The 288358-nt window shown below is 40.6% G+C and overlaps 10 protein-coding genes and 1 long non-coding RNA gene across 27 annotated transcripts in view; 6 read left to right on the top strand and 5 right to left on the bottom strand.

The window, feature by feature from the left end:
- Window positions 1–12456: 12456 nt before the first annotated feature.
- grk7b (G protein-coupled receptor kinase 7b) lies at window positions 12457–16700 on the bottom strand. The gene is made up of 4 exons (XM_044032716.1): window positions 16080–16700; window positions 15111–15548; window positions 13801–14072; window positions 12457–13283 (listed from the first exon to the last, which is right to left on the bottom strand). The coding sequence occupies exons 1-4, from the start codon at window positions 16698–16700 to the stop codon at window positions 12956–12958; spliced, it is 1659 nt and encodes a 552-aa protein (XP_043888651.1). The 3' UTR covers window positions 12457–12955.
- A 1600-nt stretch (window positions 16701–18300) lies between these two features.
- Window positions 18301–20063, bottom strand: rnf7 (ring finger protein 7). Its single transcript, XM_044032721.1, has 3 exons — window positions 19819–20063; window positions 19638–19685; window positions 18301–18767 (listed from the first exon to the last, which is right to left on the bottom strand). Exons 1-3 carry the CDS (start codon window positions 19982–19984, stop codon window positions 18649–18651), a joined length of 333 nt encoding a protein of 110 aa, XP_043888656.1. The 5' UTR covers window positions 19985–20063; the 3' UTR covers window positions 18301–18648.
- Window positions 18740–30960, top strand: LOC122773799 (transmembrane protein 255B). 3 transcript variants are annotated; one of them, XM_044032719.1, is made up of 10 exons: window positions 18740–18803; window positions 21544–21712; window positions 22650–22792; window positions 23727–23789; window positions 24794–24883; window positions 25297–25377; window positions 26431–26516; window positions 26619–26778; window positions 28872–28976; window positions 30330–30960. In XM_044032719.1, the coding sequence occupies exons 2-10, from the start codon at window positions 21649–21651 to the stop codon at window positions 30462–30464; spliced, it is 927 nt and encodes a 308-aa protein (XP_043888654.1). In that variant the 5' UTR covers window positions 18740–18803; window positions 21544–21648; the 3' UTR covers window positions 30465–30960. The 3 variants fall into 3 exon arrangements, with proteins under 3 accessions (XP_043888654.1, XP_043888652.1, XP_043888655.1); XM_044032717.1 differs by having other exon boundaries at window positions 18742–18803; window positions 21520–21712; XM_044032720.1 differs by lacking the exon at window positions 28872–28976 and having other exon boundaries at window positions 18742–18803; window positions 21520–21712.
- A 5481-nt stretch (window positions 30961–36441) lies between these two features.
- Window positions 36442–60802, bottom strand: rasa2 (RAS p21 protein activator 2). Its single transcript, XM_044032816.1, has 24 exons — window positions 60657–60802; window positions 56907–57030; window positions 53167–53270; window positions 52973–53067; window positions 50820–50896; window positions 49000–49083; window positions 48566–48638; window positions 48374–48450; window positions 47761–47862; window positions 45153–45306; window positions 44664–44812; window positions 44016–44130; window positions 43527–43601; window positions 43228–43351; window positions 42711–42817; window positions 42535–42618; window positions 42339–42416; window positions 41670–41743; window positions 41161–41267; window positions 39898–39980; window positions 39460–39668; window positions 39170–39273; window positions 37864–38044; window positions 36442–37307 (listed from the first exon to the last, which is right to left on the bottom strand). Exons 1-24 carry the CDS (start codon window positions 60712–60714, stop codon window positions 37277–37279), a joined length of 2469 nt encoding a protein of 822 aa, XP_043888751.1. The 5' UTR covers window positions 60715–60802; the 3' UTR covers window positions 36442–37276.
- Window positions 60803–62270: 1468 nt separating this feature from the next.
- On the bottom strand, window positions 62271–73389 carry zbtb38 (zinc finger and BTB domain containing 38). 4 transcript variants are annotated; one of them, XM_044032702.1, is made up of 3 exons: window positions 73311–73389; window positions 72471–72734; window positions 62271–66569 (listed from the first exon to the last, which is right to left on the bottom strand). In XM_044032702.1, exon 3 carries the CDS (start codon window positions 66567–66569, stop codon window positions 62943–62945), a length of 3627 nt encoding a protein of 1208 aa, XP_043888637.1. In that variant the 5' UTR covers window positions 72471–72734; window positions 73311–73389; the 3' UTR covers window positions 62271–62942. The 4 variants fall into 4 exon arrangements, with proteins under 4 accessions (XP_043888637.1, XP_043888638.1, XP_043888640.1 ...); XM_044032703.1 differs by having other exon boundaries at window positions 73295–73389; XM_044032705.1 differs by lacking the exon at window positions 72471–72734.
- Window positions 73390–76118: 2729 nt separating this feature from the next.
- Window positions 76119–99725, top strand: trip12 (thyroid hormone receptor interactor 12). 8 transcript variants are annotated; one of them, XM_044031570.1, is made up of 42 exons: window positions 76119–76201; window positions 79158–79304; window positions 79857–79982; window positions 80187–80977; window positions 83608–83713; window positions 84623–84759; window positions 84932–85015; window positions 86404–86499; window positions 86585–86736; window positions 86878–86913; window positions 87018–87113; window positions 87208–87300; window positions 87395–87556; window positions 87655–87723; window positions 87843–88008; window positions 88625–88742; window positions 89063–89219; window positions 89362–89515; window positions 89767–89995; window positions 90093–90211; window positions 90594–90801; window positions 91290–91390; window positions 91752–91953; window positions 92065–92206; window positions 92431–92622; window positions 92747–92898; window positions 92989–93146; window positions 93271–93344; window positions 93482–93681; window positions 93862–93989; window positions 94230–94381; window positions 94920–95062; window positions 95201–95357; window positions 95563–95661; window positions 95749–95863; window positions 96080–96234; window positions 96459–96623; window positions 96919–97083; window positions 97170–97283; window positions 97441–97535; window positions 98028–98131; window positions 98252–99725. In XM_044031570.1, exons 2-42 carry the CDS (start codon window positions 79207–79209, stop codon window positions 98446–98448), a joined length of 6207 nt encoding a protein of 2068 aa, XP_043887505.1. In that variant the 5' UTR covers window positions 76119–76201; window positions 79158–79206; the 3' UTR covers window positions 98449–99725. The 8 variants fall into 8 exon arrangements, with proteins under 8 accessions (XP_043887505.1, XP_043887508.1, XP_043887507.1 ...); XM_044031573.1 differs by having other exon boundaries at window positions 91779–91953; XM_044031572.1 differs by having other exon boundaries at window positions 80190–80977.
- Window positions 99726–102430: 2705 nt separating this feature from the next.
- On the top strand, window positions 102431–147835 carry dner (delta/notch-like EGF repeat containing). The gene is made up of 13 exons (XM_044032963.1): window positions 102431–103028; window positions 128273–128617; window positions 128724–128821; window positions 131824–131987; window positions 134247–134395; window positions 134830–134983; window positions 136664–136777; window positions 140243–140476; window positions 143788–143910; window positions 144034–144147; window positions 145161–145292; window positions 145408–145654; window positions 146527–147835. Exons 1-13 carry the CDS (start codon window positions 102678–102680, stop codon window positions 146636–146638), a joined length of 2337 nt encoding a protein of 778 aa, XP_043888898.1. The 5' UTR covers window positions 102431–102677; the 3' UTR covers window positions 146639–147835.
- A 2506-nt stretch (window positions 147836–150341) lies between these two features.
- On the top strand, window positions 150342–179770 carry pid1 (phosphotyrosine interaction domain containing 1). Of its 2 annotated transcripts, XM_044032682.1 has the most exons (3): window positions 150342–150510; window positions 163319–163465; window positions 177460–179770. In XM_044032682.1, exons 1-3 carry the CDS (start codon window positions 150481–150483, stop codon window positions 177958–177960), a joined length of 678 nt encoding a protein of 225 aa, XP_043888617.1. In that variant the 5' UTR covers window positions 150342–150480; the 3' UTR covers window positions 177961–179770. The 2 variants fall into 2 exon arrangements, with proteins under 2 accessions (XP_043888617.1, XP_043888618.1); XM_044032683.1 differs by lacking the exons at window positions 150342–150510; window positions 163319–163465 and adding an exon at window positions 165317–165430.
- A 6599-nt stretch (window positions 179771–186369) lies between these two features.
- LOC122773976 lies at window positions 186370–187425 on the top strand. Its single transcript, XR_006360933.1, has 3 exons — window positions 186370–186434; window positions 186919–187028; window positions 187270–187425. It is a non-coding gene; the product is annotated as an uncharacterized LOC122773976 (long non-coding RNA).
- Window positions 187426–202100: 14675 nt separating this feature from the next.
- On the top strand, window positions 202101–282660 carry LOC122773632 (SPHK1 interactor, AKAP domain containing). Of its 4 annotated transcripts, XM_044032438.1 has the most exons (14): window positions 202101–202234; window positions 224690–224760; window positions 237183–237279; window positions 257712–257814; window positions 259335–259445; window positions 270088–270135; window positions 270493–270633; window positions 271263–271527; window positions 272417–275789; window positions 276924–277085; window positions 278530–278613; window positions 279380–279429; window positions 279797–279987; window positions 281578–282660. In XM_044032438.1, exons 3-14 carry the CDS (start codon window positions 237230–237232, stop codon window positions 281728–281730), a joined length of 4731 nt encoding a protein of 1576 aa, XP_043888373.1. In that variant the 5' UTR covers window positions 202101–202234; window positions 224690–224760; window positions 237183–237229; the 3' UTR covers window positions 281731–282660. The 4 variants fall into 4 exon arrangements, with proteins under 4 accessions (XP_043888373.1, XP_043888372.1, XP_043888375.1 ...); XM_044032437.1 differs by lacking the exon at window positions 224690–224760; XM_044032440.1 differs by lacking the exons at window positions 224690–224760; window positions 276924–277085.
- An 836-nt stretch (window positions 282661–283496) lies between these two features.
- daw1 (dynein assembly factor with WDR repeat domains 1) overlaps window positions 283497–288358 on the bottom strand; it is a 6616-nt gene continuing 1754 nt past the window's right edge. Inside the window, exons 5-13 of the mRNA XM_044031397.1 lie at window positions 287965–288087; window positions 287735–287834; window positions 287453–287560; window positions 286806–286912; window positions 286636–286738; window positions 285684–285798; window positions 285507–285583; window positions 284090–284252; window positions 283497–283897 (exon numbers count right to left, since the gene is read on the bottom strand). Of these exons, the coding sequence (XP_043887332.1) occupies window positions 283863–283897; window positions 284090–284252; window positions 285507–285583; window positions 285684–285798; window positions 286636–286738; window positions 286806–286912; window positions 287453–287560; window positions 287735–287834; window positions 287965–288087 (931 nt within the window). The 3' untranslated portion in view covers window positions 283497–283862. The remainder of the gene's footprint in view (window positions 283898–284089; window positions 284253–285506; window positions 285584–285683; window positions 285799–286635; window positions 286739–286805; window positions 286913–287452; window positions 287561–287734; window positions 287835–287964; window positions 288088–288358) is intronic.

Genomic DNA, 288358 nt, shown 5'->3' on the forward strand with positions numbered 1-288358 from the left:
CTTGTTCCCACAAGTCTTGTTTTCTTACCCATTACTGACATTTAAGTACCAGCATGAAGAGGTTATTATTTTATTGCTGTCTGATTCATATGACCTTCTGTAGTAAGTCTCGCTGCCACAGCGATTTCACCCAACACTACACAGAGAAGTAATGGCTGCTCATAGCTGTAGAAACATCTAATAAACTGCTGCCACACACGTAAACAACATACTGACATGGTACAGTGCTTTGTCTGGACCTCTATGGCCTTCGTGTCACATGTATTTCTTGGCTTTAGTCCTTTAAAAACTTCATTCTCTTGCATGCGCAGCAGTCAAACACATGATTACAAACCAGCACCACCTGTGTCAATCAGCTCACCTGCAACTACTCTCTACAAAGACAGCTCCTCTTGCATCTCCACACCATCATGTAAATCACAGGCTCTGTTAACAGCTTCTTTAGTTTTTTCCTAAAATGCCAGTTTTTATTGTTTTCACAACATAACAAAGAAAACACAGTTATATGCATTGAAATTCCCCCCAACCCCCCCAATTTATCCCAGTTCTGGTTAGTGAGTTCTACTCTACTTCAGTCCATTTTATAAAAGGAAATAAAACCTATATAAAGACACATCTCTGTTGTATTAGTCACTGCCGAGGGTTACTGTTACATGTCTTTATTAATCTTATTAGTCATTTTATTAGTCTTAATTTATGTTGTTGATGTTTTATTGGATAGGTTTTTTTTTTCGAAAGGGAGAGTTGTAGATATCTCAGACAACCATTTGTCCACTGTTTTTCCATGAGAGGGCTATAATTCTTTTTGCCAATAATATGCCTTAATCTACAAATATTCGTTGATACTTTTTAATCTTAGAATGATCTGGCTATGAATCTAAACAGCTGTGGGACTAAGGGTATTTGAATCTGTAATCGGGTATCATATCTGTTGGGTTTTTCTGTTTTCTGGTTTTTATATAAGTGTAGCTGATACTGTTTTGACAGACACGCCTGTCCTCGCCTCACCTTTGCGGATCAACAGTACACAAACAATGAAAGCTTACTCGGACTAAAAATGATTAATGTAAACACACCATTCTGAATACTCCAATGAAGACATTCTGGTTTGGCGTATCACACGTCTGCCCTTTGTAAACTTGATGTATTTGTGGAAATGGATATAAACATGGTGGGAGAAGGAGCCAACACAGTTTTCTTAATAGAGATTTTAAAGGTATTCCAGATTGTCGGGCAGTAAATTAAATGTGCTTGGATTGATCTAAATGTCGTCCTGCCCTCTTTCCCCTGTTTATCGAATATCAAACAATCTGATGATTAGTTAACCTATATTTTGTATAATGTTACCAGGTGAAGATGTACACAGGTCTATTAATAATAAAAAAAGAAAAAAGGACTAAACAGAAAGGAGGGACCACGATGAGCAGAGGAGAAATATCTTTCCCCTGTAACACTTTATGCACATGTCATCACAAATTCCTTTTTTATGACCATGTAAACACAGAGGTTGTAATTTCTAAACAAACTCTCAACCTTATTCAGTTGTACATCCGTGACCCAGCCTCTGGGAATGTCAGAGTCAAACCTCTCACCCACAGATGCCAGCACAGGATGACCAGAATAATACATGCTAATTCATTCAGAGTGGAACATGTGTTGTGTAAGGCATATCTCTTATTCCGCGAATCGATACTAATGTTTAAAACATTTGACCTTCGAGGCTCGATAACATCGCACACAAGCTTAGTTAAATCTGGCTTTAGTCACTGTGATTGGACCAGCAACAAGGCCTCTGGAGCACATGTGCACAGCGCATCACGGAGCGTATTTGCAAGGGATTATCTCAATGATCTGCGATAAAGTTCTCAACTGTTTTCCACACACTGCTGTCATGGCCACAAGGGCATTTAGAGTTGGACAGAAACGGAGACAGAGTGCTAGGAAGTGAGAGAGACAGAAATAGTGAGCGAGCTTGATGAACACATTGACAAAGAGTGACAGAGGAACACTGGGACAGAAACAGAGGGAGGACAGAAGGCCAGGCTGAGGGAGAAATAAGCAGTGGCGGGCAGCGACAGGCTGCGGGTATAAGATGGCAGAGAGGGAGAGTGAGAGAAAGAGGAGAACAAAGAGCATATTGTCAGCGCTGGGCGCTAATCGTCTCCTCTTAGGCTGCCAGAGACAACAGGTGAGAGCAGTTTGACTCCCTGCAGGCTCCATGAAGCTTTCAGGGCAGTGTGTGTGTGTGTGTGTGTGTGGGGACCTCAGGAGAACTCTGCCAATGCCAACTCAAACGGCAAATGAGGAGTGAGGGCCGCACCATCAAAGGCTTCTTTTCAGACATGCCAGTGTCTTGGCTGTATACACACAAGTGTGTATGTGTGTAAAAATAAATGCATATATTTACTGTGTGTGTGTGTGTGTGTGTGTGTGTGTGTATAGCTATAACCCATCATCCAAAAAGAGCTCCATCTCCTCACACTCGCAGTAATATTAATGGTGCAGTAGGTCCTCAAAGCAACAACAGAGGAGACGCTGCACTGGCTGAAAAAAAAGGACACCTTTGATGTTTACGTGTGTGTGTGTGTGTGGGGGGGGGCTTATTATGTGTTAACAATCTGACTGAGCATGTGATCCATAGCAGCTGTTTGCAGAACTCTCACCTACAAGACCACGGAAGTGACTGCAACATTTCAGACAGGAGAGATTATTATAGGAAGTGCTGTTAAATGACAACTATTGTTATTATTATTATTTGACTGAATGAGTAGGGGCTCTCCAAGACACTGATTTGGTGATTGGAGAGAAACTGTGACAGGACCTGGACTTGAATGGAGTACAGGGATGGGACGATACCACTTTTTAGTGTCTGATACCAATACTGATTTCGGTTTCGGACATTTTCAACAACACATTTGTTACTTTTTACATTTTTACAGTCTGACATAGCGAACCATGCAACATATATCATATTTTAATTGTATTGGATTTTACCTTTTTATCTTTCCGATATCCGATCCAATGATTGTGACCAGTATCAGACAGATACCGATATCGATTCCCATCCATATTATAGAATCAATCAGATTAATCAGCCTTTGGCCTGTGATATGGTCATTGGTCAATGGTCAGTCAACAGCAGGAACAAATAAATACCAACTGCATCCCTGCCTCATGTGTTGAGGAAAAAAGTTGCACACTAGTTAATATCTCATATATTCTGCAGCTGCTTAAGAGGAAACTACTTTCCCAGCAGGTCATACAAGTCTGTATTGATCGTTGAGATTGGAAAAGTGAGACTGCCATCGGCGCTAACAAAGATCTGATCTGATCTGAGTCTCTAACATGCTCTGCTGTCACAGAGAAGAAAAAAATATTGATGAATAAAAATGAGTCCTCATTGTTTCTTGACATCTTAACTGCAGAAAAGAACCAGAGAGAAAATCTGTCAATAAATCACATCACTGTGTGAGTCCTGAAGTCCACTTGTGTGAGTAATAAGACTTTTATAGCCTATATAACAATAATTCTGTCATCCTCACATAAACATTTGACAATGTGTTTGACCATTTTTCCATAACTTATGTCTGGTTGGACATCTGAAGACAGTCCTATTGGACAGTTCACTTTTCAGTCACAATTCTTGTCTGTTTGCACTTTACTACACATTAAATTAAAAAAGTCTGCATTCATCAGAGATAGAAAACAAGTCAGTACCTTCTACGTGTATTTCACGAAAAAAACACCTGTGTCTAAGGTCATGGTACAATGGACAGTAAAACAAAAAGATAATTTAATTTTCAGTGTCTGAGTCCACAAAGCTGATGTTTACTTTGTTCCCTCTGGAAGTGAAAAGAACCATCACCAGGCAAAATACCACACCTCTGCTGACCACAGACAAAGATTTCTGAGTTCTGATCAGGTTACAGGTGACATATTTCTCTGTGTGGTTGTCCCCGATTTCTTCTATGAATTAACATTATTTAATGTGTCATACACACTACAATTCATTTATATAAAGGCACAAAAGGAATGAAACAACAATCACTGCCATTTCCATACACCGACGACGAGTACTGCCATCTTCACCATTTTGTTCCTGTGGTGGTTCAGATGACTGGAAATGGAAAAGAGTTCCAGTGGAAAAGTGCAGAGCTCTGTTTTACAGGACATGGGGAGTGAACTATGCATGCATGGATAAACAAATGTCCTGGACTCACTGCAGACCATGTCAAGAAACATCTGGAGCCAGTGTGTGCATGTATTTATACTGGCATTTTTGTGTATATGTGCATGCATTTGTGCAAGGGTGCTCACAGACCACATCCTCCTGATCATCACGGGAAACCCAGCCCATTTATCCTATAAAACGTCATTCTCCTAAGATAAAAATAAGGCTGATAAGGTTACAGTGTGGCATTTTTAGATTTGAGGCGTGTTACCGCTGAAAGCATTCTCTATAGAAGTTATGGCCGCTGTAACTGGACTGGCAACTTGAGCTCAGATGGATTTCAAATGCCAAGAGATGGCCGCAACAAGAAAGAGTCTAAAATAGCACTCCCTAAAGTAGCCTGTCTGTTGAAATGAGATGTAACTGAGGCCGCAGTGTCCAGATCGAGAGAAAGAGAGAGAGAGAGAGATCAGACAACACAATACAATAGGTGAATAGGTTCAGCCACATTCAGTGCAGTGCACCAAAATCAACCAAACTATTGTGCCTGGTGGAAACTTTGTGGCCTTTTGTATTTATATCGAGCCAGGTCGGCACTTTGAAGGCCACCATGTGTTTACAATAGCCCACAATGGACAAACATCTTTTGAACTTTGATGCTAACTGAAGACTACACGAGTTCTACAACACATTTGGAAGGGAAAAGTCAGTTGTATGTCCATTATGGTGGTGACCCTGAGAAGCCTCTTCTGTTGTATTTGTCTGTGTGAAAGTAAATACATGCACCTGCCACAGAATTAGGAGGAAATTTTTTCCCCATTCAGTTGCAGTATTTAGTCAAAAAATGTCTGATTAAAAATAACATTTTCTGATGGTGCAATATTTCACACACGCTCAGTTCTAGCTTGTAAGTAGACAGTGGCGATAGTTAAATCACTGCCCGTTTGCCCCTGACCTCCAGCTTCTCTTCCCTCTGTTGCCAAGCGACATCTGTCTGACATTTTTCCACTGATGTCCAGAGCAGTGAGGAAGTGACTGATGCTGCAGGGAGGCATCTGCCACTGACATCAACAGGGAAGAACCAGCTTCCTTCCTAGTGAAAACATCAGCGGAGCTCTGCTTTACAACTGCTTAAGATATCTTAAGGCAAACGTAGAATCAGGTAAAGTAACTTTAAAAGAAGGCAGCGGTGCTTCAGAAAAGCTAGTGGTGACAATGTGCACCATTCAGAGCTTTAAGTCATTATTTTGACAGATGTATGAATGAACCAAATAGTTGCCATAGGTGCTTGCAGGACTCTAAGCAGCTACTAAAACGTATGGAATGGTTCGGTATGGTACGTATTGTTTTGCGTTTCCATTAGGAATAGTACCAAAATAACTGGCCCCAACCAGTGGTACTCTTCCCTTGGGCTACCAGAGTAATGCACGACAGGGAGCTAGACAGGCTCCACCCATGACAGCTGATTGGGCGACCGGTGTTTCTTTAACGCCCACAGTATTTTGTCCATACAAAGCTTGACCTCTTGTTGAGACAAAACAGCCAAAAAACCGAGCAGAAACAAATGAACTGCTGGAAGTCCTCCATTGTTATCTGTTGTGTCGCATTCAATGTCGTTGTTACAGAGCGTACAACGTCACGCTCTGTATCTCACTGACACGGCTATCGAGTACAGCGTACACCCCGTCTACCAAGTAAAGGTGCCCGAGGGCTTTACCGTTTCACACCATGCCATACCAAACCGAACTGAACTGTGCCAAGATGGAAATACGGCTTAAGATAGTCACGCGACAAAAACATATAGGAAACCCTGCTATAACTGAGGCAGTGTTCTCTGCTCCCAACATGTGAACCTTTTATTTACCCGAGGGGAACGACCATGATTACACTGAGGCCTTCCTCTCATGGTTGCAGCTGTCTGGTTGTCTTGCACGTCAATCACTTTCTGTGTGCAGCGCGGGAATGTCAAAATATGCTATACTGAGTATTACAGGCAGAGAGAGTCGAGAGGAGCTGATAGGCCAATCAGCATTGTATAGATTCATTTGGCTATAGGAGTCCTTCATATTCAAAAATTGCACACTGCAGCTTTCACTTCTTGTTGACAGTCTGTGTCAAACGTTTAAGTATAAAATACAACTTTTCCCACATGGCAAAAACCTAAACAGCAGGTCTGAAGCTTTGTCCTTAAACCAACATGCAGGTCAGCATGGTTTCATCTAAAAGGTTTGACAAGTGCATGTGACAATGCCAATTATTATAATCTAATAGGTGTCATTTATTTTAAAAATTGTGTATGTATAACCTAAATGTTTTACCTGACAGGCATGTGTGGAACTTTAGTTTCAGTTTCACTTTTGTTTTCCCCTTTCAGTAGTCATATGTGAGGAAAACTGGTGTTTTTTCTTGTTTTATGCACACTCTGTTAGAAATTAAATAGAGACTACCTCTAAGAGCGCTTGTGTCTTCGTCCTCACAACACAGTGCAAACCCTGTTACACCACTAGTTACATATACAGCCATGTTTGACGGCCCAGGAAAACTTACAACTCCCCTGAGATAAATTTCAAAAACTCTTCTCTCACTCACCTGGACGGGACATTTTCTATGATTTACGGACCCATAAACATGACATAATCTGAAAACAGCAGTGATGCCAGGCTGCTGTCACCACAGAGGGCTCTGTCCAGACTTAACAGACTTGTCATCCCGACCAATATATGAAACGCTGGACAAGGTTTGTCCCTTTTTGGGGTCTGAATCTAAATTACCCAAGATTTTGCTTATACCTCCTCCTCCGCCTTCTGCTCGGGACAAAATGAGTCATGGTATGAGGAGCGACCATGTCGTTTGGTTATAGTTCTAAGAGTAGTTGTCTCAGTTAATACTTAACAGACCCAACCTTTGTCTGTCAACAAACTGTGGTCAGTTTACACACATCCTACACTTGTTCTAATTACAGGAACATACTGTGAGCCATGAGCAGCTGTGTATGAGTGCACTCCAGATGTCTACAGATGGTGATGGGGGGGGGGGGTGAATTTAATGAGACACACAGACATGAGTGATACTGAGTTTAAGACACATAGCCGGAGTGGAAGTAGCAGGTCTGCGGAACACACAAACCGCAGAGATGGATTTTAGCCTTTTTTTCCTGCACCAGCTGTCACACAGCTAACACATTACCCAATAAATACCAGTTAATTTAATCAAACTAGATACACACAGGTCTTTCTGTCACCATCATCCAGCAATCCAACACTGTGGAGTCAATTTCTTTTATGCCACTACACACACACACACACACACACACACTGGCAGGCACAGATGTCCACACAGCCAAAACCCACTCGGTCAGTGACCCTCAGGCATCATGTTGTTAACACATGCACCACCATTTCCCCCCCACCCCATCATAGCTCAGAATTACAGGTTGTAAAGTGTTTTCCCTGGTACAGTATTTCTGTATCACTTTATCCCGCTCCCTTCCTTTGAAGTGCTGATCTTCAGTCACTCTGTAGCAGAGAGCTGAGGGACATCAAAAAGCTATCGGCCGCTACCAGCTCAGGCTTCCGGATGCTGCAGCTCATTTGAACTTTAAGCTGTTTCCTTGGGAATTTCTTCTGGAATGAGGGAAGTTTATTTCCTTGCTTTATTCCTAATGACAGGTGACCGGGGATAAGTGGAAAAGAGCTGATGCAGAAGCCGTAAAAGTTAAGGAAGCAGGATAACAAAAGGATTCAGAGGTTTCTGTTTTAGGCCCACACTCTGAAATACTGCAGCTGGCAGCAGGGTGTGTGGAAAGACTGTAGAGCAGTTTAAATCATTTGACCAAAAAAAAAACTCAGTATGTGTCTGACTTGGTCGGTTGCCTTTCCCGTCTCCCCCTCGTACTCAGCGAGCAGTTATTGTATTTAAATGGTACAAATTCCTTGGCAGATCTGTAAATAATTAAGTATATTTACAACCAGCTGATATAGCGTAAAGGAGAGTAGATGCAGTGTGGTTGCCTGCCTTTGCTTTGTTGGTAATCTGATTTGAAAGGGAATTTTCACTTCCAATCCAAATCAACTCATTTCTGGAATTCTGCACAAGCACATCATATTCCTGATTCTCATGCCAGTTCTGGTTCAAGACATTGATATTATTTTCTAGTAAAAAAAAAACCAAAAAAGAATGCCTCTACGTGGGATTATATAGGGATTAGCTGGTCTCACTGGCGGGCAGCAATTTTTTCTATCTTGTTAAAAATACAAATTGAAGTATGAGAGTGAGATAAAACGACATACTTTCAATAGTAGGGGACCAAACATGGTGAAGAGAGAACGAGAGAAGTGAGTGAGACTGTTTACAAGTGCATGCATAGTGTGTGTGTGTCTGTATGTACAGTATGTGTGTGTGTGTGTTTGATTGGGCTCTATCCATGACGTTGTCCAGCCCCTGGCAATGAAAGGGGGTCTGAGGTCTGGGCGCCTTGGAAACTGCCCATTGGGCCTCAGTGGGGAAGAAAATCATGCACACACACGCTCTGTTTCTGTTGGACCGCCCAGCAGGAATTCACTTATTTGTGGAAATGTGAAGAATTCAAGCAATGAAGCTTAGAAAACTGAACATTAACCAAAAACTAAACACTTCCTGAGCTATCGCGGGGTCAGCCTGGTGCCTCGGGACAATGAGGATGTCAGGCCTTATGATCCAGCTTTTGATTATCTACATTATTGTGAAAGTAAATGGCATTAGGCACTGCCTCAGGGAAAAGATTTCAACAGCTGAAAAACAAGATTTAAAAATAAAAAAAAAATATTATATCCGTGGTAAGTACGAGGTGGCGAGCAGCAAACCTCTTCCTCTTTCAATCTCTCTCCCACATGGCTGGCTCTCACTTTCCCTCGGCAGACAATGGCCTCTCTGTCTCGACCGTTTAACTACTTTCTCACCTATCTTTAATACTTACACGCACTTTCGCAGACACACAAGAGTACATATATGGTCAGAAATCAGTGAAGTTTTCCCTTTTTTACGTCTATAAATACACACATGCGCATATGTGCACATGCGCACACACACACAGACACATACACATCAGTGGGGTGAAAGCTGAAGTGTGGCACATGTCTTTGATGTGAATCCAGAGCATGGGCATGTAACAAATGCAGATAACAAATTACAACCTGTCCTGCTTTGATCTCTGAACCCTAAACCTGCTTCTACACATGTAATACGATTTGTGTGTGTGTGTGTATGTGTGTGTGTGTGTATACATATCTGAAAAAGACTGTGTGGACCAACTGTCAAGCAAACCTATCTTTGTGAGGACATTTTGACCTTGTGAGGACATTTTGGCTTGTTCCATACAACTTTAACAGGCTTTTTGAGGATTACAGTCTGGTTTTAGGGTTAGGTTAAGGGTTAGGGTCGGGCTAAGTGTCCACACACAGGATGCAAGACCAACATGTATGTGTGTGTACTTTTCTGGTATAAGCATTGACCTTGTCAGGACCAATAGATCCTCCTGGAGACCAAATAATAATAATTATGGTTAAGGTTAATGCAACTTCCTCTGAAGTCATGGAAACCGTGTGCGTGCGTGTGCGTGCGTGTGCGCGTGTGCGTGTTTGAATGTTCACTGAGGGCTTATTAGATGTGATGCTGATTACATGTGTATCTTTATCATCTTAATCTGATCTGCAGCCACAGAATTTACATACATACATTTGCTGTTCATTGTTTTAAATGTGTTTGCTGTTTTTTGGTGTGTTGTTAGAATTGTTGTCTTATCTTTTGTCTTATTTCTCCTTGTCAAACATTTTGCTTTTGCACTTTGCCGCTCGGCATCTGTCAGTTAAAACAATAATTACAAAGAAGGCCTAGTTTGATGACATTAGGAAGCATGTAATCATGGTTATTCTCCACTTTGTTGTCTTGTATGGTGTTGCTGTGTGTTTGTGCTTTATGGAGCAGAGAGAGTTAAAGACTGTTGAAAAGTCTCCAAATTGTTTTTAGATATTTTAATGGGAAAATGTTACATATTATAACTTTAAATGTGCTGTGGAAATTTGACTTGACATCTATGTAGATAACATTTGAGTTATTGTGTGTGTGTGAGAGGGCAGCGTTAGCGTGTTGGGCCGTGGGGAACTAAACCCTGGTAGTGGCTTGTAAGCGCCTGGTAAAAACATGTTCCTGGAGACCCTCTGCCGAGTTTGTCTTGTCATCACGTCGTCCACGGTGGACTCCCCACTCTGCCTTCACAGGCGAAGGTGATCGAGTTGCGTCTTGGATTTCAATCTGAACTACCCTCTAATCTCATGACAGTCGAGCGTGAAAGGAACCACTTCTCAGGCCTGTAAGGTCAAACCCCCCCCCTCACAGTTATTAGCACATGTTTATATGTCCCTCATTATCTAAACGCATAACTGATACACTAAGTGGTCCATCTAAATCAAATACTAGGGTGACATTATAGTGTAATTATGAACATACTCATGTGGTACCTGCCACTTGTCATGTGTCATGTGCAGAGGATACAATGTAAAGAGTGATCTCTCTAAACTGTTTTGTTGTAGTTCAAACATTTAATATTAAAATGCATGGCGAAATATCACAAAAACTGTAAAAGAAGTCATTACAAGATCAGATACCTTGCAGGAAATGTTAGGAAACAACATGAGTATGAAAATGACATTTGTATGTTACAAAACTTCCAAACTACTTTGTAAATTAGACATAATGATTGAGGTACAGACCAGAGGTCAGCAGACACTGGCCATGTAGTCACAAGATCTGCAGTTTAAGTTCAAATTCAGCGCCCTTTGAACCGTTATTTCAGAATACTTTATTAATCCCGGGGGGAAATTGTTTAAATTGTTCCTCGTTCTGGTTACACTCAAAGGCAAAAAAACCCAAAAACAAAAATGTTGGTTTTTAGCAGCAGCAAGATTCTAAGAGGACACAGTTCTCTCCCCCTCGTCTGGGTCTTTTTATTCAACAGAGAGAAAAATAAATCCATATGGATTTGAGAATTAATTGCCTGTGGAGTTGAAATAAAGCAGTCTATGTTGTTTTTGTGTTGCTATGGCTAATGTTATTTAAGTTGTGTAGAGCTTGTAAATTTGGCCTTATTGGGGGGGTAATAAAGGAGGTTGGCATTGTTTTTTTTATAATTTTAACACATGTAAGTGGAAAAAGTTTGTGTATACGACAATTTGTCTCACAGCACCCCCTTGTTAAATCTAAATAGTCATCTGGTGCTTGTAAATACCACAGCCCTGGACAAAGGGGATGATGAAGAGCACTGCGGGAGGTTGAAAGCACTTTATGGATGTCTGGCGTCACCTAGTGGTAAATGTGTGCTCCTGAGAGACTGAGCAACATCCGTGTGGCAGCACAGAGTTCATTTGAGACCGTCCACTCATCTTAGCAAAAGGCATTCATGGCATCTGTGTGACCCTCCAGTCCTTCTAACAAAGGTGACACATTACTGCAAATACTGATCCTAATCCTGCTGCTATTCAGTGACACACAGCCATTTTGCAGCCTGTTTACAAACACGTGTAAACACTTAGGCCTGCCAAGATGGCTGAGTGATGTAATGGAAACTATGAATGCACTGGGATCTGCTGTCTCACCAGGAATAGAGGGCAAAGTATAAAGCAGCCGTTGCAGCACAATGTCAGCATGTGTTTCCACTAGGGCATAAAACTGAAAACAAAAAGTGTGGTTTTGTTTTAGCCCTGAGAAAAACACATGCCCCATCATGTATAGTTGTGACAGCATTCTAATAGTATCCAGGTCTTTGTTAGCGCACTTCAAAGAGGATTTTTCTTTTGGTAAGAAGGCTATTAAAAACACACTCATTGACCACTTTATTAGGTACAGATGACACATAATAAAGTGGCAGGAGTTGCACCTGCTGTGGTCTTCTGCTGCTGTAGCACATCTGCTTCATGGTCCAACTTCTAGTGTGTTCCATGTTTAACAAAAAAAGAAATTCATAATAAATATCTCTAAGGAACTCTTGCCTTTGCAGCAAGAAGCCACGGGTTCGTGCTCTGGTTGGAACAAGGGCCTTTCTGCATTTTCTCCGGCTTTTACGGTTTCCTCCCTCAGTCCAAAAACATGCAATATGGGGATTAGGTAAATTGGTCACTCTAAATTGACTGTAGGTGTAAATGTGAGAGTGAATAGTTGTTTGTCGCTGTGTGGCCCTGAAATGGACTGGCGAATTGTCCAGGGTGTACCCCGCCTATCGCCCTATGTCAGCTGAGATTGGCACAGCACGCCCCGCAACCCTCATGTGGAGGATAAAGTGGTAGAAAATGGATGGATGGATGTCTCTAAGGGCACTTATCTGCTCAGTGGTCAAACGAGGAAGTGCTTGAGCAGCACCTGAGGTCTATCTGTGAACGTCCTATTGGCATTCACAGAAGGGCCGGTTGTAATGAGAGCTCATTTGAGTTACTGTTGCCTTTCTGACATTATGAAATCAGTCTGGCCATTCTCTTCTGACCTGTGGCACCAACACGGTCATTTTATCCAGTGAACTGGATATTTTCTCTTTTTGAACCACTCTCCGTGAACCATAGAGATGGTTGTGTGTGAATATCCCAGTAGATAACACTCAGACCAACCTGCCAGGCACCAAAAACTTTAAGTATAAAGTTACTTAAATCACATTTGTCCTGCATTCTGATGCTCAATTTGAACTTAAGCAGGTCATCTTGACCATGTCAACATGCCTAAATGCATTGAGCTGCTGACATGTGATTGGATAAAGTGTGAAACCTACAATATTATGCACATCTTGGATTTCCAGCCAGTCGCACAGTCATGTCCATTCTGTGTGGATTTGTTCAGCTGGTCAAACACTCCACTGTCAATCATCTCCTTCTGCCAGTGGATGGAGACAGCGCCCGTGCTAAACTCGGTGTAAAACTGCTCATCCTTGTCTTCAAGCTCAATGTCCTGGACCTGAGAGATGTTCCTGAACTTGTCCATGTCTTTGGTGTAGACCATGTTGGACTTTGGCACCCAGGGTGGTTCCACCAGCCCTGCCTCCAGTCGATGGAAATTGATACTCTTGAAAAACACATGGTTTCGTGGGTCGTCGCCACTAATATTGGAAAGACAGAATCTTCACTGACAACTCCATCACTCAGCTCGCTAAGGATAACATCCCATTATCCTGATCAGCCATAATAAATCCATAACACAGGTTATATATGGGCATTATAAGCTTTTTCTTTCCACATTAGTCAGGAAAGAGGTCAGCAACCAAACTATCTCCAGGATTTAGAGTTTTTAAGTGTCTCTGGGGTGATGAACCTGACCTGACCTCGAGATGTAAAGACCCCTGGTCCATGAAATAATTAGCAACATTTTATTAACTTGCTATTTGTAAGTTGTAAACAGTAAACAACAATTTAATTAATAAATTCAACTAAACATTGAGTGAACTCAAGTATGCATTGTATAAAATAAGCCATTGTTTTATGACCCCTTCAAATTGCCCTGCCCTATAGACTTTTAATTAACTCTCCTCTTTAGATGCATCATTTCAAGAATAAAGCTTTTTATGGGTACAAAGTAATGTATATGTTTTCTGATCTTTGAGAGGAGTTTTTACTTACCAACACCCAAGGCGTTGCTCCACCCTCCTTCTGAGTAACTGGCTGATAATATCTTTGGTAGGAGCGTCAAAGCGCTTGTGTTGAAACTTGCAATCATCCTCCAGAGTACGGCGAGTCACCTCCTCCTTCTGCACCTTCTCTCTGAAGTCTTTAAAAGGCAAACGGGCAGCCACCATCTCATAGATGCTGCAGCCCAGAGCCCACCAGTCCACAGAGGTGCGGTAATACTCCTGCTTCAGAACCTCGGGAGCCATGTAGCCGGTCGTACCTGCCTGACAACAAACAGAGAGGGGGAGAATTCACAGATACATCTTGGTTAGAACTTAAACAGTAATATTCATGATTAAAGGTCAAGTGGCCAGGAAACATGTACAATAACGGTCCCACTGGGTCCTGATTCGGCCTCACAGCATGAAACTCAACTGCCTAACATAGACTTTCACCATGGCTCCATTTAGACCGGCTACTCAGAATAATTTAGATGACTTCTGTGATTCTGCTTTTTAGTCAACCATTAATGAGATGAGTTAAGGTTTAACTCTGTTTTGTGCTAATCTGGTTCACTTTTTACCTGGGTAAATCACCTTAATCTTGTTTTGAAAACCAAAATCTTTTTATTTATTTGTGTGTGAGTGAATCATTGTCATGTTGCCTCCTCAGAGCAGGACAGGCCACTGTGAGTCCTTCCATGATCTGGTACCCTAATCTAGTATAATCTAGACACACGCACACACAAATTATTCAGACATTTTTCTTCTCGTCATTTACTGTTGCTGCTCTGTCATGAGCCAGTGAGCTGTGAATGTGTACCCAGGGGAATTACAATAAAGGACATCTTGTTACTTTAACTACTGTGACCTGATGAGTGATGGAAACATGCAAAGAGAAATGGCAGCCTACCAGTAAACCAATACTACAGCCAGACTTGCGGAAGCTATGTCTGGTACCAGTAAATCAAAGTTCACCCTGCTAATGCTAACAGCTCTGAGTCAATCTTCCATATACTGTAATTCTAAAGAGGCAAAGAGACCTCCAGCTGGGGATCAGGAACCTTTTAACAGGCTTAATTTGGGTCACACAGGGGTTGTCTCTGTGTGCTGTCTGTCAGAGCAGGGCTGAACAAATCTATTCCTGTTAAGATTCTTATAGTGGTGGCTGAAAATATTATATATCAACAATAAAGAGGCAGCGTATAGCGTTCATGTCAGTAATGGAGCATGTTACAAAAGACAAAAGATAACTTTTGATGACCTTTTTTCTTTTATGTGTAGGTTTAGTAGGTTAATCACATCATCACACATCACACTAACCTTCTGGCAGATCATTTTGCCCTTGGTTAGCTCCACAGCCAATCCTAAGTCTGACAGCCGACACTGTCCTTTATTGTCCAGCAGCACGTTCTCAGGCTTCATATCCCGATACACAATGTTCATGGAGTGCAGGTGGAGGATCCCAGTGGTTATCTGGGCCACATAATGAACAACACGGTCCATACGGATACCACGCTCCCCAAGCTCATAGATATGAAACTTTAGGTCTCCTCCATTCATGAGGTCCATGACCAGACACAAGTGGGTCTTGTTGGAGTAAGCATAAACCAGGTTTACGATGAAGAGACTGTTGACCTTCTCCAGAATCCTCTTCTCCAAAAGGGCCATCCTCTCACCACCTTTCTTCTTCAGATGCTTCTTTTCCAGCTTCTTGCAGGCATACATTTGGCCTGTGTGTTTCACCTGTACCGCACACACCTGCCACACAGAGGAACGTCACTTTAGAACAGGTCTGTTACTGTATATGCCTTACTGAAATATATCTATGCTGCTTTTGGCTGTAACTTTAAAGTGCAAAGGTGTTTTAAAACTGCAGCAACACCGTAACATCATTTGTACGCTGTGTTCTTCATATGAAAAAGAGCTCTGCCAGTTCGTCCATCTCATACTACAAACAAAAAGTGGAAAATACTGTCACACGTTCACAACACACTGAATCTACATCAGTCTTATTAGATAACTAATAATTAAGTTAGATAAATAAGACTCTTATTTACACCTTATACACCCCACATTGAAAAACCTGCACTATCCCTTCAACCCAGCTGTCTTTAGACTTGAAGTTGTCTGGTGAAGAACTTGAAGAAGTTCAACACCTATGGGAGACTTGAGTTCTTCAGATGGACTTGAGTTCTTCAGATGGAAGCATTGTCATGATGTTTCTCCACATCATGTCAGATTGTTCCCTTTATTTTGTGACATACATGTTCAGATTTGCCAGGTACCTACCTCACCAAAACCACCTTTCCCCAAAGTCCTAAACTCATAAAAGTATTTGTCACTGATCTTCTGCATTTCATACTCCTTCCACTGCAGGAACCTGTAAAAGAAAGCGCTTTTCAGGTACTCAGAGAAAGGCTTTCCTTTCAAAAAGTCTCTTGTGGCTTCTTTTATCTTGTCCATTATCGCCTCATCAATGTACTTGTTTGATAAAGTCTTGCATCTCTCAGCACTGTCTCCTTTAAGGTAGGACACAATGCCCCTGGACTCAGGTTGCCATAACTTGGTGAGGATGCTCTGTTTGACCTTCTCTCTGGCTTCATTTTCAGCAAAACTCCAGCCACTCAGCTCCTCCATGAACTGAGCTGCAACCACATACTGAAGGTTAGAGGACAAGAGGAACTGCTGGAACAACTTCCTTCCAATCGGCTGCTGCTCACACAGTGACTCGTACTGACCTCCTGCAGCTGTCCGCACAGCAGTGGACTTCATTGGTCTGGGCAGTGTCAGGTTGAGCCATTGCTTTCTCAGCTCATTGCGATCTATGTGCTGAGCCTTCAGGTAAGCTGTGTTGGCCACCAGGTTGTTCCAACCCATCAGGTCATCCATGTTGGATGAAATTTGTGCCATACCAGGAGGTTGAGAAACAAAAGTTCTTCAGTCTTCTCATCTGCATGTTCCGTCAGCAACATGCCTCAAACATCAGCGTCCTGATCTTCCTCCACCTCTCTACCGCATTGCAAGTACCACTGTTCTCAGGGATTTGTGTTTGCATGCTCATTTGTATATACCACTCAGAGAAAGCAACCTGTGTGGTTTAACCTTAAGAGGCTTTAGGCTGGTCTATATTTAGGAGTTGCAATTTGCCTGTGTGCAGAAACTGGCAGCATGACATGATGAGGTGGCAAATTCTGACATTAACATGTAAAAGGTGATTCTAGCTACTGTAGAATATGCATAGTATGTATATGCTAAATTCATGACTTACAAAGAAATCACAAGAATACAACAACTCGTGTAGCCCCAATTGGATCTGTGAGCAGCTGAATTTTGAGATAACTGAGCTTGCAGGTTAAGGAATGAAGGCTATGCATATAATGTCAAGTTTGCTGGTTGATGAGACACTTCAATGTCCATTTAGTTGCTATTATATGAAAGACCAACAGGTGAGGAGTTTCTCAGAGTTTGCAAAGATGACGAAAACAATATGCTTGACATATGCCAGGCAGATCTAATGGGTTATTTTATAATAGAGAAGCATTTGTTTAAGAATTCATTAGGTTTCTGATTTTGTGTACCTGCAATTTGATAATATGAGCACTGTTTACAAGTCGCTGGAAGACTCACTGACATAAGGACTGGTTCTTGCTCATGTCCCCCATTTGCTTAACAAGCTTGCTGAAATGACCTTCCACTCATCAGCCTCATGCCTAAGTCAATTACCTCATCAGTCTTTCCCCATTTACAATATACCTTCTCAACAAAATGGCTCTCAGTAGCAGTTTAGAGGGAAAACTAAGCCATTCCATAAAGCATGTTCTCCATGTCAATGCAGTTTTTATGCTAGAACGAAGAAAAAACTTTATTCCTTGTCATTATTCTACATTTTGCAAGTGTATCACATTAAGTAGATTACAATTCTGACTTTTACAATTACACTGAATACATCAGAATGAACAAGGGAGTTAATCCTCAAACGGGAACAAGTCTAATCTCATGCAGTATACTGGTTAAGATGGCTACCTTCCAGGTAGTGAAGTTCAACTGTCAAACTAGTCTACTTATTGACTTAGTGCAGTGTGCAGTGCAGCCTTGACTGGTTTATTTCCATAGTAAAGTGTTGTTTGGTGATTATTATTATTATTACTATTACTATAGATGATGTTCCTGCTACATACTGTATGTAGCAGGAACAGAAGCACAATTAGTGGATACATTCAGTCCTCTGATTCCTGTACAGTCATCAGGAAACTGGTATGTTACTGCTAGCAGGAGAAAACTTATGAGTAGGTTACCACTGACAAGTGGATAATTACCCAAAACCTTAATTAATCTCTATTTTGGATATTATTATGATGAGTAAAAATAAGTCTTGTTAAGAATTGAATGTGAAAGTTCTGTAACTGGACAGTTTTGGGTTTATAATGATGTGGACAAAGCAGCAAAACACAACATGAAACCCTATGACATATACTGTGCCAGTTAAAATAATTTGATGAAAAAGCAAATGTTGACAGCTATTCACAAGTCTTTATTTTTAAAAAGACAGTCACGTGAGTTGTGCAAAACACTGCCACAGACCATAATATAATGTGACCTAACACTGCAACATGTTTCATCCGTTTCTTCATGACTCTTGATCCCACAAGCCACATTAACCAACAAGTCTGTGTTACTTTAATCTTGTCCATCATCCTCTTTTGACACCAGGACGACAGGAAAATTATATCATACATAGGGGGATAGTTGATGGTGTCAGTGGCTCTGTGCAGGATGTTCCAGTAATCCTTGTCAAGTCTCTCACCACATTTGGGTGCATACAGGTGTCTTCTAGAGTCAGTCCGCCTCGATGTGGCTCTCATTTGCCGATTCTCTGAACCACCCAGTCCTGCTGGCAGAGGGGGCAGCGATTGTTCTGCTTCACCCAGAGGGACATGCAGCAGTTATGGAAGGAGTGGTTGCACTCTCCCCAGACAACTGAAACATGGAGGAGAAGGAAACACAGGGAGTGAGGTAAGGGTTACGCAAAGCAGTTCTGATTTCACATAATGGTGAACAAAAATTTGATTAAAAGGTGAGATTAAGTAGCAGACATTTTCAGTCCAAATAACATGGCTGTCAGTGTGTCAGTAGCTTCCACACATTTACAACAAGCTGTAAGGGAGGGTCTTGTTCAGTAAAAGACAGATCATCAAACTTTACCTCTACAATCCAGTAGGAATTATGGAAAATGGCTCTTTTGATGTTATTAGGTTGTATATGGTTTAGAGTTTAAGTGACATTTCAAGCAATGTACTAAAATATTGATTTTGTCACCATGGGGACTAAATTGTCATAGACTTACACAAACATTGTTGTTTATTTAAGTGGCAATAGTCTACTTTCCCCTATGTTCCTGCCAGAAGCCATGTTTTCAGTGATAGTGAGCCTCCATGTACTCACACTTTAAATACAATTTACATCCACTTAAATTTGCATCAGAAATGTTAACATACATTAATTATAATCACATAAACATCCAAAACATTGTTGTACAAAATCCACTCACAACAATTATCATTAATGTTAAAATGGAAGAATATTTCAGAGGTAATGAATCACTAAATGAATTAGTTACTCGAGTATCATCACGATTACAGAGTATATGTACTCAGTTACTCTCAAGAACCTGGTGTTAAATGAGGACGAATTAAAAAACAATTGACACTGGATCTGTGGAAGCTCCACGTTAGTTGAGCAGCTTGTTCAATATAAACAGAGAGCGTTTCGCCTGATAAACCACAGTGACAGCTCTGTCAGGACAGCTAGTATTAGCCGAGCCGTGATGTGATGCTGAAAGGGTCTTACCAACACAATCCTCCTGTTTGTTTTCCGCCTGGCATCGGAGACAAGCGTCTGAAAATCAAGACAGATGCATGTCAGTGAAATGGAATGTCGGCTATTCGTGGGAATGTGTATGTACGCAGTTAGCTGCATAACAGACACTAGCTAAGCTAAGCTACGGTAGACGTCTGACTGTGCCACTCACCCATCACCTGCACTCGACAGATGGCACAGGTGTCACATTCAACATCCCAGCTCCACATCGCGACAGCATTCCACTTCTTCAGTGAGAACATCTTATCCCCGCTCGACTTAGAGCTCGTGGAGGTGTTGTGGGAGAGGACTAGAATCTGTTCGTCACCGTCATCCATCTCTGCTGCTCAGTGCACAGCTAACGTTAGCCAGGCTGGGCTAACTTTGAGCTAAACAAAATGGACGAACCAGCTCACCGATGCTAGTGCTAATGCTAGCTGGGATACCAACTGTCTTATGCCCGGAGCGACAGGAGAAGGCGCTGTTTTATAAGATTAGTATAAACAATACACCCCAAACTATTAACCATCATACTGTGTATGGTGACTCCAAAAGCTGAGGGCATTTCACCGCTGATTTTTATATTTTGTGAAATATATTCAAGGTAGATCAGGGGTCTAAAACTTAAATGACGGGGGTCACTGGCACTGATTGTCTGGTTTATTAAGATTTATGATATTTCACATTATTTCAAAAATAAAAGTGTTTGTTTTGCTATGGAACGATACATTGTTTACCATATAATCCCATTTATGATGCAAAATGAATTCATAAAACAAAAACATACATAAATAGCATTATAACTTGACATAGAGTGGCAAGTTTGAGACCTCTGAGGTAGATGGAGCACACATTTAGGGCAACAGTGTAATTACACTGGCTCAGCATTCTGTAGTGTACTTTCTGGGGATAAGCACGTTCACATAACTTCCAAAAGTATTTCATCCATATTCCTGTTTAGATGTGTTACAACTGGCTCATAGGAAAATCCCAGTAGACATGTTTCTAAAACACTTCGATCTAGTACCAACAACTACTTTAATCACTTTTATTCTCCATTCTGATACTCATTTTGATTTTTAGCAGGCCACTGTCTTGACCGTGTCTACATGCCAGAATCCACAGTTAGTCATGTGATTGGCTGATTAGATATTTGTTGAATAGGTGTGCTTAATAAACTTACGTGTATTAAAGTAAATAACAATAATCTGGCTGAGGTGTCTCAGTCAAACTCAGTGGTGTCTGGAAATGCTTAAGTGCTGTGATCAATGCATGATGCATGTGATATGACCAGGTCACAATAAGTATAAGACTTTATTCAGATTAAAATCATAAAACGCTGTGTATAAATCTAGCGTTCATGCTTCATAAAGTAGTCTGAGAAAACTTGTACATGCATAGTGAAATGGTTATCTTGCTGGAAGTAGTCCTGAAAAGATGGTGACTATGTCCATGAATGAATGCATATGTGACTAATGTATCTTTCCATAGAACTCTATATCAGGGGTGGGGAAACTACAGGCGAAACAATTTGTGAAAACAAAAATGCAACTCAAGCACAAAAATGGTGATTAAAGAAAACAACATAAAACAGCAGTTTAACACGTCCTTCAGGGTGGTCAGGGTGTGTGTACGCCTGTCAGGTCACACTCAGGGTGAACAAAGTATTTGTGGACATGCATCATGGTGACTGATGTGAAGACACCTTGATGAAGTTGCCAATCGGGTTCATTATTTATTGGTATTTAAGCATAGCTGCATAGGGTGTTACAGACCAACAGATAACCAGCAAAGAAAATAATATCATCACAAACGTGTATCTTATATGAAAAGGTGCAAAACTGTTCATTACAACTAGAGGACTTTTTTATAGGATTTTCAACATCAACGTTCACAGAGAGAGAGAGACATGGAGGGAGAGAGAGAGGGGCAGGCATGTGTGCTCCTCCTCAGCAGTGATAAAACATCACTGTGAGACAAGCATCATTGAAGTGGATCCACCATGAAAGTACAGATCCTGGGAGCAGCGGGTCACGACAGACTGGAGACAAAGAGCCGAACCACAGGTACAGACTGATACAGCGGGATCTTGTGTGCTGTGATGTGGGGAGCTTAGTTTTACCTCATAAAATGGAAAAATGACTTGTGCAGCAATAATGTTATTAAAGTTGACAACTACAAGAGGTGATCCCACATGCAGTTGTATTTGATTCAGATAGAAAAGTAAATCGTTTTTTGTCCCTGAGTGAAAGGTGTTGTGACTTGAAGTGCACAGTGCATTAATATTATATATTGTATGTATGCATGATAAACCTTTGTTATATTGATACTATATATTGTTTTTAGTTATTTCCCAGTATATGTGTGTGTTTGTTTTATTCTATGACATTATATCCTTCTAACACTATTTATACTGTAAGAGTATATTAGTATATCAAGATATACTGACATGTAAAAGAGGATTTATTAGTAACAGTTATACTGAGGTTTTAGAAGAAATTAAAATTAGATTTAACTTTATTGATCCAACAGTGGGGAAATTCAGTTATTTGGTGCAGTCCACAGTTGTGTTTATCCTCCTAGTAGTAGTAAAATAGTTCAGTTTTTTGTGGTGGTCTACCTGTTTGGAGAGAGAGACAGAACGTGAACAATAGGGCTGGGTCAAAATACCGATTTGGTGATGTATCATCCTTTCTCGTGCAAATATTGATATTTTAATCAACAAATGAAACCTGGGTGGAAGTTACCTTTTAAAAGTACATTTCCATTCATGGTATTTGATCTGTAAACAATGGAGACATGGGGTTTGAATCCTCTCATGGGTTTTTTTTTTTTTAAATTACGTGAAATCAAATTTCAATTAGATTTACCTTGTTGCTTTTGATAGGAAACATTCAGGGAGTCTGTCAAACCCTGAGCACAGGCCAACATATGTTGACGTTTATTGTATTTTTCTTAATCTGCCAGTGTGTCATATAATATGACTGAGGGTTTCTCTCTCAGGGACGATGGTGAGGAGGACGACGAGAGCTCTATGGCTGGTGGTGGGCAACATCATACTGTCTGTGCTGCTGGTGGTGCTAGGAGTCTACACAACCACACGCACCGAGAGCCTGAATGTGACCGGGTACATCCCTGGAGTTATTGTAAGTTGCTCTTTATTTGTTTAGTCCTTCAGATTACACATTTTAAAACTCAAAAATGTCGGGATTAAATTAGCAGCTACCAGAAAACCATCTGAATCTTTTGAAACAAATCAAAACATCCTGCACAGTGTGATGTCTATTATGAATTTAAAGGTGCAGTGCTTTAGTCTTGTGGTTTTGATCTGTGCATTGAGGTCATTTTCCAGATGTTTGACCAACAAAAAAACAGATTTTAAACTGGCTGTAAAACTAACTATTGATTGATTAAATCAGATGTCAACACAGGCCCATCCAGACATTGAATTTTCTTTGGTCTTATTGATCCCTGATTCCATCATGCATCTTGTAAATGAAGTGATCTCCAGTCTCTGTATGGGGAACATCTGGCCCATGACTTAACTGACCAATCACAGAGCTTGGACTGTTCTACTAAAACTACTCTGCATACAGGTCCCTTTGGTGGAAAGATCACTTCTCCAACATTAGCAGTGTAAAAGAGAGTCAAACACTAAATGCAAGTGTCAATAACAGCAGAGAGTTTCAGAGATGAAGAGGTTGCCTCTGATCATGTGTCATGTCGGCAGTTTTTCATTCTTGTATGACAGGACAGAACAGATTTTAAAAAGCTGTTGATGAAACTCGATAATCAACTTTTTCTCTCTCGTAATTTTGCTCTAAAACTCCTCATATTGCTCCTGACTCATGCTCGATGTAACACTTTGTACAACAGTGTGTGACTGTATGTTGTGCCACAGAATTTTAACATGCTGTGTGTAGCTGTTGAGAGTGAATATTGCCATGTTTTTCTTTTCCATTTTGCTGAAAAAGAGAACCCAAGGACAACGAAGTGTTCCAATTAAAAAACACACCATGCACTATTTCACTATTATTACATCAACAACCAGCTGTTCTCTTTTTCTCGTCTTATCTGTAGCTGACACTTGGATCATTCCTCGGACTTTTGGGACTGTGCCTAGAAGAAAACCGCAAGCAGCTGGTACAGTATTCTGCTCGTCCTCCTGTATTTCCTCATGTGGCAAACCTACACACTTTCATCTTTAAAGTTCCCCTCTCATGTTTCGCTGAGGTGAATCTGACTCGGTCAGGTGTGAAGCTCTCATCAGTACAAAAGCTGAAGAACGTTTTTGAAGGTGTAAGCCCTTTGCAAATAGGGCTGAACAATTGTGAATTGTGATTATTTTTGACAGGAATTGCGCTTGCGATATGATTTGCAATATCAGAGGGAATGGTCATTTTTACATCATTACTCTCTTTTTCATATTTAAAATGATTACTGTGTGATTTTTGTGCAGGTCTATGAGAAACAAATATGTGCTTTTCAATCTGTAGAATACAATGTGTACAGATCAAGACAGTAATTAATCTAAAAGTGTATTTTTACACAAATTTTGACTTGAAAATTTCAGTAGGCTGTATTGCGATTTGGATAAAAAATTCAATTAATTGTTCAGCCCTACTTTGCGAGACAGTCAGATGCTGTGTGCGTCCACATGTGGACCATTTATTTGCAGTGCACACATAGTAAATCGTCCTTCCTGTCAGCCAACACTGAGGGATAACAGCCAGAAGACAGAAGAGACAAGTTTTGTGATAAGGTCTTGAAGTGGACTTCCTTGAAGAGGAACGTCAGTTAAGATCCTTTTTCATGGTGGACACAGGTATTAATGATGGAAGAACCATCAACAGATCCGATGTGGAATAATAGGAATGAATCTATTTATTTAACCGTTGGCATGTATCTGAAATGTGGTCAATTCATATTGTGAGTAAGGAAGAAGAGAAAGGAGAGATAGAGACACTCAGCTTGAGAAAAGTAAGAAAAGCTTGTGTAGAAAACATAAACCAACAGCTTTAAAAAGTCATGGTACATTCAGTAAAAATAACACTTAAGCTTAATGTTAAACATCTGTTAGGGCTTTAACTATAACTTATATGAACCCAAACTCTTTTTCTTTGCTTTTTCCTGTGTTCCTCCTTTAGCTGACAGCTGCGATCATGTTCCTCAGCTTTGGGATCATCACTGCTCTCCTGTGCCTGGTGATTGATGGCGTCTGTATCCTCTTAAACATGGTGAATTACACACACTCACATGTTTACACTGTGACACGAGCTGTGCTCACATGCTTTGATCGACTGCGATGTGATGATGGAGACAGACTCTTATGACCCGCGGTGTGAGCCAACATCACTCTGTAGGCTTTACTGACACTTGGACACATGGGAGATAAGGGTTCAGACATGTGATGACTGAAAATGTTCACACACAGTAAATATGATATGATGATCAGGCTGAGACACAACAGTAACCCCCCCTAAAAAAAGCACTAGAACTTCAGATAAAGGATATATGATGTTATTTAAATTCTGACTATATTAAACATTATAAAAAACTGTTCAGCCTGTTCAACTTCAGTCTGGGGCCATACATAAATACATTTTTGTTTTTTCTTGATGACATTTCTTCATGTGTTAACTTTTGTCAGGACATGCGTCCACTGAGAGCAGAGCGATGTCAGTATTACAGCAGTGGCAACAGCTACATCTATGAGAATTTCTATACATCTGTGAGTAAAGACACGAGGATGCACTGCGCATGCAAGAAACACGTTACATTACATTACCAGAGGTCAAAAGAGTACTGAGATATTCTACTCAAGTAATAGTACCACTATGTTGATACAGTTTTACTTAAGTACAAGGACAAGTACTGGTCTGTACTTTTTTAACATGGTTGAATTGTTTTTAATTAAAGACAAACCTTTACAAATTAAAGTGCTGCCAAAATAAAACATGTAAACCCATAATATATCATTCAAAATGGGCCAAAGGTCACCAATGCTTCAACTTTCTCACTCTCTCAGGGACCTTAATTAGCGCCACATGTCCTCATGATTCACCTGTCCTTATCATTCACTTGCCCGCCTCATTTGCCTGTCCTCATCATTCACCTGTCCTAATCATCGTTCACCTGTCCTCATCATTCACCTGTCCTCATCTCATTCACCTGTCCTCCTTATTAACCTGTCCTCATCATCGTTCACCTGTCCCCATCATTCACCTGTCCTCATCATCGTTCACCTGTCCTCATCATTCACCTGTCCTCTTCATTAACATGTCCTCATCATCATTCACCTGTCCCCATCATTCACCTCTCACCTGTCCTCATCATCATTCACCTGTCCTCATGTCCTCATCATCACCTGTCCCCATCATTCACCTGTCCTCATCATTCACCTGTCCTCATCATTCACCTGTTCACCTGCTCACCTGTCCTCACCATTCACCTGTCCTCATCATCACTCACCTGTCCCCATCATTCACCTGTCCTCATCATTCACCTGTCCTCATCATCATTCACTGCCAAAGTTTCCCGTGCATGAATTCTAACATTTATTTACTCAGTAACAGATGTGATTTAAAAAATAAGCTAGAACTAAGTAAGTGCTTCACGTAAGCAAAACTAAGAAGTGTTACTCATAAGTGCGATGTACGTAAGTAGTAGTAAGTGCATTATTTTTTTTGTTTTTGTGACGTCATCTTAGTCTTACTCCATTACAGTAATGTGAGTGAATGAAATTAATAACTTTTCACCAGTGACTATTACTATTTCTTTTCAGGTGCCCTGTTGGAATCTAAATGAGTCGTGTACCATGACGGTACGAAGTGGAACGTGCTACTGCTGCGATCTGTATGACTGTGCCAAGTGAGACAACACACCACCATCTCATTACTGTAGCACCTAAAAGCTCATAGGTCTTTGTCTGCACATAAAATAACATTGTACAAATTTTGTTTTGTTCTGCAGTGGAGGCTACCTCAGCAACTACTATGAATTTGTGGGAATACAAAGCTGCGAGGACGTTTTCACTCTTTACATTTTGATTTGGACGCTCACCGTGCTGAACCTTGTGGCCTTCTTCACAGGGATTCTCATCACGGCTGTGCTCGGAAGCATCAAGGACTTGGTGAGACACGCGCACTTGAACAACGAGCTGTTTTTCTAATAAAAATAGGTGTGTCCTGATTGTCTAGGGTTCTTATACAACCTGATTTTGGTTAGGAGTGTTTAACACTTCTTTTTATTTGTAATATTAACAATGTCTTGTAAGTGTAAACAACTTTGTCCCTTTTATGGTTCTGTTGAAACTATGACTTCTAGTCATCTAGTAGTGATTAAAACCTCCTTATTAATTACATCTTACCTACTTTTGAGCAGTTCAGGTTGACACTGTATGTTACGATTGTGATTTAATTACCGTGGGAAGAAGCGAACTAGTATCATAACTAACACAAAAAAAACTTGAGGTTCTCTCTTCATGCTGCTCTGTACCCAGAACTCAGCAGGACAATATTCACTACATACTCTCCTGTTTTTCTTTCATTATATCCTATATTTTCCCAGCAAAAAGATGTAAAAACTTTTTAATAATGACATTAATAAAGCATTTTTGTCAGGGACGAATTGCATCAAACGTGGAAACAATTTAAAGCAGCTTATTTTAATATTTGTTCGTACTGTAGCTCGGATCTGTCTTCTGCATGTCTCTAAAATGTGTGAGAAGCACCTGGAAACACCAACTCTAAAACCAGATCCTCACAAGGTCAAAATGTCCTCACAAAGATAGGTTTTTTTTTGGACATCACAAAGATATAAATACAACACACACACACACACACATACACACACGACTGTTTGTATAGCATTCATAGTGAGAAAATGTATTGAAATAATACATTCTCTAGCCCCTTACACTAACCCTTAATCATCACAACTAAGGGCCTAACCCTAACCTTTACCCTAACTCTAATCGAAACCTAATTTTAACCCTAAACCAAGTCTTAACATGAAAAGGTCATTTTTAGGGGTGTTCAGCCAAAATGTCCTCACTTATATAAGTTTTTTTTTTAAGCGGTATTATGTCAAGGCGGAGGGACAAGTGTGCTGTTGGTGGCTGCACAGTGGAGCACAGTGTTTTACAGAGGATTTTATATATGAAGCTAATGTGCGGATAAAGTCAGCAAACGTGTGTTCGTGTGTTCGCACCACTTCACATCAGACTGCGGCCAGCGGTCGCCGTATTTAGTCAGGGGACGTATTTCACCAGCGGCGATCTGCCTAAACTGCCCAGAGCACCGGAGCTGGTCAGCGGTGGCGATCAGTGGTGCTGCACTCTCTGTGTCACCGCTGATCGCCACCGCTGATCAGCGGTGCTGCACTCTCTGTGTCACCGCTGATCGCCAGCGGCGAGCTGCCTAAACTGCCTGGAGCACCGGAGCTGGTCAGCGGTGGTGAGGTCTCCGGAGCACAGTCTCCGGTCTGATACAGCAACATGCAGTTTGTTCAGCTCGCCGCGTGCCGCTGGCGATCAGCGGTGGCGATCAGCAGTGCTGTTCCTAAGTGTTTTTAACTGATTTACAGTTCGGCACTGTTCAGCTCGATCCTTATATAAGACGTCTCTTCCTGTGACGGCACTCTCGCTGTTTTCTGCGCACGCTGCCATGTTGATATTGTCAGAGAACTAGTGGAGGGAGGGGGAGACGAATAGAGCTTTAAAGCGCCGTAAAGAGGACAAATCAGAAACCCCCTGGAAGAAGTGGGTGTGTGTTTGCCTGTGTCTCATTTGCATGTAAAGGGACCATGCACGAAAACCGAGCGCTCTGAAAGCAGGGTTATTGAACTATGATTCTTCATCCTTATGGTATTTTAACCAAAGCATGTCACTGACATGTTCATTAGGACACCAGGGAACTATTTTAATGGGGGAAATAGGGTATAATATGTCCCCTTTAACCACTATTACTCTTGGCCTAATCCTAAACCTGACCCTAACCTCAACCTAACCTTAAAACATATCTTCACCTTAAAATGTAGTAATTTATGTTGTGGGGACTTGCTTTTTGTCCCCACAAGGAAGACAAGTCCCCATAATGTGACTGTGTAAACAGGTTTAGTAATACCTGGACACACATACACACATTACATTACGCACAACATTAATGTCTATATTATTATAATAATTAAAAAATTTTTACGTGATGACGGTGATGTGTGTTTCAGAGGAGCAGCCTCCCTGTGTCCGAGGACTCTGAAAGCCCAGCAACTTCCCCCACAGCTCCTCAGCTAATGGACGCCAACACACACACAGTTCATCGGCTCTACCCTGTCAGTGCACGGTCAACACACACACACACACACATCTCTCTATATAGTTGTGAGGATGCTCGACAGATTTTGAATGTAATAACATGTAATTGACACAAACATAATCTCTAACTTTCACTTTTGAAACTTGGCATGGAGGTCAGGTGTGGCAAAAATGCGATATTGTCATAATGGTCGGACCTGTGTGTTGCGCCTGGGCTCTACAGTGCCCCCTAAGGTGAAACTTGGATGGCGCAAGCCAAAATTAAGTTGTACACTTGGTGGGAAGTTGCTATAGCCCAAGACGAACAAAAAAGTAAATTGGGACCATGGCCTCAACTCAACAGGAAGTTGGCCATTTTGAATTTGGCGTCTTTTTGCGTGTTTCTTAAATGAACAAACTCGTCTGAGCGTGTTTATCGCACCGACATAAAAAAATGTGACAATTTGTACTAGACAGTACAATAGTGTCAGAAATGCAATGTAATTATTATTAAAAATGAATGAAAATGAATCTTTTATTTAGTTTTGACTTTTTGTTTTTAAATTGACTTAGTTTTCTGGTTCTTAGTGTGGGTTTTTTATATTAGTTTACATTTTTTGAAAATGCTTAGTTTTTATTAGTTTAGTTTTGTAATATATAGTATTTGCCAGGTGCAAGATTCAAAAAGGTTATAATAAGTATTGTGGCATAAAAATGTTAAAAGTTTATTAGGACACATGAACAACCAATATAACAGTATACAAGAAATTAACCTGAAGTGCAAAATGTGCATCATAGTACTGAGGTTGGATGCAGTTAGTGTGAAAGGTAAACAAATTATAGCCACAAATTTATTTTTATATAGTTATCTTTCAGAAAAATACAAAAAAATCTAGTTTTTATTTTTATTTCTGTGAACAATTTCTTTTTCCAAGTTCAGTTTTTGTTTTTCCATTAGTTTCCGTTAACTCTGACTATAATAACCTTGCCTGGGAACTCACTGCCCTGTGTGTTTGAGAGTTTCTCTTGCTCCAACACCTGATTCAAATGAATCGTTAGCAGGCTTCTGCAGCGCTTGTTTGACGAGCTGAACATTTGAATCAGGTGTGTTGGAGCAGGGAAACCAGGATTGAGAAACACTGTATTATGACATAGTTTGATTTAAACTGCAGTGTTTGACCAAAATATGAAACTGAGCTGAAGTGAAACAATATCTGACCACACCGCAGAAGAAAGAGGATGTGTCTTTCATCTGGATATAATCCAAAATCCAAAGGGAGCTCCTATCTGGATTGATGTCAGTTTGTAACTCTTTTAACTATTTTTACTCTTTTTTAAGGGTTTTCTTAGAGAAAAGGAACAAACATGCTGTCATCATCTCTGTCTTTCAGGATGCATCGATGTATTTTTCTCCGGCAGAAAACACAGAAGCTTCACAGAATCGTCCTCCATCGTCTTCGTCCAGTCCTCCTCCTCACTTCACGCCAATGACAAACCCGCTGCTTTTCAAAGTCCACGGCTTCTAGGCAAAAACAGAAGCTTTTTCACCAGAGAACGGTTGAAAACCATAGTAAACAGATGCTTTATTGGGTGATTAATGTTGTTATTATTATTATTATTATTATTATTATTATTATTATTAATAAGAGTTGACAATGTTTTTCAAACGGCTTTGAACTGTATGCAGATATATTAAGATGCTTCATGGACAATGCTTCCTACTGCATTATACTTTTAAGTTTTTACGATATATACCACTTATATGCTCTATAACAAAAAGTCAATACATGTGTTTATCAGTGCACTGCATAACTCAAACCTAAATGATTAAATCAGTGCATAAATCACCAAAATTGGAACCTCAGGGGCGCAACAATTTATTATTATTAACAGCCATTAGTTTTAGTCATAATATATTAAAGGTCAATGCTTTACATAAGGAGTTTATTGTCCATTAAGTTTTATGCTTCAAAAAATGATTGCACATATTAAATATTTAATAAAGTTTCTGGTTGAACTGCACATTGTACCAGCTCTAGTTTGCAGTTATTTCAAAGTTACTGTTTGTCTGTTTGATTTATCTTCTTATATAAGATGTAAAGTGACCTTGAGTGTTTGAATGTCCTATCGTTATTGTTATTGTTATTACATTGTTGATATTTTTGGACCTGGATCACAGCATTAACAACTCAAAGTAAATGTCACCTCTCTCTTGCATTAGAAAAATAAGAGACAATATTGCTTGTATTTGTCACATTTGTGCATTTTTGCTGGGTCCACACATGTGTCACTTCTATAATACAAAATACATGTTGTTTCACTTGCTCTGGTTCATGGGGTCATGGCCCGAGGACTGTGTTTGAGGCCAGGGAAATTGTGACAATGTGCGTTTTTATGGGTCCATACTGACATCATCACTATCATAAATAAGTGCAATATGAAAATTGTCATCAGAGCAGAGAGAAACATCTGAAGGAACTGGCAAAGCATGTGGAAATTGGATTTAGAATAAATTGGGGAAAACTATGGAAAGGAAATTCAATCAAGACGTACAAGATGATGGATATGACCCATTGGACTTCAACAACAAAGGTCACATTTAGAGCATTGCAATACACTGCATAATAGCCACAAAGCATCATTTAATAACAATGACACTTTAAATCAAAGTTGTGTTTTGTCATTCGATCTCTGTAGTGTCAGTTACAAAATCAAGTCGTATTAAAATGAATTTGGCCTAAATCTAACCATAATAATAATCCAGTACAGAACAACTCCCCAAATTGTGGAAACAAAGAAGTAGAATAAATAAATCGACTTCTGTCTAAATCTTGGAGTTATTCAGTGAACAGTGTATTCAGTGTTTTGGTTATTACATGCTCAGTGTTTTGCTCTGTGGCTGAAGCGTGACATGAGGGTGAAAGTTCCACAGGTGTGTCACCAGGACTCTCCTGCTCACACACCTGTGCTCCATTAGCCTCGTCAGTGCTGGTGTTTAAAGCTCCTCCTCTTCCTCTGCTCTTTGCCAGTTGTCTGGTCAGTCAGTGGGGAAGTATGTTTGCGGGTCACGTGCAGTTCAAGTTTTCATGGTGTTTGTTCCAATTCTAAAAGTTATCTCTTTGTGCTCAAGCCAAACAAGGACCCATTCTAACTTCCACTCCAGTCTGGTGTACACACTTAGCTTCCTGCAGCTTTTAACACTCTTTTAACTCTTTTAACACGCTTGTAACGCTGTTTCCCAAACGCTGAACCCAGTTTGTGTTACAACGCGGAGCATTTTGGTGGCTTTTTTCCCATTACTATGTTTAAACACACAGAGGCTGTGCAATACAGAGTGTTTTATATCCTATTTTGTTTCAACACAACCTCGGCAATCTGATGAATTGTCTATATAACTATAAACACACCTGAGCCAAAAGTACTCCAAATGTTTAAAATCGGATTGAATTTGTGAAATGTGGAAACACGTCAAAGTTCACTTGGTTCGTTTTTATGAACAAAAAGAAAAACGCTCTAATTTTGTGATTTCTGCACAATGTTTGCCACTTTATATCACTACTAGAAATGTGATATAAAATGAATCATAACTTTGACTCAACAACACATAAGATGGGAAAAAAAACTGCATTTTTTTAAAAATAATATTTGACATAAACACAAACACCCAGGATATCCATATAACGAGTTGTGTATTATTTCCACAGATCCGTGCTGCGTGAGCACGAAGGGTTAAACAACACAGGAAACAGGAACATGTTATGTGTTCAATAACACTGAAGACACATGTATTATGTATAAACACAGGACATTTACCATTAACCTCTGCAAATGTCATGACGTTGCCAGACCACTGGCTCTCATCCTTTTGTTTAATCAAAAACAAACAAACTGCAAATCTACAGAATATGTGAAATGGAAGTAGAGAAAGTGCACACTTCCACCACCAGAATGATCAGTTTTCCAGTGTCACTCAAGATCCAGATTTTGGACAAACTATGATATTCTATGATATGAATTTTCCTGTGTAAGTTTGGACAGTGAATTATTATGAGTACGTTCAACTAAAGTTCAGCAGGGTGACCGCTGCAGGAAAGAGGCTTCCTCTGAACCTGCTGCTTCGGGTGTGGGTTCCATCGCGGGATTTTCTGTATGGAGTTTGTGTGCGCGTGGGTTTCCTATGGGCAATCTGGTTTCTTCATATGGATTAGAAACATGCAGATTAGGTTCAGATTTTAGTGGACAAATGTTAAGTACCAGGTCTGAACGGGTCCTTAAAGTCACGGAAAAGTTTTGAAGATAAGTTTAGCACCTTATCTTCTGTGGTTTCATTGTCTGAATGGGAGTCTTTTTTGCTCAGATGTGTTTATATAGCTGTATTAAAAAATTAATAACCTTTTGTGCTGAAAAAAGGATATAATACACTATCTTGCACATTCCTATACCTTCTGTATATACTGCATGTTTAAACATGGGGAAAAAAACAAAAATGTGGAAACCTTGTCTGTGTTGCACGATTAGTGACAATTTGAAAAGGAAAATGATCCAAAATCAAAGTCTTTCTGCCATTACTAACACATCAGCATCTAAATAGAAGAGCTGTGGATCCAACCCAGGACCTACCAGCTATAAGAAGACCTGTTGTACATAACTTGTATTTGTTAGTCAGTGTTTCTCTATGGGCTTGTGATATATTCCTAAGATGTAGTGTGTGTGTGTGTGTGTGTGTATTGATTTTAAAAGATCTAATGCTTTGTAAAACAATGAAAACCTCTTTAGATGTATATCCTGCAAGCATGTCATCGTGTACAGCATGTCAGTGGTACATAAGTGTACTGTGGCTGTGGAAAGTGACGTGTGAGTCTTATCAATTATACAGAATTATTGGCAAAGTGTTTATTGTAAAACGTTTCAAACGGACAGACACGACCATGGATGAAAAATAAAAACATGTTTTTTTATGTTCATAGAACAAAGACACGCTGAAGCTGAAGCTGTGCGGAAATATTCAGAAGAAATGAGTTTGAACATCTGCTTTCCGTCAGTATGGCCTGCACAAATGAAAACCTTCAGACTGACTCCTTTACTCTGCTAATCTGAAGTTCAGTAGCAGAGGAAAAAACTACTTTGCTTTGCAATTTAATGTCTGTATTTGAAAATAAATGTATAAACTGTGCCCCACCATTCGCCCAATGTCATTCCCCCAATGTCTCTCAATGGGATCGGCTCCCGCTTCTCCCTGTGACCCTCATGTGGAGCATTAAGTGGCAGACAATGAATGAATCTTGATAATCAATATAAACCCAAAGTAAAGTCAATTCTCCTTGACTGTGGTAAACCAAATCCTTAAGTCACCGTCTAACATTTCTACGACAGGGAAGCGGCAAAGCTAAAGCACGTCGAATGCTTCCAAACCACTGCATTAATCTACCTTATTTACGTGTTGTTCACTGATGATTTACTTCATTTATTTAGTTCACCATGTCAAAGAAGTCATGGATGTGACTGCGTTTCAATTTAAAATGATGGAAATGTTGAGTGGAAATGAAGCAAACTTTCCTGTGCAAAAACCTTCACGTTTGGTCAAATAACTTCATTATTTTTTTTCCCCCCTCAACCAATGGATTTCAAGTCTGTTCATAACCAGACAGACTTGTAATGACATAACATTTTAATAATATAAATGTGGGAAATAAATCTAAAAAAAATATCTCTTAGTAAAAGCAGATAAAAGCCTGATCCACCGACAAAGAGGAAACATCTTCTAATGACGATAAAACACGACCAGAGAGCATCGACTGCTAATTTAGTGGCTTCTTTAGAAACCAGGAGTGGACGTGTGTGATTATACAACATGTGCCAAAATGATTCATGTGATCAGTTTGCATTCAGATCCAAATGATGTATACATAGAGTGCTTTTTCTACATGTGTATTTTGGCTGTGATTAGTCGGGTCACTCACTCGAGTGGCAGTGGGTCCACACACACACACACACACACACACACGATTCAATTCACTGACTCTTTGTCGTTAAGCTACGATCACATAACACAAAAACACACAAGCGGCCAGTCTGACAGACAAGAAGTACTGCAGAAAAAAAACAAGGTACCGTACCAGTATAGCAACGCATCAAATCAGTGTTTAAAAAAAAAAAAGGTTTTCCTATAAAAATAGATTGTTAAATATACACGACATGCATGTTAGAAATATGTGACGGACCAAAGGCAAAAACAACTCACTTCTTCTTTAAGCCAAAAACAAAACAAAACTAACAGTTAACCCTGTTATTAACATTCAAGGTTTGTTAAAATAAATTCAAGCATTATTTGAAACTTTCAGCACTTCATTGTTCATAATGGCAAATGATGGAAAAGATTACAGGAAAAAACAAAAACACGATTGAGTGGAAAAGATACATTTTTCTCCAGAAACAAATTGATTGTGTTGACTGTAAATCAGTAAAAAACAAAAGAAAAACCCTGCAACCTTAAACTCTGAGGTTTTGGTTTTACCTTAATCAGACTGTTATCCTTTCCTTATCATATAATAAAATGAATAGTTCAAAAATCAACCAACAATTACTTTTCGGACAGCTTTTACACTTTGCTGTACAGAGCAAATGTAAATGACTGTGAGGATATGAATCACTTAAACTGTGACTTACGACAAAGTATTAGGGCCAAACAACAAAGAAAACTAAATCTAATCTTTCGAGAATAAACTCGTAGTATGACGGGAATAAAGTCGTGGTATTGCGAGAATAAACTCATTAATTTACGAGAATAAACTCATAATTTTACGAAAATAAATTTGTATTATGAGAATAAAGTCAAAATTATTAAAAGTCTTAATATTGCGACAATAAAGTTGTGACATCGCGACAATAAAGTCTTTACGGGAATAAAGTCAGGAATTTTTTTTTTCTTTTCAGTTTGGACCTAATACTTCCTACCTAATAGTGATTGTTACACAGTGAACACATCTCTTTTTGTTTGACAACATAATTTAGTTTGACTGTTATGGCAGTGAAGTGCTTTGACTTACAGCTTTGGAAAAAAAACATTAACAATAGTTGCAGCTGCAAATTATGGATGTTTTAACAAACAAAAAAATGACACCAAAGACGAGGGAAAATGTTTTTGTTGGCTGTTTGTGATTGTTTGGGGTTAATTTAGCGGCTACACTCGTGATCGCACACTGTCGAGATGTTGCGAAGCTCTCGACGCGGCAGCACAGACCTGAAGTACAATGTAACCGGTATGATTCACAAGTCACGGCGGAAACACAACTATACACCACAGTCATGTGCTATCAGGATTCAAAACTGAGCGCATGCAATCCTTTTTGCCTAAATCACAAAAATTCAGCGGAAAAAATGTACACATAAACTATATGTGTGTGTGTGTGTGTGTGTGTGTGTATATATATATATATATATATATATATATATATGTATATATATATATACACATATATATGTGTATATACATATTTAAAACATTTGTATTCAAAATACATACTTTTTTTTTTTCAAGTCAAACCTATGAAATTGTCTTTGGTCAAGAAAAATATCTTAAAAACTACCATCAATGTTATTGTACAGGGAAAACAAAACAAAAAACCAAACGTACGTACTCGAGATCATGGAACTGATCAAAGTGAAGGAGATGATACCAAGTATCAAATAATAATCTTCCATTTGGAGTGTTCCAAATATTTTAAAGTGCTTCTGCATTAAACCCTCAGAATTTCATCTGAAAGAAACATCCATCAGAGTAAGGCAGATCGGTTTGTTTTTTTATCCATATATACATTTGTTCGGAGGAGAAAAGGACACTAAGAGTGGAGACATTTTAAAAAAAAATGTACTCGGGCACAAGCGGAGGACGGCCCTCCACAAACGTGGTGATTATCAATTAACTCCGAATGCTAAAACACGGGGCAGAGTGTCCTCACAGCTGGTGATATAAAACTGGGTGAATAAAAAAAGAAATAGCAGCCTATTCACACTCATTCCAATGATGCCTTTTTTCATTCAGCTGGAGGCGTAAAAAGAGGACGTAAATCAAGAGGAGTCCCTTTTGTGAGAGGAGGAGGAGGTGAACATGAGGAGAGATTCTGGAAAAACTCACAATCCACCAACATAATAGAGTCAGGATGTCTGGAGGTCAGGATGTATCTTGTTGTTGTTCTTCTCCTGGAGATGCAGCAGCTGCTCTCACTGGGACAACTCCTGCGGCTCCTTTTGGGGACACCGGTGTGTCTCTGCAGTGCTGTTTGCGACGTACTGACACCTGCTGGTGTGGCAGTCTCAAGACTACGACTGCTCGCCCTGGTTACGAGGTTTTCCCAACTATCGGGTTGTCCCTAAACACGAGAGGAAAACAAAACGAGAGGGTTACGTTTCTGTGTGAGCCAAGCAGTAACTTATGTACAGTATATATGTGACCAGGTCCTTTGTGTCTCCCTGTTGTAGAATGCTCTTCTTCACATCTTCATAATTAATTACATGAATTTGCATGGAACAACAATTCTTAAGTCCATGTGAACAATGTCATCAGTGTGTATTGACCGGGAAAACAAATGAATGCAAAGAAAGTTCTTGTATGAACTTGACTTTCAGATTCATTTGATTATTTCAAATCAAAAGAAGTGCAATATAACTCGAGGTAGCATGACGTCTACTTCAGAGAGTTCAATGCAACAGCGTCAAACTTTGCAGGAGTTCAAGTATCGATGCCTTCTCGGTTCCATACAGGCTTGGTATTACAGTTCACTTCCTGACCATCATCTGCTGTATTTTTAACCACAGTTGCATTAGTATTCCAGTTACACATCAGCTGTAACCACGTCACACGCACACACACAAATTAAAAACACACACGCAAACAAACGTACACACACGTGACACATGCAGACTTACAGGCTGCCGTACTGTGCTGTGGTGTCGTTCCTGATGTTGTGCTGCCTCTGAAGTTCCTCCATGACGTTGCGGAGCTGTTTAAGTGTCTGAAATGTCTCTTTGGGTTCCTGAATGGTGAACTTAGAGTATTCCTCCTGCTCCCTCTGAGGGCCCTGGTACACCGCCATACTGGCACAGGCATCTGTGCAGAGGGATGTTGAACATGAGTCAATATCAGTGAGTCAGACTCCTCTACTGGTACTAGGCAAGACAACCATCTGCTGGTTTTGGTGTGAAAGGGTTAGATAAAATGTGTCATAGGAGGGAAATGCTCTTGGGTGTTCCATGTGTTGGCTGCAGCTTTTCTTATTTTAATCCACATAAAAAGATCACTATAGGGGGGACAAGGCAAGGTCAAATGGATATAAATGATACATGCTGCACTGCCAGCAAAGCATGGACTCATTTATGGAGTATCTTTATCTTGTATTAAAGGTCTGCTTTAAACCTGTCGGGGGTTAAACAAATATCTTTGTTTAGTGAAAAGAAAAAAAATATGTGCAAAATTTCTATGAGAGGCACATTTATAGTATAAATAAAAATGTGAATATGCAATGTGGTTCACCACTAATTTAAAGCTGTTTTAGAGCGTTTTACACTAAGACTGATGGAGGGACAGCAGAAGCATGACAGGAATAATCCCCACTTCTCTAAGGTGGTGAGATACAGAAACTACTGTTGAAAGAGAACAGCTAGAATATGGAGGGAGTTGTCCATAAAGCTCTGCAGGAGTGGGATAGGTCTGGGGGAGTAGTGACACAATCAGGGTTTCGGCAACAGAAGCTACACATGTGAGGCCAGCAGAAACTTAGCAGTACTGATTAACATGTGCAGGCAGGGGAGGAGATGTCTAAGGGGAAATCCACAGGAAGGAAGGAAATAGCTACTGTGGTGATTAAATTAAATACATTTTTAGCACATGTGTTTTCTGTGATCTGATTGCGATCGGTGTAAAGGTGTAAATACACCCAAAGACGGAGTGTTATCCGATCTGCCAAACCACTTTGAGAGGTTGTCGGAGAAGCATTGTGACCAGATTGAACAGAAGTGTTGACAGCATCGATCTATCACTATCTGATCACAGAAAACAACAGGTGTGAAGGAGGCCTTCTAGTCATCCTGAGTCTCTGGCTGAACGTGTTCATTTACGGGTCACAAACTCCACCAGTGATGTACAGCTCCATTAAATCCAATAATGCTCTTGGGAAGTTTTGACAACAAGTACAACCATCAAAGCCCACTGTGTGTGTTATGAGCAGGCACTGACCCTCCATGTCCTGGAGTTTGGTATCGTTTGAAGAGAGGAGGGAGAAAATTCTTTCGGTTTCCCGGTCACAGTCGATGTCAAGCTGCAGGTTGGCCAGCATGATGCTGAAACAGAAGACAAGCATAAGAGGATCTTCCCACTTTTGTTTCAATTAAAGACACCAACACCACTGAGCCAGCCTTTGGGTTTGACTTTCTGTGAGCTCTGAACAGTGTTATACAGAACAGATGACTCTTTTCTCATCCTGCTGTTTGTGGTAATGATGAGAACAGTGGGGAGGAAAGACTCACATTGTGCACGGCTTGCAGCCCGGTGCATTGTTACTCTGGTTTTTGCAGCACTGCCAAGCTCCACCGCTGTAATTTGATGGGTGGAATGTAGCCAAACGCCCTTCGTTGCAGCGAGTGACCTGGCCCAGGACCTCCAGCCAGTCACTGGCCTCTATGCAGTTCCCTGCTTGCACGTACAGAGGTTTCTCAGAGTGAACCACCTGAAACATCTGACAGAAGAGAGAAACACTTTCAGAGGTTTAAAAACACAATTTACCTGTCACACTTTTAAAGTCTAATGTGAAACATTCCAAAACATTAAGAGCAGCAATTAGATGATTGATGACTTAAACTTGACTGATGAGTTAAGTTGTCTCTCAATAGCAAATTCTAACAGCGGCTCATCATTTGTTGTTTTTAACTTGGAAACATGCGCAAGGAAGCGACTGTTTGACTTACATTTTTGCGGTTAAAGGCACTTTCATCCAGTTTCTCCACCGCCTGGATATTTTTGACATTGATGATGCAGAGGGCCTCTTTCCCTGTCAAGTAGAAGTCTTTCATATTAAGTACAGTCAGACGTACTATAACTCACATGGTGATTTGTTGCTGTTCAACAATGTCCGCCTTGTAAGTTAAGGAAATATAAGGTGTATGTGAAGGTCTACATCTCTCAATATGGCGTTTAATAACAGTGTAAACGCTAAAGCAATTTACTTTTCTAAGGCTTTGATCCCTGAGTAAAATAATATGAACTGTGTTACTCTCTGTTGCCCGTAAACAAAAAACCCAATTGGCCTCAACTGTTGACAAACTGTTCACACAGATGAACAGTTTGTGATCACTGCCAAACAGCAGAAACAATACAATTTAAACAAACAAAAGAAAAACAAACTCTCGAGATTTGACCTTGATGTGCTAATGGCACGGAAAATCAAATAACCCTCATTCATACAGAAAACCCATTAACCACACTCTTTGTTCTGTTGTATATTACCAGATTTAGAAAGACAATAAACTGAGCCGTGATGGACTTTAAGTGGTTGGTCAGAGACAAATGCACCACTCGCAGACCGAGTCCTCTTGAGACCATTTAAGATTTCTCAGCTTGATATTAATTATCTGTCTTGTTTTTTACAAAAAACAGGACAACACTGACTGACTCTGGACTCTGACTCAGTGGAGATTGTGGAAGAGGTGAAGAAACGTGTTCAAGCTGGTTGGAATGGGTGGAGAAAAGTGTCAGGGTGATAAAAGAGTATCAGCCAGAATGAAAGGAAAGATAGGAGGTCTAGAGGAAGACCAAAGAGAAGGTTTATGGATGTAGTGAAAGAGGACATGAAGTTAGTTGGTGTGAGAGAGGGGGATACAGAGAACAGGGTTAGATGGAGGAGGTTGATTCGCTGTGGCGACCCCTGAAGGGAGCAGCGGAAAGGAAAAGAAGAAGAAGAAGAAGATCTGTCTTGTTTTTTAACTATGCATGTTAATTTTCTTTTGTAATACTTTGTAATACTGGGCTTTTGTTATTCAGTATACACATACTTTATACCCAAAATAACATTAACATCTTCAAACTAGTAACACCTCCACTCCACTGTGTAGGACTGGTATTATTACAATCAGAAAACAAGTCTTCTGCTTCTGTTGTTTTATCCCACATGATGTCATATGTTTTCTAGAGCCATTAGGTTAGTACGAATTGATAAAAAAAAATGGTCTCACCTTTATGTTTGTGGTAAGAGAGCTCCCTGTTGGTCACTCTGAGCCATCTCTTTTTGAAGTTTTTCTTTCCGAGGCGTTTCCTCCCCTGGGCACGTTTCTGCACTTCTCTATAAGGACACGCACAAGACTCTTTGAGACTCAAAACAAAAACCATGCTGAAGGAAAGCACATTAACATATATATAACATATATATATATACATATATATATATATATATATGTACATAATATATAATGTAGTCATGGTTCTACATTGAAAACTGAACATTTCATTTTCAAAAGAGAAACAGTCCTAATGTCTTTACTGAACATAGACTGCTGTTACACCATAAACTGCTGATTTGCACTCCTTAACTGCAATTTAAGTTTTTATTTCTATTAATATTGTATTTCTGGTCTTTAATATTGGAATATTTATTTGTTTTCCTCTTCTCTAAAACCACATGAGTGCACCATCAACCAGAACAAAAGCTTTACCTATAAACCTGATCCTGATTCTAAACACTCACCCCTCCTTAAGAACCACTGCATCTTCCAGCCCACTGGACTCTTTGCTGACGTTGGAGGAGATCTCATCAAGAAACTGAAAATCAGAATTGACAATTATGTCAGTGCTAAAAATTCAGATCACAGTCAATGGCATTTAAGTTTATATTTTGCAGTTGGGTGGAGGACAAGCTCGTCTCCATAGCCACATACCCTGGTGTTAAAGTGCTACTAGCTGTATGACTGGGAAGCTGGGGGAGGTTGGCTCAACGGGCAAAAAATATCGAGGCCCTATGTTGATGCGTGTCAAATCAAGAAGCAGCGAGGTACGCACATGATGACAGAAGGTAATGGTGGTGCATAAATCTAGAGCCACTAGGTGTCTGGGAAGTCTCCTCTTTCAAACCATCTTGTTTTCCCTGGCCAGAGTGTGTACATTCTCAGTGTCCCTCAGTGTCTTTCAGATGTAGGTGGACAGCTGAGTCCTGTCCAGATGAGCCGGCTCTTCCGTGTTGTGCCATGTGTTTATGCAGTGGTTGTTTGGTTTCCCCGATGTAGCGGTCAGGACACTTGTCATTACATTAGACTGCATACACTACATTACTGTGTTTGTGTTTTGGGATTTGTTGACATGGTGGTCATTTTGTAACTTAATACTACACATTACATACAGTTTAAATTCAAAAACATACCTTTTTAACTCGTTCGATACATTTGTCCTCTTGGAATGATTTGAAGAAGTCATACATGTAGGTTTCTTTGAAACTAGACTGTAAATAGAAAATAATAAACAGGTTATGTTAACTATTCACACACAAGTATATTCAGCATTATTCTTTCCTTCTCATCCTTTACGCTGTTACATACAGAAATTATTGTAACTCTTACAATTTTTTTTGACAAACTGCCCCAGCTGCCCAGCGTCTGGATGGTTTTTGAGATGAGAGTGAGTGTCCGAGAAATGTCAGGATCCTGAGATGGAAGGAAAAAAACGACAAAGGGTGAATTTGATCTAAATTCAATAAAGGGTCTGCTTCGAGGTTCGAGGGGGGAAATTTACTCACAGGATGATGGGAACGGAGTTGGAAGGAGTGTGGAGTGAGAACAGCGACGGCAAAGAACCGCAAGAACACGAAGCTGCTAACAGCCGAGTACTGAACATGTGGGTCAGCTGTGGAGGGGGGGTGGGTGAGAGAGAGAGAGAGAGAGAGATAGAGCATGGAAGAAAGATATTTGCTTTGTTGTTCAACTCCAAAAAGCTTTAACAAAAATATACTGAGGAAGAAACTTAAATTTAGACTTGACTCTGTCTTCTTGTTATCTAGCTATTCTTAAGTACTGCAGCAAATAGTACATTTAAACATAGACATAGAGAAAAATATTTAGAAATGAATCAATAAAGTCAATATAGCCAATAATTATGTCTGGCGATGGGAACCAACACCAACAACAAAACTACTGAACTGTCTCACAGTCTCAGAGGAACAGAAATGTTACGATGACACATTTTAGGTAGAAAGTAAACAACGATCCATCAGTTCAGTATCTACAGTGTCCTACTGCACAGATGCGAATCTTTACCTGGGAAATGTTTACAGGCCAAATGTCTCAGTGACCTAAAGACGTCACACATGAGTGGTGGGCAGCTTGAACTCGACTGGGTGATGGAGGAGAAGACTTTCTGGACATAAACCTGCAGGTTCTCCTGCAGAGTTAAAAGAACATTAGCACTAATCTGTGAATACAGACACTGATATACACATAATATGTCTATTTATGTAACTTAACATCAGACATTATATTACAATATGTTTTACAAAGCTCAAAAACAAAATCATTTACAAGTATGATGTGTGGACAGGAGAGACATATACATTTACCTTATTGACCTCTACGTTGTCTCCTTCCTTTAGTTTAACAGGGTCTATCTCACATGTTTTGTTGGATTCACAAATCTATATGAGATTAAAAGGACAAAAAAAAACCAAATAGTGAGGGATCGATGAGCAATAATGTAGGTGTTTGAAAAAAAAACTGCCTCATCTCCACTTTCATGTTCATTCACTTTTTCAAGAAATATCAAATAACTCTCAAAAAAGTTATAAAAAACAACCAACAGATGCAGTGAGCCCAGTAGACTTCAAATGTACACATTTTTAAAAAAGCTGTTTTGAAAAAGGTTGATGGGACCTGTAAAAACTCCACATGTGCTAATTACATCTGCACATCTGCTCGCTCACAGTGGAAATGCAGCTGTTAAACTGGAGTTTTCTATCTTGACCTCATTGACTCATGTCCTTTCTGGCATCTGGATGTGTATGTGTGTGTGTGTGTGTGTGTGTGTGTGTGTGTGTCCTTATTACTCATACCTCATCTATTACAGGCTTTAGAGTAACTGCCAGGTAATTCTTTCCCACAATCTTCATCATGTCATCAATGCAGCGCGTCGCCAGTGAGTTGCCACGGAATATAGTGTTAGCCTCCCTGTGTGGACACAGAAATTCCACATGCATCATGCAGGCATAATCCAGTTCTTTTAAAAGGGTCATTTCACACGTCTTTCTTCAAAGTAAAGTCAACATGCTTTGATCAAATCCAAATTTATTTGTGAGGCCCAAATTCTTACAATCACAGTTTGCCCTTACAAGCTGTACATGAAGTGACATCCTTAGATCTGTGGTTCAGGTAAGGAACAACTCATGAAAAAACGCTTTAAGTGGGGGAAAAAATGGTAGAAACATAAGGAAAAGCCATAAAAAAGGGATTTCTTCCTAACACAGAAACACGTGCAACAGATGTTTCGTACTGGCTTCACACCTTTGGCATCTTTGTAAGACATTTCCATCCATTTTATTTTACACGTTTATTGGACTCAAACTTTAAATGTCTTTCATTTTCCAAAGCCTATTTGCAAAATAATTCTTAATGGGTTTAAGAATAACTAACAAACAATGTGTTCATCTGTACATGTGTATACTTAAGATACCACAGTGTCACCAGAATGTGAGAGTACTCACTGAGTGTTGTCCAGCTCCAGCGCTGCCACAGCAGAGACAAAAGGCACAAATCGATTGTGGTGGAGCAGCAGTCGAACCATGGGCAGCACTGCCTCGTAGCGCTCTCTGTAGATGTCCCCCAGGATGTGTGCTGCTGACGCTGAGATGGGCTGAAGGAGAACAAACACACCACATACAGAGAGAGGGGTTATGTTTTAAAGATCATAATGTGCAATCATAATTCAGAAGCAGGCGATTGAGGCGGTTGAAACCGAGACAATGCAATTAAACATAGTTCCATGACAGATCATTAAACCTATGTGCTCTATAAAGAGTTTATATATAACATACAGATACTTCTTTCGGGTTCTCCCTTTTAGGGATCACCACCATGGATCATTTCACCACATACTGTGCACTAGATTCTGATACTGTGTGACACTAGAAAATGTACAATTGTGTACATTGTTTCCAAGGACTAACCTCCACCGTTGGATTGAATTGCTTTACCTTCACATCTGGGGATTGGAGCAGCAGGTTGCAGAGTGGTGTGTAGCAAGCAGATGGCAGCACAGTGTCTTCGATGTAAGTCAGCTTCAGACGCAAGGAACCTAAATCATCAGACTTCGATTTGCTGCCGTTTCCTTTAGGCTGGAGGAGATACCTGTTAGACACCACAGAGAGACAGACTGCCATGAGGAAACAACACTACATTGCTATGATTAACCCAGTCGCCCCCGTTATGAAAGAATCAAAGGTCAGCTGTTCATTGAGTAAAACAAAGAAGCAGGTGTGTAGTGTGTCAGTCACGTTTGTAGACTTGAGCTCACCTCCAGATAACTCAACAGGAGGTGACTTCCTGCTTCCTGTCTGTGCAGTTCTGGATATTAATTAAAACAAATAAAGGCATATAGGCCAAGTGTGGAAGCAAAGAACTAGAACCCATAGACGAGGAAAGATTTCTGCATATGAAATTAGGTTTTATACATTAGTATACAGAATTACTTATGTACAACAGATTATTAGGGATTACATGAATATACCTCGAGGTTTAGGCAATGCTCTGAAGCATCACCAAGATTAAAAACTGCTTAAACTCCCAGTAAAAAGTACTGTCACTGAAGCCAACATTTACACAAACTGGTCACTATGTTTTCAGCTGTTGGAACAATTCAGGTGGACTAGATAAAACAAAGTAATTGTCAAATAGTCAACTAAATTAACAAGGATTGTGCTCATTTAAAGCGCATGCACTTCTCTCTATAAGCCAACAGATGGAGCAAAACACAAAAAGATAAAATGAGTTGAGTGTAACTGGGGGCTTGAAAAGCTGCAGCTATGTAACATAGCATGGTCCACGAGTTGCTTGATCTTTAAATCAGGGTTGAAATGTGCACAGATCTTTCTTTAAAGCCTCTCACGTGTGATCAGCTGTGCTGATTTGATGAAGCCAAGTGGTTTTCATGTGGAGATGGGAGATTTCCAGCATAAACACAAGGCATGACATACTGCCACCATGCAAAATGCCACCCACACACTCGGCTCACGTCCCTCATGTACCAACAGATCGCTATCTGGCATAATCCCAAATCACGTAGACTGACGCAGAGCAAGGAAACACCCACATAAGGGAAAACAAAAACATTAGCAATGTAGGTATATTATCAAATCACCTTCTGTTGGCAAAGAAAAGTTAACAGCGCAAGTTGTTATAACGATTAAGAAAGAACAGGGAGACTCTCGTGTAAGTGGAGCCACCTGCCTTCCAGTTCAGACCTGAATGTGACGTCAGCCATGACGCCAGCATGACAGTTTCTGACTGGTTTTGTTTAATGACAACAAACCTAATACATTTTTTAAAGAAACAAGCCCATCTGATTCTTATCAAGGATACAATGATAAAGACGAAGGACATACTGTACTTCCAACAGTGTATCGTCTTTACAAAAGACGAGGGAGACAAGTGTCTCCGTCTCTGAACCGAGACAAAAATACAGATTACCCCGTCAGGTGTCCGATTTTAGGACTGGTGTCTGTGTGCAACGTGCAGTTACATATTATCTTCACAAATCTGTGTGAGTGTATCAGACTTCTTCCATTTCATTAAGGTGCTTCAACTATGAGTCGCTCAAAAAAAAAATACTCAATCACCAAAATAATTTGGTTCTCAAATAGTTTTTTTTTTAAGTCCAGGATTGATGTAAGACAATACATTAAATGGATACACTTAACAAATACCTTTTTATTTGAACTCATACCTGTAAGAGATGTAATTTGGGTAACTCGTATACTGTATGTTTAGTTAAAAAAAAAAAAATCAAAAGAAAATGATATTTTTGATACGTGCTTTAAACAGTAAAGCATTTGAACTCTGCCTTCATGAACAAGACTCTGTGTCACTGTAAGAAGTCTGGTGAGCTTATTGAATCAGGCGGATATGACATGAGATCTGGAGTTAATAAGGAGTCATCTTTATGGTTTCTAATTAGATTTATTATATAATAGTGGACAAATACCCTGGCCTCCACCACTGAATGTTGCAGTGTGTTGCATGTGAGCGTTTTGACCTGACTTGGTTATTATTAGGAAAGAAGTGGTCTGAGCTTTGTAGCCAATTGCATGAGTGTGACAAGAGACATGATAATTAAATTTCTTTGGTGTCAAGACGTGCTGTTTTATTTGTTCAAAGACAAATGATGGAGTTTTTTTTTTTTCTCAGTATAGCTGTGTTAACATCTTGTTGAGGCAACACTAACATTGCTCTCTGGAAACAGGTTAGCGTACGACTGAAAACACAAAGAAGTGCCCATGAAATGTTTTAGAAGTGAATTCTACTGCGTAAAAATGTGGTTGTTCAGCAGTTTGATGGGATAAATGTTTCACTGTGCTGCTGCTGTATACATACAAATGCTCCCTCAGTCACTCCTTTTTAGTATCGCTTGACAAAGCCCGATCAACATAAAGCCCAAAGAGAGGCAGAAAAATAACATAACAACAATACAATTCTCCAAAATAAATGCACTGCAGCTTTACATAAATGTGCTACATAAACATTATTACAATTTTATGAACATTATACATGTTCATAAAAAAAAGTTTTCATCTGTGTTGTCCTTACCAGGCTTTGTGGATGTGGTCCTTCTGCAGGACCTTGACAGGGACACGTGTTGCACCCAGAAACACATCCTGAGCCAGATTCTCATTGTTCCACAAATCAACTCTGCAAAGGTGGAGGATGAGAACTGAAATAAGCTTTTTATCTGTGAATATAAGGCAGTACACTAAATCAAACTACATGTAAGACACAGCGTTTCTTGTCGTCGCTGTGGGTGAGTGAGTGTGTGTGGGTCCACACAAACCAAAATCCAATATGACACAAGAGACAAAATGGCCCTACTAAGGGGTGCTTACCTCTGCTTTGTGCGTAAAAACCTATACAATACCCGTGTTATGACACCACCTCAAATCCAAACCTCAAAACCATGCATGAGTGTTTACCTTTGACTCTGTCTAGTCTTACCCAGTGAGCTATGAGTCCACTGTGATGGAAGCCCCACATATCCTTAACCAGAAACCAAGGCTCTCTATCAGTAGTCAGAACACACCAGATCCAAATTCACTTTTTTGTCCTCAAGTTGTTAAGAAATTATTTTACTGCTGTCAAGACTATTGTGGGAGAGAGAGACAAACAGAGTGAGAGAGGGAGAAAAAAACAAAAACTATACACTCACTTGATCTCAAGTTTTTCAATGTCCTCCTCCTCCACTTGGAAATGAGATTTTTTAGAATAGCTGCTGGGTCGAGTGACCTAAGGATGAACATGTCATGGTTCAATTACAGGTTTCTTGCACAAATACATTTTTTGCTTGTGTTTTTCGGGTAATCTACCAAAAATGTAACCGTAAATGCTTATAACAAATTACCTCAAAAGAGAAGATCTCTTCAAACTGAGGGTTGCTGGTTTTCTTCTTTACCTTTGTTTTCTTTTGGTCAGACCTTGAGTAAAAGAAAATAAGTCTGTTTTTATTACTCTGCATCAAAATTATATTTTTAAAATTCTGCACTGAAAGACACAGTAAAACATATACACTTTTGACCCAATTTTGATTATGGAGCTTAAATTCATTTAGCATAATTATGTTTCTAGTGAATATTAAAAGTAAAATTGAAAGTGCTTTCAATTTTTGCCTTTAAATTGTTTAGTATTATGTTTTAGTATAAAACAGTACAATGTATAACATATAAAGGAAACTGGTTATAGTCTCTGTTTATAGTCCACAATACAGAAGAGTCACCATGCTGTCAACTTCACGAAAAGCCAAAGTCATTGATCTGTGTGTGGCAGCGGCAGAGTTACCTGGCAGGTCCGACGAGAGATACGGTGGCATAAGGGTCACAATTCTGCCCACTGATCAAAGGCAGCTCCTGGCACTCGATTATTCTGGAGGAAGCGACAAACTCAAGATATGAATACAAATCCTTCAAGAGGAAGATAACATTTTATAATATTTCAAAAATGAATATTTCAAAAATGAATTGTCTTTTGAAGTTACTCAGACACGCTTTTGCTGTTAACCCTTGATGGTTTATATTATTATTATTATTATTATTATTATTTCAGGACACTTATGAATAATAAGGAAAAGGGTAAATTCTGTTCAATATTGATTTTACTCCGGTATTTTTTTTGGTTTACTATGACTATGAATGAAGATTGTAAAAGACTATTTTACAATGTGGTATTAGTTCCCCAGGTCTTAACCTATCATACATTTACACTGTCACCAATATAAAATGGAGCAATGTATCAATCCCATGGTGTTAGTGTTCATTTAGAAGCAGTGTCTACTCTGCCCCTATGTTTGGCTCTTGTCACACAGGTATCGCTGCTGTTTCAGGTGAAAACAAACATACACTGTCGGCACTCTAAACAGGATGTGGCTGCTAAGCACGGGTCACCAGGGATTAAGAATGAATTCAGACCCTCACTAAGTGAGGCCAGAGGGAGAAGTCATGCAGAGCGAATGTCAGGATGTTTGTGTATAATCTTCCATGGTGCCATGACAATATTCCCTATGGTCTCGCCTGTGCATCTCATCATCTTTAACTCAGTCTTGTCTCACTCTCCTCTTATCATCTCTGGTGACTAATCACACTGCAGGCAGGCGACATGCAAGCGCAGGTGACTGTAAGTGAGTGTATGTGGTGAGAGCTGACAGTTACATTGTAAGTTAAAAAAAAAACAAAAAACCCTGAGTGATACTGTGAATGACGGCAGCAGAAAACCACAGCGGTTGCAGTGTTGCAGCGCACGCAATCTGCTCTGATGCGTTGCTTCCTCCTCATTAACCCGCTGTTCAACTTTGAATGAGGGGTGTAAAGCATGACATGTAAACAACATGGGGCCTGACATACACACACATAATATACTGTGTATGTGTGCGTCCACATGCTCCACCTGATCCTTTCTTTTGATGCTTCTGTGTGGTAACACTTTTTACACTTGAAACATGATCACTCACGGGAAAGGCAGGTTTACACCCGAGACAGGTCGCGAGTCAGAAACGTGCAGAAACGTGCTCATTAAAGAAATAATGTGACATACGCACACAAAAAACCTACAACAGTCCACTCAGACCTAAGATTACCAAGTGATCTTATCAATGACGAGTGCTGACGATCTGCTCTATTAAGGAGAGCCGTTTCAGCACACATTTTAAACTCATGCCTGTAATATTTGAGCAAATATATAATGTTGCAAGCACTGGCTGTGCTTGTGTCAACTCAGAGCTGAAGGCAGAGCTCATGAGCCATTAATGTTATTATTTCCTCTTAAACTTAGTACAATATGCATTTCTGATTGCTTGGGGAATAATAATGACCTCTATATTGTGTCTATATCTTTATTGTGTACTTTCAGGTTCAGTCAGGTTCTATAGCTGGTTAACAGAGTAATGTAGTCTACTCTTTCAGGATGTGTATGTGCATGTAAGATACATACACTCACACTGTATAGGATACCTGGTCCTCATAATATGTAAAAACAAAGCAAATATAAAGCAAAAAGCATCACATCACTGGTTTAAATTTCAACCTTAATTCAAATTCCCTTCAAAGTCTAACACTGCATGAGACATTCGGCTGAATCGGATGGCACTTGTTACTCTTGTTACTCACCGAACTACTAAGTGCTGACCTACTGAGCCGTTCTCTGTGATCACTTCATTCAATCGCATCTCAAGGTGAACCTTACCCTGTTGAAAGAGAGGAGAGGAGAGGAGAGGAGAGCAGTTACAAATTATTATAATAAGTCATGAGATCTCAGTCTTACAACAGGCTACATGTCATAAGTTTCATGCTGAATACCAAATTAATGTGAGTTGAAAAACAAGATGAAAGTGTAGGCTGTGGTGCATGTGTTTGTGAGAAAAGGACTACATGCCAAATCCCTCAGCCCACCGAATCACTGCTCGTAATATTTATTCTATAAACAACATGTGCGCAATTCTTCAACTGCACTGAAATGCAATGGAAGTGTTTTGACTCTGGTCCTGGATCTGTTGCTCCACATCATGTTGTTTCAGGTTAATGGAGGTAACATGTGTAACGAGAGCCAAAACAACTGTGAATTTTGTCATCATGCAAAAGGATCTTTATGGGGTCGGATGTGGTGAAGGCTGCCGGTCTTGCCTTCGGAAATGTCAGAATGAGAGAGACAGATACAGAGCAAGAGAGTAAGCAACAGAGAGAGGCTAAACAAAACACCCACACACTTGAACACTGTCTCTGCAATTCAGCACTTGGCAGAGATGGCCGAGTAGTTTTCTGTCTGATGCAAGATAGGCTTTTAAGCCAAAAGTAATATTACATACTTTGCAAGGATTTTAATTAGCCAATACATCAACAAATTAACACTCATACCACAAATCCCTATTCTCCCCTCTCACAATTGGTTTTCTTTGGTAACTTGAGTGAGTTCACAGGAATAAGAGACAACACTCCTCAAAACAGCCTCTGTTTGACTTGACAATGTTGCCAGAAAGACTTTGCAATAACACCTCCATCACTAACTAATGTAACTTTGCAGCCGAGAGTGTCTACTTGAGAGTGAATCAGTTGAACATACCCAGAATAGTCTGGCGTGGGATAATAGCAACAACAGTCAATAGATTAGCTATAGCAGCACAGAAGTGGCAGTGTGCTGTACTTTCACCCAGCCCAGTCGAACTTGATCAAATACAACAATCCCTATCCTAATTATATCCCTGTGTGATAAGAATTACAACTGCCCTAAATAAACTATCAATCAAACGTAGACAGCACATGGAAACAGACAGTGGACCAAAAACACCTCATAAGTTAAGACTGTGCAGTTCCCACAGACTTGGGATACTGAGTGAGGAATACAGCAGCACACTGTTTTAACCAGCTGCAACCGTTTTTACAGAGAGACCTTTGTCCTAATTTAAATAGCAAATTTGTCTATCAAATAGATCATATGCTCGGTGGCTGTCGTTGTCGATCCTGCAAACCCTTCCGAGCATTGATTTCATTTCATCAGAACATTCTATATTGAGTTTTGATCAGGTGACACACTAGTAGTGCAGAATGGCGACTCAAGATGAGTCACTCACTAAAGCAGTATGATTAACATAAAGTATGTTTGTTATTTTGTGTGGTCCTTTGCATATAATTTATTTCATTTATTTAGTTTTTTGAGTCTGTACTGTATAGAAATATTTTACATTGCTTTTGAGTTTGAGATTTGTATTAAATTTATACTGCCATTAGCTTTTATGAAGATCGTGGGTTTTTTTTCTTTACTTTCTCTCATAATGTGATTGTGTGTTTATCACATTGGTTCTCATGTATTGACAGTTTGACGGTGGATTTGAGATGCATTACACTGCCTGAAGCCCTACAGTGTCGTTATCTTACTAGAGGGAGTAATATGCAGTTTTGGAATGACATCAAGTGTCAAAAATGTTCAAAACCTTGTGGCTTGTATTTCATGCTTGTGTGTTAACACATTTGCACTGACAACAGCGACAAAGCCATGAACAGAGATGAACCTGTGTTTGGTTGTCAAACTGTAAAAAAAAATATGACATCTTGGAAATTGATCTTGTATGTTTTTGAAAATTGTCATTTTGCAATTCAATTCCATTTCCTATGTTGTGGGTGTTGCCTGAGCCTGTGGTGAGTGGTGAAGACTCATTACTGAACTTCGGTGCAATTTAACAAAACAAAAGATTTGCTGTATATCAAAGAGCAAATTTAAATTCAAATATTTGTAACTTATAATTAAAATAAAATATACAATTAATTACCTGGACTTCAGAGTTAGGATTTACAGGCTGGAGGCTAAACCAATTCTCCTTCCCACTGTATTTACACAGGTCATCTTTCCGGATTGATACCTTGCCTAATAAAACAAAAAAACAAACAAACACATACTTTAAACTACAAGTCATTCATTAAGAGTCAAATATGCATGTGTTAGTGCCTTATTTATGCAACTTACCAACAGGTAGGTCCCTTTGAAAAACGCTCTTGGCATAAATATAGAAGGACAAACACTGAAATGGACGTGGGATCTCAAAGTAGAAGTCTTCTCCATAGAAAGGGCTGTAAATAAAGGTAGGAGTTAAAGTTAGAAAACAATGTTGCTTCTTATTTTGGGTAAAGGAAGTGTCTTAAATGTATTTATTTATCTATTTTCATTATTTGATCAACTGGTTGGCTAATTATTGCAAGTACGAGAAATGTTATCTGATTTAACAGTACTTGACCTCTTTAAAAAAAAATCATGTTAATTTTGTGTTGTATTGAGAACAAAATTCTTATTCACACATCAGCATCTTCTGCAGTTATCTAGCAGGGCTGCAGTGTTTTATGTCTGTATGCAGCAGGAGGTGTGTGTGTTTGACCCAGTTCTATACTGTGAAATCATATGATTATGGCTAAAGGAAGTTCCTCGTGTAACAATGGTGTGATTACAATGACACAAGGTTGTTTTAACAACCCAGGTGTATGTAAATCTTATGTAGCACTCCGACCTTAACACTGCAACATCATTGTATTAGGAGCAAAAGTATCATAAACCCAGGCTTAATTATGTTAATGTGCTGGGGAATAAACTGCCTGAGCAGAAGGTGGACATCGCAGGGTGCCCTCATGACTCATCATGGCTGAGGGAAGTGATCATGCCACGCTGTAGCTTTAAATCTGTCACTTTTACCCTCCAAACAAACACAATATAGCTCCATGACATTTCTTGTTCCCCTTTATGTTTAACAGTGAACACAAAATCATAAGGAAACCGAAATAAAAATTAAACAAAAAAATAGTGTGGTGTGGTGTGGTGAGGGACATCATTAAATACTTGTATGGACAATGAAAGACAAAATTCTTTTTTTAAATGAAAACTGAGAAGTGCCAGATCATACAAGGAAAAAAACATCTACAGGGACTTTACACTTGTGAGCTCAAACATGACACATTGAAGCAAGACAAATATAAGCTAGGCTCCATCCATGAGTAATAATAAACAACCTTTCTCGCTATCCCAACTACGACTTTGCTGCACTGTGAGGGGTGAGTGGCTATCCCAGCATGATGTGTATGAATATATAGCCACATTATATAAAGTCTTTTACTTATTTAAAACATTATCACAATGTATACACGTTTCACACGAGCAATGAAAATACTTAAGGATTATAATGTTGTGATAATAATCACTAATAATATTACTATATCACAAGATGTAGATTGATTTTCATATTGTTTTTTATTCCAACAGTTTTTCACAATAATAATTTAGCACAAACTAAAATTGTGAGCTACATGCAGGCACAATACACTGTTACACTAGTCTCTCGTAGTTTACAGAGACATAAAATCAATCAATTAATTAATTAACCATGTCTACAGCACAAACAACTTCTCAAGACATTTGGAAACAAAAGCTGAGACTTTTCAATAACCTTTTAATTCTTCTTTTCTAAGGGAACTAAAATAATCCGGTTTCCTCCCACAGTCCAAAACACAAAGGTTAATTGAACACTCTAAACTGCCCATAGGTGTGAATTTGAGAATGGTTGTTCGTCTTTGTGTGTTGGCCCTGCAATGGACTGGCGATGTGTCCAGGATGTACCCTGCCTTTTGCCCTGTGTCAGCTGGGATTGGCTCCAGTGACCTTTTTTGGAACATAAAGTGGTAGACAATGGATGGATAACATATGTAAACAGATCATTAACTAACACACACTAAACAAAATGTGCAACAGTAGTATATAACTAAGCTTTGAGTGTGGCAGTGGCCCGACTGCCCACTGAGAGCTGGCAGACACACAGGGGACCCAAGCATCTGTGCCACACAGTCCTGCCAATAACTACCTCACAACCAAGACCACAAGCAGGACAGCTTGAACTGACATAGCTGATTGTAGGTTAAGCACTACCTCGATGCAGGTGCTGCCTACAGATGGACCACCTGTCCCAAACAGACTGAGCAGTATTCAGAGAGTTGTACTAGATTAACAGTTCAAATAAAACCACAATCCCTGGCTTTTAAATGAAGTCATCTTAACCGATGCAAGTTAACAAAGTTTGGTACACCAAATAAATGGGTCACACAATTTCTTGGTATGTACATGCACTACTGAAATAAGAAAAAACATTTGGAGTTATGTGTCATGTGCCTAATAATTATACTTCACAAATCAATTTAATCCATGTGTCAAAACTGATTTAGGACATAGCAACTACAAAAACAATCACTCACTACCACAACCTGGTCTTTCAGCCTCACCCCTCTACAATGTATGCATCTTGGGTGGTGAAAATATCTTTTGTGACACTTCTGCACTAAGTTTGGCCAACACATCCAGCTTTACACCCACACATATTCCTCAATATTACAAGGAATTATGCACATGTAGCCTGCCAAATTTGTACACACCCCAACAAACACATAATATACTATCTTTCCTTCTGTTCTCAGTATCTAAATATTGTGAGAACACCAGGTAGAACCACTTGACCAAATCTGTTTGTATTTGCCTCCTTTATTCAAGGGATAAGGTACAGTTAGAGCTTCAATACAGCCTGTAAGCCATTTGATACACAGATAAACTTCGGGCCAAATTTGAATGATTAGTGAGATGAGATAAACAGAGGCTAAGGTAGCCGAGAATGACTCGTTGGTGAGCTAATCATTCAAAACAGAGAGAAAAACGGGGGAGAGCGTGGGAGGACACACTTCCTCAGAGACTGCAAATCTTTTTGAACAGCACCGAAAATGGGGCGGGGCCTGTTGTGAAATACCTAGTTTACAGAGAGATGTGCAATGATGTCGATAGAAATCGAAATGTTTCCTGAATGCCCAACTCCCACACCTTTTTCTCAGCCACTTGTGAGCTTGTAACTATTTGTAAAATGGCTCATTTCAGTCAGATTCACTTCCATATTTACTGACTCAAACACTACCACACTCTCACACACACACAGCTATGAACAAAGTACTGACAGTTTAGAAGATATTTTATTTCTCACATGATGAGCCAATGGTTAAAATAGTCAAGAGTTTACCATTACTTGTTTCACAATATATTTTCACGATATATTTTCAAATTATCAGCTTCATTCATGAAAAACTACTGAGGCTAACTGCTATGTTACAAAGTCTCTTAACTTAATACTAGATTCAAAAGAAATCCTTGGTCAAAAGCAATCTTATCTTTTAAGTAGAAATTGATGCATGTGACTATGTATTCAACCATCTTTAATGTGAGATTACAAATGCTGCAATTTGAAAGAATTCAATTGGAAAGGAAATGAAACAAATGTGATATCTGTGAATCTGAAACCGCTACCCATATAAATACAAGAATATTTGGATTTCAGATGACAGTTATTTGTCAATATCATCCAAAGACATGATATGAAAAACACAACTGTAACGGTTTTTACTGCAGAAGACGACGTGTTGGTAATTTTAAACTTTCTGCATCTATTTTGTGAGTTTTCCAAATACTGATATTCTACCATTTTTAAGAAAGTTATGGAAAGTAAAAGCAACATGTAGAGCAAGGTAAATCAAGGCTACATATGCAATATGCTATTGTAATTTGAACATTATTAAACATCTGTAGATGAACAGCTGTAAAACTACAACTGCACCTGTGCCTAAGACAAAGGTAAAAGAAACAGTAAGAGTTAACTGGTTAATGGATAAAGGTTATGGTGTTTTCCTGCTCACCTGACACTTTTGTCAAACACCTTGGTGCGAAACACCTCCTCCTGATCCAGACTTATGGTGCAAAATGTACAGAGATCCCTTTGTCGATTAGGACCCGAGACTGAGCCCAGGTTTTTAGCTTCACCTGAGAAAACAAAAGAAGGATGCCGTTATGATCTTGACTGGCATCAGAACAAGTTTTTCCTGAATTAAAAGGAAAAACATATAATTATCAGTGCTTTGCGAAAACATTTGCATCTCCATTGGATGTACAGTGTCAGACACTGACACATAAATGGCAGCCCTACCCATCCAATAGCATTTGTCTCTCTCTATGTATCCTTCCAGTATAGTTGTGAATATGAATTCTATGTTAGAGAATGAGTATAGAGTAGTGAATATATCGAATATATCAATCTGCTTCTAAGTTTCAGATCTTACTCACAGCAATCCTAAAATCAAAACAAACCTGAAATTAGATCAATGAGTTCCTAATTTTAATCGAAGAGGGTAAGAAAAAAATCTCTAAGAAAAAGTTCCTATTAACTTCCCTGAAGTTAATCTTAATCAATAAAAACACACATGATTGTAATAATGCACTTCTAAAATATGCTTTTCTTTTTAACATCCTCATGTTCACATGGGTTCTCTGGCTCTTGCCAGTTGCAAGGGCAGGCTGCTGAGCGGATGTAGCTGAAGTAGACAAGGCTCATATGTGGTTAAAAACATGAAACACTGACTTCCTCAGCATAACCAACAGTGCAGCGCTGATTCACAAATGACAAACACCTTTGTCACACACTCACAAACACCCTTCCACTGCATCGCAGGAAGATCCAGATTACATGGCATGAGTGTTTGTGCAACATACGCATAAATATGCACTAAATTGTGAAATTTCCTATATTATCTGTGCAATAACCAACTTATGTATAATAACTCAAATCACAACCATCTCATCCATTCAATACTGTATAGAGTGTATATCTCTACTGTATATATTGTACATATTGACATTTTATATTAGCGTGCATATGTTTACTTAGCTTTACGTTTACTCTTGTTCATTTCTTTTATTATTCTTATATACTTCTATCCCCGTTCATGTTCTCTGAATAGTAGCAGCTGTAACATAAGAATTTCCACTCGAGGATCAATAAAGTATTCTGATTCTAATTCTGATTCTGATTCTGATAAATCAAAGCCACAAGTGGCCATCACTTAAATGTTGCACTATCAATAACTTAACAATGAGTCAGAAGAAGACTGGTGGATTACAGGCAGCAGTCTAAATTGATCCATTTGCTTTGAATAGTTACCCTATGCACTGTTGGGAGCCTAATTAAGAAAAGTCAACAGTGAGCCCTGCTCTCTAACAGGCTAATCTTATCTTAGCAATGGCCAGTAAAAACCGCTCAGTTGTTACTAAGCTTGGATCAGGATGACCTGGTGGGAGTAGGGCACAGACGAACACAGACTTTAACAGGTACAGTATACACTGACTAAGCATCTCTTCAATAACATATCCACTATAACAGAAGCATGACGCCCCGTGAAATACATGTAGTGATTGATACATCTCTTCACTAATGACTGCATGATCTTTGATTTTATTCTGATAGGGACACAAACAAGTGCACATTTACAAGTGTGTACACTTCCAAACAAAGCTGTAAGAATAGAGCTTCACGAAGTGTCACCACCACTGATGTAGGCCAGAGGAAAAAGGACATAGTGTGAACGGGGAAGAATGGAGTTTCGTAAGACTGCAAAGTGAGTTACATGCCATCACACTTCCTCTATTTTGTTCTGCAAACCATTTTCTCATTAATTCATAGTAGTGAAACTGACATTTGTCCTCCTGATGTGTGCTTGCCTTTCACACTAGTTAACCTATTTCCATTGGTTACATTAAGTAGTAGTGTCGGTTTTCTCAAAATACATTTCACATGTAAAACAACTTTTATCAATGATATCAATAATAAAGTCTATTCTGCTTTGACACCAGCCTATACTAAACTGGACTTTGCCTGGAGTTTGACCACATTGAACTTCGGTTTAAGTTGAAGCACAGCAAAACTAAGTGAGAATAATCAAATCTGTTGCCTTAGATGTAACATTTTGTCATTCATTGACTCACTGGTTATTATGAGAAGCAGCGTGATGTGTGCAATTTGCATTTAAATGTTTTAGCAATGGTTGAACTTGAAAACTGATATACAAATACTGGACCTGGAGTTATGTGGATCAGCTCTGCCTTTAAATGTTGATGAGGAAACTAAGGTGTTTCACTCATGTGACTATATATTATACAATAATAACTATGCTGGGTGAATTAGCTAGAAATATTTGATGCCGCAGGCAATACAACTAACTGATAATTAATTAATGTAGTGGCAAATAATAATGCACAGTAAGTTATATATTTCTTTAGTACATAATCCACCTGCAGGTCAGACTCACAGCACTGACACTGTGTTGACATAGGAGTTAAACCACTGTGGCAATGATTGGCACTACTAAATCATGGCATTTCAGTATAAGGTGGCTTGATTACGGTGTCTAAAATTATGTGAACACAATTTGACTCAACTTTCTTTTTTAAAAAGCCATATTTTAAAATTGAAAATGTTCTTGGGATTAATATACCCTTCAGGGTCAGTGCACTATAACTTACTAACAAAATTAGTCCAAGGGAAAAAAAAGTAAACGTAAACATAAGTAAGAAAACTACAACAGGAAAATGGTCATGGGTAACCGCCCCCCATGACTCAAGACTTTATCCAAATTATGAAAGAGATGTACGTCATGGTGAAACCAAATTCTCAATAAAGTCATAGTTAAGTTAATTCCAGTCATGTTGCACTAAGCGGGTACAACAGATTACTGACATCAAACATGGATTCTTCACTTAATAAATTAAGTTATAAAGTCAGAGTTGTCCTACTCTTTATCTGTTATAATGTTATCTGCTTTAGTGAACCCTCATCCCCATAGTAAAACACCTTTATCATTTTAATGGTTTATTACCATAGTCATTGGATGGTAATATATGAATGAAATGACTCTGGGCTCTACAGGTTGTCCTAACTCGAGTAGGTTCCTTTACTTTTCTATTATAATTTCTAGTTTCTTGTAATTATTGTACATAGACCTATTTTTAGTTAGTATACAGATATTCTTGTTTTTCCCCAAATTACATTTTGTTTAAACAAATTCTGAGAAATATAAAGCATGGAATAACTCGAATGTCTTTCAATAAAATCTAATTTCGTACAATAATTTTGCGTCATGTTTATTGTTATTATCCAACATGAGGTGAGTAACCTGACTATGAGATGCCTGCAGTGAGCAGAAGTGGCTGGCAGCAGCTAGCCTGGCTGCTGTGCCACCAGCGTAAACTTAGCTTAACTGGGCAGCTCTGGTCTACACACAAACTCTGGGTGGAATAAAAACCTTGCCATTTTAAAATGCCCATAAAACATCCGGTGTGCTCCAACAGCTTATCTAGAGGCCGTGGGCTGCCGCTCGATGAATGAAATCATTCACAACAAGCCGCTCGCTAACGTGCTATGCTAACTTGGCATTAGAGCGACCAGCAAAACTGGATGTCTCTGCCTCCCTCCACACTACCGTTGACTGCCGCTCGCACGCCGCGCCCCTCCGGCTGCCTTCCCCATGGCGCCGCTCCGTGGTTCTAGTGCGACCTCTCCCATCCACCTCCCCGCTGCGAATGACGACAATTACTGGCTCGCCAACGTGTCAACTTACATATTTTCCCCCGCAGGCTCTGTAAAATCCGAATCCTGGCGTCGTCCTCTTCCGCCATGGTCAGAGCTGACTGTTGTCGCTGCTTTCAGCACTGGGTTATCATCATATCCGTTTATGAATGCAGGCAGATCGGAGGAAAGACTGCCCCACTGCCGCGTCACGTCACCGCTCGCGCGCTCGCTCGCTCTCTCTCTCTCTCTCTCTCTCTCTCTCGCTCTCTCTCTCACTCAGTCACTCACACACATACACACCAATAGCTCCAAAAGGCGGCTGCCGCTGAACCAAACGTCAGGCTTTATCTGAGGTCGAGCGCTTCCCCTCAGCTGCTGCTTCAGCCTGGAGATGGACGGAGCTTTTCTACGTAATTAAGGTGTCGTTATACTTTTGTTAATTACGTAACAGCCCTAATACAACACCCATTTATCTGGTTTACTACTCAGGGGCACATCTAGAAATGTTGGGCCCCATGAAAGAATATAACACACATAAGCTGCAAGATATCAATTTCCAACTTGAACAAGTCAGAGTTTAAGTATTTGTAGACTGGCTCTATCTTAAAGCCATGTTTCCACTCACTGGAACATTATGTTTTTTGTGTTTCCATTAGGAAAATATTATTACTACTATTAGGAAAATAGTACCAATATATTGGGGTATCGCTACCATGACAGATTGGGCGACAGAAAGGCGACCGGTGTTGACGTCAAACAGCCACAAACCGAGCTGTCCTCCATTGTTGTTCGTTGTTGGCACACTGGTACAATGTCACACTCCGCATCTCGCTGACGTGGCCAATGGGCACAGCTTGTACCGGCCCTACCAAGTAAAGACACTGTTCTCGTGCGAAACGCAAGCCTGACGGAGGGCTTTACCATTCCAAACCATACCATACTGTATCAAACCAAACTGTACCATGATGGAAACACGGCTTAAGCTATACTTGCCATGCAGTATGCAACAAACACAGGGCTCGGCTCCTACACTCAATCCTACCGTTCCCAAGCACGTCAGGGAACTACGATGGCCTTCACATGCCAGTGAGGATGTTGGACTTCTTTGTTTGCATAGTAAACTTCCGATTAAAAATGCAAACACACATATTCTGATTGGGTTGTCTGTGTGGCAGCAATAGAAAATGGTGGCACAAGATGGCAGCCCCTGTAAAGCAAGACCCTTGCCTAAAGCTTTTTCCAATGGTATTAAAAAAACTGTTTTTATTTTTAAGAGGTTATACACAATTATACTTATTGGTGTATGTTCAAACCCAAGGAAGCTTTACAATACAAAAGAAGCTTATGATCCGTCTGTTACGTCATATGGCCAGTCTTCGAGAGAAGCAAAGAATTTCGAAACATCTGGAAATTGTGTTTAAAGGCCCAACTCTAACTACTGATGCTGTTTGTGTGGAAGAAGAAGGGAATTAACTTCTCACGTGGACTGCAAGTCCCTGAAGGTCCAGGAGGAGCGGAACACATGGCTTTGTATTTATGAACGTGTTTCCTACCAGTTTGAATATTTCAACTGCACTGCTTTAAATTTCCTTTTTTTTCCCATTAGTGATAAGAAGGCATTTACTGTATTGTATGTATTTGCTGAAAGAGGACAGGATGTAACTCTGTAGCATATCAACATTTATTTAAATAATTTGTCTTTTACAAGTTTTATACATGTTTAACACACAAAAATGAGTAGCTCAATGATGTCATCATTGTGTTCATTAGAAAGTAGAAGTCTATCAATGGTGCTTGGAAGTGAAATGTAATTATCAAAGTATTGTACGAACATATTAGCATAGTCACTCTATAAAGTGCAACTCACCATGCCCAGTTAGTTCAGTGGCAGATTCAGAGATGTGACAAAGGTTCTTATTGTTTTACTTATTTTAAAATGTGAAAATGTCACCACACTGGACAGCTTTCCAGTGCATCCCGTCCCTGTTCTGAAATTGCACATCATTTGCTTTCAAGAGGTTGTCACTGGATCTGCCTTATATGCATAGACAATGGACAAAGCACAGTCTCTGTCAGAAGATACATAAATGAAGAAACATCTTCTACAAAGGTGGAAAAAAACCACTCAGTAGTTTGAGTGTAGGAGGGAAGAAATCATAGAATCCACTGACATGACGTCCTCATCATGTCCGGTGATGTCCATTTGAAATATTTGCTTGGCTGCAAATACAACCTAACACATTTTACAATTCCTAACTAAAGGTGCAGTGGCTTCCAAATCACATTTCATTCACTTTCTCTTTTGCTGATAGTTGAACACTGCCCTCAACAATCTTTAGAAAAATGGCTCCTCTTTGCAGACCCATTTATCTGACCTGTGTACAGAAACATGGCCTTTAGTCTCTGAGTCATTTTTCCTGAACAGTTGGCTGTGACTGTTGGTTCTTGGTCCCATCACATTATCCTTGTTTCTATCGTTGTCTCTCATGCAGGCTGCCTTTTTTGGGATGAGATGCATAGAAGGTTGAGTATTGATGCTTTTTTTTGCCATTTTATGTTTTACTTTTGATGATGCATGGGGAAGCAGTGGGTCACTGCAGGGTGATAATGGGGTTTTTATGTTGGAATATGACATGTCCTGGTATGAATTTAAAGACATAAAGTCAGTTGTATCCTCGATTTTAGGGTTCATTTTATCAATGGAAAAAAGTCCATCCTCCATTTCACTTTTTACTTCAGTGTCCCCTTGAGTGTTGCTGTCCTCTGTTTTGATGGTGTCCTGCTTTATGTCTTCACTCAGGTATTTAGAAGATGGTGTAAAGTTGTTACAATCAAATCCTTCCTCGTTTGTCTCTTGGTGTTTTTTCTCATGACTTCTCTTGGTGGCAAGGTAGAGGAAGCGCTGGGGACAGAAGGAGCAACGATACTTTTTCTCTGGGTTGGGGCTTCGTGGTATGTTGTCAAAGCAGGAACCACTTTCCATACAGCTGTTGCAGATGTAATCACCACCAGCAGGCGCCTCACCTGGGGGACCTTGTTTACCGCAGGTCCGGCAAAAACATGGGTGCGAGCCAACTATGTGAGCTCTCAGACCGGTCTCTGTGATAAAAGAGCTGTCACAGATGTCACAGTTGTAGGAGGCCCTCGGGCTGCAGTTCCTACTAAGACTGCGCTTTACCTCTGCACTACCACCCGAGAGGTTCTTCTCAGTCATCCAGCTGCTCTTGTCAAGGTGGGCCTCAGTGGCTGCAGCTCGATCTACAGTTGTGTCAGAAAACTGGTGAAACAAAGCATTTCTGTGCTTGAATCTCAACCTCTTCCGCTTCTTTTTAGCTTTGTAGGAATAGTAGGGACGCCAAAGTACATCAGCAGTGTCACAGTCATTGGGGTCATCGTACACCTGCTGCTCAGTGGAGGAGGTAACTTCTTGTCTGAGGCGGAATCTGGGGCTCTCTGAGCTTCCTGTCATCGGAGGACACTGACTTTGGCTCTCCTGCTCACTCACATCTCGAACTCTCCTTTTCTTTCGGGGGAAAAGCTTGGATCCTTTGATTTGGCGCCGAATGATGGCTTCGTTGCCTATTTTTACTGTTATCTGACAGAGTGGCATGGCATCACCATCCACAGATGGCCCCGGACATGCAGGTTTAGCAATATACGTTTCAGTCTTTGACCTCCCCATTTTGTCACGCACTAGATTCTCTGTTCTTGACTGAAGTATCTCCTTAGTCATATCCTCAACTCTTTTTGCAGAAGCTGACAGTTCACCTAACTTTTTTACAGCTTTTAAAGAGTTTAAGAACGGCACATTATGACCAACGTACTCTGAGTTCATTAGCACTGGAGGGTCGTCTTTGTGAGTCTCCACATTATGTTGCAACAGCAAGGTACTGTTGTGGTCAGTGATGGTGGAATCTCCTTTCTCAGCCTCTTTTCTTGTGTCTCCCTCAGTTTCCAATTCATGATTCAAACTTTGATCAATGCTTTGGTCACTTAGCTTGTCAAAACTGATGCGTGGAATGACAGGGGCCACTGTCTTTGTTGTTGCCATGAATGTCAGAGGGAATGACACTGGGTCAGGGCTGACAAGTCTGTTTTCATCCAGTGGAGGAGTGTCGCTGTCTACTGCAGCTTGGTTGCCTCCATCAGAGCTCTCTGAATAAGTCTGACTGTACGTCTTGTATTTTCTCTTTCTAAACTTCATAGGCAGAAGCCTGTAGAGCTTGATTGGGTAAACACTGGCTTTCAGCCCACCACTGGCAGACTTTTTCTTAACAGATAAACTGGGATCAATGCCGTGAAAAGATTTCTGATGGTTCTTCAAGATATAGTATGTCATGAATGTCTCCAGGCAGAAAATACACTGATAGCGTCGTTCACCCGTATGCCATATTTCATGCTTCGTTCGGTACTCTGCCAAGGCAAACACTTTATTACAATAATGACAGGGATAGGCCCTCTGCCAGGAATGTACATTCTCATGCCGCTTCAGACTGGATAGAGTGACATAGACCCTCTTACACACACTACAGTTGTATCTCCTCTGACTGCCCCCTGGCCGCACTGCCTTTGCTCCCTGTGGGGGCTCTAAATGGTCCATTTGAAGGGGCTCTGGGCTAGAGGGGGTGGAGAGGTCAGCAGGGGGAAGCTGTATCCCGATGCTCTCCATGTCTGGTATGTCATCCATGTCATCCAAATGAATGTCCACCTCTTTGACTGGTATGCCTGGAGTCTCGAGTTTTTGTCGCTCTTTTATAGCCTTAGGACAGATCTGCTCATGGTTGCGCAGCCGTTTTGGGTGAATGAACTTCCTGTGGCAGAACTTGCAAAACAAATGACTGACAAAACGCTTTGTATGTACTTCTGAGTGAACTGTGAGAAGAGCTTTATTCGTAAATATCTCCGGACAGTGCTCGCAGCCATAGATTGAGATGCTGTCTTCTGTGTGAGGGGAAAGGGTTGGTGGCTCTAACTCTTTTTGACCATTGTCAGTGTCTGTTGGTTCTCCTGGCTCTACACTCTTTTCTCTTTCTCCCTCTGAAACAAGTGAAGGTGGTGTCCTGGCTGCAGCAGGTTCTTCAGTAACACTATCAGTTAATGTAAGTGCTACGTTATTTGGTTTGTCTGTGTGTGATTCCGCTGATGTTGGAAGTATTGTTCTGCCCAAAATGCCTCTCAGCCTGTGTCGCTTTTTAAGTGGGCCTGTGTTCCTGTTAATGAGCTGCTTTGGCTGTGAGATTGCTGGCTTCTTGTTTTCTGACTGACTGCTATCTTTGCTTTCAGTAGATTTGCTGACTGCATACGAGTGCTCTGAGAGAGCGTGTGTGGTCTCATTGTTCCCACTGAGGCAGGACGTTGTAGGGCAACTAGATGGAAGCTGTCCTTCATCTGGGGACTGCCTCTCTGCATTGGTTTGAACCAGGGGGGTGAACAGATTATTCCCAGGACACACCTCAGTGATAGAGAAGGCATTGGTGATGCGTGGCCCTCTGGCACTGTCCACCTCCTCAGGCCTGGAAGCTTCATTCTTTGTTTTGTTAAACACCAGGCCTGAGTTGGATTTAACACATTCATTCTGTTTCTCTTGTTCTGCAAGCTTCTCCAAAAAAGGAATTCCAAGTCTTTTTCCAGCGGCCACTAATCTCCCAGTGTCCTCTGCAACAGGTGACATCACCTTTGAGCAGTAGATGAAGTTCAGGATGCTGGCAAACACATCTGACTTCAGGTCCATCAGCTCCAGCACTTGGCCTGAGCTCCATGTTTCAGAAGCTGTCAGGGCGTTCCTGAAGTAACCACTGCAGGCTGCCAGTATGTTCTTGTGGGCCCGAAATTTAACATCCTCCACCACAATGGTGACATCACAAAAGAGGCCTTGTGAGCGCTGTTCATTGAGCTTGCTGAGCACAGTGTGAGGGTGAGCACTATCCATCAGGTTCTGAGTGCATGGGCACACCACAGTCATCTAAAAAAGAAGAGAAGAATTAATTGCATCTGTTTTTTTTACAAGTTCAAGGATCTCACTCTTTTGATATTGTTTAAAAATAGTCAGACACGTCTGTGTTTTAGTGTTCAAACACTAGATGGCAGTAATACCTTAACAGTTGTGCTTCAGTCATTACAGTCTGCTCAACTCATCAACACATCCGGTTTAATAAAAAATAACAACAAAAAAAGCATGCATGATTTTTTTTAAAGCTTTAAGACGGTATATTAATTATACTGGTTGCTTTTGTTTATCTAATTCAGTATTGTGTCAACACTGTCTTTCATAATTGTGTTAACATTTCATATTCTTTCGCTCCTTTTTTTGAAAGAGATTCCCTATTTAATAAAATAAAAGGCCACTGAGACATTTTTAAAAGTGCATGGGGTCGGCAGCTCTGTGACGTAATACTGTCATGATATTTATTTTGATATTTTAATAATAACATGCATATGATGTTTGTGATTACTTTAAACATCTTAAATAGTGTGACTTACAGTGTGATAAGATAAGGTAAGATAAGATAGTAGTTATTTGTCCCGCAGTGGGGAAATTTGCATTGTTACAACAGCAAGACAGTAAAGATAAAGATAATAAGTAATATACATGGTATACCAAAAAAGAAAATGAATATATACTAAGATATTAACACTTAGGCTATAAAACCCTAATATACAAAGTAAGGACTTGAAATTTACAGTATAAATATGTTTAGGTATATTGCACTTGATATATACCGATGCAGTCTTACTTACTGTAAGTGCTCTAGTTCTCTATCTGTCCCATTGTTGTTTTTCATAAATAAAATGTGAGTGTCATGAGCAACTGAATTTGCTTAAGCACTAAATCCATAACACAGATGTCAGGAGACCTCGGACTCTGTGCAAGGAATAAATAAGTAGCAGCAAGGGAAGTCAAGTTCTGTATGTGACTCATTCAGTTGTTATTACTAACCATAATTAAGTTTGTATGATAATCTATTCAGCGTGATGCCACAGCTTTGCTCTAGGTCAGTTTTAGTTGTCATGACATCTGCATCATTCTTTATATAAAAAAGACATGCGTCATATGTTCCCTCCTTCAGTTGGCAGTGGAGCCCTCTCTTCACTTAAGTCAGATACAGTTGTTGTCAACTCTAACTAGAGTCAATGCATGCAACGGTGGCAAGGAAGGCCTAACACAGTACAATGATCACAAAAATCTGCTCTGACAATCTGCTCTATACTGACATAGTTTGTCTGATATTGTCAGACCAGTGGTCAGAGAACAATTTTCTTCAACTCTTCTTCTTTCTCTCTTTGAAAGCAGATGTCTCACCCAACATGGTGTCATATCTCTGGCTTACTCACAACAGTATCAGTGTGGTTTGTGTCTACACTGAGTCATAGCATGAACGAAGCACGATGGCTGCACACATACTCTGTGAACGATGACTCACCACACCTGCATCAGAGGTGTTTACATGTTAATAATTTTAGCCCGCGCAGAGACACATTAGTGCTTCTCTACTCATTTTCTCATCATCGTTTGTGACCTCAGTGAGCGCCATTTTCACCATGATATTATGCATGCTTGCTTTGGCAAAATGTCGTCGGCCATTTGTATTTGTTCATGCTGCTCTGTTGTAAACCGGTTCTTTGCGCTGTGAGCTTTCAAAGTGGAAAACAGAGGGTTTAGAGTGTACTTTTTTGTGATCCATACGCATTCTTTATTTTGTGGAAATTGTTATGTATAGTTAGATGATCTGTAATGATATTACATTATGTCTAATTTAGCATTTAACTGTATTTTATTATTTTAAAGGTAGTAAATTCGCAGCATATCATGTATTAAATAATGTATCGGTTATTAATTATGCAATATCAGGTTCTTATATTTGGTCTTTGTGCAAAAATACAACATGGCCACCGTCCTTTAAAGCCTCTCATATGGCTGAAAACACAACCAGCCTCCTGTCCTCTTCCTGAGACAGGCCTCCGTTGTCATGGCAACATGCTATGGCGCAGCACTTATTGGGATTCAGCTAGATGGCAAGTGACTGCGTTAGCTGTCCCCTCTTCCTCAAATAACCTGCCTTGCCGAAGAACCTGCAACACACAGCAGTCCACAGAGCAGCCGAGGTTCGCCTTTGGCTCGGCTAACATTCTTCACATGTATGTGCATCCGTCTGTGTGTCTTTGTCTGCCATACAAATGCTACCCAAAAGACTTTCTCATCCGATAACAGCAAGTGATGTGCCATGCTTTACAATAACTTCTCACTTTGTTCCATTACCAGACTTAGATTCTTCTTTTCTTTTCGGTTGCATTTTTACTTAACGCTTTCATATTTAAAAAACAACAACAACAACCAAAAACTGTACCAGTTGCTGTGGTTTGTTGCAACCACATGCTGAGCGGAAATTTGAATTTGTCATCACTGATAATGACTTTGCCACACCCATGTCTGACTTTATCTTCAAAGCTTGTAATTTATTCTTTTTCCTTTTTTGGAAATAAAAACCCCACATACAAACCACAAACCAAGAAATGTACAGCATCGAGTCAGTCAAACAAAGAGCGAAATGTCAAAGCAAAAGCACTTCACGCACCTCTGCAAAGCTTACTTCCGCAAAAAAAAATAAAGCTGTTTATAAATTCAGGGAAACCATGCAAAACATACCTTAGTAAATCAGAGAAAAAGATGCAGGGTGAACAGGAAACAATGTCATGCAGTATCCCCTTTGTACAGCCCTCAATACAGCCGACTATACATGAACAGTTTTGTGAGAGCAAGGCGAAAGTAGTTGCTTTCTGTGATGGTTGCTGAACGCTGGTGTTGCTTTTTTCTGACGTCTTTCTTCCTCTCCCTCCCTCTCTCTGTGCAGATGACTTCAGCTCCAATGTCCTTTGCTTCTATCCATGTAGCCCAGGTCCTGGATTAGAACAACCCTGTCCTCATCTCACTGTCCCAATTCTGTCCCACTATGGCTGTCCAGCTGTGTGGATAACTCACAGATTCTACAGCATGTAGCTAATCCAGAGTATGGGTCTGCCTTTGTGTTAGCTGGGCAACTGAAGCGTTCACACTGTAGCCACTGAGCAGGAAGCGGCAACTTTTATTAAGCAAGGCAGAGAGATGCGAGGAGAGCGGAGAGATGCTGGGTGCTACATCACCTCAGTACTCGATGCTACAGCCAGGGAAAACCCTCAGCTGCATTGCTGGCATCAGCGCACAGTTAGACGTCCTCTGCTGTACAAAAACACACGGTATTAAATCCCTCACCAGCTAAAGCCTCATCCATCTTGATGATCAAAAAGAAAATTGTCTTTTGCACAAAATGTTTTACATTTTTAAAATAATCTGCAGCCCTTGCGGAAACAACATGCACCTCGAATGCATAACGATACACCATCTGTTTCATGCTTGTGCACTCAGTCTGTGTCTGTGCAGCAGCATAATGTATCACACCAAAGCCCTTCGTCTGTGCTTACGCAGTCACTGTGGTTAGGTAATGCAGAAGCCGAGAGAAGATGGCAGTGACGACTGTCCTGCTGTGCATCGCGGCAGTCACAGGACAGATGTTCATCAGTGCTCTTTTCCAACAGTGGCAGTGACAATGCAGACCGAATGCAAGGCTGAGGGGGAAAAGATAGAGCCCTGTTTTCAACGTGGACTCTGGGTATGCCTATAAACAGGCTGCTGGTTGATGCACAAGCAGCAGATGCGTCAGCACTGCAGACAAGGGGGAGGGGAGGAAGCTGAACCCGACATGGTACTGTGAGACTCTCGCTAGCCTCTGAGGATGGAAATCACTCTTCTATTTACATGACTGAGTGCAGATTGTGTAGGCCTTCTCCTCATGCTAACGGAAACCAACTTCAAACCAGTTTCACTGCCATGAAAGTTGACTTCAAAAGACAAATCACATGGGTCATGATGCACGCACTTGCCCATTGTCTTCAAGAAAGGAAACAGGCTATTCAAGTGTCTGTTTTTCATCTCTTAAACTACACTAGATAATTGCGCTTCATTTTAGCTGCTCTAGTGTCCTGTTTGTGTCATATCACCTCACGAATACACAGTACAGACCCCAATCTTTTGATACTGGCAGCAAAACCTCCCTTCCGGACGACATTGAATTAGTATGGGGAGCAGCAGTGTGACGAAACTAAAAAAACAACAACAACAACAACAACAACAACAATGAGATTATCTTTCAGATGATGAAGATTCCTGATGTTTGGGTGGCACCTGCTGCTTTCTACACACCACATAATTCCATGCTTTTCATCATCCACACATCAGGACTGCATACATGATAAATAGTATTTGCATAGTATTTACTAAAAAAACACAAGCCTATCGTCCTTTGTTAAACAGTTTATATTCATAGATTGATCTTTCTCAGGGTTTTTGAGGAAAAAAAATATCACATGTAATTGCACGGGAAATGTTTATGCCCAACAATGTAATTTTCTTAAACATTGCAGAACTACATATTATATATAGTATGTTAGAATATTTATAATACACAAACGGAAAATGTTTGTTTTTTTTCCTAGAAATACTACAGTTCTTGAAGTTTGATAAGGTGGCTAAATAATAATGGAACAACACGCGAGATATGAACAGCTGTTGCAGTGAAGGCTATGCAACTGGGTTGTGAGAGGACTGGTCAGTGAAATTATATTTCCCTATATTCCTCCACCTGATCAAACTACTTGCATGATTAGGTTACACAAAAAGTTCTGTATCTGACCGGATTATTTCAAATTCAAATCCCCCCCCCGATATGATAAGATTACAAAGCTATCCCTATGTCTTTGATGAGACATAATACGGGTTTAAAACACTAACCTCCCACTCCTGAGATGACCATTTTAACCACTAGGAATTCTTTGTGGATAATATAATAATTACCCATTAATTAATTGACTACCCTTGAAATACATATAGGCAATTAATCTGGCACAAAGTGTCACATCAGCAATAGAAGCCATTTATTGCATGAACTACAGTGTGTCAGTGGGTTTCATATCAATAGGCAGCAATAAAGTAAAATATCCTTTGAAGCTCACTTGATTTTAATCACACTGAAATTCTGCTTCAAAACCAAATAGGGCTCATCTGTTTGCTTTCTGACATACAGTATAGTATGACAAGGGGTATAAGGTATAGGTATATAAGGTATATATATTTTCTTCCTGATATCGCAGTTCTGTCCACACATAGCAGCCACCTGGTGGCCACTCAGTGGTATCACATGAAACAGTGGCCGCAGTGCCACTTCTATAACTGGAGCCAGAAAGTCTAAATGGGTGGGTGCAGTAGATTTTCTGAGAATTATCTGAGAAAAAAATATCTCCATAACAGGATTCCAGATCCACAGAGTGATGACATATTTGAAAAAGTAAACTGAAATAAATTAAACCCTCACATGGTAAATTTGCCTTTATTTGTTTGCTTTTCTAAGATCCAGAACAGGAAGATCATTGAGATTCTCAAGGACTCGAAATATGTGTTTCAGTCATCGTCTGACCAGTAATTCTAATCCGTTGTATGTCTGTGGGAGGTTTCTGCCATAAAATAATCACTTATATAGGTTAATCTATGCATCTGAAAACAATGTACCTCTTAGTTATTGTTTGAAAAGTATCACCTCGTCATCCACAGCATGGATGTGCTGAAAACCACAGGGCAAAGTTGACAGGCCTCTGTGCCTCCGATGATCAGCTGTGGCCTGTAGGGGCACTGATCAGCAGGGAGGCACAGACTAGGCTGAGTAGGCCTCAAGGCCTCGTTCTCAAAGCACTCACACTATTAGCATACGAAGACATGCATCCCTCGTATCACTTACGTTGCTGCCAGAACAAACACTCACACTTTTGCGCTGCCTACCAAAATTGTTTCTGTGCAGAAGGTCCTGTTGGGTCTGGCTGTGCTGCTGTGGATGTCTCTCGGGTGTTTGCATAGGAGGAGGAGAGCAGAGCGTCTACTCGGCGCCTGTCCTCCCTTCGGCCTAGATCAAGCCTTTACCATCTTCCTTCTTCACTGCTGTCTGTTCTAGTAGAGGTCCCTTGTTCCTGCTGTGTATATTTGCCTTCTGGACTTGGCTTCAACTGCTGCGTCACTCCCGCAACATCACTGACCCACAGAGAGGAGCTGAGAAGGAGGGGTGGTGTGGAGATTGTGTGGAGGTTAAGAATAAGCAGCACATTATTTGCACTGCCCAGCACTACACCAGAAAACAAATGGATGAGGCTTCTGCTCTGCCTGAGTTTGGGGGTTAGTTGCTGCTGTGGTATTCAGGAAGTGAGTCTGGGAGACAGATCCTTTATTGTTACGTAATGAATATTTTTCTCTCCCAGACCAGACTCAGCTGGGAAGGCGGTATCTGGTGTTCAGAAGCTAATAATAGACCATAGTACCTACCAGCCAGGGTTGAATGCGGGCATGTCAGATGACTCAGACTCTGAGCAGTTATGTGAGCGTTTAATGTTGAAGAGGCTTGTTATTAATGGCAAATAGCCTAATGTAAAATGAAACACCCCATGATTACCTTGTGCCTTTCTCTACAGGCTATTTATCAGCTCTTTGTAAGAGTAACAATAAGAAAGAAATACTGTTAATTTAGTATGATGCTAGTTTTGTGAACAATTGCTGTACCATAATATATCTGATACACTAAGTTATCTTTTCCAAACAGGAAAAAAAATGCATACCTCTGTCTTACATTACCTTAGCTTGCTTGTACAGGTTTCAGCTGAGGAAGGACAAGGTGTCAACCCAGAATAAGTGAGTTGTAATCTAGGCCTGAGTATGTAACCAAAAGAAAAGCACTTGTTTTGCACACGTTACTCTAGGGTTTATTTACTTGATCCTCCTCCTCATATCATCTGACTCTACTTTCCCTTGCCATATTGCTCCCTCTACTGGCTGCACATTTAAACACAGCACAGTGACAATAGAAAAAACCCTGGTCATCTTATATGTTGAATAATAGTGGGTGTTGAGAGCTTTCAGTAGAGGGCGCAAGATTCAGAAGCAAATGCAAACAGGAAGTATTACAATGGAACTTACCATTGACCTTGATATGATGTCAGTAGGGCTGTAATTGTTGACTATTTCATGTTTTGCCAATGTTGTTAGAGACTTTGCACCATTATGGGAAATATGATGTTCTGTTTTTTTAGAAATCAGAGAAAAAATTAGAGGTTTCTAGAGTTAATCTATAGGATAATGTTACTGGCAAACGTTTGAATTCATAAGATCACATTTGGCAATAGAAATATTTCTGTATTTCCTATTTATTGAAGATGTTGAACACTACATACCAATCAATAACAAGGCAATCAGAGATGGCAGACTTCACCCCTTTCAAGCAAGTATGGAAGCACAGACAGACACACAGAGCCACCAAAAACAATACTTAGTAACAACAAAATGATCTGTACTTATAACATTTTGTTGCATCCTGTCTTTTTGTTATTTTTCTCTCTCTCTGTTGTAAATGATGTGTATTTCTCAATTTCAAAAAATAAATCTGGTTTACTCTTTCATTCATTGTCTACCACTCCTCCACATGAGCATGGAGCTTGCATGTTCTCCCTGTGCATCAGTTTTCTCCAAGTTCACAAGCTTCCTCCCACAGTCCAAAAACATGCAACATGGGGATTATGTAAACTGGACACCCTAAATTTACCGTGAGTGTGAAAGTGAATGGTTGTTTGTCTCTATGTGGCTCTGCGATGGACTAGCGAACTGTCCAGGATGTACCCCGCGTATCGCACCTACTGTATGGCAGCTGAGATTGGCACAGCACCACCTGCGACCTCATGTGGAGGATAAAGTAGTGGAAAATGGATGGATAACTTGTAAATAACTGTGTCAATCTACTTACTACTTACTACTTACTACTACTACTTAAAATACTTGTGGTAATATTTGCCATCTACAGTCATGACAGTACAAAATATTCCAAATAATTTTAGACACTTTTAAATCAATGGAATACATATATTTTAAGCATTACACATTTAACAAACCAGGAAACACAGCCTTGTATTTGCTACTCATCCACAGTCACAGGACTTGCACTGCAGTTGTTTCTTTATGTCTTCATAAAACTGGCTAGTTGCTTCACTGATGCTACTGATATGCATCATAGCATTGGCTTCCATGTTACGGGTTTTCTCCCAAAACTTCTCAGAACTGCAGAGCTTGCAAAAAAAACTCAATGCAGATTTACAATTATATGAGCAAACATATGCCATATCCCACCATTTAACTTCCCTTTACAAAGCCATACTGTGTATTTCAGGATCCTCTGACCAATGTTTTAATTGTATTGTACACAAATGTATACAGCACAATTGTGGACAAACTATAAGACATCTTGCATGCCCAAACTATATATACAGTGTATTATGATGCTCTGAGATTTCTACTTAAGAAGCTTAGATGGTTTAGTGTCACTGTCTGCAAGAGTCAATACTCTTCAAGCTGTATTCAGTAATCTTGTGTTTAAATTTATTTGCTGACATGATGCATCTGAAAATTAGATACTTTTCATTCCCTGCAGCATAGGATTAAACAGAATTTATTATCCCTAGTGGGAATTTTGCTTTGGACTTGATAGTGTCTGCAGCATACTAACAGCATACTATACAGTAGGGCTGAACGACTTTATATAAATATCTAATTGCTATTATGTTTGCTATTATATTATATGATTCTCAATATTAGAGGGAATGGTAATGTCAGCAAAATTATGTTAAGCAAAACTATTTGACATTATTTAAGCTTTTTTGTGATGCGGTGCATTATCATGTTCATGTTACCATCAGAGGACGGTACACTGTGGTCATAAAGGGAGGATATCGTCAGCAAAAATATTCAGGTAGGCTGTGGAGTTCAAAAGATGCTCAGTTGTTATCAATGGTCCCAAAGTGTGCCAAGAGAATATCTATTGCACCACAATCCTCCAATTGATACAAACCAAAATGGATCCAAGCTTGAATGTTGTTTACAACATGTTCTGACACTATCCATCCAACTTCCAAAAAAAGATGAAATTGAGAATCATTATCAGACTAGGCAACGTTTTTCTAACCATCTATTGTCCCATTTTGGTGAGCGTGTGTGACCTGTAGTCTCAGTTTCATTTCATAGCTGCACCAGCTGTGGTCATATGCTGCTGTAGTCCATCTGCTTCAAGGTTTGGGTTTGTTGTGTACCCAGAGATGGTCTTCTGCATACCTTGGTTGGCCAGCGGGTCACGACCCAGCGGACTGATACATCATATATGTGACAAGTCGATGTTGCCAATGTCTTCAGCGTTGCATCGACTGCCATTTAATAAGAACACAATTACGTCTCCACATTTTTGTCTCAATAAGGTGGCGCTTTACGGAGCCACAATAGGCATCCACTATTGTGTCATTGTTTCAGAACACGCAGAGGCCGAGAGCTGAAAATTATGAAGTACAGTAAGTAGTCCATGAGCGGATGAATCACGCGGATGTATACTGCGGTTATAGGCCCCTCAGCTGATGCGAAAGTAGCAGGGGGAGAGAGAAAAGAGGAGCCCGTGCACTGTCTTGGTACAACTACAACACTGGAACAAATAGGTAACAACATTATATACGTACGGCAGAAAATTTCAGTGACATGTCAGCCAACGGTCTCTTGGGCCTTGGAGGTTATTCAGTGTCGAAATACATCGGAAGAATCACGATTCAGAGCTACGAAAATATCTCGAGTCCCCGTTCCTGCTTTCCTGTTTTTTTGTGTCTAAAAGGTATCAGAGGCCATTTCTCTTCTGCTAGCTAGCGTTAACGTGTTAGCCGCTAGCTGGACAAGTTGTGAATGTTGAAAGAATTTGACAAATCCGTTCCAAAAATATTTAATTTTTAAATTATACAAACCCCAACTGCCACCCAGCAGTGGTGGCAAAGCGTTAGTCGGTGATAGCGAGGCTTGCTAATATTAATTACCCTGTGTACCAAGGTTAGCTGGTTCTAGCAACAACGCTCTTGTTTGGTTTGACGACGCTAAACGTCAGATACGTGACTGGCCTGCAGTGGCTAATTAGCTAATTCGGTATTGATAAAGTCATATGTTTTCATGTTCATTCACAGAAATACATTAATTAATAACATGCGGGGACAACTGCCCCACAGTCAAGTGTTCATTTTCCGTCCATGTATTGTTGGCAAGTGAACGGTCATTGATGTAACGATCTTACTTAGCCGGGCTACCGTTAGCCTGCTAATAATTAGCATCAATGTTTGTAATTCTGGACTTAAATTGGGCCACTGAAAATGCATCACTTTGGTTCCTAACCAAACTCTCCTTTCATGTATGTGATTTGTTGACATGTTATTTGATGGAAGCCAACTTGTTCCTGTCTGGTTAGCGTTAGCATAAACGTTAGCCAGCGCTAAAGTACAAGGTAGACGCTGGCCTTTTAAGTCTGCTTTGAAAATATCAGCGATCCCCCCACAGCCAGCTATCAGTAGTTAGGTCGGCTTGAGCACTCTGCATTGGCGTTGACAGTTCTCGAGAGAGTGATCCTGGATTTGTCTGGTTACCTGTCGACTTGACAGCTGTATATTTCTTATTTGATTTGAAGAAGCGACAGAGACGGTGAGCTAACTGACGCACGAGACAAGTATGTTTTCTTTAAACTTGATCGTCTGCCATATACTGAGCACAGTGTGTCATGGCTGTGAGAATACCAAGTTAGCCTGCTAGCTGTATAACATTAAACCGCTTTCGATATACGGTCCAGCACTTGCTGCCAGTTACCGTTCTCGTTATTTGTCAGTTTGGGGGCAGATATTGGCCGGTCTGAGAGAAAATACACAGTTTCATGCTACAAACAAGGTAACCATTCCTTTCGGCAGTGCGTTTCGTAGCTAAATGGGCTGACACACCGGTACGCCAACTACGCATTTCCATAGAGCCATTGCTACGCTAGCCAACGTAACTTTAACGTGTCCCTGGTATGTTATTATCAGCTTTACAGTGTTGTACTGTCTTTACGTTCAGCAAACGCTGTATCCAAGCTTCGTTGTGGGTTGTGTATTGTTTTAGAAAGACCTTTTCTGACTGACAAACTGTCAAAATGTACGAGACTAGCTAAGATATTAGAGTGGCTAAACATGCTAACATTAGTCGGCGGTGGTAGACAACTACGTCAGTAACACAGGCCTCTGTAAATCATAGATATAAAAAGTGGACACTGTCGTTCGTGTGTTTGTGTTGTAGTGGAAGAAACTATGTACCCGGGTGCGTTTAGTTTCGCCGATCATTTGATGTGCTTAACTAATCCTATTAAGCGAAGTGTGGTGCATTAGTTGTCAGAATGGACGAATAAACAAAGACGAGGATGCACACTGTCAGAGTACAGGCCTGAAAAGGCCCTGTGAGCTTGCCAAGTATGGCGTATTTTTATGATCAATGATGTCATGATTTAAACCGTAACCAAATGGGTTAATTGATCATCTTCTATTTCTAGATAACGTGAAGTATTTGGGTGTTGATTAAGTAGCCTCTGTGTATTAATTGATAAAAATCATGCTTCTCTGTCTGTGTGTGTGTGTGTGTTCAAAACACATCAATCACTCCTTTTTATCAGTTCCCTCATGTCAGTGACTCATGGGAGGTATGTATAAATTAAACCTCTTCTCATGTCCATAGCGTTTTTTCTATGTATTATTTTAACGTTATTGAATATTGTAGACGTTTCAAGGTAATTGTGTACACATTTTTCAAAATAATTAACTATTAGCTAATGTGAGACGTGTTATAATATTTTAGTTGATGTGTTTTCTCAACTTTTAGTTTTGTCCAATGTAGGTTTATTTAGTTGTGTCTTTGGTCTTGGTAATTATTATGAAAGTAGTGATTAAGGACCTTGGTCATCCACTACAATCAAATCTCAACTAGTATCAGTGTTGTTAAGAGACATTCAAATAATGATGGTTGTGGTTAACAGATGGTGGCAAACCTGCTTTAAATCTTGTGCTGTTACAACCATTGTATAATAAATTGACATGGGTAATAAGAGATTCATATTGTTATTCAGTGATTTACTGGAAGTGTATTTTATGTTGTGATAATTTTGGGGAAACTGCAGACTGGGTAAAGTGTTAGTGTGTTTTGAACCTAAACTAAGCTGTGTAGATCTAGTTTTTTTTTTTTAAGGAAATCGGATATTTTTGAAGAGTACTTTTATCTCACAAATATGCAAAATACACCTTTCTTTTCTTTTTCCAGAGAAAAAAAAATACACCTAGCTTTATAAAATACCGTTTTCATTTTATTATGTCATGTAGTATTTCTGGCAACACATTTCTTTAGCAGTAATTAGATGGGTGGTGAGAGTTTGTATCCTGTATGAATGTGGGTCTAGTTATGATGACACATTTCTGTACATGATTATGTCACATCTGCTAGATGGATGAGCTAGATTGATGGTGAAAAGCTCCATCAGGTCTTATCTACAACATGACAAGCTGTTAAAAACATGACGTTGGTGAAAATTAGTATTCTAATGTGTTTATTTCTCTTAAATTTCAGTGAATGGTAGTGTCTAGAAAGGGTATGTCCCTTCAGGAGAGAGGTGCCAATGTCCAACCGGCCTAATTCCAATCCAGGGGGGTCACTGCGCCGTTCACAGAGGAACACTGCTGCGGCCCAGCCACAAGACCACACAGTCGCAGGAAGGTGAGTCTGCCTTTTTGTGAAAATCTCAGTCCAAAGTTAGAGGTAGTAATCTTAGTTTGCAAATGTCTGTGAAAGTTCTCAGTCATCTAGGTCATATACATCTTCAGGCAATAGCTCTAGGCAACTGAACTGAACTGAGCTTAAATTGAAGAATCTTACCTCTCTCTACCTGTTGATGAGAGGTGAGACATCTTCAATTTACCTCAGGTTTACAGAGAACTCTCTTTTTTAATGAATGGAGTGACACAAGAGGGCTGTTTAATAAAATTGATGTTTGTCCTTAGGTCCAAGGTGACGTATGCAGTGAATTGAAATTTAAACTTGATGCACAGATTATTGGCCTCTTTGATCATAGACAAGCTTTCGTCCTTTTATCATAGTCAAATGATGATTAATACTTTTGGGTGCTGTTCCAGATGTGTTGGTGATTAAAGGACATGGAAACAGGCATTCAGATAGTCAAATTTATTTGGGGATTGATTAATATTCTTTTATGGGACTTGAATTCAGGAACATACAATGTCACTTGCTCTTTAATTTCCAACCTTACAGGTTGCAGTCTGAGCAGGTAAAACATAAAGCAAATTCCCCACCTGAAAGTAGAAGACCTAATTCTAAGGCTTCCAAAGCCACAGCCAGCACAGCCACTGGCCAGTCCAGAGGGCACAGCTCAAGAAGGTACCACTCTTTTCTACTTGGTGCTTCATGTGTGTGCGTGTGTATGTAGGGTTTGTGGTTGTACTCAAATAACTTTTAATTTATTTTATACCTTTGGCTTTTGTTCTAAATCTGATTGAGCATGTTGAATGTGGCATTGTAATTTATCATTATACCTTGTTCTATATTGTTCTAAATATTTTTGTTATCCCTCTTGCTCCCTAGCAGAACCAGTCTTACTCAGTCCGTGGCTTCATTTGTTTTGCAAGACGACTCGGAGGCTGCAGGAACATCTGAACAAGAGAGACCAGGCCACCAGTCAAAGAGTGAAGGCACCCGAGGGTTAAAACGAAGCGAAGCTCCTGACCAAATAAGTACCTTTGCACCAACCCCTGCCAAGAAGCCCAAATCACTCCCACCACCCCGAGAAAATACCTCAGAAAACAAGAAAGGCCCAGCAAAGTCCAAGAAGAGATCACTTGCTTCAGAACCACCTGCATCGTCAGGTCGTGGTCAGAGCAAGAAGAGCGGGCCCACTGGGGCCTCATCAGGCCAGAAACGGAAGAAAGTGGACTCTCTCCCCGGTCTAAGTAGCGCCGCTGGGTCCCTCCCCAATCGCACAGAGGGCAGAACTGTAAAACCCACCAAGCTGGCGTCTAAATCGGCCGCCTCAGCCAAAGCTGGGTGTAGCAACGTGACAGACTCCTCCTCCTCTGCCTCCACTTCTTCCTCTTCTTCCACCACAGGCACCAACAGTTCCACCACGCAGGGCGCCAGAGTCAAACAGGGAAAAGATCAGACCAAGGCACGTCGCTCTCGCTCAGCCTCAAGCCCCTCCCCACGCCGCAGTACCCGTGAAAAGGAGCAAGCAAAATCTGCCAGTTCTTCAAAATTTGAGTGGGCAGCACGCTTCAATCCCAAAGTTAACTTGCCAAAACCCAAACTGTCCTTGCCCGGATCATCCAAAACTGAGACCTCCAAACCTGGGCCCTCAGGATTACAAGCTAAACTAGCAAGTAAGTCATATTACCTGGGTATTGCTTCCCTTTACTCGTTTTTATCAATATTAATTTTATTCATGAGCCATAGGATTTCACATTTACACATTTTTAACAAACATTTCTATGCATCACTATGCCATTTCATTTTGTATTTGGTGTTTCACATTCAGTTAAATTTACTCCTCTTCTAGTGATTGGGAGAAGGTTATCTTTGAATAAATAAGAAAAAGGAAGATTATGACCGGCTTGATGAGGGATAGCACATTATTCTCTTGTGCTTAGATTAGAGGTTACACCTCTGGGATTAGATGTCACAGGACCTGTGATCTGAGCAGTGACACGGCATCAGTTGCCACTGAGCTGAGATGTGTCACCAACCGAAGAAGTCAACCCTTATAGATAAATGCCTTAACTCCAATATAAATGAGTACACATAGTTGATTTAATTTCAAAAAGCCTTGTCCAGTTGTATGTGTATCTTATTATGTACACATTGTCTCAATACAGTTGGCATGTTTTGACAAACATTCAGTTCACATTTGTGGTGAGTGTGGACTCCACTGAGTGGTGAACTGGCTCATATTTCAGACAGAAGCACCTGTAGCCTGCAACAGGAGAGAAGCTCAATACTTAAACACTGCTGGTGGCTCAATTATCATTGTGAATCCAATGTATTGTTTAATAGTAGATACATAGGACTCCATTTTAACCATTTGTTGTATGGATCAATTGCATCAGACTGTTTCTTAGTCCATCAGCTATTTTGGTGGCAGGAAAGAAACATAGCATTTTGCTCATGGTTTAACAGCTCTATAGTTGGTGTCCCCTCCCTTTTATTTTTAGTATACCTTACCTCACTTAAAAAGCCAAGCAGCTCTCACATATGTCACCTGTGTTTGTAACAAGCACTCTGTGCCCATTCTGCTCCTGCAATCATTGAAACTTATATTGATTTATGTCATATTGATATTGCACTTTTAAAAAATGAATTTTGAATACTCTGCCACTGACATAAGACCAGGTTTTTGTTGGCCAAGCTGTCATGCTATCACCTTTCAGTGCCTCAAGATAGCAATGTGGAAGGGGCAGGGTACAATGTATTAAGATTTTACACTACTGCCCTAAGTAGTTTAAGAACATTGTCTTTGTTTTTCATATTTCATTGAGTTTTCAGCAGATGTGTTATATTATAAATAGTACATCACATTATAGTATGTATCATATTACACACGTGTTCAGAAATATCAATCATGCCAATTTATCAGTTGGAGTCTAGCACTTATTTCAAAAACATTTTACCAGATGCCATGCAAGTAAAAGCACACATCCATAAATCAAAATTCTCAAATGCATCTGCTGTAAAAATGTCATGTAAGCATTCCTAAATGAAGTACTGCTTTTAAATGCAACAATATCTAACCAAAGGAAAAAAAAGTAACTGTTGGTCTGTTCTGTATTACCAACGAGCATTGCTGCAGCCTTAACTATGTCAGTGCTGCAGAAGTATTGAGTTTTGTTCCCTGATGTGAAGATGAGTAAAAGGCCAGCTGAAAATTGTAGTAGAAATTTGGTGTGCATGTTGAAGTGCACCCAAACTCTCAGGCCAGGGCTCTGTGCCATGGGCTCTTGGCTCAAATAGAGAGACCCCGCCCAAGTTGGCACTGGTGTGTTGGCCCACCAGCTGACCAGGGTTATGTTTGAGGGCAGAAAAGGGCTCACGCGCTGTTTCTCTTTAGAGGAAAGAACTTCACCTATCGGAATATCCTCATGTATCCACCTTTGTTAAATTTTATCCTACGCATAATGTAACTTTCAGCTGCAATGGTGAGTAGGTTTATACAGTGCTGTTGTACAGTCTGTGTACTGTTATTGATTCTGTATAGCTTTCCACAGGTCAAACCTGTTCATGTTAATTTGGTAACCTAACTGCACCCTCAACCATGACAGATTTATGATTGGCTTCGGGTACTGTCATCTTTAGATAGAACCTGTTACATTTATTTTAGGGATTACTATTAGTCCACGTGTAATTCAATGGTGAGACACATTTATAGTCCAGTCAAGTCCAAGAAACAACCCAATTGTTCTTAAATGTATGTACTATTTGGTCTTAATTTGTCGAAATGCTTATTTTTATACTTCTGATTTATGAGTCATAGATCCAGCTTGAAGGTTGCCCTGTCATAGGGCCATGGTTGGGTTACTATTAATATCCCTCTAGTCAGTGGAAAAGGCAGCAGGCAACACTAGAAAACTTAACTGTAGAGAAGAGTAACAACAATTATGAATCTGTTTCAGCAGCTTCATTATTGTTTTCTGATGAGCCTCAGCAGCCGAATAATACTTAATGGGGTAATAAAGTATTTTATTTGAACACATTCAGCACTTGGAAAAACTAATGACTAATCTAAGATTTTTACATTTTACATTTTCTGCCAGATGCATTGTTAGCATTTGCCCTCTGTTTGGAATATGATAGTAAAAGTTGAATAATTCTTAAGAGAGTATTGTTGGTTTAATTGTTAAACCTGGGTACAAGAGCATTGTCATGTCATTTGCCCAAAAATCAAAAATCATTTAAAACTGCTATTGATTTAAAATATAGTTTTCTGTCAAAAATACCAGTGTTGCTTTTTAACCTTTAGGTTTGAGGAAATCCACTAAGAAGCGCAGCGAGTCTCCTCCAGCAGAGCTCCCCAGCTATCGGCGGAGCACACGCCAGAAGAACACGGGCTCCTGTGCCAGCACCAGGTACTAATCACACTGACAATTACACTGATGACCATAGTGTGAATATTGATGCCTGTAATTTGGACATGGCTTCATTTGTTTATCGCAAATTTGTGTCAACAAAAACTGAATGTAATGCATTTCTTGTTCAATAGTGTTACAACGTTGAGTCACATACAGCATGCCAAATTCAATTGTCAATATTTACTTGGAATTGTTGGTATTGATTCATAAAATGTTTTAATACATGCCGTTTCCTGTGCACAAACTAACACCTGAGTCTGCAGATTCTTCATTACTTTGCCATCTATGTTGTACAACCAGAAATGTAAGATAAGGTTATCTGCCCAGGAGGACAGGTGAATTTGTTTGTCTTCCATTTTCACCTCAAAACAACGCATTACTGTTGTCTTCTTCTAATGAGCAAAAAGGGCATGGAAGCAGGCCAGGCTCCATTCACAGCACCCTCTGCAGGACAACTTGTTAAAGTGCCTAAAGATCGTAGGATAGATATTTTTTCCTCTGTTGCACTGTATGGTCGTTTAAAAATATTTTTAATGGTGCACCAGGTTATAGAGACCCAAATTGTATACAATTTGCAACATAAGTTCTGTGAAAACCTTATACTTAACCTTGCAAAGTTGGTATGGAAACTGAAATATCTCTAAATGAATCAATATCAAATTTAAAATTGAATTGAATTGGGACCTTGTGAGTTCAAGCATCTTAAACTTTCAGACCCTTGACTAACAAGTATGGGCATTTGTTTTAAAACAGCATGGAGTTACAGGGCCTTCATTGTATGTATTTAAATAAATATAAAATATGAAGAAAACATCCAAGGCTAACACATGTGTATTAATGTGACTGGGAGTGAAAAAAAAATTCCTCAGTCATCATCACAGTCAATCTGTTTTACCCGTACCACAGTCGGCGGGGCTCAGGCCTAGGCAAGCGCGGGGCAGCCGACGCTCGCCGGCAGGAGAAAATGGCCGACTCCGACAACAATCAGGATGGGGCCAATTCCTCAGCCGCTCGCACTGATGAGGCATCACAGGGGGCTTCAGGTATCTATCATCACTTTTTCAATTCTTCTTTATCGGTAAAACCAGATTTCCTTAATGTGTGTCGATTAACACGTCCAAAGCACACAGGTTTTTAGCTTTTTCTTAGTAGCATCAGAAGCCACCAACATTTATCTTTCGCTGAGGATTACATTTTTACACTGTTTCTGTCCAGCTTCAAGCTCAGTTGCTGGAGCAGTGGGCATGACCACCTCTGGAGAAAGTGAGTCTGATGACTCTGAAATGGGAAGACTCCAAGGTTTGTCAAATCCTCCTTGTCACTATATTAATCCTTTTAACACTAAAATAAGTGGGCATGAAAAATATGATTAACACCATTTCCATTGCCACTGGTTGGTTTGCACTGAGACATGTTTTTTTTCTTTTCCACCTGTGCTTCAATTGTGTGTGAAATATGTTATTTGTATCTTCCACTTAGGTCCCTCATTCAAACTTAATCGTGAACAATTTTAAGTAGAGCTGCAACTAACGATTATTTTCATAATTAAATTAAATTAAATTAATTAATTAGATTAATCTGCCGATTATTTTCTTGATTAATCGATTATCGTTTGGTCCATAAAATGTCAGGAACCCTTAAAAAATCTGGTGATCAGTGTTCGTCAAACTTGGAAATTATGATTTTTTTCAAATGCCTTGTTTTGTCCAAAAACCGGAATTATTAACTTGATTTCTTTGTTATCCAGATCAAAGAAATCTTGTTTTAATAATGAAAAAAGCTTCAAACCAATTAATCGATTATCAAAATAGTTGTTGATTAATTTAGTAATCGATTAATAATCAATTAATTGTTTCAACTCTAATTTTAAGTCTTTAATATAAAGTGAAGAAAGATTATATGAAAATTGTTGAGGGCTGTCCCAAATTTTAAAAAAGTAAGGTTCACTAAAAACATTCATGGCTAACAGCTGTGCTAAAGGCCGAAAGTAGCTGCCAAAAATGAAGAAGATGAGGAACAAACAAGGGCGTTTACCTAGGGCTTGCATTCCCACTAATGCCTGCATGCATTGCAGAGTCATTTGACATGGGAGTGAATGCAGATTAAACACATTCCTACTGATCAAAACCCATTAAAACCTGGGATTAAACAGACTTTTTGACCAGTGGGAATGTGGTGTTATTGGGCATTATAGTTAATGTACAGACATGCCTAATTTTACAGTTATAGAGCAGTCCTTTCAGGTATAGGTACAGGTACGTTGCTCTCTAAAGCCTGGTTTATACATGCTGTAGTGCATCACAGAATAGAAATGATGGCATTGCTACCAGCACATTGGGTGCAAGGGTGAAATTTTGTTTAAAAAAAAAAAAACTGAGGGAAAACTGGCTGAGTAGGTTTCTGTTAATAAGCTGCTCTGTTTGAGCAGCAGGGACTTCCCACATCTAGCACACTTCTATTTCATTGCTTGAATGTAACTTATTAGATGTGTGCTATGAAGACAAAACTGAAATGTTTAAGTAAGTGAATATGTTTGAAAAATCTTTTCCAGTGTAACCACTATGCGTCTTGCATGAACCATAAAAACGTCTGTCTGTCTGTCTGTCTGTCTTCCTTCAGAGGTCCGCAACTCAGGGCCTCATGCGAGTATAAACAAGGCTTTAACCCTTCTGTTTGTGTCCTTTTAGCTCTATTGGAGGCCAGGGGACTCCCCCCACATCTTTTTGGGCCCCTGGGACCCCGCATGTCTCAGCTGTTTCACAGGACCATAGGCAGTGGAGCCAGTTAGTGCAACTTTTTCTCCTACACAAGTCTTTCATGTTCGCTAAGCTCTAAATAACTGTTAGAAAAACTCTGCCCCTTTTTCAGGCTCCAAAGCTCAGCAGTTACTGCAGGGCCTGCAGGCTACAGGTGATGAGTCTCAGCAACTTCAAGCAGCTATTGAGATGTGCCAGCTGCTGGTAATGGGCAATGAGGAGACACTTGGTGGATTCCCTGTTAAGAGTGTGGTGCCTGCTTTGGTGAGTCTTGTTCTGGCTGGGCCATTTTGTTCTCTTCCTGATCTTTACATCAGGAAAACATTTTCAGTATTGCTTTGTAAAATATGTCTTCATTGGAATTTTGGATCTACCACTCATGTTTTGATTATCTTTTTTCCCCAGATTACATTGTTACAAATGGAGCATAACTTTGATATTGTGAGTATGATGAACACCAATTGCAGTAGAATTATTTATCTTGTGTTTGATTCACTTTTGCAACACCACTGGGTTTGTGCTTACCTTTTGAACTGTGTACACAGATGAATCATGCCTCTCGTGCACTCACGTATATGATGGAGGCACTGCCTCGGTCCTCTGCTGTGGTGGTGGATGCTATTCCTGTCTTCCTGGATAAGGTAAGATGATGCAATCTCTGTCCCCAATAGCCTGTCAGATATCAGTGGTGCCCTGTTAATAAGCTAATACATTATTCCTCCTTATTGAATGCAGCTTCAGGTGATCCAGTTCATTGACGTAGCAGAGCAGGCCCTGACTGCCTTGGAAATGTTGTCAAGGCGACACAGCAAAGCCATTTTGCAGGCTGTAAGTTTGTATTTTCATCAGGGTCACATCCTGATGCTCTCCTGTGTTGTAGCCACAGTTTTAGACATAACAGTGTTTTAATTTATTCTTACAGGGTGGACTTGCTTCCTGCCTCCTCTACCTAGAGTTCTTTAGCATCAATGCTCAGAGGAATGCTTTGGCCATTGCAGCCAACTGCTGCCAAAGCATTACTCCAGAAGAGTTCCACTTTGTAGCTGATTCCCTGCCACTGTTGACGCAGAGACTCACACATCAGGTATCTTTTATGACAAGTTTTTGTTTTGTTTTTTTATTTCTTTAGTTGAACACATTGTAAAGATTCAACTAATGGCTGTATTTGTTTTGCAATCTTAGGATAAAAAATCAGTGGAAAGCACTTGTCTTTGTTTTGCCAGACTGGTGGACAACTTTCAACATGAAGAGGTTTGTTCCTCCTAATTTTGTTTGAGCACAGTATTTTTGTTATTTCTGTATCATCTTCTCCATTCCATGTCCAACTCTCTTGCTAATGAGAACGCATGTGTCTGTTATTAAATCAACAGAACCTGCTTCAGGAGGTGGCATCACGGGACCTGTTGACCAACATTCAGCAGCTGCTGGTAGTGACCCCTCCTGTACTCAGCTCGGGGATGTTTATCATGGTGGTGCGCATGTTTTCCCTTATGTGCTCCAACTGCCCCTGCCTGGCAGTCCAGCTTATGAAACAGAGTGAGTAACTGTCATACATTTAATTAATTACTTCTCCCCTAAAATTACTGTTATGTGTTATCATACTGTAAATATTGACCAAACAGGGTCTAGTACTTAAATGGAATAGTTGGTAGTAGATGCAATGATTTTTTTATACCAAGGTTCTAGTAACTTTTTGCATTGATTGCTCTGGTGACTATGCAACTACGACATCATCTTTCCTTGCTTGTGAGTTCAGGCAAGTGCTTATACACAACACAGGCTTTGCAGAAAGACAATAGGGAAGATGAAAATCCAAGGCATAGACTTACGATGTAAGAAAACATTTTGTTGCACTCGAAATGTTTTTGCACACACTCTAGAGCCCTGCATACAGTATTCACTCACAGCAGCAGTAAAGTGTTGATTGTGATTTTCTTCTGCTGTAGCCTGCCAGCTTCAAGATTTGACGTGTTTTATATTGAAAGATAGTACTGAAGTTGTAATGAATGGTTATTCAATGTGCTGTTGCCTTTCTATCATCTCAAACCAGTCTACACACGCTCCTCTGACCCCTGGCATCATCACCCAGAGAACTGCTGCCCTCACATGCGACTAACTACAGACTTTTCTTTGTGATGCATTTTCTTAACAGACATAGCCGAGACTCTGCGTTTCCTTTTATGTGGTGCATCTAATGGCAGTTGCCAGGAGCAGATTGAACTGGTACCCCGGAGCCCCCAGGAGCTCTATGAACTGACCTCACTCATATGGTAATATTCTTTTTCCTGTCACCTGTTCAGTATGGTATGGTTTATGTTTCACACTGTAAAATGCTCTTATGTTTTACAGATTACTGCTATGCATTTACATTTAATCATACTGTATATACTCACTAAACAGGGATTAGTACTTTAGTTGGCAGTAGATGCAAAATCTTTTTTTATTTGAACAAAGTAATATTGTTTAAGTTGTGACATTTGTGTCCGTTCATGTTTAAGTTATTTTAATGATGATGTAAAAACTGAAAATGTAAAAGAAATAAACCAGTTTCATAATGCAATGTTGTGGATTACTGTTCTTCTTTTTATAGTGAGCTGATGCCCTGCCTACCTAGAGAGGGGATTTTTGCTGTTGATTTAATGCTGAAGAAGGGTAGTGCTCAGACGACCGAGGGTGCGATCTGGCAGTGGAGGGATGACCGCGGACTATGGCATCCTTACAACCGTATTGACAGCCGCATCATTGAGGTATGAATGCAACTATTGGGTCAAGCACAAAATATGCCATTAAATCAGTTTCTGATTCATGTAATTTGTAGTATTGTTATGTGGTAAGAATCCATTTATGATACCAACTTTGGGTGTATTTGGTGACTGTCTGGTCCTACAGACAGCCCACCAGAACGGAGAGGATGAGATCAGCTTGTCAACTCTGGGCCGTGTCTACACAATTGACTTCAACTCTATGCAGCAGATAAATGAAGACACAGGAACAGCACGCGGCATACAGAGAAAACCAAATCCTCTTGCCAACCCCAATACAGGTAATTCAGGTCTTCGCTCAGAGTTCAGTGTTTCATTGCACCAAGTTTCATGGTAAAACATATAGAAGCAAAGCTGTCACTTATACTGTTATTTTATTTTAAAAATGCATGTCCGTGGATTAGATGTTACATTTTTTTTTTTTTACCTGAGACGGAGCAGTGAGTCAGTTGCTGTTTTTGTCCTATTGTGAATATGTGGATACTTCTACATCTTTGAGGGTAAAAACACAAATGTGTTCATTGTTTTTAAGGGAGTCACCAGGAGGTTCGTCGAGAAGACGCTCGAGCCCAGTTGATGAAGGAAGACCCAGAGCTGGCCAAGTGCTTTATCAAAACTCTGTTTGGGGTCTTGTATGAGGTTTACAGCTCATCAGCTGGCCCTGCTGTGAGACACAAGTGCCTTAGAGCCATCCTCAGGATCATCTACTTTGCTGATGCTGAGCTGCTGAAGGATGTGCTTAGGAACCATGCTGTGTCCAGGTAACATTGTCCAGGCTGTGTGCTCCTTTTAACACAGGCCAAATGCTCTGTCATTTCAATTAAACTGACTCCCAAGTTTCTGTGCTTGTTTCTACAGTCACATTGCCTCCATGCTGTCCAGCCAGGACCTGAAGATTGTAGTAGGTTCTCTGCAAATGGCTGAGATCCTCATGCAGAAGCTGCCTAATGTCTTCAGTGTCTATTTCAGAAGAGAAGGTAGAGTGTAATCCCACCTTGTGAGCTCATCAGAGTAGACGACCTACAGTGATTTAGGGTTTAGCCTGAGCATCTAAACTGCTTGTTAAATATTAAACAGTCTTCTAACATTGTAATCCTACCATTTTATATATGAGGCCACCTTAGTTGGGGCATTTTCTGTCTGCAGTGGGAAATGAGATTGAAGAGATTGAGAATTACTTTAAAATGACATTTTGAGAACCTTTTCTGCAGTAACCAAAAACTAAGTTTCTCACCATCTGAAGCTTTAATGCCAGGAGTCAAAAGGAGGCGAGCAGTTTAGAAACATTTTATCTTTACGACAATATTACTGCTTGTTGTGTTTTTTGTTAAAGCTGTTGACAATTCTTTTCTCCTCCAGGTGTAATGCACCAGGTTAAAAACCTGGCAGAGTCTGAGACCTTTCTAGTCACTAGTCCCCCTAAGGCTTGCCCTAGTGGTACTGCCAGTCTGTGCACTACCACCATCAGCACTGCATCGACCACATCTGCTAATAATGCTACTCCAGACCTGGGCTCACCCAGTTTCCAGCACAGCATGGACGACTCACTGGACCTCAGCCCACAGGGGTGAGTCAGATATACAGTATACCTTTGGTTTGGCTTCTTAAAGACTTGATTTACACATACAATTTTAGCACAGGCCCAAATTCAGCTCTATAGTGGAAACTAAGCTTATCTCTCTATTAGTTCATGGAACGTCTGTCTGGTAATGGCATTCGTGTCCAACGGTTCACTTGACAGGCTTCAAATTTGGTGGGTGACTTATTGGGGACACCAGTGTGTGCATTGCTGATTTTGCAATTATTTGAATAAGAAATGCAAGGGAAAATGTATGGGTGCTGTTTTAGTCATAAACACAAATTATACTTGTGTACAAATTCTATTAAACTAGATCTTAGGATGTTGCACAAATCAAATGTGTTTGAGTCATTTACCTTTGCTACTTTTAGTCAATGTGTTTTTTTATTGTGTGTGTGCTAGGTGGTGTAGTAATGTACTAAAATAATCACATTTTCCCAAAGACAAATATATTAATGATGTTTTCCCCTACAAAGGCGGTTAAGTGATGTCCTGAAGAGAAAACGACTACCTAAAAGAGGGCCAAGAAGACCCAAATACTCTCCCCCAAGAGATGATGATAAAGTTGACAATCAGGGTAAGTTAAAGTGACAGGATTGTTTTGATGATGCATCAACTTACCACATGGTGAATGGACACCTCTGTCAAAGCCTGAGCAGGTCTGCATCACCTGAATTGGCACTATGGAACTTTTGGTTTTACAAAAAGAACTACAACTTTCTACTTTACGCCATGTTTAAATTAATAACAGTATCTATGAATATGCTGTTGTGAAAATCAGCTTCTTGTTCAGGTGAAAGTGTTCAGACACATTTCCTTATCAATTAGTTAACAATATGAACTTATCCTGGTGGACAGGACATTCTGTTGTTCACTGACTTGTGGGACATCAAAGCGAAAGAGCATTTTGTGATCTTGGTTATATTTTTAACCCATAGATAACCCTCTGCCTGGGTTCTTTACAGCCAAGAGCCCTACCAGTACTCAGTCACCCAAATCTTCCTTCTTGGCCAGTCTCAACCCCAAGACCTGGGGTAAGCTGGGCACCCAGGCCAACAACGCCAACTCTGAGCCCTCACGCACAGCTGGGGTGAGTGGCCTGGCAAGGGCCCCTCCCAAGGACTCAATTTCAAATAACAGGTACAGTAGTGAGACTTATTGGAGATATTTAATTTTCTCCCTGCTTTTGTATAATCAAAATCACATATTGCAGCTGAGTTAAATGTGTGTGTTTTTGTTATTATTTTGCAGAGACAAAATAAAGGCCTGGATCAAAGAACAGGCAAGTAAGTTTGTGGAACGCTACTTCAACTCAGAAAATGTGGATGGCAGCAACCCCGCACTGAATGTACTCCAGAGACTTTGCACAGCCACTGAGCAGCTCAACCTGCAGGTAACGCATTCACTCAGCTGCAGAAATGACAATGATGAAGTCACAATTTTCCCTACAGTAAAATAGCTGTGGAAATTGTTAAAATCAATAACTTTTTTAAATTAAACTCTGTTCATACCAGCAATGAAAAGGAGGGATATAGATACATTGATTTACCTTAAATTCACTGTATAAAATAAGGTTCCATGCCGGCATTAAGACATTATTTTTTTCCCATTCCCCAGGTGGACGGTGGTATGGAATGTCTGCTGGAGATTTCAAGTATTGTATCGGAATCTGATGTGTCCTCATTTGAGATCCAGCACAGTGGGTTGGTGAAGCAGCTCTTGGTTTACCTGACCTCCAACACAGACAGAGACTTGTTGAGTCGTGATGTGCGGTTAAAGAGGTTCCTCCATGTGTTCGCTGGCTGTCCGGTAAGGGACAAATTCTGAGTTATTATTAACATATAGACTCTATAGGCTAGGTATACAATCCTACAAGTGTGTATTCACCCACCAAGAAGACTGAATATTATCATGTTTTTTGTCACATGTGTAGGTTCCAGGAATGGAGCCTGTTAGTCGTTTAGACCCAACAGAGAATGGGCCTTACCTGGCACTGGTGCACAAGATGAACAGTTGTCTTAGCCAAATGGAGCAGTTCCCTGTCAAAGTGCATGACTTCCCTAGTGGCAACGGCAATGGCAGCAGGTTTGTCTCTTAAAATGACTCTACTGTTCATCTTTTTAATTTGTATTGTGTGATATATACTATGGTTATGTTGATGCAATTTCTCTCCAGAGGTTCTCAGGCACTGAAGTTCTTTAACACACATCAGCTCAAGTGTCAGCTGCAGAGACACCCAGATTGCACTAATGTTAAACAGTGGAAAGGCGGCCCTGTGAAGATCGACCCCCTGGCCTTGGTGCAAGCCATCGAGAGATATCTCGTTGTGAGAGGTGAGCAACTTCTCAAATAGTTTTGAACAGATTGTTAAGCCCGGAAATTAGACTTTTTAAATGTAGCCTCCCATGTGACTGCACTGGTAAATTTTATTAAGTTGTTAATATCTTATCTGCACAGGGTACGGCCGAATTAGAGAAGAGGACGAAGACAGTGATGACGATGGTTCAGATGACGAAATCGATGAATCACTGGTATGTGATGTCATTCATGCTGAATAAAGCTTAGCTTTTTCTTATCTTCAAGTCCACAGTAGACAGTCCAGAGTAATGTGTTTAAGCACTTAACATAGAAACACGTGTACACATTTAATTTTTTTTTGTATATCCAGGCTGCGCAGTTCCTGAATTCTGGCAGTGTGCGACATAGACTACAGTTCTACATTGGCGACCATCTGCTACCATACAACATGACAGTATATCAAGCTGTACGACAGTACAGTCTTCAGGCAGAAGAAGAGAGGGAGTCGACTGATGATGAGGCCAACCCGCTGGGGCGAGCTGGCATCTGGACCAAAACGCACACAATATGGTAAAAATAAAATATGTTCTCATTGATGATTGTCCCTTTAAATTACCTGAAGTAATGTCAAAAACATACATTCATTTTGCTGTTTGTGTATTACATACACTTGAGCTGCATGTGATGATGATAATCACATGATAATAAAACCACCCAGAAAGAAAGTGACACTGTTGTCTTTTATGACAGGTATAAGCCTGTGAGGGAGGATGAGGATGGCAGCAAAGACGCTGTGGGTGGAAAGAGGGGCCGTGCCCAGACTGCTCCCACCAAAACCTCACCTCGTAACGCCAAGAAGCAGGATGAGCTGTGGCATGGTGAGACTCCAAAATCTCATAGTTTCAGTTTTGTTATCAGCTGCTTGTGTATTGAAGAATTAGGCTTACCTGCATCTGGTCCTTTTTTGGGGCTCAGCAGTTGTTTTTATAGGGAAATTCCTTGTTCTGTTATCTAATAAATATGCTGTTGAATCAAAATGACCAGATATAAATTGCACAGATTCTCTACGGACTTGGACAGTGTACTTGAACCCTACTCTTGATCCCCACCTCTTCCAGATGGTGTATGTCCCAGTGTCATCAATCCCTTAGAGACATACCTCACTTCGGAGCCACCAGAGACCATAACCTTTGATGACCCCTCTCTAGAGGTCAACCTGCTGCTGAGGGTCCTGCACTCCATCAGTAGATACATGTTCTACTTGTATGATGTAAGTCTCATCCCAGAAGAAAACAAGAATAATGCTGTCATAGACTTTTTGTCTCACTTTGAAAAGTGTGAATGAATTTCAGTCTTGAAAATTTTGAAGAATTGACATGAATTCCTAAATGAAGAATATAGTCCCAGTTCATGGCTTTACTCTGTATGTCTTTTCCTTCATATTGTCAGTCATGCTACTGTGTTTTGATTTAAAAATGGCAGTTATCTGTGTCCATACTAACATCCCTTAAAAATGTATTTATCACGTAACCTTTCAAGTACTGATTGTGTAGTCACTGCCACTAATCAGGAAGAGAATGTGGGTAATTGTGCGATTTTATCCAAAGTTCTCAGTTTTGCCCACAGTTTTCACCAAAAAGCAGAGCAGTGCTCCAAACCCAACGCTTTTCAATGTCTCTACTTTTAGGGGGCTCTAAAACAGTGTGGAAGGTGTATCTACAGCTGCATTTGTGTTTTTAAAGAAGAACTAAATAGTGTGGATGGAGACATAAAATATGTAAATAAAAACATTTCTGGTTGTTTTGCAGAATGCTGCGTGTAAGGAAATCATCTCTACCAGTGAGTTCATTAACAGCAAGCTGACAGCCAAAGCTAACCGTCAGCTACAAGACCCTCTGGTCATCATGACAGGGAACATCCCTACATGGCTCATCGAGCTTGGAAAAACCTGGTAAATGTCTCCATTTATTTATTGATTTAAATGGGGATTGAGAGAACACACTATTATCTGCATTGTGGACTAAACTGATGCTGATTATAATTACCAGTTGCTGGTTGTTGATTACATACATTTCTCTTTTTTCTACAGTCCCTTCTTCTTCCCCTTTGACACCCGGCAGATGTTGTTCTATGTAACTGCTTTTGATCGTGACAGAGCCATGCAGCGCCTACTGGACACAAATCCTGAGATCAACCAATCAGATTCTCAGGACAGCAGAGTTGCACCACGTCTCGACAGGAAAAAGGTGCAGTTTTTACCTATTATATTCATTTGTTGCATGTTTTATACTAAATGGATGTGTGTGAAAACATTTTAAAACATTCTTCACTCATTTTGTGTCTTAAGTTTTATTATACACTTTGTGAAAGTTGCTCGTTAAGAATATCTGAAGCTATGTCTGTGATCTAACTTAAACTTTCACTTACATGTTCTCTGTCTTGCCTTTTCAGAGGACGATAAATCGAGATGAGCTGCTCAAACAGGCCGAGTCTGTGATGCAGGACCTCGGTAGCTCCAGGGCCATGTTGGAGATTCAGTATGAGAATGAGGTACATTTAGTTTTTGTTTTCTGAATCATGTTAGGACAGGACTTTTTGTTTCAAACCTTCTGAAGTTATGTTTTATCCATTTTGCAGGTCGGAACAGGTCTTGGTCCAACTCAGGAGTTCTATGCTCTGGTATCTCAAGAACTCCAGCGGGCTGACCTCGGCCTGTGGAGGGGCGAAGAAGTCACTCTGGCCAATCCTAAAGGTACCAACTCTTACACTTCAACTGACGATAAATTAAGAATAACACCATGTTGTAGTGTCTTTTACTTATTTTCACTGTAGTGAAACACTTTTATTCTGCAATAACACTCAGATATACATTTTACTGCTGATTGAAGGGGTTTTTGCTCTTTTATACATTTACACTGAATGTATTTATATTGCTTTTATTGACCATACCTTTGTCTCTGTCCAACAGGAAGCCAAGAGGGAACTAAGTATATGTTCAGCTCCAGAGGACTGTTTGCAGTTCCCTTTGGCAGAACAACCAAACCAGCACATATAGCCAAAATTAAAATGAAGTTCCGTTTCCTAGGAAAACTAATGGCCAAAGCCATTATGGACTTCAGACTGGTAATGAAATTTTGTCTGCTAACAGATTCATGTTTCCAAATGAGCATAGATAAATTGTGTTTAGACATGCTATATGTCGAAATATATTTTCACACATGATTCTATAATCTGCAAATTTACAATATGACATTTCTTCATAGATAAAAAATGGTCTGTTTTTGCTGTGTATGTTCATCGCTGTTCAACACAAATGTGAAATGTGTTCTTGTTTCTTCTCTTCTTAGCTGGACCTGCCCCTGGGTCTGCCATTTTATAAGTGGATGCTGCGACATGAGATGTCTATAAGCTCCCATGACCTTGTGAATATTGACCCCAGTGTGGCCAAGTCCATCCAGCACCTGGAAGATATTATCCGCCAGAAGAAGAGGCTGGAGCAGGACCAATCACAGGTGAATATGTTATTCCTCAAGTTTTTATGTTTCAATGCTCTGTGAGAGCAGCTCTTACATCTGGTCAGCAGTGATGGTGTGTTTGTGGTAGTCAAGGTTCCACACGAACATCTTTTATGTCCATCAACATCTCCATTGACAAAATAGAAATGAAACATCAAAGCTGATTACAAATGCTATATAATTTAGCAGTGAAAAAAGTATGTGTCTTTCCCTCAATCCATTCACATGTTATAGCAGTAGGGTCTCCATCACTCTCTCTTTGCTCACCTGTGTGTGTTTGTCTGTGTGTCAGACGAGGGAGACACTACAGCAGGCGCTGGAGAGCCTGAACATGAACGGCTGCTCAGTGGAGGACCTGGGTTTGGACTTCACCCTCCCAGGATTCCCAAACATTGAGCTGAAAAAAGGCGGCAAAGATGTCCCAGTTACAATCTACAACCTGGAGGAGTACCTCAGGGTATGTGATCCACTCATTCTCAATTGTTTTGTCAGGGTTAATCTTTGTCCCGCTAATATTAACTTTTCCCATTTCTCTCCATTCAGTTGGTGGTGTACTGGACTCTAAATGAAGGAGTGTCCAGACAGTTTGAGTCGTTTAGGGAAGGGTTTGAATCGGTCTTCCCTTTGCATCACTTGCAGTATTTCTATCCAGAGGAGGTGAGGCATTTTCTTTTTTCTGGTTAAAAGGAGGGCATTATATACAGTACATAACTGTTATAATTTAGTCACTCAGCCAGTTACTCATTAATCAATAATTTGTGTTCTTTGTCCCTCTTTTCTCTTTCTCAACGGCCCATTGTCTCTCCTCTTGTAGCTTGACCAGTTGCTGTGTGGCAGCAAATCAGAGACATGGGATGTCAAGACGCTGATGGAGTGCTGTCGACCGGACCACGGCTATACGCATGACAGGTGAGACTGCTAAAACAATTATTGTTGAAACATTGAAAGCACACATGTGCATCATTTAAATACCCACCATATTACTAAAGCCTAAAATGTTTTTGGCCTTCCAATAAAGAATGAGGTGAATGTGCTGTGAATAGGAAAAGCACAGGTGTTACTTATCACTTTGACAGTGAATCAGCACGCTCCCTGAAACTTAAGAGGCTTTTCAGTAACGCATACATGAAATAGGTTTGTGATTCATTTGTCTAAGCATCTCCCTTTCTAATGGCTGGTTTACCTATATTGAAAATAATGCCAGGTGTCACAGACATGGTTGTAAAAATAGTGTGAAATGTTGGCATGTTACAACGTTTCTGACTATGTACATTTTAAGTTGGGTCACAACAGTTTGCCATGTTCAGAAAGTAGGTCACCATATACATTTTCCCTGCAGGACACACTATGGTACAGGTTCACTCTGATATCTGATGTGTGTCGGTTCAAATTTTCTTGCAGCCGTGCTGTTCGGTTTCTGTTTGAGGTGTTGAGCAGCTTCGATGCCGAACAGCAGAGACTTTTCCTGCAGTTTGTTACAGGAAGCCCCAGACTGCCCGTCGGAGGTGAGTTTCCTCATACACTCATTTAAAGTGGTCACTGAAACAGCCAGTATTGCTGGAGCTTATTCATACGCTGTCACTTCTGCTGCACACACTCACCCCGGTGTCACTCTCGACTCCCAGGTTTCCGGAGCCTGAATCCCCCTCTGACAATTGTGAGGAAGACGTTCGAGTCGACAGAGAACCCGGACGACTTCCTCCCCTCAGTCATGACCTGCGTCAACTACCTGAAGCTGCCTGACTACTCCAGCATAGAGATCATGCGAGAGAAACTGTTGATTGCGGCTCGAGAAGGCCAGCAGTCTTTCCACCTTTCCTGATCTCCCCACATCTCACATTCAGATGCCTTCTACAGCGACTGATGACATCCTGACTTCGTTTTTTTGTAATCACATACATCAAGGCAATGTGTACAGCCTTCTTGTTAGAGAAAGCAGCTTGCAGAAAAATTAAGACTTTAAATATATATATTTGCTGCCCCTGTCTCTCAAAAAAGAATATAAAAAAACAAAAAAAAAATGGAAATGTGTTCCATGACTCAAGAACATAAAATATAAAAAAAGAGAGCAAAACGTATATCAGTAGTTGAGTAATGTTAAAAAAGATGAAAACACCTGGGTGACATTTTAAATTGCATTGCTATGTGATATTTAAAAAAAGAAAAAAAGGGATGTCTCCTCTACAGAGTGGTGGACAACGTCACTGGGTGTTGGGAGTGAAGGGAGGGAGGGGGTCCATCGAGCAAGCTAGGTTTACTTTAGCTCCAAAGATCATTTGTACAGACAAATTTGCAGACTTTGCTCATTCTACACATTTGATAGAATAGCTCTTTGTTCTCATGTCTCTTCCCCCTCATTTTGTCCGTTGGCATTTTGTTCTGTATTATATTGACCCCAGTTTGTGTGTTGCGTTTTGGTTCGGCTTCCCCGCCCCCTCGTGTGTCTTTGCTTCAAGTTGTGAAAACGAGAATTGCCGTTGGTTGAATGCGGGTAGTGATGAGCGCATATTATCTTTTTTTCTTGGCCCTACGCACGCTGAGATTGTGTTCTGGCCTCCTTTATTCTAGAGAGCTTCAGCTCGTATGAAGAGTTGTAACCAATGTGTTGACCAGGTAAATTTGTTTTGCCCTTATTTTGATAGAGTTTAATGTCTTTCTGTTTGGCCCTACCCAGATGTGTGGGGTTTCCTTGGTAGACCAAGCTCCGAGCAAACCCTCAACACATAATGTAGCTGGGCACAAAATTTGGCTGGTCTCATTTTATCATTTAATGGCCAGATAGCATTTCAAGCTCATTTATGAAATAAAGTTTATATGCAGTTTCACACCCTGTTTGAGGTGGGAATGTCTGCATTACCTTTTTTTAATTTTCTATATTGTCTTTATTTCTTGCTGTAGTTGACTTATGATTATTTTTTTTTCTTTGCACTGCTGGCTTGGAACAAACCGTGGTGTGCACCTGCAGTCTGGCCAGGGGAGGGCGCCACTGTATGCTCTCCTGGCCCAATCGTTCATGTGCTGGTTTCTAAGATCTGCAATAATTTACTGCGTCAGGTTCATGTTTTTACCTGAACATAAATAAAGTAACTGTTTGACTCATTTTGTCCATTGTTAGTTTTATTTATCCATCACTCATTCATGTTGCCATGTCACTGTTGAGTTATTTAAAGCGGTATGTAGGATTGAACTTAGTTTTTAAGTTGGTTACTCCTCAGTTAGAGATTGTCCTTCATTTGATGCACATGTTTAGGCGACTTGCCATTGATACAGCAACAAAGTGTGAGTGTTGAGATTTATCTTTACCACCTCTTTGTTCCCACACTCCTTTCAAAATGAGTGTCTTGGCAGTGGATTTAAAGGTACAGTGTGTAAAAGTTGCATGTTGTGAAACTGAATATCCCTTACCTTAACCTTTCCCTTTAAGTGTGCTGGAGTGCATCTATCAAAACTACACTCTGCTTAAAATAAATGCAAGTAAAGTTATTGCAATGGGAAAATGCACCTACATTTTACACACTGGACCTTTTAACTTACATAAGATGATTGTGAGTGTTATAAAAACACATAAATATCTAACACTGTTTATCTGCTTTACTGTGATCTTCCTCTGACTTCCTCTACTCGCGTCTTATAGGCAGTGTCCACTGATTTTAATCTTATTTCTTTAAATGGTAAACCACTGAGGAGAGTAAATGTTTGACTCAAACAACAACAGGCTCCATGAATCTGCCGTCCGCTGGAACACCCTGTGTTCACTGAGTGGACTGGAGCAGTGCGAGGTGACAGATTTACTGCTGCTGCGGGGAGATTAATTGTGGAAATGAAAGGGTTGATCCCGTAGTGCAAGGCCGATGTCTTCTTATCAACCACAGGGTTTCATATTGATCATACCAAGCATGCCATTACAACACCGCAGCCTCTCTCTGAGGCTTACGACTACCCCAGCTAAAATAAATCTCAGGACACACCGGCTCTTGATACTGTAATAGAGACAAAGAAAACAAGGTCAAGGAGAACGAGGTCAAGGACCTGTGGAGGTTTGAATGAAGTGGAGTAAGAACCTGGCCTTTTTCAATTCAGTAATAATAGGAATCAAAAAGCCGACAAGACAGAGCATCTCGACGTATTGTACAAATATTTTGTGAAATCTGCACTTCACAGTATATTGTAGTTGTATATAACACTGTACAAGCTGAATCCTCCTGTGAAACTGTCGTTCATAAATTCCCAATTCTGCAATTTGTGATTCCAATAAAAACATGCCCCCTTCTTTCACCCTTTAAGTCAAAGTATTTCTTTTGATCTTGCGTCACCGTGTCATGGCAAATGAAACTGCGAGCGTGTGGGATTTAGTGCCATTCAGTGGTGATGTTGCAAACTGCAAACCTAACTATCTACAAGGTACGTGTGAGACTCCTTGTTGTACTATCATGGCCAAGTCAATGATGTAAATCATGACCAGAGCAAATGTGTGCGTCGTTTCTGACTGTGTCTTCTGTCATGTTTGAACTCCTAATTATTGTTTTTATAGGTAAACCAGTCTTTTTGTTTTTAGGAAATGTATTTAGTGACACAGAAAATATTATCTCCCGCAACCTGTGAGTCTCTGGGAAAATGAAGTGAATGTAAATAAATGTATATATATATATATGTACATATGGATATATATGTATGAATGTAGTAATAATAATAATACATTTATTTACATTGTACTGCAAGCGCAATCCAGGTGCAAATATTGCCTCTAAATCTAATGTCAGAGGTCCAGTGTGCCACATCTAGTATGTTGGCAGAATACTAACCCTAAATGCTTTTGTATAATGTATATGTATAATTCTTGTTTTTTTGTAGCGTTAGACTTTGCCTTTTATCTGTACTTTACACTCGGGATTTGCTTGTGCCACCGTGTTTCTACAGCAGCTAAGCCAGAGTGTGTGTTCTGAATGATTCGGAAGCTTATGCAAACAAAGACGACTGATGTCCTTTCTCAAATGCGCAGGCCGCCATATCAGCTTCCTGTGATACTTCACAAAGCGAGGAGTGTGTGAAGTATAATCTGCAGTGGCGTCATTAGAGAGAACTCCAAAAACTGGAAGCAAATCTGCGCATCAGTAATTGTCTCTTCCCATTGATCCTCTCACAACAAATGTTGTGCCACTTTCACGAGCACAAACTGTGTAAAACAACAGCAGAAGCAGCAAATTATGCAGTATTCATTTGTTTATTTCCTGTTTTATGCTCATTATGCATTTTCTTTTTTACTTTGATGTGGAGTTGAAGTGTGGGACCTTTACACTGCACGTTGATATTTTCCCCCAAAGGAAAATCATGTAAATATGACCCACTTTCAGTGTTGGGCTCAATCTTGATTGTCGAGACTCATTAAACAGCATGAGTCGGCTGTTTTTAGGCACATCCTCTCCTTTTAAGTTTGCCTGTTTTTCAGTGGCAAGCAGCTAAAGCTTAAGGAGTAGCTGATGAGCATGTTCATCCACTACCACCACCACCTTCCTCCTCCTCCTCTTCCTTTCTTCCTTCTTGTAAGGCCGGCTCAAAGGAGAGGTTATGGATGATGAGACTCTAAATGAGGAGGACGCAGAGCTCCTCATCTGCTCTGCATGTAAGAGCAGGTGGGAGACAGAGAGATTAGGGAGAGAAAGAGAGAGGGAGAGAGAGTGTGCATGAAGGTGGAGGTGGAGTGGGAGTGGATGGCTGAGTGTCGTCAGTTATCGTCATCACTGTGAGTCAGAGACAAAAAAGAGCACAGAGCCCTCCCCCTTCTCCTCCTGCATCCCTACTTTCTTTCTCTCAGCCTCCTCACCATCATCAGCAGCCAGTCAGTCGCTCTCTCCCTGCGCACAGCTGAGCCTCAGCATCCTAACTGCCTCCCCTCTCTCTCTCTCACACACACACACACACAGTCCTTCACACACCTCTCAGGTGCTGCTGAGCCCAGTCAGAGGAAAAGAAAAGGAATAAACACACCACCATCACAACAACAACAACAACAACAACAAAGAGGAAAGAAGAAAGCAGCCTGAGAGGAACAGGATGAGGATGAGTGTGTGCAGTGTGCCGGCAGTTCTCTGCTGCCGTCCCACTCAGACTCCACTGCCTTTCACATCCTCTCTGATGCTTCTCCTCCTGGTTCTGAGCAGCAGCAGCAGCAGCAGCGGCAGCAGCATCGGAGTCGTCCCTTCTTCTCCTTTCCAGCTGGCCCCGGACACTCCGGCTCCAGCTGAGCCCACGCCGACCCAGTCCACACCTCGCCCGGACCCCTGTGAGGGCCGACCCTGCCTCAACGGGGGCTTCTGCCTGGCCCTCCCCTCTGCTGGCAGGCCACAGGACACCTGGGAGTACAGCTGCACATGCAGCCAGGGTTTCACAGGACGCAACTGTGAGGTATGGACACACTCACTTTGTATCTTCATGATCTCGGTGTTACTTCTGTGTCTGCTCCCACTCCTCAGGCGTCTCTTATCTCCTCCAGAGAGCAGGAGGGAGGAGGAGGAGTGGGAAAAGTGCATGTGTGTATACTCACTGGCATAATCACTGACCTTTGCAGGACCAGTGGTCCTCATCGAGGATGTTAAGGGTTAGGATGTGAATTATAGTTGGATAAAGTGAGGGTTCCTTTGTGTGTGTGTGTGTGTGTTTGTGTTTGGGAAACTGACAAGCTCCCTATCCCCCTTTTAAAACCTCTTTTAACCTCTTTCATCGTTTTCTTAATGTTGCTAACTTTTTTGACAGTTTCAATCGTTTTTCAATCTATATTTTTACATTTATAATTATTAGTATTATTAGGTTATTATTTTGTGGCTTCTGGTCCCTTGTCAGTACTGAAAAATTTATCATTACATTTGATCAGAAAGTTTAGTTTTTCCCTTTTCTCTTTTTTTTTTGTTCAGGCTGTGCAAATGAATGGAAGTCAGTGCAGTGTCTGAAGAAGAATAGCTGCACAAACCTGTGTGTGTGTGTGAAAGAGATAACCCTGCAGCACGGTATACATTTTGTTTTGTATGTGTGCCGTACAGTTGATGGTGGTGTGTTCGTGCGCTCTCGCTCTCTACTGTTTGCAGATGTGTTTTTTTTTCCTCTTTATTGGGAGCATGTGCTGTCACTGAGACACGGCAGCAAGACAAGTGCTGCGTTGCTGTGGCAACAGGAGGGAAGGAGTGAGATGTGAGTGTTAACTCTGTGTGTGTGTGAGAGAGAGAGAGAGAGTATGTACATGCATGTAATGTGTATGTGTGTATGTGTGTGTATGTGTGTGTGTGTGTGTGTGTGCGTGTGAGGTGTTTAGAATTTTGGACACGCTGGTTTTCTTTTACTCTGCAAACCAAAAATAGTGGTGAATACTGAATGTGTTTTTATGCCGTGACCTAATTTGTGCTGCGTGTGTAGTGAGACAGAAGCCGTGCGAGTGAATCTGGTGATCAGGTGAATGAGTGTCTGCATTCTTTCACTGGAACATTCATGAGTAAGATACTGCAAGTGCCTTCACAACAAGCTGGCTCTTTCGCATTTTTTTCTTTTCTTTTTCTTTTTTTACCCACCATTTTGTCAGATTAGTAGACCACAAAAATAAAGTATGACTGATAGTTTAATGCCGGCTTGGCTCAGTAGCACTTGTTAATGCATCAGTCTGTGGTTGTTTTTATTGTGTGTGATGAATACAAAGGTGAACAGGGTCTGACAGAGATACACATTCACAGTAACTTTGTTATCATTCTGCATTGTTTGACGTATCTGCAAATTCAAAGGGCATTGAAAGTCCAGGGTCTGCCTGTCTTCATAATAACCCCATAATAATAGATGGACTGCATTGTGATTCATGTGTCCTCAGCAGCACAGGCGATAATTGAGTGTGCTGCGCCATCACGGGGGAGAATGACAAGGTGACCGAGTAAACTTAGCCGGAATCACCAACAGGTGGCAGCCATATCCTCCGCTTTAGTTTGCTTGTGCACATGTTCATGTGCTTCATATGCACTTTAGTTGTGAGAGTGCAGGTGGAGCGTATGTGCAGATGAACATGGCGGGGCTTGCAGTCCAGTTTGAAACCATTTAGTGGAGCATTTAGCTGAGGCCTGGTCTCCTTGACTGTCCTGGTTTCATCTCTCAGAATAGAAAGTGGCTCATTTAGTTTCCTCCATGTGCAGCCTGCTCACAAACCACAGAGGACAATTGTCACACGCAGACCCAACTGCACATACACTTGGTCAGTATCTTTGAGTGGCTTTATCCCAATAACGGGCCAAAACTCAGGTCTGGGCAGATCTGTGAGACAGTTCCAAAAGGGTGTCAGTGATTCATCCCGCACTTCCCTGCTGCTGGCTGTGTCTTCTCCATGGACACGGAAGCAGGACAGAGCTCAAATTTAGAAAATGACCTCATTGGCTGGTGCTGGTTTACATCCCCAGACCTCGGCCTGCATAACAACACTCGTCGTGATAAAGTGAGAGAGGCAGCAAGAGACATTTTTAGAGGAGAACGAGAGCAAAGAGCGGTTGAAAGGAAAGAGGATGAGAAAAGGGGAAGAGGAGAATGAGTTGAGTCTAGTCGACAGGGACAACTGTACAGTTTTGTGACTGCAGCAAAGTTAGATATAAAAGAAGAAAACTGAATCATTTCTCAGTTCTGTATTTCAAGGACATGCTGTCAGAAGCAGAATCTGTAGAACAAAAATAATCTGACTAACTTAATCCTGCTGTGTGCTTTTCCACCAAAGCTTTTTGTGATACTGAGAGAATGAAAGCAGTGTAATGCAAGCCCCAGTAGCAGGTACCAGAGGAAAACAAACACAATCCACTTGTTAAACTAGCTGACTTTTAATAACGTGCTGCGCCTTTTATGGAGGGCAGCACCAAAGATGTCCCGGTGGAATTCACTGCCGTGGCTCGTTCTGTGATTTATTGGCCTCTCGTCTTCCAGCTTATTTATTATTGAAAGGCCTGTTTGTACCCTGATGGATTTGTGCCACTATACCGTAGGACGGTGGCGACATTAACCATTTTGACAAAACAAGCCATTTACCACAAAATTAGTCCAGGGAGCGTGTGCTGCTCAGCCATTCAGTTTTAGAAAAGCAATAGATCACAGGAATTTTCAGACTGGAATTAGCCTCTAGTATTATGAACACAGAAAGTATTTACTGTTATTTGGAGAGGGGATGTGGGACTTAAAGATGATGAAGGAATTGATACATGTGAGGGTGCCCAGGAGTAATTTAGCCTTTACCGCAGCAGCTAGTTCTTCCTCGATTTAATAAGCACACACAGAGGAGGTCAGAGCATTGATGGACTGGAGGGTTGATCCTTGTTAAACCTCGCCTCAGAGAGTTTTGCTCATCATTCTTCATTCGTTCAACACCAAAAGCTGCTTTTCTCATTCCTTTTTCCACTGCTCTATAAACACCATGTAAAGTCCTCATACTTTTGACTTGAAATGTCATGTTTTTCCTTTTTGATTCGCTGCGAGTATATAGTAAAATACCCCAAAGTAGGATTTGCTCTCGTGTTTCTCCTGCAGTTGTATCGTTTGTTGTTCAGCTGTCGCAAAAAAGATGTCATGGTAACATGGACATTTGTTGACAAGTCACTGATACTGGTTAACTCTGAAGCAAGACATCCAGAAAAGGTAGCTGTCTGTCCTTGTTATCCTCCCTGGTGATATTTAGATGATAGATGTTTCTGACTGACTTAATGTGTTCCTTGAAGGCCTCTGCTTCTTGGATTTTGTTGTAGCTAGGTGTAGTTCCTCTGAAGGAGCTCAGGGCCCAGTTTGCCACTTCCTCCATGCAGAGATTGGCCACGACAGCTGGCACAGGGAACCCATGGCGCATCCATGCGTCTTTCTGTAGAAAATCTACAGCTTCATTTGTGGGTATGCAGGTGAAACGCGATGTGATGTTGAAGGACATTGTGGTTTCATCCTGTGAAAGTTGCAAGTCTTTGACCTTGGAGGTGAAGTCTGTGGTGTTTTGGATGTGTTGTGGGGTGTCCCCCCACGAGGGGTGCCAAGATAGTGGCTTTGCATTGTGTGGTCTCTCCCCGGGGTTAGGGTTAGTATGTTTTGTACAGTTCTTGTAGGCAGTCTATTACATTTTTCTTGTACTTAGTGGGGTCTTTCTTCAGGGTCTCCTAAGTGCTGCTGTTGCTGAGAAGTGTAGTCATTCTGGCGTGGTAGTCAGCTGTGTTGAGGATGATGGTGCATCGTCCCTTGGCTGCTGGTAGGATGGTGATGCCTAGGTCCTTGCTCAGGGAGGAGATGGCTCTTATTTCTTCATTAGTGAGAGTGGAGGGCACTAGTGGCGCTGGGAGTTTGATTGGGGGTGGGCCTCCAGAAAACTGAATGGGCCCTTGTGTCGCTGTCCTCAGCACAGTGCTGAAAAGGACAAAGACATACACCTTGGCAGCAAGCCTAACTTCGTTTGTCTCTTTTGAACGTTCAATACACAAAAAGATTGAAGCGGAATTATATCATTGGACTTGCCTTGCTGGTGTGAGAGGGTGGCTAGTACAGGAGGACTTGACTCGAGCTGGATGGTAACTCGTCACTTGTAACGTTACTTAAAACATTACCTACTCCTCGGAGTCTTTCTTTGTGAATTTAAATGAACACAAGCTGCTTTGCTTTGTATGTTTGCATGTTTATGTTGACGTTTCATATTAGCTACTGTCTGTATCAGTCTCATTCTGGCTCAAAATGAGTATATAGTATAATATAGTAGAACCACGGGTGGTGGAGGGTAGTACCTTGGCGTCCTTTTTCAGACACCATTTGTCAGCAACCTACAAAGCTGTCTTCAGGGCCCTCCCCAAACAGTTTAACCCCAATTTCCAGCTTGGCTCATTTGACCTTAACAACTCACATGATGTTTATGTTGAAGACCCCAAGGTCCCATCAAGGGTTTATAGACCTGGGGACTCCCACACCAAAATCAGTCAACCAGGAATGGATAGAAAAGGGCACAGGCCCTGAACTATCCTACCAGGCTCAAGATTGTCTTAGTCTTCAGACCTGAAGAATTATTTGGGATGAGAGGTGAAACATCTTCAAGAACCTAACACAAGTCCAGTTGCCTTTTTTAGCACTTTTAAGGACTACCATGACCTGGAGGAATGAGAACCTTGACAGAAACCTGGTGGAAATAACAATTATCGTTCTGTTTACAGGTAAAAAGAAAAAGAAGGTTGAAAAAAAAATACACACATTTGTAAAAACAACATGTTATGGTTAAATGTATTGAGATTATTTGGGATTTTTCCTTTTATAGGAGCAGTGGTCTGGTTGCCTGGCAACTGCTCTAAGACAAAACTTTCCACACGAGATATAAATAGATTATTTAGCGAGTTAGTGCTTTCCAACTTTTGCTCGGTTTTATGCTTAGTGAACCAGCTGCTGTCAGTGGCATCATCATATTTACTTCATACTACATCATATTTCGCTTTGACTCCATGTTAAAACTCTGACCTGACAGTTGACATTAGATGTTACTTAATAGAGCACTGAATTATAAACACTGGATTGGAAAGACTTTAAATGATTTCACACTTGGCATTTATTTTCATTTGACTCCAGACTTGCCATGTGGTCATCGTTTAGATGGGAATTCTAATTCTTTCAGTTGAGTTTGTGCTGTATACAAATAGTGTTGAAGGTCAACATGCAAGTTTCTCTCTCTCTCTCTCTCTGTGTTGTCAGCTACTACAGTATCAATGAGGTAATGTAGATGCCACAATCTGAGATGTGAATTGTGGTTAGGTTAAGGTTGGGCCTTATTTACCATTATTAGAGAGATACTCTATGTGTGATTGGGCCACACGATTGGTGCATTTTGCAGAAAGAAGACCTGGGTTCGATTCCTTTCTGCACGAAGTTTGCATGTTCTCTCCGTGTGTGCGTGGGTTTTCTTCGGCTTCTCCGGCTTCTCCGGCTTCCTCCCACAGTCCAAAAACATGCAATATGGGGATTAAGCAAATTGGACACTCACATTGACTATAGGTGTGAATGTGAGAGTGGTTGTTTGTCTCTATATGTAACCCTGTAATGGACTTGTGACCTGTCCAGGGTGTCCATCGCCCAATGTCAGGTGAGATTGGCCCAGCACCCCCTGTGACCCTCATGTGGAGGATAAAGCGGTAGAAAATGGATGGATGTGTGATCATAAAGTATTGGTCTGAGGGATGCGTATGAGAGGAAAAAGAGTTCATCTTTCAACAGCAGGGGGAAAAAGAATAGATTCCGGTTTTATTGACTAAGTAATGTATTGCTGTTTTCACAGTCCACTTGAAAAACAGATGTTAAACATCTTCATTATGGGAAACTTGCATCCTTGTGTAATTCGTTTCAGTTGGTCTGATGAAAGGAGGGGGGGGGTTACCGTGGTAACAAGCTGCTTATAACCCCACAGCTACTTTTTGATGCAGCACCAACAAATAAGAAGAAGCTCCTTTGAGCTATTAGCAGTAAGCTGTCGCTCGTATCCATGTAGATGGCCTCAGATGTGCTGCCTTTAAACAGGCCAATAACTGTGGTCATTTCCATATCACACATCAGCCGGCCTTCAGATCTGAGGCAAGTGTGTGAAGAGGTGAGGCCTGATGCATATGGATGATGCAGGAGATGAGTGGTCCAACATCAAGCACTCCTACTGTACATACTGATCATACAGACGCATGTGGGTCTCGCATGACAGCTGAGAGTCATATATTTCATTCATTCATTCATTCATCAGTCATTAAAAGCCAAGAAAGTGAATAAGTAAAGGTGTATTCAATTGTGAATGAATATATTGAACTAATACTTAAAATACTCGTGTCACATGACAACCAACCACTGACAGTTCACGAGAGAGATCCCACTCACTGGTGCCATAAATTAAAAAAAATATAGTGTCTTACAAAATATTTTGACAAGATGTATTCTTATTTTCTGTACTCTTGTCAGCTCACATCTGCAGCCTGTACTTTCTCTTCTTTCTTTCTTATGACTCACTGTCACTCATTAGGAAATGAGCTTTCATCTTGTCTGTGTCTGGTGGCGAGGCTTCCCTCCCCTGTCCTGGATAGAGAAAAAAATATTTTTAAATGCTTTTGGTCTGGCCTTGTTGCTATATTTAGCTTAAAGAGAGCGGTCAGCTGTATCACCATCCACATAATGTAAGAAAAAAGGGCAGAGAAGCTCTTACTGTGAGTAACTCAATCCACTAATAACCCTCTGCACTGAAATCATCATTGCTCTGTCACTTCTAATGCTTAGTCTCTGTTGTTGTTGTTGTTGTTGTTGTTGTTGTTGTTGCTGCTGCTGCTGTTATATTAATGAACCTATACTGTGGCATTAGGGAGGTTTCTGTGCGTCTCTCTGTGTTTGTTTTTGTGCAAATGTGCAAATCTTTATTACACAGAGGGAGTTCTGTTATTCAGACATAAATATGGTTGACAAAATAATAGAAACACTTAATAGCTGCACGTTTTCTCCTTCTTTTTTAAATAAAATATGTATTCAAATTCTTCTACTACATTGATCACAATATTAGAATTTGAATACTAACAAATATTTGTATTAATAAACTAACTAGGGCAGTACTCATTCAATCAGTTACATAACAACAGACAGACATTGCTTGACTTTATAGATCTCTGAATGTATGATACATAAAATAAAATAGAGACAGATATTTTTGTTATGTATGTGTGGTATTAATCTACTGATGGTCGTGGTGATCCCCGTCACCCACTAATGTTGGCAACGTACACCTAATGTTGGTGACCTAATTTGGTCACATGTAACATGTTCTGTGTGTTATTGAGAAGGCACACTGTGTGTATGTACTGGTGTGTGTGTGTCATGAATGTCTTCTCTTACAGCCGCAGAATATAAACCACAGCTTAACTCAAATTAAATAAATAAATAAATGACAAACTCTGACAAAAGACGATGTGTGACGCAGTGACTAGCTTCAGGCACAGACACACAGATTAGCTGGTATTAACAGCTGGGCCTGTCTGCTCATTGATAGGAGAGCGTGAGACACTGTGGAAAATGTGGCTGTCTGTTGGGAATTGTATTTAAAATATACTCATCTAAAGTCACCTCTTGTGCAGAGACACACTGGTGAACTTTCTTCTCTTAGTAGGTTTTGCTCCAGAGATTCTGGCTGTGACAATCCAAACATTTATTATTTGCAAAGGAACTACATTTTGTCTTACTTTTATTGTGGTAAGTCATGTGTTCAAAAGTGATGCTTTTATTTTGAAATGCTAAAATACCGGAAGTAGTACAAAACACGAGAGAAACGTGGAGCCAATTAAAGCTTCAAACGTAGTCTCAAGCACTTTTGGTTTGATTTGCACCGAGCCGACGAGGGCACAAGGTCTGTATATGTTTTATTTGGTATTGTGTGTGTTTTGAGTTGTTTTTAATCCCAGTTAGTACTTTATAGAGTTCCATGTGAATGTGAATGATATGCTAGTAGCGTCACTTCATTATTACGTCAGCATCATCCTATATGTGAGTTATTGCACAGTTAACTCTTTTGCAAGGAAACATATCATTATAGTATGCACAATTAATCAATAATCAATCAATAATGTTTTGTTTTACACATTTTATTGCAATATTCCTATATTAGGGTGTACGAAAAAGGGCTAAAGAGGAGTTAAAGGGCGATAACTCCTATGTTCATGTGAGTTAAAACTTAAAAATGGAATATTTTCTCTTTTTACCAGCTCTTGGCATGTTCATGTTTGGAGTGAATTAAGTGTTAAATAAAGCTTTCTGAACCATCAGGAGCCAGACCATTTTTCAGCCAGGGATGCTACACTATTGGTCATGTTTATTGCAAGATAGCCAGACAACCATTTTCCTGTTTTGTTTTCCCTCCAGACAACTTTATTTATGCATTCCTATCAAGATGTGAAAGGTTTAAAAGAATAAGGTACAATGTGTTTTAAAAACCAATTATGGACAGCACCTTTAAAGCTGTTGGGGGGGCAAAACAGTCAAAGTCTATGCTGTGATAAATCAATCATGTCTGGATCAACTGTCTCCTGCTAATTCATCCACCTCCTCCTCCCAAAGCTCCACTCTGATCACATCAAACCTTACTGGTCAGCAGTCAATCAATGTTTTTCAGTGGGAGTGTACAGCTTCTTTTTTAATTGATTTGATTTGATTTGATTCGCGGGCCACACGATTGATGTAGTGGTCAGACACTGTTGCCTTTGCATCAAGAAGACCCAGGTTCGCGGCCCGGTCAGGACCAGGGCTTTCTGCATGGCGTTTGCGTGTTCGCTCCTTGGGTTTTGTGCGGTTTCCTCCCACAGTCCAAAAACATCTTTGATTTGGGGATTAGGCAAGTTAGACACTCAAAAATGATTGACCATAGGTGTAAGACTGGATGGTTGTTTGTGGCCCTGTGATGGACTGGTGACCTGTCCAGGGTGTACCCCGCTTTTTGCCCTGTATCAGCTGGCATTGTGATCCTTATTATATGGAAAAAAGGGCATGTTATTATAGCAGGGATGTATTACACAACAGTAATAGACAATTGTCAGAATGTTTGATATATATATATATATATATATATATATATATATATATATATATATATATATATATATATATATATATAGATGTGACAGTGTTACATCATTCTGTATTTCTTTGTAACATAAGGAAAAACAAATTGATGTTGCCAGTCCTGATTATCCATCCTGTCATCCCTCCTTTGAAAGTGTTCTATGGGCGGCGTTGTAAATCTCTTCAAGCAAAATGAAAAGCTGCAGACTCACTGTTGTGCCTCAGAAAAAACACTTTATTCTTCTTCGTCTTCTTCTTCTTCTGGGACAAAGCCTGTGGGAGGAGAGTGATAATGTATGTCCAGTGTCAGCTCCCAGCACAAGGCCAAATTTTCATTGCTATGCCCACATTCCTCTTGTAAGGTCACCATGGCAACAGAGCAATGACGCAGGGAGCCAGCAGATCAACAGGTGGAGAACAGCATCAAGCAGCTACTTCCGGTGCTCATTGTTGAGGGCTGTTTTTTTGCAGGAAGGGCTTATAGCTAATTATGTGGCTCCACATTCAGCACAGCCTGTAGGTGTTGTAACATGTTTTCAATGTTCCTCTTGGTGTGATTCAGTTTATTTTTTTTCTTCACATCGGCCTGCACAATGGCCTGATTGGCATTACCTGACTTCCTAGGAGGTGGGTGGATTGAGTGGTTTTCATTTACCTCACATTTTTAGATGATAAATGGAACAGGATGTTACATTTCAGCATTGTCATGACTAATTCCCTGTGACAGCAGGACCAGGAACAGGTCAATTTTAGCCTGACGTGAAGTGCCATTTCATGTAGCTATTAAAAACAATAAAATGTGAAATAAATACCATGCACCTTAATTTACTTTAAGGGACAAGAGCCTCAAGACACCTCACGTGTTTGATTTAGTTCCAGAAACTGCTTGTTTTATGCCAGCATTATGCAATTATGTCCACAGTAGGTTTTCTTTCATACAGTGGATATCTTCTTTTACAAGGAACTGTCTGTATAGGTCAGAGAGAACAACGTGTTTAAACAGCCATTAATGACATCCATGTCCACCAGCTGTGGCCAGCTGACAGCCCGGTGTCTCTAAAAACTTGTTTCACTAAATGTACTGAAACAAATAATAACTAATGTTTCTGCCCCTCTGCAACTCGGATCACAGTGGGTAATAACGTTTTATGAAGGAAGTAATAATGAAACAGCATGTCACACAGTGAAACAGCTTAAAAGCCACAAGGAGGGCTTCCATCCAAACCATTAAGTCTTCTGTGTAGCACAGCAGAGTCTCTATCTGATCGAATGGTTTGGAGAAATCAGCAGTAGAGAGAGAGAGAGAGAGAATGCAGAAAAACAGCTGCTGAGCCAGCGCTGCCACTGCTATACTGTTAAAATATGGGTGAAATCTCGTGAGGCCATCTGTCTGTAACTGTGAAAGATCTACTCTCGATGTAATTCTTTTCACACAGGATGGTTATAAGCCTTCACTCTCACCATAGCTGTTTAAAACACAGTATGCACAGACATTGCACATGGATGGTAATTTATGGTTCACCAGTCTTTACGCTGCCAAAACCCAAAGCTAGTATTTTCAATAAAGCCTTTACTTTAGTCTTCCACTCTGTTAAGTATTGATGTGGCTGTTGAAGTAATGTGTCGTGTCACTCAAAAGCCCAGACGATTTCCCATTACAGTGTGCAAGCTCCACTAGTGGACACTAGGGGGCAGTAGTTAAGGTTGGTGTTTGCATTTGACAACTTACTGGACATGTGTTTGTTTGTAGGAGACATGGTGAGGAATATCAGTAAGTAAGGAAATCAAATTCATAAAATAAAATAAAGTTTTTGTTGTTATTTGTATTCGACAGCACCACAGCACAGTTCCACAAGGCTTGATCCTGGGGCCTTTTCTGTTAAACATGTATGCTCTTAATCAGGTTATAGATAAAACATCAACAAAAAATGTAAATAATGCAGCTAACTTACAGATTTATACACCAGTGACACAGGGGACAAGTGCTTAGTAAGTGCATTTAACAAATCAGTGTTGGATGTCACACAATTCTCTTTAATTTTAGTCAGTCAGTCAGTTACCGTAGTTAGTTCCATTTTTATTTTTCAGAGTCATGCACGAATCTAGTTTAAAGTTTAGACCAGATTTGTCCCAATTTATCTTTAGACTCAAAACACAGATTCAGACCTAAATTTAGAGAGTTGCAGCATCATCCGTTTAAAGTACTTGTTTCAAAAAGAACTTGCAGAAGCATTTTATTATTATTACTGTAACCCTGTTTTAAAGGGTCGCTGTGAGAAAGATGATTAGAGTTGCTGATACAGAACACCACAGCTGGAGTCCTCACAAAGAGATCGGATCACATGAGTCCAGTTCTCAGGTCTCTGACGCTGACTTCTTGTTTAGCATATGGTTTATAAATAGATCCCCGGTCTACTGCTCTGTTATGAACCTCCCAGATGTCTCAGTTTGTCTCACTGCTGCTCCCAAAATCCAGATTTGACACAGAAAAATCAGCGTTTAGTTTTGCAGTGCATGTCTTAACAAACCTGAGGTGTTTTTCAGTGATAGGCTTTTTTAAATCAGGGATTAACACTTTATTTTTGCCACTGTCTTTTCATTAATTAAATATGGGGAAATGACTCACATTTTATAATCCTCTAGCTGTATTTGAATATGAATTATTCCATTTCATCTGTGTTTGTCTGGTTGTGCCTATTTTTGTTTCCTTTAATCATTTAAATCCTGTTTAAGTGTCCTTACTGTCTGAGCCTTTGGTACTTTTAATCTCCTGGTTGCCCATAAAGACAGCATTTTTAATGACAAACTGAAAGTAATTTTATGATCAAGTTAGCTCACTCATGTTGAAATTACCTTAAATATTAGTTCAAATTCAGCAGCTAGGGGCTGTTAGAGGTCTTTTTTCATATTGAGTGGATTTTGCGTGTGCAGCAAAGCACAGTATTTGAAATAATCTGAATACTGACGAAATATTTCACCCTGCACAAAACTGTATCTCAAGCGCTGTAGCCTGTTCTTGTTGTGACAGTGAAAACACAGCAGTAAAAACACTGACAGAGCAGGGTGAAAGCTAATCAAGGTAAATGTGATACTGTTAATTGTCCTTACTTGAGAAATAATCCATCACACATATTGACTCATTGTAACGTGACAGCGAAATCTGCATTTAAGAGATGCAGCAAAACAACAAGAAAAACAAAAAAACTCCCTCTATGTCAGCCCATCTGCTGCATGTGCAATGTCTGATAAATACACCCTTATCCATTTTAGTCCCTGTCTGAATAACAGAGCAGACACGTGAGTTCCCTGAAGCCTGAGTTCTACTTGGATCCATAAACCTGATCTCTTACATCACTCTCCTCATACTTAGCTTTCCTCATTTCCTCTCCTCCTACTCTTCATGTCTTGGCCAAGTCGCCCATCTGTCTGTCTGTTTTGGCGTTTGGCAGAGGTACAACGTAATTGTCTTTTGAGTGATGGTGAGCGATCATGGCAGGTTATTTAATGTAATTTGATGAAAGCACAGAGACCTTAAGGAATAGACGTGTCCTCTTGCTGTGCGTTGGCTTTTGAGTGACAGATTTCAGGGGGAAAAAATGTGAGGCTCCATTAAATTATAACAACGAACATGAAGACGTGTATGTACAGAAGAACAGAAAGCACACATTTTTTTTGTTACCGTGTGAAAAATGTTGTCACATGCTGCAGCGGAATATCCCATGTTGGAGAAACTACGTAGCCTTCACTTATCATCAAATCCTAAAACATCAATTCACACAATCAGGCAGCTTTTACATGTATGAAAAACTTTTTATTTTCACCCAAATTTGACACAACTGAACAGTGGGATATGATCATGAAGGGTCATTTTACCTGACTGGCATGCTTTCAGTGCTCCTTCATTTACATCTCTTTATGCATCAGGGCATGATTGAGATTTATCAAAGTGCTCTGCCTCATTTGTGGAGGCTTCACGGATCCAAATTTTAAAAGAGAAGTTCCTCTTTGAAGCCACTGGACCGGGAAGTGATGTGGAAGTTTCAGAGACAGAGAGGGAGCGAGGGATGGAAGATGCTTTGATGTGCACAAATAGATAACATTAAAAGGTGTGTGTGGACAAAGACACACTTTCTGGCCACAACTCAAGCATCGTCCTGTGCTACTAGGTTGTACAACGACTTAAATGGACATGGACCTGATTGCGGCAGATTGTCTTTATCGTAGACTGGTCAGGGATATGATTTTGGAAAATATTGGCCGCTTGTCAAGATTCAAATTCTGGGAAATAATATTTATGAAAACTGTTTGAGGTGCAGTATGCATCAACCATTAGCATTTCAACTGGATACGGCAGTTCCATTGAAAATGTTGCAGGGTTGTGGTTGCTCGATTTTGCACATATCCAAGTGTTCACATTATGTATTGCAAGTGATCAGATCCGGTCCATATTGGCATAGTCTCCCACATGGATTTCTATAGTCACAGGCCACACCACGGAAAATAAAAAAAAGTAGTTTAAATCTGTGCCTGTTTCTGTCCCATCTGGTTATGCGGAGCACAAACTTTCTTCTGAGTTTTAAAACATTGTCTTCCACTGTGTCGATCGTTTAACACACCTCCAATTAACTCTCCGGATCTATGCCATTGCTGCTGTTGCTGTTGCTGTTCGAGTTGTGCACACACTTTTCAGATCTGTAAAAATCTGTATATCCGTATCTGTATATGGTTTGAATAATCTTTGGATCTCCTGTGTTTTTTTAGCTGTCTAGACTGAGCCAAAATCAAGCTCGAAACAATCTTGATATGCTAAAAAATCCAATTTGGGCTGCAGTCTAAACAAGGCCTTACAAACACTGAACCTTTTTTAGTTAATTCCAGTATGCTAGCCACAGGAGGAGACTGGAACTAAACGTGTGCTCTGCTTGAGAGTAACACCAGGGAATTATGACATGATTAGAGGAGAAGACAAAGCCACAATAATGGACCGTAAAGTAGTTAGTGTCAGTTAACCCTGGCTGGCGTTCCCCGTGTTGCGTCTCTGTCTGGGAGAAAAGCCTCCACACTTGCAAGTCTGTCGTCAACGTCCTCTCTGTTCTCAGCATCTATATTTTAACACGTCCTCACTGCAGACCCTCGTTTTTCTTCTCCTCATGTTGGGAAATTTTAAAGAGGTATAGTGAGGCATTTTAGGTTACAAAAAGCTGTAAAGTCAGTCTTTCAGTTTCATCTCAATATAATACATTTACTACATCCATCACTTTTTATTAGTGATTTGTCGAGTGATTAAGTATATATTTTTTTAAAAATGATAATGAATCTTTATTCTGCCCTGCTCTCATCACGTTGCCGCTGGATGCTACATACAGCTCTAACTCAATCTACTGACGCGGGCATTAGCATATACACTAAAGTTTTACTGCGAAATCTATTTTAAGGATAAACATTTTTCCTAGAGGAGAGCAATGTGGCCTTTAAGTATCTCATGAGTGAGTATTTGTGGTGACATCACTTGACAGGTCTTTAGAGTGAATGGGTGTAATCCATCTTCCTCCAGCTGGCTTCGCTATAATCAATAATGTGCTTTACGAGTTTGTTTTCATTGCCGAGTATCTGAAAAGCCACAGTATACTATGAGCCAAGCACCAGATGGCAAACAGTTAGACAATATCTGTTTGGAAATAAAGAGAGGGGCATTTAGTAAATCGACAGTTTAACCTTTTTCTCAGGAACAAAAACGAGTATTTTGACAGAATATTTTCCTCTGAATTAATTATTTATGTTTAAATGTTGTCTGTAATGTTTAAATATGCAGCTGTTTACTAATATGTTTGCCCCATGTTTGCATTTGTTGCTGTTTTGTCACATGAGCGTAGTGAACAAAGCGATAAAAACACCTTGTTTGGTTGGTATGATGGTGGTTTAACTTAATTATAAAACATCACTTAAGACACAGAAAAACCTTAGCGTGAGCCTGAGCTATAGGAATTGTTGAGTCAGGCGATAATTCATGTTCACTGTTGACCTCTAGACAAGAATGTGTGGGCCTCGGCTGCATGGAGACACATGATGGAGGGAAAGTTTGCACTTCATGGAAGTGTCAGGAGCAGACAGGCTTAAGACACATAAGACGTGGTTACAATGTGAAAGACGACTTCATATTCAGATTTTGCTTGGCGGAAGTGTCACACGTATAACTGAGATTCATTGAACCGTCTCGTCTGCGATGTGCCAGCTGGAGCCATGTGTGAAACGGTTGGTTTATCTTTTCCCTCAGAGGACCCGTAGATTTGGGCGTGAAATTACATTTTGTACACCAGCTGACAACATCTGTACGAGTCTGTAATAAATGCTTCAGTTTAACACATCTGCGTCTCCCGAGGACTCCTTCCCTCAGCTCACAAGACGCTCATCACAGCACAGATTGCAGGACTGAGAGATGAGTCTCTTCATTCCAGTTTAATGTTCTTCCCAAAATGGTTGTGTTAAAATAAATGCTGAAACACCACTTGGTGCAGAATGCAATACCCCGACATTAAGCAGTAACTGCCTCTTCTTTCTCGTTGAAAGGAGAACACAGAGTATTAAGGAGATCAATGCGGCAGAGTAACGGTGTTCACAGTTCGTGGTGGTGAAGCAGCAGAGGTGGATTTTCATAGGAACTGAAGAAACAGTGTTTCTGTACTTCCTATTTGACTTCCACTTCCAATTTTCCAATGAAAATGATTAAGTGATCTCACTTTTAAGGTCAGATGAGAATCCTTTTTCTGTTTTGTCATGTGAACAACAGTATTTATTTGTGGAACTACATACTTTGGTTGTTTTCACCTCAGCTCATATCTCACTCAACAGCTGTCACTCTGTTCCCAGTCAATTTGATTCAAATCTGTCTACTTTGTGCAAACAAAGGCCTCGAGACTGTTCCCCCCTTTTCCCGATGGTTTCTAAAGTGTGTCAGTCAGTGATCTGTTTCTGTTTCTTTAGATCATAAAACACTCATTCAGTTGTAACAGACTTCAAAGATGACATTGTTGTTCTGCTGTCATAATACTGAGGTCTGTGCTCCTTTTATTATCCAAAAATAATATCTCTGGTTCACTAACCGTGATGGAGAAAGACTTAAAAGGAGAAGGACGGTGACAAAACAGACGAGCGGCTCCTTCACACTCACCTGCTCATGCAATCGTGGCCATAATAAAAATGGGTCAACGTGTCTTTGAGCTGTGTTTGCTCCGACAGCTGAGCTGATGAGGCTGCAGCATCAGGGGCTTCATGCTGAGCAAGTTTTCTGACAGTAATGCATTAAAACGACAGTAACGTCAGCTCTAAGACAGACAGGATATTGCTTAAACGCGGTCTTTTGAAAATGATTGAGTTAATATTGATGGCATAAAGAAGACAACAGTCAGAGAGGCAGAATTCTAAAGAGATTATTTCTACTTAGACCCTGCATTCTTGTGTTGTGGGCAGATTGCATTGAGAGGCTTGATGCTTGGCAGCTAAAAGAAGTTAGCAGAGGTGCTTAGAGATGGTGATGTGCACCATTGTTGGTGTACTCTTGACACAAAACACGCTCCATTAGAGCCTCGTTGTGCTTGAGCTAAATATTTGATCTGTGTCGGCACATTTGCATAACACGTTTTGTTGGCTGATGCTCGAGCTCACTTCCTGTTTTATTTTGGTAACTTTCAAATTACAGATGACTTTACTTCCTTTGATAACTTGCTCCTCCCCCATTAGATTCAGCTGTGGTCAATTACTCACCTCACTATGTAGCCAATGCTCACCTTTCATTTTCTGCCAGTTCATCTTGTTCCTCTTAAGTAAGAGTACCAACGTTCTGTATCGGATGACTTCCTCATGTATGACCTGCTTAGTTTTGGAACTTCAGCCTACAGGTTTTTATACCTTTGCTATATTTTTTGGACTGCCTGTGCACTGACCCCCTTGTGTTTGCGTCATCTCCACTTTGTTGGTGTCTGCATTTGAATCATCAGTCAGTTGTTACAGGAAAGTTACACGTTTTTCTCCACTGCATAGTCAGCCATTAAGGAGGACTCGCATGTACAGCATGCATCCCTTTTGCTTGATGGTGGGCATGACTGACGCTTGCTGTCAGAGGCAGGAGAAAAGTTGCTAAACTGTTGGCGGAGGGGTTTTGTGTCGATAAAAAAAATCAGGCAACAGATTGCATGAGGTGATGTTTGAGCTAAAATTGGATTTGGTTTGGTTGGCTGCTACTGGTAAATGTGAGTCCCTTTAACGTCAAGGCCATAATGTGCTCATCTAAACTGCTTGTGGAGTATCAGGCATTTTGAAGTCCATCTATCTCGCTGGATACAGCTGGTTTTGTGTCTGTGACTGCGTTCACTCTGGGTTTAAACAACAAAAGCTGCTTGTGTCCTCCTCACCCTCTGTCTGGACCACTTCTCTGCTTTGCTGATTTCTTATTCTTCAGTTTATCTGGTCTTTTACACATCATTTGGTCCATTTTGGCCGCTCAGCTGCATTTAAATCCCTGTGATGTAACGTCTCATTTGTCTCCCATTTGTTTGGAAACTAACATATATGAAGACAATGACTACATGAATCACATTCTTATTAATATGTTAATAATGCTCCATGATTTTCTGAATGTCTTACTTTATATCTCTTTGTTTTATCGGCTCACATCCCAGGGCTCAAACCTCATGAGAGAATACTGTGTGAAAAATGAAAAATATTATTTTGTCACAATCACAAGTTAAATGTTTTGGTTTTTGCTGGATTGCGAGTGCTCATTACGTCCAGCATATTTGAGATACAAATGACTGCTGACTGTATGAAACTTTCATTTTGTTCTTGTGCCTAATTGCTGTATGGTTGATGATATAATTATACAGTATTTGTTCCCTGGCTGATATAGTTCTGGCAGTAATTTCTAAACCGTGTTTCACAACTGTCTGTGTAGGAAAATGAATGTAGTTATACATGCTGTAGTATAGTTAGTATGTACATGGCCCAACACCCGTTGCAGTGTAGTATTTTCTTTCCCTGTAGTTGTTCTGTTCCTGATTATGTAATGTTCCAGTCTCCAAACGCTTGTCAAATAGATGCTTAGTATTCGGACTGTTCTCAATGCATCAATTGTTAACAGCATCAGTAAAACATGAAATATCAGACCCTGGTAGACATCAAGTCACATCAGGTTTGTGCTGATATTCCTTCAAGTCAAGACTGCAGTAAAAAATGCATCATCGTAACCTGAAACGATGGAGCTTTCAGTGGAACACTGGATGTTTCTGTGCCTGATTGATCTATGTGACATACTCTGGTAGCAGCATGTCGAATAATACAGTCAGTACAAGTGTGAAGTATTCACTGATGAAAGTGAGGTGAATGGTTGGTTAGATGGTTATCACAATACACACATTAATTGGAGACTTTGAATTAATTACGGAGGATGAAGGGTTGCTTGTCTTTTCTATTTTGGCCTTTCTTCTTGCACAGTGACAGCTGGGCTTGGCCTTATAGCTCCGATGGCAAAGAGTGTAGAATATGTGTATCCACAAAAACATCCTCAGGTGCTGGATGAAGATATCAAACTGAGGTCACAAATCAAAAAACTCTCTCTTGCCAATCAAAAAGTCTGTCTTTCTACTGCTTGACTTGCTTTTTGATGGTGATTTGACTGATGGAGATCTGAGATCAAGATGTTACTCATGACAGCTTGGGCAGCCCATGGCCAAGAGGAAAGGAATTGGGCTTTTAACTGGAAGGTTGCGGGTTCAATCCTGGTTCAATGATGGGCCATGTGCTAGGATGCCAGTAAGCAAGGCACCCAATCCCCATTGCTCCCTGGATGCAGATAAGTGCTGCCCACTTCTGTACACAGCTTGTGTGTTCATTACTGGTGTGTATTAAGGATGTGTTAAATGCAGAGGACAAATTCACTATCACTAATTGGTGCATGTGCAAACAAATTACTAATACTATGATTGGCTTTAGCGTCCACTGCAAATGTCAAAGGATAAGTGATATAAAGTAGTTTTCTTGTAGGGCCTCCTACAGATTACTTCAGAATGGCAAATTAAAGTAGGTGACATACTTGAATATTATATATTAATATAAGTACTAAGTTTTAATCGTAGATGACATTTCGATCCAATCCAAATTTATTTCTATGATAAAAAATGATGTTAACTAGAAAAAAAACCAATATAAAAACAAGAAAAATGTAATATAAAACACACAATACAAGAACATAAAACATACAAATCAAGTCATATAGTTTGCAAGTTGCAAGAAAACAAACACCTTCATCACATGTTCCTGTAAACACCTGAAACAGCTACATGCAGTGATTGTTCTACAGCCTTTAACAAAACCAAGTGTCAGTTCAGTCCTTTATCTGTGATCTTTATTAGAATGAAAGACATCAATCAAATCCGCCTCCGATCCCGGCGATATCCCGGCGATAATTAGTATTTCGTCACGCTAAACTAAGATGCCAGACATGATCTGATACACAGGATTTTCGTGTTGTGGATCGTGCATCTATGAATCTACATTTGTTGCTTGATGCAATGGTCCATGGTCTGCTGCATGTTTCATTAACTGTCTGTTGCATCACAACAAACCAGTCTCTCTTCTGTCGTGCCTGTTAGTGATGCAATATTTCTGCTAGATGACGCGTGTATCTGACAACGTTTCACCCTCCTGTTTAATGAAAGAAGCTGTTTTGTTACAGTTAAGATTAGCCAGTAAAGTCTGGCTGACAGTTGTTAGTGGTTTATCTTTTGACAGTGACAGTACAAGCCTCAAAAAGCAATTTCCCCCCCCAAAAAATGATCCGGTATTATTCAGTTTTTGGATTTATACTCTCAAACTACGTCCTACGTCCTCTTAACAAGTTAATCCTCCCTTCATATCTTCTACCCAGTCACTTAGTGTGAAACTTGTCACGTCTCCTACTGTGTATGTTTCCCGTGACATGTGCAGTTTGTGTCATCACTGCTCTTTCAACTAATTAAGTGCGTGTATTGATTTGAACAGTCTGCTCATTAAAACGAGCCTACGCAGTTTCATCACCTCCTACTTAAATGAGTCGGCCATCACCAGTAAGTGGCTGGTAAAATGGTGAAATGTAGCACTCGGTTTACTGCAGTAATCAAACAGCCACAGGTCGCGCTCTATCGGGGTTGAAGGTTTACAGCAGCTTGTTGAACTTGTCCACATCAAAATCTCTTTAGTCAAATGCAGTTTTTAGAAACCGGAATTAGACTGAGAAGGCTTATAAATAGGAATGGTAAATAGTCTGTATTTACATAGCACTTTTCTAGTCATGTGCATTTATACAGTGCATCTACATGTGCAGTGTGTTTACTATCACATGCTGCCGGCATTGCCGTCAGGAACAACGTGGGGTCAAATGTCTTGCCCAAGGACACATTGGCATGTAGACAAGCAGAGCCAGGAACTGAACCCACAACTTTCAAGTTGAAGGACAACTCGCCCTATTGCTACCCACTCTTAGCCCTTCCACAGATTTGTGGTTCCTGACCTAATTTTGAACTGGTCGCCGTGTTCAAACTGAAAAAAAAAAAAAAAAATGTTTGGAACCTGAAAAGTTGATTCTCAGCTGGAACCCAAAAAAAAAATAGTAGTGGTTCTTCCATGCGAACTGTGGCATCATCAGTGGGCGTGTATTATTCTGGGTTGTGATGAAGACGTTGAGGAAGTATGGAGATTTTTGCGAGTGTTGTGTTGACTCCTGCCTGAATAATGCTGAGTAACGTCCGCCCACTTGGGTTAAACTTGTGAACGCGGGCTGGTTCGCCCAGAAAGCACCGAGCTCCAGAACGGCACCAGAGCCAGAACCATGTCTGTCTGAAAGCACTGTTATTGAACTCATGCAAGATGTCACTCATCTTATAGTCAGTATTTATATACTATAGCACTTATGTAGGTTATATCTTGTATCCATTCAGCCACAACAGTATCGGTGAGGTCAGACTCTGAAAGATCAGTGCATTAAAGAAAGATCGGTAACACTTTATATCACAGTACCATGTCAATAATGATAAATTGTGGTATCATTTTGTAATAAAGTAATATTATGGTGAAACTGTTGTATTTATATGTGTATATATAATACACATATAATACGTAGAGGCGTGGTAATAACAATAGAAACCTTTTCATGTAAAGGTATTACACTGTTGTGATTATCATTACCAAGCTAGTAGCTTGCTTTTAGTTGTTTACCTTAGAATTAGCATGGTTTACTTAAATATTACATCCTTATTACATGTTGTTACCAAACTGGAAATTGCATTGCAAATAAGATTATATAACCATAATATGACCTATATGACTTTTCACACCTTTAGAATATTGCACTGTACTGTCATGTAAAGATCAGTAGCTGGAGTTATGAGATTTCCTCCCAGTGTGCATTGCCTGAATTTGCAGGGGTAAGAAGTAAACTGCTGTGTGTGCATGAACTAGGACAGAAGAGAGTTGTGATGGTGAGTTATTTGGAGGAGGCTGCACTGTGAAAGGATTACATAATGCTCCTTCTTAATGGGGCTGAAAACAAGACTGTTTTGCAGAGTTCTTGTCAAAGCTCGCAGCTCGTCTTTTATGTAACATCAGTTTTGCACACGATCGCCGTGGAGCACTAGATAAATCATCACAGTGCTGCTTTGTTTTTCCTCGGTGCATCATCTTTTATACTAATGGTCTTTGTTTATGTCGCACCACCCACTGTGCAATATCAGGCTTTCACTCTTCTGCAGGCTGCAAAACAATGCAACTCTCATTTTGTATGGAGGGATGTAACAAAGCCAAGGAGGCACTTTCAAAATTAGAATTTCTCTGTGTGGACTCTTTCAGTGGTCAGATGGAAACGATGGACTTTTTTTTATAATAAAAACAAGTCTGCAACTGAGTGAAAAAATCATCTTTATTTAGATGTTCTGATTTTTTTTCATTGACTCAGCTCATCAAGTCTGTTAGCTGCATCCTCCTAATGAATATAGGTGTCAGTAAAATCTTCTATCAGAATCAGAAATACTTACCCAGGGGGGAATTGCATCACAGTGACATCTTCGTCAGTGTGCTGGTACAGAGCGTCCGCTTGCTCCGTCTCAAACACTCAGCAAATTATTTTCAGCTGAACTCAACAAAAGACTTTCAGCTTTAAATATGAAAATGGGCATTTCATGCTCTTACCACATGTACTGCACTTTCTTAACACTCTTACTCAGCCATTTGTGGATGCATCACCGATGTGTTTTCTTTATGGAGGCGGTGATGTGGCGCTGCTAAATTAAATAAACCATTAGCTGAGTTTCATTTGTTAAGATGCTCTAAATAAATAACCTCACAGCTGAAGTTCTGATCACTCCATCACACCTCACTCCATCTGTGCCTCCTTCATTCCATATTTGAATCCAGTCCTTTTAAACCACAGTGTGCACAAGGGCATGGAAAAGGTTGTGGCTTGAAGACTTAACACAAGACCGTAGTTGTGTTTGTAAATTCCTGGTTGTGTTAAGGGATGTAACATCAGTCTCTGTGCAAGATATGTCAGTTGTCTACCATACATTTACACGGTTGATATTTGTTTCCAGATATCATGTGATGCAGAATATTGCAGCTGTAACGTGTGCACTCGCATGACATGTCAAACATGTGTCTGTGTGTGATGCTCACATCAGAAGAACAGACTCATCCATCTCCTCCAGCAGCTTAAACTGATGATGCCCGTATTTTAAATAGCTTTACTGTTTCTCTCCATCTGCCTGTTATTGATTCTTCCTCCTCAGGGCAGCTACCCGGAATTAGCAAATATAGGTCACAGCCACTTGTGATGCAATTACTTTAGCTCCAGAGGATTTTTGTGTTGTGTTTGTTAGTCAGTGTGTGAATATAGATACAGTAGGTTGTTATCAGCTACTCTAGCTTGTCCATTATGGACTGTTCACTTCTGAAGAATAACATGGAAAGGATGAAGGAAAACAGATCTTAATATATGAATTCTCTTCTCGCCAAAACATCTACACTGAAAAATTGAAAATTCTAGTTTGCTGACGTAATGACCTAGTGATTTTTAATAAAGAAATCATTTAAATCTCATGTAATTAAATCGAGAGGAGTCACATCAATCTCACTGTCACAATCACTTTCATTAAATAGGACGAGGTGTTATCAATATTTCTCAGAGACCAAAGTGACGTCTACCAAATAATTTTGGTCAGAAATGTTTTGCATTTTTAATAATAAAAAAAAAAGAATTAAAACACTGTTGATTAATTAATGGATCCAGTTGATTTGTCTGTGTCTATCTGTAAAAATCAACGTAAATCAATATAAGTAAAAATTAAATGTATATTTATTTAACATATATTTAACATTAAGTTTGTCATTTTGACTTTGACTTCAATATTACGCGTTTAGTTTCTGTGAAGCTTTTTGTTTATTCTCACAAACACGAGGGGAAAAGAATGATAGACACACATTCCCATATAATAGGAAATTAATTCCTCTTGGGAAGCTCTAGCAAAACTAACCGTTACAAATGTTTTAAAAGTTAGTGTAACCCAGGTTTCAGATTACACCGAGCCACATCCTCTTTATTCTTTCTTCGACATTTTGTGCCGCCTGCTTGGAGACAGTTAGATGGCAGAGAAATCACAAGTGACATGAGGTCATCAGCTGGACTCTGGTGCGTCCTCTAACCCAGACGACATTAGCCGACGTTGCTGTTCTCTAAAGGTTGATGAACTCAATCCTTGGTGCCGTGTGGTGTGAGATGAGCTCAGTAGACTGAGAACTGGAGAGTGGACTGTTGCGTTTGCTGTGCTTCAGTGCAGAGAATTTTATAGATGCATTGTGAGTATAAACCTGAGAGAGATTAACACTAATGAGCCGTGACTTGGTTGTGGAGTGAACAGACTGTTAATGATGCTCTGTTGTTCTGTTCTCTCTCTTTTCTGTATGCACCCAGAGCTTTGGTGCGAGCATCATCTCCAGCTCTCTATTCACACACTCTCAGGGTGTTGTTTTTTTCCCCTGGTTTTAATAAAACTATGATATGAGCTCATTGAAATTGTACAGGCGGAGCTGCATTGTAGTGGCACTTAAGCATAATAATAACAAAAGTCAGGCAGCGACCTTCACAAGCTTGGCCTTATCCTCTTTGACTTTCAGCTGTCCTAGTGGCCTGTTTCCCTTTAAATGTGATCAATTATTCATGGAGGAAACCAGCATGACTGAAAGAAGCTGTCAGTGAACATTTCTCTCAAATGTGCATGATCGGAAAAACATTGTTTGGGAGCGGAATGCAAGTTTGTGTACATGAATGCATATGCACTGTATATTTACGCTGAAATGAAGTGTGAAAGAGTGAGAAATGGAGAAAAGAGGATGGGTCAGAGCAGTTAAAGGACTCAGTTAGACGGAAATGTTTGTGCTCCTCACTGGGCCACAGATAATATTAAGCTGAAAGTCAAGCAAACCATCATTGACTTGGTTGTAAACAGTCACTCTGTTTTGGGGAGAAAAGCGGAACGTTATCTTTAAATCTCAGTTCACTGACTCCAACTCTGACTAGATCCATTATTAGCCTCTCAAGAAATTTTAAATAAACATAAAAAGCAGAATTTTGAATCATTACACCATTAACTTTATGTAAAGTTGAACACCTCTTCACCTACCAGTGTTTGTCCATATTTGTCGATATTTGTTTACCAACTATGGATCAAACGTTTTTAAATAAGCCTCGAGCAAAGCCTCAGGTTAAAACCTAATGGAGAATCTGAACGCAGACAAATTATTTTATTGATTTTAGATTATATTTGAGCCATGAAACATGGTAACACTGATAACCGTTGGGACTGTCCAGACTAAAATCTCAGTGGACGATTAGTGGTATCACTTGAGAGAATATTGACCGACCAACCAATCAAGTGGTCAAACCACAGCTCTACACTCTGCGCAGTAGTCCGATAATAATCATTTTGTTCCTTCCACCTCTTCTGTTTCTGATTTTGCTTATTGTCTTTTTTTCCCATTTCCAGTTTTTCACAGACCCTTGTACCAGCAGCCCCTGTCTCCATGGAAACTGCAGCCAGAGTGACAGTGGAGAGGAGGGGGAGCCGACTTACACTTGTGAGTGCAGTGAAGGCTACGAGGGGGAGAGGTGTGATCAAATCTTATTGGACCTCCCAGCTGCAGACTGGGAACCCGCCACCCCATCTGCTCCTGAACTGGCGACTCCTGTCACCTCCAGCACCGCTGCTGCCACTCAGCCGCCACAGCCAACCACTATCACCTCCACCACAACACTGGCACCTCCTACTCTGCAGCCATGGCAACCCAAACCTGGGCAGAGGCTGCTGGTGGTGCCGTGGGAGGCAGAGAGGGTGAGATAACTTCCACTCATAAACTTAAACTCATGTGGATTTATCTTTAGACTATGTAATTAAGATTTGAGATTTAAGAAGTGTGTTGGTGTGTGTTTGTTTTTAGGTGACAGAGGGTCTGCACTGTATAAGTCCGGAGCTGTGTGAGCTCACATCAGGAACTTTGACTTTGTCTCTGGAGGTGCCTGAAGAGACGGCTGTAAAGTAAGAGTTCCCTTTTTTTGTGGATTAATATCCTAAAGGTGGTTTGCCTCATGACAGTAATAAACCTTGAATTTAACCCAGGGCCTGCTGTTATCTTTTGACTTATTATTGCATTTTCAGCCCTTTCTCTCATGCTGTGGTCACAACACATTTTAATGATCAGAGCCCGATCTGATACCGAGTGTCGGGACTTGTGGATTATGAAAATATTTATACTGTGTGGTGAGTCATAGTGAATGACAACCGAGGACAGAGCTGGAACACCTTACGACGTCTTCACAGAAAGTCTGTGGTGTTTTGTTTTTTTCTGCCTTCTTCACTCAAGTGAAAGAGAGGAGTGATGAATTTACCTCATTGATTTACAGTCCAACCAGTCCTCTTCCTTTGACCTAAAGTTATCACCACAGTCGTTTTTTTTCTTTCTGTTTTCCTTTTTCTCTGAATGCAACACAGCAAGTATTGCACACACTTCAAATGTCACCGCCGCCAGATGTTGTCTAATCCTACCCCATAGTCCAGCCCCTCCTATCTGGACGTTGACTTAGACACAAGTGTAAAAAAATAAACTGTGCAAAATATGGCTTTTTAAACAGCATTCTTTTGTTGTGTTATAACTTCATTTGCAGGAACGTTTACCCTATATTAAAACAAGGCAAGATAAGATGGGATTTAGGATCAACTTGATTGTCACAGTAGGACATTTGTCTTTGTGTCTGCAGTGATCTCATAAAACATTCAGGCCAATGGTGCAGATACAATGGAGGCAGTAGATGAGTACTTACCATTCACTCAGTCTTATGTTTGAGTCTACTCAAAAAAGCTAGCGCAAAAGACGGTATGAATGAAACCTTGCTTGAGGTTATATGAGGAGGTCCACTGGTGCCCATACATGTAAAAGTCAGTGCCCAAAGATTACAAGGAAATATAAGAGCGAGCAAACTCCTGGTGAGAAATCGCTGATATTAAAATGGAGTATGAGATAAGATAGTCCTTTATGTGTCCCGCAGTGGGGACATTTACATTCTCACAGCAGCAAAGACAGTGGAGATAAAGGTAATAAACATCCATTTCCACATCCTGTGGAAATGGATGTATATATATATATATATATATTTTTACATACACACATATATATATATATATATATATATATATATATATATGTATATATATATATATATATATATATATGTGTATATATATACATATATATACATATAAATATACAGAATCCACCAAATCTGCGTTGCAGCTTTTTTGAGCCTAATCAACATGGATAGCAACGCCTGCCGTACAGAACACTGCATTATCCTCATATAGAAACTCCTGGAATAGAATCCACTTGACACAGCATCGTATCCACGTACTCCACATGGAGCAACTGGTGTTGACAATAGAGCACAGCTTGTAGTTTTTGTAACTAATGACCTTCCATTTGAATGTCCTCATAACCCTGCTCTGGCCCAGAAAACACAGTGTTACAACACTCCAGGTGTGCTCCAGCCTCGCGCAGTGTGTTTGCTCACAAACAGTGTTACAGTTGTTCGGTAAATCACGATGAATGAATTATACACAAACAGCGGCCAAGGTTGCCGTTGAATGCCCGAGATGTTGCCCCTCATTATGGGCACCACTCAAAGCCCCGCTCACGATCACAGGCCGGGAGCCACGCGGTGAAAGTTAATCAACCAACGCTGCTTTGTTTTCATACCGAATAATTATTTATGACTCTTAAACACACACAGATGCTGTGAAGGACATGCAATTCAAGGGGACATTTATTTAGATACACCGCTAATGAAATGCAGCTCCTTCCCAACGGTACAGCAGGAGAGGTGGTTGTCATGCTGTAGCAAACAATAACAGAAACAGACAGCATTTTATAAAGCAATTTAATTGATCCTTTAATTTAGTTAATGGTAAGAATAATTATTATTGTATTATTATTATTATTAGTATTGTTGAAGATGATCAGACGAAAGCTCGAGGACAAGTTTGTTCAAATATCATTGGTGGGAAATCACCAAAATGGCCAAAAAATTAAAGTTCAATCCAAAATGGATTTAACTTCCTGTTGGGTTTGGATCATGGTCATAATGTAATTTTTTTGTCATCTTCATCCCGACTTTCTATACATGTATACCGATGTCCGTGCATGTATACCGATGTCTATGCATTTGCGGGCATGGGAAAGGCCTCAAGTGTTAAAACTATGAAAATAAGACTGGCAACAGTGATAACTTGAATAACTTTAATAGTCACCAATCTAGGACACCATTCCAATCATTTTAACTTAAGTTAAAATGATTGTAAGTCCTGAGAAACCTGAGCTCCTCGTGTATGTCCCTGTGGCTGCGCTCAGACGGTATGTGATGAAGTTCAGTCCCTGCTCATAGATTCTCCTCCAGGCTCCGCTCCCTGCTGACCTGCTCAACATTTTGGAGCAGCCATCATGTCGATCCACTTAAAAACTCTGCAACTTACTCTCACTTAATGAACATGACCTAAAATAGATTAAATTCTTACAGAGTACATCCTGAACTGAATTGTGCCTGCTAGGCCTTTTCTGAAGCTCTGAAAGGGACTAAAAATAGAAGTGGATCTGTGGATCTAAACGTTAGAACTTGTGTTTGATTTTATTCTTATATACTAATTCAGCTTCTTTGACATCTCCTTTCTGCAGATGTTTGGGAGTTAAGTTTGGCTCCCGTATTAATAGCCAAGGATTAAGTGTTGCTTGTTGAAGCAGATTTTGTTAACATTTAACATGCGACACTCAGTGAAATATGTGGATTGTGTTTAACTCAACAAATGTGGTACCATCCGTTATGTACGCTGCAAACCTACAGTCCTAATGCTGGGAAAAGGAGCTCAGACTTGGGTGACAGAGACATCAATTTGTTGAAGATCAAAGTGTAAACCAAACCCACAATCATTACAGTCTCCCTAATTCATTAATCTCTCTCCATCACACCCTTCGCTGACTTTGTCTCTCTTGCCAGGGTGCTGGTGAATGCCAGTGGAGCTCCCGTACTTTGGCGTCTGAATGAGGAGGATTTCCTCCGTTCGTCTATTTCGAACGGTTCTACGATGTGGTTCCTGCAGGCTCCCGATGGGCTGGTGGTGTCGGATCACCTGCTGCCTCTGGGGCAGAACTACTTCCTGAGTAAGATGCCTCCCATCTCCTCTACACTGACTGTGACTCCTCAGTCAACCAGTTTTTCAAATTGTGACACAGTTTACCAGAATGCACCAAAAGGGTCTACATATCTGACATTTTCAAGTTTTGAGCCATAGGAAGATATATTTTTGGTTTGGTGTGGATCAACAACCCTCTCACTAGGCTTCTCTCTGGAGCTCAAGCAAGAAACTAGCTGGTCAGTTAATCATGTGACTGGGAGGAGAGTGGAATATGGCAATTATTTGCTCAACAGAGTGGAGTTTTGGTTATCTTTGCTCATATTCCCATTTAAATCACTTAAAATTCACAGTTTATTCAATTTGTGTGATAGTCATCAGTCAACAGCCACAGAGAGGACTAAGAAGAAACACAATTATAACTATCTCTTAATAGCTCATTTACTAGGGAGTCAAAAACATCAAAAGATAATAAACTGTATTTATACTTCATGTGTCACCGGGGAGAATCACACAATATTTGCACAATGAAAAAGGATTTCAGGCATTAACTGTATTCTAACAGTGAGATTCACACAGATTATGTGAGAGAGTGAGATAAGGAAAGGACACAGAAAACAGAGAAGAATGAATGTCAGATTGCAGGAGAAGGTCAAAGACACACGGTTGCTGTTCTACTCTTTCTGCTGCTGCATTCGGACTCTGAAATGAGAAGGATTCAAAAACAGAAACTGCCGTGTTTGTGTAAGCACGAAAACCTGAAGACTCCTGAAGGTGTGTGACCTTGTGAGCGTCAGTGAAGAGGGAGGAGCCGTGCAGTGACATTGCACTTCCTCCTGCATACGTCACTGTGTCTGACTGTCCATGATGTGCTTTCACAATTTAAAAGGAGCAGTGACTGTGCAGGTGTAACTTTCACAGTCATTGGTCTGACGATCATGTGGTCAGAGGTTGTGGGCTGTTTTGTCTGCTCTCCGATTGGCTGAGGAGGAGCTGACGTCATCGGTGTCTCGTCATAGGTGGACTCGCAGCTCATTGGCCGCATATCGGGATGTAAAAAAAAAAAACACCAATGTCAGTGAATATTTATTATGAGGATGTTCTTTATCCCCTTGCCTGTGTAGCTGTCAGCTGTGACTGAAGACACACTAAGATGTTCTGACATTTAAGACTTAAAGTGAGAGGCACAACAGAGCAGCATACACTCTCGTTTGGTCACTATCAAGAGCTGCATGCACTATTCTTTTTTAAATGTATTTGGTTATAATGCTTTTAAGGAGAGAAATGTTGAGCATGTGAATGGATATGAAAGTGTGTAATTTAACTCACTAACAATTAGCAATACACAAAAGTACAGCGTTATGGGATTGTCATTTGTCTTATGGTATTTAGTCATGAAGCATAGTGGTGGAGAAAAGTGAGGAGGCTGGTGAGATTCACCATTTGGCCAGTGCCGTGTTGAGGTTTTGGACCCTGAAATACCAGCTGTCAGTCACACCGGTGTCCAATCATGTGTGCAGTGCTTTATTGTCATCTCAATGGCAAGTTACAATAGAGATCATGTTCGACTGAAGACCTGAAACTAGTGATCAAGACTATTAAATCCTTAGGAAAACTCATGTGAGACTCCCATTCAAACTGGGTTATTTTTGTCATCAGCAGAGTCGCCCCCTGGTGGCTATTCAGTTTATTCTTACATTCAGGTTGTCCTCAGCCAGCAAACTAGCAGAACTGATATGACAAAATTTGATAGCAAATGGGTCAAAGTAAAAGTCCTAAGTACAATACATGTCAAATACTTTAAGTATCAAAAGTAATTTTCTGCTATGAAATGTACTTAAGTTTTAGAAGTAAATGGTAGCTCAGTGGTATGGTGAGTTATCTGTCAACTGGAAGGCTGTGAGTTCAATTCCTGGCCCTGCTAGTCTATATGTGTCCTTGAGCAAGACACCATGTTGAGCATGTGAATGGGTGAAAACTGTGGTGTAAAGCAGCTCAAGACTAGAACAATTCTATATAAATACAGGCCATTACCAACTCTTCTTCTGATTTTATTTGGTAGTAACGAGTAACAAAGATAGTTACAGGAAATGTAGTGGAATAAAAGTAAAAGTTGCTAGAAATATAAATAAAGTAAAGTACAGACATGTGAAGTATTTGTCCTTTGTTACTGCAAATTAACATTTCAAAACACAAGGGGGTCGTGTATTTCAAAATATCAGCCAGTGTGTAAACTATGATTAAAAAATCTCTAAACATGACAAGGCCTTCCTTTCGTCTGTTGTAGGTGTTTTACACGTGGGCGCCCCCACAGCCCCGGAGGTCATCTTGCGTCTCAACCTGACGGTGAAGGCCAGCAGCTGCGTGGAGCCTGGCAGCAGCTTCAGTGACCCTCAGTGCTCTGGCAAAGGCAAATGTGTCACCCAGCCTTCTGAGGTGAGAACACCTCAGAACACCTTAGTTTGTTGTGTTTGTATTCAGAATGGATTCAACAACTACTTACTTCACGCTTTAGTATAGCCCAGTGTCACAAATTACAACAGGATTAAAAATATAAGAATATTTTTCCACTTTACCTGTGGGGACATTAATCAGTTTCTGTTTCTGATGGTCCATTATGCACATGGTTCTGGATTAAAATAAATCTTTAACCTTGGTGACTGGTTGAAAAACAACATGCTGCAGCAGATGAAATCAGAATTACTTGAGACCTACTCGTTGTCTCTCTGCTCAGGTTCTCATTATCATTCCCCTCAGTGTTGACAATCAAACTGTGTCACTGCTGCGTATTATGAAATTGCTATGTTCCCAAAATATTTGGATAGGGTTCGCTGATCTGACAAGTGATGAAATGAATGTGTGGTTTGCAGAGCACTTTCTTCTGCGAGTGCGAGGACGGCTACACTGGAATATTCTGTGAAGAGTTTGATGCCTGCCACCGCCGACCTTGTCGCAACAATGGCACTTGCACCGATGTCAGACAGGGAGGCGAGAGACGTAACTTCACGTGCAGCTGCCCTCCAGGTGTGTGTGCAATTGTGGTTATGGTTAAGGTTAGGGATACTGCTTTGTTTAGGCTGTTCAAATGACAGTCAATGTAGTGTCCTATAATGAATAGCTGTGCAAACCTGTGTGTATGTATGAGAGAGCGCATGTGCGTGTGTGTGTGTGTGTGTGTGTGTGTGTGTGTGTGTGTACTTGTTCCCTCTTTAGGACCTTTCCTTGCATCAATTTCAGGATATCAGGTGTTTCATGTGTGAAAAGAAGGATGAAACTCTAAAATCACCATAATAATAATCATTAAATAAAAATAATCGATACCCCAGGGCAAATATCGATATTTTAATCAACAAATTAAGACACAATAAAGCAGGGGTTTCAAACTCATTTTAGTTCAGGGGCCACATACAGCGCAATTTGACCGACAAGGACATCAAATGTTTCCCTTTGTTTCACATTCAAAGAAGTATCTTTTTATAAAACATGACATTTCTTGAGAAAAACAAGTGAAATTTTAACACATGTGAATTACAACTTACTGATCTACAAAGGCGCAAAACATTTAGTCACAGGTATGGACCATGTATCACGTCTCGTGAGGTATCCTGTGAGTCCCACCCCTAATGCGTATGGATCCTTTGATCTTGTCAGATTTGTTTTACTAAAGATACTTGAAGGTAAGTCCTCTGGTCGAAATGGAAAAGTCAGAGGTTCCAACACTTCCTAGACATAATCACGCCCTATGTGCGAGTGTGAGACAGTAAATGCGACAAAAATGAATGGGACCAGTGTTGGATTCAACCTGTCAGAGTTCACTGCGCACTTTAAATCCATGGAGAGCGACCGATTTATCGCAAAACTTGACAGACTGATTATATCTGATCCTGATCGTGCCTCGGCGTGCTTTTCACCAGCTTGGAAACAACCAGAGAGGACGTTATTCCAGACCTGCTGTATCCTGACAACTTCCTGACTGACTTTCATTCATCTTACTCCAGAGTCACTGAAAGTTTACAAGAGCCCGGAGGGAGAAAAAAAAAACCCCGGACACAATCTGGCTTTTGAGAGTCTTCTTTTGCTCACTGTGAGCACGTTTCATAGCAACAACTCACCTCCTCCGTCTGTCTGGATCTGCGTGGGATCTGGAAAAACGCTCTCCTGTTAGCTTGGCATCCCACACCACAACATCCATCCACCATTATTTACTTTTCTGAAGAAAACAGCCAAGTTTCCTGACATTATCTGATTTATGTGTCTAGTATATATGTCTATCGAGGTGAACAGCATAGTATCCTGCCAGAGGGCGTTACCTTGGTTGTGTGACGTCTATTGAAACTGACGTCCACTGAAAAGGGTTTATTGGCAATATTTGAATATACTTTCCATAAGTCCATCAAAACACATGGTTGTTAAATGTTTGCACACCTGATCTCCAGCTTCTGAAGTGAGGGCCATCTCTACGACCTATTTCTGATCTATTTATGAAGTTTTCCTCTTCTCTCTACTCTTCTCTGCTCACCTGAGTGGAAAGCTCAGAGCTGCAGAGTGATAATAATAACCTGCTATAGCACTGTGTAGTGGAGAGCAGGTGGTAATGCGGCTGTAAACGTACACAGAGGTCGGTTCATGTGGATTAAGAAGTTACTGTACATTTAAATTTAAAGTAGATCAAGTATGATTGAGACTGGACTGTGTGTTTCCCAGGTTACGAGGGCGAGCGCTGCCAGCTGCTTGTTGACCACTGCCTCTCTCACCCCTGCAAAAACGAGGCCACGTGTATGAGCAGCCTGGCCGGGCCCAGGTGCTACTGCCACGAAGGTACGAACCCAATCCACATAATACTTGAAGAAAAGACAACACAATAATATCACCACTTTTATTCATTTTATTTTAGAGACAAGACAAATAAAGTCAGACGTAAATGAGTTACAGAAGCATTTCTACTCAGCGCTATGTAGACTAAAATGACCGTGCGTCCTGTAAGGCTGTGTGCATTTTTTTTTATCTTTCCATTTATTTTGCACTCTGCGAGTTTGCTGCATGTTTAAACAGTATCTGTGCCACCTAGATGCTTAATTTAAACCTTCCTCCTCTACTCTAATTAGTCTTCATAGCCTCACTCAGCTGCATCAGCCTCTCTGGGGAAATCTGTGGCCGCAAAACCTCTGCCGGAGAAGCGGTTCTTTCTTCTAGTTGGCAAGTGGCATACGCAATGAGCTGGTGTGTGCGCACGTTCAGGATAGAGAGGTAAAAGTAGGCAACAATGGAACGTGTTGCTCAAATCAAGAATCAGCTGAGGGGTGTGAAACCTGGCGGGACGTTTGTTCATTGTTCCCAGCCGTCACTGGAGGAGGCTGTAACACCTGACTCCATTGTTAATGTGCAGCCGAAGAAAGAAACCCAGTGGTCTCCGGTGCATAAAAGAAATCATGAGCCATCTTTCGTGTGTTTATTTTCATAAAATTAGAGAAGGGGCTCTCATAGCGGTGGTGAGAAATGGGCCAGTGCCTCTTAATTACTGTGTGGAGATTTTGTTTAGAAGGTGCCTTGAAATTTTTCCTGGGTTAATTATGTGTCTGGGGGAACATTGACTTTTGGGGAAATGACCAATCTGGGTGTTTATTTACAGGTTAGACCAGATTGAATCCATCTGTGACGCTAACTTGCATTTGGATTGGTTTCACTGTTACATTGTTCCCACACATAATGAGAACAAAGTTGACCCAAGCGCCAAATTACATATACCATTCAACACTAATAATCAATATAACATTATGGCAATAAACACATATTGTAAAAGTTGTTGGTCAATAAAGTTGGTGCTGACTGAGAAAGTGATGTATTTCACATTAAAGCTACAGCAACGATGAATTGTCTGCAAATAAACACAAACACTTCAAACTCAATATTGGAAATCAATGACTGACCCAAAGAAAGAAGCCCTTTACCCTCACAAACTCAAACTGGGAAAATCCATAGAAAAAGATGTCTGAGCATAGGACACACAAGTGATCAATCGATACCCAAATCGAAATGCTCAACAGCACTCGTGCACTCCTGCAGTAGAACACCTACTGCATGAACAAATATCCTCCTGTCCACAGGGGTGAGGTTAGTGTTTCAGGTGCTGCGTCTCTGTTCCAGCATGAATATAAGTCAGTTAAATGTGGTGTAATCTATCTCTAAAACAGACAGTCACAAACAGTCCTCGACTGTATGCATATGTTTGTGTAAAACCTTTCAGGATCTAGAACAAAACAAGGAGACATAAGAAAAAAGGAAGAGGGATTAAAGATTTAAGGTTTGTTTAAGCAATCCGTTCTCTGTCGTTTTCAGTCTTTCTGTCTCTCAGGAACAGAACTAAGCACAAATATTTACACTTTGATGATAATTAAGACTTTGTAAAACACAGTTACGAAAATAACCAGAGCTGTATTAGAATATACACCGTAAGTTCAAGGAACTACTCTCACACTCCCATTAATTAAATTTTTTCACAAAGTTCCCTACTGAGATATTAAATATAATGATTGAAACTAAATAATTGTCATCATATCATTGCAATGTCAACCCTTTAATATGCTATGGGGATATACTGTATAAACTGTGGGACCGTGCAGGGTAGGTGCTGTATTTTAATTCTCAAAAACCAACAAATCTCCAGAGAAATTGGTTTTAACCTATAACCGTGAAAGAAACTGAGTCATACGGCAATCATGACACGTGTGCTCATCAACAAAAAACAACAACACAATTGGAACTGGAACCATGAAGAGTTTTAACCCTAACCTTTGGTAGCCATCTTGTGTCTGCACACTATGATGCCAGCTTTATCAATAAACACCCGTAAGTAAGAATGAAACATAAAATGTTCAAACTTTCATCACAATAATCTTTTAGGAAGAGTGAACACAACCTGAAACCTTTGATTTATTGCCAAATGAGCTGAATAGAGAATGAATGAGAGAGGGGAACTAAGCCCAAGACGTGGATGTGCTCGCAGAGGGAGAAGAAGCGAAATACAGAGGAAACCAAGGACGATAACATCTGTATGTTTGCAAGTGTATGGCAGAACCTGAAAGGAATCAGAAGCTGAAAAGGAAAGGCTGAAGCAGAATGAGACAGTGGACAGGCAGAAGGAGATTCTTCCCCCCCGTCTGCTGCAGAGTGCTGTTGTCTCTGTGCTGTTAAATGATGAATGTCCTCCTCACATAGTGAAATAAATTCTCGCAGATCAATGAATGCTTTGAACACTAGCTCCTCATTAGATCAATGCAGTGTGCACTGCGGTCCAGTCAGCTGGGAATTGCTATTACTGTTACTGTAAATCTGCGGGGCCACACACATGCACACCATGTCACCGTGTACACATGTACAGCGCAGTCTCTCTGCGTGCAGCGCGGAATGAAAAGTGCAGACAGTGGAACATGCGGGGCGAAGAAAAGAGGTTATTTTTAGATGAAAAGGTGAAAGTAGCAGAGGCTCACGAGATAATGAGACGAGGTGAAGGAGAAATCAGTGTGGCTTTGACACACAGTCAACCACAAAGGGAACTGAGGGACATTGTCTCCCAGAAAACGTGAGGAAAAACCAACCCACCCTTCATTAGAGATACTGGAGAGACACAATAATTCAACATCCCTATGAATTCATTCTCTGCTTAGACGCTGGTGGTAATTTTGGCTGTTGGAAAATGACACATTCAAACCACTCTCGGTCTTTTACGTCCCCTAATCGTTGGTGTTACTCTGCCAGTGTCTGCTATATATAATTTACCCGATAGAGTCTGGAGCTCATTTGCTTTCAAAACTGTTTCAAAACATGCGTATGTTGACAAGAATTTCAATTTAAAACCTCAAAATGACCAAATTAGAACACTTTCTTATCTTAAGGACACTTGTATACTATAACGTTTAAGAACTACTAAATTATACCAAGGGTAGTGGCAGCAAAAGCCAGAGCTTTTGTTATTATACAAAACCTTTGCCGTCATTAACTGAGACCATAATCTGATGGTGGGGCTGTGCAAAACCTTGTAAAATGGGACTGATAGATACTTTTATGCACTGGATGATGTTTTTTATATGTTATGCACAGCTGATTCTGACCAGTGCAGGTAGGTAGTTAGTTGACATTACCAATCCCCGAGGGAAATGTGTGATATGTAGCAGTAATGTGACACTATGCATGAAATCCAATGCAGTAGGGGAAACAGGTGAATAGTACAAACCAGTTTCATCACATTGCTTCTCTCCCCTTATCCCGCCCTCACCCTTCCTGCAGGCTACCAGGGAGCTACATGTGAGCAGAAGGTGGACCCGTGTGCCTCCAGCCCCTGTCACAATAACGGGACCTGCTTTGCTCAGGGCCCCGGGCCCCTGGGGTTTGGCTGTACCTGCACAGCAGGCTTCACCGGCCCCACATGTGCCCAGCTGGTGGACTTCTGTGCCCTGAACCCCTGCGCCCACGGTGTCTGTCGCAACATTGGCAACAGCTACAGGTGTCTGTGTGTGCCAGGTGAGCTGCCGTGACTGTGACACAATGGTGACTTCTAATTATCAGGGCATTGTCAGATACAACGATACTGATTTGACGACTCACCGCATTTTAGTTTAACACACTGTCAGCAAGAAAAAGAAGGAAAGAATACATTTTTATTTATTTTTTATTTATTTAACTTCTATCAAAATAGAAAATGGAACAGATTTACAACAGAAAAACATTTAAGAATGTCATCGTTCTGTGACTGAAAGGAGTAGGAAAGAAGTATAAACGTATTGAGCCCTAGCCCTTTATATTGTCCTTAAACTTACACGTTAAACAAACATTTTCAAATTCATGCTTCAGTTACACTATGCTCACAAAATAAATCATACTCAATCCCTGCAAGTCTTTTCTCAAACTCAAGATTCAAGAATGAGATATTTACTGCTAATAGGTCCAGGAAGTAAGTGAACTTTTAAACTTTTTTTGATACAGTAAAAGTGCACAATTCCAGAATGAAATGAACAAAATTAAATATCATCAGGTTTCCTATTTTTGTCTGAGGCTTTAGAGCAGGAATCTCAAACTCAACTGAGCTGGGGGCCACTGAGTGTCTAGTTTGGTCCAAAGAATATTGAAATAACAATATTATGATCGTATTTCACAGAATTTCAAAAGAAAAGTGGTTGTTATGACATGGGACGATAGATAGTTCACAATATGAATGTGTTCATGCAAAATGTCATAACATAACAACACATAACATACAAAAATAACTTGATATTAAGTGGTTTGATCAAGCACTGACAATAACAGACACCTCAACCTCTCCTTACTGGAGTGGTTAAAGTGTCTGTCCATCACCACTCTAAATCTGACCTTCCAGCCTGCACGTGCATAAAAGTTCCTGATAAAGAACAGCGACTTGTAGCATTGGCAGGAGCTCTCGGGAGCAGTAAATACTGTATAGTCTGGCTATTTTTAGAAAGTATAATGGTGTCACTATAGTGCTCATGCCCCTGTGATGAAATCAATCGAGTGGAATGATGACTTATCATTATCCACTGTCTCCCAATCACATCCTTGGGACAGTGACTGATGACTTCCCCTGTGGTTCACGTGCATAAATATGCATATGACCTCCTGCTTTCTCTTCATAGCATCTTAAATGGTAACCGGTCTGTATTTATATGGGTATATATATATACTGTATATATTGATATATACTTTTTTAATTTCCAAAGCTAAAAAAGCTGTTGTCTAAATGGCATCAACAATCATTCTTCATTCAGACTACTACAGAGCAGACGTTGACTTCATTTCATCGTATTCAGATATTGTAATTGTATTCACCGCGTTCTTGTTTTTTTTTTTTTTTTGCATTGTTTTTATGTCCTTTTGTCCTTCTATGTCTTCATCTTCCTGCTGTTTGCCTCGCCTCATTCCCCCACCCCCATCTTCTGCTGTCTGCTGCTTGTCATTGTGAGGTGGTGAAATTGGTTATTTGTAATTAGCATCCCAGACATAACAGTCAAATCTGTGTGTGTGTGTGTGTGTAATGTGTGTGTTGATGTGTGTCAATGTGTGTGTGTGTGTGTGTGTGTGTGTGTGTGTGTATGTGTGTGTGCGTGTGTGTGTGCCCGGCCCAAATGAGGCAGAAAATTATTTCCATGGAACTAAGGGCTAAGATTTAAACTGTGGTTAGGTTAAGGTTAGAGTAGGGCATTACCTGGTTATGGTTAAGGTTAGGGATATCCTTAACCATAACCAGTAAACAGACCTAACTTTGTTTAGGCTGTCCTATCTTAATTAAAGTCAATACAGTGTCCTCAGAAAGAAATCAACTGTCAAGCTGTCATCTAGTCAGGAATAGCTGCACAAACCTGTGTGTGTGTGTGTGTGTGTGTGTGCGTGTGTGTGTGTGTGTAAGCCTTGTGTAAATGCCCGCTGGTAGTCGGAGAGAGAAGGCTGCTGGGGAGCTGATATGTTGAAGCATCTGTCCTCCAGTTTCTTGTAATCCATGAGAAGATGCCAGCCCGCAGAAAGCGCAGGCTTGTAGAGGCACTTGACATTTCACTGGCATTTCACACAGTGGACCCCAGAGGCTCCAACTGTGGGCTCCTCATAAATACCTGCTCACCCCCCGTCCTCACACACACACACACACACACACACACGTTAGCGGTGTGCCCTGGGAGGCTTTGTTAAAACTTTGTCAGCACTGGGACCCAACTGAGAATCTCTGTCAGGTAATGTGGGAGTGGAGCTAATGACAACACATATGCATATTCATCTTCTACCGCTTTAATCCTCCACATGAGGGTCGTGGGGGGGCGCTGGTGCCAATCTCTAAGCTAATTTCACCGATATACACTTATTCACATATGATGCACACTCTCTGTCTGTAACTACACACAGGCCGTATTCTGACACAGAGCTGAAGCAGCATGCCTTGTCAGTTACTCATACGTTGACCGTGTTTTCAGATGTTGCAGGCCTGTGCTGCCTCAGTACACAGCTGCCATCCTATGGAAAACACTATGCACTGCATGTCATTTGCCCAATCACATGAATACCCGTTTGCTAAATCCTGGGCTTTCAATATATCTATTCAAAAGCTTATCAGACACTTAATAAGTGTCTGTATATTCACAGAAGAGTAGTTGTTTATTTTTTTATTCAACTGAATTAAACTACAAAGTATTTAAAGATGTGTCCTGCTCTACCCATTTAAAGCACATCTTAAGTCCAGGTGATCAGCTGACCCGTAGCTGGGCTGCTGTGGTCTTGATGAGGGCCCGACACGCTGTGCGATGTCCTGCTGTGTCCAGTTGGTGATGTCTGTGAGCCAGGCTTGATGTGGTCTGCCCCTTCTTCTCAGCAGCTTTTCCAGACAGCATGGCCAGAGAAGGTCATCTTTCCTCTGGTCACGGAGCGTCATCTTGGTGTTAATACGTTTCTCCAGCACCCAGGTGTTTGTTCGGTGCTCTTGCCAGGATGTTCAGAACAAGCGTCTGTATGCCCACATCGACCTCCTTCTCCTCCTGTGTGGTCATTGCCCAATGACTCACATTCATATGTAGTTTGCAGATGCCTTTGGTGTTAATCACTGAGCCCAGATAAATAAATTCAAGTGTCAAGTGTCTCGACTAAGGGACTTTTTGCTGACTTGCTGCTGTATATTTTCGAGTCATGAGGTCTTCTTTAGAGCTGCAGAGTCGCGTAGTGTCATCTGTCACCCGTCAAAAAGACATAAGTATAAAGGCAGGTGTAAACCTCTGAATCAGCGATGCAAAAGACACTCTGTCATGATTTTAACATACTCTTCTCTGTGTGTGATTCAGGTTACCATGGCTTGTACTGTGAAGAAGAGTACAATGAATGTCTGTCTGCCCCCTGCCAGAACTACGCCACCTGTAGAGACCTCATTAATGCCTACGAGTGTGTCTGCACGTCACAGTTTGAAGGTGGGTGTGTGCAGAGTCTTAGGCTCATGTCGGTAAGCATGGCTTCTACATTGTACGGTACACAGTGAACATTCAAATATGACTTATTAGAAGATTGCTCTGTGTGTGTGTGTGTGTGTGCAGGCAGACACTGTGAAATCTACAAGGATCCTTGTCTGAAGTTGCATTGCCAGAATGGAGGCAAATGTGAGAGCACAGGACTCAACGCCTCCTGTGCCTGTCCTCCTGGATACCTGGGTGAGCTCTGCCAACATAATCAGCCTGACAACCAAGAGACTACGTATACCGCAGCTGCCTAGGAATTATTTTTCTGCTTATGATTTTTTTTAAAAACAAAGGTCAGGATTGTTTTGTGTGAGTATTGCTGTGGTGAAATAACAGTGACATGCTTTTTCTTGTGAACCCTAAACTGTCGCTGGGTTTAAATCTGCAGGTGAAAATTGCAGTTTCTGCTTGTTGCTTGCATCAGGGTTCACGTTTCCCTGATTTAATACACCTGAGTCAAATGGTCAGCTCGTCATCCACCTCTGCAAAAGCCTGATGATGTCCCATTCATTTCAATCAAATGTGTCTTTAACAGTGTTCAAAAGAATTGTCAATGCTATCAGGCTACACGGAGTGATGCATTCATGGTCAGAGTCTTTGAGGGACAGTTTTTTCTCAGTGGTTCTACTCTAGTGGGACCACTGGCTGGGCCACACGTGCCACTATTTGAATAGACTAGATGCAAAACATGCAGGGTGTTGTGGAAAAAATGGTGAGAAACTTCAACTTACTCCAGAGGAAGAACATGCTATGATTTAATGTTCTCATCTACACTAACAGAGTCGCTCGGTTTTATAGATGGTTAGGTGTGGACAGTTGCATACGAGCTGCTTCTGCATTGATGAAATAAGAAGGTGGCACATCCTTGCCGTCTGTCCCACCATCAACCCACCTCGAGCGAACGCTGACTAGATAGAACATAAACAACAACATGAGTCAGGGAAAGTATTATCAGGTCAAACATATTCATTCATCCATCCATCCATTTTCTACCTCCGAGTCTTCTTGCTGCAATGGCAAGAGTTCTAACCACTGCACCAACCATTGTTGCCCCAAACACATTCATAATAAGCAAAATTAAACAACACAATAATACATGATAAATGTCCCACATCACAGGACAGTGGGTCTCCAGGACCAGGATTGAGAAACCCTGGCTTAGATGCTCTAATTGTAACCGAATGCGACCTTACCTGTCCACTCAGGGGAGAAGTGTGAAGTGGACATCAACGAGTGCGAGAGCAACCCCTGTCACCACGGGGGCACCTGCAGCGACCAATCAAATGGATTCACCTGTCACTGTCATCCTGGGTGGGTGGGGCCCGGCTGTGAGATCTGTAAGTTAGCCTGTCAAGGAATATCTGCTCACTTATTACTATTACCTGACACATGTGAAAAGACCTCTCTGTCTCTGTCTCTCTCTGTCTCTCTCTGTGTCTGTGTGTTTTTCAGACCTCCAGTGGAAACCCGCGCACACCGAGGACACACTGACCAACATGCCTCGCCACTCTCTCTACATCATCATTGGGGCCCTGTGTGTGGCCTTCATCCTCATGCTCATCATTCTCATCGTGGGGATCTGCCGCATCAGTCGCATCGAGTACCAGGGCTCGTCGCGTCACGCCTACCAGGAGTTCTACAACTGCCGCAGCATTGACAGCGAGCTCAGCAATGCCATCGCCTCCATCCGCCACGCCAGGTGAGTATCTGTAAACTGATTGAACCCAAGTGTTGTCAAAGGCCCAGTGTGGAACATTTAAGAGGGTTTATTGGCAGAACTGGAATATACTACCCATATATATATGACTGTATGAGTTAGTAATTGCTTATGAATAACAATTTGGTTTATCGAGCCTTACAATAAGCCTTTTATATCTGCAAGGTTTTAGCTTTATGGAGGCTGCTGTTTGCTCTGAAACTGAGGCTAACGAAGGCTATGAAGAAAAACCTCTGCCTGTGTAAATGCAATGCAGAAGCCAATGTGTGTGGGGCTCTTCATTTGTTACACTCTACAGTCTTACCAATGAGGATTTCTGACACACTGGTTCTTTTAATAAATGAAAGTACTTACATTAGCATATTACTGCCACAAAAAAAACAAAAACTCCCAGTATCACATTGAAACGTGAAACCTATCACATTTTGAACTGCGCCTTGGTAAATTGCAGTGGCAATAATTCACAACTCCTTGTGTAGAAGTCACAAAATATACCGATTTTCTTTTATTTCTGTTCATAAAAACGAGCCAAGTGAACTTTGAACTGTGATGTATTTCAAAATTTCACAAATTCAGTCCGATTTTTAAAAGAAAATTGGGTACCTTTTGCTCAGGTGTGTTTATATAGTTGGTGAAAATGAAAATAAAAACAATAATTTTAACAGATTGCCCAGGTTGTGCTGAAAAAAGGGATACAAGACACTCTAACGTATATCTGTATATACGTTTTAACATTGTAATGGAAAAAAGCCTGTGTGCCTAAATGTGTTCTAAGGCTTAATAAAAGTGTATTATTGAATTACTGGGCACTAATGAAGTCTAAACTACTTTGACAAATGTCGCTTCCTTGTTAGATTTGGAAAGAAGTCCAGACCTGCCATGTACGATGCCACTCCCATCGCGTATGAAGACTACAGTCCTGATGACAAGCCCTTGGTCACACTCATCAAGACGAAGGATTTGTAAAAACACAACCCTCATAAGCGGCACATTAACGCATGTGCACACACACAAACACACACACACACACACACACAAAGGAAGTTAAAAATAAATCTTTAACTATTTCTTACAAAAAAAACAGCAAAATGAAATTGAATGTAAAGTAGGGAGAGAAAAAAAACAAAACGTACTCATTAGTTTTAAAAGAAACAAATCTGGATTTGATACATGTATTTTCTTGTCAAAGTCCACGATAAGGCTTTATTGTAGCATAAGAGCATTCTTTACATTACTTAATGTTATTAATGATGGGTGACACAACCGTTGAGTAGTAGGCGGGGCCAGAAACGCAGGAGCCTAGTTTTCTAAGTGTAAACAACAACAGTTCTTACAGGTGTTGTAGAAATAGGTGCACCCTTCATGGTGCATATGCTGTAACTTTTTTCTATATCTAAAAACGTCTGCAGTAGGTTGCCTTACTTCATGCATGGTTAGATTTGATGTTCTCTCTGCATTATTTTAAACTCTTTTGAACTTGATTGTTGGTTGTTTTGTTTTGTTTGGTTTTTTTGTCACTGCATTGTATTTCTCTCTGTCAAAATTGTGCCAAATATTTTCTTAGGGTAATTTGTCGTCGGTTGATCAAATACATGTATAAAAATGCTAGTCACAGGATTATCCTTTCAAAATAATACATGCTTGTCCTGCTCTTTACATGCAAGTGTACCAATAGTAAAGAGAGTGGGGGTTTACTGGAGTACTGTGTCCCCACCATCGCACTCGATGTATTTCAGAGATATTTAGGATAATAGGTATAGGTATATTTCACAGAGCACAGAAACATAGTTGGTTTCATTCAGTTTAACTTTTCATCCCTGTGTACAAATTCACCTCTAGTATTCACAGTGTTAAGTAGTTTCTGGATGAGAGTTTCATTGCTGGGGTGGCTGAGGAGGAGGAGGAGGAGGAGGAGGGATGAGGTCTACTCCAGTATATACTCTACGTGCTTCTGTGTCCAGCCAGTGGAAAACTCTGTCTGTGCAGCTGTTTTGTTCCCCCTTCAAGGTCAAGCAATGTTTTACCAGTGAGCTCAGCTAATCCTGATTTTTTTTTTTCCTCTTGTTTAAAAAAAAAAACCAAAAAAAAAACACGGCAAACACACGATTATCTATGTTGAATGATGTGAACAATAAAGAACTCAAGTGAACATTATCCACAGAATGTTTGGGCTGAAGCGTGGCTGTTTCCCGCGGGAACAACATCAAATGCACGGTCGAGTGTCTGCCGCTCTGTTTTAAAAGAACCACAAAGCAATCAAATAATCACAAAAATGGGAAATGCATAGCTCAATAATCCCTTTCAGCTAAAACAACACTTTTTGTCTCTTAAGAAATGCAAACATTATTCATGCAACACAAATATCCAGACTTAGCAAATGTTCTCTAAACACCAGACGCAAAATAAATGTGCCTAAATTACCTAAATGGTGAATCTGGCACCATCTAGTAGAATAATCTAACCAGACAGCTGATATGTTTTGACTGATTTTACCACGTGTTTAGGTTTAATACCCAACTGTGTTCATACGAACGATCTATTAATACCCACATATCTATATACTGTACATATGATGTACTTTTGCATGCCATTAATCCACGGGGTAGTTCTATTAATTAAGCCATTATGTAATAGCAAAATGGGGAGACAAGCAATTTCTCCAGCAGTGTCTATTTTTCCTGCTCAAGGTCAAATCCACCAGACTGAACCATCAGCCGTGGGAAAGACTGTTTACAGAGTGTGGGTAATGTGAACACCCTCGGTGACCTCAGGCTTTATCCAGATGTTTCCCAAGTAAACATCTCTAAATACAGACTGCGACTGCTGAGTAATGTTACTCAACACACCTACGTATGTGTGCACACGTACATAAACACATTAGAACGCCAGATGTTATTGATGGTTCTCACCTTTGCTCACTATTTGCTTTGGTGGCCTTTGTGCTTGGCCTTTGCTTCGTGCCCCGGAGGGTCAGACTCTCTCATAACACACATCTGTTGGCTTTCACGAGTAGTTTGTGTCATGAATGTCTTTGCAAAACAGAGTCATTTGTCAGACAAAAAAAAAAGAAAGAAGAGAAAATACAGAATTATTACCCAACGCTTGAAATATGTACAAAATGTTGGCAACAGAAAAAATAATTCATTCAGCAGTTTCCACAAAATAATGGATCATGTTTGAGTGAAATCCCAGACATGACTTTGAGAATAACAAGACCATACCAAACCAATCACAGCTCAAAACAATCTGGGAAACTGAATGTTTTTATTCTAACTTGTTTTTGAAGACCTTGAGAAGATAAAAATGTGGGGGCATGACTGTGGCAATTCTTCATTTAGCCGCCTTTGTGAAACTCTGGAGCTGTGAGAACAGATCATTTAAACTCAACCACAGTTTTATAGTCACCAGTGACTGAAATAATGCCTGCAGTGCCATTTATGTTAGCTTTTTATATGATCCTTTTTATTTTAATGGCATTCTTGTGCTGATTGGCAACCCGGATCTGTGTGACTAATCATTTTAGGCTTTAAAGTCCTCTATTTAAGGTCGCAAATGACCATTATGGATGTCTTTTGATGTCCATCTGAAAAAATTATGTATTTGATGTGATTTTCATATGGAAGTAATATGAAAATTCCCTTTCACAGTAGCACAATTGTGCCACAGGAGAACATCTTGAATGGTCCACTACAGTAATTCTCACCTGGTAAGTATGATTCATGACCAGAATTATCTTCAAATTACATTTACCAAAATTAACCACCACGTCCAATACAATAGTACCTCCTCAACGTGGGCGGAGTCATCAAAGCATGGCTGCATGAAACTGCCGTGACAACAAACACAACAAACAAGTGACTTGTAAAGCAGTTGTTTTCGGTGTATGAATCCGGTGGCAGTCTGTCCATAGAGGGCACTAGGGCGCCGCAACACCAGTCTCAGATGAAGAAGAAGATATGAATCATCATATCATTTTAATAATTTATAAAAACAAGGAAAATTTAAAAAATAAACGAGCTACACATTATACAGTCCGTGACTACCGTGTGTAATCTGCATTCAAGTGTAGTTTAAAAACGTTCTCCCGGTCAAGTGGCGTATTTTCGTACAGTGACGTATTTGAAAGATAGGAAAACTCTTGAGCGTCCAAAGACTGCCCACGGCCGAGTGGACTTTTTAGGATTTTTAAGTCTATATTTGATCTACAGTTTGGCATAGTTCAGATTGATTCTCGGACATCTCGCTCATGCCTCTTCCTGTGATGACACTCAGTGGCCGGCAGTCTGTCGACGTCACACATAGCTCAGATCAGGTATTTAAAAAAAAGTACCTGGTACTATCCTAATGGAAAAGCAAAATAACTGTGCCGTGCCATGAAGAGGCGAGTCAAGTCGTGCTGGGACCATGTAGTGAAAAAGCGCTATTAGTGTGTTGATACTGAACTTGAATTAAACAAGTAAACCAGAATAATGCCTTTGTTTTTTAAAACTTGGAACAGATGTGAAAATGTTCCAAAAAAAATGCAAGAGTAAAACCAGCTGGAAAAACAGGGAAAACGTTTGTGAACCTATATTTCCGACAGCACCTAAACGCAGCATGAGGAGCCTCCACGAGCACAGGGAGCAGGTACCGCCACCCTCTGGCCAAAGTAATAACGACAGCCAGGCGGAGCAAACACATCCTTCATTACTGAGCAGTACAGACTGAAGGAGGACACAGAGTCAAGCCGTGAAAGCGAACAGATGTGAGCCGGAGAACGAAACGAGAACAAGCTGCATTAAAGACGGAGAACCTGTGATTGTGCTAACATGTGGCAGCCAGCGTCCGAGCGATTGCAGGTAAGAATCGAGTGTGAGGGTGCGCGCGCGCGCGTGTGTGTGTGTGTGTGTGAAAGGCTCATTGTCTACTGGCAAGGTAGCAGTAAACGGCTGAGCCCCGGTAACCGTTACCGAACCCCGCCGTGCGGTGCCGGGCTCCAGCCCGTAGAAGCCACGAGTTGTCCCAGATGTTCCGTGTGCACTTCACTGTCGCCTGTAGTGTTTGTAAATGACAGGAATCTGTCGCGAACCTCCTCGTCTTCATATGACTTGCTCTCGCTGCTGCGTTCAAACGCACCTATCCACGTTATGCAAGCCCGGGGGTGCCGTGCAACATTCTGTACCCCCTGCCTCATTCCTGTGATAATCCGCCACAGGAGATTCCCGTCAGATGTTGGTGAGCAGCATATTGCACCGGTGTAGAAAATATTTGATAATAACATGTCACTCGGGCCTGTTTGATCCCCAGCACTGACCTGCTGAGTCTCACTGGAGGCCTTCTCCTCCTGGTGTCACTCTCGTTTTCCCTTCATGTTGCCACATCAGGATGCTCCAACTCTTCGTTCCCTCCTGTATTCTTGTGTGAAAGGAAGTAGAGGAAGAGCAGTTAATCATCTGGACAATTTATGGGGCTGTTGGATTTTTTTTGTTGCCAGTTTTTTTGAATCAACCATGTTTTATTGAACCAGTATCAGTTTACACATTTTTCTTCAAACAAAGTGCTCTATAACATTTTTTAATTCACAATGTATTTGATGAAGTTTAGTGAAATGGTCACCTATGTCCTATGTATCTGTTGCTGAGACAACTGTGCTCATCCTTCCCTTCCTCAGGCATCTACCTATGCTGTGAAAGTTTCCATTTCTCTCTGGCTGGTTTGTCCTTTCAGCTTCTGTCCAAACATGGATGTTTGCCTCCGTAAAGCAAGACTGAAGAATGTAGTAAAGGATTAATCTGAAGGCGACAAATACCAATCCCTTTTTATGGTTAATACATTATTTGAGCAATCAACATACTAATGGGTCATTTGTACTGCCGGTAATCCCTCCTAAATGTTAAGTATATGCACTATTTCTTTATTTGAAGTGCAGACACGAAATGCAGATTTGAGAGCGACGCCATAAATGCTCAATAAAAGTTAGTTTGAACAGTTCTGTGTATCATAAGGGATTATTAAACAGCCATCAGTTGTCCTGATTTCTGAAGATCAGTTTAAAGAGAGCAGGTTTCAGTCAGTAACCTGCCGCCTGTGACCTGTTTAAAAAATGGAAAAACACACGCACACATTGTTAATGACACGTAGTTTGATATCCAGGGGCAAGCCGCGCGCTCAGCCTGGCTTCACGTCTCCTGCACACGTAATGCTCTCCAGATGTCGGCCTCTGGACTGCCTGCCAAGTGAACTTGCACAATCCCCTCTTCTGCTCAGGCGTCAAGAAGATGAAATCATGAATTATTCTTAAAACGGACAGTTCCGGTGTGTATCCTTCGCTCAGATGTGGAGGCCAGGGGCCGCTGTAAGTGACACACATCTCTACCTCCACCCTCCACGTACACGAGTCTCAGGCTGTGACTGAGAGTGATACTTAATTTGTTGCCTAGTAACTTCCAGAAGTATCACTCAGTAACACAAGACTCTATATCAGGGGTAGGGAACCTATGGCTCGGGAGCCAGGTGTGGCTCTTTTGATGATTGCATCTGGCTCGCAGATTTCGGCTTTTCAGATAAAACATAAAATATTATCACTTGTTTTAATCCATCCATCGATTTTGGAAGTGGAGGAAACGCAAGTGAATGACATAAATGCAGCACCGTTCTATTCCCTGGCTTTGGATGAGTCAACAGACGTAAGTCATTTGTCGCAGTTCAGTGTGATCGCAAGATATGCTGCTGGTGACACACTGCGCGAAGAGTATTATAACAACATTATTTAAAAGAATAAATTCAGAGGTTTATTATACTCACATTTAGTTAAATTCAGTCTTAAAATATATTATATGGCTCTCACTGAAATAAATTTGCAAATATTTTGCTTTCATGGCTCTCTGAGTCAAAAAGGTTCCCGACCCCTGCTCTATATAATGCAAAAACAAGCTGTTATTGGTTAAGGTTTTAATGATGGCCCCTCTGTGGTTTCTGGATGAACTGTTTTGGGTCACCAGGCTTCAGTGTCACGCTCAACAAGTGTCATAAAGTCACCACACATCTCACATTTTCCGTGGCCTGTGTCCTGAAGTAAATGCAGACGGGGCTCATTCACTCCGAATGAGGCGGTGTCCATCGCTGACGCATTATGGGCAGCGCTTCTCTTTTATGCCGACTCTGTGTGCGGTGGCGGCGGCGTTTCAGTGGTCAAAAGTTGTGAAGAGTATCAAAACGATCCGCACTTTATCCGTACTGAGACACAAGCCAGGTGGAAATACAAGCCACAACAGGGTTTTTACGATTCCAAACCATACTGTGGTGAGCTAAACTTCTCCGTGTTGCTTGGTGGAAATGCAGCTTTGGCAAAGGGATCTCTCGTGGCAGCCAAAGGTCACTGTTCAGTGTGATTAACCTCAGGTTTTATGCACGTAGTGTTTTGTTTTTAAGTGCTCTTTAGCTTTTACTGACCAGCTCTCGAGTTGACACAAATCACACAGGAGGGAATTCCTTCCGTCCCTCCAGTCTAACCTGTACGATGTGAACACGGCAATGCCAGACAGGCAGGGTCACATGATAGACGCTGTTGTGTTGCATTGTGCTATGGCAGGTTTGTGTTGTTTTGGAAAATGTCGGACTTCTGATAACCAGCTCTTGGCTAACGCAGCTTACCCTCTGGAGAACAGCTGTTGCCCAACAGTGATAAGAATGTTGGCACTTTCTTAAAACTATAAAGCTCCGCATGGCAACATTTGCCTTGATGGATGACCTGGGAGGAAAAACACATTGCATCCAGGTTGTTCTGTTCTTGGAATTCCATGGTCCTTTGTGTAGTTAAATAAAAAATAATTCAGTTACCTTTTAAGTAGTGTTGGATGGCAGTACTTGGATCATTCTCTGCTTTGTAACCATGGCAACAGCTATCTTTCAGCTTGCATCTTCCACCTCTCCACTAAAAAAATGGTGGAGTTCTCTGTAGCCTGATACATCTGGATGCTGCTGATCTGGTGTTTTATTATCTTGTGTTTTGTCGTTGTCATTCGCTTTATGGCGTCCGTCCACACTTGTGCTGTCCACTGTTTCCATAGCAACACCCGGTGTCTTGCAGTATTTTGTTGCTCATGCGCTGGTGGATAGAACAGGGGTAAATGTGATACATGGAGAACATGGGGCTGAAGGTCTGCATGTACAAGTGGAAAACCGCTTTCATACTGAGAATCAGAAGTGTTTCCAAACTAAGAACGTGTCAGCACGCTCTCTGTTTTTCTCTGTTTTCTATCCTTGTTCCTCATTTCTCCTACTTGTCACTGACCATATTCCTCCGTCAGTTTCAGTGACCCTTTCTCCTCAGGCAGAGGCTGACAACAGATTGCACAATGTGCGGTGATCTGCATGCGCTCGCACGTTAACACGTATGCAAGTTCTCACAAGAACTTTATTGTAGAATAGTCCTGTGGCCGGTATAATTTTTTTTGCTTTGTCAGCAGCTTTTTATTTAGCAAAAAAAAGTAGTGATAGTGATGTGTGTGACACTGACAAACAGCTGAGGAGGGAAAAGATGTGCAGGAATTCGTTGACTGAGGTCAAACATAATCAGAACCAGCCCCAGTATGTTCATCACAGTGTGTGTCTGTGGCCCATCTCTGCTTTCCCTTAGTTTGTGTTACTATGTCTGTCTGAGGCTGCACTGTGGCCACAGCTATGCTGGTGAGACTGTGACCTCGATGGCAAAAGGAAATCACAAGCAGCCCACGGTTCTTATTTGTTTTGTTTTTTTCCAAGCCAGGAAACACTTGCCTTTTGTGTTTGCCTTTTTTTTTTTTTATCCCTCCCATAGTTAAAAGACAGTCATTAACAAGTTTCATTGTGTGATTTAGTGTTTTATTCTTTAGTTTTTACTCGATATCCGTGCACACATTACCATAAATTGTACACCAGGACACGGTGATAGGAAGCACATCGACAAAATATATAAGATGATATGAAATGGCCAATATTTTCCTACAGACATAATGTGTTTCGTCATATTGCAAAACCGTAAACAATAATTGGAGTTGACCAATCAGTTGTAAAGTCACAAAAACAAAGAGGATTGAAGTGGGATGAACGTTCTGAATCTGAAGCAGTTATTGGTGGCCGAGATGGAATCTTTACACCTTCAAGAGAAAGCTGAGTGTAATATTCTACCAGTTAACAGGTGATCATGACCATGCCACTGACTGCAGGGCATGTTTTTGTCATTATTGGGCTCTTAAATATCTGTTGCCAATTTAAGACGTTGCGGTTGGTTCATTGTTTACGTCAACGAGACAAACGCTGCCACCCCCAGGCCTGAGGTTTGTGTACTTTAATACCAGCTTTGTCCTACAGACGTAACCTAGGAATTATAACGTCCCATCACAGACGGCCCAAGTTGAGGAAAAAGAGGTTTTCATTCAAGTGGGAGCTCCCAGAGTCCTCTACGGCTTCAGCCTATTCACACATAAACTGTGTGTGGGATCCAAAGAAGTGGCTGTAAACACACAGAGGGACATCTTAGGATGTTACACCAGTTCCCCCTTTCTTAATTGTACAGGGATCTTAAGGAGTTTATCCTTCTTCTCGCCATAGGAAGTAATTGCCACTACATGGTGGGTGAACCTGCCTTTGCTCCACCTGTGGACTACAGCGTATTCATCAGTTACAGAAGGAAGAATGTGTTTATGTGTCTGAGGTACAAACATGGACAGGATGGAGCATGTTGCCAATACAGAATGATGCAAGGCTTGTTGTCTTGTCGTCTGTTTTTTTTTTTTTTGTTTTTTTGTCAACAATGTGTTAGTGATGTAACTCAAGCTCTTGTGCTCTCGACTTGCTGCTACCTACTGATAGATGGATGGACTTTATTTATGCCGAATTGGGAAATTCCACAATTGCATTGCTGTGATTTGCTCTCAAGATGTTTTTTTAGACAGGCACCTAAGCCACAGCACCACCCACAGAATATCTCTACAAATGTTGGTTTTGATACATGTTGTTTTGCTTCGTGAAATGAAGATACCCTGTGGTATTTGTGGCCACGAGTATCTCAATAGAGCAGTGTTTTTGAGTTTGCCTCGGTGTGATTAGTGTCTCGATCGTACACGTTCATGCCAATGGCTTCTCTCACGATGCTGCTGAACAACAGGTGGCACTAATAGACAAAAAAGCAAACAAACAGAGGAGTACGCCACCATTAGGAAGTGGGGAAAGGGCCTTCAACCATCACTGTAAATGTCATTTTAAATGTTCAAATGTTTCCCGAGGAAGGAAATGCTTTCATATTGTTTGCCACAAATCATCACACGATTAATTGTGTTGTTACTAGTTGTAAACAGCAAGGATGCCATGTGCAAGTCGTCAAAGTTCTCTGCGGGGCAGTTTACTCTTGTGCATGGAAATGAGTAGTGTTACTCCAGATGTTGCCACCCTTATCAGAGAAAGTCGGCATATTACCTTATTATTATGAGATTCCCTTTTTTGCTGACTCTCCTTAACATGAGATATAACTCATGTTAAGGAGCACTTCTACTCACTATAGCACTTCTACGAAAATATAAAGGCCAGTGGGGAAGACGAGCTATATCATGGTTGATAATAGCGCGGTGAACACAACCTTGTTTGACAAGTAAAATTCACAGTGCTCCTTAAAGTTTGCACTCCATGTGCGGCCCCCGGAAAAGCCTCTGATGCTGTGTTCACACAGAACATGATTTGTCGGGTCAGGTGAGTGCGCCTGCAATTATAAAAAGAATCAATAATTATTAGACTAAAACATTGAAATATGCCAATTTTGATGTGTTCACATACTCAAAACGGACGGAGCAACATAACGCAGTTAGTAAATTAGCTTACCGTTTTCATATGATTTGCCATGTTTGTAGTCGAGCTGTGAAATGAAAACTGTCGCTGGCAAACTTTGCATTTCGCTTCTTTATCGCCATCTATTTTGTAAAATGCTGCCACACTGCTGATGTCTTTGACATGGATGTTAGCGGAGGACTGACTGTTAAAATTAAATTAAACCACAACGTACTTTAATCTATCTGTCTCTTGTGGGTTGGGCTAATCCAAAATACTAAAACAAGGGGGGTGTTCTCTGAAGACACACTGTTACCTGTGAAACAGGGGTGCTCTGAAAACACCCCCATTAGCACTTGGTACATTCCTCCATATTAAATCAAATTAACCAAAGACTGTATGAAATTAACGCGGAAGAAAGTCGAGTTATCAGAATCTGAGTCGAACAGGAACATATCAACTCGTAAATCGACCAGTCGACTGGGACTCTACAGCCCTAGTGATTTCACAACACCATAGGGAGCCAGACAAACGTGACAAGTTAACTTTTGGCGTGCCAAACAAGAGATAAAGTGTCATACAGCTCCGAGTGTCCACTAATAAAAATAGTATGTCACGTCGCTGCTTGCCAATAGTGTGCATCTTGTGGCTCGGTCCGGCCGACACGAACGTCACATCCACCTACTGCCCGCCCGCATTTAGATATAACCTGTGAATTTATGTGTATGTTTTTTTTCACCCGTTACACAACCTTTTCGCAGGTAACACGTCATGTACCCGGTACAGGACCCTTGTTCAAGGTTCGATGCTTTATGCTCCCATTTGACTTATTTGTTGAAGTCAGTCATTCATTATCCATGAGACAAGTCAACAAATTGGTAATGGTTGGGGCCAAATCAGTGATTTCTGTACATTGTATGGTGCTCCTTTAATAGCTAAATATTACATTACAAGAGCTTTTCTGTTCATGGAAATGCACAGTATAACGATTCTGGTCCTGGATCATGTCTGACTCTCCGCTTAAATATCCTGCGGTTGGCTCTCTTTTGAAAATGAAACGTAGAGAGGGAGAATAGATGACCAGATAGCAAACTCAGATGTCCTACTATCTTGCTTGCTGCTCGTAGACGTACAACATCTGGTACGGCGTTCTACGCAGCCTTTCATCAAGTGTGTCTGGGTTGGCTTTTGCAGATGTGTCTCAGACAGGCTAATATTGTTGACAAACTGTTTTGGTCGTGTGGTCTGTGCACTCCCCCCAACAAAACTTTATATCACTTAACCATGTTTAGAGTTTTTGGGATGCACCAGTAGCAATTTGTGTATCCAAGGGGATGTATATTTTCAGATTAACATGCTTTTGTAACATGGACCATCTGGCTATTTTGCATCCATTCTTAACATCATTTCCTTGTTGCCTTTTCCACAGTTTTGCCATGATCACAATTCCCATAACCCATTTTAGTGTGTCTTGGTACCTTTTTTTTTTACCCTATTATGAAGGGCATGAGAACTTCTTTTCTGTCAGAATCCTCCCTTAAGGGAACACAAATTCAAACTTGCCATCTGTGACCTGTTAAGCTCATCAGTGCAGGAGGCAAATTGCACAAAATGCCCTCCATGGTCTGCCTGCTTGATGTCTCATGGACATGATCGTCCAGAAGTATTACCCTTCAAATGCACTGGTCATATTTATTTATTTATTTATTACAAGGGACTGTTTTTTTTGTCCTCCTGATGACACAATTAGTTCAGGTGTTCAGTGAGAATGATTGGTGCTAATATCTAGATTCTAGCTTTGTCTTCGACCCAGTTTTTCCTCAGAAAAAAATAATTTGGGCCCATTTCAGATAATGTGGGATGTAGAATTTTATATATATATATATATATATGTATGTTACATTACATTACATGTCATTTAGCAGACGCTTTTATCCAAAGCGACTTACAATGGAATACAATTAGTACAATTAGCCAGGGGTGGAATCGAACTTGCGACCATGATGTCTTTGGTACACAAGGTAGGGTCTTAACCACTGAGCCACTCCACCCCTTACATGTATGTATATATATATATACTGTCACGCCCCAACTCTTGAGACCTGACAAATATGAGAAATAAACCCCTTGAAGGAATAACAAAGAGTAATTTATTGAACAGAAATCAAATTATGTAAAGTCCAATGAAATACTAATAATATAGAGTATGAATATCAGTATAATCAGTAGTGTAAGGTGTGCATGAGGGGAAAGGTGTGTGTATGTTGTAAAGTGTACAAAACAATATACATAAGGCCACGCTGCTGATCTCGCCACCCTGGCAGCGTGCCTGCAAAGGAAAAAACAACAAATTAAACCAAACCCAACAACTCAGGACAACTCAAACCATACCAACCAGAAGCAGCAGAGGGAAGGGCCGAATGGGCCACAGGGCCTTGATTATATAGGCCTGGGAGCACCGACCCAGGTGTTCCCAGTTGACACCAATGAAACCCCAGGCACAAAACAAACACCAGACACTTGGTGACACCAGGGGTCGCCACAATACATATATATATATATATATATATATATATATATATATATATATAAAGCTCTTACTTACTTCTAGCTCTTATTTGTACCCAAATGTTTAAATGCACTTTTGTAAGTCGCTTTGGATAAAAGCGTCTGCTAAATGACATGTAATGTGTATATATATATATATATATATATATATATATATATATATATATATATATATATATATATATATATATATATATGTGTGTATATGTGTGTGTGTGTATGTATGTGTATGTATATATATATATATATATATATATATATATATATATATATATATATATATATATACACACATCATTAGGGCCTTGAGAGCCATGAAGCATAAATAACAGAGATGCTGTAAAAGTCTCACTGTTGGTGTTTTGGCAGTATAAGTTGTAGCCCTTTTTTTAAATTAAAACTTCTACATACTATAAATCCAAATTAATCACATGCACACAGTGAGTCAGTGTTGATGCTTTTAGAAGCTGCTAAATGTGCACAACTATGGTGTTTTGATACTAAATGTCATAATTGTCTTACAACAGACCAGATGTTGTGATTTGGTTTACAGCGAGTCTAAATATTGGGAGTAACAACCTTAAAATGATGAAGTCGGTGAAAAAGCGTAAGCGGGCACGTGGATTCAAAACACGTGGAATATGTTGAGTGTACAGCCACATTTTGCAAACAATGTTGTTTTTGTTTAAATAGCAACTGAAGTCATGTTATCCTACATTTCTTTTCATTTCTCATTCCACCATATTCTTTGTAAATGATTCAACTTTTAGAACATGGTAAAATAGTCTGTATTTATGTCCACACACAGCATGGTACAGCCTTCAGGAGCAACGTGGCGTTAAAGGAATACTTCGCCGATTTGCATTTAGCTTTGTATTTCTAGAATAGTGGTAGCATTTTTTTAAAAATTCTGCTTCCCAACCTCAGTTTCCCCTGAGTTGAGAAATATCTTCATTCTTTTCTCTGTTACGTGCCCACCAGTGACACTTGGTCCCGTCCCCCTAAAAAGTCTAAAAAGGTCTAAAAAGTGTGGAACTAGTGTTGCAGCTTCAAACGTCGGACCAAGGCTCAGACCAAGTGTCACTGGTGGGCACGTAACAAAAAATACAATGAAGATATTTGCTCAATGACGCATCTGCATGTAGACTAGAGGAGCCGGGAATCGAACCCACAATCTTCAAGTTGAAAGACGACTCTAGAGCTGCAGCAATGAATCGATTATTAATCGATTACTAAATTGATCGTCAACTATTTTGATCATGGATTAATCGTTTGAAGCTTTTTTCATGATTAAAACAAGATTTCCGATTGTTTAAGCTTCTTAAATGTGAATATATTCTGCAACTAATAATCATTAGTTGCACCTCTAGACGACTCACTTTACCACCGAGCTACTGTTGGCCTTAATATCTCACATTAATATGTCTCTGTACTATAACTGCAGAAGAAAACATGATAATTATAATATTAGGTGTGTGAATAGTTAATTTTGAATACGTCCGTCAACTTGATCTCATAACGTTTGGACTTTGCTGCTCCCCGTGTGTCACCTGCTCCCTGAATGCTGGAGTTATAGCTGCTCTGTAATAACTCGCTGATTGGTAGCTTAATAGTGAAATTAAAATTCCAGTGGTAGACATGTACCGTAGATATGTGGAGGCTTTAACATTTGCATAATGCCTACGGAGCCTTAAAACAAGACGGGTGCTCTTTACGAGCACTGTTGGTTTTCCTTTGACAGCAGCCATTGTTTAGCATGCAGAGCTTGTGTGTAGACAGGACATCTGTCTTGTAACCAACTCACAACCAGTCTTGTTCACTGTGGCCTGACGGTGGAGACAGAAAACCTGCCTGGACCGAGTTATAGACCAAAATAGAATCGCTGAAAGTCATAACTTGACGAGGAGACTTTTGGGAGTTGAGAAATAAAAACATTAAAAATGCAGTGAAAATATTTTGAATAGAATTCCAGCTTTACTCCACAAGCGGCCATCCGCTCAGGCTTTTTGCTCCTGGTGGGGGGTGTAGGAGTTGAGGAGCCCACCACAGGTCTCCAAACACCCCCATACTGGGGCCAACCGTAGGAATGTGAGCTGCTGTCAGGAAGCTGTAAAGTGCTGACGCGGGGGTCAGCAAGCGTTTACACACATGTGGCTTTACTTTCACAACTCTTTACTTTTTTTTTTTACTTTTCTCCTTTTTCTCCTTCATCTGCTCCATGTAGCTTATTTGCTTCTCTTTCTGTGCCCTAAACCCCCCACCACCACCTCATCATTATTCATATTATTGTTATCGTCTCTAATGAAATTCCTCTGCAATTCAAGGTGAGTCTATGTTCCAAGTGGCCTTGTTCGTGCTCCGACAGACTGAACTATAAAACACAGAATCCTAGTTTTAGTCGTGTTAATCTTAGTTTAGCGACACGGCGTACATTTTTACTAATATTAACAAAATGCTTGGCAAAGTAATTTGTTCACGATAAGTGGTGTTGAATTGAGAAACTAGACACAGACATGTCTCTTGAAAGATGTTCTACTTGGCATTAGCACATCAGCAGAGCAGTGAAGATTGATGATCACCTGGATTGGCTGGATGAGACTGGTTTCATCGTCTGGAAATGTTCTCTCTCTCTCTCTCATCTCTTTTGTGAAAGACGGACATTGTGCAAGTCCAACATGGAAAAACAGTTTCAATGCACCAAATGGAGAAGGAAAAAGTGAATTGGAGTGTTTGTTAAAGTCATTTGCACTTAAAGAGGAACTCCATTCCAAATCAAGTTCAGCGACCTTGGGTTTCGTGAAAGGTGCTTTAGAAATCAGAGTTATTATTTGTCTTTGGTTGGATTTATAGGATAAAAGTGATGCTCTAACTCATCTTTTAACAGCACTGTAAGGCTGACATTTGTAGCTTGTTGCTGTTGGTTGAGTTGCCATAACATTTGCCACACATTTAGATCCTTTCAGGATAAATTGTAATCACCTTATCACCATACCATGTGAGTATGCATGCACACCAACTCTTTGAGCCCATGAAGACCATATGTTCCGACTGTCCAATTGTTTGAATACTTTTGTTTTGGCCAAAAGAGCCCAAAACATTTAAGAAATCTCAAAAAAGGTCAAACCCCTGGTGAGAATGTGCCACTAGTAGAATGGAATGAGAGACTGAGTACACCCGCATGGAATTGCTAGACTAACGTGAACCCTCATTAAGTACGTCCAGAAGCGTGGGCATATAAGCGCAATTGGAAATGCGAAGCTTTTCTTTGCGGACATGGAACATGGAGAGAATGACCTGGCCCGAATTAGCAACTGTTTTCATGCTCGCATATTAAACTAAAAGGACAAACGCTGTGCAAACATTTCCGAGCATATTGGGTGTGATGAGCTCCATGCACAGCCTCACATCACAGCTAGCATGGCTGTATATTGCAGAATCTTGGCGATAATAATACATGTGAGAGATAAAGGCAATGACCATGCAAGTTCAGATCACACCAGTCGCTGAGGTGAGTGAGGTTACTTCAGCTTTTCCACTGACTTAATACACAAAACCTGTTGAATTTGTGTTGGCAGCTGGAGAGAGGTCATCTGCAAAGAAACATTTGAAATGTTAGACATATTATAGTCAAGAAAACCTGCAGATGGAGGTTCTGAAGTAGAATATCTTTTTAGTGTTGAAAAGTGATGTATTGCCAGAGGCAGGCAACGCTAAATAACTGAGGTCAGGCTGCCAACACCTAATCATGCAGACATGTTATAGGGCGACCTTGTTGAGCCTTAGCTGTGACCTCATGAGCAACGCAGTTTTGTCTTTGATGGACGGTTTTGAGGAAGCCCAGAAATTCCACGGGGCAGGTAGTCGCTGTGCCATGTGGTTCTGCTCAGCATCAGGAAACACTGGCCGCGGACTGAGGTTTGAAAGCTGGAGGCTCTCGTCTCCACTCTTGTTTTGAGGATGTAGCGTGGGCAGAGCGCTCTTCTTCTGCCTCTCCCATTCCACTTCCTGCAGAATAAACCTCATGCACCGTCTCACTTCCTCTTTTGAGGGTATGGGTGATGTACATTCACAAGAATTTGAACACTTTTGGTGTCCTGAAAGTCTTCTGGAGCCTTTTTCATATGTTACACTGTAATAAGAATCTTTTCCTGTATCTTTCACTTTTAATTGACAAAAACACTGACGGTGCTGTGACAGACAGTGTTGACGAGGTAACTGCAGCGGTTGAACCGTAGACGCACATTTTGACTGGTTCCGACTCTACATTTTGTTAAGTGTGTTACTCTCTTTCTCCATCAGCACTTCCAGACCATGCTGAAAACGAAGCTGAATGTGCTGACACTGAGGAAGGAACCGTTGCCCACGGTGATCTTTCATGAGCCAGAGGCCATTGAGCTGTGCTCCACCACACCGCTCACAAAGAGCAGGACCCATGCTGGATATAAGGTAGGATCACATGGGCCTAATAATCCACAAATCCAACCCTGCTCTCCAACAGTACATTTATAATAGCATTAACAAAATCATAATCCAACTGTTTTTTTGTTTTCTTGTTGGACCCACACGTTTTATCCATTCCCATTTGCAACTCCACCACCCTATTTGAAGTACACGTGTGTGTGTGTGTGCGCGCGTGTGTATGTGCATGTGCATGTGCATGTGTTTGTTTTCCTTAGCTGCCTGGCTCTGCTGAGTGTCAGATGCAGAGTGGGAACCAATGAGACGTTGCACTCGCAGCCTTTTCTCTTTTCTATATCCCAAAAACGGAGAACAAACAGTGAAATGGATTAAAATAGCAGCCACATTCTACCATGACACACACACACACACACACACACACACACACACACACACACACACACAGCACTCTCCACCAAGTCACTGAATGTGTGTGTTTTGTGTGTTTTTCGCCTTGTGCCACAGCTTTGCAAGCATAAAAACTACAGCAGGTCACATGTGAGACAGCTTCAGAAGACTGTGAAGACAGAACACACATCGCTTATGTTCATGGGGCCATTTTGCAGAGGAGCTAACGCATACACACCAAGATCTATGCTGCATGTATATTCATGTGCATATACTGTATGTCTTTACGTAAACATTTCCAAGGAAGCCAAAAGTGCTGAGTTGTCACCAACACTTCCCAAATGCTCTTGAGGTTCAAACGTGAACATGAAGTGAAAGTCATAAGAGACGGCATTTACTGGCAGAGCGCACGCACACACACACACACACACACACACACATTCATTGGACTTAAAAACCAGCAGGGTTAAAGTAAATTATGTGTGGCAAAAAATGTCCCTCAATCCTCTTGTGGTCTGCACCAAGTTTTCTTGTAGTATTTAATTCAATATGACTTAAGAACTAATGCTCTGTTATTTAAAGATGAATCAATCTTAAATCCAGTGGTGATGAAGGGTGTGTAATAAGAGTTGACAGATGACTAATTTGTTTTCAATGAAGCCGAGCAACAACACTGCTTTTTCTTTTTTTTCTGCAGATGCATCATTTTTTATGATGAAATCTTTTTTCCTGTTACTAGTTGTTGATCATCTTCATGGCTCATGAACTGTCCTTCTCGCAAATGCTGCCACGAAACTAAGTCATTTCCGTATGTTTCAGTGCTTCTCCAATTCAAACCGCACGTTCATGCTCTCACCAGTGCGGAGTGTGAACGTGTGATGCAAACTTGCATCTTCTTGGTTTAGGGCAGGGTGTGTCCAAATAATAAAAAATCGGATAAAGTGAAGATTCCCAGGGGCCAATGCTCTCCTCTTTTTTACATTTACAAATGCACGGTTTTATAACAATTTTATTTTCAATGTCACAATTATAATTTTTAAATGGCAATGTGTGGTAAGGAGTCCGAGCTAATGGGACAGTCAGCACATTATAATAATACCAAATAATACAGCTGCGGGCCGTGTAAAATCTGACGCAGCATAACAAAGTAACCCCCAGTTTGCACAGTTTAGGTTGTGCATACAGTAAGTAAGGTTTTTTCTGTGGGCCGGGGGGAAATGATTTATTATAAAAAGCATTGCACATTTCTATGACAATGGTATCTTGGGGGGACAATAGCAGTGTCATTCTGAAAGCTTAGGAGATCCTTCAAGCAATGTACACTGAGAACATGTGTAGACTTATGGAGTGAAAACTGAAAATAGTCTCTCTCCAGTAGTCTTTTCAATTTTTTGTCTAAAATATAGCTTTGTGATGCACAGGAGCCATAGTTTGTGAGACTCCTCCTCCAACATTGTGTTGATATAAAACTTCACTCAAATATGGAGAAGTGAGAGTCAGAAGTGATAGTTTTATCACTTTTCAGGAACTTAAACTGTAACTCCACACTCCACACAACTAGTCGCCAAAATCATGGATGACCTTCACAGAGAGAGCCGCTCACTGGTATGTACACAGCAGCAGCTGAAACTCTGTTGAGATCTGACTTTCTGTGAGAATCTTATTAACTTTTTGGATGTTTTGGTGAATCTGTGAGTGCGAACAAGAAATACACACAGCTCTGCACTGAACCAATGTCAGCCGCACGTCTTTTATTTGTGTGAGAAGAGTGAAACGTTTTTGATTTTTTTTCTTCGGTTCATTGTGAAACTGTGGCAGGCTGCCACAATCTAGATAATTAACGGGAAACACTGGACTGTGAAATAACAGCTAAAGCATTTAGGTGGAGGTGGGCATAAGATATCCTCTCAGATAATATTGTGATTGTTGTTATAAAGCTATGCAAACTGACATTGGAAAATGTGTATACATTACCCTAATTGCAGGATGACTTTTTATTTTGTGTTCTACACAAGTTTCATGGGGTGGTGTTGACCTATGAATGCAGTTCATAAAGGTAATGCAACAGTGAACATTGCAGCTCATTAACATGCAGTTCATGTTGTTGTTTTTTTGTGGTAAGTCATCGTAAATGTCTCTATTTGTATGGCGCCGTCTTGGTGATGACTCAAAGCACTTAGCACGACAGTTTTTACGGTTCACATACATTCATACAGTACTGTATAGGCAGCGCGTCTTCTGTCACACATCGTGCCCGGGTACATCTGCATGTGGACTAGTCAAGCTGAGGATTGAGCCTCCCACCTTTTGGTTGGAAGACTACCAGCCTGTTCGGCTTGACTTAGTGACGCAGTTTTGTGGCACAGCTTCCTTACTAATCAGCATCCCCGTGTTCAGTGAGTCATACTTCATTAACAGCTGATCATTGGCTTCTTTTTGGTGCAGCAGCCATCACATTTGATGTTGAGGTGAGCTCTGGTCCCTGTGACCAACAATAGCTTCACGTATCACATGGCGGCTAATAAATATTGATGTGTTGCAAAGTCGAAGGGTGCACACTGCTGCACCTGGGGTCCCTCTCTGTCTAGTATGAATAACAATGTGCGCTTTCTGTACCCACTACTCCTTTCCAGCATTGTGGCGAATGCCAAAACTATGTTGCCATGGAAACAACCACAGCTATTTAGCAGGATACCGGTGGTACAAAAAATAATTTCCCTCCTCATTTGCAAGTCTGTCTGCCTCATTGCCTGTATCTGTTGGCCCCCATCCTTTGGCTTGTGTAACTTCCTGTCTGTATATCTGTCTGCCCACCTGCTTCAATAGCTCTGCTCCCACTGGAACATGTCAAAGAGCCCTTCTTTTCTTTTCATGGGAGAAATAAAGGACACGCTGGTCAGTTTTGCTTGCCTTGCCCTCTTCCGTGCCACAATATAATATGATTACATTTATTGCCTTCAAGGTCCATATTTCCTGTCTTTGCTTACTCATCCAATTCTTCAGTCTGCTCTCTTTCAGCCTACAGGTGTGCTTACAGGCAGGCAAAAGAAGCCTGGCTCAGGGTTTCTGACGCCTGCCAAAGCCCACAGCTAGCATAGATGAAAGGCCTCTGATTGGCCTGCTGCTGTCAAAGCAGTGCACTCCACGTCCATTGAGAAAACATGGTCAAAGCACTTTAACAGACATGCCAGCTCCATAGTCACTCTGCATGACAATAGTGAAATTACCCAAATACAACTTGGCTCTTCATTCAAGACAGTATTTACAATACTCAGTTTTTTTAACCTTTTTTTTTTTTTTTGCAATTCTAAAACGTTGGGAAATACGTGCACAGTATATGCTGTCATGCTCAGGGTCAGATTAGGGACAACCTTTTCACTGTACTGTGGAAAAATTTGAATTAACAGTGCTTATATTCATACAGCATACAGGCATTTTTAACCAAAGACAGAGGTGCGTTTCCCTAAATGTCAAAAATGCTCCTTGGAAATGTGTTAGTTGCTTTGTTTCTTAACTTCATAGACTGATTTGTTCAGTGTTAAATCTGCTTTGGTATTTTTATCTTCACATAAAGAGGGGAAAAAAAAGCCCACAACGATTAAGAGAAACACTGATTCCTCCAGGGATTTGCCACGTGATTTTTACAATAGGCCATGCAAATATGTTACAGGGAAAAAAAGCAACGATGTCATGATGGCTGAATTTCATTCATCTGCTTTAGATCCATGACCCTGGTGTTGTGCAGGCCTGGCTCACTGTCACGCTGTTATGACTTTACTGGGAAACCTAAATAAAACACAGCCATGGTCAATGTTCTCGGTAACACGTGCTTTTCTCTGCCAAAATATCTGCCTATTGTCACTAATAACCCAAGTTGAGGCACCTCTCTTTCTGCTGTCTTGTCCTTTGCAAGGCTTAATGTTCATTTGAGCCAAACCAGTGATGGTGTGTTATTCTCCTACACGGATGACAATGACAGCAGCAGCTAAGAGCGGGCTGGTCCTTTATCTTATCTGTCATGCAGAGGCTTTTTGTCCATCTCTAATTGATAGGCTGATGTCAGTTAGTGTACCATCACTTCTCCTCAATGAACAGAGGACGACACGCACAGTGATGACATTTAGATGGACATGACTGGTTGCTCCCAGTTGCCCACTGAATGAGTATGTCTGTTTTTGTCTGGATAGTTGTTTAGTTTGTTTTAATTTCTTTTAATCGTGTTAGCAATGGTCTTGGGTTATAAGCTCAGTTCCCCTTCCACTTGTCCACGGGCTGCCCTGCATGCTTTTATCATCTGTAATAATGTTTTTCAAACATTCCCAGGTTGTGGCTTTCCACATTAAATAGTCCTCACAGCTAATGGGAGCAGCAGACATGCTTCTGTGTAATGCTGTATTCTGTTTGTTGACCACAGTTTCAAGGATAATGTTTGTCACAAAGTGAATGAAATGCAGTGCCAGACTCCTGTTGCCCTTTAGTCACGGTTGTAGATTACTTCTGCGTGTCAGTCTCAGGTAGCAGATAAATACATGGACAGATGTACATGCACATCAGACGTAAGCTAAAGCACTCGCATACTGATGTTACCTTGATGACGGCTAAACAGACATTTTGGAAACATGACATATGATAAACAAATGAACAAAAAGGTGTGGTGTTTTTTTTTTATGTTGGTGATGTTGTGACGTTCTTCCAAGATTACGTTTGTACCAGTGGAGAGGTGTTGAGTCTTACTGGCCTCTGTTTCAAGTTATCCGGTGCTTTGTCTCTGCTGCTCATCAGTGGAGAGTGAGACTGGGCTGCAGTTCAGGGCTTCTCTCAAATCCACTGATTGACCCAGGCTGTTTGGCTGCAGAGTCAGACCAAATGTTTCTTTCTTTCTTGAACTGACTTCCACTGGGTTTTTCTTTCTTTTTTTTTTTTTTTGAACATATGAAACATGAGAGACTAAGTATAATATGTAATGTAATCGCACGTTAGTAACCTCAACATTGGTACTGGTCCAAGAGGTTGTATTGAAGTAAAAGAAAAAAAGTAATTCAAAACTTATTTGAATGTTTTAGGTATCAGTAACAGTTTTTAAATTTAAAATTAAGATACTGATTGTGATTATTAACTTACTTAGACAGCGAACAAAGACCACCTGGCTTAAAGGGCTAACACTCATGTTTTGTGTAAAGTAAACTTAACTTTGGTAGGGCTCCACTGTGACACTCTTTTCCTTGCATTTACAAGTTACACACACTCTTTACAGGGCCACTAAAATGTTCTCTATTTACCCCAATGTGACAGGAATCTGATTAATACAGCATGTCTTTAGTGGGAGTTATGTGCCGTGTGCTCTGCTCTGCTGCTGCTGTAACATCTGTACAGTCACAAAACATTCTTTGTGCAAAAATCTGGGCTAAGTGAAGCTCATGTGCTGCAGTAACAGAATGTCTGTGCACCTTGACCACATATCATTTGTGACACTAAAGAGTTAGATATGAGGAAAAGGGTTCCAGTGTATTAATATTATACTTTAATAGGAATTAAAATAAGTGGCGCCAGTGTCTTCAGAGTGAAAAGGTCACACACATTTCATTGCCGTCACTAGAATAAGGACAAATTGAACCTATAGAAGGCTGTATTGAGGAGACCTTGAGGGTTGAAAGCTTCTTTCATATGCACTGAGGTTCTCCTGTATTGACTCAGAGCTTTGCACATTTGCACACACACACACTCACACACACACAGCACCTTCTTCTCACTGCACAACACAAATAAGCAAATACTCACAGCACTTAAAAAAAAAAAAAAACCCTCATCCATCTTTGCATGCCATGGCAAGTATGGCCAGCTGTACTCTGCTGATTCAATAAGTTTAGAGGAATGTTAACAACCTCCTCAGGAATGCTGCATTCCCCTAGCAGTGAATTTCCAGTCATGTTGGGGGATCCAGACGTAGGGGCCTATCTGAGGGAGAACGTCAGTATAACCTTTGTATTCAACAGTGTGCTGCTTATACAACCTGGTCCATTCAATACAGATATTACAACAATACATTTTGTGGGTGGAAAAAAATGTGACCCAGATAAAATAAACTGGCGAGTTAACATGTATGCATTAGTATTTCTTAATTGCATTAAAAATGGTCTTAACCCCAGGTCCAATGAATGTATTTAGCTTAAGCTTTCCACCACATTAGAAAATCTGAAAAAAAAATGTCATAAGAGAAACCTTGTGTTAAGATAACCCTACAATTGAATGAACATATTCGAGGGACGGCTCTTGGTCAAACAGTTTGGACATAAAATAAGAGAGGCAACGTTGAGATGGTTTGCTCACTTGCAGAGGAAGGAGCTGGCAGTTGGAAGGGAGGAAGACCACAGAGATGGTTCATGCATGTTGTGAAGGAGGACCAAAGGTCAGTTGGTGTAACAGAAGAGGACACAAGGGACAATACTCATGTTCCCCTAGTTAAGTAACCTCAAAGTATTTACTTTTTTGCTGTCAACATCAACTGTGACACATTTCCAAATCAATAGGTGTTTAAGTTATTTAAAATCAAATGTTCACATGTACTAACATCTCATGCTGATTGAGGAATTAAACAGCATTTGGACTGTGTTTTTTTTTTTCTTCTTCTGTATCACCTGTTTGTCCTTGGATTGTTTTCTGGGAAAATGCCTACTACAGAAGTGTTGGTGACTGCTTGTACACTCATGTCACGGTCTTTTCCCAGGCTGCTGACTGTTTGTACCATCACATCTCATCCTGTTCCTCGACTGTTTCTGATCCAACAGGACCCAACTGCTTTTCTTAACATCTGCCTTTTTGTTCTGCTTTCAGCCCCTCTTCCTGTCATTTCAGCCCCTGTCTTCTTCTCTGTGTTTCCAAGGCTTCTCTATAGGGACAGGTATCTCCTCACCGATGCCTCCAAATCTCTTCCTTCTCCTTTCTTCTACTGATAGTTGAACCAGCTGTTTGTCCAAGCAGCAGCTGCCATAGCTCTACACACCTCTAATACACATGCATGCCTGTGTGGTTACACGTAGATACAGACTCGTACTGACTGAAAAAGATACATAGGAGTCTGTGTGTGTGTTGTGTGTGAGTGGACCAGGATGTTCCTGTCTTCTCCCCAGTGTTTGCTTGCTGGGCTTCAGATGTTTTTTCTGTCTCCCCCTGTGAACCTCTCTCTCTCTTTCCTCCATCTTTCTTTGCATACAGTTACTTTCTTGTTCCATTATGCTTGTACAGCAGTACGTTTTCTCTCTGGTGCATGTCTGTTTCTCTTTTGTTCACTTCATACTTGTGGTATCTCGGGCATTGTTGAATTTGCATCCTGTGATTCCTCCAAAAAATGTTAAATGTTCAAATCTGTTTGCCTCTATTATTATTAAAGTCAGACAGGATTGTACTGGCTTGTAGCGGCGGCAGAGCACAACATTATGGTTGTAATGAGTGAAGTGTTTTGCAGCATTGTAAACATGCAAATAACCGCTAACATGTGTATTATTTTAGGTCTCCTTTCATAATATCCAAATGTATATATGTATGTATGTATGTATATATACATGTATATGTATATACATGTATATATCTTATCCCTGTGGCAGCTGTGTTTATCGTGGACTTTGACTTTCTTCATGGAAAGATTGATACCACTCTCATAGCCATACTAAAAAATATGAAGCTACAGTTGGCAGATGGTGTGTAGCGTCAAGACTGGATGCCGCTACTGTAAGCTTGACTGCTGAGACTAGTTTATTTAAAGCTCACCAAGTAACACAATATATGTCTTATGTGAACAAATGTGTAAACGTCTTGACTTTTATTCTTGTACAAACAATGTAGTGTTAAGTCTTATTCACTGAGCTTTACAATATGCCGCAAAAAAAAATTTAACAAGGCCAAGCTAGCGTTTCCCCTTGTTTAGCTGTCTTTAGCAGGCTAAGCTAACCTAAACAGCTGCTGGCTTTATCTGCATATTTATCACACAGACATTAAGCAGTCTGTAACTAAGCTAATTAAACGAATAGCTGCTGGCTTTGTCATAATTTTTATCACAAACTCACGAGAGTGGTTAACATTCCTCCCAAAATTTCAATGTTTCTTTTAACTTCTTACAGTACAGGAAACCCTGGCAAGGTCTGACCCGGCTTTCTCAGTCATGTTTTGCATCCCTTGCGTCTTAGGACCCGCGGTACATCAGAATTCTCTGAATTTAGACAAAGAGAAAGAATAGAGAGCGACAGTAACCTCCATAAACCAAGAGTTAGTAATGGTGGCCACATGTCTCACCACACATGCAAGTGTTTAACCACACTCCTCCTCCCTCTGTGTCACACTCCACTCACAAACACTCTTACTCCATTTCATTGTTTTTGTTTTTCTCTGATGAAGCAGGTTTACAGACGGCAGCAATGATTTTATTTTTCCTCTTCCTTTTAACCCCGACTCTTCCTCTGGTAGCTTGCATAACAGTTTTTCTGCCAGTGCTTTGTAGAAATGCATTCTTCCTAACCGCTTGGGCCTTCTTTCCTGTAACTTCTCTTTATGACGGTTTCTGAAGTGCTTCATTTAATAGATTCACTATTTTTGGTTTGTCAGTATATAACTGTTACCAATTAGCCACAGAATGGGGCAACAGTAAGAGTAGAGGGGATCTGAGGATAGAGGAGAGATGGACGGGAGGAGGTGTTGAAAAATAGTTACAGTGGAGTCAAGTAGATGCAATGGAGAGGAAGAACGGAGGACAAATGCAGGGAGAGTTAAAACAAAGGGGAGGACTCTGGAATGATTAATGCTGCCTGCAAGACTTTGCCAGATGATCAAGACGACTGGTGAGCAGGCCAGAGCATAGGACGGCAGATGTGCTCTGGTCTGATTCAGAGCGCTTTGATGTATCAATTTTTATCTTTATTTGTAGAGGGTGGTTTGCTGCATGCAACGCACAAACAATGACTGAGTCTCCATGCAGGCTTTTAAACAGTTTGGCTTGGTGATAGATGAAGCAGCTAGTTTCCATTGAGGCCAACCTGAATCGTGTCTCTTTTCCATCTGCTGAACTTAATGATCATTTAAGTCATTGTGTTTCTTCATTGTTCCAATACACAATATGCACCTTTGGAAACTTCTGTTTCAGGCTGTTGCTTTGAGGCCTTATATTCATTCCGGCTGGTTTTAAATGTTAGATTTGTGAATTTAATTTTAGTTTGGTCATCACTCCCCAGCTTCCCCCAGAGAGTAAAAATATAATTGTATCCACAGTTTTGTCCACAAAGCAAAACAGCCGACGCTGGAATGATGTCAAGGATATCCTCTAACGTGATGTTAGTTGGACTGTATGATCTGATCTCAAACAGAGCTCCATGTGCACATTGGAGATACATGGAGGTGATCATTGAATCAGGTTAAAATCATACACGTTCAGATACAATCTGATGTGAAAAAAAGTATCTGTTGGCATGTGTATTTGGTGATAAATGTGTCTGCTTTTCCGTCCTGTTACACTTTTTGTTCTTTGCTTTTGGGAACATAATTACCTAATATATTAAAGTAATATCACACTCAAGGGAGTGCTGTTGTACTGAATATCAGCCCAGTTGTGATGTGGTCGTAGATGTCACAGCCAGTACACCAGTCAAACATTGAGTGTGGTATTGCTTTCATACAACAGTACTAAAAATGCTGTTTAATGGTCGAAAAATAGAAGCACCAACAAAAATAATCCCACAACCGTCCAACTGAACTGTTGCCTAGCAACATTGACAATGACCGAATCCTTCATGCCACACAGGTCATGTCCACTATTCTGATTCTTCCACATTTATTTCTATGTTTCCATTGATTGTGCAACCAGAGAAAGAAGTGTCTGTTTAGAGTTGCTTTGGTGGTTTTGTATGAACCAGGAGAGTTGACCGCTTGATCTGACCATTCACTGCACTTGTTTCCTGCGCCCAGTACATGGTCTCTTTTTAAATGAGCTTTCAAATCTCATACACAATATCAGCACTTATGGAATTATGTTCTTCCAATCAAAGTACTTCAGTCGAGACTAACTGTGTAAATTACTTGTTTTTTTTTGGCCAAGAGTTTTGGTTAGTGTTTTTGCTCTGCAGCCAAATCTCTCTTGGTTTCACAAGTTTGGCTGCTACAGTATTTTAGCGGAATACCACACAGTGACACAGTAATCATTGTTTTTGTGTCAGAATTCAAACATCACCATCGTAAATTCATTTATTCATTTAATGCTCTAATCTTCATTGACTTTTATCGTCGTTGTACTGCCGTCGTCATTCGTCGGGATGCAAACCCAACGGTTTCTACATCCACTTTTACATTTAGGGCACATGAATGAACAAACATTCAACTTTTCCTTCTTCAGATGCTGAATTCATCTACAGGCCACATTTGACATGTTAATGGTTGATTTGTTTACAATGAACACATCTATTTCCATCAAAAAGACCATTGTAAAAAGTTTCCTCCTCCGCTGCATGTTTGGCTTGGACATTAAAGAAACTATTGTTTGCTCTGTCTGGTGACCTCCTCACCTCACTCAGTACTCTCACACACTTAAATACACACACATTCACTCTCCCAAACATTGCTTGGTTGCTCTGAAAATCGATTGTGTTCTGGCCATTTTTTGTTGTCTTTGTAAACCACTGCCACTGAGTATGGTGTTTGTTTTCTCTTTCTTATTTTCTGTGGGATATCAGAGGAATGTTTTTACCCTTAAGTAGAACTACCTCTATAGCTCAGCTACACCATTTAACTGAATGACCATCCTTGTCCCTGTAGACAAATACACTAGCAGGGAATCCATTTATTGATCCTTTCAGCTTGTTACTTTTAGGAAATTTCCTGGTTGTCCCTCCACGTCACAACTCTAAACAACTGGTGGCAAGGCTGTACAATTTTGAGGAACATTCCATGTCATTCATCTGTTATCCATCTAATATATTTAATCAGTCCAAAAATGCACCCGTCTTGGCTTCACTATGTTTTTCTCATTGCTGTTGTCTTTTTTTGTACTGGCTTCAGAGAATAGAAGTCCATAATTACTTTTTTTTTTTTTACTGCTTTGTGACATAGAAACAGCACACTGAATGTCTAATGTATATTGGCTCAGTTTTGGGATTTGTTGGCTGACTGAGTGATTAACTGCCTTTTTGGCTGGGAGAGGGTGTCGGTGTGGTTCACTTGCAAACCGCCTGGCCTCCTCGCTGCTCCTGCAGACCTGTTGTAGTCAGCTGAGTGATGGATCCAGTGCGAAGGCTGCACGTCCCACCCTGTGGTCGCTGCTAATGAAATCCATTCATGACTTTTGCCTATAGTAAAATGTGAAATCGATTTTGTGTCATACTGTAATAGGAGTAATTCAGGGGCCAATCCAGTTGCACAGTCCTTGTGTGGATATCAGTTTTCTAGTAGATTTAACATACCATGTTAATTCATATGATTTTCACATAAAACATCTTATACTGTTTTGGCACAAAATAGGAATTCTACATCCCAAAGTACGTTCTATAGACTGGCCTGATATTTGGCTAATGTGCACTGAGCGATAAATACAGGCCACATTATCTGTAAGCGCTCCAGACTGTTATACAACACCAGTCTGTCCTTAAGTATTCACACTTATCCTTGCACTGATGTTATCTGGAGCCATGTGTCAAATATGTGCTGTATGTGAGCCAGCTGTAATGAACTCTAAAGAGTGCAGAGTATTTCTCTGCCCCAGTGTAAACACAGACAGGAGTAAAAAGCAGGCTCCTCCTTTTGTGTATTTTTATAAAGCCATAAAGAACACCATGTAGAGAGCGCACACAAGTCAGTCATTATCCCAGTACTGATCTTGAATTTGGCCTCCGTCCCACAGAAATCTCCATCTTTGTTCACTTCTTTCCTCTCGCACTCGCTCACCTCTTATCCCTCTCCTTCTACTCGGTCTATCTCTCTCTCTCTCGGTATGTAGTACTATGCATGTTATGCATGTTACTATGGTATTCTATGGTCCCTGCCACAACCACAGCTTTTCTTTGTTAAGTAACGCATGCACCTCTTTCAGCTCAGTTACCAAAGTAAAAATATTACAACATCTCGTTGACTATTGACTCTTGAAATGTCTTTCTCTGTTCTTTCTCTTGCACCCCATGTTTGAGGTTAATTAACCTGTTCCTGCTGCTGTACTTTTTACTCCACACTGACAAGCCACTGGTACTTTTCATGTACCAATTGCCAATGTTTTTGCCAGGTCTTATCTCAGGTTGACATGGAGTATATACTCTTTTTATATACTGTAATATAAAGACTTGATTAAGGTAATGGGGTGGACCTGCAGTAAGTCAACCAATGCCATCCTAGTTGGCATTGGTTGCGGATGGACTGCGGATAGACTTTTTTTTTATAATACTGTAGTACTAAATTAGAAAAACAACATTTTTACACTATTCCATCTAGGTATTTACATACTAATATCTGAAAGAATTCCAAATTCCTTCACTTTTCCAGCAGGTGAAGCTACAACATACAGCTTTTCATGGTCTTAAGAAACTGCAGCATTTATTAATGGACATGATGCCGCTCATTACTTCTTGCAGTGGCAGGAGGCGCTACTTTAATTTCACAAAATAGTTATTCCACAATTATACAATAGGGTTCTGCTCTTGGCATAATGGTTTATCCCGTAGTTTTGTCCATGTCTATGCAGATGACAGTCTTATTATTATTATCTTATTGTTATTGTTCATTGCTGTGATGCACTCAATAGTTTTCACTCAATTTTCTTGTTTACTTATTATTCATGACACTTTAACAACATTAATTCAGCATTGGATCATTCATGGAAGAAATTTGACATCTGTTATTAAGGGGATTACATTTCCCAGTGTTGGGATGTTAATGGTTAACCATTAGTTGATTCATTGCCATTAACAATTAAACTAATTAAGAACAGACAACATCAGTTTAGTTTCTTCTCTGTCATCTTGTCTGTCCTATTTCTGGAGCTCCCATGACTTATTCCAGCAGAGGGTGCACATCAACCTGTAGTAATGTATTATAATATTACAATTATACTTAGCAGGAGAAGTTGAAATGCCTTGAAGTGAAAAACAAGCAAACAAACACAAAATAACCTCTACGACAAACTCTCTCCTCTGGATGTGAACTCCGTTGAATGGTGAAAAGCAAACGCACCATGTTTCCCCAGGTTGAGTCGGGTTAGTATCCGTGTATCCCATAAACGTCTGTGACCAAAGAGAGCGTTTTTTCTCTGCAGTCTGGCTTAAAAATGGTGTGACACGTTTTTTCTTGAGCAATAGCCTTGTTGTTTAGTATGCTCACATGAATCATGTGCCGCTGAGGTGCAGTTCAATCCCCTCAGATGAACAGAATCTCATGGTTGTTTCTACATGTCTCACATGCTGACACAAGGTGACTGTGGGTTCACATTCAAATATTTTGACACTCTTTGCAGCAGCTTGCCTTCAGAAATTAGACAAATTGCTCTTGTGATTTTTCTTTCCTTTTTCCATTCAGTGATTTCCACTGTATTTTCATTATTTTTCCATGTTATTTTGAAAGTCATCATTATTTTCAATTCTGCCGTGATCTAACTGTATGTTTCTCGCTTTCTGCAGGTGACCTACCTGGGTAAGGTTACCATCTCTGGCACACAGTTCCTGTCTGGCTGCACAGAGTCAGCAGTGGTTGGTCTAGTGGAACGCCGGGCCTTGGCACAGCAACAGGGCGTCTGCACCACAGGCAACTCTTTGCTGGAGATTCGGCCCTTCCAGGTACGCCTTCACCACCTAGATGACCACAGCGAGGCCTCGGTAACCATGGACACCTACCAGGTGGCCCGGATCGCCTATTGCACAGCCGACCATAGTGTCCGACCCAACGTATTTGCCTGGATCTACAGGGAGATCAACGACGACCTGTCTTTTCAGATGGACTGCCATGCTGTGGAATGTGAGAGCAAGCTGGAGGCCAAGAAGCTAGCGCATTCCATGATGGAGGCTTTCCGCAAGACTTTCCATAGCATGCGCAGTGACGGTCGCATCCACAAGAGTGGCTCGTCGGACGACTTTGCTGAGGACTCGTCCACCCCTGACGACTTGACCCCAGATGACGGTTGAACGGAAAATCACTCCCCATCTTCACGGGTGACTTGAAGGATAGACAGATCACCTGCTTTCTCTCATTCTCCCCTACTATCTGTCTTTCTGTTATCAATTTGGAATAAAGTCAACTGACCCTGTGAACCAACGCAGCCAGGATAATGAAGTAGCTTTTAAAAACTTTAAAAACTAAAGGAAAGGTAGATGGTACAGGAGTTAGAAAAAAGACCATCATGCAGGGATAGCAAACAGCTGCCACTTTAAAAAAAAGAAAAAGAAAAAAAAGGTCCTCGAAGATCCATAGAGGCCTTTTTAGCACCTCTTTAAATGGCCTCAACAGATTGACTAAACAATTCCATCTTCAAGCACTGTCACTCTTGCACCCAGCAAAACACTGTTTGTGGTTCTTAAGCTTTTCTTTTTGTTTTTTATCTCTGTCACAACAAAGTTTAAACTTCTAAACACATATTGCTACTCTTGCCATGTAGGGACCCAGCAGCAATAGACCTGTGACCTATTTTGGTTCCCAACACAGAGTTTAAAAGACTGTTGGACCACATCAAATCGTTCTCTATCATAATGCCTTGGTATTAGCAAATGAAGATGTGAAAGAATAGCCTTTAAAGCACTACTCCTCACTATGGTACCTTAGTCCAACCACAAAATGATTTGCTGGCACGGCTGTTACACGTGTGGATGATGGAGCCAGAGTTGCTACCTCTGTCTCTGCTTATTAGGTACTTATAGGTTGTGAGTATGTATGTAAAGGTGCTAAGAGATTTTACATTTTAGAAGTTCTCTCTAGGCTGAAAGCCTGCGTCTCTCTCAGACAAATGTAATCATCCACATATGGCTTCTGTTTTAAGTATACCAAAATCCAGGCTGGATTATGCCTGTCAGATTATGTGCCTCACTTTCCCCTCAAATTAGTTTGGTCTCTCGCCCAGGTGTACATGGCTATCTGTGTGTGTGTGTGTGTGTGTGTGTGTGTGTGTGTAACTGCTTACTTCTGTACTTTATGTATATGAATGTATGTGTGAGTGTTCGCCGAGTGTGAAAGATAGAAGGTAAGGGAGAGAGATTAGAGGAGTGTGGACTTCTCATCGCCCCCCCCCCGGAGCATCCATGTTTTTGGTACTTGCATTTTAAAAATCAAACACGGTACTGTGACCATTTGCCACGATTTCTTACTTCAGTCTTGTTTCCAATGAAAATGTAGTCTGAACAGGGCCATTTCTGAGGTTGTAGGACCCCGAAATCTCAGCCATCCAAGGAAACAAGTGGCACCTCCTGGCTTCTGCTGAATGTATGATGCTGTGAGCGCCTCACTCCAACTCTGGTCTAATTCAGTCTGCCATAGTCTCCTCGTGTTCTCGCAGAAAATGAGCATGCTGGCGTTGACCTGCGTTGCCTCTCTAAGCACCGGAGGCAACGTTTTGGAGCGAAAACTCAAACTGCCAGTTCCATGCTACTTTTCCTTTTTCTAACTGGACTGTGTCCAACAGACTGGACGCTGTCAGTGGGAGTCGTCTTTGGTCAGTGACTCAAACGGGAAGATCGGATTACCTCTGATCGGCACACACACACACACACACACACACACACACACACCCTACGCACCTACATACAACTACACCTATGTACACACACATGTTGTATTTGAATATTGCTCAATAAGCCTATGTAAATACAAAATGTATCACTTTCCAAAATATTCCAGTATAAATGTTGATAGCTATTTTAAATAATGAAAATACATCGAGAACATCATGTGATACAGAAACAGTGTTATAAAGCCTACTGTGAATAATAAAAATAGAGAGCCTGATCGCCGCAGCTGTGTGAGCATGTGTGTGTGTGTGTGTGTGTCTGGAGGCGATTGAATGTGGTGAGAAGTGTGTTTTGTTTGGAGTGTGTATGGACAGGAGATGTGGGGGGATGTGTATGCGTGTAGGATGTTTATAAAGCTGTAGATTACTATGTCATGTCTGTCTGAAAGCTCAGACGCGCTTTAAGTGTTCAAAAAAATATAAGTGTTTTCTATACAGTGTTTGCAAAGATCAAGAAACAATTGCATATAAAGCATTTACCAAGAGCAACAGGTGATGGTGTTTTTTTGTCCGTTTCGTCTCAAATCCACGTCTCCAGGGAGACCTCACTTATTGATTCCCCCTCTGTGTCCAGATCCTGGCTGAAAGAAGTTAATATTCTTTTCAACTCTGCTTGATTTGAAGTAATTGAATTCCCCACTGCAGCCATGTGTAGGAGGAAAAATACAAATCATGTTCAGCTTCGGAACAAACACAAGCGCTCAGCAGATGGTTCTCAGACGAGAAGCCAGTGTAACCGGATACACTGGATTGTGTTTGTCCTGAATTTTTTAATGAATTCTCATGTGTTCTGTGTGCATTTAGATGTGAAATCTACACTTTAAAACAATAGCTGTTCATTCTCTAATTTGTTTGGATCGTAATTGTCAGGCATGGGTTGGGTGGAAATACTTTCCGTACTGAATTGTGACCACTGTTGTACGTTTTAACACTCCCCTCCTACAATCACCCCTCACCCCTGCTGTGTGTGGTCACAATACATTAAAACACCCATAAAAATGTTATGGTACTTCCAAGCATGTCTCAGGTCGACGTGTGACACAGCTGCAGCTCTGTCGGCCCTCCTGAGGAGGCTTTTACTCTCTCCCATTTCTCACATTCCCCCTGACTTCCTCAGATCTTTTTTTTTTATTATTGTGTTGTTGTTGTTGTTGTTGTGGTCTGGCTTCTTGTCTACCAGAATGTGGCAAACCCCCTTCTCTTCAAAGTGCCCACATCAATAACAAGATAACTGGCTGCTCTCTGCTTCCATGACTGGCTATCATTTTGCAGCTTAAGTGCTGCAGAGAATTGGAGGCAAAATGGATGCTGTGCAGAATGTTAATGTGCGTTTAATGCGAACACTGCCTCCCTCTGGCGAGTCGAGACACAGCCTCTGCAGTGTCACTGGCTCTTGCTCCTGAAAGTATTGTATAGAAAGTGTATTTGAAGCAGTGCTTAATACAAGACATGCAGCATTTGTATTCAATGCCCACCATCAACCATGGAGTCATTTGACTCCAATACTGATAATCATCTCTGCAGTGGAAGTTTTGTTATGCAGTGTCAACAAAGCACAGCTGCCCCGTTCTCTTCCAGCTCACTGTGCTTCACTGTTTCGATGCCTCTTTGTCTCGGAGAACCTTGCGTCTGACCCACTTCCAGCAGGGCATCAGCACAGTGGGGCCCTGTGGGGGCCCAGAAGGAGGCCACCCGGGCAGCCGGCATCTCTGCGTCACCAAGGCGTCAATCAGCTCACAATACCACTCTGTTACCGCTCCAGCTGGCTGCTCTTCCTCCTCAGTGACTCGAAACCGTCTGTCTGTGCGCCCGCCAAGGGCCCACACGTTTGAGGTCTGGCTGGAGCGCGGAGCAGTGCTAACACTGGCTTCTGATCAGACTCCTCACATTTGGTCACTATCTCTGCCATAGTCTTTTTCTCTCAGTTGCTGCTGCTCCTCGAGCAGGGGGCCCGAGCCAAGCGTGGTGGAGTACTGTAAACGTGTGTGTGTGTAACATATGTGTGAAATGGACCAGGAACTGTTCACATTTTTCCTGCTCCTGGCTCGACTGATAAAGCACGCTTTTAACTGGAAAGAGTTTCAAACACTTCAAGATGGTCCGGCGTCGTGAAAACAACACATGTTGTATGTTGTCGAGAGGACAACATGCAAAGAAAGGGAGAAAGCATACGTTTTCTATTGGAACTGATTGTTATAGATGCATAAATAACTGCTGCTAATTGTGTGCAAGCATGACATCCAGCGCTGTGCGTAAACTTACTCTGGTGCGAGTTCTGGAGCCATCGTGGTGTAAAACAACCGCAGATGATAGACAACCTGCATTATAGAGTCATTTGGGAGAGAATCTGAGATAACAAAGGCTTGTTGTTGAGTGAAATAACATGTGAAACACTGTTTTAGTGGTTTCTCATTTTGCAATAATTTCACAACAATTTCCTGGATGGAACACAGGATGATTGTACCAGTCTGGAGGAGAATGTCCAGGAAAATAATGATTCATTTATTACTGGGAGTGATTCTTTAGACTCCTAAAGACTTCTGAAAGAAATTTGGGGAAAATTAAAACGGATCCATAAATTAAAAGCTTTTTCCACGATGGAACGAGAGCTAGCTCTGAGGTTAATGTACCTTCCACAACTGAGGATGATTGATGAAGCGCCTCAGTTCAGTTCATCCTTTGTGACGTCCAAAGCATTTCCTCTGATCATGTCCAGACCCCCTTCTCGTTCTCTTGCTGGACTGCTCCCTGAAGACTTTGTATGATACTCAAATAAGATTCCTGTTGTCATGAAACGTGGAGCTGGAATGTAGATGGAGGCGGGGCTAACTGTAGGGGGTGCTCTGCTCTGCAAAATCACTGTCTCCTGTTCATCTAAGCCCCGAGAGTTCAGTGCACATCCGTGCTGCAATGCAATCTCACACACGATGGGGGCCCTGCATGCAAGGAAATGTCTGGACTGTGATTCAGGAGGAGCTGGTTTGTCAGGAACAAGGGATGAAGGGAAGGGAACAAGAAACGAAAACAGATCCCGGGAAAATGTCAGTGGCTTTGTCTTCAAAGTCCTACTGTGCAATGATATAGTTTGATAGATAGATTAATGTGGACGTCAATCAGAAATTACATAAATAAACATAAATAGGATGTTTTCCATTGTGTAATTCAGGGCAAAAGGCAAGGTACAACCTGGACAGGTTTAATTCAAAATCATTTAAAAAATAATCTAAATTTTGAGTCGACTTTAAAGGGACATAGAGGAAAATAAAAAAAAGTTAGTCTTATAAGCTGAAATAAATCCACCCGGTCCATTTTAGTGTGCTGCAGAGTCAAGATTGAGCCATTCAGAGTTCTCTCTGGCCACATGGGGACTCATTACCAGCCTCTAGGTTTACCCCGTAACCTCCTGCAGCTCCATTTAACCTGTATTGTTTCATCAGACCCAGTAACATTAGCATATTGAAGTGAGCTTAAGTGAATGTGTCTCTTTACTGGACTCAAGAAAAGCATCACTGATAAATTGAGATTTCACAAGAAATTTGCACATTTAAATTTAAATTTGGGTTTGCGGGGGTTTAGACATCAAAAGAATAGTTTGATGTCTTGGGCAAATGCTCATTACACCACAGCCAGGCACGGTCATGCTAATAAAGTTATACCAGATGCCAGCTTCAGCTACACTAGCCTTGTACGGGCTGCCAGAAAAAGAAATAAAGTTTGTGTTTTTTTGGCATAGATTTCTTCCAGATTGACTTGACATGCAAAAAAACAAGAGAGTAAGTGAGTTAAATAATGCACAAATGTGGGTACATGGTTAGTCCCTCTCCTGAGCTGCAGACAACTGTATTTGCTTATTTGTTTATCTTTAATTACTACATTCCGAATGAAGACAGCAACAAATATGGATAGTACAGCCATGAGTAGATGCACTAGAAAAAATGTGGAAAAGAATGCATGTGGAGGGGAAGAAATAGGATGAATAGCTGTCAGGAGAGGACACACAGCTCATCTTGCACCCAGATGTTGAGGGAAGAGCTGCAGCTCTGTCACATCCAGCAGGCTGGGCGGGAATAACAGCTCAGAAAATAAACAACCGACCAGACTGTCTCATTGATCGCCGATGAGATCACAGACACAAATGGAGAGATGACAGAAAAACTGTTTTCTTTGTGAATAACACAACTTCATAGAGTGCAGCTTCTTTTTTTGTCCACTTGGTGTCATTGTAGCTTAGCATTTAGAAGCTCTGGCTCCTCCATATTTGAAGAATGAACTGCCTTCAATGACATACAGAAAACCTGGCTTTTAATTCCGACATTGAGTTGGATTGACTTTGTGATGATAACTCACACAAAGGAATTTTTTTTTTTTTTTTAATTTGAGACAAGATACGTTATGTGCAGCCTGTTTGAATAGCATCCCTTGAATGCCTGCACTCTGTGATTGAGATGAATGTTTCAGTCTCTTATCCATCACTAGAGAGTCTCTTTATTGAAAATGTCAGGATTTCTGGTTGGATGCCCTTTCACATTTTCCTTCCTCTCTAACACGTCAGAGGCTCTGAGAGGGGCACAAAATGAGATCACTGACCATTGAACCTTAGTTATATAAGCTATATTGTGAAGTGAAAGGAGGCATAGATTTGTCTGCCTCTGATGCTTCTATAACTGAAACAGAATTTATTTTTTATTTACTTTTCATTCAGCTCTGTCTTCTGAAGTACCATACCTTTGTGCTTCCATTGGTTCGTTCCTGAGGACCAGAGCTCCTTGTTTTGAAGCCTCCAGAATTGTGACTTACAGACCATGCAAACAGGTGCAAACAGGCTCCTATTGTTGTCAATCACACAGGTGTCCACATGATGTCCCGTCATTATATTGTCTATTTTGCTCTAAATGGGACCAAAAATCGTCACGCTGTGTTGAAGAAGACCCAAAACTAGAGATTGAGATCATTCACTTATCCTGGGAACGTTCGCTAATGTTGTAAATCAAGTGAAAAACAGGGTAATTATCCCATAAACCAGCAGAGTTGCCCCGAGTAGCTATTCATGAGATTGTTATTCCAGGGTTGGCTTCAGTGATGAAACCAGCAGACTACATCCATTAATTTGTACACAGTGTCTGGTGTGATCTCGTGGAACTTTCCCTCTTATTACTGTCTACACACATTAAAGTGGCAGCAACTGAATAACAAGTGATTACCAATAATTTAATTGCAAGGACAGAACTGAAGGTTTTGTCATTGTGTTGCTGGAGTATAGTACCATGTCTGGGATTGGCTCCAGCCTCTGCGACCCTCAGAAGGATAAGCTGAAGATGACTGAGTTGTGTCAAGTGTAATCATCCGAGCAACACAACCTCTGCTGCCATTTCCAATCAAGACCGCGCTGCATAAATAGGTGATGGCTCAGAAACTTCTGTATAACAAGGTGACGAGTTGCAATCAAGATTCATAGTCGATAGCTCAACTCGATATCATCACACCATCACGGAATTTCACTTTAGAGCCATCTGGTCCGAAAGGAGCCCGAGCGCAAACAAATGCACCCTTACTCCTATGTAATCAAGTACATGATGTCTGCTGTCAGAACATGCAGCTCGGATGTAATAATGTTACACCCCATCGTCTGTCTGCACACTAATCACCCTATCCCTTCACATGGAAATGAAAAGGTCACAGTTCATTCTTTTGAGGTGTTTGTGTGTGTGTGTGTGTGTGGGAGAGGGTGGGGACTCAGACTCCGTGGAACTGAAATGCCTGGATTTACAACCTGAGGACCATCGCTCACCATCAGTGCACCGTACAGATCTCAGGCCTTTTCTGTGTCTATTGCATTTGTGTTGCCCACTAAACATAGTTTATTAATACATGAAACATTACACTATGTCAAACTGCACTAGCAGCAATGAGTCTCATGTTATCTAGCGTTGGCTGCTAGTCATATAACATTCTGCTAAAATAGTTAAATAAGAAAGCAATTCAATGCATTTAAAGGTGTTATTCATGCATAAATGTCTCATTACCTGACTATGATTGACGTGAGCTACCATTTATTGTTCAGTCTGGAAAACTGCATCATATCATATTCATCCATTCATCTATTAGATGCGCTTTACACCTTCTGTGCAAACACTGGAGCCGTCGTTCGCAGTTCACCAGAGGAGATGTTTATGAGCTAATTCATTTCTGAAATGAGGAAATTATGTTGTCTGGTGTCTGTAAAAAATTCAGTCTGTTGCCTGAAATATGATGATCAGTCTGTCCTGCATTATGTCCTCAGGAGACGGGAGTTCTTGGAGAGACTATTATACGTTAAAGCTTCTGCCCACAGTCTACACACCTGAGAGACACACAGAGGAGACAGGACATCGCTCAGTGCTTCTAAAATCTAAGTATGGTTATTCAGTACGAGAAACACACTGCATTTAGTCAGTAATTAACCGGCAAATGTCTGCCTGTTTTTAATCATCAGAGACCAGGGTGTTTGGATGTGGCATGTCTTTCACCTGCATGGCTCTGTGGAGCTCAAGGCAGGTTTCTGAGCATGCACACATGTGATTAAAAATAAATAAATGTCCAGCGTGTGTGTGGGATGTGTGTAAAATATTCAAAGTCTGCAGATGTGTGCGTCTTGTGACTGTGTCCAATTTAAATATTTACCATTATCTGGCTCAGACACAGGTCTGGGGACTGGCTGAAGCGCAGCACCACACTTTCTGGTGGTGATTTTGAGGTCTGATCAAGCACTAAGCTTTAATATATGATGAATTAAAATGTGCAATAGTAAATGAATGAATGAAGATACAAATCATGATACCTATTTTTAGCTTTGATGGTAAATGAAGACTGCATAATTGGTCCAAAACACTTGGAAGGAAAAGGGTGAGTAACCCTCTTATGTTTTTACACTGTAGCTTTAAAAGAATCCCATAAAACGAAGCTTGACTTTGTTGATCTTTAATTTTGTTTTTGTCTGTAGAACAGCAGAATGCACCACCTGCACATAGACACACACAGCATACACATAGCACACAATCACACAAATTAAAGTTGATTTACTTAATGAAGGAAAATGATTCCTGTGAGGAAACTGATTGATGTCACTAATTTGTTACTGGTCGAGGTATTGATTAGCATTTTTTCATTAGCTCCATCAGTATTTCCCTAAAGGAGCATTGGAATTTGGTGTGTTTTCACACGTTGAAACCTTGATCATTAATTATTAGTAATTAATGTTTTGTAATATTAAACTGATCGTTTTACAGTAATCACCATCCATCAGATGTATTCCTTCCTGCCATGCAGCCACTCAGTTTTCGTTCTCATTCTCAGCATCATGTCAAAACATAAACAAACATTTTCTCAGTGTCTCCATGCTCCAGCCAGATCACTGAATCAGTCACAACCCAAATCTGTCAACTCATTAACTCCGGATCAGTATCAATTCTGGGATTGACGGCACCACCTGGAAAAGAGGTTAGTTATTGCAAGTTATAAATTAGCTTGGTATTTGCTTGTGGATTTTAACAAATAGATGACAGGGTGTCTTGATGTAAGTGTTAATGTACAGGTATTTTCATACTGTTTCCATTAGCTGTCACTAGAAAGCACATTTAGTTGCTCTGTAACCGCTTGTTAGTTGGTTTTCTCCTTTATTCAAGGACATGTCCGTCTCTCTCTCTCTGTGTGTGTGTGTGTGTGTGTGTGTGTTTCTCAGCAGTTCCTGGATCAGTCTCCTCTGGGTTACCTTGTCTTACCTGTCAACGCGTCACATCCTACCACAGCTCTGTTGTGGCAGCGCTGCAGGCTGCTGCTGCCAGGGGATGAGCTGCTTCCAGAGGTTTTAGTGTGTGTGTGTCAGAGAGAGAGACAGGGTTGGACTGTTGTCTATAAGCAAAGTGCTTATTAGTCACAAAGACAAATAAATGTCTAATATTCCATTATGGGATGGCTGACCTCATGGTGACCATGGTGTGTGCTTGTTGTAGTTACGTCTTTCTGGAACTTTTCCTGGAATAAACACTGGTTGTGTAAGGACCCGCAGTCCTCATGGGGGCCACAGCTTGGTCATATGGAGCATGAACCTAATTTCTGAGGCTCTGGTTAAGATTAGCCTGTAATATGTAACATGTCCACTGATGTCCTAAACATGTACAGTACAGCCCTATTTGGCCAGAATGCAGATGGAAAGTCAGAGGCATCACCTGCAACCAGGCACTCATACACGCTGTACTTGATCATCTATTTCCCTTTAACTAGGAACATAAATTACAAAAGTGACATCAGGTTCTATTAAGTTAAGTGTTTGAGGTTGTAGTGAGGTTTTTTGTAACCAGTGGAGTGTCCCCTCTGGGTGCAATTCATACTTCATGACTGACTTTTTTTTAATCTTTGTATCTATGTCCTTCGCATGTCCTCCAATACAGCCCTGTTGTGTTTACTGTGCATCAGCATGCAGAAAATGGTGGTTAGAGATGCTGTTTGGGGACAGTGCACATTGGCTGCTTACTTAACCTGCAGTCAGACTAACAAATACCTCCAACAGATCAGGACACTGTGTTAAATATGTGTGTCAGTGAAGGTCAAGGTAGGTCAAGGTAACTTCATTGACTGACTGACGCATTTGTCCTCAAATTTCACACCGCTTTCATCTCTGTAATGGATCAACACATTGTATTGATGGATACAGAGTCTTTGTGGAGTTCTCTTGACCTTACATACAACTACAGTATATTACGAGACATTGTCCTTGGACTTGTCCCCAGGTGTCCCAGCTTGCTCAATGCATGAATAAATAAGGCATGTAAGCCGCTTCAGGGGAGAAGACAATGACAAAGAAATATAGAGGAGGCACTTGAACCAAATGGACTTTTTCTCCTCATGAATAATAATACGTCTTTGTGGATAATTTAGGTTACAGGGAAAGACAAATCTCCTATCAAACGGAAAAAGATGTCTTTACTTCTGGCAGTAAAGCAGCTTTAATGCAGTGTTAGGGGCCTTTCTGAAACCTCACCATCATCACATGGATTTATGAAAATGTACATCATCTTTATCTACATACTCTCTATATATTATTATTTAAAATTGTGGCAGATCGTGAAAAAAAGATCCAGAGCTGCAAATTGAACAGTAAAGTAAAATCAGCTGTGTTTGTTTTAGTGTAGACACAAATGCCGATCACAATCACATTCTCTTCAGTTTTCCATTGATTGAGAGTTGAATCTCTACTCCTCTATCTTACTATCCTTTCTCTTTTTAATAATATTGGATTCTTTGCTTCCCCACTACTTTCTCCTGACCTTTTTCCATGATGACATCACAATTCCCCATCAGTGTTCTGACATTTCCTTGCCAACCCTCTGTGTTCATTACAGGCCTTGCGGGAGTGAACAATAAAGCCAGAGAGTTCAGAGGCCAAAGGAGGCACTTTGGCCTGTCTTCAAATCATGACTGTACTGGTGAAGTGAAGGGGAATATCCATTTACCTGCCTGCATCTGAAAATGTACATGTCCTCAGTACATTGGGAACATTAGAGAGCAGCATGTCCAGTTGACAGGGCCATGTGACAAAGTGATAAAAGATACAGGAAATTGTCTGTATACAAAGATCTATTTTACTTTTTTTTTTTTACATTTCTACCCACTGTGTAACATTGTGGATTACACAGAAGATGGGAAACCACCATACATTGAGTTTTGATTTACTCATGTGCATGAAAATATAAATTATAAAAATATTATTACAGTATGAAATGAGTCTCTTCAAATGTTCTGATTTGATTATAGAACAGCAAAGTTTGGCAAATCCAGTCTTTTTTATTTATGTATTTATTAGCTGAGTTCAGTGATTTCCAATGACAGCTAAATGATAGTTTTAAGCTAACAAAGTAATTAAGAAAACATTATGCATACTGGTTATGTAAGAAATATTCAGTGTTGCGACATCTATGATATTCACTGGCAACATTGTGAGAAAAACGCTTTGTCACTCAGTTCAGTTCAATTCAGTGTCAATTCAAATTGTGAATGCTCTCTATTCATTCACTCTACTCACCTTTCTAGTCTTTCACACGCCGTCTGGAGCAATGTGGGGTCAAGTGTCTCGCTCAATGGACACATCGGCACTGGAGCCGGAATCAAATCCACAACCACAACTGTCCATTTGACAAGGCAACTCGCTCTACCACTGAGCAACAGTCACTCTCATACCATCATCATAAATAAATAAATCCTATTCCATATGCTGCAAGGAAGGGAAGCTGCTTTCCAGTTTAATTACCCATGTACTTTTGATGAGGCAGGTCATGATAACTATAAACTATAAGCTTTATTCATGCTTGTTTTCCCCCCTCCTTTGCCCCGTTCTGTATTTTCAGATTCACAAGGTCAAATACTGTAGTCTTATAAGACATGATGCATTATAATAGTGTTTCTTCCTGACATGTTTTCAGGGGGTTTACATTTTTAGTTTAGACAACTTTATCTGCCACTACAAGTACATCATAACCTTTTATCATTTGCCTATGTGTGTAAAGTGAGGAAAGTATTAAAACGGCTAAGATGTTTCCAAGATTCTCAAAAAGCCATTTGTCTTGGATTAAATTAAGAAAGAACTGTAGACACCATACGTATGTAGCCTATTAGTATATGCTTTTTGAGCCCAAAATAATTTGTAGTATTTGTTTTCTCAATACACAAATTAACCACCTGACCTTACAGGTGATCTTTACAGAGGCGTTTTCAGATCCTTGTGATCCTTGTGCTTGTGCTGCATCCATTCAAAATGACGATTACATGAGAATATGAAGGAAGAAACGTTTGATACAAGTAATGTTTGAGCGCAAAACATATTTGATTACAATCTATTATAATATGAATATTGATTATTTGAGTCTAATGTGCAGTTGTGAATGTAAATGAACAGGTTTCATATATTTATTCCTTCCATAGTATCTGCAGGCTGTCACTGCTTTCATATGCACTTAAAAACTTTGTGAAAAAAAGAAAAAGAAAAAGAAAACTCCCTGCTGTTCATTTCTAATATTTCTAATGCTTTGAGGTTTTATGTGAAGACTCAAAGCTCAAGCTACTGTACCAGAAGCCAGGCTTATATTTTATGTCCTATATATACAGTCCTGATAAGAGTAAGAAATTGAGGTGCTGATGGAACAAATGGCATGTCTGCAGAGGGAAGACGTGAGCTCCTGGCATCACTCACTCCCCTCTCTCTTATCCTCCCCTCACACACACACACACACACACACACTTAAGCAAATTTAAAATGCACACAGCTGTTCGATCATGACAGCATCAGACTCTAAAGTGCACGGCATGCCTCCAATCTTCAGTGGCTTCATGTGAAGGGTCAGTCACTCGTCCTTCATGACAGACCATAGAGAAAAATCATGTGCTGCTTCTAGTTTATGATGAAATGACTGGTGGGCTCAGTAATAAGTAGGAGGCTCAATGAAAGAGCCAAGAGCATAAAACTGCTTAATGCAAGCGCATTATGGTTAACATTAGACCTCTTATTATACCACCTATAGGTAGAAGTACAACCACCATATTGTTGGTCTAAGACATAGAAGACAGATCAGAAGCGCATGAAGTATGATTGACATTATTAAAACAATATTCAGTGGTACAGACTTGGATTGATCACTGACATGTCTAATTAATCTAACTTCCATTTGAAAGTTAAACGATCAACTTGAAGTGATCATGTCTAGTAATCCATGTAAGTGATAAGATATTTACTCAGAGCAGCAGCACACTGAACATATATGGATCCTATAGATATTTAGACAAATGAACGTGGTTTGAAATGTGAAGCAGAAATAACAGTCAGTTTGAATAAGAACTTATGGGACAGTTATAGTCTACTTATCCTCCCTTGATTTATAACATCAGTAAATTTAAGGAGTGAATCATTTTAATCGCTAGTTTTAGGTACTCTTCAAAAGAGCATGATAGATAGATAGATAGATAGATAGATAGATAGATAGATAGATAGATACTGAGGACAAGACACATGCAGAACACCAATTGCAAGGCCTGATTGTGTGCTTTCATTACTTTTGTATTACTGTTGTTGTCCGACAGTTGCTACCTCTACAGTCTGGATTTAGATCCATGCTTCTTCAATCTGCATTACAAAGTAATGCAGATTGGATTTGATTTGATTGAATTAGGACTGTTGAAAGAGCTGATGCGCTGTGCCATACAAACTTCAGCCCATGAAAAGCCATTAAAATGTCCAGCTGAGCGGTGCAGTTGGTCATCCACATGGTTAGAGAAAGAGGCCCGGAAGCCAGAGAGGTGCACAGCAGTGGAGAGAGAGAGCCAGAAGGAGAAAGACTGAAAACACAGAGGCAAGAGAGGCGAGACCTCAACTTAAGGGTTAATGAAATCCTGAAATCCTTGAGGGCAGATTTCTCATCTCTTGACAAGATTGCTCCATCACCCTCAACACCCCCCCCACTCTACCATTGACTCTCACTACAAGCAATCACAACTGATTACTGTGTCTGAGGTTACAGCCCCAGGTACCCAGTCTTTCTGCATTTAGTCAAACTCCACGAAGCGTGCAAAAAAGACCGGAAATTCATGCCACCAGTGCCGATTAAAAAAAAAAAGAAAAAAGATTTATTTTGATTTTTAAAGAGAGTGGAGGGCTCTAAACCTGTGAATTAAGGTTCCTTTAATGAGCCTCCTATAAAATGAGTATAATTATTATTATTCATAATAATAATAACAATAATGATAATAATAATAATAACAATAATAATAATAATAATAATAATAATAATAATAATAATAATAATAATAATAACAATAATGATGATGAATTGTACTGTACTTTTCCTTCCTGTATATAAATAATGGTCTCCAAGCACAGAGAGTAAAGTCAATGAGGATGTGCCAAAAAACTGTATTCACCATAATGCCCACTAGGGGGCAACATAAATATCCAGAGCTTTCTTTGTCGGGAGGCGGGTAGTTTAAAGCCTCCTGGCCTTGTCCGTGATTTCCTGTTACATCTCCTCACCTGCTGCTCCTGTTTCCAGCAGATTTTGTTGCTTTCGACACCTTCATGGAAGAAATATATTTGTTTCCACGCAGCCCCTTTAAACAAACAAACAAACAAACAAACAAACACAAATGCTAAGATTGGACTTCAAACTGTCTTTTGGAAACAAAAAAAACTGGACTCCCACAGGATTTACTCACCCACGAGGTTCCTGCACGTCATAGACAGAGTGAGTATCTGCTGCTTGTGCTCTTTTATTGTGATACTGTTGTGTTTTGTGTGTTTGTATGATTTGTGAGGTAGCACAGCAGCTACACATGAGGCCATTTCTGCATGTGGCTGTTCTTGTTGTTCTTGTTGTTCTTGTTGTTTGTGTATTTCTCTGTTGACAAACATGTGCAGTAATATGTTGCAGTGCTGAGTTGGTTTTCACTTTGTTCCCATTGTTTATGTTGTGTGGACGACAACTACAGGATGCTATGATTATTGGCTACTGCAGGTGCAAATGTGCCTTTTATCCTACACTTAGCCCAACACAAACTTAACGCATAACGTGTGTGCTATTAAAGGGATAGTTCAGTACATTTAAAGTGTGGTGGTATGAGGTATTGACACACTTTCAACAATGAATTTGCCGCTACTGATGAGACCCGGCCTGTGACACTGACTGTCGACCCTCACTTAAGGAAACAGATTTTAGCCACTTAAAAAATGCAATCATTATTCAATTTTCACCTGCTTAAGTCTACATTATCTTAAGAATATGTTGGTGCTATATCTTGTTGTTAGACAGCCTTTTCTGGCTGGAAATGTAGGTTTGTATGCTGCTCATTTGCCAGCTAGCATCAAAGCCTAGAGACAAGGCTAAGTTCTTTAGCTCAGGAGTTGCTGGTGTGCTGCTGTCTGGTTAAGTAAGTTTGTGTCAGCAATGTAAATCCTAATGCAGGATATCAAATACTTAAGTCACAAATTAATAGAATACTGATGGTGGCAATAGTAGATCAAACATGCCTGTGTTCTGTAATGTAACAATGTTGATTTTCTTTATGATATTCTTTACTTTGTTGTCAGGAAAGTGACATAAACTTTAATTTCTAGTGAGGAAATGCTGTAAAAAATGGTGAGAATGCAGGCCTATATTTTGGCTAAAATCAGCTTTTTCTTGTGTCCCTATTGGTAGCCATGTGAGAGCAAGAATCCCTTTCAGTGGTACATCCAGTGAAGGACTGGGCAAAATGATGGAAAAACATTATCACATAAGACATTTTACAAATCGGCCTGTCAGTAAATTAAATATACTTTTGCTCCTGTGTGAGATTTGAAACTTTATTGACAGCAAACACCACTTGTTAAACAGAGGAACACAATGAAGTGCGTTGCCATGTACTATGACATCTCAAGGGTGTGACACACACATCACTGCACTTTGGAGATCCCCGCTAAATGTACATGAACTCGGGGCAATTGCCAAGGTCAGACATCTCTTTATGCTCCGCTGGCTTCCCCTTCTGTTGTTTACTTTTTGAGTAACCACAGAGGATTTTGTTTGTCGCCACTTTACTACATTTTCAAATGTTTACTTACTTACTCTATTATCCTCATAATGGAGTAAGGACACCTCGTAAAACGACAGGCGTGGTCTTCTGCTGCTCTTGTCCATCTGCTGTGGTGTTTTTTTTTGCTTTCGGAGTTTGTCCTCTGCATGCTGCATTTCTGTCCTTTTTGAATTAGGACTTTTGATTCAGAGAAGTGCCACTTTATGGATATTTACTCTTTTGTTGGACCGTTCTTTGTAAACTCTATAACGATGGTTGTTGGTGAAAATCCCAGTAGATTGGCAGTTTGTGAAATATTCAGACCAGCTCATTTGGCATCAGCAACAATTCAAAGTGACTTGAATCATCTTTCTTCTCCATTCTGATGTTTGGTTTGAACAATAGCATGTTGTCTTGACCACATCTAAATGTCTTAGTAAGTTAAGTTAATGTTCTTTCTCTCCCTAGTTTGTGTCTTTCTTTCCTGTCCCCTCTCTCTGTCCTCACCTTGCACACTGTGGGATCATTATTATCATATTAATCATATTATCAGTAGCAATAGTAGTATTGCCATCAGTATTATTGCTGTGCTACTGCTTGTATTAATGTCTTTGTAGTAATATAAACAGTCAAAACTAATTCATCACTGTCCTGGCTAAACCAATATCATAGGGCAACTGTTATATATCTGCTCCTGGTCTCTCTCTTCTGTCTCTACCTCACCTCCCTCTTTCTCTTTCTTTCTTTCTCTCCCCCTTTCTGTCCCTACCTCTCCTCTCCTCCCCATTTGTTCCACCCCAACTGCTCGAGGCAGATACTGCACATCTTTGAGTCTGGTTCTGCCACAGATTTCTTCCTGTTTTCTCTCCACTGATTAGGGCAGAACGATTTTGAATGAATCTAATTGCGATTATTTTGACTGAAATCAGAGGGAATGGTCATTTTTACATAATTATTCTCAATTTCATTTAACTATAACATGTTTAAAAATGAATACTGTGGGACATTTGTGATGATCTGTGAGAAACAAAGTCTGTAGAATATGATGTGGTCGGGACAATATTTAATCTAAAATGGTAATTTGACACACACATTTCGGCTTTAATAAATATTGCAGTCGGCCATATTGCGAACATTTTGATTAATTGTTCAGCCACACCACTGAGGCCTGGTGCTTGCTCATTGTGTGAGCTGTTGGGCTTCTGCCTTACTTGCAGTGCCTTGAGATAAGATAGAATTTGGGTCTGTGCCATGTGACTGACTAATGAGATGTGTACCTAATAAAGTAGCTTGTGAGTGTATGCAGGAATTGTGTCAAACAGCTGAGAGTCTCTGGATGAAAGCCACAAAGTACAGTCGAATGCACCAAAACAAATCCCACACTAGGCAGCGGGAGCTTTTTAACCTCGACAAAGCATATGCACAAAGTCATGGGAATAGGAGAGAACAGCTGTCAGTTATTACACGTAGGATGTGGCTTTTGTGAATATTGCACAGTCCTATGGTGAAATGAACTCACAGCCATGAAATAATGAGCAAGAATCTGTTGGCAGAGCTCTAACATCTTACTTTACCTGTGCATGGCAGCTATGACGCTGAACTGCTGCAGCCCACGGGCATGAGCATAGCACACATATAGGCTCCATGAATAAGGATTTTTTTTTTTTCTGGGTGAATATAGTGGGCATGTATGTGTGAGGATAACCTCTGATGCACAAGAGGTTTGTAGATTACCTCTCTGTGTTCATTGTTATTTATGTTATCGCTCTGAATGTAGCAGAATGACAATAAACCTCTTGAATCAAGAGGCTGGTATTACTGTCTTACACTTTTTTTTAATCAGTTTGCATGTTGCTAAATGATCTTTTAGCGACAGAAGATACATACTGGCACTTTAATTCTGTGCCAGTATTTGAGAGCACATTAAGATGTTAAAGATAAAACCTTGCATTGCATATTTTGGTTAGTTTATAGCACAGTTTTCTTTTCTCTTTCCATTTTTCTCGCTCCAAAACTTTAAGCAGTGTTGCTTAAAGTGCAGAGGAGAATTCACTGCTTTGTCCTCAGCCGAGTTGAAAAGATTGATTTGACTTTTGTAATTTAGTGTTTTATTTATCAAACTGTGCCACCCCCAAGGAGCCAACTGTGGGTTTCTCCTCCCTGTCAGTGTGACCTTTGGGTTCTACAAAGAAAAGAAAACACACTTTAATTTTATTTGTTTGCAAAGTTTGCCCATCACATATGTATCGGTATCATGCCTGCAGACTCAATATCAATAGTTCACAGTGACCTTGTATACTAACAATGACTGCTGTGAGTCTCTCATCTGGATTTTGTCTCGATTTAAAGGGAATTGAATGGATATATTAATTGGATCTGGCCCAACACATGCTGAAATGTGCACTGTGTGGATGTATGAGCAGCCTTTTGAAGCTTTATGCAGCAGTAAATGGAAAGAGGCCGGTTGCAGACTGGACCAGATCCAGACAGTCTTATCAACAGTCACTCAGAGTCACTGGCTACATGCACGTGTGGCACATAACACCTACACAGCTAAAACTGTCCCATGATGGATGGCCCCAATTATGGCCACAACCTTTCTTTGTCACTCACTCGTAATCCCTGATTCCTTTCATAAACCTTTTAGTAGTCTGTATAAATATTTTGTCACACCTGGTTTCAGAGATGCTGCTGTGACTCACTCACTTGATTCTTAATTATCCTCTCCTTTTGCTCTTTGACTTCCGTCTCCGGTGGCATTTCTTTCTGTGTCTGTAGCTTTTTCAGTGGGGCCACAAGGAGACATGTTCAATTTGAAAAACTGATAATGGTACAGCCAGTTTATTTACAATTTTATTGTCACTTGAGCCCTCAAACACTTTTTTTAGTCTGTTGCGATGTGTTGAACATTACCAAAGTTAAAAAGTCTCACTTCCCCTTGTGCTTCTCAACCAGAGGAGAAGAAAAATGAGCATCTGTGTTGGAGATGCATTCAAATATTGAGGGCTGACAATGGAGGGGAATTTGATGATAGATATGAAGGTGCAACATTTTCTCCTGGATCACCATGTGATATTTCTCAGCTGATGCGACACCGCAGTTACTCACACACCTTGACTTTCAATCTCTGCCCATTGCTAACACGTGGCAATTGAAGTGATAAATTCAATGTTTATAAAAAATTACAGTACAGTGTTGATGGCCAGCATACATATTTTACATTATATCCCCTTATATTATCATGAAGCATCCAACCAAGAATACGTCCATCAAACCTTTTGCCTGCTGTCCTAAAATGTAGTGTAGACTGCGCAAGTGCTTGATTAGAGCACGGATAAAAAAAGCAGTCACCTGCCATTGCGGAGACCCAGTTTCAGTCTTGGGCTGCAGTGCTCCCGATTGGTGCTCCATCACACACAACGGGCAGTCTGCAAGATGATGTGGGTTCATGTCCTTGTTGTTGCACTTGTGACTTCCACTGGCTTTTCAGTGTAGAGAAAGAGAAGGTGATACAAGTCGAGCTTTAGCCCAACATAGCTGATATAGGGGAAACGCATTTCTTTGCATCAGTCCACTACCATTGTGTGAATAGTAGGTGTTGGGCACACCCAGAAAACCAGTGGGAAGGTGCTAATCTGCCAAATCCATTGCCATTACATCACTGCAGGAGAAGAGCAAGATGATGTGGAGAAACCCTCACAGTGAGGTTCACACACATTTGGAAGGACAGGTGCTGAAATTAAAAGGTCACCAACTGCACATAAGGACCTCCACACATTATCGAATAATTGAGCAAGTTCAAGTTGCGTTTTGTAGCAATCATCATCACCATTTTAAAGTGCTGTGTCTTTGGAGATGTGCAAGAAAGCCTTGTTGTGTTTGACACAACACTGGAAACTCATGTAGGGAACCTGGTGGATATACAGTATATATATCTGTATTTGTTTCATATTCATGTGAAGGACCTCACAGTCTTTGCATTAGCCCATAGTCTTATGCTCAGATCTTATCTGCAGTGTTTGCTCAGTGACATTGGTAAATCTAAATCCAGATTTTTCATGAATGAATCCACACTCCCCATTGTCTAATTTGTCTTTGTTTAATTGTGTAATGTGACATTTAGGCAGGGAGCAGGGTAATGGTAACACCAGAAACAATCAGGACATGCACTGCTGATCATTGAGCAGGCACAACAAGGATTTTTTGGGGAAATAAGCAAAATGGCAAATTAATAGGAAAAGCTAGTTTTCCTCAGTTGGTTGAACAGATGAAGAAAAATGGTGCCATTCAAAAAGCATCTTCACCGTTTGCTAATATGCTAGTGTGTTTTGATTCTGATCCTCTTCCCCCAGTTTATACATGTTTTTTTGTCCTCCAGATTGTTTCCCCCGCTGCCTCTCTTTACATTTCCTCATAGACGCACCCCTAACTTTTCTTTGTGTGTGCGTATACTTGTACCTTTTACCTTTTTTATAGCATAAACCTGGTCCTAATGAGGCAGAACCTCATTCCTGAGGAACTGGTTAAATGTAGGGCCAAGATCTGAATTGTGTTAAGGTTAGGGTTCGACACAGACTGCTTTTGGTTAGGTTCAGGATAAGGCTTTGTTTTGAGGCTGTCCAAATGAATGGAAGTCAATGCAGTGAACTAAGAAGAATGTAACCCGTGTGTGTGTGAATGTTGTGTGTGTTTTCGCTCTCCAGCCAGAGAGAGACAGATGTCTGATAGGTTCCTTTAACATATAAACATTGCAGGCGATGGCTGCAGCAGATGAGATGTTTGCTCGGGTCAAGAAGTGTTTTGGTTTGAGAGCATCTATGCTCAACGCTTTCCTCTTCCCCGGTTGACAAAAACGTGTGTATTTTAAAGGAAAGGAGATAAAGAGCCCATCTTTGAACTTGAATGTCTCTGGTGTGAAATGGATCAATTGCATATATCAAAATGATCTTAATTGCCCTGGATAGATAAGGCTGAATAAAATGATAGGAGACCTTTTGTGTTGACACATGCAGTTGTGTGCGTGGTTTGCCAGATAAGAATTTCCTCACCTTTTTATTTGATTTTCAGAAACCCGCAGCTTTCTGACTTTAGCCTCTCTGCAGTTTGAGATGAAGCCAGATTTCAGAAAGATGATCTGTAGTTTTAGGGAAGTAGCATCTACACAGTGAAGCCAGGACTTTAGAGGAATTGTGTGCAGCTTCTGCTGGCTGCTGTTAGATAAACATAATGTAAACATTAGCCAATCTATCTTAGGGGTTTATGTAAATCCCTAAAGAAGTGATGGATATCTTTATGAAAAGTTGGGTATTAGTACTTATTCAGCACAATATGTAAACAAAAAGAAGTTAGTTGTGCCTTACAGCATTCTATATTCTATGTATTATACTGAATTTGCATAATTGGTGAACAGAGACTGGTGGCTCATTAGTACAAAATACTCCTTGTTGAAATAATGTTTTTTTTTGTATCTGTTTTGTAAAAAAAAATAAAAATGCCTGATTTGGGCTAGAGTATTTTTCCTCCATGTATAAAAGTGTCTTAAGAAATTAAGTTTTAGATCAAACTTTTGCAAACCCATTATTTCATTCAGGGACAACGACCTGAGTCTTTTTTTCAAGTTCTATAGAAGATGCCATAAATAAACCAGACAAAATCCATCGTTTCCATTGCTGTTATTCATACACTCTATCTCCATTTGGGCAAATTGTCATTTAGTGATACATTTCCTTACGAAATATAAAATAATTATTCTTAAAGTATGTGTCTTCAAAATACCATTTCTCTGACAGCAATCATAAAAGGAAACTTTTGTTGTGTTGCACCTTTATTCTTGTAATGCTTAACAACTGAGCAAAAGGCTAAGCTTCATTTATTTATTTTGATTCATGAATCAGAAAAATGAAGCAGCAGCTGTCCAGTTGTTCAAAGGCTAACTAAGCACACATGATACGAAGTGTGAACTTCAGATGCTTGCGTGCTTATGCTTAATCAGCCTTCAGTTTCTGCAAATGTATGCTCTATTTGTTGTGCTGGGAAAGTGAAACGCTTTATTCAAAGACACCTAAAAGACTGTTTGTTTATCCAGACAGGTTAGGCATTTAGTCACAAGACTAAATTTGGCACCTTGTCAAGGCTTTGGCTTGTTGTCCTGCTCTGCTGTCTGTGTCAAGGACTAGTCCTGTTAGAAGCTCATCTTGTGGTCCATTAATCTACTTAAATGCTCAAGGTGCACACTCATGTGTGTATATGTGTGTGCATGAGGGTGAGAGAGATTTTGTGTTTGCTATGAATGGCTTAACCTGGAGAGCTGGAAAGTTGATGCCATATAGAGAATTAGATCTGTGTCTGATACAATTGAACTGTCGCTGGCAAATGAGAAGACAAATGAATCATCTTCATTCCCCTTACACGTCTGACCTCTTGATTGCCTACTTTTGCTCCTAAGCAGTGTTGTCTACTGTAGTGGGTATAATGACATATAATGACACTGCTCTAAAATCTCTGTAGATTCAGGAACAGACTGTTGAAAGCACTCAAAAGTGTTGCTTGCTTCCTTTTCATTTTCCCTTGCGTCTGTGTTTGTAACTGTGATGCATTTGCGTGTAGGGACAGTAAAGTGCAATAGTCAGCCATGTCGAGACCAGACCTCTTTTCCCCAGTCACATAAAACATACAAAAAAATACACACACTCAAAGCAGCATGGGTTTCTAGACCAGTGGTGCAATAACCTACACATTTTTTAAAAAAAATAGTCCTCTCTGCTTTGTATTTGCAAAAACAAATTTCGTAAGTGCAATTTCTGTCAAAAAGCGTAGTTGATGAGTATCAATGCTCTCATTTAAGTGGTTATACGGCTATATACCTGGGTGCGTACCATTACATTACATTTACCACATAGACTTCACCCCTGCTCCTAAGTCATAAGTTCTATGTCTACTTAGTAGTAAACATTTCCAGAGGAGTTAATGGTCTCAACCGCTAGAGTCAGGTCTTCAACAGAACAGAATGTCAGTTTTGTAAATGATGGAAAGAGGAAGAGGAAAATACATGATGAAATGAAATTGGTAATCCAATAGGAGCCTCGCTGCAGGTAACGCCTCTCAACTTCTGGTTGCAAAACGTCAACACGGCCAGCATTTGAGATCCAGAGAAATGACACAAACAAGAAAAATATAATGTGGGTTAATTGATAAATAAATTCTCAATCAGTTAAATTCTAAATTGCAGTTTGTGACCGACCTGCTACTAGGCACAGATTCAATTTGGTCCTCCAAATAGAAATGTGGGCTTAAACAGGGGAAAAAGGTTATTTGAGGTCATGGGCACAAATTAATACCATGAGGCAGGAACAGACTCTGGTATATTTAAAATGTGTTATTCAAATGAACTTGGTGAATGGGCTGTTTTTTGCATAATCTCTTTTGTAGTTTCGATGAGCACTCACACTGCCACACACTACAGTTTTTCCACACCCACTCATACAGTGCAGCTGTATGCACACTGTTCACACACTGCATGCACAGCTACCAGCCAATGCAGGGTTAAGTGTTTTGCCCAAGAACCTGTAGACTACAGACTCAAGGTTTGAAAGGGCCCACTAATAGCACAACAACCTAGTGTAATAACCAAAAAGATGTAATAAAAAAAACAAGAAATAAAGCCACCAACAGACATTGCCGATATGTTGATTGTGGGTAATACAGTTATACATTAATTATAGACTAATATTGCATAATTCTTTATGTAAATGACCTAGAGTACCTTCTGTAATGCTGACTTGCAATCACGACCCTAGCAGCCACTGTTAAAAAACAGGTCCCCACCACATAACAAATCCCAATCCACCTCCTGTTGTGAGTCCAACTCTCCAGTGAACATTTGCTGCCTAGCACCCACTCTACTCAGCAGGGATTAGGGACACTAAGACACACATACATGCGTGTACACACAGTCACACACATGCACACAAAACAATCCTGAGCCTCAGTGAGAGGCTGAAGTGATAGAAGCAGCGGGAGAGCAAGGACTAAAAAAACAAACTATTTACAAAGAGAGAGAGAGAGAGCAGTCTGGCCTCTTTACAAAAGCAATGTGATCGACCCTCCTGAGTGTGGTGAGTGCTTTTGGCCATGTTGTAATAATACCTATTGCTGTTTGATGTACCTCCTCTGTTGATGTCTACAATATGTGGACGGTGGGTGGATCCATGCGCCTTTTATATAGGTGTGTGAATCAAAGGTCTCTGAGAACAATGCTGTAATACTTGTTTCTTCATGCAACAGTGGCTCCGTGCACACCAGCGGTTTAATTTGAAATATCCAGGCAAACACAGTTCAGCATGACTTCATTGACAACAGCCTTCTGTTGGCTTATGTTAAACTAAACCTCATGGTCCCACATGGTTTCCATTCACACCTTATTGTATAAAATGTCTTGTTACACACTCGCCACTTTCTTAGGCACACACGTTCAACTGCTTGTTATTGCTAACTAATCAGCCAATCACATGGAAGTAGATATGGGGTGGAGTGGCTCAGTGGTTAAGAACCTGTGTGCAAAGACTTCATGGTCGCAAGTTCAACTCCACCCCTGGCAGGTTGTACTCAATTCAATTGTAAGTCGCTTTGGATAAAAGTGTCTGCTAAATGACATGTAATATAATGTAATGTAACATGGATAACACGACCTGTTGAAGTTCAAACTGAGTAAAATAATGGGGAAGATGGGTGATGTAAGTGACTTGACATAGTAGTTAATGCCGAATGGGCTGGTCTGAGTATTTCAGAAAGTAACTTGTAAAAGTAACTCAAATAAATATTTGTTCCAACAAAAGTATGCAGACGACCATCTCTGAATCCAAAATACATTGAAGCTTGAATCATATGGGCTACAGCAGCAGAAGGCCACACTGGCTGCTGTTCCTGCCTCTTTAGTAGCTGTTCTGTGTACCTAACGTGGTGAGTGTATTTGGGCTTTTTTGGCAGCTTGTCATGTCATGAAACAGTTAAGTGGCTTCTACCATAGCAAAGTGCCAAGTTAAGTTTGTTGCCACAGCGTCACATCATCAGTCACACTTTATATCTTTCACGCTGTATCTCCCACCTCCTGTCTCTGCTTCAAACTGATGAATATGTGGCAGCAAACATATGCGTGGCACTTGTTTTCATAAAAAGACACTTGTGTGTTCTCCTCTATACCTAGAGTGTAATTACTTTATATTTCATGCACATATTTGAGCAGCAGGACCCAAGGAGTGCTTTTTTACCTGTAGTTCTCAGCTATGCATCTTAGAACAAATATGTAAGATCAAGTATCTTTCCAGAAATCTTGTCGGAAGGCCCCTTAGTTTCACATTTAAACACTGATCGTATTTTGACATTGGCTCTGAGTTAGGGCCCTCGTATACTTAGCATGCTTATACACCGCACACTTGGTGTGAATTGTGTCATCAACGCGCAGGCTGCGTGTGCGGCCCAGCGCAAAGAGTGCGTTGGGTGCACGTGGACAGTGCTAAACTTAAATTACTAAGCCCCGCCCACAGAAACATTTCCACAACAGAAGAAGTAGTCATCAAGGATAGTCATCGACCCTCGAACCGGATGGATGTGGAGTGCGTATAGTCACGTGCTTTTTGTCACATGACCTGTCCTATGTACTTCTTGCAGTATGTGTTCATTCTTGAAGTTTTGTCAAAGTGCTCTTTAATACCACACAGCACACTCTTCTGTAGCCACACTGCTGAAGAAATGTTATCTTGTGTTTAATTTGTGCCCAAGCCACAGTTTGACTGATGTCCATCAGTGTGTGTTTTCCAGCAAAAATGATTTCTAACATATGCAGTGAAGTGCAGTTTTCCATGGTGATTAGTGTATTATACACATATATAGACATGTGTGTGAATGAGACACAGCATACAGTATGCCTGCTGTTTTCAGTGACCTTTGCAGTGTGTATTTCTTTAACGTAGTGAACTGGATGTTTGTATGGCTGACGCCTGCTCTAACTGTTTAACACAAGGAGGAATTATGGTGGAGCTAACGGGATTAGTATAAGGCGGTTCAGTTTGCTTCCAGCAGCTTCAAAGGAGGAAATAAGATTTTTTTTTTTCCCAAGTAAAAACAGTTAAACATTTTAATTGTTAAAATATTGTTTATGCTGTAGCCGCTTTATTAATCAGTGACACATCTCCATATATTAAGATGCTCAAGGTGCATGTCCCTTCCTCAGTGATGAAATATTGAAATAGGTTTTTAAAAAGGTACACAGATATGCACTAAATAGTACAAAATATGTGGTATTGATTACCCAGATGACTAAGCTCCGTGGTTTTGTATATGAGCCACGCCGTCAACTGCACATTATCAAAGACGACATTCTCACAAAAGCTTCCACATGTAAAGACTGGAGCCACGACTAATGTGCAGGAACCTAATTAAAGCTTTGACTCAATTATAGAGTATAGGGAAATTACAAAGTAGGCCAATAATATGCTGCTTTACCGCATAATGCATGAAATGTCCCCCGTGGATCTCGGGAACAATGAGTTGATAATAGTGAGGAAACAATGGCATCTTACATCACAAGTCCACCCTCTGGCCAATCGCTGCTCATGTGCCGCTCTCTTGCATTGTTCTCAGCACTGGAGGATAATGGCGAGAGTGCACAACAATCTTTGTTCTTTGGAGTCTTTTCATCTCTGTCCTGCTTTGTCTCTGACTGTTTTTGTGTCATTATGAAGCTCTCATCTGATTTCTCTCTCACTTTTCTTTCTGGTTATTTATCACTGTCTCTTTTTCTCCTGCACACGCCTTGACACCAGGAGTGGGAATGTGCAGTTTATTAAATTATTCATGCTTGTGGCAGTAAAAAGTCACTATCGGTGTAGCACAAAACGTATTAGGGCTCCATTCACATGTTTATTTTTAGACTTTGCTGGACCAGTACAAAGGCCAAGCTTGGATTCTTTTCTGTCATGGTGTAAATAGTTTGTTAGTTTGTGTTTATATGGTTATGAGGTGCTGTTGGATCATGTGTGTACTACTACAGTGCTATACTGAAAAATAGCTGCGCATGAAGTTAGCTTGTCTTTTTTTATATATATATATATATATATATATATATATATATATATATATATATATATATATATATATATATATATATATATAGTGTATATATATGTATATATATATATTTATAGTGTGTATATATATATGTATATATATATATATATATATATATATAAATGTACTGGTTAGACACCTTATGATGGCTTCATTGACATTTATTCCTTTAGACTCAATTTTTATTTACATAGTTTTCCAAAAAATAAAATCTCATTTACATTTTTTTAATTACTGAGAGTTGACACCGTCAAATTCAGTAACAAAATCTATACAAATGAAATTGAAACATGCCACTTTTTAAAAGTAAATGTATGAATATCACAATGTTAATCATGGGTGTGCGTGGACAGCGCATGTGCAAATTTAATGTCCGCCCTACCGGTAGGTGGAGTATAAGCGAAACCCGACGAACCTCTCAGCTGATGAGCTATTCGCTACTCAGACGTGTCTGAGGGAGCTGTAGCATCATTCTCTTCTTCTTTGGTATGAATGCGTCCTATTCCCTGCTTCCAGACTTGTAAAGTCAGATAGATAGATAGATAAGCTTTATTTTCAGACTCGAGGTCCAAGACACACAGTACAAAAGGAATAAAAATCACACAATAGAATAATAATAATAAAATAATAATTAAAAAATAAATATATATATATATATATATATATATATATGTGTGTATATATAAAATAAAATAAAATAAAATAAAATAGATACTACAGGAACCTGAAAAAACGAGCATACCAGGGTCCGCAATATGCGACGCACACGTGGCATGTGTGCAGAAGTATACCAGGGCCTTAAATGTAGCTTTCATATTGACATAGCACACAGGAGCCATAGCAGCTCAGACTAATCCTTTGACAGCCATATTGATTTTTTGGAACACATTTCTCTCTGAATTTGGTTTTAGATGTAAGGTTTACTGAAGCCCAGAGTACTGTATTGATTTTCTGATTTTGTATCGGTTAATCTACTTGCCCACTGTCCAGATCAAATAAGATTTCATATTATGACTGACACTTATTGAATTTAACCAAAATTTCTATAGTGCAAGAGAAAATGTTGTTCATGTCATATGTCACCTTTATTGTGTGAGGTTGGTGTGTTTTTTTTCTTCTTTTTTTTTAAAAGCAGTTGTGTTGACTGGATGTGACCAGTGTGTATTTTTTTCACAGTTTAGAATAAAAGTGTTCAGAGGTGGAAAAAGTCCCTCACAGGCCCATCTATCATCTGACCACCTATGGTTGGAAGGCATGTTTTGGCATTGTCACTTGTGTGTCAGCAGCATATGTGTGTTTTTCTGTGCGTGTGTGCGTGCGTGCGTGCGTGTGTGCCTGGGGACACAGTGGCACACAGAGGGGACCAGGGCTGTGCAGGAAGCTTGTCTGGACTGTGACGAGGAGCTTACCAGTGTAAGCAGCAGTTTGACAACTTCCTCCAGAGTGCATCTGATTGGAAAGTGTGGAGTAAACAGGATACAAGTCCAGGCATGCCAATGAGGCAGGGGCCTTAATTGTGTTTAGATTGACAATTATTGGGCAGCAGTAATGTCAGCATAAGTCAAACATGGTATGCAATAATGAAGCAGGAACTGGAGGGTATGTGTGAAACAGTGATGGAAAATGAAGTGAGCCAAGCTACTAGATACTCTATGTTAAATGGAGCTTCACAATGCAGAAACTAACACAAGCAAGAATGGAGCAAGCCAATATGGGGAAAGTAGCTCCCTACGTCAGTGTAATTGTCAGTCACATACACAGGTTAGCTCAATTGTTTCAAAACTCCATCTGTTGACAAGTGTGATGCACAAGAAAACAAATGCAGATTCATTTTGATTTATAATCACAGATTTATTGATTTATAATTATTAGTGAAGGATAAACAACAGATTTCTGTCCATATTGATTATCAGCAAATTAAATTCCCAGCTACACCCACCTGGTATAGTCAGTGTGTAGACATCAGTCTTTTGTACATCATTTTATTCTCATTCTCTCAGGACTCAGAGGTGAGTCATTTTTTGCAGGTCCAAGTCAAGTCTCAATATACATATATACATCTTCCTATCTATCACATAGAGTATGGCACCGGGGGAACTCGCTGTTGCCATGGCCATTGCATATTTATGTTAATATTCTGACAAACAGTGACATTCACCTGCTTTGTTCTGCACTAAAGTGTGTGTCTGTGTGTGTTCGTCTCCTCCGGACGAGCGGACACAATACCTTCATTTATCCATCCAGCCAGCAAAAACTGTGCTGTTGGTTTGTAGAGGACCTGCTTCATGTCCTCTGGTCAATTGTCTACTCTCCTGGTTGTCTGTCAGAGAGTATGACACTATTTCTTTAAAATGTAAGCCGAGATTTCTGATTCTTCTCTTCTGCACTGAGTGATTAGCTCCGTTTGTCGAATGACAGTGAGAGAGAGACATGATTGAGGCTCTCACAAGTGTCCTAGATTAATGGATTATAGCTGAATGGGCTTTTCCCCCCTCTCTTGATGATGAATGAAACCATTTATTCTCTGCTCTCTACTATTCAGTATTTCTTTCTGTCCTTTTGCCTCACTCTTCAACGGCATGGAATTAAATTGTTAGTCTGTCTACTCATGGCTGAAAAATGTCAGTGACACTGGTTTGACATGAAAAAACGAAAGACATCAAATTGTTGTTGGGTAGGTTGTCTCATACCGAAACTCTTTACTCTGGAATCACACTGACAACTGAAACCCATCTCCCTCATCTTTATTTTACCTCCCTTATACTCTGATATTTATATTTTATTTTAAATTTTTTTATTCTTTATTTTATGGTGTTTAGTACCTGGGGTGTTTTTTCTTTCCTGTCTCCTGTAAAGTGTGACTCTAATTTTAACAGTGCTGTGTGCAGACGTTGGAGCTTTTAATTTCCCAGAGAGAACCTACCTACCCGTCTGTCTGTCTTATTCTTGTGAGACACTGGTCTGTCAGAGGGGAATATGGTATAATATTTTCACATCAAATCAAATAAACGTAAATAATCCCACATGGAACTGTGTAGGACAGTACAAAGTGCAACAGGCCCAACAAACAACCAGTAAATAACATAGAATTCATAGAATAACAGAATAAAAAAACATGAATGTTGCATCTGCCCTAAAAACATGTATACATGTCACTGGGCAAGAGTCTTTGAATGTAATTGTCTTATCTTCAGTGACTTGTAGAATTCACACTTTGTGTGAGTGTTTAATGTAATGTGTATGTGTGTGGTGAAGTGATTGCTTTAGTAAATCAGCAGTGCTGAAGCTCTGAAGAAGGACAATGGGCAATACTGGCAAGACAAATGTGTGGTCCTTGTTGTTCCACAAGAACATGCAAGATGTCCTCATTGAGGTGGAAGCAACAGAGCTGAAAAGTCATTCAAAGACAATATAGTTTGCATGTGTGATGCATTTGTGTTTCTCTTTGCCTTTAGTGCTGCTTATCCTGTGCAGTGGCACTGAGTGAAGCAGAGATGCTGTAATATTCATAACTCACTCAGCGGTTGATTTCATAGTTTTGATTCTTTTTCCCCAGTAAAATGTGTGCACTGCTCCTGAGACACATGAACACTAATATTCCACTATATTATCTCAGATTGTAGAAACAGTTGTGGTGCTTTCAGCGCTGGTTTTTTTAATGTGGATGAGGGGCTAACACATAGTCTGCCCCCTGAACTGAGAACCAGCATGAGACGGGCACATTCATTTTCAGCGAAAACAGGGCTACAAATGAGCACACAAGGAAAAACTTTTCAATTTTAGCCACTGATCTAAAGGTTTACCTAATAAAATATACACCAGAGTAAGTCTATGATCCAATCCAATCCAACTTTATTTGTTAAGCACTTTAAACAAACCACAATGGACCAAAGTGCTGTACAGAATAAATAAAAGGCATAATACATAAAAGGTTCAAATTTTGATAAAACAGCTTAAAATAAATTGTTAAATGAAGGCTTTTAATCACCAAAGTTACAAAATGACACATTTGAAACCGCAGTGGTTCAACAACATTTTTTGCTGTATGCTTTGAGCGTCTTGTGAAGCAACGCAAAAGATTAGGGCCGTCTAATGGCCTTTTTCCACTAAACCGTTCATGCACTGTGCGACTCAGCAGATGCTTTTTTGGATTTCCATTGTTGATAGTACCTTGTACAGTGTACCTGCTCTGATGAGGTTCCAAGCGAGCTACAGTATGTGAAGTCAACAGACTGCCGGCCTCCGATTGGTCAGAGTGTTGTTACTGGAAGAGTCATGAACGCCATGTCCAAAACAAGAATCAAACTGAATAATGCTGAACTGTAGATGAGTTAAAAACACTGAAAACTCCAACGTTAATCTCCAACATTTAGCAAGGAAATAAAAACAAATGGTAGAAACAAAATGGTTGGTTTCATCAATCACCTGTGAGTAGTGATGGGATGATACAGAAAAACAATATTGCGATAATCATCAATGGGGATGGAAATCTAATATTTTATGTGAGTGACTTGAGCTTGCACACCTACAGTCTTAGTGATTTTTTTTTTTAGGTCACCCAAGGGGGGAGTGGGGATTCTGTTTCTTTCCCATCATCCAATTGACTCATTATTTGTTATGTTGTTTAAGATCATTTAAATGATCACTAAAAATATGTATCATATCTCAGATGATTTAATCCTGACACACAGTGATTTTCATGTTTTCTACGCAACTATTCTGTGGTATTTAGCACTGATGAGTCACAGTTTTTGTAAATGTTAAAAGCTTTTTATTCTCAGTAGTTTATGGCTGTCACTTTTTCCAAGTTCAAACATATTTTACGTCACATGCTGTTTCTTCAAGGATGTTTGTTTTGAACCTGCAGGGGTCAGTAGTTTGAACTCCTCTGACGTTTGGATAGAGTGACAGCCCTAATGGAGGTAAAGGGAAGAGTGGGCAAGATTTTAGTACAATGCCACTAAAGGTGAAACACATGCAACAGCCATTTGAATGCTACTTGCCTTCACAATGAAAGAGAATGAGGTGGCAGGCTAATAAAAAAACAAGCAGGGTAGATTTGAAGCTGACAAGTCACAGATATCGACTGTGAATGTCTGATTGTGCTGCTGTGCGATTCCTGCAGTGCAGTGCTTCACCCTGTGCCACTGATCATTAATATGCACTGTGGAGTTATGTGACAAAAGGCCATAGTCAAGGCAATTTAATTCAACTCGGTTTGAATTGCATTTGGACGGGAAAAAGCAGCGTTATTTGTGAAGGAGGAACGGGGGATAGGCATTCTGATTTGATCCACGGTAAGAGTCTGAAATTACACTGCAACTGTGAAAATATAGAATGTCTTCAATCTATGATCCCCCTTCAGTTTGCACTCAACTTGTTTTCAAGTCTCAATCTTAACCTTCGAACAAGGAGATGCAGAAGAAGAATTGATTTTATTTGCACACCCACACACACAGCACTTAGTGATAGTAATTGTGCCAGTGGCATCTGTCATGGAGTCTAGAACAATAGCTTCACAAAATTAGCTCCACTTGTTGCATTTACACTAAGCAGACATGTTTCACAGGGTAATTGAAGTATGCTGCTTGTGTGGACTTTGGTATGGAACGAGACATATTCTTTCAGAGGTTTGTGATTTAGTGGAAATAGTCTTCAAAATGAACTCCCATTTTGAAGCCTCGAGATTTGCACCAGGCACCTGGGCCTCGGCCTGTTTTTGGACAGACTCTATGACGATATCATTAGGAAATATTTTTCAAAATCTGACTCATTATTGATTTTGGATTAGGGTGGTAACAATCTTTACGTTTACCAGCAGTGGTTTCTAAGAGCAACTGTTGCTGTTAGTGGTGGTGAATGGTGTACTTTTACTTCTTTGAAGATGGCTCATCCACACTTTCTTTTAGCCAAAGTAATATAACTGTAACAATTAAAGTATATGGATCTTCTGATATAACGCCCACTAAGATAAATTGAATAAAACAATTCAGATGGCAATAGGCAGTAGTACACACCAGTAACCCTCTGGCCTCTTGGTCAAAATGACACTATAAATGTGTCATAAAGGCAGCATCAGGGGACCAAGTTCAACAACATTAAAATGTCACCACAAATCATCATTTCTTCTTACCTGGATTGTTTTTTTCTTCATTTATGTATGCATTTTATATTTCCTATTCTCAATAGTGTCAAGTGCATATAGACAGTATGATTTACAATACATTACCCCAGGATGCAATGGACTGCGTAAACTGGAGTCAGAACTATTGATTGTTCTACTGCAGACTGCAGAGAATAAATGGATAAGACTCAGATGGTGAGAAGCCTCTCCATTGTGCACTGAGGTAGATGCTGTTTGAGGACTAAGGACTAAGCTGGCTCAGATGGGACTCAAACACATAGTGTTTGCCAGAGTGAGTCAGTGAAATCAATGACATTTAATTAAACTGATATGGTGAACAAACAATGCAATATATCAGTGGAGCTGCTCTTCCTGACGCAGATAAGCTACCTTGCCTGCCGCACGGGTCAAGAGCAGAGGTTGACTCGACACGTAGTCTTAATCTTAATGTCTTTTTTTGTTCATTTTCACTGTGCAGTTTTTGACATAAATGAGCTTAACCCTTAGTGCTCACAGATGTGTCACAGGCACAAACTTGGTCAATTGCGGTGGAGACAATACACAACTCCTTATATGGACATCCTGGGTGTGTGTGTTTACAGGTTACATCTTCAGGTTTTACAAAATGTGTTGAGTCAAAGTTATGATTAATTCTATTAAAAAATGGGAGTAGAGATACTAGTGCAGAAGTCACGAAATAGACTGTTTTTCTTCTATTTTTGTTCATAAAAACAAGTCAAGTGAACCTTTTTAAATGTGATGTATTTCCAAATTCAATTCGATTTCAAAACATGTGTAGAATGAAGTACTAAAATTAAAGAAGCGGATTGTGGTAATTACGTCCCTCACCATGTGTTCGCTTTACTTGGTCAGAGCAATGGATGTAGGATGAGTAATCAGTGCACTTTGATAGGACATTGTTCAGTCACTTGAGAGCAACAAATGACAGTGTCCTCAGGAGATTGTTTTCCCCCATCCATTTGTAATTTGAGATATTTTTGGGACTGCACAATTTGCTTGCTACAATTTAAAACATGTATTTTTTGTGCAACTTCTCCATCAGCTTTTTTCCCTTTCATGTTTACCCTGCCTGTCTAGTATTTGTAAGCAAAAACATCTAAAAATGACCACCTGTCTGCAAAGGAAATGTTATTTCTTTATTTTCTCGTTTTCCCTGGAACATTTGGTGTTAGGAGAAGTGGGAGTTTACTTGGGGGATTGACTTCGGAGGTCTATTTTCCTGTGTGAGTGCACCAGAGGGAAAAGCCAACCACAAGGCGTCTCTTTTAAGTAAAAGGTCAGAATAGGCTTTTCTTGCTCCCAGTAGATTCGCCATCTCAACACACATAAACAATCACCAGGCTTTAAAAGGAGATTCAGACCCCACCAACCCCTACCACCCCCCTCCCCCACGACCTTTCCTCCTCTCTCTGTCACTAGTAGGCATGTAATGGTCCTAGCTCCCTGTACATCAGGGACATTGTCTTAAATGTACTGAGGTAAATGGACTGCTTTTATAAAGCACTTGTCTTTGCTCTCAACCACTCAAAATGCTTTACAGTATACCGTATCTTCCACCCATTCACAACCTGATGATGCAGCATCAGGTTTAGTGTTTAGGCAAAGAGCAATGCTGCTTGCCTTCATTTCTTAATACAATTTTATTATGAGTGGAGCTGGGTATTTCCTACAAGCTCATGATATGACACGTGTCACAATACATAGACTGTAATACATATACTGTACATATTACCATACACAAAATAACGACAATGTCCTACACAGAATTTACCACAACAGCTCCCTTAGTAACTTTTAATAGCATGGGCAATGGACATCCATCCATCTTCTACCATTTTATCCTCCACATGAGGGTCACAGCTGACATAGGGCAGTAGGCGGGGTTGGACAGTTCAGCCAGGTTCAGGGAGACAAACAGCCAATCACTTTAACACTCACCATCTATGGTCAATTTTGAGTGTCCAATTGAACTCATCCCCAAAGCTGCATGTTTTTGGACGGTGGGAGGAAGCCTGAGAACCCGGAGAAAACCCACGCACTCACGGGGAGGGCAATGGACATGTTTAAGATAAATTTTGCATCATGTTAATTTACCTTGTCTGTTGCACATTGGCTTTAATCAGCACTGCACCTTAGGGGATGTTATTGTTTATGTTTTGAGACAACCATCACAGCATTTGCTGCTCTAACGATTCAGCAACATGTTCATTAATACACACAGTGGAAAGATGTACCACGCAATATCCTGCAATATGTTTTTTGTTTTTTTTTAGCACAGCCCCACTTATTAGATCCGACACAATTTGTGATGACATTATTATTAGACCAGTTTGAACTTGCATTGTCCAGTGATTGTCTGTGACACTACTTTTCTGATTGGTTCAAGAAGGCATTTAAAAATGGATCTATATGGCTCAGCTGAGCTCCCAGCACTCTCTGCTTAACCACAAGGTGATTACTTCAGATGTGCTTTCAGGCCCCATTTTTTTACTTTTTTTTAACATTTTTCAACCCATATTCTCATGCAACACAGAATCTCTCTTTATAATTAAAAGTAGACTGGACACATGGGGACACTACGAGTGGTGATAGCAGATACACCAGATTAGCTTATCCTGGCTCCTGGTCACATTTTTTTTGTTGGGTTGAGTCGTCCAACATCGCCCTGCAGATTTCTGATTTCACAGCCAATGTGCTTGATTTAACTGAGGCCCTCGGGAGTTGAGGCTCTCGTGTTAAATACAGCTGTCCTTTCCATTCCATCCCTTAACACAACCCAGAGACACACTATTAATATCTTCAACAGTTAAAAGGCACTAGGCACAAAAGCATTACATCAGTGATAAAAAAGCTTCAGAACATTAAAAAGCGCTCACCTATTCAGCTCTTATTCATGGCTTAGGCAATTGTTTGGGGAGTAAGTAAAACAGTTATTGAAGTTATTTCAATCCCATTGCAAGTCCATCAGTGACTGTGTTAAGTGTGCAAGAGTAGAATAAAAAAAAAAGCAGGAAGAATGTACGTTCACATTCTGTGACTACAATGACCTTGAGGGGACATATCTAGAAAGAAATCCACGGAAATTGATCACTGACACTTTGAAATACAGAATATGGCACCATCCATTTATTATCGTTATGAAAGCAACTATCATCTCTCATTCTTTTTTTGTAACACTTCAAAGAGACAGTAGTGAAAGTAAAAATGGCGGTGTTTGCAGGATACCATTGTTAAGTGAGGATTTGTTGTCAAAATAGGTGTGGATTTACCATAGCATATCTGGATTGCACTAACACACAGGTGTGTGTGTGTTCAGCATGCACATTATCCCTAATCTTATCTATAACTAGTTACAGCCCGTTGTCATCCTGTCCCTCAGCGTCACCTTAACAGACCCACAAGGTACAACACAATCAGATCAGAGCGTGAGCCAGCAGTGGATAAGCCTAACTTGAATATTTATCCTAACCCTAACCTTAGCTATATCCATAATTGAAATCTTAGTCCCAAACTTAACCAATTGGTCAGACATCCAGCTCTTTCTCATTAGGACCAGGTTTTGGTCTCCATGTCCTGACAACATTAAATATTTAGGGAGGTATAATATTTCCTCTAAGTGCAAACCATCCCAGGAAAACTCAAGGTGGCATGAATTGGATACTGAAAATCTATATATATCTATATATCTATATATATGTCATTTATATTGCTGTAAATATATTTTTTAGTTGTCTTTACAGACGGCGAAGTATAATTCTTGAAACGGCTAAACCCAACACTATTTAGTTACAGTATCATGAGTAAAAGTCATTTACAATCCGCCTCTCTTGATTGTAATTGCTCTTCATGCCTTTTTAACCTTCATTCACACAGTAATTGGAAAAGTCATCATGACAAATCGCTGTGTGAGGTGTCACACCTGTCAAAAGGTGTCAAAGTCGGTGTGAAAAAAATGTCAGCTGTCCGTGACATGACAGCATTACGCTACTCTTCAACATAATTGTGTGAGTAAAAAATGAGCCTCTGTTTCAGATTAATATACATTTGCCTTCCGTTATAATTTTAGATATAGACTGATATACCCCAACATTTTTTTAGTTTTTAAAGGGCATATCATAATATTCAGTTTGCAATTTAAATGAAGGGTCACCGTGCCAGGTACATGGTTCAAAATGGGAAAATGAAAATGACTACTTTTAGTTTGTAACCTTTGACATCTAATGATTTACTTGTTGGCTTTCTTGGATAAGACACTGTGTATAAAATTGTGTACCATGTACTGTATTCCTGCTCTCCACAATGGATCTGTATATTTGATTTGAGGTTTTACGTTGGATGCCCATCCTATTTTCTGGCGCTGTCTGATATGTTTCAGCCCTTGATCCTCACCACTGTATGTGTGACTTTTATTTTCCATCACCATTGATCAAAAACAACTCAAATTAATGACAGGGAGTGCAGTGACTATGAATGTGAGACGCCATCCTGTCTCCCTGTGTTATTATATTAATACAGAACACTAATTGTGCCACGTTACTCACACAGCAGCTCTGTCTAAAGGTCACGTATCTGTATATCTGATGGGTTTTGAAGAAGAAACAAAATGCCACCCTGATTAATTTGTTTAACATAATGAGAATGAGATTTATACTGGTCATATCTGCAAACTGTTCCCTGCCAGTGCAAAAAAAAAAGAGGAAACCTTTGTCAATTCCTTCCGCTGATGTTTTCATGTTCATTGGTCTTGCATACATTTTTATACTCTTTTTGTTTTATGAGTTTTTAGGTAGTCTTAGTAGTCTGACTGAGACAGCTTGCAGAGTCCGTGTATACATGCGGAGGAGAGAATTGATGTACTGGCCGTTTACGTTTGACTCTTGACGCTGTGTCTCTCCATAAGTTAGTGCGTAGTGAATCAGTTTCCCGCTGACCTTTATGTCACAGAAAAAAAAAACGATCAGCACCAAGATGGACGGTGAGATGGATCGTGCTGTGGTCCTGTATGTGTCAGACCTGCTGTACTTGTTAATCGTGATACCAAAGATACGTACAGTTTCACAGTTTATACTTACGGGTCAAACACCAGGGAGGTCTGACTAAAATCGGACTTTTAACATGCACGTAAACGCATGTGAGGTGTCACAAAACATGTTTTTCTTGAACGTTAACTGTCTTTGTCTGGTATAAGAAGCAAATTCATGTTGCCTTATAATACATAATTATGTAGACTAAAACCTTTTTAAACTAGAGCTAATTCTTTAATTGCTCTCTGTTTCAGCTGAAACTGAGCAGGGAAACCGTGTCTAGTTTGCAGATCATACAGTCAGATGATCACATTGTTTCAAGAAAGAACAACAATGTCCCATCCTGCAGAGCTCACTGACAGTTTGTGCTCCCAGGATATATGTGTCAAACAATTCATGAGTCAGCCACGATACAGAAATGGGGGCATTTTTCATTCCCTGCTTTGTTCCAGCTTTATGTCAGACATTTTTAGATTCATGCTGTGCTTGTTGGAAGAGACACACAAACGCAATGTGCTGCTGTTATCACAAGAGAGAAGGGGCCTGTAATCAGGCCTCTACAGTTCTCGACTGTAAATTGGCCGGTTAGGATTCACCGAGGAAACAATAACGGCAATCTTTACGTACTGATTTCTGGCTCTCTGGAGCTAAACTGACAGAGCTGATAGTGGATTTTATATAGAGAGCTATATCTTACATTTAGTGCATTGCAGAAAAGTCTAATCAAGAAAACAATTTTCAGTTAATAAAAAAATAAACTTGATGCAAGTTATTTGTGTGAAGTAGTACTTTTTGTAGGGTCCCATTGGACTGTGGTAAAGAAATCCGATTTTTCCTGTAGTATTAGCTACTACAGATGATTTTTTTTAATGCTAAACTAAAGTAAAACCCTGCGTTTTCCACTCCTCGCTCCTTGCATGTTCTTGATGAACAAATTGAGGGTGGGGGGGGGATAGGCTGTTTTATCATCATTGTGCATCTTTGCATTATTGTGATGCCAGCATGCAAATTTAATGAAATGCGCATCTGAGCCGAATGTAACCGTAAGCTCATGGAAAAGCAGATGCACACTAATGCATGATGTGGTGAGCATCATGGTTGGGATGGTGATGATGACAGAACCTAACCTATGAAGGTGAAAGTGTCTGCTCTTCTCCCTTCTCCTCCCTGTTATGTACTGTAGTTATTTTCCCTCTGCTCTCTGGATCACTCAGATGTTGTGACAAATGTATCATGGTGGAAAAAAAATACACACACATTACTCCACCCATCAATCATCAGGGGCCTGATAGAACTAATCAGATTTAGGGGTTTAGATGCTCTATTGTACGCAGCCAGTGGCAGCATTTTGATTTTCCATTAGGGTCACCTTTCCCACATCACCCATCTTATATTGACGAGACGCTGGCATCAAATAACAGCTGAGTGAGAGAGATGGAGACACAGAAAGAGAGAGAGAGAGAGGTGTGTCTAAATATCAGTTTCCTAATTTGTCTATGTTAAGTTTGAAAATGCATTCATTTCCCTGGGCTCCATCCCAACACTGATCCAAAAAAGAAAATAGGTTTGGATCGAATGACTGTTGTTAAACATTATTGAAGCTTCTAAAGCTGCGTTCATCACTTTTCTGTGTCCCCAAAACAGTTTTAGGGTTATTCTAATGTTATACTTAAGCATCTTCTTCTTCTTTGGTGTTTTACAGCGGTTGACATCCGTAATGCTTTGTTATACCTTTGAATCTGCTCATCCCCAAAGCTCTTGTTCTTTTTCAGTGTGTTGTGGCAGTTGACAGCTGTAATGTTGCATATCTGCCCTCTTCTTCTCCACTTTGTTCTTCTCAGGTGTTTTCCTTTGTAACTTGACTCTTTATCTCCACAGATACATTTTTTATCTCCGCCAGGGAGGTTGTGTTTTTTTTCCGTGTGATTGTATTTTTAAGTACGTTCCCATTCATTTTTTGTTACGTATATTTTGTTGAAGGTATTTTTTCTCTCTCATAACGCATTAGTTACTCAATGTAACTACGTTTCACAATTCTTTCTTTATTTCTCTCCCTTCGTTCTCTCTCTTTCCTATATGTTGTTTCTCTCAGTGGATCTTTCTTGCCAAACACCCACATTGCCCTTCTTCCCTTTCATCTTACAACCTGTCATCTGCACCATCCCTAATTACAGCAGTTAATTACACAGTATTTTCAGCGACTCAATGGATTTGATCTGCACTGACCTTGCATTATTTGCGTCAGAAGACATGAGGGCAAAATTAGTTTTCTCTACGTGCAGCTGTATTTTTTTTTTTCTGCCTCACAGATACATGAATGTATACCCACGAACGTGACATTGCTTACGGCACAGGGAGCAGACTCGTATATATAATGCAGCCAGCAGAGTGCAAATATAGCCATAGCTATTTGCAGTTTGCTGTGATGCAGGCTGACATGATTTTCCTCTGTGTACATGCAAACGGAGTCGGATGGAAACGCATTAGGCTGGAACATCAATACAGTTATAGTGTGCCAACGATGACACAGAGAAGCTCCCTGTGTTCAGAGGATGTATAATAACATCTGTCGCTGCAGCTGATGTGCACTCCTCACTTACTAAACATGCAATCTTTCGGCGTGTGTAGGCTTCTCGCTGGTCAGTATCCAGAAGAGGCTCCACTGTAACTAATGACAGTATAGTCGCCTCGCTACAGGAGACTCATTCATTTGTGAGTAATGGCTTTGACTGGCTCTGTTCTCATTTATCCACACACTCACCTTTTAACGTGAAGAAATCTCTGGCAGAACCAGACTCAAAGGAGTGCAGCCATCTGCCTCGGGCGGTTTGGGGTGAAAGGAAGTCTATTAATTGATTCCCCACTAGTACTTATATACTGGGACAAGGACAGTATTCTAGTCTGTCTAGTCTCGGGCAGTTTGTAAAGAAGCCAAGCATGATGTCAAAGTCAAAATAATTGCACTTAGATATTTATTCAAAATTCCGCCTTACTCAATACTGTGAAAACATCTATCATGACATACATCATCTTCAATGAACTTTACAAAACTATGACCTTAATATTTATGTTTTCATGGGGTATTTGAAAGTTTGTGTTATTTAAATACCTTTTCTGACCACTTTTTTTCATTATTATTATTATTGTTATTGCTGTCATAATTAAATCCTTTGATTCATCGTCTCTTAGGACAGAATGACAACATGGAAAAAAAAGTTGACTCCCACTGTGTGGTGGAGGGTTATGTTTTAGGTGCGCATCAACTTACCCTTTGAATACACACATAATATTAAAAACAAACAAACAATGTATTTCTGGCTCGTCTCATGCAGCGAGGCTGTGAGTATAGTGCTGGTTACTGGAGCAGCATTATGCACAACACTTTGTCTGGATCATAATTACAGTATATGCATTAAGTCTATTTGTCACATGTCCCTAAAGGACAGCAGTGTCTGAATTTTGTGAATATGCAATATTTTTCATAGCCTCATGGGTGAAGGTATTAATAACTAGGACTGATATCATATCATCCACTCATCCACATCAGTGAGCCAATTGGAGTGTAGCATGCTCTTTGACAGAGATCTTTTCGTTAAAACAGATCTAACAAAACTGATATCAAAAAAGTATTGTAAAGAGATTGGTCTCAAAGTCAAGATGTCGATATCATATTGAAACGTATTACTCACTACTTAGCCCAGTTATAATTTAAGTCAGTGTTAAGAATGAAACTCGAGACATGAGACAAAAACAACATCAGAGAAGGCAATAATTTGACCCTGCACTTGTGCTTTTTCTCTCAAATATTGGATGAAATAAAGCTCAAACACAGCAGCATGCAGAAGAAATGCTCCACTCTCTGTTTGTGATTATGTGTTGGTCATGGCACGTCTGTCTTGCCCGTGTGTTTACACTGGTGTGTGATCTGTGTCCAGTGTTCCTCTCTGCTTCCTGACACCAGTGTAAGAGTGTGTGACAGGCTAATGGGTTTTGACAGGGCGGAAAATTGATCAAGTGGCAGATCAAAAGCTCAGACCTTGCAGGCTGTTTAGTAAAGATTTTGGGTGCGTCGTGGGTATGTTAAATCAATTTATAGCTTTAGCGCCAAGACTCAGGTGCAGCACAAAAAGCACGTTCCCAGAGTTGTGTGTCGGCGCAGAGGGTGTGTGTCGTGTGAAGGATCAAATTAGTTTTCAGAGCTGCAGCTGACCGTATGCTGTGACCTCTTTATGCTGTTGACAAGCAACCACACTCTGTGAAGGCAAGAAATTCTTGTTTAAATATGTTGTACGTGGTGTTCAGTGCACAAGGTGTAGAACTAACACAGTTGGTAAAAATGCATGACATTATCAGAGGTATGTGTGCTTTGAGGGGGCAGTTGTTGTTTTTTTTGTTTTTTTTGGAGGATATAAACCGAGTTTTGGTCTCAAAAGGTTTAAATAATATTTTGTTTCATACCAGAACCTTTGTTTTGGAAGAAAAACAATTTATATGTTAATATTTATACCTAGGAGATGTAATAAATACTCTGTATTACTTTTATGGCTTTTCAGCCATTTGCTATTCATAGAACACTTTCTAAATCTGCTTTCAGTTGTTTAACGTCAACACATTTATTCTGATTGTGTGAAGATGTGGAAATGTGTTTTTGTTTGTCTCAGTAACAAACCTTTGTAGCCTGCACTGGTTGTTATAAATGCTGGGATTTTCAAAGTATACCCTGGAAAAAATGGGTAGGATTTTGGAAAGCATTGCCATTGGCTCAGTACTTCATCACATTTGAACAAGTAAAATGTATCCAGGGATGCTGAGTCTTGGAATCGTTCTTTAAAACATGTGGTTGAATCATTACACTAAACAAAATGAGCTCTCCATCAGTTTTTAGTGCTCAGAGTTTTTTTCCTTTTTTTTGTTGTTGTTGTTGTTGCCTGAACGAAGCATTAGCATGACCACAATTCAAATAGCTCCATGAGGACTACTGGTCCTGACGAGGTCAGTGTTTATGCCAGAAAAGGTCCTAAAAAGGCAACAAATACATTACACACACACACACACACACACACATTACAGTATATAGTATGTTCATCTTGCCACTTGTGTGTCATATTAAGAGTATATTTTGGAAAGTGTGCACACACTTATGTTTCTCTGATTTGTAGTTATTTTCAGTTATTTCTACAGGGATGTAGTATATTAAACTCTAGTGGGAGCTTTTGCCTGCACGTTGTGTGTGTGTGTGTGTGTGTGTGTGTGTGTGTAAAGGTTTAAAAACATCTATCACGGTGCTAGTCCTGTCTGTTCCCAGTTCCTTACTTGGCATTTAGTAAGATGTTTTTCCAGCCCTGGGCATAAATTAGCTGCACTTGCTTTGATTCATCTGATCTAATGCAAATGTGGCAGTTGTTTACAAATGAGACTGCAGAAATGAATGCATCAAAATCACAGTTTTAATGGGACTAATCCTGCTTCCCTACAGCAATGTGTAACATGGAGGAATTGGCTCATAATCAGAGTCCATCAGTTACCTCCTTAACCTGCAGTTAATCCCTTTTTTTTCTTTTTCAAGTTGGTATGCCATGAGCACCAGTCTCATCTCGTGGAAAGAAAACAGAAGTACTGGTGATTCTCAGATTTGGTCATGAACATTTATTTGAACTGAAATAAAACCCTGGGAATTGTACACCATTTACAGATTTAAATAAGAGGTTTGCACAAAGTGGAATAAGTAAAAGGCAAAAAAATATGTGAATGATTTGCCATCCGGAGATGTTACCTTGCACATTTGAAACAGACAATCATTAGTGCAGCCCGTTGGTTGATCAGTTTGCATTTTTTGTGGCTGATATCACTTTAGGTCTGTGGCATGTGAAGATGTCAGCTTGACAAATAGAAACATGGACACAGCTGTCATCATTATGAAGCTTAAATCACAACTTGTGTTTGATAATGTGAATGACATACACTTATAGGCAGTTGGGAGTGTAACTGAGAGCAAAAAACTAAACTTACGTAAAAAATAATAATAATAATAATACTAATAATAGGCCTACACCCCCAGCTGAGACTTGAATGACAGCCATTTCCCCAAAAGTCTGATAGATTAGCTGTTGATATTGAGCCAGTCCTCGGCTTTCAGCCACTGGGAGATTATTATTGTTTTTTTTGTTTCTTTCAGCCAAAGTTTCTAATCCACTTTGCATTTACAGTGTTCAGGGTAAACTCTCACATCAAATTAACCATAATTTACATTGTACATTGTGATGCATCATAAGATATTTGCATATCTTTTAGCCAAAACATTATCTAACCAGACTGCAGTTTGCATTTGTGGGTGTGTGTGTGGATGCTTATGTGCTTATATGTTTGTGTATTTACTTGGGCGATAAAATAATCTAATGCAATTAACACAAGTTTGTTTACTTCTGGTGTGCGCTCACCTCTGACGTGAAAGCCACTGATATGAGAGATGGACAGACAGTGGCTGAAGGTGGAGAGAGGTGAGGGGTTGTTGGGCGGAAGGTTTCATTTTAAGAAGCTGAGTGACGGAACCATCGATAGAACAAAAGTTACCTGGGTATCACGGCACAATTTATTGACAGTGACTGGAAGTGGCGATCCTTTGCCGTGACTGTCAAAAAACACAGATGTGCGACTAATCGCTGAGACCTCGACATGGCTAACAAGTGGAAAGTAAGTGTCAAGCTTACCACTCGAGGCACCAATGGTGTCTGTAACATGCTCCCAGCTGTCCGGCGACTTCCATTTGAACATCTACCCTGCATGTCTGACTGTGTTCTTCGTTCTCGTTCTCTCTCTCTCTCTCTCTCTCTCAGAGTTTCTAAGGACATTCTCAGGTGGATGTTTTTGTTGTGATGTTAGCACATGTTCTTGTTGCATTCAGGATGGCAGTCGTCCATGTTGAGCCTTTATTTTGACCTGACCTGGTTGGCACTTGATAGACCTGAGTCTCGCGATTCATCTCGATTAACACATTTCAAAATGTGAGATAATTGTTATTATTATTTTAATCTACTGACAGCCCTAGTATTTACAAATGTATCCAGTAGTAAATGTGACCAAAGATATGACTGAAACATAAAGGCAGTGTCGTGTGTGGCAATGAGTCAAATGCAGCAGCGGTAGCAGCACATCACTACAGAAACTGGACAAACAGTGTGATGGCGCAATTAACACAGGACTTGACAAACCTTAATGAGCTCCTGGCTGCGCTCCCCTGTTGCAGAGCTCGTTAAATCTCATGTGTGGCCCAAGTAGTCCTCTAATGAGCCAAAACTGCACTATGTAATCAATTAATCTCTTTGAGGATCCAGAGAAAGGGAATCGAGTGGGGACTTGACTGAATTGTATTTGTTTTTTATGTGACACTCACTTGGCCCTATTTTCTTTTTTATGTCCTCCGGCAGATGTACAGAAATCAAAAACATGTTGGCGTCTTCTGCCGCGGGAGGCTCTGTATAATGAGGGCAACAGTCACGTGTAATATGTAACAGTAACATGTTTTTGATGTAAATTATGATGAGTATAGCAATTCAACCTCATAATAAATGAGTACAATTGACACAATTTAACCAGTGGCTTACAGTTGATTAATCTTTTGGGAAACGCTTACATTTGCAGTAGAAACAGCAAATTTATTCTCTCCTCTTCTTCCTTTTCACTCTGTATTCTACTTTCCTCTGTCTTTTTAAGTGAAGCTTAATATTCAAATGGTTTGACCTATTTGTCAACATTAAGCTACCTTTTGCACACACACGTAATGTTGTTTCCTTTCTCTTTTTGTTCCTCACCTCATCAGAACACACTCCTGCAAGACACCTCTGTTTTATCACTCAGCCAATTTAATGCACCATGATTTTATGTGAAGTGGCCACCACATTAAACTCATTTAAGCTGCGTGGCAAGTGCACAAGATAAAAGAGGTCACTGAAGATTCTTCCCAGTATTCCACAGTTTCAAAACACTCTAATAAAATGAATTACTGAATTGTACAAGGGACATTTTCACAACATCCAGCATCATATGAATTATTAAAATTATACCTGCACTATCTGCATTAAACTGCTATTTACAAGCTTGCGAGTATGATGATATTAACATATTATAATATATTACTTATTTATGGTTTATTATTATAGGGACAGATACAAAAACATAGACGGTACTGCTAGAAGGTGTCCAATGCATGCACCATAGCCTTTGTAGCAGATGCTAATTTGCAACACTTGTCCCTTTGCCTTTTTTTTCACATGGCACAGACATGACAACAAAAACAAGAGGAGAGTGAATGTGACGCACACTGGGGTGATTCTGAAGATAGGAGACACAGGTACATTTGAGTTATGAAACCATCATAGTCATATTGCACTGCCACGCACATTTTTTTATGTGTCACTGAAACTTGTACTTGTACTTACCTTCACAATCATGAAATCATTTTACATCACAAGGCCCCCATACTTAAAACCAAGTAAACAATTTAAAAATACTCGTACAATGTAAAATATCGATTTGGTGAAAGCTATGTGACAAGATGCCCCATCCAGGAGGAATCCTGCTCTTTTAACTTTCAACACACATTTTGTTTTCTTCATTGAGACAGATATTGTGATGCATCGCTATATAATTGCCTTGCAATATAATGATTATCACAGAATCCTTGTATTGTGATATTATTGGCTGGGTTCTCGCCAGCACAGTTGAGCATAGGGAGCCCCTACGCTGTGATTTTGTTCCCCCATGCTGTGATTTCGGCCTTTTCTGTTGTTGTTTTTTATCCTTTTTTTAATCAATACCGTCGTAATAATAGCTTCACTTCACAAAATTTGGCCCTCAAAATGCAGGAAATAGTGTTTCAGAGGGTTATAAATTTCAAAATTCTCCGAAAGGGGATGCTCCCAGACCCCCTTACAATACTCCCTGATTGGTATCAAGGACCATATATCACATACCGTATTGTATCGTGAGGTACCCTGTGATTCACGGTCCCTAATGTAAAAGTACTTTGAGACATCGCACATCTGCATAAAAAGAAAAATCAGGTTTGAACATGAAACAGATTTGAAGGCATATAGCGACAGCTGACAAGTAGCAATGATGCTATAATATTGATACTGATTTCCATTGCTTGTTTCACAGTTTAGGTCCAACCAAAAACTGGGCAGGACTGAAAACCTTGTTGAGGTAACTTTTGGACAAGGAGTTGCACGTATTTGTTAAGTAACAACCTTTTGTTTTTGTTTTTTGTTTGTTTTTATTTTTTGTTTTTATCTCTTTGATTGTGTACCACACTATACAGGTATTCATGTGCAAGTTAAAAGCTGTAAAGCGACATTTCATCAGCATAAGTGAGGATGCAAATCTTAAAAGAGAATAAATGCATCGTGATATAGATTGTATGAGGGTGAGGAAAAGGTGAAACAGAGGGATAGAGTGAGAGAACGACAAAGACCAGTATTAAATGGTGTACACACTATGCCAGGCTGCTATTTTGCTGGCATCTGGTTCCATTCTTATCCCAGAGGGTCAGACTTCTTCACTAATGGACACAGAGAGAATTGATCTCTACAGTATTACTGGAATGTATGGCATTAGGCTACCAGGCACCCCCAAACACACACACACACACACACACCGGTATTTGCATACTGTACATAAAAACACACTAACGTCTTATACACATAATCTACTGACACTATTTATTATTGCATGCATTCGGGCCTCACTTATCTGTTCAGAGGACAAGCAGGAAACGCACTGTGCTGGAATTCAACTCGCATGCAAGAGATCAGTAAAGCTATATACAACGCTTTCTGCTTACTCGTCAGCCTCATTTAGAAACTGCATGTACATAATTTAAGGTGTCTGAAAATAGCTCAGTGATGTAAATAATGCAGAGCAGCCATTAGAAGGCTAAAAGAAACCGGGTGGAGGAGGGGGGAGACGGTGACAGGTGTGAGGGAATTAATGAATTCAAGAAAACTGCAGGAAATGTGAGCGTGAGTGGTATGTGTTTCACACTATTATAGATCCATAGAGGAGTTCTGTGAGTACCAAAACACGGCCTGCATGGCACATGCATACGTCCATGTCTTTTTAATATAACGTTACATCTGCAGACTGTAGGCATGTAGTCAGCCAGTTGTTTAGTGTTGTACAGTGCTACTGTATGTCCAGGGCTTTTTAGCAGTAGAGTCAGTGTTGTATGAACACATTTGACAATGGTTTGAATGTAACTGACACGTAATATTATAATCAAAGTTATCCACTATAGCTTTAAATCTTAATACAACATGAAATTCAAGGTCAAAGACTCAGTTCTCTGACTCAACACAAAATATTATTTCTTTCACGCCCGCTGAACATTGATGACTCCCGGCAGGTTTGGAGGTTTGAGCCTGCTGTGGTTAATTTAAACAGCTGCTGTGCATTGGAACAGGTCAGGCTTAAAAAGGGCAACATGTGTCCTTCCCTCAGGGAACAGTGGTCACATCCAAAAAATTAATATTCCTTTCAGTCAAAACACTGGCACCTCAACGAGTCATTATTCCTGCTTTTGTTTCTTCGATTGTTGTAGTCACTACAAATTTGATATATGTGTGTTATTGTAACGCACTCTCACCTTCAGTGCAATTTCACACATCACACATGTGTTCTGGGCTTTTCTGTAATACCTCCCCTGATGTGACACTTTGTTTATTCCTGTTTGCCTCGCAGACCGGCACTGCTTGAACTCCCTGACTGGCACATGAATACATCATCAGTGCTAAAAATAGACCCAACGCTTCCTGGCATCACACATGAAACCACAGAAACACATGTGCATAATGTTAAGCTCACTTTTTGCCCTTTATTGTGGCAACTTAGTAGCTGGAGCAAAACAAATGAAGTAGTTTTAATGAAGTAGAGACAGAAAGAAATAGATTTTCTCTTTTTTTGCTTCTCCATTAGTGATGGTAACCTGGTACTTTTGTTAGTACCTGCTCTGGCGAGGTTCCAAGGGAGCTGACCTGATACTAAATGTGACGTCAACATACTGCTGGCCACTGACTGGTCAGAGTGTCGTCACTGTAAAAGGAACGGGGGCAACGTCCGACACAAGACTCAAACCGAACAATGCCAAACTGTGAACAAATCTATTTCAGTACACCAAAACCAACTGTTTTACGACTCACTACTTTGTGTGGCGCGTATAAAACAACGTTGCGGCAGTTTCATGCAGCCGTGCTATGATGAATCCGCCCCACGTTGAGGAGGTTCTATAGTAATGGAAAAGACCCAAACTGTGCTATGCCGAACCAAATTGTAAAGTGGAAAGCAGCTCGGTGACCAGAGGAACTCCCTGAACACACACACACACACACACACACACACACACACACACACAAAGCATTCAGACCTTGCATCGTTCGTCTCTTGTCCATACCTCGCCATTTTCATTGGTAGAAACAAGACCATGATGTCCCTCTGAGTCACCTTTATCCTCTCCCACTGGGCACTGCATGGTCACACCTGACAGGCCACATCAGGCAGAGAGACACTCACTTTACACACACACGCGCGCTAGACCTTATCTTTAAAAACATGTGTGTCATGCGAGTGGAAGTGACTCAGACATCTCTGACAGAATCAACGGGTATCTCAGAGTCACGCTAAGTTTAAAATAATCATTAATATGAAACACAATATGCAAATTACAGTGTTTATCTTATCTTAATGAGTTTATTATTTTACATCTTTCAACAGATATAAGAATAGATAAAATAAATACACAACAGTTCATACTGTCCTTATAGAAATGATTTCATATCCCATCACCCTTTTCATTTCATTGTCATTGTTTGTCGATTTGTTTCTTTTAATGTATTGTTCCTGTCCACCCCATAGTGACAAAGTGGGGTGGAGTGACTCAGTGGTTAAGACCCTACCTTGTGTACCAAAGACATCATGGTCGCAAGTTCGATTCCACCCCTGGCTAATTGTACTTGATTCCATTGTAAGTCGCTTTGGATAAAAGCGTCTGCTAAATGACATGTAATGTAATGTAATGTAATGTAATGTAATGTAAGTAAAATCTAAAAAAAGCCTTAGGTTTCGCTCGGTCATCATCGGGATGTTTGCACATCTCACCTGGAGTTAGCTTTTGGTAAATTCAACTGTCTCCCACCGAACAACAAATACTGGGACAAAAGGGTTCTGGAAAAGTTAAAGAGGGTTACGGCTAAAGAAACTTCCTGCCGAGCTCAAAAACAAGAATATGTTCAGGCACAGATCTAAGGACGGTTACAGAAACATTTCTGCTGCAATTAAAATGCTCAAGATCACAGAGGTGTCCACAAAAGAGTCTGGAAAAACCATGACTCATCCTAGAACTTATCATTCAGCCAAATTCAACAAACGACGGACCTTGCAGATATGAATAAAAAAAAACTGATCGCTACTCTTGCTGAGCTGCAACAAGACTTGCATGCCATTTATAAAAAACAAACAAAAAAACAGGTATTATGGGGTTGTTCATACAACGTATTCTCTTTATACAGTGTATTATAGACTCTAATTGGGCTGCTCGTGTAAATAGTCCAGCGCTCCATTTCTATTTCCCTCTCTCTCCCTCTCTCATGATGCATTAACTACCCGTTTCATACTCCAACACAGTGGGTATTAGTTATAATTATTGTTATTTGGGCTCTCTGCTAATGAAAACTCTCTCTCTCACTCTGGGAGTGAGGGAGACCCATAATAGAAACAGCTGTTTATGGCTTGTATAGCTTTCTCTCTCTCTCTCTCTGACTTTTTACTTTTTACTCTGAATAAAGGCCCAAATTCTTTTTTAAAAACTTTTTTATTTATAAGGGTTGAGCAAAAACTGAGTTGACTTGGGAGACGCGGGTCGAGTTAAACATATTAGGAATGTAGTATCACCAATTCAATGAGTAATGATAATGCATAATACATGAATTGAATATGTAATAGCAAAAGCAAATAGCAAGTTACTCCGGTTCAGAAATACACCTTTCTCTAGAAGTGTCATTTTTCTTTGTCCTGTGTTATCCAATTAAAAACTAGTGATTACTGGTATCATATACATCCAGTGGTAGAAGATTTATATACTGCATACACTCTATGGATCACCTACATGCCTATATACAACCTTAAAATATCCAAAAAAAACATTTTCCCAAATAATCGCATTGGATTTTCTATTGATGTTTGCTGCCTCCTCGACTCCCCTTTGAAATGTTTGATGACGCATCTTGTACTTGAGCGAGTACAAGATGCGTCCAGTCAAGCGTTGTATGATTCTTTTGATGCTCTGCCCCACCCCAACCTGGTGTACCATTCAAACCCATCAACGCCATCGACCTGCGTTTTTCTGGCCTCTGCTCCCTCAGCTGGAACCACGGCATTGCATTGCGCATCATTCCGCATACACACACACACACACACGCACACACACACACACACACACGCACACAAACACATATATGTAGTCTTGTAGTCTTATCATATGTAGTCTTAAGAGTAGTCTGTCTTTCATGTTTAGTTATGTCGTCATAGCTGTAATACTCATTGAGCACTACTGCCTACTCTCAGCACTGGAGTGAAGCGAGGGCAAAAACCTTCCCTTGCAGCTTGTTTCCACCGAAAATATGTAAATATGCAGAATAGAGCTGAAACAATGAATCGATTAATCATTTTGAAGTTTTTTCATGATTAAAACAAGATTTCTGATTGTTTTAGCTTCTTAAATGTGAATATTTTTTATATATTATTTTTCATTTCTTTGCTCCAGATGACAAAGAAGAAATCATTGAAACTCAATCATTTTGGTTTTGTGGACAAAAGAAGACACTCTTCGAAAATAATCGACAGATTAATCGATTATGATGTGAAGGGCTGTACAAGATATAATCACACGTATTTGGAGTACAGTCTACTTTGGCATACATATATTATTACAACACACATTCCCAAAAGTGTGTGAAATTCAGTAACTGACACTCGATAAGCAACATGTAACAGTGAACCGCAAACGTGAAAGTAACAAAGACCCCCATTTACACAGTAAAATATAATATTTTAAATGTAATTTTACTTTTATTGGAATGTTAGATGTTGGTTACAACACACTCACACAGCAATTTCTTTAAAAAAAAAAAGAAGATAAAATTAAAGCATTCTGTTCATGCCATTAGCTATTTTCACACATGAGAAGGACAAAACACATCTGCACAAGGACATACATGCACACCATGCACACATGTGGGCAGTTATTTATAACAACACGAGTGGTAATGTGCTGCAAAAAGTCATCATGGATACAGTAAATCCCAAAGGCAAAGGAGTCTTTTCAAAGGTTTCATAAGGTAGAAAGATTTTCTCAAAATCATTATTATCCTAAATACGGTGTATGCTCTATTCATGGTGGTGAAGTGAAACACAAACAAAGCTGTGTTTGCTTCAGTGACAACAGACTGCAGAGTTAGTTTTTTCCTTAAGACTTCATAAGACACAATTGGCTCATGTCATGCTAGAGAAACTAGGGCATGGAAACTTGCCAAAGAGGAAAGACACAAGTTCGTTTAGCGTCTTGAAATTTCAAGAGGCATTGGTTTTTATGGCGATCCACACGGTTGGTGTAGTGGTTAGCACTCTTGCCTTTGCAGAAAGAAGACCCGTGTTCGATAGCCTGTTGGAACAAGGGCCTTTCTGCATGGAATTTGCATGTTCTCCTTGTGGGTGTGTGGGTTTTCTCTGGGTTCTCTGGCTTCCTCCCACAGTCTATAGACATGCAATATGGGGAGTACGTAGGTCAATTGGACACTCTAAATTGACTATGAGTGTGAAAGTGGATGGTTGTTTGTCGCTGCATGTGGCCCTATGATGGACTGGCGAACTGTCCAGGGTGTAAGAGCACCCCTCATGGCCCTCATGTGGAGGATAAAGTGGTAGAAGATGGATGGATGGATGGTTTTTATGGCAATTCTAACCCTCCCAAACTGCATTTTAAAGAAGAAAGGTTCTGTTCTTGTTTGAGCCATGTCATTTCAAATGAAAGCTACTGGTCTTAAGTAGCTTTCATGCATGAAACAAAAAGTGATGCAAAGTCTCTTCCGATAAAATCTGAATCTTGAATTTGCAAATCAGTGCCCTTTCCAGACCAACTGTTGAGTTACAATGTGTCAAATTCTCCAAACATCCCACCATGAGCCAGTGATATGCTCTGATCTGGTTGTCTCTTTCAAAGTGGCCGTTTGTTGGTTGCAATTACAAGTAAAAATTGACTCCAAAGCCAACACAGAGCCAGCAGGAGCATTAGCTAAGCAGCATTCGTCCCTCCTTCCCACTGAGAGAGTGGGCTGGGAGTGAAACAAGTGGGAGAGGAGATAAAGAAGATACATTACAGACGCCATCCCTGTGTCTGTTTCTTTGTCTGACTGCTCAACGAATCATTTGTTATTCAGTTTGCTTTTGCCCCTGATACAGAAAGTGACATAACTGTGTCAGACACAAGCTTAAAAAACGCTAGCCTTCATAGATGACGCATCAGTGATCAGCTCCTTAAAACATTGGTAGTGGACCAGTAGTAATGTAATGTTATGCCTCAAGGATCCTTATGGCATTTAAAAAAAAAGAAAGAAACACAACCTAGAAAATGTAAGGCGTAACCAGCTTTAATAAATAATGGCAACAACAAAATGTTGGTTCCTTGATGAGGTTTTTTTGGTGTTCACACTCATGAAGGCACAAATGAAACACAGTACAGTATAAAGGTATCCCTTATAACCCAAATAGAAGTGTATCAGTTGATCTTCAGTAGTATCGGGATTTGCATGAAATACATCGAAAGTTAGGATGAAAGTGAGCGTCTCAGACTCCACAACTGTCTTCACACTGACAATCATCAAGTGTACACATGTCTGAGTCTCCGTCGTCTCTAATATAACTTATTTCTTCTCTCCACTTCTTGGTGCATGTTAGATTTCACTGTTGGACATAAAGAGCTCCCAGCATGGCTGTATAATACAGAGAACCATAATAACCAGGACGACTGGGGTGCAGGTTGAGCATGTGACGAGTGGGGAGCATTACTTAAGGAGGAATATCAAGCAAAAACTCATTTAAGAGAGAATTCTGAGTATAGAGTTATATGATTCTTGTTGCTGCTCCTACTTATACAGTGTATATACGATATCTCACTTCTTAGTCTTGTCACAATTTCCCCTGATTTACCTGCAAATATGTTGGTTGATGCAGGCTCATCCACTATGATGGTGGCTTTAACTCTTGGGTTATTGGCGGATGTTTCTCCTGAGTTTTAAAATGTTACCTCAACCTTTACAAACTCCTGCCCAGAGCAACATGTTGGGCCTTATCTCACATTTAAATGGTGCCAAATAGGAAACTTTCCTAGTTTTTGACCAAAGTCGTCTTTTACCCGTCCAGTACCCGCACTGATAAAAATAACAAACCATGTTCCTGCTATCTAAGCGCCCATGGGTGTTTTGGTATAATTGAGGTGTAGGTTAGGCACGTTGCTGGTGCATAGCTTTCTTACAACAGCAGACAGTAAATGTGCAATGTGGGGCCCTGTGGTGTTAAACTAAATCTTGCTTCAGGCAAATCTGTCTTTTCTTTAAATTGTTGTCGGGGTCTTGTTACCTTAAGTTGCTCTGCAAATATTTGCCCATTTGCAGCCTGTCCATATTCCACATCAATGCACATGCAGCAGCATCTGAGGGCACAGGGACCAGTGTAGTCTGTGGACCATGGTAATTGGTGGGAAATGTCAGTGCATCTGTCCCTGCCCTCTGCCTTTTCTTCCCTTCAGCATCATCTTTCCTCCTCCTCTCCTTTTCGCTTCTTCGCAGCGATTTATGGAGAATGTTTGCTCTCGCCAAAGATGAAATTGTAAAACTTGCCTCATTTTATTAGGGTTTGAGCACAAGGTGTGTAGAACCCTATTGAAATGCAAAGAGTTATTATTATTTTGCCTTATTATGCCTTTTTACAACCATAATGTTATTCAGCAAGTGTGTATATTTGTGTTGCTTTTTTATTTAGCTGTGGAAACAATCCATTGTTCACTTTTTGTTTACTTCCCACATTGTTTTCTATTTTTTTTTTTTTTTAAACCCGTGTGCGATTTCTGTGGTAATGAAAAGCACTGTCGTGAATCCAGTCAATCAAAGACGGTGTGTCTCTCTCTCTTTCTCTGATAAGACTTCAACAGTCGTCGCTCTGCACCTCAGAGCAAATGACGAGCCATTAACCAGACATATGGATGTAACAGTTCTCAGTACTCCCGAGTCTGTGAAGCAACAACAAACAGCTTTTCAGAGAACTAACAGAAACTCTTCAATCTCTTTCTCTCTGTCTGTTGCCGTCACTCATGACACACAACACAGACACACACACTTGTATTGTCTGTCAATTCAACATGCTCCGAGGCTCTGTGTGCAGGTTATTCCTCTCGATGACTCATTTGCTTGTTACCACCTTCCCGCCCCTCTAGAGTCCACCCCCTGCTGCATCTTGGAGACATTTTGTCACTTACTGACAACCTGAGAACATACAGAGTAATGTTCTCAGATAATCCTGCAGATAATCCTGCTGAGCATCGAGTTAAGTACTTTTTAATACCCCCATATGAGAACAAAAAAGAGAAAAGTTTTATAGTCACATGACAGGGATATAATGATTTAAACCGTGTAATTATTGCAAATGTGATTCCCCTGGTACCGTGAGGTTAAACGGACTTAAATATTAATTAGTCAGAAAATATCACTGTTTGTGAAGTGGTAGTTCCGCAGTGAAGAGTTGTTTGGTTTAAGATATTCAAAGAGCAGCATTTGTCTTGTCTTGTTCAAGTTATGAAAAGAAGCTGCTGCACACAAGTGAAGTGAGACATGAGCGAGTGAGACAATGCACAGAAGGAGTTGCACGTGGAAATGTATGCAGTGGGAAGAAAGGAGGGATGAAGGTTATCAAACCTCATCAAGTCTTCAGAGGTTACACAGCGAGAGTGCAGCTTAAACACAGCTGTACTGTCAGGACCAGGCACTTAAACATGCTGCTAATTTCCATTTCCCCCTTTCCTCTTTCACTTCTCGTTCTCTCTGGATCCATCAGAGCGAGGAGAGGCTTTCTGTCAGGTACTGTTGAGAGGTCGGTGCCATACTGAGGTCCAGCAAACAGGAAACCTGCCAGAAGGGCTGATTCAGCAATGTCGAGCTGCCACCCTGGTTTCCTGTACATGATGAAAACCCAGCCCAAGTGGTGTTTACTTCATTAACCTCAGGTCCTTCTTATTCTTCAGAAATGACAAAAAAGACACTGTCTTTTCCTCTTAATATTAATGTAATCCACATTTACTGTGAACTTCACACTGACTCAGCAGATCACACCTAAATGGCTCTCCAAGCCTGCAAAAGAGACGCTATGTCTTATTTGCAATTCCCTTTTGTCTCAGTATGGTGCTGATGTCCCGTTGTGCCACTGCAGTATAACACCTGACACACACAGAGCTGGTCACAGCTGTGATGTGTGAAAATGCATGACATGCACGAACATCCATCACCAGTGTAGGAGGTGGCTTCAGACGGTCGACTGGTGTAACTGACTTGTTATGTCAGCACTGTGACAAGTGCAACAGATGATTTTAAATCTACATCAGCCGTGTAAAATCATTTTTTCATGTTTTATGTATGTTGCTGGGCTTATGTGCGCCTATAGTTCAGATTCCGTGTGATCTCTCACTTTGAGTGTGTGTTGAATAGATTCTAACAGAAGTGTTGCACATAGTCAGGTCTCGTCAGGACAGACCTCTTGACCTCAAAATGCAAAGATACAGCCATCGGTCATGTTTAATGGCAGGTGTGAGAAGGAATAATCCCTTTTGTTGTTTTTATTGCACGATTTCTTTCAGCCTCTCTAATGATCCCCTCCGAGAGACAGAAGAACACATTACATGTGCACAAATCTTGTTAGTCTGGTCCATCACCAGACGGGTGTTCTACCATCACAAAGACCGAATCTGTTCGCGTGTTGTTTTTAATATACGTCTGAGCAGACTGATGGTAGAAAGAGGGTGCACAAGAGTAATGAGAGGGTCTTGAAATTTTCCTCCTTCGGCATTCCTCTGTCTTTTTCCCCAAATCTTTAAAAGAGGTTGTGGACACTGGATCAGTTCAAACTCTCTTGCTCTCTCTCTTGCTCTCTCTCTTGCTCTCTCTGCTCACTCTGCTGACATCCCATGTGTTGAAGTGCTATTATCTGTGTTATTGGGTGGGTGGCGCCATCAAACTAAAACATACACACAGTTTGCGTCCCACAAATGAAAATGTACTTTCTTAATTACTGGCTGCACCAATGAAGCCGAAATTCCAATTAAGCATGATTCCTTAATTTCTGATGACGTATCATTGTGTGTCTTACAGAATAGAATACATTACTTATGCAGAGGTGAGACAGAGAAAGTAAAAAAAAACCCACGTATAATCTGGTGATGTAACAAGCCTTTGAAGATCACTGGCGGGAAACAAGAAAGCAACATTTATTGTTTTCTTTGTAGCTATTGAATGTCTTCTTTTGCAGCATGACCAGCAATTCTTGTTGGCTGACCTCAGAGTCAGAAATTACTTTGTGTATATATGTATATACATATATATGTATGTATGTGTGTGTGTGTGTGTGAGTATATATGTGTGTGTATATATGTATGTGTGTGTGTATATATATTATATACATATACACATATTTATATGTATATGTATATATACACACACATATATATGTATGTATTGATATATATATATATATATATATATATGTGTATATATATATATATGTGTATATATATATATATATGTATATATGTATATATATGTATATATGTATGTATATATATATATATATATATATATATATATATATATATATATATATATATATATATATATGTATATATGTATATGTATATATGTATGTATATATGTATGTATGGCTGTATGTATGGCTGTATGTATGTATGGCTGTTTAACTCAACCTCTCCATTCCTGGCACTCATAATGACTTAGTGGCTTTTTGTGACTCCGTTCAAGTTGTGTTTTATTCTAATTAGTTTGATTGCATAAAATCCATTTGTGAGAATCAAATTTGCATTCTTCAGCAGTCATCAGGAGGATGTGTCCTTATTGTATTACAGGAAGCAATTAATGTGTGTACATATATGAAATTAACTTAAGCATCAAGACAAGTCTAATGACTGCGTCGCTGTACAAATTCATTGCCTCGTGTGCTCTGACCTCATTAAAATGTCCAAATAACTTAATTAATGTGTGCTGCAACCTCATTACAATTTTCCATGACCTCATGATGGCTCTGTGACAACAAACTGTCTGTTGACATTGTGTGCTGTCACACGGGCACAAACTAATCAATCGTTTGACCCATGAAATAACAGGAAGTATGATAAATGGTGACCACAGACTGAAGACTAAAGAAATCGGTGTTGCAATATGATAAAGACAACTTGTAATTATCAGTTGCGATGTCCCGTTCATATCTTGGTGTTTTAGCGCGAATATACATGATCATATGCACATTTGCCCAGATTGCTTACCTCGGCAGTGCCACAGCACACTTGCCAGATGATGTGAGGGAAAAAAAACCAAAAACTATTGGATAAAGATGCCCAAAGAAAGAAAGACATTCCTACTGTCTGACATTAAGTGTCTTTATGTGTTTCAGGTAAACAACGTGTGTGCGGAGATTTTTGCACCGCACTCATCATCAGAATGAAGATGTTGTCATCACTGTTCACTGTGCTGCGGACCTTCACTGAGATGTAAGATCAACACTGTTTTCTGTTATAGACACAACAGCATTTACTTAGAGTACATTACAGTACCAACATTATGTGGTTATTGCAGCTAAAATATGTTGTTTTTTGTAAGAAATTGCGGAAAAAAATGATAATGTGTAGCCTTTGCTATCTATATGGTGCCTTAGCCTTTTTAACTAAACTAGGTCACAGTGATAACTGTCAAGAACAGGCAGATAACAGCCTATAAAATATGGTTTGATTCATTCCACCGTCTATATAAAATAATGAGAATATCCACTTAATTATTAATCACCAGCTTTAGATTAACTCCAAGGAAAAGTTTGATTGTCGAGTGATTCCCAAAGATTGGGTCGGGGGGGCCACAGATGGGTCACAGGAGATTTTTTGGGGGGTCCCTAAACAAATTTGCTACCTAACTTTGTTTTAAAATGAAGTTGTGATTTGTGTATCAAACATCTCTTGGAAATTACTTGTTTATCAATTCAAAAAAATATCAGTTTTTTTTTCTTCATCAGTTTCTACGCTGTGAACAAATTTGCTTTTGTCATGATTTATAGTGTGATTTTGGTCACAATAGTTTGCCATCTTTAAAAAGCGGGTCCCCATTAGTAAATCTTCTAGAATAGCAGTCTGCTCCTTTAAAGTGTAAAATAGTGAGAAGTCAACTAACACATTAGGGTAACCGTGTGATTTATGATATTAAAATGAATGCCTATGATTCAAGTGTACACTGTGGATCTTCAGTTCGAAAGAGCCTCCTCTAGAATAGTTCACTGAGGAATGGCACGGACTCTGACTTAATGACGCTCTTCTGTCTGTATTGGCCATATAAGTGGACCTGGACTGAAATGATTCAATATCCCCAATAATTTCCATAAATGTCTGAGGAGACAGTCTGCTGCAGACTTTATCACGCTCATCACTCAGCAGCACTGTCCCTGCACTCTTTCACTCACCCTCAAGCATCTAGAGGCGGTGGAGTGATTATTATTTATTGAGCACTATGTATAGATATATATATTTATGACATATCATGCTGACTGTAAAATAGTGAATAAATAACGGAATGTAGAAATAAATGATGCTTTTACAGTAGTTCTGAGTTCAGAACTGTCTGCGTGAAAAGGGGAAGTTTTTTCAAGTGGCAGAAATCAAATGTGCATTCATGGAAAATAATCATACAAATTTTTCTTTGACCTAGTTTATATTATGGACCAGCGGGCAGGCTTTTATTTGTGAACTGATTAAAGATGAATCTTTTTCTTTGTTAAACTCTGTGTCCATTTCTGGACCAGTCTACTCTGCAGTAGCAATCATGCAAATTAACCTTTAGTTCAATGCCAAGCTTTTCTTTCTTGCTTTTTTTTTAGCTGATTTTTGCCACAAAAAAACTACCTTTCCAAACAAGTGCCATTGATGCCTTGGAAAGAAAGAAATGTATCCTGAGTGTCAAACTCGGCCTCTGCAAACCCTAACCCAAAAGACTAATTTTAATGTTTGTTTTATTGCAGAGAAAAAAATATATTTCAGTGTTTGAACTATTTAGCAGTTTTTATTCATTGCTAAAAATAAATCTCATTGCAGTTATAGATTATTATTGTTATTATCATCATTACTAGAATTATCTATTGGGCTAGATAAAATGACCCTGGCCTGGAGACCAGAGGTTACCAACCCCTGCTCTAAATAAATTGTGATTAAATAGACATCCCCTTGTGCCACTTAAGAGTTTTACCTCCCCTCCACATGGGGGCACTCACTGTTTCTCCACCATATTAACATCTGTCTCCAGTCAGAGGGTGATTACAATGCTTAATTGCTGTAATTCATCATTGAGGCCCAGGCTGGTGTCCCTCAGCAACTCAGGTTAGAATCAGTGAGGAAGAGACGGAGGAATAAAACACCGAGCACTTGTGCATGAACTGGGACTGGTCAGGCAACGAGCTGGTCATAAAGCGCTAATGGATAACAGGCTGCTGAGGGAGCACAGGCCTCTAAGAGATACCTCATCATCAGCAACTGCACCAGAGACTCGGCAGCAGCAGCAGCAGCACCAGGACTGCATAACAGGTGCCACAACCCCAGAGCCAGACAGAAAAATAAATGACACGGATGCTGAAAAGAGAGGGTGTGTTGTGCGTTATGTAATATTAAAGAAACCGTTGCTTAGTTGGCAGCAGCTCAGGTGGAAATGATGTTCTGTGGGTTGATGATGCATTTTCATCTACTATCCTAAGGTTTTTGTGCCTTTCATGTGGCTCGGGAGACCAGATCCCAACAAAGTAAATGAGGGACAATATGTGGGACAATGTGGGACGTCCGTTACCAGTGCTGAGAGGTAGTGCAAAGTGTTGGTAGAATGTCTATTTAACTGGAAAGATAAACACAGGACTGTCTGTATGTATCGTGTATATGACTGGTGCTTTATAAAACCTACACAGCAAATAATATCTTATTTATAGAACCAGTCCAGGCAAGAAATAAGTTTTTGCAATTTTTTTAATAGCAAAAAACTGCATCAGAAAAAGCAGAAAACTCTGAAAAATGTCCTTCAGCTGCTTCACCCAGTTGTGAGTAGTTTCCCTGTTCTTTGTTGTTGCTGTGTCTTCTTTTCTTTGCTGTATTTTCCTCAAGACCTTTCAAAAATCAAGTGTAGTTTGTGACTGACTCCAACTTTTCCCACCACAAAAGCTTGTGTTTGACAGTTTGATTGACGTCAGTGTAGCAGCTCCGCGGTGATGGCCGCCCTCCTTTTTTTACAGTCATTAGATCAGATGTATACATTTACTTTTCAGTCTAGAGCCGCTTAAAATGCGGGACAATGTCTCAATATGCAGTGGGACAAGGGGGACAAGGGAATCAAATGCTGTGTGGACACCTGGTCACCCTACATGTGGCCCATGAAAACCCAGAAGATATTATGATTAAATTCTGTGAGATTCTGTGAAGCTTAATGAACAACTGTCATCTGATTTCTGTAGCTGTCACTCAAATTTCTCCAGCAATAACAAATCACACAATGCATTATTCATGTTGAGTCCATGTAAAATAATAATAACAACAAACATTAGCATGAGCAGCAGCATCATACACGTCAAGGCCAAACTATATATAAGTGTTTCCATTTTTCACAAAATAAAAGTGATTTTTGTAAAATTTTGGCAATTGCTACTCGCAGGTGTTTCCATTGAAGGGTGTTTTGTGTATGAGCCCTCATTTTTCGTAAAGTCTAACAAAGGCAGCGGGTGAACTTTTCCCAATTGCCGATCATTTGTAGAATTTACTCAACAATGGCAGACACTGCAAACATTACATTGACATCACTTTTGCAACATGACCAATTCTTGATAGCGAGTCCAGCCCACGGGAATACTCTGTGCGACAGAGGCGATAAATGGTGAAGGGCACCAGAAACACCTGCTGCAGATGTGCCGAGACTGCACTGGTTGAGTCCCCTGGGACAGACGAGTAGGGCAGCCTATTATTGTAGGTCAAGATGTACCTTGGGAGGAGAACGTGGATGAGTATGAGTGTACAGATGCTCGAGTGTGGGTTTGTTTGGCATCACTGGTCTTATGTGTGCACAAATGGTGTGTGGCGTATCAAAGACACAAAAAAAACAGCATTTACAGATTATGAATGCTGACATTTATAAGACAGTATTTTCATTAAACATTTCAGCGTTTTTAGGTTTAATTTACCACAGGATGTTAGACAAAATGTTTTTCTGGCATCTTTTTTTGTCACCTGGTTTTACTCTTCGTTAAGTGTTATCTGCTCAGGAAGTCGAGAACAGCTATCACTAATGGCAACAACCAGACGGAATGAAATAAGTCCAATTAAACTGTAATTATCTCTTGTAAAGTTCAGGAGGGAATAAGGTCACGGCAAGTGTACACAAAGGGCCTTTCAGCTGTGTTTAATTAAGTGTCTGTCTCACTTGTGTGATGGATACTTAATGATAGTTTATTGTCATTAATAATGGCAGCATATTCAATTCCACATTAATTTAGTTTTGCACACATAGCCGTTCCAAACTTAAAATATTTCAACCACTATGTTGTGTTGTAGCTGACTAGTTGCACGTTGCCCTTTGCTCACAATGAGCCATTTGCAAGTGGGTATTCCAGAAATAAAACATGTGTAGTGTCTTGTGTACGAGAACCAGCCATGGACTCAGCACTCTTTGTATATCCTGAGTAGAGTATTTAGCGTGCAGTCTTAAAAGATATATCAATCATCACAGTCTTGCTTTTATGTGGACAAAAAGACAGTCACACTCGGCAGTCGTAGAGAGACCCCTGCTTAGTTTTCAAGAAATTAGCAAACAGCATGCTTGCTTTGCCTTGTCGGAAACACAAACAGCCTCAAATCAAGAGCTCTTCATGCATATGTGGTAGGCAGGGCTTGAGTCGACGCTTGGTGTGCAGGTGTTAGCATGTAATTAGTTGTAAGGGGGCTATGTCTGAAGTGTACTAATCAGAGGGAAGATGGTGCCTGTAACAGCAGGTTTAAATCAGCAGCAATCTTCTGTTTCTTTCTTAGCCTCTCACGTTCTTTCTGTGGATGAATAAACCGACTGTTGAGCAGAACAACACTAATGGCCATGCTGCTCTTTTACTCTGGTTTCATATGGCTTTCTTTGTAATTTTTCTAAATCACGTTGCATTTTTCCATTTTTCCCTTTATCTTGAAACATTTAGCAGTATAGATGCTTTTGGATGTCAAACAAAGGCTTGGTTCAAGATGAATTGTGAGTCTAGTGAGCAGTTTTCTCTTGAGTCTCACTGTATTTCTGCCTTTGTCTTCCCTGTACTCTGAAATCTTTTAGGAGACTTTCAGGAGAGGGACAAAAAGCTGACTTTGACTTTTAATGTCGATGGTGGGAGGCGAGAAAGACTCAGTTACAGTACGGGTGTTCGTCAACATCACAACTCTGTTTGCCACCAGGGTCAAAGAAACGGTTTTGAAAACTGTCTGGAAAGTGGAGCAGCTGTGCAGATGCAGGTCACGTACACACTGTGTTTTGCTTGCCCAATGAAATGCAGTGAAAACTGTCGTCTGTGGGGTGAGGAAAATAATGTTGAGATTGTATTACACTTTGCCTCAGTGGGGGGATACTGGAGTGGAGTAACCGGCTTGCAAATAGTCCACACAAAGGTGGAAAAGCATCTTTATCTAGAGATAGGATAGCAAAAATAAATGTTTTTTTTTCCATTTATATTGTGATATACGACTTAATTGTGATATATGTTGTTGAGACCTGTGAGATTGTTTTGTTTGTTTTTACACTGAACCAAAATGTTATGAATTTGGTGTCTCCTGTAGTATGTTGCAGGAAGACACTTTCTAAGACTACAGTAGGGCCTTGGTCAGACTGACTTCATCTTGGAAAAAAAACAAAAACATTTGTTTCTTGACTTGCCAGTGGAAAGGTATCCACTGTCATCCAAACATGTTTAACTTGGCTCATCTTCTGCCACAACATAGTGCAATATCATGTCGTTTTCTAACAGATGATTGTTTTTAATGGCAGAGAACATAGAAAAGTGCTGCTGTGAAAACTTCAGTCACAGGTTTTTACTTTGTACTGTATTGGTATGGGAGGATGTGTGTTATATTAACATTTATGGAGCACTGTGTGGTGAGTTGTGTGCCAGGTTTGCCACATGGAGGAGGATAATGAGAAGATGAAAAAGCTGAGGGTCAGAGGAGGACGAGGAGGAAGTGAGTGTTTTTCACGCTGGTGGCTGCCAGCACGGTTTGCTTACAGATGTGAGAGTTTATGAGGGATTAATGGGGTGTCATGTTCAGGGCTGAGCTGTGAACGCGACCTACAGTTTTGTTACTTTTTTGAAGTGTTTTTTAATGCCGTGGTGGGTTAACTGAGTGGTGCTTCACTGGGACACTTTTAAGTGGTTTTGGTCACTGAATTCTCTGCTCCCTTTCTCTCATTTCATATTCTTATAAATCCCGACAGTAACTGTCCAAAAGTCTGAGACCCCTTTCCCACTCACTTAAATGGAATTGACCCCGCTGTGTACATTTACGTGGCACACGGCCCAGCATGCTCCAGCAGATGCTGTGTGATCGTAGGGAGCAGATGGACACTGTATCTGCACTGAGGGAGACAGAGTTGTGGTTGTAGACAGTGAGACGCCTCAGTGGATCTGCCTTCGGCCATCTGTCCCTGCATCTCTCTGCACAGACCTACTCTGAGACCACTCTCCACTAGGGTGGAGGGTAAAGATCTCTGAAACGTGCAGTGTCGACACAGTGTGGGAGTTGTTTGAAGATTTTAGAGTGGTCCAACAACTGAGATGCTTCATTGAAGAGATAGACAGAGTTAGAGAAGATGTATACATATCAAACTGACCAGGGACAATGATAAAAACAACTGTGTGCCCTTTCTGATACTGAAGTTCTCTTGGAAGAAGACAGGGCCCGTCACATCAGAGTCTACAGGAGACCAATACACACGGGCCAGTATTTGTTCCTTGACTCACACTCTCCACTAGAACACAAATTAGGGTTGATCATAGCTACAGCAAAGATCTGAAAATGTACCCAGTAGTGGTTGAGGCTAACGGGAGCAATATTGATGCCTGAAACAGGTACTCAAATTCATGGGTTCACTACAAACTTTTAGAACGGAAGTAGCCTCTTCAAATAATCTACAATTCCAGCTGCTACTTATTTAATATGACCAGGATCTACACAGACACTTTAAAGTCTGTATAAAGCACATAAATAGTGTGTATAGCCATAGTGAGGTGATGTAATATTTAGATTAAGGTCTTTGTTGATCCTACACTTTTTATGTTTTTATATATATTTTTTTTTAGCAGGCTCAGAATAAGTTACCACCTTCTTGCTATTGAATGGTCACTGTCTGATGGCCAGCTGCAAATTTAGCAGGGATACAGACAAATTATGAAACTACAGTAAAAATCACAGAAAGACGAGATGTATTTTTATAGACTGTCATAATTGTGAATGCAAGACAATTTTCTGTGCAAACGGACAATAAAGTATTATTATCTTATCTTATTTAGATTATCATCAGATTTGGAACCATTCAATTAAGTTTCTGCATCAAAACACGAAACGCATTAAGCAACCCCCTACTACATATGAAAAGTTTTTTTCTAATGCTATAAGAACCCAGCAATTTTTATTCTAAAGCCATTATTCACATAAACATACACAAGTAGTATATCTGTGGTGAAGCCCCATTATGGTAAGAGAGGATTTCCCCCCTAAATAATTGCAGAACTGGCCATGACAGAATGACAAGGGGGGGGAAAAAACCGAATGGCATAGTGAAGTGAGTTTCCAGCCAATTTAGTTAAACTAATGCCCAGCAAGTGCCAGCTCAGTGCAGCAGCTGACTGAGACAAACTGTTCGCTTACAGCCTGCAGCCTCCTTCCACAGCGTCTCATTCATGACCTTTCAAATGATTGCTGATTAGGAGCACTCAGTAGCTTCCAGCAGGAAGAGCAAGGGAGCAGGGAGAGGTGGAGGAGGGGGGCCATCCTATCTAAACAACAGTGAATGTTTGCAGTCGTTCCACTGGGGATGAACTGTAGACTAGACTGCACTGGCTCAAAACACACTGTTATTACAGAGAGCATCAGTTTGTTCAGCAAACAACTGTCGGGGTTTTCGCACGGCTATAATTATTAAAAATTGAAGACGAAAACTGAAACAGTTAGTATTAGTAATTCATTTTGGATCTGTTCCTTAACTGATAACATAGGTTTGTAAATCAGTAAGATATATTGTTTAAAGACCTTGCAGAGAACAGCAGACATGATCATCTTTGAAATTATGTTACATAATGCATTCATTTGCCATTACCAATGCTTATGAAGACCGTGTTAAACTCTGAAAAGTGTTTCCAACTCTTTACTTCTGTTGACATTTAGTAGATTGTAATTTTAGAAGACAGGGTTAGGGGAAAACGATGACATCAAAACACAGCATATTATTAGTCATTCTTGTTTTGTCAAGCTTTGGCCCACGTGACTAACTTGTGCGTTTTACTCCTGTTCCACATGGATCCTCTATGAGAGTGGCTCTTTTCTACCAAGTACCACCTGAGAAAATGTTGAGCTCTCGAGGTAGTCACCGTTATTGCCAACATTAAAACACAGGGGTGTAAGTAGGCCGAGCAAAGTCAGCTGCAGACAGGAGGCAGATTTATTGCCAATAAGATAATCATCCTCCTCTTCCTCACATATACTTCACACTCTGGTATAGCCAAATTGGATTAAGATGGAGTGGGAGATAAGGTGACTCTAATTATTATTATTTAATTAATTTGTTTTGTTGTTACTGTTTTCATTTCCTATGCACTCTATGAAAATTCCTCCAATTACATACCCGGGTGTATGAGTGAGCTCACCGCTGGTGCTACATGTACCACATCTGTGTAGGTGTATGTATGGAACTTGTGTGATTCTTGCTCAATCCTTCTGTAGTTTGATGGGATAAACTCCTCTGTGCTGACAGTGTACAGTACTGTACACACACAGAGCTGGTTTTCAGACCAAGGATGCAGCGTATTTTACATCATTTCTGTTCATAAACACCAAAGATAGAGTTTGTCATTGGCAGGCGCCAGCACAGTTCCCTTTGGGCTCTAAAGCTCATTCAAAACCTTGGTGCATTCATCGAATCAGCCCACATTCACACCTGTTAAGCAGAACCACCCTACGTCGTAAATGGCTACAGCTTACATTAACACGACCACTGCTGACGTAACGGTTCGCAAGTTGAAAACGTGTATTTTTGGTTTCCCCCGGGAACCAACCTTTCTGGTTCAGGACCAATTGATGTTTGTTGTGATAGCGCTGGCTGCTTTATAACTTGGTGTGGAAACTGCAACTGTGCCAGAGCAAAGTGAGACGGAATAATATATTATTTTATATTATAAATACAGTATTGTATTATATAAGTATTTTATATAGTTTTTTTTTTTTAGTATTCTCATTTTACACCTCACTTGATTACTTATGGTGTCCATGTGTTTATATAGTAGTGTCTAATCCAAATTTCCTGGTCATCACCTGGTGTCTGATTTAAAAGCAAATAAGGTGGACAGTCAAAGTAATGACATTCAGAATTACCTTCCCCCGTGTCTGATGTGGCATTTTCATTGCAGTTATTTCCTCTTCAGCTTAAGGTTGCCATTTTTAGACACAGTAGATCTGACACATTATGTTAATGAAAATGTCTCCGTGTGAAACAGTTGATCGCCAATGTTTTCGCAAGGCTTTGACTCTTGATGGATTGGAAGTTATGAATACACAAAACCAAAGCAGAAATAACAAAATAAGGTCTCGCCCTACTGTGGCAGGGACAAAGAACATTGTGTCTGAGTGTTTACTGAAACATGAAAGACAAATAATGAGAATGAAGTGAGAGCGCGAGCGACAACAAAAGTGAGCCGAGCAGAGAAAGGTAGACGAGTGAAGGCAATGAGGAGGTGAACAGAAAGAGAGAATGAGTCAGCAGCAGCTCTCACTTTCTCCTTTTGTAAGGACAGATGTTTCGCCAAGATTAATATTCCTACTCAGCGTTTATTCATCCGTGTTATTCCCACTCTCACCAGGTGATTTCATGCCTCCTGAACAGCCAGAAAGGCATTTTTTTCAGAGCAGCTGCCATGATGTCCAACGCTGTCACAGAATTTAATAAATGATACTGATAAACCAGGCTTGTGCAGGCGGAGTGTAAAGGCAGGACTAAATGTAGCCCGACAAGGAGCGAGCATTGATTTCTGTTCAGGCTCGTCGCGTGCCATTCATGACTTTTCCATTTCTTCATGAATTTTTAAAATGTGTAAATCTTTACCACTAATGTCTCTCTCAGACCAGTCACAGTTTACTCTGCAACTGTTTATGAGGCAGCAGCAACCAATCATTACAGCTGCCCCCCATTAACTATGGTCTAATTGATTTTTTATGCAGCAATAAATTATGGATCACCGTTTCCATTGACTTCTATTGGTTGAGTTGTATGTTGGGTATTTTTTTTTTTCCTGTCCACAGGTAATTGAGTGGGCTTTAGAAATAAGTAGTGAAATATTGATTTGCTGGAGGTCATTTGCCAGCCTGAGAATAAAGCTTATCAAATTTCACAAATGTTGACGTCTGTGTTTGAAAGATCTGTAGCCATTAGTTTCCAAGACGGTCCTGGACATGACTGGATTACCTAGTTTCTGATAAGTATCTTATAAATTCAGATCTACCTAATTCCCTTAGAGTTTTTAAATACACCTAATTACCTCATCCAGCAAAGGTGAAAGCTTTTGTTTTCACTTGTCTCTTTCCCAGCAAGGTGCGTGGAACTGTTCCAAATGGATGTGGCTTAAATTTGACACATTTTGCCAAGTAGCAGGGGATTCAGGTCTGGGAAAATTGCCATCGTTCTTGTTTTTACTTCATATGGGCACTTTGCAAAAGCCTTTTATGTGCGATTTCCAGGTCGGCTGCGGAACAGCATTTCATTCTGGTGCTATTTTTACCGAGTGCCTTTGAGTCAAGAGAAATTAAATGGTAATTCTTCATCAGTGCCAAGGACTTCAGCATCTGTCAAAGACACAGTCTTAGCAACAGTATTTAGATTATTTTTACACGGAGATGGTGAGAAGTATGGACACAATTCAAAAGAATTCAGATATAAATGCAGCATGAGATTTATTTAGACTCATTAGTTTAGTTGAGTTTGTGTGTGTACATAGTACTGCAGTGTTATCACCAGCATATAAACACTATTATAATGTGCTAATATGCCAATATTTCATGCTAATATAAGTAGAATAGTTTGCCATCTTCTCACCAAATGTGAAGTGGGAATTTAATCAGTGGTTCACAAATAATGTGCATACTGCATACTGTAATATCTATAAATGTGATACAAAAGGGCACTTAATTCAATTCAAAAAACTTTATTTGTCCCCAGGGGGCAATTAAAAGCACACAGAGCATTTACACATTAACACAATGACAAGTTAGGGAACATTGCAGATAAATGAATATAGTACAGATATACTTACTTACTTACATACCAGAAAATATTAACAGCTGTGAAAATTGCAGTCTGTCAAGTACTATGGAAGAAAAGGGACACAGTATACTTGTACCACACAATATTTACTTAAAAATAACAATCAGTATCTGAAAAACACGGTCTGTTTTCTTAACATGTGAGGGTATCATGAAAATAGATGGGTAGGATTTCTCACAGTGTTTGTTGAGAGAGAGAGATTAATTTATATCTATCAGCATCACATTTTATAGCAGATGATGTTTAACATTCTTAATTGGACAAACGTTGCCCGAAGGCGGCATAGTTCAGCTCATGTAGAGGGTCGTTTGTCATTCAGTAATTCTCGGTGCTATTTAATACGTCATCCACGTGCTGACCCGTGACCGCGTCTCTTGACAGAAGAGGCAATAATTGAATTGTGGGGTCAAAACACCTTGTAGTCCATTTGTTCTCCATGATAATTAAGTCTTCCCTCAGTGTTTGCCGTGTGTCCCACTCTAAGCCAGTGCCTGCTGACACATGTGCCTCGTGTAACGAAGTCAGACCAGTAATAGCTCCACAGTTCAGTGGCTCCCTCGTGTTGACAGATTTTTTTTTTTTTTCTGTTGAGTTTTTGAGACCGAGGCAGAGCATAGTTCATTCGATCCCATCACCATTTTTTGAGGCTGTAGAGATGTGGTGTGGTGTTGGGTTGCATGTGTTAAAAGAAAATTAATTCTCAAGTTGTTTATTGTTTCCAGGAAACAACAGGTTCACACGTCTGAAATGTCTTGAAAATAAAACAACAGCAACCCATTCATAACAAATGACTGGCAGGTGGTGTTGTTTACGGCCAAAATTGGGGCCATGCAGTATGTCACCAACATGTCTCATACTACTGTGCATTAATTAAACGTGTTTCTTTCTTAATTTGCATTTATATTTTGTTCCTTAAATGACATGGTCCTGTGTGCCATTTCTCTGTCACATGGAGAAGATTAGGGTGGACAGAACATAATTACCTGCCATGGGAGACCAAAAGTGATGGACAGATGGACAGTGAAAGAGGGTTTCATCCAGAATAGAATAAGGGAAGCAAGAGTGGGACGAGGACAAATATTGGAAAGTAAGAAATCAATTAACCCTGCTCAGGTTTTCAAAGGTGTTTGTGGAGTTGCAGTCAAATCTGTGTTCAGCTGTTATCACCACTAAGGTCATATGAAGGTTTTTTCCTTTAAATATGCATACACTTTCATTTTTATCAGCATTCAGCTTATTGCATCACTGCCCAGCAGATTTGTCACCATCTTGGCTCGAACAAGGCCACTTGCTGCGTTGGCCCAAAGGTGCAGGCATCTACCCAGTGGCAGACCTGAAACACAATCTGTCACCAGCAGCACCAGCTCCGACTGTAGTACAGTACGGCTCTTTGTCACAATCATCACCTCTCCTGTCATCCTCCATCTCTCGGCCGCCTTTATTCATTCCCTCCTGCAACCTTTACTCTCCCGGCTCCACTGCCTCGACCCTCACACCATCCTCTCTGCTCATGTCAACCGTCAGGCACCAATTCTGAATATGCATGAAAGTGACTTTAAAAAAGAAAATAAGTAGGAAAAATTAAAGTTATCAGTCACTGAATGTCAGATTAAAGCCTTCACTGAAACCCCAATATTTAATGTTATCAATTTTAACACAAGCATTATGAGGGGATTTGTGTAAAATGTGTAGATTAGTGTTTATCTATTTCTTTATTTTTCATGGTTATGCCAAATTGTAAATTAAACGACAGTCCACCAGGCCACCTTTTTTATGCATTTATAATGATTAGGTCCTACAATCATATGTTCTCATTATGATGGGAGCACAGGTGTGAAGGAAGATAGATGGAAAGGTTAAACAAAAATAAATCTGGAATAACGGCAGAAGAGAGGGGGATGTAATTACTCTGATTAACAAGGCCATTCATTCTAATTGCTTCCAAGAACTGTCAGTGAGCAAAAACTGTGCTCCATGTGTCGACAGCGACTGTTTGCCAGGTCATTTGTATAGATGCTTCTCCACTGTTTTTTTCTTTTTTTTTTTGTAAAAGTAAGGTGGGTTTCTGGATGCAAGGTACCAGATGCTGAGAGCAATTTTCATTACAGCTCCAGCAGGATCTGTCAAAGTATCTGTTTTTTCAGAGACAGAAACTAATGGTGTCCCTCGGTACATTATAAAATCAGATTTTACTTTTACAGTCAATATTGCTGTGGAAAGGAGCCTTGAAAAATTACCCAGTTGCCTGCATTTGAAAAAAAAAAAATTAAAAACTAAAAAGACAACTCTTCTTGCAGAGTTTTCTCTCAGGGTTTTGTAAACTGGTGAACCTCGGTACTGAGGAGAACACAGGTAACATCAGACATGAGTGGCCGGGCGTCACCACAGACTCTGACGAGTAGTTTGACAAGGCTGATGCATTTAATCATCCGTCTGTGACCTGATTAGAACCGTCACCCACAAACTGTCTCTGCAGTGATAAGTTCCCGGCTCCGCCAGTGTCTGAGGGCCGAGGGTGGCGTGCTCTGATTTCTGTGGAGACAACCTCGAATAGAGTTTCTGCGTCTAATCGTCAATGAGAGTTTAGTGACAACAGGCATGTACTGTAGAGTGAAAATACTCGTTATTAATGTAACCACTTAACTTAAAGTTAGCTGGATGAATTTATCAATATTTAATCAGAGATAAAAAAAATTAAAAACTCATACTTGGGTCTATTAGGTCACGCATTTTTACATTTTATTTGTTTTATTTATCTCTGATGTACATCACTTTGTTTCAGCTGTTGTTTTTAAAGTGCTTTATAGATAAAGTTGGATTGGAAGGACAAAAAAATCCCCAAAGCTAGCAGCAATGAATGTCGAATGTGTCAACACTGACGTAATCTGGTGTCACTTATGTAATTTATAGTAACTTATTGAACTTGAAATAATATAGAAAATGGATTCATTTTTGTATTTTTAAATAAATATGAGTGTGTTTATCCCAGTCTTCTTTTCTGACTGAAGCAGACTGTGGCTTATTGTGAACCCAGCATATACTTTGACTTAATTCCGACAGGATTGTCTTCGCCATTTTACTCAGTTTTCGGGTTCTATCCTCATGCACAGAACTTTTCAAAATTATTTCGCTAACTTTGATCCGGTGTATCGGTAGAGTTTGAAGAGTTGGTCCGACACTGTGGTGTAAACAATATAAATAGATAATATCTGTCTGTCATGTTTTCTCAGGGCTCTGACCATCATGACAACACAACCGAAAGAAGTTTGAACTGTAAACAAGGTCTGTTTATATTTTGTGGGCCTGAGTGCTGTGTGTGAAATGCTGCGATAGGCATCAAAGCAGAGGTACATGAACTGAGCACAGTGCAGGTAGAATTACATGCTGCTTCTGAGCTTTCTGACTTATTTTCACTTTGATAAGACCTTTACTTATTTACCGACTGAAGCTTCCCTGAACCCCCAAGTGCAAGCCTGAACCCTTTGGCCTCCCGATGTTCTATAAATATCTTCTCACATCACAACCACTCAGATTTAACATCACATCGTCCCCACTTCTTCTCGTGTGACGTGATTCCGTCTTGTTGTCGGTTACTCAATTAAAAATAGATCCACTTTAACAAGGTTTTTGACAGAGGGCAACACTTAATTCACCGATTCTCTTCATTTTCTTTGTCTCCTCTCTGCTCATGAGAACAGTCAGTGCTTTCATCTCCTTCATCTTTTATTTTGGGAAAGTGTGCAGTGGATTAGTTAGCCCCTCCCTGAAAAGCCCTTTGGATTAAGATGTGCAGGGGGGCAACAGAGAGGATGATGAAGAAGAAGGAGGATAGAAGTCATAAGGAGGGAAAGACAAGATGAGGAGAGGGAAGTGGTGTGAGGAGCCAAAGGAAGTTGAAGGAGGATAAGAGAGGATTATTTTTAGTGGTGTGCATGATGTGTGTATGCCAAACATCAGTGAAGTTTGACTGCTGTTGGTCTTGGCTTCTCAACATCTGCACAGCTTCATGTGCATCCGTTTGTGGTGTTTGTCTTTTGGTTTTCATGTTGCTGCTTGTTTATTATCAGTTTCCTTTAGAAAATGCAAAAAGTAATTCCCTGTTGCTATGCGACTGTTTAACTGTTTCAAACCAGCTTGATCAGCTCTTCTCGGCTGAGTCTGAAATGCTAAATGCATGAAGAGCTCTGACATGGACACGTCCACTTGTAATAACACATTACATGTTTTTGATATACTCTGAATAAAAAACCCAAATATTCTCCAACTCTATTTCCTTTACTTGGTGTTATTTGTTTTCTATTATCCACCAAGGTTATCTGATAACTACTGCAGCCATTACAGAGTATTTAATCTGCCATTAACCTACTTACAACAATGACCATGCATGAGTGTTTTCATGCATGAGCGAGATCTAGTCCACAGCACCAACTATGCATATGCTACGTGTCATATTTCCTAAATATCTGTCTGTGGAAACATATTCTATACAACCACACATTTTTCATTCATTGAAGATCCAAGATTCATTCATATAAAATTGTCTGTCATTGCTCAATGCTGCAAATGTAGGCACACATACCTTACCTGGTTTTAGCATTCACGCACCTTCTTGCAGTCAGACCAAGGCAGATGACGGAGAGGACGTGGGTGACATTTCTGTTCTGAAAATCGTTCTGAGGCATTCGGAAGGTTCTGAGAAACGGGAAACTTGGATGATTCATTGTGGTGTTACACACTGCTTTTGTTGCTTATGTAATAATCCTGGCTGTGGTGAGGCTTCAGCTTTTTTTTTCCTTGCCAGAACTAGACGTACTCATAACAAATTAAACTTTTTATTAATTTAAATGCTCAAATATCTATGAATTGGGGCAGTGTTTCATATACACATACTCTCTCCTTCCCGAAATTGGTTTTGATATTGTTAGGGGTGGAAGCAAATGGCATCAACATAGAGAGACATCACATGGTAGCTGATAACGGCATGTAAAGATCTATTTTCTTTGAGGTAAAAGGCACACTGGGAAAAAAAAGAATTCTCTTTGGCAACAAGGATCCTTTCAGCAGAATGAAGATACACACTTTGGCCACCATAGTCATCCACAAAAGCAATCTCTCTGTCTCACTCATGCACACGCACAGCCACACATACAGATCGCATCAGGACCCCTGCTTTCTTCTAGTAAATATCCACTGTGCTCCTCGTTCTCTGTCCATATTCCCCCCAACACGGGCTCTGTGGGATAATAGAGAACTGAAGGTCACGTCTTCTTGATTTCTTTTTCCATGACCTCCCTAATGGACCAAGGAGGGACGTTTTACTGTCACCAACAGATATGGAGAATACATATTCTGCTATCTACATTGGCTCACTTACTGCTTAAGATGGCCCGAGAGGAGTCTCAAGTAGCAATCAGGAGTGTAGCAGGGGGCAGTGGAGTTGTATTTTTGTGTATATGTGCGATTTTGCGCAGGTCACCAGAGTTCAGAGGGCTGTTTGTGAAATTCTGCAACTTTATTTTTAAGAAAACTTAGATTTATACGACGGAGTATTAGGGCCACATAGAGACAAAAAAATTCACAGACTTCATGAATAAAGTCATACATTTACGAGATTAAAGTCATAATATTCTAACCTGTTGTTTTAGAAGAGGAGAGTTGTTAAAATGAAGGCCGTGGAACATTTTGTGGAATTGTACTTTAGAATAGGTATCACAAACAAGGAGAGACTTAATCTTTTGACACATGAGCATTACATTGTATCAGGACTTTAAAAGGTATATGCAAGGAAATGCATCTTTTCTGCAGACAGAACCAGTGTCTGTGAATTTTTTTTTTTTCGCAATGTGGCCCTAATATTCTGTAGATCTACATTTTTAGAGAGGGTATTTGGATATTTTAATCCATTCTGGTGACCAACGACACAGGGGCTGGACAATATGGCCAAAATGGTAAATCCCACATGATTAATGACTGACTTTTGCTGTTTTGTGAAAGTAAAAGAAACATGTGCTTTTAAACTTTTTTTTTATATGGACAGATGTCAACACATACTGTATCTAATAAACACATCTGGGGTAAAAGTGAGCGGCAGAGGTTAGAGGCAAAGGTCAGACTGGTTTGAAATGATAAAAAATGCAACTTAGTTGACCACTTGTTACAACCAATGTAATGTAAGTTAGGAACAAATATGGCATGGGTTAGGGTGTACTTTTTCCACGTCAAAATTCCCCAACCAACTTTCACATTTTATTCTTTCCTTTTAACAGTGTATGATCTGATTTGATTGTAATACAGAAACACAGAGACATTCTATAATTGGTCCAAAGGACACAAATGGGAGTCTTTTGCAACATGACCAAGTCTAAGTGTGTCTCCTATTGCTGAGTCATACCAGTGGTCTTCTTTTGTTTTGCTGGTGAATAATTACAGTGTGTTGCTCCTGTTTGTGAGCAACAGTGTGAACAGAAACAATGGGGGTGAGATTCACTTGCAGCTGAGAGTTAGAAAGGGCTGCAGACTAAATAAAAGTGGACACTGTGAGAGTGGTTAGTTATTTGTCTCTATGTGGCCCAGTGATGGACTGGCAACCTGTCCAGGATGCCTTTTGCCCTATGGCAGCAACCCTCATGTGCATGATGAAGTGATAGAAGATGGATAGTCTGAATCTATTTCCTCACTTCTCTTCCCCTGAATATAATACTGTGCTGCAAGTGGTTCATTATCTCGTAAAAGGACTTCATGTTTTTGCTGATATTGGTCTGTTCTTGTGAGTTGCACAACTCAAAATCTTTAGGTTTTGGCAGTGATCCATATTTCAGGATTTCCTTTTTAACGTGTTTCTTAATAACAATCTCAGTTTAGCTAAAAATGAATTGATGAAATGAGATGAAATATTTCGTCATTCGCTTTCAAATTCGATTTACAATCTCTCTAGCTGTAGCTTCATTAATCTGATTACTCTGCCAATCGCACATGTTGTTGGCAATGAAGCTTTTGAGTGTATTTCTTCGGTGGTTTGAGTTGGTGTGATGTGCATTCAGAATAAACAACAACGTAAACAAACGCGCGCCTCTGCTTGTGCACACATGCTTGTGCGTCAAAACGCGTGCGCACTGTCCCTACCCATGCCCTTGCCTGCGTCGTGCAGCTCGTTACGTTTGATCCATGCGGACGGAGCTTCTGCGCTGCGCCTGCACTCAACACTTGGCGGACATGCGCGCAGGGCCGCCAGTAATCTACTGCTGCTGCTGCTGACACCACGGAGCTATCTACATCACAGTCTTCCTCACCCAGTCACGGTGAAGCGGTCTGACTCTGGGATTCCTTCAGTGCTCGTTCGTGGAAGCGCATCTGGACCGGAGAGAGTCCCGGGGACGATTACGCGTGGAGGCGCTCCGCTCTACTACTCTGTTTGCCTCTGCCCACACAACAGGGAATAAGGACAGTTTACCTTAATTGTGACAGAATGGCTGCAAAGTGCCTTCTGAAAACGCCGAGGTAAGGCACTGCTTGAAAAAGATGTCCTTGTCGCATATTCCCAAACGAAATATTGGCACCGAAATAATGTGTGTGATATCCAACAGTGAGGTTCACTTAATAGTCTCTCTACAGTGTGTCTACAATCTACAATATTTCATTGCATTCTTTTTAAAAATGTAGAATTTAAACAAAATATTTTGTTACATTGAATTATATATATATATTTTGTGCTAAATGTGTCGGTTTGAGTTCAGTGTCACAACAATATTTATGCAAAGTGATGCAGCAGAGCAGGTGTCACGGGTTGTTTATGTTTTGCTCTCTGTCAGAAACGTGCAGCAGAGAAGAAGAGTCGCCTACAAATGTTGTGTTTTCTGTTCCTGTTGTTTCAAACTTATGATGCCCTCCCCCCTCGATCTTAACTTTCACGATTTTATCCAGTTGAACGTTTCGAATGCTGTGCCTAAAGTTGTGCGTTTGTGCGCCAGTAAATTGGCCTGTTGTGCGGCTCTGGAGTCTCTGGAGAGAAAATCCTCAACCACACAATCGTTCATGTTAAATGACATGTCCTTGAAAAGGCAGACATATCAGGGGTTAATTGCGTCCTCACTCACATCAGATCAGGTTTGCGCCTGCTGGATACCCGGGGCTCCGAGAGCGCAGGGACCTGTCAGTCATCGCTGTGTCGAGATGGAAAGGTCGTTAAAAGCACTGATTAGAAAGGAGGCGATGCGTGACAAATCTATCTTCATCGGGTTTCTTCGATAATCATACAATATTTGCATGAACGCCGCAGAGGGACCACTCTCTCTATTAATGGTTTTTACAGTGTTTTCACTTTTCTTATTTATTTTTTTTTTACAGTTAACTCTGCTTCAAAATCCCTGCATGCATCCAATATCACTGCACAGACTGTGTGTGAGTGTGTGTATTGCAGATAACAGCAGCCTGTTTTAAAAGCACATCACATCCACTTAAAATCCAGTAAGTCGTTGTTGTTGTTTTCCCGGGTCCATCCATTCACCATGAACTCACTTCACCTGTGACACCAGTATTTACATTATCCATGTTCATCCCCTGCAAAAAAAAAGATGTAGCTGTGTGATTCCCTCCCTGTGGGCTTTCAAGAAGTGAAATGCTTTTAATGTGCTTTGAACTATGTGGATTACAGAGAAACAGCTGCTCCTATTTAAACATGCATCCCCAGCCTCTTTATTTTCCAAATTGATCCTCATTAATGCCATTCCAGATAAGCTTCGATTTGACTTATCTCGGTGAGAACACGCACGGTGGATAAGGACATCTCCCTGACATGTTTAGGGTTGCTATGTTGCTTTTGGGTTCATTTCTCATCACTTCTCTTTGTCAGAGAATGTTGTCTTGTGGATCAACTGAAGGTCATAATTGATGTTTCCCTGTATGTCCTGCTTCAATCCGTCTTTGACGTTGATGCATACGTCAAATTTCATGTAGTGATGAATATAATGCTGGTGTAACGCACTTTACAGTTTCATGCAGAAACTGGAAATTGACTGAAGGTTAGCACACACATAGTCTTTTGTAAAAAGCTGAAATGCTCTTATGGGGCCAACATTCAGCTTTGCCTCCATGCTAGTTTGTGCCCTCAGGGTGTTTATGGAATGCACGCAGAGATGGACTACATCAAAGACTTCTAAAGGAAATTTAATATCTACATTTTCTTATGAAAAGGTCTTGATCTCAGACCTAAAACTCTACCTTCATTAAATAACCAGTAATGCCACTTTGCCACAAATGACACACGATGTACATTATGAGCATGCTACACACCTGTCACATTAGCTCTTTGACGAGAACCCGCGCTGACAAAGTCAACCCTGTGCTCTTTATTGCCTTGCAGTAACTTCCAGTCATCTGCCGTGTTTGAAGCCTCGGAGTCTGTGGAGGTGGAGGGAGGCAGCACAGACAGCACCATGGCTTCATCCATCAGTGCCTGTAAGAAGGTAAAAACAGAGTTGCCTTTCATGTACGTCAACCTTTTGGGTTTCCTGTTTTCTGCTCTCTTTTTTTGTTTGGTCTCTGTTCAGGTACATGCACACCTGTCTGTCAAATCTGTCTCCCCCGTCACATTATCCATTTGTGTTGTGTGTTTCCAGAATTGCAACAGATTTTCATTTCCTCCTCTGAGGTTGCAGTGACACCCAGGGGTTGTGTAATAAGAGGCACAGCCCTGGACATCAGGTCAGCCCAGTACATTTATCTTCCCCCAGTGGTGGAGAGACAGGAGGGGAAATGGTGCAGATCAGTGGGCTGAGGTGGAGGCTAGATTGAATTTCCTTTCAATGTGTGTGCAGCTCTATTTGTGTATGTGTCCTTTATTGTATAGTGCCTGTGTGTGTGTGCGGGTGGTGTGTGTTCCTAATTAGCCCACCCCTCATGATCTTACTTGACTTCCACTCTAGTGGTCTGTAGAGACACAAGGTGACGTCTCGTATTCTGCTGACCTATGGATGCAGCGTTTGACGCGATCGCTCTCAGCGAGATCAGCTGAGTGTGCGTCACCTGTACCTGGCTGTGGGCCCGAGCAGATGGCCTGCTCCTGTGGGTGCAAGTGTAAGGGCGGGTGATGTCACTAAAAACACACTGTGAGATGAGAGGAAACTGCACACCCACTATCCAATATATGTCAAAGATAGTGGCCTTTGATTTTAATATTATAACGTGGAAACATCCCTCTTTTACAAACAAATAATTCAAGGAATTGAGACGGCACCAAGAGAGCACAAACCTCCACCAAGGCCGCTCAATATCCTGCAGCGTCGGTGCAGTCACAAGTAGAGAAAGACCAATTAATCAGTCTGGCTTTTTTTTTTAAATGTAATCCATCTATAATTACTTCTTTATGTAAGTGAACATATTTCTGTTGTCATTGAAACGCAAAATTTGATATTTTTACACTACAGCGAAGACATAAAATGCAGATTAACTGGTTATTTTCTATCAGGTGGAGAAAGAGGGGAAAAAAAGGAAAGAAAATTGGCCAAATATAATCACCAGATATACTGGAAACACATCCTATCATTGTGATAAGCATCGGCGTTGGTGCGATAACTGTGTGATTATTAGAGCAGAGAAGTCAATTGTCTGTGACGATGAATGTACCATGGCCTAATGAATCAAGAACATGCTTGCCTTGTCACTGAGAGAAACCGCTGCATGACTGCAGGTTTCATATGAGACGATTTCCTTGAAAAGTGTCCCTCCAGGGAGGAGACAGTGACTGTCCCAACTGTCTCATCATATCTATATATACATATATAAATATATATATATATATACACACACACACACACACAGTATATACAATATAATGTCTGGTTAACACATGATTGATCCTGTGCTGCAACACTTATCCTGAAGGAGAAATGTCAATGTGTTTCAGGAGGTGTGTGTGTGTGTGTGTGTGTGTGTGTTATAATTTCAGCGCTATTGTACCTGAGCAGTGTTTACCTGTGTGCTGCAGGTGCTGTGCAGTAACAGTGTGCTGGACTCACCTGAGTACTGGCTGAGGAATGAGAAAGCTCTGTGCAGACTGGGCCTGCTGGAAGACGACGCAGAGGGCAGCTGCACCACGGTGAGTAGCATACTGCGGGTGATGAAACATGCACACACTGCTGGCAAACTCTCTTCACTCTCTTGCCTTCAGTCTGCTTCAGTGGCACAAAGATATCGCTCCACACGTTCACATCTGGCCACACTGCAGACTTCAGGTTGTGTCAGTGCACCATCACATTCACAGACAGTGTTCCCTCTGATGTTGCTCATTTGGCATTAGTGTGATTTCTGTGACTTCTGTTAGGGTTACTGTTTTGCATTCGTGTATATGAGTTGTAAAAGTATTTAAGTGCTGCGTAAATACTCTATAAAAGTCTCAGTATTTACTGGTGGAGGATGGTTTTGTGTAGTTGGTGTATCTCTGTTGTGTGTCATAGACCAACTCTCTCCTCCCGTCCAACTCGGCTACAAGGAACATTAGGTAAATGTCACTGAATTACATTTGGCTGAGAACAAGTGTAGGCACACAGTGGTACAGTGGTTAGCACAGTTGCTTCTCGGCAAGAAGGTCACCAGTTTAGATCCTGGTTCGATTAAGGGCCACTGAAATGTGCATGTTCTCCACATATGTGCATGGGTTTTCTCTGGGTACTAAAAACAGGCAGAGGTTAATTGGACACATCTCAGTGTTGGCCCTGCGATGGACTGGTGATCCCGCCTTTTGCTGTATGTCAGCTGGGATTGGCTCCAGCCCACCGCAGCCTTCGTGTGGAGGATAACACGGTACAAAATAAATGAATGAAAGCAGGAGTACTACACTAGTGGACACATTTGTTTAAAGAATCAATCACAGTTATTAAACTATGTGTTAATGACAAAGCAGTCAGCAGGGTATCGTGAAGAGACAACTTTTTGGCCCAAACTTGTCATTGCGATGTGAAACCTGTCAAGTGTTAAAACAACAGCATCTGTGATTATATTTATTCATTCCCTTCTAAGCATTTCCTTTCACTATGCTCTTATCTTTGCACCTGTGCTTTTACCAGCATCTTTATGTCAGGGATCCAGCAAGAATACACCCGGAACTGTTAGTGGCATAAAAGATGCCTCTTTCAATAAAAAAATGTCCAAGATTTAAATACCCACTTTAGTTTGGGTTAACATGCTCCAACCTAAGACCACTTTATTCAAAGAAAACTCCCCCGTGTGCTGCTGAGACTAAATAGGTTAGAAATTGTAAATATAATGTCATAAAAGAGAACTGCATTTTTAACATTTAAAAGTACAGTCGTGTTATTGTTAAAAATCTACTTTGAGTCTTCGCCTTTCCCTCTCTGAAACATTTTGATGCAATTGTAATGGCTCATTCAAGCTGGTATAGAGGAGTGGAATCTTTTTGATCTTGTAATCTTGTAGATTTCTATATTACATAGAAAGTTTTTGACTGTGAATACGTATCTTATAATAAAACTCCATGTGGGTATGTAGCATTTTTTTTACATTTATGTTCTTTACGTGCTGTCCTGTATCACAACTGTGCTGAGCACAACACACTGCAACCAACTTTTAAAAGTGAAATAAATAATATGACATTGGAATAAAACTGAAGGGTGAAGATTGTCAACACAAATTACTCATTTATTGTCCTCCGAATTTCTTTCTTTAGATAGAACTTGACGTCAAACAAGGGTATTATGGTCACTGTAGATGAGGCACTTTATAAAATGTCAGGAGAGAAAGCCTAAAAGAGAGAAGCTTTTAGCTGCTAAGGATACGCATGCTTAATTCTCTGTCGCCCATTTCTGTGGTGTCAGCTTTGATCACTCGTTCATTTTTAATAGCAAGTTAAGCATGACTTGCATTCAGGCTTTGTGTCACATGGGCACTTGTTTGTCAGAAGGGGGGAGAGGCAAATATGTAAGGTTCAGAACAGGGGGAGGAGGAGTATTATGTTATGCGATAAACACCACACCACTGTGCTAATAAAAGAAAACCCTTTGAGCCTTTTTTTTTTCCACAGAAGATTAGACACAAGTCTATTTGTTGCTTGCTCCATTAAAGAACATACCTGGAATATATTATTGCTTCTCTGTAATAGCATCATCTGAAATGCCATTTCTCCATAGGGGTGACATATTCACCCACACCTCAGTCATAGCCTAATAATGAGGCTGAATTTCATTCCCTCAGAGAGGGAAGTCGGTTATATCACCTTTCGCTGCGGTCTATCTCACATGTCCTCTCTCTTTGCAATTTCTGTTGGTTTTTGCCTTTCTAAAATCATACCTGCAGACTTTCAGAATCTCTAATCCACGACCTTCACTTCACCGATCATAGCCTCAACTTGGTTGATCCAGGTTTAATTGCGAGAGCGCTGATGTCAGTCTCACGTTAAGTGCGGCCCTTAAAAATCTTCCCACAGAGATGAACACAGCATGCGCTCATCTCTCACACACTCGTAGGCTTAGCACGGACTGCTCGTCTTGACTGCTCTAACGCTGCCAGTTTCGGAGCACAGTTCACGTTTTAACGTGAAGATGACGGGGTGTGTCGTTTCTGTAGCTGGAGCTCTTTGAGTCAGAACCAGAACAAATGACCTAGTTTGATGACTTCGGGAAACAGCGTGGGATCAGGGCCATTGTTTGGTTTCCTTTTTGACAGCAGAACTTGTGTGTGATCCATTAGTTTATGCACCCCGGGAAGAGTAGCAGCGCTTTAGGGCACATCATATGGGGGATCCAAATAAATTAACATAAACATTAGTGCCAAATACACACAAAGTTACTGGAGAGAGTACTGAAATTATAGGAGAGATACATAATCAGATGATGTCATTAAAGAAAAGAATAGAAAGATGGATTTCTACTGAACAAGTGATCGTTTTTGGGTATTTTAATGCAGAAATGTTACATATTATACAATTAACACGAAAAAGGCAGGTTTTTTTTCCCCCATGCCCTTCCCTAAAACATGCCTCAAGTGTTTGATAATCACTACCAAGGTAAGAAGTAGAGCGATTTAGCAAAGAGCGATCATTCTCACACATTCATGTCACACTTTGTAAGTGTGAGCCGCCTGAATTGAATGTTCTTGAAGCCCCAGACACCAGCTGTGTGCTATCTAGGACAGAGATGTACACAAGACGCAAACAACGGTGTGTAAGCTATGCAGCAGCGTTCCACAGATCTCTTCTGAGACAGCCGCTGATGTACGTGTGCAGCGCCCAGTCATTAAAATTTAGTGGATTTATTTGGAGGGCAGATGGTCTGTGCAGCAGCCCCAAATGTCCGGCTGTCAAAAGTGGATTTATTCCTTGCACCTCAGCACTTTATCTCTTCATCATTCTTCTCATGCCAGCGTGAGAACAAAGACATCAGTTCAGTCCATACGTGTGTCGAGGTTTACGCTATTGTTGTGATTTTATGAATCGTACAAAAAGCACAAAAGCAGCTTCATCTCCATAATTTGTGTGTGAGCAAGTCAGTGGTGGACTCATTTCTATAAATCTAGTGTGAGAGCGAGTAGATGCAGCCTGTCCTCCTGCAGCATCGCTCTTGGACGCTGACGTGAAACATTCCTCTTCTGACTCTCAGTCCTTTGTGCTTTTCTGTGGTTTACACAGCCATTCAAACGACTACAATCGATGGCACTGAGTTGGAAAATAAATTATTTCCACCCTGGCCTGAACTGTACAGGTCGGCAGAAAGATAGCTGAGGGTGGAAAACAAAGAAAAAAAAAAAATCTGAGGAACGGAAAAAACAAATGCTAATCCAGAGGAGTAAACCACACAAGAAGGTGTGCTAGTGGGAAAAAAACAAACAAAAATACAACGGCAATGAGATTGTTTTATGCCATTTTTAAGATTTAATTTAAGTAATATAACTTAGAGCTGATTAATTGCTTGATTAATCAATTACTAAATTAATCGTCAACTACTTATATAATTATAATTAGTTGAAGGTTTGAAGGTTTTGTCATTATTAAAACAAAATTTCTGTTTCAGCTTCTTAAATGTGAACATTTATTTCATTTATTTGCTCCATATAACAAAGAAATCAAGTGAATCATTTTGGTTCGTGACCAAAACGAGACATTCAAGAACATCATAATTTCCAGGTCAATTCATCGATTATGACAACAATCGTCAATCACCAATCACCACGATCGCCACTCTTTAACTATATGATCCATAACAACCCAAATTAATCAATGCATTAGAAATGTTATACATTACAGTGTAAAAAATCAAGTCTGTTTTCTGTAAGTGCCAAAAACATTAACTTAGATAAAAGATAAATCTATGGGATCGTCCGTGCTTTCGTCCTGCCACGCACCTCTGAATGCATCATGTTGTCACTTTTGATCACTCATGCATGTTTTAATGCATGAGGTCCCAGAGAAGTGTGAGGTTCCTGTGATAGTCACACTGCATTTCATCATGTTTTGACAGGGAGAGAAGACATGGCACCTTTTTCAATGCAAGGTTAAAAGTAACCTCATCTGTGCATCATGATTTCCATTTTGCGTTTGCCATTTTTTATTTTATGTGATTAGAAAATGGATAAAAACATGACAAAGCAATAGGATGTGCATATGGAATGAAGTACTGCACGTGTACTTTGCTTTGAACCTGTTGTCCCTGGAGGAGAGTGATCTATCATCACTGGATTCAAACACTTCACACTTGGGTTGTGTTTTGTGTCTTGACCTGTCCTTATCCAGCCCACAGAGAGAGAGAAAACAGAATAAATATGTCATCAGCTGCAGCGGGAGTGCTTACTTACAGCAGGATCAGAGCAGGAAGACAAATCGTCTCCTTCACCTAAACCTCTCACACGTTTTCCCTTTCAATCTGCTCATCTGACAAAATTAAAAACTCATTCTAACACTTCTCCAAATGTTCAAATGTTTGCATTTTAAAGACGACAGAAGCTTCTCAGTGTCATCAGCTCATAACATACACTCTCTTATGTTAACATGTTACTACACATAAATGTTGACTCCTCTGGTGCTGGGACATAAAACATCAGAAACATTATACAGCCACTGTATAGATACAGTATAGAGTTCCCACAGCATTATCACAATATTATACATGTTGTTAGAAGAACCAGGACAACATCAGCTTCTTGGTATTCACTGTAGCCTCAGGCTCCACACTGAGCGTTCATTTACAAAAAAATGCAAGTGCGTGTGCTGGATATTCATGACTCCACTAATATCCACATTTTAAGTGGCATAAAGGCACATCTGTGGATCAAATGCATATCTGTATTCAAGGATGGTACGTCCTACAGCATGTTTTTCTTTCAATGCAGACAAATAGGACGCAGCTCACTCCGCCTGAGTGGCCTCATTGCGCACCATCATGTAGTATCTACTGTTATGGTTTCTGAGCAGATGATGTTATGCTTTTTATCAGCATGAACTTGGATCTATGAACACATTACAAGGCTTTTTATAGTCACGAGTATACGTGAGATCCGCGTGCCTGTCTGCTCCCCACGCCAGCACTGTGTAGCGTGTAGGTAGCATCACAAAATGAATGTGGCAGAGTCACTGAGCCTTGCTGCTGTTCCCAACTCAACTCCATTTGAATTAAATTCCACTTAAAATGGGTCATGATTAAAGCCGTCAGTCGCTGTGATAAGTCAAACTATTTTACAACGGAGGGGCCACGTTTGGTGTTGTGAGCTCAGAGTGAAATTGAACCCCCATGTGCACCAGCATTTTTTCATGCAGCACGAGTTTGTGGTGGGGCGAGAATGGATTTGATCTTTTAGGACAGTACTAACGCAGGGTTGAAGGAAAATAAAATAAATCAAATGACCGTATCCTGCACTTGTTTGTTGTCACCGATCTACCTGCTGCCAAAAACTGCAGCATTCATCTGAACCAGACGTGATTCATTGTTGAAAGAAAGACCACTTTGCACGTATTAAAATGGTTCAAATGAGCAGTCTATCAAAAAAAAAAAGGTGAGGAGAGAAGGAGACAGAGTGAGAGCAGCAGATGTGTGTGGGAGGATCAGAGGAGGAGGGCTGCTGCGGTGGAATGAAGCTTTGATGGACAAAGGAAGCAGCGATGTTTGAAACATGTTGACTATGTCTGTGCACATGACATTGTGCTGTATTTGTTTTGTGTGTGTGTGTGTGTGTGTGTGTGCGTGCACATTCAGAGGAAAGAAAGAAAATGCCTGAGAACAAATATGATTTTCCTTCATGAACAAAATCAAACTGAACTAGTGGAGTCTGGCATTTCTGCATGTGCATCGACCAATTGGTTGTAAAACAGCTACTGAGCTTACAGATCTATTATTAACGACGACTGAGAAAACATTATACACTGATGAAAAATGAGGAAGATTGTTTGAAATGTGCAAGCTGCAATGGTTGAAAAAGCTTTAAGTTGGCCAGGAATATTTTTAAGGTCAGGAATTCAAATAAATCCACTTTTACACTTCCACTAAATTGCAGCATGTGGGCTTCCTGTGACCTCCTTGTTTTATTGTGCTAGTAACAGAAAAAATAAATGGTCCACTTTTGTAAAACACATCCAAATTGACTTTTGCTGTCATTGTGGCTTCCCTTTAAAAAGATGTTTGCCGTATTGTAAAGGAAAACAAATGTCTGCCGAGGAATGTATGCTTTTAAAGGAGAATGTAACAGTGACAGTAACTGGTGACTTCATTTTTTGACCCCATTTTGTTGGTCAAAAGTTTGTGTTTCCACAGTTTTTCTGTTGCTGTGTTCCCTAAATGCACCTGACATGCTGTTTATTTTTGGGACCAGATGGTGCATTTGGTGTTTAAACAATGTGAGCACTGGACAGGAAAATGGAATCGACTAAAGACCCACGAGTCACGCTCGGTGCCTCCATGCTCCAGGTGTTAGGTAGAGCCCACAGTGATTGACCTACATGATGTTCTCTTAGAAGACTAGGATAACCTTTATGTTCATTTCCCAGAAGTGTTTCAATAAGAATACACATTTTTTTTGCCTAAAGGTTCAATTCAAACCTGCCTCTGTCTGTGTTGATGCTGTCAGTCCGGTTGTAATGACCGCCACTTTCAATTTGGCTGGTTGCACTAAACATTGAGCACAGCTGTAGATTTAGATGAGTTCAGCAGCTATTTATGCAGGAAAGCTTGGAAAGACACAACATGATGCAATTAGAAAATATGGATGTTTATGCCAAAAATATTGGACCCATATTTTGAAAATTGAGAACACTGAACACAACTTTAACTAAATGTCTATGTCTTGATCATAACCTCAAAAGGACAAAGGAGTGTAATTAATTTTAAGCATCACTGTGTACCAGTGACATCCCTTGGTTGTTTTTATATTTATGTCTATCTGAAAACAGGTTTTTTTTTTTTTTCGAATGAATGTTCAATATTTTCATCTGATTTCATTGCCACATATAAGTTGCTGCTGCAGTACTGTAAAGGACAAAATAGTTGTACTGGAGCAGCCAATAGGAGCAGCCACTCTCTCTTGGCACCACTGGCACTTTTTCCACTATACAGTTCTAGCACGACTTGGCACAGCATGGCTCAACTCGAGTCGATACTAAAATGCAACGCCGACAGACTGCCGGCCACTGATTGGTCAGAGATTGTCATCACTGGAAGAGCCATAAGCGCGACATCCGGTCTATATCTACTATAGGTCAGTTAAAAAGACCTGAAAACATGCGTTTAGTGTCCTCGATTTCTAAAATCTCAATATTTTAAACGTATATATAACAATATAACAGAGGCTCGTCACTAGTTTGTGTTGCGTATAAAACAACATCAGGACAGTTTTGTGCAACCATGCTATGACAACCCTATCCATGATGAGGAGGTAATATAGTAATGGAAGACAAGGTGCCTGATACCAAACCGAGTACCGTCATCCACGCCACTCAAAGCCTCCCGCTTAGGATTTAGTGTGAAGCTGTTCTCTCTCAGATTACTTGATGCTGAATGTTCATTATGGAGTTATTGACCAACAATTGGTCAAATATTGGCTACTACTTGGCACACCTCTCATCTGGACCCTGTTTCAAGCCCTCGAGTGAAGTCATGTTGTTTTGGCCTCATCAATTTATCTTACTTACTTACATCTTTTCCTGTCTCCCCCTTTTTGCTCCCCCACTGACGTTTCAATGGTCTGTCCCTCTGAGAAGGGGCCGATGAAAGCTTGTGTCATCTTGTGTGTGTGAAAAAGTGATGCAATCAGGAGTGTTTCCCCAGGCTCATCTGACACATGGACACCGAGATGAGTATCATCCTCTGTGTCCCCTTGGCTCGCGCGGTCTGATAGGGTCAAATTACTTTTTTCCCTTTGCAAGATCAAAATCTTGGACCACGCACCTCACTTTTTCTTTAAAAAGAACAAAATGTGTGTTCTTTGCAGGCAAGGTGTAGGGAGGAGGATGATTGCCAACAGCATAAGTGGTCCAAGATGCAAGGTTGTCACATTTCCTGCTCTTGTTGTGATGTGGACAGAAAATGGAGCGTCAAATTAAAACCCATCCAGTCCAAGTTTGCAATAGAATGACTGCAAACAAAATTCAAAGACCTTTTTACGGCCACGTTTACTCTTTGTTTTGAGTAAACAGTATATAATAATTCCAGGTTCTACATGTTTTTCATTGACATTTAACAGCTATTCTGACAAAAAGGCCCTCATGACACGTACTACTACACTGATCGGAACAACAGACAAGCAAATGACAAAGTGCTTGTTTGAAGCCTCTTTGGTATTCAGATAAATGTTAGAGGTGACGTGAAGGGCAGTAGTGGAAAACACACACAGGAACCCTGTTTCAAATCTTCTCTCATTGTCACCTGTCATTGACTCACATTTGCTATACTTGACTGGCTCCATTTTCCCACATGCAATTTCCCCCGCATTAGATGTGATAGTTTGGAAAATATTATGTTTGTCTGGAGGATACCAGCGTGGAGGTGAGGAGAAAATTGGCCTGTTTAGAAAGTGCAAGCATTATGGCTGCAGCTGAAGGACATTTTGTCTCATGTGATCTGACTTTGCAGACAGCATTTGTCCCGGCATTGTTCCTTCTTAATCTTCGCGTTGATTTTGACACAGCAAACCCAGTTGTTGTTTTTTAAATGGAGAGAAAGTGCTGCAGCTAAAATATAAACTCCTTTTTAAATCTACAGCTATAAAACACACCATGATGCCATGACCTTAAATAAATATCTTTGTGACATATATATACAAAAAAAGAAAAGGAAGAAGAAGATGAAAATCCTATTATCACATGAGCTTCAACACTGTGTCAAAGTCTGGCAGGAATAACCAAGCACACGTCAGGTTTTTCAAGGGAAATGATCTCATGCAGTGATGTGTGTCACGGTGGGATTATTTGAAACTACATATATTGCAGCGCTAGCGAAGAAAGGAAGTGGGAAGATGGCAGCGGGTAGAACAGATACGAATAGGACAAAGGTAAAGAGACCGAGAGACGGCAGAATCCTACTTGTGTACTTTTATATATATCGAAAACACTTACAATGCGACTAAAGGTTTGGTTGAGTTTAAAATCCCTCTCTTAACATTCAAATCCCTCCATAACCTATAGCTCCTCCATATCTTACTGAGCTCCTTGAAATATACACACTGTCCTGTACACTCTGTTCCTCCTCAGCCTCCCTCCTCTCCACACCACCCGCCCGCTTGTCCACTATGGGATTTAGCTTCACTCCCACAAGATATTTGTACCATAACGTCCCTGCCCACCTTCAAATCACATCTCCAAACACAGAATAAACCTACCCCATATGCCCCTCCACCCCCACACTACCATCACAGTCACCCATCTTCCTGTATTTTTTTAAGTTTTGTATTACTTTTTGAAAATTTGTATTATATTTTGCCCATTTATATCTTAGCTTTGTTTAATTTATGTCGTGTATAGGTGACCTTGAGAGTTTTGAAAGGTGCTAATGTATTGTTATTATAGTAATGGCAAGCATGGAAGAATTTAGAGGTTTGACATTTTATATATATACTGTATATATATATATATATATATGTATATATATATACATATATATATAAAAATATGTCTTTGTGACTCAGTCACAAAAATGTCACCACTTTTAAAGCACAGTGCTGTGCACCCAGCATGCACGCTGATTATGGCTGCTCAAGCTGGAACGACACTCTTCCCCCTCAAATGCTGTTGGTGCTACACATTATCCTGTTAGGCTGAGATCAGAAGTCGTGTGCTCAAGAATTGAACGTCAGATGTCGGTCAGTCCCAGACCCCCAGCGCTGACACATGGACTCCATCACGGGCCATTACACTTGTAGCCAGAGGCAACGGCAGGTGAGACAGGGAGAAAAGGGCACACTGAGTGTGACGGTGTGGAGGGAGAGGAAGAGGAGAGTAGGAAAAATAGTGATGGGTGTGGGTGGGTGAATTGCTGCTTTTCACCTGCCTTTTTCATCAGCCCTGACAAGAGTGTTCTCAGAAACGTGAACAACAGTGCCTTATGGTGGTTATTCAGACACGACTAGTTTTTTAATAGTGAGTTATGTAAAGAAACATCTACCGGTTTGGTTTGTAGGACTCGTGACAAATAAATATCTTTATGGTCTTTTTTTGTGACTCCTGCTCAGATTTTGTGGCATAATCTGTCCGTCACTGTAATGGGGTCTCTCTCTCTCTCTCTCCCCCTCCCCCTCTCTGTTTGTCTTAGATCTGTTTTGTAAACCTGGACTCTCAGAAAACGGACAAAAATCTCAAGGTGAGATACCTCCTCAGCCACTCTAATGTTACCCCGTTTGGCCTGACGTCTCTGTATGCTTCCCGTCTTTCCCGCCATCACCCAGGAGTCACATATTACCTTTAGGCTCAGTTGCCATGGAATCTCGATCATTACTCCGAATTAGAGGGTTGATTTGTTCAGAAAATATGCAGATTTTGCGCCTTGTGCGGCTAGATTATGATCAATTTTCATTCCGCGTGACTCAAGATTTCTCACGGGAAGGATTTTATAATTATGTTTCACTGTGTCAGCGGCTCAGAGACGCAATATTTCCATGTGAAGAAAGCTTTTTTGTTTTTGTTCTAGCATTTTGTCTGCTTGGCATGTCTCCTACAGAAACTGGCGTCGGTTTCACCAGATCTGCCAAAGCTGGTTGAACTACTTGCAGTCCACCAGCCGACAGAAAACGAGATCCTACTGTACGGTGGCCTAGAAGCTACAGACGCCCGTCAAACACACCCACACTTACCCCCTCAGGTGAGTTTGCACTGATGTGTTCAAATCATTGCAACCATTTTTAGCCTTTGAATTAAGTGGCCGAGAGTATGAGGCAGACGTTGCCAGCTGGTCCTTACGTTTTGACATTTTGTGATTAGATCTGAACCTTTTGCACTGGGAAAACTCCACAGACTGCAGTTCATTAATTGTAGCTAGTCTGTCCTCTTCTAAACGTGCATCTCTCCTTCTGTAGCATAGGAGCACTTTTACAGGAAATAATACCTTCAGAATAGAATATGAAGTATGGAGAAAGTTCACTTCACTTGGAATCAATACACAGCCAGGTTCAGTGAGGGAACTGCCTCTCACTGGATATTTCCTCATTTGCGGACCATTTTCTGCAAAGAGATGGTTGTGTGTGTGAAAATCCCTGCAGATCAGTAGTTTATGAAATACTCAACCTGTCAAGCACCACCTACCATGCCACACTCAGGGTCTCTTAGATCTCCTTTGTCTTTCCATTCTAATGCTTGGATTGAACTTTGGCACATGTCTACAGGTCTAAAAACATTAAGTTACTGTGATTTGCCTTTACAAGTAGTTGAACAGGATGTATATGTGTCTCTGTGGGAGCATGGGTAATGGGTATCTGTGCGTGTTCTATTCAGGGCAGACAGCAGAGAAGCACAGGCGTGTGTCTGGTTCAGTGTTCGGGGCAGAGACGATCCACCCAGCCGGGAGGCATCATCTTTGAGATCAACAAGTTCCTGATCGGCTTGCAGTGGGGAAAAGAGCAACAGCATCAGCAGGGCCGAGCGACTGGGCAGCGGGTTGAAGATGATACCAATCGCTCCATCTCATCCATAGAAGAAGACTTCATGACCGCTTCAGAACACCTCGGAGATGACAGCGAGGATGATGGATTCAGGAATGGTGAGGCTCATTATCTGTCATTACCTTTGAGGCTTTGTTTAAAACTCTTTTGGGGATTTCTGAAATGGGTTTTTCAATATTTGTGATCTACTGAATTATTGAATATCTTATCTTAGAAAAGTGCTTTTTCTCTAGCAAAACTTCCTGTCCATTTGTTGAGGTGGCATTTAATCTGTCTAATTTCACAACCAAAGAGTACAACCTTTTTATGGTGTTCTGGCTCCTTAAAGTGTTGTTGGATAGTCAAGAAGATTGTCATAGATTTTATGTCAATAACAGTAACAGGGAAAGATTTCACTTGCAAATGTGTCCCTGTATTAATTTAGCACATTATCCTAATGGATATTATCTAAACTTTTTGTGACCCACTGTACAGTAATACAGGGCTTAACGGTTTAATTCCAAAGAGTTCCTTCCACATCTGCACATCATGTAAACACAAGGGCCTCCTGAATACCCTCAGTGTTTTTGTGAAAAAGTAGAGGATTCATTTTTAATGCTACATTTAACAGGAACACATATCCAAATCCATTGTGTACCACTCTCTGGACCTTGACACCATCGGTTAGGTCTTAGCCTGTCAAATGGTAACAGCAGTGGAAGTGAAGGTCACCCTACTACACTGGTGACTGCGACTGTGTAATGTGTGAGAAGTACAGTATTAATTTATTGCCACTGTTTCGCACGAGTGATGAATGATGTGTTTGATGAAAATAATTATCTGAAATTTTGTCCAAGGGGAAATTGAATGGGACAAACAAGACATAACCAAGCTCAGTGATGTGTAAAACAGAGTAATAATCTCTTTCTGCTCCTCCTTCGGAAAGTGATGGAGCTACTTTCTAATCAGAGTAAACATTTTTCATTTTGTCTTCTTTTCTTTTCACAGAGCCAGAGAGTGGTGACCCGGCAGAGACTTTGGTGGAGGTTGCTCAGAAACACTGTGTCGGACTTGCATGTCAGAGGGGGCAGCTGGCCCATCATCAGTCCAGGGAGGTTGAGGTGAAAGGTGAAGGCCATCACCTTGCAAGCCTCCATACTAAGGAATCAGCTGGTCACTATGCCACCAATTTGGCTGAATCAGTACTGCAAGACGCCTTCATACGCCTCTCTCAAGATGAGACCTCCTTTGTCTCTGAGGCTGCTGTTAGTGTGTCCCTTGCAAGTCGCCCAGCCAACTTCACTGGTTCCTCACAGACCAAAGATCGTTTCCAGCAACGCGCCTGCTCTTTTGAACTCCCCAAGATTGTTATAGTTCAAAGCCCAGACATTTCAGATGGCACTGCAGAATGGCCAGAGACTCAGTTGCCTCACGTGCCCCACCAGGATACCACGGCCAAACCCAGAGAGATGTCAGAGAATGGAGCACACACTTACATTCCCCACACCTCTACATCCAAACATGTGGAGATGGCTTTGGCCTGTGCTGCCAGTGTCATTGGCACCATTACCACCCCACAACTGACAGAACAGCTTGCCATGGACTCCGCTTCAGAGGAGGAAACAGAGGAGGAAGAGGCCCAAGACCCAGAGGAAAGAGGTGACTTCTCCCTCTCCTCAGCCATGTGTGGCATGGCTCAGGTAGCTGGTGCTGTAGCTGCTGTGGATATACAAGTGGATCCAGGAGTGAGTGCCGATTGTGACGCACATTCTACTGAAGTCTTCACAGCACCTCGATGTCTGATGTCTGCTGCTGAAGCCTCAGCAGCCTTTACACTGCACTGCAGTGTGGCAGAGGGCATCAGTGTTGAAGCATTTCGTGCCAACATCGCTGAGGTCCTACACAAGGAAGCAGCAGAAGTGCTGACTCAGCCACAAGGCTATAAGAGTGTAGCTCACCTGCTGGAGGCCACACATAACAAGATAGTAGATGGCATTACTTGCCCCAAAAAATCTTGCACGGATGAAAGAGAGGTGGATGACTTAATAAATGAAGTTGCAGACGGTCTATTTAAGCATGCTTTAGAGAAAGCACAAAAGAAGAAAGAACTGGAGGGGACTGGAAAAGATGCACTTAGCCTCCAGGTCTGTCTGCAGGACAGTGTTAACAATTTGCTTTTTGATATTCTTTATCTCACACAGAAGAAAATCAGTCACATCTCTAAATGTGACCAAGGCTCATTTGAGACTCAAGAGGATAGTAATTGCTCTCTGGATTCTGCAACGACAAAAGAGAATAAGGATCAGTTCCGTCAATTGCAGTACTTAGTTGACCATAGCCAGCCCAGTAAGAGTGACAGCCACAGTGGTACACTGCAGAGCACAGATAAACTAACCATGGTTCCTGGACTGAAGGAGAAATATATGCTTGAGGAAAGTGATCTCACTGGAACTTCCTCTATAGCATATGGTAAAGAGCAACGGCAGCAGCCATCATGCAGACAAAGTCAATCAAAATCCACGTCCTTGGTGACCAGGGGATTCTCTGACCACCAGCAGATCCAGCAGGGCAGTGGTGCCATCAGAGAACCCTTGAGCGAAATCCCAGTTCACAACACAGAGAGAAGGGGACGCCTGATCACAGGAAGTGACAACAGACAGGGCTCATTCACACCCCAGTCTTCCCTCAACTCTTGCAGTTCTCTGCTGTCTTTTAGAATGGACTCAGAATCTAGGACACCTATCACCTGCTATGCAGACGATTTGGCTGCTACAGTGGTGTCAATGGCCACAGAGCTAGCAGCCATCTGCCTGGAGAACTCCACTGGTAAACAACCGTGGTTCTGTGCCCTCAAAGGGGAATCCACTGAAGGGCCAGAAACGTATTTAATTCCAGCCTGCCGCACAGTGCTCAGGAGAAAAGAGGCTCAGAACAACAATGCTGCCTCCAAGAAACATCGGGCACCACGCCTCAGTGAGATCAAGAAGAAAACAGAGGAGCAACCAGAGCTGATGGAGCGGCTTGTAAACCGGGTGGTGGACGAGTCGGTCAATCCTGACGAACCACAGGACCCATTTGCCCTTTTTGCCTCAGAAGTCACAGCCAGGATCATGAACTGCCCTGAGCTTAATGTGGTAGATACTTCTAAAACAGGCCAGCCACGCAGCAGGTTGCAGTGTGAAAGATGGAGTCGTGGGAAGGCATCTAGTTACGAGAGCATTCCAGAAGAAGATGCAGACCCCTCAGGCACTCCCAACACACTGGGACCCGGCAGTCGGTTAGGTCAGAACCTGAGTCGTGGTAGCTCAATCTCTAAGCAATCCAGTTGTGAGAGCATCACTGATGAGTTCTCACGATTCATGGTAAACCAGATGGAGACTGAGGGCAGGGGTTTTGACCTTCTGTTGGACTACTATGCAGGGAAAAATGCTAGCAACATTCTAGCTGCAGCTGTGCAACAGGCTGCATCAAAGAAAAATGGTCACCTTAATGTCAGGACCTCATCCTGTCTTTCCAAACAGTCCAGCACAGAGAGCATCACAGAGGAGTTCTACAGGTTTATGCTTCAGGACATGGATAAGGAAAATAAAGAGTATGGCATAGCCAAGACTAAGGAATGGAGCAACAGCCTGTTTCCCCCTTCTCCACGGACACCATTCTGCATACGACAGTCTTCTGTTCCAGACCGGCGCTCCTCCGACTCACGGCTGACAGTCAACTCTCCCATTAAAGCCAACTCTTTTGATGGATTTGCACGAAACGTGCATGGTGACACGCTAAATATCTACCCCGCTAACTCGGTGTCAGCCATGGGACTGTGTAAGTCAGACTCCTGCCTCTATAAAAGGGGTAGGACTGACCAGATTACTGATATGCTCATTCATGAGACCTGGACCAGCTCCATTGAGTCTTTGATGAGAAAGAACAAGATCATAGCTGATGCAGAGGACAGTATTGAAGTGGAGGCTGCAGGTGAATACCAGCCTCATGTGCAACATTTTGCCAATCGTCTGGCAGCTGACATAGTAGATATTGGCAAGTCTGCACTTGGGAGCCAGCAAGATGTAGCTGGGGGCATGTGTGGGTCACACCCACTACCTGTTGGTGAAAGGAGGAGGGGGTTCAAACAATCTCATCTAAGTTGTAGTCGCAGTAGGTCCAGCCAGGAGCAAAGTGGTATTGGAGTAGGATCTGGGAGTTGCGACATCAGCACAACACACATGAGGGGCCCCAGAGACGTACCACTGATACACATTGAGGGAGATCAGAAGGAGGAGGAGGATCTTTTAAACCATGAAAGGCCTAATGGAAGACCACAGGAAATCCCCCAAGATACGTCCGCCCCCAAGCATACAACAAGAGATGCAGCCAATGGCAGCAGGTATTACAGTGCTCAGTTATTTGTGAGAATCAGACTCCTCATTCAAAAATACATTTTTTATGCCCCCTGTGGTTGGGGTCAATTTAGAGTGTCCAATTAACCATTGTCAAGGGTACCCCAGCCCTTGATCTGGCAGGGATTCGAACCGGCAACCATCCTGTTACAAGCCCAACTCCCTTCTGCTTTGCCATGGGGTGCCCAAACTAATCTGACCACAATAAGAGAAAAAAAATGAAGGATGACATGGATAGTTTTTAAGATAAACAAATGAATTCTAGGCCCTGCAACTCTCCAGTCACACTAAAGCTATTTTAGTGGCAAGCACACATAGTATGTATTTACAGGGAACAACTAATCTATTGTAGCTTTTAATTCTATGATTTAGCTACTGTGGGGCATGTACTGGAATCTATATTGTAATTACACAACTAAAGCAAAATGTTTGGGTCTGCCAGAAGACATTTAAAATGGATATTCTGGGGCTAAAGATAATTGTAGAAATCTCAGAGCATGGTGCATGTCACTTAAATCAAATGAACCCTCTGAAAATATTTGTGAAAAGAGTTGCTAATGTGCAAAAGAGGGCAGTGTGAAAGTTTAAGAAAAAAGGGGAATTGGGGAATACTTGCACAATAGTGAATGAGAGGTATAAGATTCCCAAGCCTCAGGACATTTGCAAGACTCACTCCTTTCTATTCCCTGCACTTTTAGCAATAAATGTAATCCAGAAACAAGTGGTGTGCATCTTTGTCCCTTGGAACTCAATCACTCAACTAGTCAATATCACCTGATTTCCCTCTGGAATTGTTGAGGATGGCATAGTCATCTGATTATAAATTAATTTAATCAGTTTCCTGAAGAAAAAAAACAACGGAAATTAAGCAGTGGCTCTGGAGATTGCAGGTTTACTATTGCATTAAAGATAATTGAAATTAATTTGCTTTCTTTTTACATAGTGCAGCTATTTCAGATTCCAAAGGCCCATCATTTGTGTCATGTATTTTATTTTGAACTAAGTTACATTTTCTGAGGATGATTATTAAAACAACATTTTTAAAAGTCAAGCAATTATCTGACACTGTGCACATACAATCTATGGGTCAATCCCACCATCTTGCGGTTTGCTTTCCCCAGCAGTGAGAGGGACAAGCCAGCTGGGGCAGTGGCTGCAGTAGTGAAGAGGGACAAGCGTTCTATGAGTGCTAGCAGTGAAGAGAGCATGGGGAGCTGGTCCCATATAACTCCTGAGGATGACCCCCATGAGGAGACCAGTAGTTTTATCCAGCTAAGTGAGGGGTCAGTAAACATCTAGCCTTGATACTGCTACAAACACTGCCACTACCACGCTCACCGCACTCTCATTGGCCCATCGCTACTGACATTTGTGCTCCTCTTTGCTAATGCCAATGTATTCCCTGCTGCAATAACCACTCCTGCTAAAGCAGTGTATGGCAAAGGTGTCACTCCACTGATCCCTCTCCATAGCTCACATAGAGGGCCAGACTTTGCCTGCACCCCCATGCACCTGCAGAGGCGGGCTGCAGAGGAGCAGGGCCATACTCACTCGCTTCAAGAGCCCTCTTGTCCAGAACATTTGCTGCACCATTGTCTGCTTCATTCAATTTTCATTTGATTTACCTAGTAAACTAACCTTCACCAAATAGTGTGGAGTCACTGCTTTGTGCTCGCTATTTTAAACAAACGTACCTTCTTTCTCTTTTCTTTAATAATAACGTCAGACCAAATATTATTGTCGGCCTTTTATCTTGCATGTTTAAAACTCTAGTGCGTAACATTTAAATAAATGTCTGTTACATTCCAAGCGTAAGTCGTTTGAATGTTGCCGGCAATGAATGTAGTCATTGTTTGTTCTGTGTTTCTCAGTATAACGCCGCTTAGATCTCATATCGCCCAACGACATTCCTGTGGTGCATAAAGGAAGTGATTTTTCTTTTTAGGCCAAGACAGACGGAGCAAACCGCACCATTATGCTAGTGAAGTGAGATGGCTGCCAACATGTTCTCATGTGAATGAAAACAGAAAGAAGTGCCCATGTTTTAGAAGTGAATTCTACCACTGCTGCACTGCTGGTGTATACTACAACTTGTCTGATAGTATTGCTTGACAAGGATGCAGTATATAAATAATGTTAAACGATTTCTGTTCACGTAGACCAAACAGAGACACAATAGTAACATCAACAACAACAAAAACACCAAAAGTTACAGCTTTAACTTGTTTTTTTGTTTTGTAGGTGTTGACATGTAGCTTAACAAGGACAAGGGGGAACTATGGGGCTCTATATGTCCAGTGTGGCAGCGATAGGAAATACCAGCTTATTGCTTAATTAAATGCAAGAGTTGCCGTCTACAACACTTGCTGCCCCTTGCAACCTTTCCATCTACCTGCTTACTTAAAGCCCACCTCATCCCTGATCCATGTGGTGACGTGAGGGCCTGGCTGCTGGCTCTGCCTGTGTCCACCCTACACTTCCTAAACTGCCTCCAACTCTCCTCATTGTCATACTTAAACAGCCTCGCTGCCAGGCAAAAATCACCGGCTCTTCCACCCCGAGCACCCGATTCTGCTGCAGCTGCTATTTATATGTTAATCACCAGCTAACGAACAACATGATCTGCATCGCTGCGCCTGGTTATTGTTCTCTTCACAAGTCGGCAACCATGTCTGTGTCTTTAGAGAACATGCAAATGACGCCTCTTGTTTTTTTATTGGATTATAGGACCGGCACAAGCAGCGCATCCAGCCTAGGTCTCGCAGACCTGGATACGTTTTCTGATGTCCCCACTCAGAGCACATTAATCAGGTAACTGTCACGGGCAGTGACGTGTGATGTGGCTTTCGGCTTGCGAAGATAGTTTGTCTCTGTTGTCCCTGATGATCATAATCAACCGTTGTAGTTGTATATGACAGAGAGTATATTGGTTCTTCACATGTTCTCTCACTGAGCACAGTAGTCCGAAGGCATTAATACTTACATGACATCATATTACAGTCAATTACACATTTTCTGATATCCCAACAGAAAATATTAGTTCTGTTTAAGACGCATGGATACCTCTGCGGTCTACTGCAATTCCTTTAATCTTCTAATTCTCTATATGCTGTACGTTTATTTCAAAAGGGAAAAAAATCTGATGGCTGTCACACTACAAATAAAAAAACAATCAGTGGATTGAACAGATAAATTAACTGTCATACCTGTCACTAACCAACCTGTCTAGGTGATTTAGATGTGACGTAGTCAGTTTCGACTTATATTACTTTGCATTTTCTTTCTTTCTTTTGCCAGATAACTTTATTTATTGATAGCTGTCCAAACTGTCTGACACGAACACCACAACGTCTTACTTTACAGGCAGATTAGTCTTTTCCAGTCTTTACGCAGAGATCAGGACAAACCAGCTCTTGTCAGCAGCTTTATATCAGACCTGAAAGTATTGTCAAATTTCTCATCTAGAGTAACCCCTGAACAGAAAGGAAGGCTCATGTCATAAAGTGTTGAAATATTGCGTGAAGTGTTTTTGTATGTGACCGTAACTTCCTGCTGGATTTTCGATTCCTCTTCACAGTGAGGAGACAGAGAAAGGCCATCTGGCAGGAACCAAAGAGAGTGTGTTTGGTAAGTGCAGTGATGGATTCTCATGTCGTCTCAATGTTATCAACTTGCCAATTCTTTATTAGTTTGGCTTCAACTTCCTTCTAGTCTTTAGGAGCTCTTGAGTGACTTGCGGTACAGGACTGGGTTTGTGTGATTAATCCCTGAAATGTACTGTATGTGCTCTATGAATTAAAGATGGCCATGAATCTTTCTTAATAAAAGAAATCTGAAGTTTCTCACCAAACACTTTTACTTTTTTATTGACCTAGAATCCAATGAAGAGCGTCCCAAAGCAACACTGAGCTTGTGAAGTCTCTGTTTTGACAGGTGGACTTTTGATGTTAGCTACCTGGTTCAGTATGTTACCTGTTACCTTTTGATCTTTCAGAGTGCAGCTCAGGGAGGAAGGCAGTCGGTGGCGGCGGCGGAAAACTTAGAGAGCTGTTGGTGGTAAACTGTGACCTGGAGCCCGGCAGTGTGGACCCTGAGCTGAGGTTGGCCCTGCAGTGGATCGCTGCCTCCGAGCTGGGCCTTCCTGCGCTGTGCTTCATGAAGTCCAAAGAGAAGAGGGCTGCAAAGGTAAATGGAGAAAGTTGAAAGTAGACCTCTATTGACCACGTTCTTGTTGCTGCTCATTTCTAATTTTTACCTTTGTTTGCCACCCAGTAGTCAGAATATGTCACTTCAGTTCAATTTGTATTGTCTATTTAGATTTGCCTTATGCTGGACTCACAGGTGTGCATTTTGTCGCCGACAGAATTTGGCATGCGTACTTCTCATCACCGTAACTCCTAGATAAAAAAAAATACTTGTCATTACAGTAGCCCTCAGGACTGCCGCGGAATGGAATCACAGACAAGATTGACCAGCACGTTTGTGACGTCAGCTTCTCAGTACTGTAATTCCTAAATGGTTGAATATTGAAAGTGAAAGTTGTCTTGGAAACTAAGAGGCAGAAGCACTCACTCACTAAAGATTTTTTGACAATTCTAAAGCCATAAAATCAAAATAAATCCAGAATATCATGATGGTCATTGACAGTGGGCAGCTGCGGAGGTTAACAGGAGATGCTAATGTTGTTAAAGTGATGATCATGTGATGTTGGGTGCAATTTGTCTGACAAAAAACATCAAGTCACTGAGAAAACAACCTCTTCCCAGAGCTCCATTTGATTTCATTGGCTGGGGGTTTGAGCTGATGCTAGGGAAGTTGAGCATTTGTTCAACTACTGCTGCAAGTGTGCGTTTGTCGTCCAGTTGTTGTCGTAGTGCATCACAGCACCGCGTCGTGGGATGTCCCAATTGTCACAGGGATCATTGTCCGTCCGTGAAGGTTACTTCTGGTGTATCCTTCACGGCCGACCATATCCCAGAATTCCTTACGCACCAGCGGCAGAGCAATAAAAGACGTGACAATGCACCTTTCAACATCAAGAACCACACAGCACAAATGCATATCTTTGTGCATCTCTAAAATAATAACAATTCAAAAAGAAGATATAATTAGATCAGTAAGTTCTGAAGAATTCACATTTGTGGTTTAAAGATTTGCAAGAAGAAGAACCTTAACAAGGTTTATTTGACAAATCTGAAATCTGTGTGGAGATATTCATATTCCAGGTTAGTAACATTTGTTTTTGGAATGAAGAGAGAAAATGATTTGTCCATGGTTGTCTCTCAGCCTGAGATGCATCACACGCAGACTTCAGCGCTGATGCCTTGTCAGCATCTACTATTACATACAATAATATCCATCAAAAAGAAATGAAACCTGGTACTGACTGAAACAAATCACTAACTAAAGAATACTACTATTAGTGGTTAACTCAGCAGTCAGGATGAACTGTGACTTCCGGACTTCAAACAGTGGAGGGCAGCATTTAATCTCTCGGTGTGCAGCCTGCCGGAGTTTATTCGGAGAAGAAGAAGGAGAATTGGTCTGACTTCCGTCTCCTTCAAATGTGCAGCTGACACCTTTTCGGCTGCACACTTGGAGGATGCAACCTTGACTATGGACCCACAAGTCAGTTTGGCTCGATAGTTCTCCGTACAAAGTCAATGAAAACATTTCAGTTGACGCCTCCGTGTGAGTCCAGCATTACAGCCAACCTTTATTTTGTCACGCAGCTGTAATTTCAATGGGGAAAATATTAATCGTGTGTTGTCTCAGTTCCAGAGAGTGGTCCATCTCATGTCTCAGAAAGGGTGGCGGGTCGCGGACCTGTTCGGCACAGTGGTCCAGTTCTGTCAGCTACAAAAGAAAGAGGAAGATGAGGGCAGGTCTCTGTCCGGCTTATTTGATTGGCTCTTGGAGACGCTGTAGGCCAGACAAGCGTCCCCATGCTGCAAACAAAAACTCATCCACTTGCACTGCTGACATGTTACTAAGTGTTTGACTTCCCCTGTGTCATCACACCAAGCGTCGCCAGCTGCAAGCTGAAAGCACAATGTGATCAGCGTGTTTGAGATGTTCACACTGCTCTGTGCTGTCTGTCCACAGCCATAAATGGACCAATCTCCCTTTAAAAAAAAAAAAAAAGCATGGTTTTGTTCTCAGATTCACTTGTAGCGTGACAAACTGTGGGTGTACAGGTTAGTTGTTCCTATCAGGAATAAACTGGCCTTCCTAAGATTATAGTCAGCAGGTTTTAACTGCTCCAGAACATATAAATATGTATATAAATATATTTACATTTTCTCACGACCCAGACGATGTGCTAATTACTGTATTTATTGCTAATGAACACACATGAAGCAACAAAAACAACAACAACAGAAGATTGAAGATCAGGTTCAGTTCTCCCCACTGCTCCACCCACGCTCAAACCTTCTGTTGTAAAAATGGAGGCAGTTGAAATGTCAGAGCAGACGCTCACTTTCTTCTCACTGCACATTTTGCTTAACGTTCTTTGTTGTGGTCAGTGGACGTTGACTTTCAGCTCCGAGGATGTTCATCTTGTTCATGTTAGTTGAGAACTGTTTATTTTTGGATAGCAGTACTGTACATACTGTAGATTTGGAACTGTTGCACAAGTGGAGCTGCTCCCTTTAGCTTTTACTACTGTGTGTGAGAAAGACAGAGTAAGGTTTGTAATGTTTGTATGTGAATTTTGGTCTGGTTCTCCCTCTCTCTCTCTCTACTTAGTGGTATTGTAGTGTAGTGTGGGAAAGCACACAAATCAACTGTAAAATACGTCAAGGTAGAACTGAATGTATTTATCTTTTGACATCAATAAATTTGTGTGATGTGAAATAAGAGCGCCCTTGGATCGTTCCTCAACAGTTACCAGGAAGGGTAATTAACACAGAACGCTTTTGCCTTTGCAGCAAGAAGACCCGGGTTCGCGACCCGGTCGGAACAAAGGCCTTTCTGCATGGAGTTTGCATGTTCTCCCTGTGTGAGCGTGGGTTTTCTCCAGGTTCTCCGGCTTCCTCCCACACTCCAAAAACATGCAATATGTGGATTAGGTGTGAGTGTGAGAGTGGATGGTTGTTTGTCTCTGTGTCCCTGTGATGGACTGGCGACTTGTCCAGGGTGTGCCCCCACCTATCACCCTGTGTCAGCTGAGATGGGACCCTCATGTGGAGGATAAAGTGGTAGAAGATGGATGGATGGCATTAACACAGGTCATTAGCACATTTTTCTACATTTTCTGGCCTGGTTTACCCCAGTGTTGAAACCAGCCAGCAAAAATTCACCATGGTATTTTACCTTGCTTATGTTAAATTTACAGGGCCACAGGGTGGCATAGTGACTACACTGTTGCCTTGAAGTAAAAAGGGGCCGGGTTGGCGACCCGATCCGAACGAGGACCTTTCAACCTGGAGTTTGCATGTTCTCCCCGTGTGGGCGAGGGTTTTCTCCAGGTACTCTGATTTCCTCCCTCAGTCCATAAACAAACAGAGGTTAATTGAACCCTCTAACTAGCCCGTAGGTGTGAATGTTTGTTCGTAGCTGTGTGTTGTTGTCCTTGTGATGGACTGGCGATCTGTCCAGGGTGTCGGCTCATGTGGAGGAGAAAGTGGTCGACAATCGCAGTAGAAACAAAACTGTTAATGTGCTCATGAAACATGGAAATCAATGATCGGTTAGGACCAAAATAACCTTTAATGGCTTTCATACCATTCATACTGTAACTGTACATGTTGTACAGTGTTGACAAAAATTCTGTATGAGTGTAAATTCCCAAAAATTGTGTGTGATTATCATCTAAACAGCGTACATATCAAAGCCAAATATGTTCATCCAAACTAATGAGGCCAATGCTTCATGACCAGAGTTGCATCCTGTGTGACACACTATATGGTTAATACGGATCCAGTGAAGCATCAAACAAACTCAGTAAGACTACAGAAAGACTAATGTTGAAATAACCTTTCCTTTTTTTTTAAATACACAGACAGATTCATGGTGGGTACATCTTTGTCGGTGTGAAACCTTGGCTAGGTCAAGAGTCAGTACCAGATCCGGCATGTGTTATCCTTGCTGCCTGCAGGAAAGCACAAATGCAAACAGATGGTTTGTACAGGACGACGTGATCGAGCATCAGATTCATTTAACCACCCAAATGTAACATGAACTAAGGAATTTAACATTAAATGACAGTGATTTCTTAAAGTGAGAGGAATCGCTAAACATGGTGGACTAAAACGAGCATAAATAAGAGAAGGAGCATATGTACCAGTAATGATGGTGTCACCCTCGTAGTTGAAGGCGCAGGAGAAGATCTCGTCAGTGTGCCCCGCCAGGACTTGTAGGCAGACTCCAGACTGAACGTCCCACAGGCGAGCCGTCTTGTCTGAGCTGGCAGTCAGGACCCTGCTGCCCTGAGGGCTGAAACAGACCTACCAAGACAGTTATAGTGAGAAGTGATAAAGTCTTATTCAGAGGTGTGATACAAGAGCGGCCAGAGAGAGTGCTGAGTCAGAGATAATGTCAGAAAATGGCCCAAATTACAAAATTATGGGGAGCTGCAGCATTATTTCCACAAATTGTCATTCCACTTTCAGTAATGCATGGGTTTAAAGACACAGGTGACACACCAGTGAGTATTATGTATGGGAATCATGGCTGAAGCTGATTGTGTTAGAGCTTGGGTTTATCGTTTCATCCCTGCTTTCATATCCCCACAGTGAGGACAAGGATGATTAAATAAAGCTGGCTCTAGATGGCCATGAAAATAAAGTAAGCTTTTATTAAAATTCTAAACCAAAAATCCAGTCAGGAAATGAAGAGGGAAGATGCTGACATAGACGAGATGAGTGGAAGATCAAAAAAGCAAAGGAGAAAACAGACTGACGTACTGAAACATACCAGGGAAAATGTTTAAACAAACACAATTAAAGCTATAACATATAGCTTCCATAACAAACACCAAAACCACCCTCATTTTCTATATATTATGGATGGATGGAGTCACACTGCAAAAGTTACAATAAATGAATGAACTGAATTCATTCTGGTTTTTTTTGTGGCCCTAATACTCTAACATATAATGTGATAGTATACAACATAAAATTAAATGGGACATAACATTTGATAACATATCCAAGGAAAAACGCAGTCTTTGCTTTAACCTCAGTTCAAAAAAGCAAAAGACAGCAATGCAACATATGAAGAGGAAAAATTCAATTAGGGCCCAGGGGTGGGGATGAGAGGCAGATAAACGGCAAGAAGTGAAAAAGAGGAAAAGACCAGTGGAAAAATAAACATGCTTGTGGTTAAGAAGCAGGAAGGGGAGGGAGAGTGTGTCCTGTTAAAGAGAGATTAGTGTCATAATCCCCCGGAATCATCCCTGATCCAGCCTATTTATTACTAACGGCCTGATGTGCTACAGTAAACAGCGATAGCTCCTCAGCCGCTCATACGCAGAAAGCCTCTGAGCATCAACTTGCAGGAAAACACACTCTGTGTCCTCGTAAACAGTAAATGGGTCAAATCACTGCCATTACACAACAAAATCTATGCGGCGTTAAACACACACACGCACACACAAGTGATGGAAAAGTAGAACGTTGTTTTGAGGACGTGTGGTTAGATTTAAATCAAATTCTCACAGAATATGGGTGAATATCCACTTTCAGTCCAGTGATATTTACCTTAGAGATCTCTCCATCATGGCCAACTAGGACGATGAGGCATTCACGTGTCACTGCACTAAACACTCGTGCTGTGCCTGACAGAGACAAGTGCAGGTAGTTCAAATACACGCAGGGTTGATTTTCACACAGGGAAGCAAACAAATAAGAAAAAAGGAAAAATCCGAAAAGTCTCACCATCAGCGGAGGCAGTGGCAATGAGCTGACCGCTTAAATCAAAACACACATCCAGCACCTCTTCTTTGTGCCCAACAAGCGTGGCCACACATTTGCCAGTGGCGGCCTCCCACAGCTGCAAATGCATATTCATAACAATTAAGTGACAGAATAGCACTCATTCCTGCATTCTAGCAAGAATCACACGAGCACAAAACTGGAACAAACGTACTGTAGACACACACGTCAATATAGACACACACATAGTCTCATAAGAAAAATGTGCTTGCATGTTCTGATACTGATACTGGTAGCTGTCTTATAGAGGACTTTATTTTAACCATATGCCCCCGAGAGAAAGGCGGTGAGGTGGATAATTCTTTCATGTGAACATGACTCATCTTGGCATAATTAAAGAATTAGGATTTCAGTTTTTTTTTCCCTCTCTCTCTCTCTTTCTTTCTCTCTCTCTCTCTCTCCCTCCCTCTCTCTCTCCCTCTCTCTCTATAAATGATGCAACCTTGGAGACAAGAAGTAGGAAGAGACAGGAAACGGAGGAGACTGAATATGAACGAGAAGAGGAGACATCCATGTCACACAACTATCTATGGCAATAGGTTAATTCATCGTCTACCGCTTCATCCCCCACGAGGGTCGCAGGGCCACTGCTGACATGGGGGGAAAAGACGTTGTTACAGCCTGGACAGATCGCTGGTCCATCACAGGACAAATACACAGCGATGAACAACAATCCACTCTCACGTTCAAAGTCAATTTATTGTGTCCAATTCACTTCGTAATGTTTTTGGACTGGGGGAGGAAACCGGAGAACCCAGAGAACACCCACGCCGCAAAGCCCTGTGTCTTTTTGCTGCAAGGCAACAATGCTAGCCACTATTCCACCCTGTGGAAACTGATATAACCTGGTCACATCTAGGTTTGCTTTTGTGTCTCCGGGCAGACAATAGTTTACCTTGCAGGTTTTGTCCATGGAGCCCGTGACGATGAGGGAACAGTCCCAGTTAAACTGGACATTGCTGATTTCTCCACTGTGGCCGATCAATGTGTGAACACGTCTGAGAAGAGAAGGAATGTAAAGTATTACGCTTTATACATGCAGTATAAACAGTGATGCCGTCTCACCTTCCTGAGGCAACGTCCCATATGGCCACCGTGTGGTCAAAGGAGCCAGTGACGAGTTGATTTCCAACCGTGTTAAAGCACACGGACAGGACCTCTGCAGTGTGGCCCTGGATAGCAAGAGAGGACATTACCCCACATGATCTCACTTCCTTCTCCGCCTGTGCCCCATGATAGATGGATATGCACATCACAAAGGGAAAGCAGCCGAAAGAAGACGAATCCAAATGTATTTTCATGTTCTACACTGCAAGAGAATACAATCACAGATGGATGGATGGACACACTTAAGCCCCCCTCCATTGAAGGCTGCCGGGACAATAAACATACAGGCGTGAAATAAATATAAATGAATACACGCTTTAGATTCTGCACTAAGTGACTCTCCACTTGGTGTGAAGTGCTAAAAGACAAAGCTGAGAAGAGTTGTCTCCACATCCTGAAGTGAGTTATTATGAGTCTTACATTGACATTCCCCATAAGACCGTGGCTGTATACTCTGCACTGTATGAAGTGGTAAAGACACTGGCAATTTGTAATAATTACATTAAGAAGTAATCACTGTCTCCATAATGAATGGACGTGAACCCTGATACCAGGAGAGTGAACATGAGAGGCACTGGCAAATAAGAAGCTATTAAAAAACTCACAGTGAGAGTGGCCACCTCCTCTCCAGTCTCCACATCCCACAGCTTGGCAGTGGCGTCCATACTGCCTGTAGCTACCAGTGTACTCTGGGGGTTGAATGCCAGGCACACCTACACAACACAAAACTCTCTTTTACAGTTACTAGCGATGGAATCTAAAGCCAAAATATTTGGCAGCAACTTATTTATTTCTCCGACGGCACGGAACATAACACCCAAATGTCACAGTGCAATTCAAACGCTCAGTCAAGCTAAAATAAAAACCTGTAACACAGTTATACATACTATCTCTGCCGCGTGTCCACGAAAGGTGTAAAAACATTTGCCCGTCTCCGCACACCATAGTTTGCAGGTCTTATCAAAAGAGCCGGTGGCAATTTTATCTCTGTCGAATAAAAAAGGAGAGAGAGAGTAAACCGTGAGGTTTAAATGCTCGCTTGCGTGTCCAAATAGTTCAGTGTCAAACAGAGTGACAGAGTCCTAACGTGTCATTAAAGGTTCTGCTGAAGCTTTACCCATAGGGGTTGTTGAACGCGATGGCGTACACCACATTTCTGTGTCCCTCTAGTGCGTGCAGCTCTGTGCGTGAGGCCGTGTCCCAGACTCTACACGTCCTGTCATAGCTGCCAGTTATAAACCTGCAGAGGGAGAGAGAGGCCTAATCAGAAACACGGCAACTGTGTCTGCCTGAACTCTTTCAAAGGAATACTTCACCGCTTTGCATTTAGCTTTGTATTACTAGAATAGGGGCTTCCAAACCTCAGTTTCCCCTGATTCAAGAAATATTTTCATTCTTTTTTTTTGTTACATGTCCACCAGTGACACTTGGTCTGAGGCTTGAAACTTTTTAGACCCACTCGTAGAACCTCATTCCCAGTTACGCTAACAGGAACAAGTGTCACTGGTGGA

Source organism: Solea senegalensis, linkage group LG8 (genome assembly GCF_019176455.1).
Source record: "Solea senegalensis isolate Sse05_10M linkage group LG8, IFAPA_SoseM_1, whole genome shotgun sequence".
Taxonomy (NCBI): domain Eukaryota; kingdom Metazoa; phylum Chordata; class Actinopteri; order Pleuronectiformes; family Soleidae; genus Solea; species Solea senegalensis.

Coding starts and splice junctions, on each gene's coding strand:
- grk7b (XM_044032716.1), bottom strand. CDS start 16,700: ATGGCACAAATTTCATCCAACATGGATGACCTGATGGGTTGGAACAAC. Junction 15,549..16,079: donor GGAAAGGTGGTTTTGGTGAG/GTAGGTACCTGG, acceptor TCTGTGTGGCAG/GTGTGTGCGGTACAGGTGAA. Junction 14,073..15,110: donor GCAAAATGATCTGCCAGAAG/GTTAGTGTGATG, acceptor GTTTGTTGTCAG/GCAGGTACGACCGGCTACAT.
- rnf7 (XM_044032721.1), bottom strand. CDS start 19,984: ATGGATGACGGTGACGAACAGATTCTAGTCCTCTCCCACAACACCTCC. Junction 19,686..19,818: donor CTGTCGAGTGCAGGTGATGG/GTGAGTGGCACA, acceptor CTTGATTTTCAG/ACGCTTGTCTCCGATGCCAG. Junction 18,768..19,637: donor CAAACAGGAGGATTGTGTTG/GTAAGACCCTTT, acceptor TCCATGTTTCAG/TTGTCTGGGGAGAGTGCAAC.
- LOC122773799 (XM_044032719.1), top strand. CDS start 21,649: ATGAAAGTACAGATCCTGGGAGCAGCGGGTCACGACAGACTGGAGACA. Junction 25,378..26,430: donor ATGAGAATTTCTATACATCT/GTGAGTAAAGAC, acceptor ATTTCTTTTCAG/GTGCCCTGTTGGAATCTAAA. Junction 26,779..28,871: donor TCGGAAGCATCAAGGACTTG/GTGAGACACGCG, acceptor TGTGTGTTTCAG/AGGAGCAGCCTCCCTGTGTC.
- rasa2 (XM_044032816.1), bottom strand. CDS start 60,714: ATGGCGGAAGAGGACGACGCCAGGATTCGGATTTTACAGAGCCTGCGG. Junction 50,897..52,972: donor ATCCTAACTCTGAAGTCCAG/GTAATTAATTGT, acceptor CTCTTTCAACAG/GGTAAGGTTCACCTTGAGAT. Junction 47,863..48,373: donor ATTGAAAAACTTGAGATCAA/GTGAGTGTATAG, acceptor CCACCTTTGCAG/AGTTGATTTGTGGAACAATG.
- zbtb38 (XM_044032705.1), bottom strand. CDS start 66,569: ATGACTGTGGTGTGCCCATGCACTCAGAACCTGATGGATAGTGCTCAC.
- trip12 (XM_044031570.1), top strand. CDS start 79,207: ATGTCCAACCGGCCTAATTCCAATCCAGGGGGGTCACTGCGCCGTTCA. Junction 84,760..84,931: donor GGCATCACAGGGGGCTTCAG/GTATCTATCATC, acceptor GTTTCTGTCCAG/CTTCAAGCTCAGTTGCTGGA. Junction 89,996..90,092: donor AGGAACCATGCTGTGTCCAG/GTAACATTGTCC, acceptor TTGTTTCTACAG/TCACATTGCCTCCATGCTGT.
- dner (XM_044032963.1), top strand. CDS start 102,678: ATGAGGATGAGTGTGTGCAGTGTGCCGGCAGTTCTCTGCTGCCGTCCC. Junction 103,029..128,272: donor TCACAGGACGCAACTGTGAG/GTATGGACACAC, acceptor TCCCATTTCCAG/TTTTTCACAGACCCTTGTAC. Junction 134,396..134,829: donor GTGTCACCCAGCCTTCTGAG/GTGAGAACACCT, acceptor TGTGGTTTGCAG/AGCACTTTCTTCTGCGAGTG.
- pid1 (XM_044032682.1), top strand. CDS start 150,481: ATGTGGCAGCCAGCGTCCGAGCGATTGCAG. Junction 150,511..163,318: donor CAGCGTCCGAGCGATTGCAG/GTAAGAATCGAG, acceptor TTTCTCCATCAG/CACTTCCAGACCATGCTGAA. Junction 163,466..177,459: donor GGACCCATGCTGGATATAAG/GTAGGATCACAT, acceptor CGCTTTCTGCAG/GTGACCTACCTGGGTAAGGT.
- LOC122773632 (XM_044032438.1), top strand. CDS start 237,230: ATGAAGATGTTGTCATCACTGTTCACTGTGCTGCGGACCTTCACTGAG. Junction 259,446..270,087: donor CAGAGGGCAGCTGCACCACG/GTGAGTAGCATA, acceptor TGTTTGTCTTAG/ATCTGTTTTGTAAACCTGGA. Junction 271,528..272,416: donor GGATGATGGATTCAGGAATG/GTGAGGCTCATT, acceptor TTCTTTTCACAG/AGCCAGAGAGTGGTGACCCG.